Source organism: Melanostigma gelatinosum (assembly GCF_949748355.1).
Source record: "Melanostigma gelatinosum genome assembly, chromosome: 8".
Taxonomy (NCBI): Eukaryota; Metazoa; Chordata; class Actinopteri; order Perciformes; family Zoarcidae; genus Melanostigma; species Melanostigma gelatinosum.
The window spans coordinates 5,822,327-6,066,119 of record NC_136641.1 but is presented as its reverse complement, the minus strand read 5'-3'; the positions used below and the strand labels follow the sequence as shown (position 1 = coordinate 6,066,119).

Sequence of the window (243,793 nt, the reverse complement as noted above, 5' to 3'; positions counted from 1 at the left end):
GTTTCATTCAAATCCCTGTCACGTACAAGTTCAGTGCAAAATGAAAAGGTTTCCTAAATCACATCTGTTCTCTCGCGTACCTTTCATCACCAATAAATAAACAGAAATGTCCCCAAGTAAGAAAGAAATGTCCCTAATCAGCTATTTTTCTATTAACCATGATCTCGATGAATACAATGGTGAAAAAGGATGACTTTTTCGTTTTTATAAGTACATATTTTTACCATCCTCACAAATAAAATGCTAATCGTAACCATTCACTTAGCCTACAATAGCCTGTAATAGCATCGTCCGCAGCAACAGTCAGTTGGCCCCTGATAGGTCCCCTGATGGCCTACTTTAGTCTTGGCCATGCCCTGTCTCCACATGACACCTCTCCGGTGAAGGACAGAGGTGAGGGAGCGTAGAGTTCAGAGTCTGTGTCTGATTCCCCCTCTGCTATGAAGGGTCTGACCCTGGCACAGAGTGACGGTCCGGCTGCAGCTTCAGTCCCTGCTCCGGCTCCTGAGCCTGTGAAGAAAGAGGGCCCAAAGAAGTCCTCTTTGGCCTGGGAGATGCTGAAGCCGCTGAAGGAGCGCTCCAGCTCCTCGTGGTCGACGGACGGGATGGACAGGGACGTGTCGCTGTCCGCGACGGTGGCGTCCTTCTGACGTCTCCGATGGCGCCTCCTGCTTCGAGAGCCGCTCTCTCTGCCGCCAGGGCCGGAGGAGGATCGGTCGTGGACCGGAGCAGGTGGAGGCGGGAGCCGGAACAGGGAGGGCGAGTGATCGCCGCTGCCGCCGACCGGCGAGGGGGTGTTGGCCACGCTGCTGTTCCAGGCAGGCTGGCTGAGGGGGTGCTCTAGCTGGTGCTGCCAGGAGGTAGAGGGGCGGCTGTGGCTGCCAGAGGGGGTGCCCACCGATCTGGCCACGCAGACACCCAACAAAGGATCTTTCTTTTCCAAAGACCCATCCGAGCACGGAACAGCTTCCGCCGAGCACGTCTGCAACTCCTTCTCCTCCTTCACCTCCTCCCCGCCTTCCTTCTCCTGCTTGTCCTCCTCCGGGCTGAGGTAAGGCGGGGCTGGATACCGCTCCTTGACGTTGAAAAAGGCCTCGGTTTCCGAATGAGTGATGCCCATGCGCTGCACATACATGTTGACCAGGAAATCCAGTTTCCTGTCCATGCAGTTCACCTGCAGGGAGAAAGACAAACACACACGCACACAATGTAGAAAAGGTGTTCCTAAAACGTGAACCCTCCCGTGCCACGTTAAAAAACCTGGAGGAAACATTCATACCTGCTTTTCCACTTTGATCAGACGTCCCATCATGCTCTGGTCATCTTCAGCTTCTCCCTCAGCTTTAGGACCTTTACCAACTATCTGGTCAACTCTAGCATTTAGACAAAAGTAATATCTTAGATTAAAACATGTTCTGCCACATGGGTTTCAACTGAAGAAGTTCATGATGCCAAAATGATAGTGAACTACCGTTACATGAAAATGAAGTAAAGAAAGCGTTCAATGTCGACAGTACTCATCAATCCACAAGGATGTTTGGAATGAATGAATGGCGGCCTACGTTTCCTGAAAAAGCATGGATTTCAGGTTGACTGTGTGGATGCATGCATGATGAGATCAGGCGGTCTTTAATGACGCAAAGGGTGAGTCGAGGGGGGAGATTCTGTCTAGGGGCCAAAATGCATCACTTGGCATGCTTTTGTTCACTTCCATTGCATCCTGCTGGGGGAGCTCTCCTTCTGTCTCTCCAAAGTGAGAGCAAGCATCTAGCACCGTCGAACCCCTGTTAAGTGGGGGGCCACATGACACGGCTCATCAACATTCTGTAAGAAAATCGGCAGGATCTCTCGCTTTTTTTTCTGCCTTTTTCTTGACAGCAGCTGTTATAACGTGACATAAGAGCTCAAGAGGCTGCACAACATTCTCCGAATGTCGCAGGTGAAGCTGTTTATCCAACTCTCGTCTTGATTATATTTGATTACAAATGTTAAACTGTATCTTAACATGTGTCATCTGGCTAAATAAGACCAGTAGCTTAAACTCAAAAGGGGTTCTGTTGATGAAAAATAATAAGGTAGCTTGTAACTGCTTCAATCTTTGGGCTGTGGTGTAAAGAGCATAATGCTAGTAAAATGGTCATTCTAGGGGTGCAGTCTATTAACCTAACCTAGGGTCTTCAGTGGACTTCTTATGGCGAGGTGTTGATGGGGGAGGGGGCCCCACAATCATATCTATCCTGGCAAGGCACACACAGACGATATGAGCGCAATGAAAGATGAAGCAACGTCGGGAATCACATCAGCTGTGGAGGACACGTGTCAATATATTCCACACACACAAGACATACGGTGAGTCTGACTTGCTTCGTTGGATGAGGGGTGCAACTGTTGGAATATATTCATTCTAGACCTTTGGAGCGATCAAAATGGGAGGCGCTAACTCGCGGGAGGTAAAACAATGTGATTATACATCAATGTTGGATCTAAAATGATTTTGTGACAAAAGGAGTGAATCGTAGTTTGATAAAGAAATGTTACACATAACACTGGGATCTGAATACAACACATGTCGCCGGACAAAATGGAATCAATGACGTGTGTCACGACATGTTTGTATCCAGCGAAACCACCAACACTGAATTACTGAATCACATCTCTGCTGTTACACCGAGCTCAAACTGATTATTGAACCAAAACAAATAAACTGAAAATGCATCCTCCGAATCCACCCTGACATTTAGACTCACAGTGAAAGTGACGGTCGATCACTCGGAGACGACCTGGAGATGAGCGTGGGTCCGATTTAAACTGCAATGTACTGGACAGCGAACGTTCACTTGCCTGGACTGCAGGTTCTTGATGCGAGACAGCATGTCCAGGTGACCTGCCGAGTACTGCTCGATCACATCCATGACATCGTAAGGCCGCAGGCTCTCTTTGAACCTTCGCTTTGACACCAGAAACTTCATGACGCTGAGGAAGGACACAGCATTTTTTAAGCACGAGTGGGCCTTTTTGCACAATGGACATTTTGACTGAGAAAAGGACAGTTCATGACATTAATGACGAAGTGTCCCAATAAGCCATGACCAGCATGCACAGCACCACAACCCTCAACCTGAAGCAGCTAAATGGAATTCAGCTTTCATTCACCCACTAAGAATGTCAGATATGATTCAAGAAAGAAAGTATAAAAAGTGGACCTTGAGTGAAGATTATTTTGCCGAACTACTATGTCAAAGGTCAAGTATGAACAGTCATGCTCGGACTTGTTGTCATCATTTTGGCCATCCTTACCGTTGGTTAAAATGTCATTGAACTAGACTGAGATCTGGGGACACTACAACAAAGTCCAACTTACTTTGAAGGGAAAACCAAAAATGAGAGCTCCCAAATGCCACGAGGTCAAAGTTGAACCAGAAAGTTGGGTCTGTGTTGGTCACAACAAACCAATTACTTTAATTTTCTCTTCCGGGTAATTTGACCTGACCAGGACATTAGTCATAAAGTTGTCTGACTTATTGCTCCATCAGACTTCTTTTGAGCGATGTCACCACGTTGCCAGATCTCGCCAATAAACTTAAGCACGAAGTTATTATTATGAATGAACGATGGCCGAAACAAGAAAAGGAAAGTTATCCTTAAACACACTTGCACCATTGATGATTAGTTATGAACACAAACCATAATTGCCGAAGTAAACATTGCAGAACCGTTCAAATTGGGTAAAAAAGGGAATCCTTACCAGATTGCCCTTATTGTCACCCTCAGGCCTGGTGGTAATTCTTGATCGAGAAACTCACAGTGGCAGCTCTTATCATCGCCAATTTCCTCTCCGGGGAGGCTCGCCTCTGCAGAGCAAAGACAAGAGCACTCATAAAGCATATTTAACCTGCTTCCACGTGCCCATCGTCCACAGCAGAAGCAGAGCTGTTGCGTTTAGCTTTAAAGAGGTGCAAAATTAAATTACCAAGTTGGTTTCAAGCCAGTTAGTTTGAGAGTGTGGTAAGCAGGCTTTAAGGAACGGAGAAAAAAAAATAGAACTTGGTGCAGAATTGAAGGATAGTGCTGATGGGATAAAGCTTTACTGAACCCTTTAATGACAAGTACTCTCTTCCCACCACCAATTACAGTCTAGATTAGCATTGTAATCTATGGATTTTGAAACGTATTGCATACAGACAAAGGAGTCAAGGCCTAATCGTGGTCTAACAGAAACTGGAAGAGGTTCTGGTAGGGAAAGTGAGAGGTCTCTTCATGCAACATAAAGCGGGGCTTTTGGGCATTTTGTCTCCGGGTCAATTTTTGGAATAACTTGCCACCAATTGACTTGAACCCACAATCGACTCGGCCTCACACTAATGTCGATAAACACTATAATCACCTTCATTGAGAATGCTAATGTCAATACATGCTTGTTCTCAGCTAGTATCATGCTTCAGTCATCGTTGAGTAGGAAAACTCATAAGAAGAAAACAGAAATAAAAAAAGGGTTCAAGTGAACAAATCCCAGCAGATTTCAACATGCAGGTTCCGCAGACCGGTGAAGCTGACTTTTCTTTTGAATATTTCCCCCATAAAAGCCAACCAATACAATATCCCATTGTCTTACTTATTAAACCTTCAATTGCTGCAGAGAGAGAGAGAGAGAGAGAGAGAGAGAGAGAGAGAGAGAGAAAGAGAAAGAGAAAGAGGAAGAGGAAGAGCGAGAGAAAGAGGAAGAGAGAGAGAGAGAAGAGAGAGAGAGCGAGAGAGAGAGAGAGAGAGGAAGAGAGAGGGAGAGAGAGAGAGAAGAGAGAGAGAGCGAGAGAGAGAGAGAGAGAGAGAAAGAGAGAGAAAGAGAGAGAGAGAGAAAGAGAGAGGAGAGAGCGAGAGCGAGAGCGAGAGAGGAGAGAGAAGAGAGAGAGAAAGAGAGAGAAAGAGAGAGGAGCGAAAGAGAGAGAGAGAGAGAAAGAGAGAGGAGAGAGCGAGAGCGAGAGCGAGAGAGAGAGAGAGAGAAAGAGAGAGAGAGAAAGAGAGAGAAAGAGAGAGGAGCGAAAGAGAGAGAGAGAGAGAGAAAGAGAGAGGATAGAGCGAGAGAGAGAGAGCGAGAGAGCGAGAGAGCGAGAGAGAGAGAGAGAGAGAGAGAGAGAGAGAGAGAGAGAGAGAGAGAGAGAGAGAGAGAGAGAGATGGGGAAAGACTTGTTATGGAGTGTAACGGGATGGCAATGGCAAACAAATCGATTCCGAACATGGAACAAGTGGAGGACACGGAATGATTTCTGGCTCATGTTTGAAAGGGCTGGTCTCTCTGCTCTGACATTTACACATACCAAACTGCGTATATTATAACGTGTATGTAAGTTATGTGGCAGAATATACAGCGAGGGATCACAGAGTGCATCACAGTCTAAAGTGAAGACATGTCATGGTGACTTGTCTGACCTGAGAACTCTTCAGTCCAGAGTCTTCGTCCTGCATTTCAATCAGCACTTTAACATGCCATGAAGCGGAGGAAGGAAAAGCAACCAATGAGACTCAGTTCAAATAGTTTGACACAAAAAGACAAAGAAACGGCGACGTAGAGAAGTCTATTTGCTGACTCAGTGGCCTGGATGACATGTGGATGCGGTTGGGCTGACGAGCAACAGGTGATGGCTGGACAACAACATTTAGATGTCGGTGTCCGGTGACCAACGGACCTCTGTCGACCCGGGACAATGTTGAAACGTTGGTTTTAGGGTGTTGTCAAGAAGAGTTGAGCCCACAGAGCTGCCTCGAAAACATGCATACACGATCAGGGGAAGGTCAGGATATAAAAAGCATAAAGCATATACTCAGAAATCAATAGTTAAAGTGTAATCGAAAGATAAAGTGTATGAAGTATATAACGAAATGTTTAATCAATATGTAACGAATGTGTAAATGCATAGAGTGATTTAACAATTGTAATAAGTGTTTAACAAATATCTTGTGTAACCGGAGCTGCGATAAAAGTGCTAGTCAGGATGACTTGCAGAAAATAGGAACAGACTGTTGCAAGAGATGAGTCATAGAGGCATGATACAGGATGAAGCCTGGACATGTCCGGATATGTTCGAACCCAACGCCCTTTCCAGAGGGTGGGGGGATGAGATCATGTATTGAACAGGAGGGGGCTGACAGCCCAAATGATGGATAAAAGAAGTGACTTGCAAACAGCAAACTGGGATTTCAACACGGGTGCCGTCCAAGTGCACCGAGAGGAGATACGGACGATTGCAACTGATGTATTGAGGACTTCGTCTCTGTTCACGGAAAGAAGACCGCTGTTCGTGGACAACAAGATTTAAAGACGGAGAATCACCTCTCCCCCCTGCTCGCCTTTACCAACTGGACAACGGAGAAGACGCAGCAGCCCTAGAAAGACTTTGTACTGAGTTTTGTGGACTGTTGGCCGAACTTCGCTGCGAGAGCAGGAGGACCGAGGGTCCGGCCGGACCTTCGCTCCTAACAACTCCAAAAGAACCTTTTCATCGCACCTTTGAAAATCCAGCTCCAACCGAGCCATCTCGGCAACTAAAACTAATGAGTATAACCTGAGAAGAAAATTAACGTAACGAATCAAGTTTATGAAATGCTACAGCTCACATTTTATGTGAGCTGTAGCTTTAACCCTTGCAAACTAACTAAAATATAACCTGCAATAAATATCTAATCTGCATTTAAAGTAAACAGCTGCAAACTGTTTAAACTGTCTTGTCAAGGTTTGAATGCTGTTTCAGAGACTTTCCACCTCAATATGAATGCATTTATACAGCAAATTGATCACTTATTCTACTGCGAATGATTGGCGAATTGCTATTCCTAAAACAGGGGTATTTGTAGCGGTACTGTCCCTTTAATACTCATTCTGCTGCACTGTGTGGAGCTCCCTCACCCTCGGAGTTTTGCCGCGAGGCGCTGCCCCTGGACCTGAAGGAGTGCTTTGGCCCTCGGTTCTTCTCGGTGAAGCTCCAGCTCTTGTCGACTTTGCCGGGACTCGCCTCGGCCCCGTCCTCTGGCCCCGGAGACTGGGATTTCCCCTTGGCCATGGGAGCCTTGGAGGGACTGGGGAACACCTTGTCCTTCAGGCTGGCCTTCCGGCTTGAGGAGGGAAATGGAACCAATTTTTATTTTTTATTTTTTAACAGCATCATTCAATTTAGGCACAAAACTATCTGTAACTAAATGCCTTCATCCTACTGCTGTGTTCCTCTAAGTGTAATCTTGTGAATTTGTCAAATTCAACACTGATGTGATGGCAAATCTTACCTCAGCAGAAATGCAAAAAGGGCAATGTCCTACAGCAGAAGGCGCCATGGCCACATACCAACATAGTGGAGCATTCGGCGGGTCGGGCAAGCAGCAGGGAGCTACGAGCAAGCATGCACGGGAAGCAGAGTGGCAGCGCACACCTCAAAAAGGAAGAGACTGTATGCAAACAGTGAACACAAATCGTGCAAAATAATTCAGCATCGTACTGTGCGCGCCAACTGATATGCGGGAATCGGTCAAAGGAAACGCATTAGTCAATATGCACCTTGCCTGCTGAACAGAAGTGCTGATTAGGCAAAAAAAAAGAAAAAGGCAGCAAGAAAATCAACGGCATAAAGTCATTACTAAACAGAAACCATAAATCAACTGTGACGGGGCGATAAACAAGGATGTATGGCTGTGATTTTTCAGAGAGAAACGTAAAAGCTGTGGGTGGATTAGCTCTCTCGTGTACACATCATTGAAATAACTGCACTATCTTTTACTCAGTGAAGCATCATTTAAAAACACCTCCTCATACTGTGATTCCTCTACCTTTCTTTGTGTTTCATTAAAGGAACAGAGGTGGGAAAGGAAGGAGACACACACAGACTTGCAGTGCAAACTATACCGAATAGTTCTCGGACAGCACCCGCAAAGTCTGTCTTTCTGTGCATTTTCATGACTGGAGTGGCGGGAAGTAGAGGAGACACAGAAAGACCAAGTAGCAGTGGGTACAGTCATGCAAGTAACACTTTAATACATTTGCAACCAGTCGCATATCAGAAAGGATGTGGAAAGATTTGAAATGCCAAGTAGTGTTGTTCTTAGGTTTGTTTTTGTTTTCTAAACAGTTAAAATTAAGATATGCAAATGGTTTACGAAGTCATGATGAAGTGGTACCACATCGTCAATAATTACACTTGTTTCTTTGGCTTGAAAACAATGTGATCAAAATCAAGCAATGCTCGTAAAGTGTTCCAAATCACTTCATCCCCCCCGATGCTGAAAGCTAGAGCGTCAAAGAACAGCTCGAAGACTTGAGGGAGCGGGAGTGAGGCCAACGTCAGCCAATCTGTGAGCACCATGTGAGCAAACGCAGCATGGCCGTTCTTGAAGGAGGTGCTTAACACACACACACACACACACACACACACGCTCCCCCAAGAAGAGTGCCTCAGCAGCAGCTAAGAGCAGATTTGAAGAGAAGCCAATGGGGGAGGTGAAGAGAGATGAGAACCGATCGGATCACAGACCTGGGAAAGGTTTCCGCTTGAGACTCCTTCCTGTGAGGAGAAAGGACACCAGCTGTGACATGCGTCGCTCATGTGTTGCACCGGATGTCATAATCGACATGTTGTCAGGGTCGACCTGTTAAGATGCTCAATATTGAGTCATGCAGCTGCTAGATGGTAAAAGCAGTGAAATTCAAATAATATATATGGGGAGACAAAGCAATGATGTAATCCAAAGCTGGCACTTAAGTCAATAGGTATGGATGTGTACGTAAATAATAACTTATTTAAACCTGCAATAGCTTTTTGGGCCATTTGGGGGCAGTATAAACAAGCTGTTAATTAGCTTTTAGATATTTTGGTCTTCAATTTGCCAGTGTCATGGTCACTGTCATTATTATGACCTCTTCTCATATTGATTAGTGTAGCTTTAATATGGATTTCAAAGTATTTTTCTTTCTATTCCGAGATTATTGCTTCAGCAATACTATTCATTATCCCCATTAGTAGCATCCCAAACTCATCATCATCATCATCATCATCATCATCAGTTTTGTCTCTGTCATGTTTATACCTGAATGACTTGCCCTTCAGATTCCTCAGCAGGTCCAGCTGATTCAGAGGCGGAATAAGTCTGGGAAAAGACAAAGAGCAAAGAGTCACTTTCACTAAGTCAGTGTTGGAAGGTGAAAGCTCGCCGCCGGGCACTTGAAAGCTAATTCCATTTAGTTTGGCAGTCATCTACTCTGCTAGTCCTTACCTTTTCACCTCAAATTACGAGTGGAATGAAACCGAACATGAAGTCATTTCCAGATATAGAAGGCAAGCAGCGACGCTCTCGTTTTGGATGCAACAAAAGGCAGAAATTGGCACCGTGAAAGTCAAGCACGGCAGCTTATTTGCTGATTCAAACAGTTGAACTGATGAATGTGTGGTTGATTTTACAAAGTAGCCGCTGGCAATTTGTCTTTTGAGCAAAGAGGCGCCCGGTGGCCCTGCCAATACGCCAGCCTCATCCACTGTAAAATGACCCTTGTGAAAGCAGAAAGTGAAGAGCAACACCAGTGTGTGATTCTTCACAACAGACGTATCTGATTCAACAGGGGAGTTTGCGATACAATAAGACGAGGATGTCCTGCAGGTTTTCCACTCAGCTTCCCAGTTTTAAGAGAGATGGCAGAATGCGATATGGGAAAACAGGTGCATTTTTCGAATATATAAATAATGCACAGCACTATTCAGACAGTTTCATCACGTACCTGTACATTGGGACAGCTACAGTCTGCTCGTAGAAATCCCAAGTGTACAGCAGATCTGTGCGGGAAAGGTTGGTAGCATAAAACCTCCACGAAGCCTGGATGGAGGAATAAAAAAATAATTATACACGTTTTACTTTTTGTCTAGAGCACAAAACAAAGATGCTTTGGTAGTTTCATCAATCTGAAAAGAAAAAAACATCTGTATACCTGGAGGAGGCCTGCTGCAGGGGTACGCCTCTTCTGAAAATGTTTCTGCCTGTGTTGCTCTTGGACTTTGAGGGCAAAGCCAGAACCCAGAATGCCCTGTGCAGATTCAGTGTGACACGTAAAGTGATTAGTTACCTGTATTGACCTCTGCCGGCCAGGAGTTGGGATTGCAACTCTTGTAGAGCCCTTTCAGAGCAGAGCTCGGTGAGCAAATCCAACGAAAAGATCTACGTAATATCACTGATTTCCACGCATCTGCAAAGCCTCGGGGTAATAGAAATGTGAGAGCAAATGCTGGCGAAAGTGGCAAAAAGTCTTTCCTGTTAATAGAGCAATCCACTTTTTTTATGTGATCAACTGAACAGGTCTTAGCTGCTCACTGAAAGCTTACTGCTGAGTCAGACATCTTCAAATATTCAAACGACAAGGGGAGAATGAGCAGAGTTTCTGTGGCTTCAGGGGAAGATTTTAGCTTATTTCTACAGTCGAAGTACCACAGAGGAGAAATGGAATGTAACACGCTGGCTCACTTACAGTGCTTTCTTTTTCTGAGTGACTAGAGTGGAATCATAAAAGACTGAAATGTTATTAGGTGGCTTGGATGCACATTATCATATTAAGTGCTGCACATCTTATTCCAATATCTCACAACAAGAAGAGCAAAGGTGTAATTGATAACACAGACATTCTGTTGAGGTGCTCCAGATCCATGGCCTGATTGTGCTGGTTCACTGAGATAGTTACATGTAACCAAGCCATGATTGTTTGTGATAGTGGTTCAACCTGTGCTTTCACTGAAAGTACAACTCAAAATGTCTGATGCGAGAAGGGTCCACTATACTACACGACACGACACACTTACTATACTACACACCTACTATACTACACACCTACTATACTACACGACACGCCTACTATACTACACACCTACTATACTACACACCTAGTATACTACATGACACACCTACTATACTACATGCCTACTACACTACACAACTCGCCTACTATACTACATGACACACCTACTATACTACACACCTAGTATACTACACGCCTACTATACTATACGCCTACTACACGACTCGCCTACTACACGACACACCTACTATACTACAAGACACCTAGTATACTACACGACACACCTACTATACTACATGCCTACTACACTACACGACACACCTACTATACTACACACCTAGTATACTACACGACACACCTACTATACTACACACCTACTATACTACACGCCTACTATACGACACGACACACCTACTATACTACACGCCAACTATACTACACGACACACCTACTATACTACACGACACACATACTATACTACACGCCTACTATACTACACACCTACTATACGACACACCTACTATACTACACGACACACATACTATACTACACGCCTACTATACTACACACCTACTATACGACACACCTACTATACGACGCGACACACCTACTATACTACACACCTACTATACTACACGCCTACTATACTACACGCCTACTATACTACACAACACACCTACTATACTACACACCTACTATACTACACGCCTACTATACTACACACCTACTATACTACACACCAACTATACTACACGCCTACTATACTACACAACACACCTACTATACTACACACCTACTATACTACACGCCTACTATACTACACACCTACTATACTACACGTCTACTATACTACACAACACACCTACTATACTACACGCCTACTATACTACACGCCTACTATACTACACGCCTACTATACTACACGCCTACTATACTACACGCCTACTATACTACACGCCTACTATACTACACGCCTACTATACTACACACCTACTATACAACACGCCTACTATACTACACGCCTACTATACTACACGCCTACTATACTACACGCCTACTATACTACACGCCTACTATACTACACACCTACTATACTACACGCCTACTATACTACACGCCTACTATACTACACGCCTACTATACTACACGCCTACTATACTACACGCCTACTATACTACACACCTACTATACTACACACCTACTATACTACACACCTACTATACTACACGCCTACTATACTACACGACACACCTACTATACTACACAACTACTATACTACACACCTACTATACTACACGCCTACTATACTACACGACACGCCTACTATACTACACGCCTACTATACTACACACCTACTATACTACACACCTACTATACTACACGACACGCCTACTATACTACACGACACACCTACTATACTACACGACACGCCTACTATACTACACGACACACCTACTATACTACATGACACGCCTACTATACTACACGACACACCCACTATACTACACGACACGCCTACTATACTACACGACTACTATACTACACGGCACGCCTACTATACTACACGCCTACTATACTACACGACACGCCTACTATACTACACACCTATACTACACGACACACCTACTATACTACACGACACACCTACTATACTACACGACACACCTACTATACTACACGACACACCTACTATACTACACGACACACCTACTATACTACACGACACGCCTACTATACTACACGACACACCTACTATACTACACGACACGCCTACTATACTACACGACACACCCACTATACTACACGACACGCCTACTATACTACACGCCTACTATACTACACGACACGCCTACTATACTACACACCTATACTACACGACACACCTACTATACTACACGACACACCTACTATACTACACACCTACTACACTACACAACACGCCTACACAACACACCCATTACACTACACTACACAACACACCCACTTTACTACACTACACAACCATTCTGGTGGGACTTTCATGGAGAAAATTGATTGAATTAATGTGATAGGACTGGACACACTCTTTCTGGTAGAGTGCCGTAAGCCCACATTTAATAGAGCCCAAATGAACACAAACAAGGCACAATCAGCATTATAAGCTTACTATCTATCATGCCAACAAAACAAGATTGAAAGTACCCCTGATGATCCCTCGTACTTACAGCTGGAAGAGCAAAGAAGGCCACCCCGATCATGCTGAATGTTGCTGCCAGCAAGCGCCCATTCCAGGTCTTGGGAACCTTATCACCATAACCAATGGTGGTGAGGGTGATCTGTCCAAAATAAAGTCACTACTTCATTCAAGTGGCATGGTAAAGGTTGCAGATTTTTTTTAAATAAAAGCAGATGCAAACTGGAAATAAAATCAGTAACATAACATCACAGAATGTTTTCTCTTTAACTATAATGTGGATACTATAGTCTTTTGCTTTAATTTCGGGTAAATCTTACCAGTCCCCACCAGAGAGCATCAGCATAGGTCTCAAACTCCTTATTTGACTCCTTTTCCACCGAGTACACCAGGAATGAAGCCAAGATGAGACACAGAAAGCCGATGTACCACGCCGTGATGAGCTCCTACAGGGAGAATCAATACAATGAGCATCAGGGAATCCAAAGTAATAAAGTGTCAAATTGGTTTTGAAAAGAAATATCATTTCTGTAATAATATCGGACATGAGTATGTGAGGCGCATGCCCTCTGTGGCAAACCAAGTACTTCATGAACATCTTTATTTCCCTCAACACATGCTGCACACCCGACCTCTCTCCCTCTCACCACATCACACACAAAACACACACACAAACAGTTGCATATTTTCCACAGCTTATTAGTGCATGCAAATAATTCTATTTCAAAGCTCATTAAAATAAAACTGCACAGAAAATTCAGTCAGATAGTCAGATAATTCAACACTATTCTATTTTATTGTACATACTGTGCATTTTTGTCGTTTTATCTTATATATTCTATATTCTGATATTTAATTTGTCCTACTCTGTTATTCTATTGTGCATTTTTTAATACTTAATATTTTTGGTTACTCGGCTACTTTGCTAATTGGTGTGTCTTGCTGCTGTAACATACAAATTTCCCCTGGGGATAAATAAAGCATATATCTATCTATCTATCTCTATCTAAATATGTCTGCATGACGGAGTAACCTCGAAGAGATACTGGAAACAGTTTGTCACTGAAGTAGCTCAGTGGACAATGAAGCACTTAGTTTGAAACCCATGTGTCTTCACATGGCAGGCCATCCTTCTTCTTTTTGCCACCCAAGGACATCATTTACACTGGGGGGGGGAGAGTCCTGTGTTTGCCTCTCAGCATACAGGCTGCTATACTTTATTAAGAGTGCTGAGGATGGACACAATCTGAGAGGAAGACTAGAGACATTACTCAAGATAGGAACAGTACTTCTCAGTTTTCTGGGTAAAAATAATTGTTTATTATTCTCCTCACACGATGCTGGAAGTGGACATAAATCAAATAGAAGACAGTAAAGGACAGTAATCTTTATAGTCAAGATTGTAGTTACAACATTGTTCATTGTTTTAGGTATTTCTGTTATGCTACCATTATTATGTAAAGCATGACAACTCAAATTTGATTTTTGATTTTTTTTTTTTTTTTTTAACATGTGCATGCTAAACTTTAAGTGTATTTAATTTAGCTGCAGTGCACATCAGCTATGGTTTTATACCCCGCAGATGGCTGGCTACTAAAACCAACTCTCCAATCAAAAGATGTTTCAGTGAAGGAGCGCTCGAATCCTCCTGAACCGCTTCACAAAAACAGAACGCAAATGACGTCACCTTGCTGTGGGCGTACACTACAGATCCGAGCAACTTCCAGGTGCCTCCGCGGCGATCCATGCGCAGCATGCGCAGGATCTGCAGGAATCTCAGACTCCTGATGGCCGAGGTGGCAAACACATTGCCCTTGGATCCAGCTGCCAGCACGGACACTGAGGCGATCAGCACCATGATGTCTGGAGAGAGCAAAACATGAATCATAAAGCTCCACACATGCTGGGGAGCTGGCAAAGCCATACATGGTTGATCAAATCAGATTGAACTAACTACACTTTACTCAGTACCAGTGGCGGGCCGTCAGGGCCTGCAAGGCCTTCTCTGCTGGCCTAAACAGAATCACAAAGCTATTTATATATTTTTTTTAAATAATAAAAAAATACAAATTATAATTTAATAATTTTTCTTAAATGCACTACATGTATTATCATTCATAAAAATAGTTTTCCCATTATCTTATTTTCTCATTGCACAGCTACTGTCTTCCTCAGTTGCTCTCAGATCTCACCTCTGTGTGTCTATGTAAGAACAGCCAGAGGCCTGCAGACTCGGCTCTGCAGCCAGTGCAGATTAAAGTACATGGGGACGATATTGTTGATTGTCATAGTGTTCAACCAATCAGATCTTTAGTTTGACATGTTGGGCGTATTCTTTGACGTGTCAGCGGCCGCTAGCGGCCTATAATGACGTCAGCATTACGTGCAGCTCACTGTTCATCTGTAGCTTTCCCGCGAGGTGCAGCGTGTGCTGTGATTGGTCAGTGGGCGAGCACGTGACTAAAGTGAAACTTGTGCTTGCTAGCAGAACTGAGGTTGTTAGCAGTCAGAGTGGAAAGATATGGAAGAAATTATGGCATTTTTAGTTGTTTTTTTTACTTAGCTTTGTTTTTTTAACATCAAATGGCGGAAGGACGAGAAGCTGATTTAGAAGGACATTAAGCTGCCTGAGCAAAGCCGCTACACGACACCAAAGTACGGCGGGACACTTGCAAGCTACGGTGCTCTTAAAAACGTTTGGAAGGACCCGAGTGGATCTCCAGATCAACCAACAAGTTCGCAGGGAAACGGAGCTCCACATTGAAAAAGTTAAGAAGAATAGGAATACTGAAAAGGACCTCTAGCTGGAACTGAAACGCACGGATGGACTGCACAGCCGAGTTATTGACCTCTTTGTAAACAAAGAGGATGGACTTTGTATTTAAATAGAACAGCATTTGGTAAGTGAAACTGCTTTTGTTTTCTTTATATCTGCAGTGTGTTAATTTTGCCTATCGTGTCGTTTATGGATATTAGATATGTATATTATATATTGTTCCCTGATGTAAATAATATTTGAATGGCCCTTGCTCTTTAGTGTGAGCGTTGCTGGATTGTTTTGTCATGCTTTGTTGTGAATATGTGTGACGGTTCTTGTGATTGTGTTAATTACCCAGATGCATTGTCCGTTAATGACGAAGCATCCCGTCCTGTGTGGGGTTAGGGTCCGGATCATTGAATCAGTTTGGGCTGTTTTCTTTTATAAACAAGAACGATGGTCTGGAGAAATGGGGATTGTGTGGAGATTGCTTAGCCCTGTTTGAATCAGTAGGGAACAGCTAAACGCTGCGGGGAGGATGTAGCGTGAGTTTGTGCGTGTTGTTTTGCTTCCGGGGTCAGACGCTGACCCGGAAACTAAACAGACAGACAGACCGGTGTCCACCGAAAACGTTATATTTACCACAATTTAAGCTTCTGCATTTTCCAAATGCACCAGTATTATTGTTCGGTTTGTAAGCCTTGTACCGAACGGTTTAAAACGAATACGTGATGTTACACCCCTAGAAACAAATAACCGTAGCTGAGGCGCCATCATGAGGTTATTAGGTGGTAAGACAGCAGTGAAGGCCCAGGTATAAAATGCATGGCCTGCCACTGCTCAGTACAAAAGCTGTTCCAAATTTCAATTGAGTTTCCCATGGCTTCATCTCATCTTCAGCATAACCTCAATGTAACGCTGAAAGTCACAAGAAAGCATGATGAAGATGCTTGTCACATTCTTAAACCCTCCAGGATTTGATTAAGGGAAAAACACAGTGTTATGTTCTTTGGAGAGGCGAGAGAAATGACTCAAGCTCCCGCCCTGCTTTTCTCACCTATGACACAGAAAGGCTTTGCGGCGAATTTTAGCCTCCCTCTCGATCCTCTGTACCGACAGCAGCAGCCTGCGGCCCATATCCTCACAATGTACTCCACCCCAAACACCACGATAGTCACAATTTCCTGTGGGACAAAGCCGAAAACAGTGGAATTAACCCTGTGACGCGTTCGTATATATGTTAGGTGTCGGTTTACAGCAAATGCAATTGTACCTACCAGGATGTACAAGGCACTCTCTGAGCTATTTTTGAACTCTCTGATGGTGGCAAAGACTGAAAGTATGAGGCAGGAGAAGACCAGGAGGAAGCTGGAAGAGATAGGAGAACAAACACAGTTTTGGTTAGTTCGTTATTTTTATTCCAAGGTATGTCGCTGCTCCATTTGTCTGATCCTGTTTTAGAAACGGGAAGCTCAACAGTGAAGCAGACTGGAGAAGCGTATGGATATAACAGCTGTGAAATTGCCACGCTCCGTCAGGTATAAGCCACACAATCATGTGCATTCGGTGTGTGAAGCAGTTCAGCAAAACGCAACCAAACTTAAGCCTAAATATTCTATGAATGGGACAATCCCTTCAAAGTATTCAAACTGAACAGCATTATGTCTTTCAGAAACAATGCTCCAGTCCATCTGGATAAACGACAAACCTCCGTCAACAGCTATCATTGGGACTATTTCTTTGGTTAAAAAAAAAGTGGTAAAACTATCTGCATTGCTAGATGCCATCAGAGCTGAACCAACCCTTTGCAGTCTACATTGGATTTAATATCCAGATGTGGTGATGGCATGTGGTAATATACCATGAAGACAGATTGCCATCTGCTAATCAATTTCTAGCTGAAGAGGGTACGGTCGGGGACTGGATGAATAATTGGGAGCTGCAGAACCTGGGCAGCGCCTCCATTAGTGAAAGTACCGTAAGCCAAACTGCAGGAACAGCTGCAGCTCAGCTGGATGAGTAAAAAGAAAAGAAATCCTGAAAGAAGAAATGAATGTTCACCTTGACTCTGATTTTCCTTGAACAAATTTAACAAATCTAAATTTGGTTGAACTTGTTATCGAGTGCAGTAAATCCAATCACCTGTGAGTCCTTACAGTCTGAACAAGTCCTTGATGTTCAGCCTATTCAGCACAGGATGGGAGTTAACGTAAGAGGTCATTAAACTGTTAAGACTTGAACAACAGACCAAATATCTCCAAAAAACTCAGGTAGAAATATGTTCAAAGATCAATGAAACAGAAGAAAGATTTGAAGATTAAATAGAAAAGGGATGGCGGATACGATCGTAGACGGATACGATTATGAAGAAAAATCGAATCTGCAGCCAGGCCTCCAGAAGACTGGCTGAGAGCATCAGGCGAGGTGTTAAAGCACATTAAAGCTTACCCTGCACTAGAGTGATGTCATTTTGCCCATTTCGAGTATTAGACGAGCGAGAGTGGGCTGATGGTTGAGATAATCAGCCAGGGTTGGTAATCTTCTTCAAAAACATTTGTTGTTTTGTTGTCTCTTTACATCCCGACAACAATCAATGAATCAAATCAATCAGATTAAATCATTCGTAAAGATGATTTCAGGGAGAGTGGCTTTGTAGGGAGGCCTGAACGGACGGGCTGTCAGTGTTGCAGACTTGGCGACTCTCTCGCTAAATTTAGCAACTTTCGGAGTGAGTGCTGCTACTTTCAATGGAAAAGATTTGGCGACACTGGGCTGGGTTTTGGGGCTGAAATGATCGGTGTTTACCTGGAGTTAGCTCTGTTTTGAGACAAAGCTGATGAGTGCAGTGTCCTGCCCCCCCCCCCCCCCCAAAAGACAATGAGATGAAAGAAGTGAAAGCAGCGTGGAGCTGAGGGGAACTGCAGAGTTGGATGACAAGTCTCTGTGAGTTCTTCAATCCCAGTGACACCTTTCCGTTACGCTTCGTCATTTCATCCATTATTAATATCAGACATATTGATTGGTGCAGCTTCAAAAGCACCATGGCAAAATGGGCTTGATATGGTCAGCAGACATGTTTCGCTCTGAGAATCACACCAGATACATTTCTTTCCTGTCTTAATCTTGGTATAGTTCACTGGGTGTCCATTGACTCCCTCTGGACCTTCCCTCTGAGGAAGCTTTCAACACGCAGTCCTCACTTCTTGAGTGACAGCAGTCAGAGCTCGCTTGATAAAAGGGAGCTCTTCAAAGCTCCTGAACATGACATTCTGCCCCAAGTCTGCAGATGTCCGTTTCGTTCTGATTGAATCTCTGTAACCTGTTGAAAGTCGTCTCTGGTATATTGGCATTTCAGTCGGTATAGATTTTGTCAGATTAAATTAACAATAATGTATTATTCAAAGGCAGGTTTAGTTTTCTTCTGTCACGGTCACTCGGTGATGCAGTCCTTTTCTGACGGGTTGCTCTTGTACCAGTGGCTTTTGCATGTATCCTCTACATTTACCAGGATTGGCGATAAACAACTTATTTTCTGGTTCTCATTAGCACCCGTTTGATGATCAACTCCATTCAGCTCCTTCTGCAAGAGTGACGGTGGAAGTGACGTGTGCAGTCTTCACATCTTCTCATTAACAGCCCTTTGACTTGCCACATCGCCATCTGGAGACCAACATTGTTTTATTTAGCTATACTTGAAACACATCCATTAATAGAACTTCACGAGTCTACAGTGACTGACATCACTTGTCGTCCGCCTGCTGCACAACATCACTTCTTCTAATTGTTGATAAAGGACTCCTAAAGTAAAGCAGATCTCTTTTATCCCTCATGTCACCGCAAAAATGAGATGTTGTGGACAAAGACGCTGGCTCGCTGCGAGTCTAATTGGACATCGGTTTATGCAACTTTCCCGACCCGACCATGCCAAGCTCATCAGTACCTCCTAATGAGGACACTCACTGATGAAGGAGAGGGGCAGAACCTGGAGCAAACGATTAGCTTCTACAGCTGTGCAGAGTTTATTATGCCTCTCTCTGATACACAAAGCAGCTCAAAGTTATGAGAAAGATGGGACACATATGCATGAGGTCTTGTCAGGACAGTACAAAGAGGACAATTACACCATTTGAACACCAATCAGCCTGAGCACTAAAAGAGGTACGCTCAGCTTTTTTTCTGGGAACTCTGCACACATGGAGGCAGTGCAAGAAAGAGGAAGGAGGAGGAGGACATAACATTGGTTGTGATCAGACCCCAATGTCGGCTATCGGTGTGACGACAGATAAGCGTATCTGCGTATGAATGCAGGATCTGTTTATAGAGATTAGTCAGGTCCTAACAGAAGGCAGGATCCAAATCTTCCATAATTCCATATGTGGTTTGTTTATAATACACCAGTAATTTATTGATGCTTTGACAGACTCGTTCATATGGTGTGTGTATGTAGAGTTTTGTTGCAAACATGCCATCTTGAAAAAGGATTTGTGAGGTTTTGATTGCGGAGTTTCATCTTGACATAGAAATGAGATGTTAATCTCCAAGGTGCCAAATTCCACAACAAGTTTGTTGACAATCGCAAAGAAACTGTGACAGCGACTTCAAATGAACTAATGCTGTTGTAATTCCAGACTTAATATTTTCATCACAACTAGGACCAAAAGGTTTCATTCTATTGACCAAATAACAGAAGAATACGCTTTTTTCTGATTCGATAGATGGACACTTCAACTACTAATAAGGTCACATTCAGATACCACATGCACCACACACACACACACACACACACACACACACACACACACACACACACACACACACACACACACACACACACACACACACACACACACACACACACACACACACACACACACAAGCGGTGTAGTAACGACCCACAAAACAGAGTTTAAGTCATGACCAAAAGTGTATCGAGACCGAGTCAAGTCCAAGAATTTAAGGGGTTGAGACCAAGTCAAGACCAATACTAGCATGAGTCCCAAACTGCATGACACACCTACAATAAAATGTAGAACATGCAAAACACATGCACTCCTCAAACTGACCTGCTTGATCCAAATTCCCATAAAAACAGTCATGCGGCTGATTGCGAGATGAAACGAGACTTCAGAAAGTGGCCTTGAGCCCAAGACCGATCTTCAGTGCTACAACACTGCTATACAGCTCTATTTGTACGCAATATCATCTGGATTGTCACGTCTTTCCCCAATAAAAACCCACTCAAGAGAGACAATCTCATTCACTCTTGCGGTTGACAACCAGCCACGGGCAGCAATACACACACACGCGCACACACACACTTGTTGCCAGAGAGGTCCAGACGACATCACTGAGAACGTGATCAATCAAGATGAGGAGGCTGTTGTTGGAAGCAGAAAAGCCTGCATTTCTTCCTGAGCTGCAGATAAAGGAACATTGATTTGCCCCCCTCAGCACAGCATTGCCTACCCAGACACACTCATCACGCTAAATTTAGACTGCGATGAACTAGAGGAGAGCAAGTAAGGAAGGAGGGCTCTTTCACTGAGCACATATAGTGCCATGTGCTAGCACTGCGGCGTCCACTGGCTCCTCAAGGGATGTTTGAGGGTGGCGATGACTTTCTGGGGCACTCGTCTTGATACATGCACTATGTAGTGACCCTGCTATATGCCACCATCGTGTTCCGTTATGAGCTACAGGGGTACCTTGTGTTGTCATGTTTAGTTAAGATTCAGAGAAGGGAAAAAACTTTAATGGGGAAAAAGGAAAGCAAGAGGAGGGATCCCTTTTCCATGCTTACAGCAAGGCAAGACTTTAAAGGTACATTTAGATTCTGTTGATCATTTTTAAACCTGCAATAAATTATCTTTTCTTTGGTCACTTTGGACAGCAGAAAGAGGTCAAACATAAGACTCCGCCACAATCCATTTTTTGAAGGTCAACTTAAACCCTGGCTTATTTGCACATTCAGCAGATATGGAGCAACATTAGCACTGTGTCCATCTGATGATTTTAGGCCCAAGTCACACTCATTTTCTGGGTTTTCTCCTCCAGCCCCAGGGAAGCATGCGGCTCAGTAACTGCTTCATGCTCCATTATGTTTACCAGCTAGTCGCTCACTTTGTCTGGGAAGGTAAAGTACCGTTCTGTTGAAAACTAGCCGCCTGCTGAATAGCAGCTGTGGCCACAAGTGACATCAACAGGACGATCATAAATACAACATGGTGTACCAGTAGACCAAAGAGACTCAGTGATGTGGAACCGATGAAGGAATTTCGGGTTGGCATTAACTCCTTTCCATTTGTAAAGGATGGTCCAATGTACCCTGTAGACCGTTTCACAGTTGTAAACATAAACATTCCAAATGTGTCCCAGTTTATTTCCTGTTGCAGTGTTTGTGAATGACATCAGCTGACAGGAAGTAAGCATGGACCTAAGCTGTTGCCTTGATATGCAATTCCTTTGAAACAGTCAATATGATAAAGTAGATAACAAAGGAAGCATTAAAGCATCCTTGCTGAGCATTTACAGAGTTCAACCCGTTCTTATCACGGCTGCCATTTAGACGCTTCGGGCATGAAATGGGATTCAAACGGACCATTCTACTCAAATCTAGAGCAGCGGCCATTTTTAAATGTACCTTTGCCAATGTGACCATAAGAAGTGAGGTCTTGTTGCAGTATAACAACTAAAACGAGCAATGGAGTGGTAACGTTACGAAGCGTAGAGCACCAGGGTAAATGACTGAAATGTAACAACCTGATGCTTCATCCACACACTCGTCGGAGTGTAGGAAAGCACATTGCTATCGCTAGCTCACAGCTCGCTAGTTAGCTAGCTTGCTAACTCCACCATGCTTTAATGCTACACTGGTTACAGAAAATGAGCTGAACGGCGGCCGGCTGGTGCTCAGCTGAAACGTTGGTTCTACCGGTCCCTCCACCTCCCTCACCGCTACAATTGCCATTTTCTTTCGTACTAGTCAGATGACCGCTGAAAAATGTCCGTTCTACTCCTATTCTATTTCTATGCTTCCGGGTCATTTCATTCAGTTAGGGACTAAAACAAAAAGACTATTCGATGGCAGGCCATGTGAGGCTGGAGCAGCAAAAGCCCGTATCAACATCAAGAGGGAGCACCTTATTAAATAGCAAAATATCCTAACAGCTTTTGATTACAAATAACAGCGGGAACACAATTAATTCCTAGTCATAATCCAACTACAGGACTCAGCATGCAAACTCTTCTACTTCCACCTCCCATAAGACATCTCTTCTCTGGAAAAGAGACCACTCGATCTTGGCAGCAGCATCTGTCTGCCAACTGTCCTCGTCTTTTTTTTGGTTTTCCTTCGCCAGTTTGTCTTCAGCTGGCCAGCTCAGCAGAATAGTGAATGACTCTCTCTGAATGACTTTAGGAAAGTTCAACAGAAGATTCATGTTGTTTTCACTGATCGATTGTTTTCTTAACTCTTTGTTTGCCCGAGTCTCTTTGCCGTCTACTCCAGTGGTAGTCCCTTGCTCCACATTGGTGCAGAACTGACACATTTTGTCATCTCACAGCTGCAGAGGCCTTTTCAATGTCCTCTGGTGCTTCCTGCAAGAGGACACACAGTAACACGAGGCTCCTATTGAAGTCAAATAAGAGACGATAATCAGAGCCCCGATCTCTGTATCAGTCTCTTGGATGGATCCCGACAGGAGGCCGAGATGTAGCTGGAGACAGGAACCCGACAAATTAAAAGCCTTTTTTTGCAAGCTGTCAAATTGTCCCTCCTCACAGAATGTGTGTGAACAAAGACCAGAGACACGCTGCAACTGTTCCAACAGCAGGATGTTGGATGAAGCCTTTGCTGTTGAAGGTTTTTTCCCAGTTTTTCCCTTTCACTTGTAATAATTCTAAATGTTCAAACCCAGCATGCTGCATTTTACAAGTGTTAGATCCAGAAGAATATCATTGACGGACCACTGTGTCTCCCCCCTTTAACTGATGATGTAGCAGCGACGGAACACAAGGGGAAGGGAGGCCTTGGTCTCAGACAGCTAGATGGAGAAAGAGACAGACAAGAGGCAGCGTGACAGGGAGCATTTGGATGTCGGCGCTCATGTTCCACATATTGATCGTTCACGTGCACTACAAACGAGGCAAAGGGACAAAACACCTGCCTAACATTTCAGGAGGACAAGCATCAAATAGAAATAGCTGCCGTCGGAGTGCGAGTACGTTTCGCAATGCGAGTACGTTTCGCAATGCTCGGCTCAAGGAAGTGGTGTCATTTTGTTTCTGTTTCTTTTAGAGCAGAGATAAGCCGGAGAATGAATGGGGAGGGGAGAGATCCGACGGAAGTCAGCACAAGATAGTTTTATAAATCAGCTGGCTGGAAGTAAAAAAAGAGTCGGGAGATTAAATGAAGTGTGGTGGCTATGAATAACGTATAGAACAGACAAATGGAATGGAGGTGGATGCTGTTCTGCGAGCCGTATGGCACAGAGTGAACCTGGTATGGAGGGTAGTAGAGTTGTACACTAACTCACAACATGCTTTCCACCGGATTCTGATTTAAGCAGCACACATGCTGACCCTGTTCCAACTAGTTTTCTTGGTGTAGTTTGGCTCTAAATGCTGTATTAACCAAGAAAAAACATCACTGCTGCCTGCACGAGATTCAGATATGAAGTTAGCACTACCTCCTTAGAGCCACATTGGTCAACGAACATCAACAGACTAATGGTAAAGAAGGCGATTTATCTGCATGGCTGTTATAGTATTCAGTTAATATTTCAAAAGTAGCTTGTGTGTGTGGTTTCACATCAAAGCACAGGCTTACTTCTGGGCATCCAGCAGTCTCTGGGGAGGCGATATGCTGTGCAGTCAATTCCTTAATGCCGTTTCAGCCTCTCACTAACAAGCATGCACTACTGAGGAGGAAGGATTCAGGTATGGCTGGAGGGCAAACACCAGCAATAGAGAGCGGACATTTGGAGGCCAACAGATCTTTCATCTTAAAAGGGGGGCACAAAACTGCAAGTAACGCATGTTAGACAAAAACGTACTTGTTTGGAGCAGTGCTCAACTCTACAAACAGTCAATGTCTTCTGTGGCAGGAGAAGCCTTATCAACTGAGAAAAAAAATGGAGGACAACATTTTATTGACAGAAAATCTGCATCTCAGACATGGCATCTGAAAGATGCGGGCGATTAAGAGGGATTATGGGAAATGTTGGATCCAAGTGTGGATATCTGGCCGTGCTGCACCGATTCTGACCATTCCTTTTCTCCTGTCTCTTATGTTAGCCCCTTCCCAAACGTTATTGAAGTGCATCACTAACTTGGTGCAGTACCCCTTTAAATTGTCAGAATCGAGGGATGCTTTTTTTTCGCAAAAGATTGTAGTTGCTGCTGGAGGGGGGGCTGACCTCTCACCAGAGGTCACCACCCTCCATTATTCATGACAGCATCGCTGGAGTCAGAGCGATCATGTTCGAACTCCAAGCAGCTCGCAGGCGGTTTTCAGGCTGTGGCATGCAGAGCGCTCCCTCCCACCGTCCAGAGCCGGCCTGCGACGTTAATTAGTGGAAGTACAGTGACGCGGAGCTGTCCACGGGCCGCGGTGCTGAAACCCGTGCTGCTGCCGCAACACACGAGAACTCTTTATGGACGAATCAAACGTGCAACATGTCGAGCATCATCGCATGCAGTCTAACGGCTCAATCAGAAAAACACGACACAAACAGAAGTTTCAAGACGTTAAGAGTTAAAGCAGGAGTTCTGCAGGTGAAGGGACCCCCCCCCCCCTCCTCCTCTAATCGGGCTGTAGCAACATGACAACGCTTAACCCTTAAATAAATAATTAAATTCCCAGACCAAAAGGCCATGGTGACAGAATCAACTTGCTTGGTCGGAGCCCGGCTGTCACTTACACATAAGCGTGGTAGATGAACGCCCATCCCCGCGGTCTTTCCAGTGCGTTATAGAGGAAATTCTGCAGTTTCCGATAACTGGCGTTTTTCTTCGACGGTCTGGGTCTCCCGGCGGAGATGCTGGACCTCGGTTTGCAGAGGATGCTGCTCCGCTTGGTGCTCTCCGCGCCCGCAATGAGCAGCGCCCCATCTCTGCCGGATTCGGGAGCGCCGGGGTCCAGTCCGACAAAGCCGACTCTGTGCTTCTTCTCCTCGGCTTGAGTTGGGTAGACCCCGCCGTTGAGAGACTTCTGCACCATCCTAAAGTCAAGACGACTCTAACGAGGAGTTGTCCGTGTCCTTACCGCCGCGGGGATGCATCACCGGTGGTGAGAGGTGCGCGTTGGTGCGTGTGTGCTGGTGTGGCGAATGCAGTCAGTGTCGCTCGCTCCCCCCCCCCTGGAAAACCAATTGCGATAACCACGCGAAACTGCACGGCGTCTGCTTTTACCGTAGCCGCTTCCGGTCATTTGACAGACACAGCAAGGAGGGGCAATGCACAGGATTGTGATCACGTTGGTCATCAGCAATTCAGAAGCTATCGGCAATAATTGAACGGCCCAGGAATGCAACGTTAAACTGACACATGCAACCAGCCTTCTTCTAACGCTGTAACATCTGGCCAGGTGTGTCAGCAAAACACTCACAATTGATTACTTTATTTTGGGGAAATGAAGGTGTCGTGTTTCTAAAAAATAAATAAATAAATAAAGCTGTGAAGATGATGCATGTTCATGCAATATTCATATGTGGTTCTGACTTCGGTCAGTGTAATGGACACCTAAAACTATGACGATATGTTTTTTTTAAAGGTTTGCATTCTGTGGTTGAGCAAAGACAAATATGTACTTGCCAAAAATCCGACAGTATCTGTCAACATGCGGTGAGACGTAAAACAAGTAAACGGAACATCTCAGCCAGGACACACTGTAAAGCAGGACAATTATGAGCACTGTGAACATTTTATTTACTAGCTTGTTAAGATTGCATTTACAATGATAATCTCAGAAAGATTCAACAAAGATCCTTTGTACAGTTATTTTCAAGCAACATAAAATTGCAAATAAGGTATATACAAAAAAAAAAAAAAAAAAACATTCGAATAATGTAAATAAATGTGTAATCAGTGACATATTTGTTTGTCCGGCTACACCAACATGCTGCAGTCATTAGATCATCTTTACTGGTGCCGGGTGCTTAAAACCAGGTTATGGTAACTAATGCTGCATTTGAGAGTTTGTACAATGCACACTGCTCAGATTAAGAGTGAATTTAAGGGAGATGATGATGCAAATACCCGCTGAGTCCTATGTGCCAGAAGGGGGATGTAGATTTACAGCGGCCATGCTAGTGCCGACGGATGCGGAGAGACTATTCCAACATGCACATTTGGAGGCAGACTGCTTTTAAATAAATTAAAAAGGACGAAGTAATCTGCCCAATGAGTGCAGCATGTCGAGACAGATTCATGAAATGCTCCTCGAATCTTTTTCAGTAAAAAGAAAAAAAGAAAAATAAGTTGTCAGTGAGGTTACGCTTCTCCTCCAATGCACAGGCATGAATACAAAATGTTTTATATACTATATTCATAAAAATAATCCAATTTAAGTTATAGCATCACTCGGACATATCCTATGTCTTTTTGTCCTCTGACATCGTTACAGTTTGTATGTACAAGAAATTAAAATCTTCAGTAAAATGATGTTACTGTGTTTCAGTCCTGAAACGATCCCTTTGTTTGAGTCATGAAAGAACTGCTTACAGTACGTTTTTGCACATTTTTGCACACTGCAACTTGAGTGGACCAATTCTTGTGCTTGTTTTAATACCCACAGTGAATACAACAGTTCCAAGACAACGTAGAAAACAATTAAAAAAACTCTAAATAATGTCTTAGTTAACAGAAGGCAATCCTTCAACTAGTACATTGGAATTAATATATTAATAATTTAAAAACCTCTTGACTTGGCTGCTTATTGACAAGCAGCCCGGTATGGTTTGTTTTAGCTTCCTTTGTCCTGATTCTGATTAGCTAGCTTCTGTTCATCTTCCCTCCCTTGCTCTCCCTGAAGATCCAAGTAACACTTCCTGATGTCCATACATATAAATAAAATACACGAGCAGTTAGGTCTAAAAAAGAAAAGAATGGCATGCCATTGGTCCTTTAAATACTGTTCAATACGTAGGCTGGAATGCTTTTAGATTCTTTAATACCTGATATATAGAAGTAAGGGGTAAAAATGCTCCTTCTGGACACAATAAATAACTATCCTTCATATAGTGCAGTAATACAGTACTCGCAGTAAACCTACAGTAATTGCACAGTAACTACATGCAAAGGGCTGAAGAAAGACCCCCCCTCCTCTTTATCATCCCTCCTTTCATCTGTCCCTCGATCCCTACTTCCATCCCTCTGTCGAGTCTTCCTGCACCTATTCAGCCAGCTACAGACGTGGATACAAGGGGATTCAAGTATTCGACTTCACTCGGGGTCCAAACACTCAGCCCTGGGGAACACCAGCCCAAAACACAGAGGCAGCTCTCTGGAGTTGCAGTTCAAGGCAACGGATAGCATCTGCATTTAGTATGACAGCCAGCTATAGGTAGTTTGGTTAATCCAGTTAATCCAGCCCGGTTTGGAGCGTAATCACTGTTGGTGTCTTCTGTATCTCTGGTGTCTCAAGCTGGCCTCTCCCTTTTACTGGTGTTGTGAACATTTTGCACCAGTTGTCAGCCTTGTGTAGGCAGACAGACAGACAGACAGACAAAGCAATGCTACTTCTATCTGGGAGGCTTCCCAGTATAACAGTACATGACTAGTCTGGAGCTTCAGGCTGCATCAGTCTCAATCTAGGTGCTCCTTAGTAGCTGTCATTAGTCATGTGTACAGTCTTGTTTAACCTGTATTTTGCACTGAGGACTTTAGTGGTATCCATGGTGGAATGATCCCTGTGTAACTGGGGCAGTTTGGTTGGGGGGGGGGACAAGGGTCTTTCCATTGGGAGCGTCTCTTGGAAAAGAAAGCAGTGAGACCTCTGTTATTGCCACCTCTCATCATATCTTCCTATTTCACATTCACCCTCTCTCTCTGATGTCTTCTCTGATGTCTTCTCTGAAGTGACGGTTTTCTTAGAAATCTCCATCTGAAGGCGGCAAACACAGCTTGAAGAGCCTGTTGTCAAAGAAAAACAGGAAATGAGGAGAATCCGCCTCATCTCAACACCATATCACGTACTGATGACATTGGAAGAGGTTTCATACAGTACCTTGGGAATGATGGAGGCATCTGGTCCATTACCTTGAGATTTTTAGCAGAGAGCTCAACTCTTGCTCCCTGGTAAAGAAAAATAAGTAAACATTATGCTACATGCTCTACAACGAGCAGATTACACTGAATCACTGAGCATTCAAAAGCAGACAATGTCTAGAAATACTCACTGGAACTCTTTTTGACTTTGATGTCATTTCATGCAACTCACAGATTATTATTTGATATGATTTTAACAAAGGCATCTATACGGTATGACTTTGTGCTAGAATAGGTGAGAAAAATGTTTGATAATTTGTTTAAAATAATTTGTAATGAACAAAATGTAGGTGCAAAGAAAGCACACTTTAGTGGGGAGGCCACGGCCCCTGAGCTTCACCTGTTTGCGCATGATATCCATGGTCGGCATGATGCAGCGCGGCATGAGGCCGTGGTTCCTGGCTAAGATCATCGCCTGCTCCAGGGTCACATTCAGGGTACATCTGCAAAGAACCAAACGGGTTGAGAGGGTCAGCTCTGTGCGCACCTCTGGATCAAAACACACTCATGGGGTTGTCCACACAAGTATGTGCACCAGCTGCAGGACGCCTCGAAGTAGAAACGTATTCAAAACGTGTTAATCTTTATCGCAGCTAGCGGTGCTACACAAGCGGTAGAAAAATGACGGCGTGGCGCCGGGCTGACCTCTGCATGCCTGTGCCGCACATGGTGATGTGGCACGCTCCCAGGCGGTTACACAGCTCGGAGGACACGCACAGCACGCTGACACCCGACGGGTGGCCTTGGGCGCTCGTGCGCACGTTGACGTAGGACTGCATCAGTCGACAGAGATCGTCCAGTGTGTTGAGGGGTCGCAGCAGCTGTGGGGAGGAGACGGGCCAGTGGTTTAATGGACTGCAAACAAGAAGGTACAGTGGCAAAGGTGGCCATCTTACCAAATCATCTACACTACGATTACGTTTTAAAATCCGTATTTCAGGAAAACCATAAAACCAACTCGTTTACAGTATACTATTAATACTGACGAATAACACAGGAATATCAATTAAAGGGACAGTTCACAGCAAAATCCAGAAATAGACATATTACCAGTAGTGCTATTTGTCAGTCTAGATTGTTTTGGTGCGAGTTGCCTAGTTTTGGAGGTATCGTCTGGAGAGCCGTCTGCCTTCTCTCCAGTACAACAGGACAACATGACACTCTCACTGACGCCCAAAAAACACAACGTCACTTTCCAGAAATCATGACGCGGTACTAAGATAATCCAAAGACCTTGTTGTGAGCAGTTTCACGGAGAGACTATTTTCTTTCAACCATAGTTGCAACATGAAACTTCTGAAAACAAGGCCGGCGGGTTATGTTAATATGTATTTTGGATTGTGGGGTTAACTGTCCCTTTAAAATGAGAGCGAATTAAGATTTCTTTTTTTTTTAAACAGTGAAAAAGTTGATCTGTATTATTTGAATATGTAATACTCGACTAAGTAGAGTAAGTGACGTGTTAAGATGGTGTACCAGCAGAAACCATTCAGAACAACACAAAGAGGTTCAACTCGTTGGCGCCTTTCTTGTAAAAGACGATGAAAACCTGAGAATGAGGCTCTAGATATTGAAGCTTATGTTCTAGTTGGTTTAATTCACTGGAATCTAGTTCAGCTACAGTCAGTTTGGGACACTAGGGTTTGCTTTCTAATAGAATCATCTCGGAGGTTCAAATGGATGCAGTTGTATAATGTTGAGGTTAGTTGGAGTTAATAGGGGGAGTCTTGGCAAACTAGTTGGAGGGGAGGGTGCGGGTTCCAGTGGCGGGAACAGGACTCCGGTACATCTTACTTTTGAAACGCTTGGTTGCAGGTCTCTAACTTCAAGGCCCAGTATCTGTGCTTGCATTTATATCCAGTCACAACGTTATATAAAAAATGGACTCATGTTACAAGAACAGGATATAAGTTACGAGACAAAAAAAAACACGTAGACTGTAAAGTAGACAGCAAAGGCAATAAATGGGAAATGTAAGAGAATAAGTGTATATTTACCTGGTCTATTTTCATCGCTGTGGTGTTCGAGTCCGTCGGGAGATTGGACTTCTCCAAATAGAAAGCCCTGTATGGGGAAAAAAACATATCTAGTTCCAGCTTCTTCTCCTCTGACTCAGTCTGTGTGAAAGCTGAGTCATCCAGCATCTCAAGCACTACTCCAGAGAATATTACAGTACATATTTCATCATTTATTGATGTTGCATGAGTAATTTCCTGGGGATGAACGCACACACGAGACATCACAGCCCTATTAATTATTATTATTATTTTACAGGGCAATAAAATAACAATCCAAAGAAAAAAACTAAATAAATACATCGGTCATATATGCAGCTCTGTAAATCTGAACTTTATGAACTGAAATTGCTGAATATAATATTTTACACTTCTTTAAATGCACATTTTTACTGTAAACATTTTGTAAACATTGTATCTTGCACACGTGATATCTAAAAAAAAATATAATGCAGACAGACGTTATCAAAAATGTACAACATTCACTGTTAACCACGTTCATATCAAAGGCAGTCGAATAGATATCACACAAGCCGATGTCACTACATGAGCCACTGGTCCAGCTGAAGGATTCAGCTCTCACCTTGAATAATTCAGGACCTTGAAACTCGTTCAAAGAGCAGCGGAAGCAGCGTTTCTGCTTGCTTATGCAACATCACAGGGTCGACTCTCCCTTTAAGGTTAAATATATCCCCGAGCGCTAGTGAGGGCTGCGATGCGGTGTAGCACGGCGTACCTGAGCCTGCGGTAGTAGGCCTTGACCTTCTCCAGTGAGACAGCGTTGGTGCGCTGCTGGAACTCCTCCATGGCTGCGTAGTCCTGCTGGGACACTCCCTCTGGACGCTCCAGTGCTGGATGGAACGGGCAGGAGGCATTTAGGTCAACACACATGGGTTACGCGTTTACACGATCGCATGTGTTCATGCCCTCCAACCCTAACCCTCGCATCTTAAAACCTCATCACCTCATCATCAAATTTAAACTAACACGAACCAGCCTCAGGCGTAATCCTAACCTTCACTGTGAAATAACATTTTGATAAAGTGTTGAATGCCTTAAATCTCCTTACGTAAGAGGATTTTCAATCCATGAGGACATATGGTGTTTCAAGATATGGCCACGCACTCACACAAACTTCAGCACCTGCAATACCGTAACACTCCGCCCCCCCAACCTGCAGCAAAGACATTTTTCCAGTAGGTGGCAATGTTCAACCACAGTTCTGCACTGCTGAATGGCTCTGAAGCTGCGATGCAGCACTTAACTCCAGTTGAACTACATGAGAAGGATGTGAGCTCTGTCATCGGGTTAGTGTTCCAACTGGCGCTCGTCTCTGGAAGTATAATGGCCATTTGGCAGACAGGTCTGATGCCTGACGCTATCCATTCACACTAGGCCAGCAGAGACTGATGGAGGACTAGAAGGCGCACGGCAGCAGAGGAGAACGTAAAGGTGGAGTGTCGTCAATGGCCGAATAAAAGGCTTCAATCTAACTTAATAAAAGCTCGAGCTTTCAGGAAATGTGCGTGTGTGAGAGGCTTCGTAATGCTCTGAGAGTGTTTCTAAATCATACAACTCAATGTGTGGGGTGCAGAAGTAGTTTCCTCTGTGTTCAACACAACCCTCCCTGAATTTGGCCCCATTGACCCAAACAGTGTGCTGAGCATTGCACAGACGTCTTGGTGAGACTCTTGTTTTGTTTTTTATTTAACAATGCTTAAATTAAACTACCTTTTAATGCAGAATTTTAGTTCATGTTCTTGCTTAAACTAAAATCCTGTAAAAGACTATTGGTACACAGACGTATTTTAAAAGGAACACCACGCAGGACCCCTCGCCACTGTTGTGTGGTGCTACACCTCTTTCTCCACAGCCTTCGCTCCTCTGTCCCGGCCTTACCCCTGGTGAAGAGGACGGTCTGCAGCTTGAGGCTGACTCCGTTTTGCAGTCGGGTGGGCAGCTCGCTGAAGTGACAGCTGTCCAGGTACAGAGTGACCCTCAGGGCCTGCCGGCTGCCCTCCACCTGGTAACACACCGGTGTGTCTGCAATACATGGACACAGACGGGGGAGAACGTTAACAAGACCGCACTGCTATCATCCTGGCTGTTCACTCAACACGTGAACATGTGTTGAGTGAACAACCGGTGAGGGGCTATGAAGTCCGCGACCCTCAGATATTTAGTTATAGACTTTGTAATAGTCTTTAGAGTGAACAAGAACACACATACGCAATTCAGCATTAACAACAGAGCAGTGAAGTTTTACAGGCCCGTCACTCTCAACGTGTATTAACGTCTACATTTGTAGAGTCCAGGTTTCCGATGCCAGTAAAGACAGCACAGACGTACTGCTGCGTGACTGAGCGTCAGCAATCAATTCAAATTATTTGTATTTTTACTAAAGCAGGATTTCATAAAACTATCAACGAAATGAAATGTGGAAAGCTCCCCGTGTCTCCAGCGTGGCCTTACTTTGGCTTTGACACTGCCACAGAGCGCACGGTAATGGGGGGAAAAAAGACACAAGTCCATTTAAATAGAACATGGGTAATGACCCCGTGTGTTAGTCATTTTCGGAACATCTGCACGACACGCGCTGTGGTGTCTGTTTTTAATGTAACAGCTTCTGGCAAACACACTGCTGGGTTGAGATGTTGTTAAATGGACAGAGGTTGATCCCCGTCATGGAGGACAACGACACATGTACTATTTAGATGCATTTGTTTCATCTTCAAACTAATTTGTCATAACTGGATTACTTAAGCAGAGCAGTAACCTTTTCTAATTCTACAAACAATACATGACGAGTGATAATGCAGAACTTGGAGGTTTCTGACTGTGGCACATGAGCTGTTCTTAGAAAATGGAAAAGATGGCCTTTACTGAGCGACCTCTAGGGTCAGCGCTCTTTGCGAGAGAACTCATCAAGCCGTAATCCTGTGGAATTGGCCGTGATGCCTCACAGTCTGTGGTGGTCACACGATTGTGCCCCACCAATAGCTCCCGGCCTGCTGAAGATGCTATTAGCGAATCAATACTGTCCAGTGGAGGCTGTCGCCACAAACCACCTGCCTGCACTGCAGCATTCTGAGCAGGAAACGCAACTTCAGCGTAGCCGTTTGGTTCAAAACGGGTTTCTTTTACGTCAAAGTGTAGCAGTTTGGGTCTGCACACTGTGTATGAATGACCAAGTCAGTATGCGTCAGTATTGGTTTGCATGTTCGTGCAAAAATATACCCATGCCATGTGCACACTAAATACTTTTTGCTGCAGAGCGTGATCCTAGAAGAACAAATCCCCTGCTTCATCCACAGCACTGCCTCCCAAAATGGGAAGTGCATGTTGTGCTTTTCCTTTGAGCGGCAAATCTCTGCCGGCCACATTGAGGCGGCTGAAAGGAAGAACTGATTCAGGATGCGGCCGTCCTTTTGTATCTGCTGGCTTTAAGGCTGCTGGTGGCCGGTGAGCACCTTCAGTGAATACAGATACCGAGGTTATTAAAAGGCACAAATGCGCCCCGGTCACGTCGGGACGCTCACAATGCCCACTGTGAACAACCTGCGGTGCATTCTCAGTTGAAGCTGCTGCAGTGCACTCTTCTATTCAAATGCTGACTCTGAAATAAATGCTCCGACTTTGGGCGGTTTGGCGGGACGGAAGCGATGCAAACCTCAAAATCTGTTTCGCCCTTTTCATGCAGCGGAGTATTACACACGAGTTTACAGTAGTGTTTGTGTATATCCGTCAGTGCCTCCATATGTGTCAGTATTTCATGCGTCTCAGAGCAGCACTCTAGTTTGAATGAGTCCCTCTCAGAGTCTGTCAAGAAGGGGCCGTCTTATCTTTAACACAAGGCCAACGAGGACTCTAAGAGGCCGCATGCTGTGCCCTTGTTTGAGATGATTTATGGAGCCAGTATGGTGTTGTTTTAGCTCCCTATTCAGTCCACTGAACAGAAAACAAAAGCGGCAATGATAAAATGTCAATTTCGCCCTCAATGGCTTCCATACATTCCACACAATGGAACTTTATTCAGAGTTGGTCGAACCACACAGCTGCTCATTAGCAGCGGTGTGGTTTGAATGGGCAGAGTCAGTCTTTCTTGATGGAGTCTCTTACTTGCGACTAGACACTCATCCTCCAGTTGCCTGAAGAACACAGTGACTTTGTCCAAGTCCAACAGGGCCGCCTTGGTGTCCTCCAGCATGGTCCGCTCCTCTTTCTGCCGGAGAAAAAAAGAGAGCTCAGTCGCAGCGGGAAAAGAGTTGCAATGGTCAGAAGCCATGCAGTAGAGGACACCTGCATTGCAACAGGACAGCCACTACATCTCGATGTTTGCTTGAAACTGCGTCAGGTAAGACTTTTGTTTTTGTTTTGAAGTAATGTATCCAATGTATGAGAAGCTACATCACAAATCAGTTTACTAAAGGAAAACATCTGTGCTCACCAGGTGTGGCGCCAGCGTGGACTGGAAGTGCAGCAGCACGCCGATGACGGATATTTGCTCCAGCCACTTGCGGCTGGTCTCCTTGCCGTCCTCCTGGTACTCGCCGGCGTTGTTGAACCGCGACCGCAGCGCCGCCAACAGCTGCTCCGCCAGCGTGCACAGGGCGCCCGTTGCCGCCTGGCAGAAGATCACATCCCGTCGCAGCTGCAGAGACGTGTCTGTTGTGAACAAAGGGGGAGATTATGGGGACGATCAGTGGGCAGAAGAGGGTTATAAGGCATCATAACCTCCCACGGTAACCTTCCTCGTGTCTCGGAGTTGCTCCGGTACAAATGCTTTATTCCATTAGCCTGGATCCCCTGAGAGGATACCTCCCACTAACTAGCGCCACATGCCACTGCGCACATTTCAAAGTGACTGGAGCATCATGCGCTCTGACACCAAGCTCTCATCCTTGTACAAACACACAAAACAACCTGGAAATGGAAATGTACATACATATGGCTATATTACTACGCTGGTCATTATTGATACAAAAATAGACGTGCATTGTTTCAGAACTAATGTGACAAACGAAACAAAGACAATATAAAGTCCCATGAAACTGTATTCTTGACATCATCAATAAATATTTCAGTTACAATTGAATAACCTTTGAAGATGTCTTAAGGACCTGCAGATGCCCTGATGTAGAACTGGCTGTATTCTCATATGATGGATGAGCTCATTTGCAAAGTGCTCTAAACTGTTGGAATCATTTAAAATACTCCAGTTATGAGACCTTTCCTGCTGCCGAGCGATTCTCTCGTTCGATTAGTCACCGGCGCCTTGCTCCGACTGTGAACCGGTCTCGATCTACAACGCGGACATGTTACTCTACCTGTGCACTTCAGCAGAGCCAGGAGAAGCTGGTTCTTTCCATCTGTGGGGACAGAAGGAAAACAAGCTGACTTTGATTGTAACCGTAGACGAATCACATGCACGTGTGTATGCGCGTGTTCTGCTAACCGTCCACGAATCGCTGCAGGCTCTCCACCAGGGTTTTGATAGAGATGGGCAGGTTCCAAGGGTCCTCCTGGATGATGTAGCGACAGCGAACCGTCCAATCTTCCGTTTGTCGGAACTCTGTTCACAAAATATAAAATAAAATCCAGGAATTATCAACATGACAGCACACCTTTCTGGCGGTACACACACACACATTCATGAATACGTACCTGGTTGGCTGTGGTCAGAGTAAAAGTGCTTGGTCTCCTCACAGGCCTTGGTCATGACTGCTCCTTTGAGTAGGCTGTTGATGGAGTCAACCTGTGCGCAGAAATTAAAGCACAAAGAATATATTGTCAGGTGATCTTCGCCCCTCATGTTCTTTCTTCTTCCAGCTACCTTCTTTCTTTCTTTCTGTCTGTGTCATTCACACAAACACACACACGCACATATATAAACACAACTCTGGCTTCTGGCGGAGTCTTCCAGCATTAACAACAACAGCGCTCGTGATTGTAGGCCTCCCTGAGCTGCTGCTTACATGTGCAAAGAACTATAGCAGTGAGAGTAGCCCACAGGGCAGCCACGGGACATCAAATGCCGGCAAGAGGTGATGAAAAGATGGCGTGTGTGTGTGTGTGTGAGGAGAAAGTGAGAATGAAGGAAGGGAGAGAAAGAAAGGAGGTCAAGTAAAAGATGAGAGAGAAAACCAGGATCTTGAGCAGAGGACAGAAAGCTCCTCGAGGTAACTCAGCCCAGATGTCGACTGATTACTATCACAATCATCTGATCCAAATCGTTTGCCGGTGGTGGTGGGGGGTGCTTAAATGTTTTGCCTGAGTTTAAAGTTAAGTCAACTCAGTTTGTCCTCACGTCTTCCAAAGTGTGAGTTTCGGAAAAGATTGCCGCCACGTCCTGTTCGAATTAGATGGAAGTTTGGAAGTCCCAAAATAAATGGATGGAGTACTCCAGGCCGGACCCCAGAACTAACCTGGTTGAAGAGGTGCTCGAGGCAGCCGTGCAGCTTGTCCTGCTTGTCCGAGGGAATCCTCATGTCACACGGCAGCTCATCCCCTAGCAGCGGGAAAATAAAACACCAAACAAAACAGTTGAGGAGAGATCACACATCTTTGGACGCCAGCGCTCATTTTTAGTTGACCATCTGCACTTCGCAAACACGTTTCTATCCATCTGTTTTAATTTAAATTTAGATGAAAAAGATTGGAGGGGATGAAGGCCACTAAATCATTTCAATTGAATGCCTCGTTGTGGACACAAAAAACGAAGTGATAAACAGCGTTGGACACATACTTGGCTCACGGAGCAAAAATGTGACTGCGGGGTTACGAAATGTTGTGTCTGAAACGTCTGACCACGGTCACCGCCAACTAACATCTCCAGTATTTCTGTGTTTTGGCGCTCTGGAAGCGTGACATACGATCAACATTATCACAAACTAAAGAGGAGTTGCACTTTTTTATTTTATGCAAACATCCATTACTTCTCGTCTTTGTTTGACACTCAGGAAGCATGCTTCGGCCTCGCTCATGTTGTTTACGTTAAATTCACTTTACACGTTCTTCTGTTTGGAGAGAGACACGTTTGTATTCTCGTGTCGGCTCTTTGGTTTGTGAAGCGATCGTTGTTTCACATGAAAGGTCAGATATTCTACATTTCCTTTACCTGATCCCATCTCGTCGCTCCCCAGGTACGAGCTGTTACTGCGCACACTGGTGTAGGACAGGACCGAGTCTCTGTTGCTGTTGCATTCGCTGTAATAAAGCACACACACACACACACACACACAATATAAAGCAACGGGTTCATTCCGTTCTCAAACCACAGAGGATTTGGAGAGTTGCGTCTTGTAATTATGCTGCCAAGTAATCCTTCTGATTTACAGTATGAAAGACCGAAAGGTAATTAAATGTTTCAGGCAGCAACCAACCGCCACTGGTTTACACTCAAGAGTCCCACACATTTCACAGATTAACAAATACATTTGACTTGAACGCTGAAATGGAGCTCGCCTCTCTGCCCCGATACATTTACAAACACAAGCTCTCTGTAGCTTGGTGGGTTCCTTCGTGCCGGGACTTACAATCTGCCTGAGACAGTTTTGCAAAAAAAAAACAAAAAAAACGGCATGGTCTGGTATTTATAGTCATGCATCTACATGATTCAACATGATTACCGGGAATACGTGGAAGATTTATGTGGCTCAAATTATACGTCGCTCCAAGTCAGCACGCTCGCGATAGCCTTCGGAGGACCTCTGAATGATTCACAGGCTGAGGTAACATGACAAATGGCCTACGAGTGCCTACGGAGCGACAATTGAGGGCTTTGTCTTTCTTTTGCTGGTGGCCAGCTTAGAGGGATGACAATGTGGGGGAGTAGGGGGTGGATATCACCTGCTGGGTTATTCCGTGGTCGCTAATGTGTGCATATGTGAGTGCGAGTGTGGTGGTGTTGGGGGTGGCCTGGCTACGCCAGAGCTGCTCCAATTATGGGGAGAGAGTTAATACGACCATCTTTTAGTCGTTTGGCTTGAATTCTCCGCTGGCAAACACTCAACACTCACACACACTCAAACAAGCACACTGTGTTACACTCTAATGCTAATATGTGTGTATGCACTCGTAAATCCAAGTTGTTTTTTTGTCTTTGTTCTCTTTCCCTCCACTCTGTCTAATCATACTCCAGGCCTCCCATTGCTTTTCTGTTTATTTGTTGCCGACTATACACACAATTCCCCCCATAAAACCCAGAAAGTGAAGGTTATTAGAGACCACACGTGAAAATAAAGATATACATTAATATTTGGAAGAGTCGTTCTCTTTAATATTATTTATTAATTGATTGTGTCAATGTGTGTCCTGCATTACTCTCCTAGTAGGTGTGTTTTCTGGCTGAATTCAGAGGCACACACACACAGAGAAAGAGGTGTCGTCTAAATTTAACCACACGCCTCCTGCCAAAAGTGTGAGCACCACTGTGACAATTATCCCGCTTGTAGTAGCGGATCTGGCTTAAACCTAAACCGCACGCACGCACGCTCACACACACACGAGAATATCAGAGAGCGCTTGCTTCGTTAATTGTAGCCGTGTCCCATTTGCAAACGGTGTAGATGTAGCATTCACAGTGGAAAAACGGCCCAAAGTAAAGACACAAAAAAATGCCAGCGTGCAGACTGAAACCACTTAAATTTTTAGTGTGGCATTAATGGACATATTGTCCCACAATGCAATGCACATTAGGAACCGAGGAACTACTCGGCTACTAAAAAGGTTGAATGAAATTTGGACGTTGCTGCGACAGCTTCAGGGACATCCCGGACAACAAAAACACTGATGACTGTGATCCGTTTCAGCTGGGTCCGGACACAGTCGTCTTAATTCGAGACAAAAGGTCCTCGCAGGGTCATATGCAGATACGGGAGCCAGAGATGTACGACATCGTACCAGAGTTTAGAACAAGCACTACTTGATCACCATTTCATTCTTTCCACCTCATTTCTATTTTTATGTCTTTGACCCCCCCCCCCCCCCCCCGGTGTCTGAAAGTGTCTCTCTCTTCTGTCCCTGTTTTCACATTATGTTCCTCACAAACTGTACTCAGGCAGTGGCCTCTGACTGTTGAGCTCTGCCGCGGTCTGTCACCACCTCGGGCTTTCATGTCCGATTCTCTCAGCGAGACTCAACAAAAAAGAAAAGCTTTCACTGCTCGCCTTCTGAAACACAGAAGCATCTTTCATCACAATTGGGCAGATTCATCCAGGTTCACTGTGCAGCCCTTGAACTGAGTTTTTTTTTTCCACTGGGCGTCTAAACCCTGAATAAACACCTCACGGTGTGGGTGTGTGTGTGCACACCACACAAACAACAGTCTACATTTCTCCAATGCATTTTATTGCGATGAAGTCACGTTTCACATGGCGTGGCCGGGGCCTTAATGACAGAGTGGGTGAGGAGGCCGCGCCCCAAACAGTCGGCTCTATTATACACCAGCCCACCACACCAACAACCAATAACTACATCTTAGTGGGTGGTGGAGGGTGGGGCTCAGTGGAGCACTGCCTAGTGAACCATGCTCTCTCTCACACACACACACACACACAAAAACATCTGAATGAACTCACAACGAGCAAATGACATAACCAGATCTGACCAAAACATTTTGAAGTCATTTTTAGCCCACGATCGCAGTGAAAAAAGAGCAACATCTGGAATGACTTTCAGCCTCCGAACGGGGGGGGGGGGGGGGGGGGGGGGTTTCAATGTTGTTCATGCTCTCTAGAGTCCACAGTTAGAAATCCAGTTGTGACACAAGGGTGTCTGACTTTTCCTTTCTTGTGTTTTACAACCATGCTCCTATAAAAGCTAAATATAGAATTTGTGCTTCTTACCAGGCAGCCAGGATTACCAGAAGACGTTTGAGGATAAACAAATGTACTTCCTAAGCTTGACAGCCAGGTTACATTCCAATATTTATAAAGATGTGTTTTCGTTATGACGCGGTCTTTAACAGTTACCTGTAGGAGTCCCTGTAGCTCATCGTGTCGTGGCCCGAGTCCTCCTGGTCCTCCTCGTTCACCTTGAAGCAGACTCTTTTAATGCTGCCTTGCTCCACTTTGTCCTGGTCGCAGCCGTCCTCGCAGGGGGCCAGAGAGGGCGGCTGGATGGGCTCGTAGGCCGGAGGCTCCCCACCCTCCCCCTGCAGTTGTGTGGGCTCGGTGATAGACGACAAGAGGCTAAAGCGAGAAAAAAAGAGACCTTATTCAAAAAAATGTAATAAAAAAAAAAACTGATTAAATAAAATATGGTTGATGATGCTAAATAGTTTTTAAATCGTTTAAAATGTATTGATAGCTCAAGAAATATAAAGTATATTGAAATAAAATCGTTCAAATAATGTCCAGACACCATGATGCTTATGTTTATATTATAATAGACTGGGCACAATCCAACAATATTCAGCCACATTGTCACACCCCTTCCTCGGCACAGACACGCAATATGTGTCTCTTTCTATTGATGTTATCCTGGCCTCACTCCCTGTTCCTGTACTGGGCCCGGGCCCATAAATATTTTGGGCCTGAAGAATGTTCCTTTTGTAAATCCTCCGCTTTAAACAAGGCAAAAGGGCAGGCAGACAAAGAGGGGCTGACGAACAGCCTCGGGAGGCTGGCGTAGGGATAACAGCTCCTTGCTCTTAATGCAGAGATCTCAAAATGTCACCGTGAAGGCTACGAAAAAAGTCCCCTCACATCTAAACACCAGTGGGATGCCAATATTTAATAATAGCACCAGCAGAGCTGAAAATAGTCTGAATAGATACGAGTGAACACTTTTCTTTTAATTTGATAGATGATACTTGTTTTACAATGTTAAAGTGAGGAACAAATCGTTCAGTTGCACAGAATAAACTGTAACACTTACACATCTATCTGAGCAACATACTGCCTCATCTCCCTTACAGCGACGTCCAGGCGGCTGTACAAGTGAATGTAGGCGTCCTGGGTCTCGGTGTCTTCCTGTTTGAGCAGGAAGCTCAACCCGCCTTCCCCATGGACGCCGCTCCGCCGATTGTCCATCGACCCGTCGCCTCCATCCGAGCTCACCTCCCCGCTGCCGTCCGCCTCGTCCCCGTCCAGGCCGGAGCAGCTCCAGGAGGGAGCGCCCATGCTGGTCACACAGTGCTGGGTGTGGGACATGGGGTTCAGTTGTGCTGCAGGACAGGACAGAGGGTATGAGAAGCATGTTTGCAGTGGGTGAAAGAAACAGACTTCACTCTCTGACAATTACATCACATTACCCCAGATGTTCAAAAACCATATGAGGTAACACTCCTGTGTTTGATGAGAAACAACTTCTTAAAGGGCACTCGTGCGACTGATATACACAGGACGCAAACTTGTTTACTTGGGTTGAATGCCAAACTGAGCTGCAATAACTTGAGACATCCCAAAACTGCAGACAGATCAAGTTCTTGCAGTGAACCCGGGGTGTGTACTATTAATACGCGCAACAAACAGTACAATTAAATATGAAATCTCTTATTCATTTCATGTACATTCCACACATTCCTTCAAAATCCAGGGTATGGTGCTCGAAGAAAAGAAATTGCACCGCCTCAGGTAATAAGCCTGGTAAATTCATTATATTTGTGATTGCAACGCTGAAGACTAGCTCCTGCCTGTCACAAGAGAAAGCATCGCCTCCTTTACTTTTGGCTGGGTGAGCCGGCACAGAGGGGAACACCTCGCCGGTACAACTGCTAGTCAGACGTCTGACTTGCAGCTGGTGCTGAGAGGAAGGATGACGACGGGGCATTCCTGGAACGCCGACAGCGATGCCAACTCTACTGCCTTTTCATCTTTGCTGAGAGTAGAGTTCAGAAGCTAAAGACTCTTAATTAATATCATAAAGTCGGGCCATTTCTTAACATTTTGCCCTCTTCTTGAAATTATTCTTCTCCAACATTCCATTCCATTTCCACTTAAATCCCTGGCTCTCTTTTACTCTCCGCCTTTGACCCCTGCAGCAGCAGCAGCAGCAGTATGAAGGTAGATTTGTGTCTTTATTTTTCAAAAGCAAAAAAAAGTTTCAAAAGCAAAAGAAAGTTTCAAAAGCAAAAATAAAAGTTTTAAAAGCAAAAAAAAACATTTTTTTTTGCTTTTAAAACTTTTATTTTTGCTTTTGAAACTTTCTTTTGCTTTTGAAACTTTTTTTTGCTTTTGAAAAATAAAGACACAAATCTACCTTCATACAGCAGCAGCATTGAGTGAATGGCACAAATTCCTATGCAGCCTCAAGGCACCATCTTTTCTGACATCACTCATTGACTGCTCATGTCAATAACAGGGGTACGGCCTGGGGCTAATGGAGTCTTAACGGCCTACCACTCATCTAATTCACTGTGGGAATTCTTGTTGAGCCCTCATGGCTACTGTGGGAGGCGGGGGTCCACATCACTTTCTCAGTGCTGCGGGCTTTAAGTGGTCATGGAGGGTAATTAGTCAAAAACGATCACTGGTGGGTTAAGCTGTGTTATCAGGGAGAGGATGGATCTGAGTGAAGCTTGGTTTAAGCAGTGGTTTTGTGACAGAGATTGCGGTAATATTCAAAAACATATTGGATAGAGGTGTGCGTGCCCCTCTACCTTGGTCAGGATCCAGGCCAAACAGGGAGTTCTTGCGCCCAAAGCGGATGCTGAAAGCCCTGCCAGCCGAGGTAGTGCTCTTGGGGTAGGAGACCTGCATGAAGTTGACGTGGCAGTTGGTGGGAACAAAGTCCATGCAGCCCAGCGGGTGAGGGCGCACGCCGGCCTGCCTGAAGGAGGGCCACGCCTTGTTCCTCAGCTCCAGGGTGAACTGGGTGGAAAAGGGGGACACGGGCTTAGTTCAGAGAAAGCACAATGCACATGACTGGCAGCTCCAATATTTGTGTTTATGATGAAATGATTTTAGTTTTACCAAAACATGGTCACTGTAGCAGGAAATATTACATGACATTGATGTAATATTTTCAAATTGATCAGACTACTCATTAGTTGAATTGAGTACTTGGTGTTTTCAGTAATGAAGAAAAAAGCTTGTGTCTCACTATTATCCATTTTGTCATGTTTTAAAAGTGTATATAGAAGAGCTGTGAACAAAGGATCTTTGTGTTTTTAACTTAATACCAACGAGTAGACGTTTCTGTGTGTAAGAGCTGGATCTGACGTCTATGTGTTCGTACCCGCTTATAGCTGCTGATCCGCCGCCGGATACTCTCCAGCTTGGTGTCACAGATTTGCCTGAACTCGTACTGAGGCATGGTAACGACTCGGTCACTCTGGGAGATGAGCTGGCTGCAGTTACGAACAAAGAGGCTGTCATCGTCAGAGAATGCCTCCAGGATCTGTGGAGACAAGAGACATTGGTAAGGATGGATCAGCCCTACAGTAAAAGTTTATATCCAGAGTCCAAAATAACATTCCTAGCAGCAAGTGTGTTTTTCATCTAACTAAACATTCAGCTTTCCATTACTAACAACCGAAACCACCAGTGAGGCCAAAAAGGCCTTCTTGTTGCTCGTTGTCTTGCAAGTTGAACAAATATCAGAGACCCGCAAACTGGTGAACGGCCAAGTTGGGATCTTCTATGACACACGAGATCTGATATTTTGGTAGCCGAGAACACACAAGTCGTTTTAACAACTGTTACAAGAAGTTAAAAGTGGCATCAATCAACATTTAGCGACAAATGAATGACAGCATCCTCTCAGTATCAGATTTTCAACTCACTCACTAGCTTCAGATCATCAAACTTCACCACATAACTTACCTTGGCAGTGAGGCTGAAGCAGCCCTTGGGCTCCACCATCTTCTCCAGGACGTGGCTCTTGATGCCAGCAGTGCTGACGTATTCATAGACGACGCCGTGCTCCAGGTGGACGTTATCTACCGTCATGCTGACCAGCGGCAGCTCGTCGGAGAGGGAGAGTCTGGCCAGCCGGTGGTCTGTGGAGCAGCACATTTTCACTTGCTGTCAGTATGTAAACTCTGCATGCATTCAGAAGGGATTCAAGTTATTTAAGTAAAGCACTTATATACAAAATAAAAAATGTATTTGCCTTTAAAGAATAAATAAAAGACCAGCATTGTGAATAAAATAAAGAGGCAGAGTCATGGCCTAAAAGTGATGCAAAAAAAACATGTTGGTGTAACAAAACCTCCAACGCTTTGGAAAGACAAACATTATGTTTTAAATCCATTTAGTAATGACGCATGGAAGAAAAAATTGGTCACTTATTGTATCTACACTGACACAGGGTGACCAGATGATGTCCTATAACTGTAACTACTGCCTGGAAGTAGCGTGTGTAACTACCGCTGGAGACACTTTTTACTGATCAAATTCAGAGGTCATCTGAAAATAGCATTTTAGGTGAAACATAATGTCCTGATGCAATGTTTTTGACAGCATCCTGCAATAAATCTACACAGCCAGTTTATATTAAAGCACATTCCCAAGTAACACTGGTCCAATCGATTTTGCAGCCTGAAAGTAAAACTTGCTGCTCATAATTGTTCGCATCACTGCTATGGGTAAAGAAATATATACAATTAACAGGAGTGTGATACTTGAATGATTCAGCATCGACTCCTTAATTGGATATTTGAAATAAAAACAGAACACGGTGTTTCACCTGCTCCGTTGGTGCCGTTCTCCTCCTCGTGGTCTGAACCGTTCTCCGCTGGATAAGGACTGAAAGGACTCTCCACCTTCTCGCCTGCACCCCGTTCTCTTTGCAGCTCCTCCACATCCTCGAATGCACGATACACCCACTGACACTGGGGGGTACATGATATTACACGGTATTACTATAACGTGCATAAAGAAAAGGAGATGTATAGGTAAGATAAAGGGAGAGAGCATGAAGGAAAAATAATGTTGTATTTGGCAATGCTAAGTACCAGGATGTGCATTTAAATATAAAGCTGTAGATGTGCGTGGATTTTACACACAGAATTTGAAGGCAAGAATCTGAAGTATTTTTATATGGCCTGTGGACATGGACACTTTTCAGCTGACAAGGTAATCATGGTTGATTGCACCGCCAAAAAATCAGCAGTGCAGTTAGCCACATCAACTACATCTAATGTATCCTGCTGTTCAATGAACCAACAAACAGTTACTGGAACAAGGCTGCTCAGCTGAGCCTGTGGGCCAGGCTAAAGAAAACAAAACTCTGTGCTTTATACAGAGAGGAGGACATCCTACACTGACAGCAGCCCTGTGAAATACCCGCCTGGAGCCACAGAGTGCTGCTGCAGGAATGTCCCAACACCCAGACACGGGGTTTGCTGTTTGACAGTTAGCTGTAAACCACTTGTGGCTCTAAAAAAAACAAAAAAACAAGAATTCAGCCAAAAGAATCTCGTTAGCAGGAGTGGATGAAGGTTCGGTGGAAAAAGGTTGTTGTTTGTTGCTCTGGGCTACCTTTTCTCTCCGGGCATTGTATCTCAAGCTGAAAAATGTTCAACCCTCACTACAAGTGGTCTACAGAGACAACGTGTCAGCCAGTGATTTATGTTTGAGATCACTAGGCCACCCACTGCTGGAACACTGATGAAATAAATGAACGTATAGTGTCGCGTCACTTTGGTATCACACAGAGATGAAGATTAGAAATGGATCCCTGAAGTACAATACAGTTCTTTCTTTCTTTTTTTTTACAAACACACATTGTAGCTCTAACTAAAGCTAATGCTGTTTTATGTACCGTCTCAGAGCAGGAATGTCTGGGACGCTGCTGCTTTCCAGTCTGTTAGCTCGTCAAACGTGAATTTAGTGTCCTTGTCCCGCGTTGTTGAATGACCTGGTTAATTTACTTTCAAACCCACAACTGACAAGACTGTATTTCTTCTCAAACACTCAATAAATGCCCAGCTTCGAAGCTCCAAACCCTGCTCCGATGAAGAAAAGATTGGCTGTCACGCTTTGTGTTCATGCGTGTCCTCACCGCTTGGGGAGGCTCCTGGTGCGTGTGCTGTGCGGCGAAGTGCTCCAGGGCCTCCTGGTAGTCGCTGTGGTTGACGTTGTTGCCGTTGACCTTCAGGACGACCTGGCCGGGCTGAAGACCCGACCCCGCTGCCTCCCAGCCTGCAGTGTCAAAACAGGGTCAGAGGTCGAAGGTCACAAGGTGTGTAAGCACAGTGGAACTGTACACACCACGCAACTTAAGTCAGAAAAAAGGAGGAGTTCAAAGTGCCGTTCGTGTTTCCCGTATCTAGGAAAAAACATCTTCTCCAAAATATTAAATCGAGTTCACTTTATATGGAATCTGGTTTTAGCCCCAATTCCCACATGAGCACATAAGCGTACATGTTTCGTTCCTCTGGGAAAATAGAAAATTACTCAGTTCAATGCCGTAACACGCTGTCCCGAGCTGCTAATGGCTCAGCAGCCTGGAAGTCCAATCAACACCTCCATCATCTTCCACTCCGACCTAAAAATACCCACGCTGGCATCGTGCCCACCCAGCGCGCCAACAATTACCCAACTCTGGGGCTACTTGACCCCATGCATGGATCTCACACATGGGGACTGATTTAGGAAGTGATTTAGCAGAGAGGCCACAAAGTGATACAAGACACTGGGAAAGAGAGGAGAGGAGAAACTGTGCGTGTGTGTGTGCGTGCGTGCGTGCGTGTGTGTGTGTGTGTGGGGGGGGGGGGGGGGTACCCTCATGACCTCATGGTAAAACCATGAGGTCACATTCCATGGATGCGCCAAGCGGCTCCTCTCCTCGCTGTGTTTGTGTGTGTGTGTGTCCTCTCTTGCTCCTGTCTGGTTTACACATCTGGATTAATCCCTCATTCAACTTGTCATGAATCACTCATGTTTCTATTACGAGTAGGTGGTGAAAACATCTGGTTTTCCGACAAAGCGGGAGGAATGAGAAGGGAGAACAAACGTGTGGGGTAGCTCTTCAGTTACCCATTACTCTTTTAGTTCCAATCATAGAGCAGTGTGTGTGTGTGTGTGTGTGTGTGTGTGGGTCTTAAAAGTAGAGTCTATTAGGGGTTTGAATCCTGTCAGCAGCCCGTCTGGCTAACAGGTGGCCATAAAAACCTAATGGAGGCTCACTAAAAGCAGAAAGTAACAGGTGGTTGGAGGCTAGAGTTACCTCATCTTTCCCCTCAAATTCACCCAGAACTACTTGTCCTTCTGACACCAAAGGAGTGCAATAACAAGGTCAAGCTTCTACAAGTCTGTTCACTGTATAGTGTTTATCGTGTCCTTTCTTGTGAGTAAAGAAGCACCATAACTAATGATGAGGACATTTAGTTTGGGAGATAAGAAAGGAACATCTTCTTTATTGGTAGCTTTATTATTAAATGTTAAGTAGTATGTCCTTATCCTGCTTGTTATTCTCATTTGTCAAATGAAGTCACTCACCTTTCCTGACAGCGTGGACATGAGGAGGGGCAGAGCCACAGAGTCTGAAGGACAGGCTGTCTGGGTTGTCAGGGATCTTCACAATCCTGGGTGAGAAAAGACCAGTCAGACCAGTGAGCCCTGTGTGAGTGTTTGTGTGCGTGTGTCTTTTGAGCGAGTGTGCGCTTCCTCACTCCTTGGCCTTGGTGGCGACCAGCAGCCGCAGGGAGCGTCGTATGCAGAAGGCCTGGCTGATCATGGTCTCCACCTCGGAGATGGGCCTGAGGAACAGCAGGTCCTCGTTGATGGTGAAGATCTTCCTGCCCACCTGCAGGCCAGCCATCTGGATGAACAGACGTACAGAAAGGACACATAATGGTGGTTATTTTTAGGCTGCAGCTTGTTTCTAGCTCCCTCTAAAGCCCCCTCCCTCCCCTTTGCACAGCAAGAGCTTCAGGTGGGCAACAATTCTCTCCAGTATCACAGTGACACCAAAACCATCTGCAGCATTAAGCTCAGATAGAGTGTCATCCAAGTTTTTATCTCACTGAACCCAGAAACAAGTTCAAGTTCAGTACATGTGCCTCCAAGGTGCACTGCAGGACACAAACCAAAACATCAGAGAGAAAATCAGCGTGCTCAATATTTCCACAGCCTGTTCAGTCTTGTCATGTATTTTCCAGCATATGAACAGGCTTCTTTATATGGAGGGAGTGCATTTACAGATTGGCTACTAGATATGATTAAGGTGCATGGTATTTACACCTTAGTCTCCTGCCAGTTGGATTTGCACGCAATCTCAGCTTCTGAAACCCCTATTTTCAAATGACAGACACAGCGGCACAGCCTGCTGCACGTCATCACATGCCGTCATCTTGCACATCTTCAGTCACGTTGGGAGAAGAATGCTGCCTCTGTGTGTTCGTGCTGTGAGTCCAGTGTCCTGGGCACAGATCCGGTGGGGTGGCCTTGGCTTAGCCGGGCACCCACCCCCCTGACTATGGGCCCAGGATGGCTGTAGGAACAACTGGGAGGAGCCACATACGGTAATATGTAATGGTGTGTGTGTGTGTGTGTGTGTGTGTGTGTGTGTGTGTGTGTGTGTGTGTGTGTGTGTGTGTGTGTGTGTGTGTGTGTGTACACAGCATGGGTGCCTGTCTGCACGTGATTTGCTGGAACAGCATCATATAGTGAAAGAGCTCTGTATGTGTCCGTCAGCCCTTTTCAGAGCCCCCATGGGAATCAGCTGAGCTTCATTCACGGTGCTGGCACACGGGGCCGTGTCACAACTAGCAATCCTGTTATTGTGGGGGAACGAGGGAGACTGGGGATGAATAACAGAGTAAGAGGGGGGAGCGAGAGAGAGAGAGAGAGAGAGAGAGAGAGAGAGAGAGAAGTGGAGAGGAGGGTGGAAGAGGCAGAGGAGAATGATTGTCCAGAGAATGACTTAAGGGGAGGAGCAATGTGGGAAAGAACTGCAATGAGTAAAATAACAGAAAGGGATGAGGAAACTTGAACCGCAAGACCAGGGACACAAGAGGAATTATGGTAAATTAAAATAGTGCAGGGCAAGTAAAGTAAAGGGTTTCCACATCCCTGGACCTGTGGGAAAGGAAGACTCCACAAACAGCCAGGGCATCGTCCTGCATTTTCAAGTAGGAAGATGCCGGAAAGATTGAGTGAACGGTACAAAGGTTTGGTTGCTGGTCGGATTTGCTCCTGAAAAAAACAGTTGGCTGACGTGCAGCCACGGTGAAATCACAGGAAACTATATAAAAGTCTGTCGCTGCTAACAGTGTAACCACAGATATGACAAATCCCATTTTTACAGGCTGCCCCTGAACATAATAATAATACTAAAACATAATCATGCCGGTTTTAAATGCTTCATCTGCATTTTAAAAATCGCTACGGATGGATAAAGTGGTGTGTGTGTGTGTGTGTGGAGGGGATGCGGGTGAGCATATCCAATAGCTCTGCAGCCAATCAGAACGAGCTCCTTCCAAAGCGAAACAGAGGAAGACTGACAGCAGCCATCAAAACAGTAGACAGCCATTACCTACTAGAACTAATGCCCCGGGGCAGGAAGGAGATGCAGCGTGTGTGTGTGTGTGTGTGTGTGTGTGTGTGTGTGTGTGTTGGCAATTACCTCAGCATGTGAGCCCCTGGTGACAGATTTCACCACAATGGCCTTGTTTTTCTCCTCGATCTCAAAGCCGTAGTCTTCTTCCTCGGGGAGAATCTAGCGCAGAGAAAATCACCTAATTACTGACACATTTACACGGTTGCCTGGTTGTTGGACTTAAAACGTCTTTCACTGGTTCAGCATCACGAGTGAGCAAGTGGCAAAATAATTGTCATGACACACAGTATATATATATATATTCATAGCCTCTGTGATTTGCTGCTATTTGTCACATCCCGTCTTGTCGTTCGCACTCCTCGTACATCCGTTGCTGAAATTACCCAATTTCTCCTGAGGACTCACTGACGCTTTGTGCTAAAAAATACGGCGATACCTCCGATACACAAACTATCGGGATATTATCACAGTTTGGAATCTTGCAGGCTTCCAATCTGTGATTTGCGTTGCGTGTCAGGTGGTCTTGCTCCTGATGGTGTTCTCTGCTTGCCTCTCACATTCTATTCCCCAGTGGGGCGAGGCTTAGTTGTACGCCGTCATCACCGAACACATTAGCCCGCTTCCATTAGGTAAGCTGCCGGGGCCATCTTCCTGCTGCGCGGCCCTGATAAGATGGGGATCTCTGCAGTTACATCAGAGGAGATGGCTGTGATAAATAAAGAGTTCCTGCACTTCACTGCAATAATAGCCGGGAGGGCAGGATTAGCTCTGCTAATCAACGGGGGAAAAAGCCTCTTCCACTTCTTGTGGAAGGCCAGATAGCGAGCCTACTTCCCAATGTGATATGAAAAGGGATGCTCGTGATGCTTCCAGGTTTCCCCAATGATAATGGACAAAAATAAACACTTCACTTTCTGTTTCAGCCTCTGGGAACCACAGTCCGCTGGACCCAAAACAGTGTACACTGACCTTATTCTATGTGTCGAATAAATATACATCAGTTATATTCTGCTGTATGCTGTGTGTCCTATTGCACAACTTATATTAACAAAAGGACATTCCGCTTTTGTGCTTTCACTGTAGAAAGGTTAATACCAATAAAAATCCTTACCCAGCCCATGACTACGTGTGCTGCACCTTAAGTTTCAGGAGCTTTAATATAGTGAGCAGACACGTTCTACTTTCTCCTTCACTGAATCCATTATGTGGAACCTGGCCTAAGGATGTCCATGTAACCTTTCTGCACCTTTGTTCCTTGCATCATGTTCGGCGGCATGTTTTAAGTCTCATCATGCATGGATCTTAACTTTCAGAAACTTCAAAAAGGTTCCCACAATTATGCTGTTTTATTCGCAAAAACGTATTATAGTAGAAGCTTCTACATGTTGCAAATATCTTCACTACCTAACAGGGCAGCAGGACAGATGTTTTCCACTAATTTGAGTTGTCTTTTTCATGCCAAAGTAAACGGTGCTGAAACTTCTCACTTTGGATTTTTGTCCCTTTGGGGGGTTTTTCTCTTCACTCTATTCTCCCAGCACCTGTTGTGTCGTGTCATGTCATGACTGAGGGTCGTTAAATGTTTTTGTATCTGCTGCATTGAAATTATAATTAGGCTCTGCTCTGTTAGATAAAGGAACGGAGCAGCTTTTTGGAAAAAGATATACATCGGTATCACAGACTGGAATGACATGAAAGGTCACAAGGCCTGACTAGCAAGCCGTTTTAAACATTTCATTTTAATCAGAATAATGAATAAAGAGGGGTTAAATCACAAGCACTTCCCAGGCCCTGTTTCATGTCCGTGCAGTAAAATGAAATCTTCAAAGGAAGACGAGTGTTCGGTGATTCTGACAGCAAGAATCAGCTGCTGTGGCCTCTCGTTAGTCGTCTCGATAGTTTAATCTCTTGCCTCCGCAGCAACACTAAAGGGACCTCGTCCCAGGCAGCACAGGTGATTTCCACAGGACAACACTCATTAGGATGCTTGCGGATCAGAGCAAATTCAAAAGGTGTTTATTGTCATCAAAGCAGCCCCTGCTCCCGTGGGGACGGGGACGGGGGGGTAATTACACCTAGCTGTGGAGATTGGAGAGAACAACGCGCACAGCTCCAAACTAACTGGAGTGAAGCCTAAAGCAGATGCTAGTTCAATTAGCGATACAGTACAATGCGGTCCTGTTATATCTTCTGTGTACACACACACGTACAGTTTCCTGCGCGTGTGTGTGTGAAGCGTATCCAGATCAATGTGGATAGAATCTTTTGTTTTTGAATCCATCTGCATTGATCGATTGTTTCCCATTCCGAACAGTTATTTATTTTTTCAAAAGGAAACAAAAACGTACATGCGTGTGTGTGTGTGTGTGTGTGTGTGTTCCAGCTCACCACCAGGGACTTGGCCAATATGTTTTCGATGAGTTTGAAGTCATTGCGCTGGAGCTGCTTGCTCTTGGTGCTGGTTCCCTCCATCTCCTCGTCTGCATAGAAACGGAAGAACTGGGACTCGTCTTTGAACTCGCTCTTCTCCAAGACTGAGGAGGGAAAACACACACAGCGTGTGATCAGAGAGCCGCTGACTGAAATTGTGAATAGCAATGAGTTACATCTCAGTTAAAAGTTGCAGGAAGAAGGAAGTAAAGCTGTACTCATGAAAGGCCAAACAAATGCATATGGCATAAGCTTTAGCCATCCATTGATGCGTGTCCGTTAAAAATCTTAAGTGCGTTTGTGCTCAAAATGACTAAATTGATGGTCTCGTTGCTAAGATGGACTTGTAAATGTCAAGTGTGTTACATGATGGCACTAACGCTGTCTGCAGGTCATTTGAAACCTCAAAGTGTTTGCCCATAAAACCACCACTTCATTATGCGGTAATCTTCAGACAGACTAGCCAAACGGTTAATTAGCTCATTAGCTAATGATGCTAGCAGGAACATCTGGAGCCAAGCCACATCTGGGTCATAGACAGTTCAGGCCGGGCTTAGGAAGGATCCCTCCGGAGGACACGAGGAACAGTGTGCCGCGTGTGTCTGAGTGGGTTTAGAAGTCCCACTGTTGGGCCGAGCACCACTCCAACACATGGGGCTCATGTAGCGTGGCCGCTTGAACCAAAACACACTGCATTAAAGCTACTGTCGATTCCATAAAATCTTTCTCGGTTAAGAAGCTACGCCGCTGAAATGAGGCCCTCAGTTACACGATGTGAGAGTTTATTGTGCTCAAGAACAGTTTTCTTGCATGAAAGACGCCTTTTTTAGAATTTCAACCTCAATTTTGTTTCTTTCATTAGAACACCGACCGGATAGTTCTCCCCCGTCAGCTTTCATTTGCCGGACATTGCCACTGCTGCAACAGGTGCAAGCGGGCCTATAATGACAGTGAGCGGTCACATATGGACCAAAGCCATGATGTGGGAGGCAGGTTTTATTGTGTTGGACAGAACTGAGAAAATATTTATCTTGTTTGTGTCATACAAGCTCAAATCTCCTAACCTTAGGTGTATGAATCTCTAACATGGGGCTTGAGAGCTGAAGGCACCCAGCTGTTCAGAGATTTGGTGAGCATCTGGCACCCTCAGGTGAACAAAAGCAAACTGATTACACACACACGCACACACACACGCGCTGGCCTGATGCCAGCTCAAACGAAGCCGTGATTTATTTCCTCTGAGTCACACAATACCTGAACACTACCTATTCAACTGGAGGGAGTGCTACTCCGGAAGCTGGCATACCCTAATATAAAACACACACACACGCACGCACGCACGCACACACACACACACACACACGCTAAATCATTATGTACGTTCTGAGAACAGCTGACAATGTGCGAGGGTCAAGAAAACAGTGTTAAGGCTCATTCTGTTGGGTATTTAGTCACATGTGACTAATTAACATTAAATGAATACTTACACATGAATTAATTATGTTTAGTGTTGAATTACATAACTGTGAATGCTGTAGATAAGAACATTGTGGTAGAAGGGAAATCTGCGGTTGAAAAACCCCATTATTACTCACTGTTACTTTCATTATTGGTATTCTGTATTTAAAACTGTCAAATGGATAACGACTTGTGAACGACAGTTTGGCTTCAACCCTAACGTACAACAGGACTAGTGGAGGATACATGGATATTGTGCTCCGTATGTTACGTTGCCTGTTGGGTAAAACGCAACATGTGTTAGACGTGTAGATGAATGATGTCAGCAGGTAAGGACAGATGAAAGGCACATTAACTGTGTTCTCTATCGTCAGCGGTCCTCCCAACAGCATCCTCATAACAAATACGTCCAGACAGACAGACGGGCAGAATAAAAAAAGACAGAGAAAGAAGCAGAGGGCACGAGGAACCAGGTGAAGAGAGAGCAGATGTGCTGACTAAGGACTACAGAGAGTGACCGGAGGAGAGGTGAGGAGTGCAGACAGGCTGAGAGGAGAAAGGTCGTAGAGAGGCGGGAGAACAGGTGACACCTTCAAACAGATGGTAGAGGGAGGAAGGTGCATGTGTGAGATCTAAAAGTGAGGATAAAGTCACTGTATAACTTCCTGGGATTTATCAATTTATCAATTTCCTGCATTTCTGCATTTTACTACTGTATTTTATTTCTTACACTGTTCTTAATTGCTGTTAAATCTCCTTTTCTTTTGCCTTATGTTTTGATGCTTTTAATGGTTTTAAAATGACTGCACAATATATCGCCATTTCCTCCGGGACCGAGTTCGTGCAAGGCGTACACGATAAAACGCAGATCGGGTAATCGAGTAATTGCAGAATTGCGGCAGTGTATGGTTGATTGCGTGCAGCGTAATGTCTCAGGGAGACATCGATTATTGTTTCAATGTATGTTTTAAATCTCCTTTACTTTTGCCTTCATGCTTTTAATGGTTTTATGTGAAGCACTTTGAATTGCCTTGTTGTTGAAATGTGCCATACAAATAAACTTGCCTTGGGAGCGGTTCCGTGTGTTTAAATGTACATCGTGTGCACATTTAAGCCTCGGGACCGTTTACATTATGATCTGATCCATCACTTGTACCGACAGCTACCAGACATGTCAATGAGCAGCCAGTGAAGTGGTACCCGTGTGCTCTGTAATAATAATAGTCACTACCATGACGACTGCACAGTATTTTACAAAGGATCTCCAGGATCCTTCAGGAGAATTCAAACCACTCAAAATCAGAAACAATTCACCTTCATCTTAGATTTCAGTCTCGCATGCGTCACTCTATGCATCAGGAAGCGCTGTCGTCATGTTACTTCTTCAGTATTCCACCCATAAGTGCTGCTTTTAAGTGGGTCTCGCTTTGCACTTAATACATTTCTATGCCAATGAAGCTGGCTGATTCAATTTAAGGTGCTCACGGTTCAGTGGACTGACCCAGACAGCCATGTAGCTAAGTCAAACAGCTCTGGTTGGGGTAAACTGCTAATGCTGTTTACGTTCAACACGCAGGGACGGAGCCAAAGCGCCGCTGCAACGTGGTCAGTGAGGTTACCGAGACCTGGCTGGACCGGGTATGCTTACTTTTCTTATTGTCATGACAAAGAAGAGGCTGGTATTACATTTTTGTGCGTAGAGAGAGAGAGAAGGACTGACAGGGGCAAGGGGGTGGGGGGGGAAAATAAGGTCACAACAACAGAGTGAGCTGTTGCAAAAGCGGTAAAATAATCAGAGACAGACAGAAGACACACCGTGCATGTGTCATGTCAGAGTTTCATTGACCTCCTTTAATCTCATGCTGAGTGATCAGACTGAAATAAAGTTATTTTTTTAAATAGTCAGTTTGTCTTAGTGCACGTGTGAGATAAGAGAATGGAACTGACCGTGGTGCATGAAGCCATTGTTGCAGAGCCCGACGCCCAGCGTCACGGCGTCCTCTCGGGTGGAGCAGTCTCCCTGGGAAACAGAGTGAGTGACGCACACAGCCGGTCAGCTACAGGTCCTGTTTACAGCGGCTCGTGCGCAGCGGGCTGCAGCCCCGCTGGCCTGAGCTTCTCTCTGTGTGTTTGCTGTGAGTGAGGATGATGATTAATAAATGTGTGTGCGATAAAGACAATGAGAGATCGGGAGACTGATTCTGCACATCCTTGATTGTGCTCTTCAATGTCACTGAGCGGTGGCAAATGTCCAGAGAGTGTTTCGTTGCAAATAATATTTGATTTAAAACACGTTTTTTGGGAGGCTAGTTTCATTTGTAATGGAAAAACGGAGAAAAATGCAATTCAGCAAAAGTAAAATACTGTGTACTCAAACAGTACAATGACAGTTGAAAGTGAAAGTTATTGTCGTTTACGCACCCTTGCTGCCTTGTTTAGTGTTGTGTGTTAAGACGTTGATTTCACCTGTGAGAGGAGCCAGTCAACCAGTTTGCTGGCAGGCACCACAGATTTAAAGGTTTTCAGATGGTGGTCTCTGTCCCTAAAGGAGCAAAAACAAACAAAGACAAACATTCACAAAATGTTCACAGTACAATTGTTGCAAGGTAAAGACAGCCTGTGGCCTCTTTGTGGTCAACAGCATCAACAATCAACAGTGTCTTTGGTGTTTCTGTAATGGTGCACTTCTTGAGTGACAAAGAGAACGTCGCCTCTTATTTAAGAGTCAGAGAGAGTCACAAAAAAAAACCATCCATATCACGAGGTGCAATATGCAGTGCTATATCACAGGTATAGCACTGCATATTGTACATCTGCTGCAGGTCTGTTGTTCATCCTGCCAGAAGAACGAGGACTTACAGTCACTGCCCGATCATTTTCTGAATCTCTGATCCTCTGTGAGATTACACAAGCAGGGGACCAATCCGCTCGACGTGTAAACACGTGAAACAGGAAGCGCTGCAGCGGACCTGTGGTTGGCAGCGTGACTCGACGGGTGTATCATGGGCCTGTCAAATGTATGGTATGTTTGATAGCCCCATGTCTTAATCATCTGCTGTGAGTAAGACATGGGTGTGTCCGGAGTGGAACGCCCGTATTGTAAACTGCCGCATTCAGATATGCAGATTTGGACGAGAAGTGCAGTGATTGATGTGGTGGACGATGTCATAAAACGGACGGCGTTTGCTGATCTATGATTTGCTGCATCAGGGAGGGCATCGTCGTCTACAGCACAAGACGTCGGTGACATTCCCAAGATTGATTTCATAAGGTTTATATCTATTTTATCATCATTATCGTTGTTCGCTGCGTGAAGAAACGGGCGACGCTTTGTCTCTCCACAGAGTTTAATAAAAGCAGAGGCCCAGTTTGTAATCATGTATGCTTCATTAAAGGCAATACATCCATCACGCCAACATCATAATTAATGGTTGCTACTTACAATGCCAATTTCGTGATGGATTTAAAAAAGCGTGGCTCTTTTACATCATATCTGGCTGGCAGGGCAGAGGGATTGCCTTTGTATGTTAATAGGATTTGTCCCTCCGCACCGAAAGCTCTTTGTTTGCGGCAATGGCAACCCCGGGCACTTCAATCAGCGGGTGAGTGATGTGGGGAGAGATAGAGGGGTGAGGGGGGTAAGAGTAGGAAGGGAGGGGCTGCGGCAGACAGAGAATATGTGTGTGTGTGTGTGTGTGTGTGTGTGTGTGTGTGTGTGTGTGTGTGTGTTTGAACGGGGAGTCAGAGGGAGAAGATGTGTCTTTCTTCTGTTTTCGGTATAAATTTGTACTTCTGTTCTGACTCTTTGAAACGTTTTTGTAAAGTACAGTCAACCCGAATGTTAGCCATAGTTTCAGGACTTGTGTCAAGCTATAGAATATTAGTAATAATAGAAGATTAATAATAATAAGATTTAGTTTAAAAGTACAATCAAGGATTAATGGTGAAATGTATATTGATAGAAGATGTATAGCATTCAGAGGATGCAGCGTCTCGTTCCTGGCTGTGCTACTGTTAGTTCAGAAAGGTTGACGTGGGCCGAATGTGAACCCTTCATGAATATGCATCCGTTGCACCTGGAGAGCGGGAACATTAGCATAGGGAAGGGGGGGGGGCGAGGAGGGAAGGGCAGGTACTTACTTGATGGCAGGCGTGTGGAGGCTGTGAAGACGGCAGTACAGCCTGACGCCCTAAGAGAGAAGAAAAACGGAGGCGCTGACTCACAGAACGCACACACCTTGGGTAAACGAGTACATGCATGGCCTCGGGACAAGAGATTTTAACAGTTGACTGTGAAAAGAGTCACCGCAGGGTTATTGTTTTAGGATCGACATTTTAAAACCATAGAGGGATCTGAGAGCAGAGGTAGGCCAACAAAACCAACCTTTGTCTCTTTAATATTGAGATTCAGTTTTCTATGGGAAGGGATTAGTGACTCCAGAGTAGGAACATTTGCATAAACCAGTCACAAAGGTTTACGCTTGTATGGATGTACAAATAATGATGTCAAACAAATGTATTCAACAACGTATCTTTGGAAAGACGATACAATCGGCACATTTTAGTCAGGCGGCAACCTCCGGGTGTGAACAGTGACGCCACTTAGGAAGTGCCTTAAGGTTGCATTCTCTCTAATGACCAGCAGGGGGCGACTGCTCTGGTTGTATAGAAGTCTATGAGAAAATGACTCTACTCTCTCTTGATTTATTACCTCAGCAAACACTGTAAACATGAGTTTATGGTCTCAATCTCTAGTTTACCGTCTTCTTCAACACAGCATGATGTTCATTTCGTAAATTATGGTCCATTTAGAGTAGAAAACGATAAAGCAGGGTGTGCTTTAGGGCAGGGCACCACCACAGTCTGGGAGTTGGCTGTTTTTGTCTCATAACTTTAACCCTTTCACAGCGGAGTTTTTAGTTCATCACAGTTAATTGTAATCGTTTTGGTCGCCTAACAATTGTATTTTTTTGCTTTCAGTTGTACTTAACTCCACCCCTCCTGTGTCACTTCTGGTTGCAAAAACAAAAGATGGCGCCCAAAATGACAAACTCACAGTTTTAAAACTGTAGTCCATAAACCAATGGGTGAAGTCACAGTGAAACTACGCTCACTTCTTATACAGAGTCTATGATTTTAGCAAAGGTGCAGTCAATGATGATGTTGCATTTATTCTTTTTCCTTTCTATTTGAAATCATATTTTTGAATTATTCTACAATTAACACTTTGTATAATCATTTATATGACTAGACGCATATGTGCAATTTTCAAACACTTGCCTTATCTCTTTTTCCTTCTAATTTACTGTAAATCTGGCGAGTGTTTCCAGCTCAGATCTCTTGTTGCTCATCTTTGTTTTTCACATTTTCTATCAAACACCGGAAGATCTCCAGACGCTTACTTATAGTTACCTTAGACATGATGTCCTCCATCTCACTGCGGGCCTTGTAGGTGCCATCGTCGTAGCGGAATCGGTACAACACCTGCTCGTTCTTGAACTGGTGCTTGTCGGACACTGAAATAACACCAGGAGGAGAGAATGTCACATCATCTGGGATTACAGCGAAGCATTAGCTTGTCAACGTATTGTGTTGCTAACTTTTCTACACAACGAGGGGTGAGTACAGACAAGAGGCAAGAAGTCTGTGGGAAACGGTCTGTGTCCTGTAAGCCGTGAGATTTGAATATTTAACGTAGCAAACAGCTGCCAATTCCCATAAAATCTCCATAATCACATTAATAAACAAATGACAAAACAACCTTTTATCTACAATCAATCAAACAGAGAATGGAAAAAGACTCACACGTACACAAACAGATGCCTGTTGGAGAAGTGAACAGTGACATCTGACAAACAGAGGCAGTTTGGTTCCACCACAACAAGTTGGCATGGGCTCAAACAAGCTGCTGGCTTTTCTCAGTCTAGACTTCAAATGTCCTCATAAAACCCAAAGGCAGCACACATTGAAAAGTGTCAACCGTGGAATTTAACGCACATGAGATGATGATAGCAGAATTATTGTTTGGGGGAGCAACAGAGATGTCAAAATTGCAAAGATGCAAGTATGAACTGGGGGATCAAACGTGTGCAGCCGGACTATACAATGCATGCGGTTGACCGTCTCTCTTTATATGAGTCTCTTGGCATTACAAATGTGAGGGTAGGTGGACAGCTTCGACCTGCCACTCTGTCACATGACCTCTCCCTGTCTGGTTTCTTTTCCCTGAGTAAATGGCGACACCTACACTTTGCCTGCCGGGCCTGAGCCTTCTACGGTTTCCCCACAAAGCCTCACCGCCGTCCCACAGAGCCCTGCATGTCATCGTTGCACCTCTCTGTGGTCGGAGGCTACCGCGAGGGAGGATTTCAGGGGATTTTCCACAGGTATTAAGGAATATGGAGGTTGTGTCTCAGCAAAATTCCCTAAGAGGGTGGTGTGTATAAACCGTGCTGCTTGCTTTTACGATGTACAAGAGCCCCTTCAGGAACATGTTATGTATAGGTTTGTGTGTGCCTGTGTCTTTCATTCCTCGATGCATTATTCAGGTCGGTGGACCGGTGGATGTCACACTCGAGACAAAACCAGAGAAGAGGGGAGATAAAGTGAGACACATTTCCAGAAGTATTACTGCCAGAGAATGCCCTTGGATCACGGTGGTTTTCAACCCCATCATTGTCTGCTCCAATAGGAAGTGTCGGACAAATTCATAACACGTATGAGTCAAACAACTACAGAAGGAGAATGTGAATCAGAGAAAGAGAGAAGCAGGAAAACAAACCAAAAAACCAGAGGACGAGATGACTAAACAAAGTTAAAAAATGTGACAAGGGAGCTGCGAAGAGCCTCAAGATGATGTTTGAGGTTTACCAAACAGAGAGAGAGATAAATAAAGGGTTTTGCTTCGTCTCACCGTGGTGAATGATGCCATTTTCCAGCAAGGCTTGTCCCAGGTTGACCCCTTCATCAGGCTTACTGATCTCTCCGCTCTCGATCAGCCACGACACAAACTCACTGAGAACACAAAGACAAAGAAGCAGATACGATGAGGCCCGCTTTCTCCAAGTGCTAACCTGCTCTGCTCGCTGATGGTTTTTTAGTTTTTTTTATATCGTCACCGTCTTTGGCACGGTGCTCCTTGCTTTGCTGTTTTTGACACTACATTTCGTATTGGATTTAAAGTGTTTCTTTCATGTTCCTTCATAAAGCCTCTCATGCTCGAGACTTACACTGAACAAGACCAATACCACGCTTGTATAAACTTGCAACGCTTCCCTTGTTCTGGGGGATAAGCTCTTGACCACAAATGTAGAAGTCAAATTTAAAAATAAAATAAAAAGACACATTGAGAAACGTTTTGCTCAACCTAATATTAATGTATCAGTCATATTACAGCATACATAGACCTCATAACACCTACAGTGTGTATAGATGTTTGGATATGGGGGATTTCACTATAGCTCAGTTGAAAACAGCATCTTGGTATTTTGATGAGCCAAAGCGAGCTCCTTGTATTTGTGCAGAGATTACTGAGGATTCACTTTTTGATAGGTTGTCAAAGTTCACGTGCACGGGCCGGAGTCCACCACTGGGGGAAAATAACAAAGTGGAGCTCGGGTTAATGCTTTGGGAAAGGCAGCTTCACCGCCAGCCAACGCGGTGAAGACTTCATACTCCGGTTTCCCTCCAGAAACGCCAACAGACAGGAAGTCGATGCTCGCAGCTGAACTGCTTTTTATTAGTCTTTGTTTGATTCTGTTGCCCAAGACAAAGCAGAAGAATTCCTTCAAGTGTTAACTGTGAGGAACCACTAAAGAACAAGAGTGCAGCTGATGATTGAGTAAATGAGTTATAAGACAATGTTTGTGTATGACAACCACTGTCATACACTACTGACTGTGGCTCCGATTGCTAAATGTAGGCCCACCGCTGAAATATATCCATTCCGAGGCGGAGCTGGCCCTGGATGATCACTACTGAGAGCCTTGTGCAACATCTTGACACTGTGCGAGGCCCTTTGTGCCGTGTAATCTGACCGAAGGACATTTAAAAAATGGAACTACTTCCACCAAAAGCACAGCACAGCATCTAAGGTACAAGTGCATATTCAAGTAGAAAACTTGAGAATGAGTTTCTCCTTTTTCTCTTCTTTGCAACAAAAATATCCCTGGAGCTTCGACACTGCACAAGCGTTAACCGTCCAAATATAAGCGCTTCAGCTCCGCTCCCTTCTCTTCACGCCCAGTTTGCGCTGAACAAATGTTTGAAGGAGAAAATTACATTCTCCCCTTCTTCGTCTTTCATGGTGCCGAGTGAAATCACTTCCCCAGATAATGATGAAAAGTGAATTGGCGAGAGCTAGCAGTGTGTGTGTGTGTGTGTGTGTGTGTGTGTGTGTGTGTGTGTGTGTGTGTGTGTGTGTGTGTGTGTGTGTGTGTGTGTGTGTGTGTGTGCATGAACGTTCCAGCATGGGAACAATTTTGAAGCATGTGTTATGAGAAATTTGTGCTCATGTGTGGATTTGCTTTCCGGCAGTGGTGAGACCAGACGTGTGAGTGTGAGTCGGATTGCTTGAAATGCAATAATGAAAAGCATATAAGGTGTGCGTGCATATAAAGTCTAATCACAAGCATATAATTGCTGTGTGTGTGTGTGTGTGTGTGTGTGCGCGTATGCTCATGCAGACCTTGAACCACCTGCCACTGGTCATTCATGTCTGCCTGATGCACAAAAGGAATATCTTACCATCATTTTTCATGCCTGCATTATTAGTGTTTGTGTGTGTTTATTGTCTCTCTGTATGTTCATGTCAAAGCCGGTGGCTGTAAATTGGCATTGACAAGGGACTGAATGTGAGGGGATGTTGCGTGTGCGTGTGTGTGTGTGTGTGTGTGTTACGTAAGAGTCAGGTTCATTTTGGACACAGCTGTTATGGAAATGAATATGATGAGCAGGAGTAGTGTGTGTGTGTGTGTCTGTGTGTGTGTGTGAGCGAGGAAGACAGAGAGAGCCTTCAGCCACACACGGAGGAGTAGAGGACAAGGATAACGGATTTGTGGGCATATCTGCTGATGATTGTGAATCTGCGTGTGAAGTTCAGTAACATTAGCAGGGCTTTTCAAGTAGGCCCCTGGGATTGGAACGACGACGGCCGTGTCCCAATTCCACACAACGTTGCGACCGTGTTCAGCGTGTATGACACACTCCGTGGTATGCTTTCCAAAACATCGTGTGATTGTTTTCTAAGATCTTTCTGCAGCCATCTCACCACCATGCGCCCTTTTATCTTAATTTGTTGCAGCTCCACTTCCTTTGTGCATCGCACGGTGGGACAATAGTGTGCAAGTCTATGAAAGTATGCGTACCGACTATTTATAGTGTACTTCGTTTTGTCACGTTTAAAGTGTGAAACCACTACATGCTCAAAAACCTGCTCCAAAAAAAAAAAAAAAAAAAGTGAGAAAATACATTGACAACCAAAAAATAGAGGAACACACGCTTACCCAGAAAGCGAGCAGGGAGATCTAATTCCATCTCTTCGCACAAAAAAGGTAGGAACAAACAATACAAGATCATAAGGATATGATACATCACCACTTTAAATCCCTCCAGTCCAAACGATGCTCGGCGAGCACTGGCATGACGGAAATAGCAACAATAAGACAATGTAAAGCCTGTTAACACCATCATCTAATACAGATAGCAGAATAATGCCATCAAGACAACGCGGTGCTATCAAAAACCAGCAGTCGGCATCTCTGTTTAATGCAATAAGCAGTCAAACGACGTCTGCTGATAATTTCATCACAGAGACAAATGCAGAGCTAATGCTGGTTGCACTCATCGGGAGGAAATGACTGAGCGATAACGTGAGGAAAGTGGGAGGTGATGGAAAGGGAGCGCCGTGTGAGAGGAAGAGGCAGACTAACTATACTTGTACCACATGGACGAGCCAAAAGGAGGAAGCGAGTGACTGAAACCAAAGGATTGTCTGAGAAACGATCCATGTTGGCAAACATTGGGATTTGAACCAGCTTAACAGCCAGTGAACAGTAGCTCTGTCCTACCAGTGGATGGGCGCGAGATGAAACATTACTTCTTTGAGGATACTAATAAAGCACTGCTCCTAATACAGAATACTCTGAAAGAGGAAACTTCATGTGAGGCCATCAAGAGGGAACATGCCTCCCAGAAACACCATTACATTTTTGAGCAGCCCATTAAATTTGCTTCTTGTTAGTGGCTGATGTGATAGTCGTCACTGTGTTATTGCCCACTGCATTTACCTCTCCAAAAAAACCCTCAAACAAACTATTTCAGATGTGGGTTGCATTTAATGATTTGTAAAATACCGTTGGCGGTGCTGCTCCCCTGGTTTCCCTTTACAAGACCGGTCGTAGTCATCGCAGGCTTGCCTCGTTCTATTTTTCCCCAAAATGGTGACCGTAAGAACTTTAATTGCTGCTCGCGATCTCACGATCGCTGGCGTGAGGGAAACTTAAGCAAGCCTCTCGTTGTCTATTCATTGAAGTGAAACATCAAGGGGACAGAAAGGGGGATGGCTTGTTGCAGGGCCTCAGTTAAAGCTCCTTTGCTGGTGAAAGTCTGGGTGTGTGTGAGTGATAGGAGTGTGTGGGGAGCAACTGGGGCCTTTCTATGAACCGTGGAGACTATGAGGCACGCGGTAGGGGGGGGGCGGCTCATTACAGACAAGAGGATGTAGGGTTAAAACTGTTTTGGCACCTTGCCAGGACTTGGGGAGACTGGATACCAGCTCTTTTGAAAGCCTGCTGATCTTACGTAACAGCGATTTGTAAGGGTCCCCCCTTGTGAACGGCGCTGCATTGCAGTCGCATTCTGGGAACCTGAAGAGACCAGGCACCGAGGAGGCAAAGAAACTCACTTTCCCATGAAGCACTTGGGCACAATGCTGAGCTTCCTGCGTCGATCCTTGATCAGGTGCCGACTCTTGGTCATCATCATGTGGTAGAGCTTCTCCCCCTTCTCCGCAATCATCACATAGGCATCCCGCTCCATCCCGAGTTTGAGACCTACAAACAAAAGAGAAAGAACACGTCAGATCCAAGAGGATTCGTCCCCCCCGTCCTATCACTGGAATGAGAGGGAACATTTCAGTAACTACTTTCACTGGATCACATTTGCAGACCCATTACTGGACACAAATATCAACGTGCTTTCCAAAAGTCAAAGGTCGTCATGGTGCTTAGAAGAGACAAGCGAGCCTTTAGCGTGCCGGCCCGGTTGTGTTCTGGTATTGTGCAGATGGAATGAAGCCTGGAACAGAGCACGGCGGCTCGGGTCTGCCACAACTTTCTGCAACAAACCCAGATGTTTATCTCTGTTGTTCTGGGAGTAAGTAGAGTTCAGGAGGGCAGCGTGATCTTGATCTTGTTTCTGTGTTGGTTCATTAACTGTTATTCCTCTATTGTAACATGTGAGGGGCCCATTGTGAGGCCTGCTGCCCCTCTAAAACCCCTCCAGTGAGTTCACAGTTCTAGCTGCATAACCTCATCTTGGGATTCGATGAACTTCTGAACCACGATGTGAGGCTTTCTGACTCGGGCAACTCAACTGTGTTACACTGCGCCCCCCCCCAAGCTCTTAACTCTGCCGAGAGGCACTTCAAGCTACCGAACTCTATTGTGATCGGGTCGCAATGCGCTTGAAAGACAAAATATCATATTTGTGAAAGCAGAAAACTGATCTAACTTTGGCTCTTTGACCCCGTTTACACCTCTACGATGATCGAATCACAAGGGGACAGTGCTAAAGTGTTGACGACCACCAAGGCGCATTGCGATCTGCGATAGAGATCCGATCACAAGTGGTCCCTTTAGTTCTAATGCCAGGTGTGAACTTAGAGCTGTCCGTTAAACCGTTGTACCAGTGAGCATTGCTGATTGGCTGCTTAGCCTAGCGAATCAGTGAATTCACCCTTTAAGTGCTGCTTCCTCTCATCGTTGTGGCTTCAGTATGGTAGGTGACTTTGCTGGTCTTGCTGAGGTGTTTCTTGGACTACAAATACAAACTGCTGACTAATTATTTCCTCTCTTGCAGTCGCAGAACATTTGTGCATGCAGGCGATCAGCTGGCCTTTGGCTGTATGCGAAATGTGCGGCAACGCGAGGCATGTGATCACCTGGCCTCGGCCACTTTTCCTTTACCAAGGTCCTTAATATTTTCCCTCTCTCTATTTCATCCAAAATATACACTTGGTGTGTCTTTATGCAACTTATATGAAGGAAGAAGTGTGGTGGAAGTCTGACCAACTGAAAGGGAGTGAGAGGGGTGAGACGAACGGCTAACTCTTGACTCCAGTTTTCCCACAAGGTCTTTGGGGTTCTGCACTGGCAGCCCCGTGATGGAGGTGGGGTTATATTACGTTTGACAGCAGCTGGAGCAGACTTAAACAATGAGTGTCATTGAACAACAGACGGGGCCTGTCCAGCAGCAGAGGGCCCCTCAGCTTCTGTTCCAGCTGTCAGAGTTTGTCTTGGGCTGCTCCTCGTCTTCCTGCGCTCACTGGCACGAGCTCGTACCCCCGACGCGTTATCCGACCCGCGCATTTTCCCCAGTGAGGAGGCAAACCACCTCCACCTAGCAGTTGATGAACAGTGAAAGTATTCTAGGAGGGTTCAGGACGTCCAACACAGGGAAGGACCACAGCGATACATGGAAAAGGTCACGTTAACGAGGCGTGTCAGGAAAAGCAATAAAGCTGAAGGGGAAGAGGAGCAGAAAAAAAACATTTATCGCAGTAAAACTTTTATCAAGTAGCTGTCTCGACTGTTTGTAAAGAGGTTGAGGGGAAGGTAAGCACACAGTGAGAGCAGAGTATGGGGGGGGGGGGGTAATAGAAAGGGAGATTGTGGGGAAACTGGGCACTGTGACTGATCTGGCATCTGTTTGCCTAAGGTCGATTTCCGCCGGGGTTGAAACCAAACACCACGAGCGGCAGCACACTCCTTCGTACTTATTCTTATTCTGCAACCCTTTCATCACAGGATCAGACGCCGATGACGTCGACCTCCGCTGCGGTTGCTTATTTGATGTAAGATCACAAAAGAGTAGTTCACAAGAACGCAAATGTTTGTGTTGGCGGTTGCGCTCGGCCAAGCGCGCACATGCAGCTAACAGTCATTTTCAGCCCAACACTTAGCTTTAGGGATCCAATTTTGATTTTGTTAGCCATCAATGCTATCAGGTGATCTGATGTGTACCGGCCCAAAATCAGGTTAAAGCCTTTCACACTGTGACGCACACAATGTAACGAAGACAGATGGCCAGTGCTGAACAGGTGGGAGAACATTTTAAAGGCAAAACAGGGAAGTCCGAAGGAGCGACAAGAATATCAGTTTGCATTACTAATCTCACATCAGCGGATGTGGTGCTGTGTAGGGCTTATTTTTTACCACCAGTGAATGAGGTTTATTTCTTTTGGGCCAGACTGAATATAATTTCATTTTCTGCACACTAATCCAAAGCTAAATCCTCATGTCAACTCATTCTATGACTGCAAAACTAACAAACTACAACACCAGCCACAACACTTATTACAGTAAAAATAGATCCAGATGAATTGAAGCGCATGACATCATTGAGCTTCGCTTTCTTTGACAATGCGGTTCTATTTCAAGCGTTTGACCAAGATGCTGTTTTTAGTAGTTGTTTGTGAATGAGACACTTGTCTCATCAGTCCCTTCACACCGGCGCCTTTGATTCGTCAAATACCTCCGCTGCACTGATTTGTTTTTTGTTTTCTCTTTGAATGTGAAGAACAGATTGCTGTGGCAGCCTCTGCTCGGGCGCACAGGTCAGCCGGGCCAACTGTAGACGCCATGTCACCTGAGCCTCTGTTTGCGAAAACGAAGGCGGGCAGCTCGTTCAAGGTGGGACGTAACCGGGGGACACAAACACTGCATCCAGGTCAGAAGCACATCCACTGGCATTACTGTGTGCCAGCTGAGGGGGGGGGGGGGTCGTGATCGCTTGTGAATCCAAAGTGACACCGGCATGTAGGGCAGATAGAGAAGGCTAGAAAAGTAGAGGGTGGAGGGGGAGCGGGAGGCACTGCAGTAGCCAGTTTATTAGGTACACCTACTTAAAGCAGCCGCGCCCTACATCCTACCTGTGGAAAGTGTATGTAATACAATGAAACGTGGTCGGTAGTGCCACGTCTTTCTAAACAAGATCACAGAAACAACTGAGTTTTCATTTCTGGTTTTGCACTCTCAGGCCCAGATACCAGAGGTGCCATAAATTGCCTTTTTCAAAAGGCCTTACTCACATTCTCTCTGCTCCCGTTCCCTCAAGATGGCGTCCAGCCACTTCTGCTTGTCCTCTGCGTGTTTGGCCATGCAGACAAACCACTTGTTTTTAGCCGTGTTGTGGATCTTCCAGCCGTTCGTCACCGTGTAGTTGTTGCTGTGGTAGTCCGCTGTGAGGCAAAACAAATAAAAAAAGGAATCAAAACATTAAAATCATCTATTAAAGAGTGGGATGCGTGTTTTTTAAATATCAATTTCTGGACTGTATTGGAATGGCCTTTAGGGTCACACTTAAAACAAATAAACTAATTTAAATAGGATTGTAAATTATCTCTGTGGTTTGCAGTTTTTTGTCGAGCTTGTTTTTCTTTCTCCTCTTGTTTTCATCTTGAGAAGATGAGACCAAAAAAAAGACACTGAGTGAACATTGACCTCAGTGGTAAGTAAAGAAAGTAGTAATGAGTGTAATAAAATCACTCTTAATAGGATTTACTACTCGAGCAATGATTTACAAGCCAATTAAAGAGATAAACACGATGCACCACGACAGCGGTAAAAGACCACCTGTCCACTGACTCAGCAAAATCCCTCCTCGTTCCCCTTTCTAATCTTATCATCCATTTAGCTGCAGGTGAGCCGCTACTGAATAATGAATGGCCGCTGGTAATGGGGGTGCATTAGTCCCGCGCTCAAAGGTCATATATATAGATGTGATACTTCAGGCCCCACGGGGACCAGCTCCTGCTGATCTGGGAGATTCTACTGAGTCAGCTCTCTTTGTAGCCGCTGGATGGAAAAGATGGATTCTCTTACAGTTTAATGTAAGTACATGGTGGCACTAATCAAGGCAGAGAGGTGCACGAGTCTGTGAAAGTGAGGATGTTCTGAATGTTGAACAGGTGGCATTTTGAGTCAGATTCCTCACAGGTGTGACCTGAGGTATATAATGTAGAGTTTATGCAGATATCTTTTATTAGCATTTAAAATAGAAACTGGATGGTTCCATTCAAGCTTTCAGCAGATAACCCTGGACGGTCCCACATTTAAGATAAGATAGACTTTATTGTCCCGAAGGAAATTTGCCTTGGAAACATACATACAGTGTCTGCTGTTAAAAAACAACACAAATAACATATTGCATACATACATTACATACACAGACTGTCGCCAGTCCACATACCCGCACACACAGTACCTACAGTACTTGCAAAAGACTGCCACCAGCCAACAAATACATTTCACACTGCCCATTGTATCACGCACCAGTAGTGCATCGTTAAGATATTAAAAATAAATAAAAATCCGTGTTACAGGGGTTAAGCTCTGGCTCGTTTGACATTTAGGGCTTTGATGGACAAGGGGACAAAATAGTTATTAAAGCGGTTGAGCTGCACTGGGGGCCTCTGAAGCGTCCGCCTGAGGGAAGAAGCTGGTATTCAGGGTGGAGAAGGTTTGAAATAGGTTTGAAATAGGTTTGAAATAATCTTCTTTCATATTTTACACCGCAGTAATCAGATAATCTGTGTTGTTGCAGTTCACACATGTATGTATTCTCGATGCGAGACCCTTCGGTTCTGAGAATACGGCGTGTTGTTCTTTGCGGTTTCCTCTTTAGCAGCCTAAATGTGACAGCCAGCAGCCAACATGCAGAACAAAAAAAAGAAAGTCATGTGAGCTTGCAAAATATTCTGCCAGCACAGAAGAGACCCAAAAAAAGAGGAAAGATGTGAGAGACAGAGGAAGACAAAGTGTTTCTACCACGCACGGTGCGATGCCTCGCTACAAACCACAACAGAAAGAAAAGATGGCCGACGACCGGCTCGCAGAGGAGTCGTCTATCTCTGGCACAACATCTCGAACCCGATGCGAGAGCGCGTCGCGTTTATCACCTGGCTCGGGTGAGTGCTTTTCGCACTTCAGATTGGTATCCGCACCTCAACCCATTACTGAATAGCCGACATCAAAAGGTGGTACGCGAGGTTTCGAGCTGCATCCTGTTTGAAACTAGGTGCAAGATCGACACTCCACCCAAACTGTCAACAAGTATCCGATTCCTATCCAACCCCCAGTTTCTAAACGGCAACGTTTTATGAACTTAAAGGTGAAATAAAAAAAACTGAGCCCTGTAGGCAAGTTGAAGGTAGTAAATGCACAACATTATTTTCCTATATTACCTGGGATGTCATGGTGAACCAATCAAAAAGAGCTTGGGCTGCATGAATGGACGTACAGACATTCTGTAAAGCAAACACAAACCTGTTCCATCCTCCACATTTTCCACCTCCATCACCTCGGTGTTGATTCGGCCTCTGAACACATAGAGGGGCCCGTTGATGGACTTGGTCCTCTTGGTGGACTTCTTTCCAGAAACCCTGCATAATGAGACAACACTGCGGTTACACTCGGCGGGGGGGAAAAACATCCGCTGTAAGAAAATAACACGCGTGCATTCACGCAGACACGTGTCGATGTTTTTGCTTGCATACTAAAAACCAGTCGGCACAAACAGGAACGTGCACAGTCTCTCCAGTTTTCCACGTCTGACTTGTTCCCGGTAGTCTGTCAATTGAAATATTTTTGAACGCTTTCTTCCTCCTCCCTTTGACGTTAGTGGAAGCTGCCGTGTAGCTGGAGGGAGGTTTGCCCCTTCTCACCTGGACTTCCTCTTACAGTAAACCAAAAGGTTGTCGAACAGGAAGAAGACACGCTCCTGGATATTGCCCGCAGAGATTTTCAGAAGATTTCCATGAAGCAGCAACTCCGTGCAGATATCTGTCAGGTTGGTTCCCTGAAGAACAGAAAAAAAAAGAAAAAAAAAAAAAAAAGATTGAAAAGGAGATTAGCTTCTGGAATTGTTACTGTAACGAGAGTGACATAACTGAAGGTTCAAGTGCTCAAGTTTGTTCGATTAGAGAAGAGCAGGGGAACTCTGACAGCACTTTAGTCTAAATAGGAGAGCTATAAGGAAAACATTGTTGCCTGTGTCAAAAAACTTGACGAGTTCACAGCCTCTGCGAAACAATATGAAATTGAACTTTAACATTGAGGACAATTTGTTTTCATTCCATCTTCACTGATAAGGAAGAGTAAACACTGTTCACTGCCAGGACAGTTAGCTTCTCGCTAGTCGTAGCCTTCCTGCACTGAGTGTTGCTCACACAAAGGGGTGGCAGGGTCGTCTCAAACTGGATCTTTTTTTTTCCGCAAATCCATAATGTGTACGTTCAATGGAAGCATTCAACTGTAACGTGGCAGCCCCGTCAAGACTGTCACCCCTGGCCTACATAGAGCTTCCTGTGGGGCTCTGAAACAAACAAGGCCTTTTTATTGTCTTCTCAGGATGCAAACACATGTACGTGCAAGCTACAGATACATGCCTGCACCCGTGCACATAAAATAATACAGCTGTAAGTGCATAGAGGAAGGAAATGCACGACTCGTGACGTGGCGCAGACTGTAGGTGGAAGTGCTTCAGTATGATCGTGATCCCTGCAGTGAGACCTGATGAAATGCTGTGTACCTCTGTAGGGCCAGTGTGATATGAAGGTGCATGATGCTACTCTGCAGCCTGCCACCCTCACAGGATGTGATCAAGTCGTTCTTAAAAGCCGTTTCTCGTCGGCTATCGATTATGCCCCGACTTGAAGAACGAAATAACCTTTTCTCTTTATGAAGCAGGACGCAAACCACGAAAAAGTACAAGTTTCTCTGCTCAACACATACCGTCCCATTCTCTGTATTGAAATGTGTGCATAACACCTTTCAGTGTTTGTTAATGAGGTTGTTGACGTCAGTCGGGAACTGTTGAGATGAATGCCGTGTTGATTGACCACAGCATGTTGTCTAATTAACCTTCTCACAAAGTGGCTGAACTTCAGGACCAACTGCTGACATTAAATAAGATGGCGGTAATTTCAGAAAATCATTTTCACATTTCCATCGAACAGGAACAGAAACCGCTTTCACAGACGCACATGAGCAACCAAGCGCTCGCGCGTTCCTTCCCGTTTTGTGAACGACAGACGACGACGTTTCCTACTATCAAACAAGAATATTGAAGAGTTTTATTTGGATGACTTCCTCGGGTCCGTGAGCCGGAGCGGCTGCCCGCCAAACACATAAAATGAAACAACAGACAACAAAGACGTCTCATTACTCATTGTTAAACGGATCACTCTCCTCCAAATCACCCGGAACTAAATACACCCATGTGCCGACTTTCGGACAGCCTCCCCTCCTTTATGGCTTGAAGAGCACCCGCCACCCCTCACCGCACGTATACATCAGATCTGGACTTCGATGTCGTCTTTGATGTTTCAGACATGGGTCCATCGGAGACCTATGGAAACCCCCCGCCGGCCACACCCGCTCTCAAGCGTCCATAATTGAGTCCCACGAGTATGTATTTATGATGGATGTTCCCCGCTCCAGAGTTCGTAAGAGAGAGAGAGAGAGAGAGAGAACAGAATGACTCTAGGAGCTTTTTTCTTACGGTGCACGGCGACAGGGTCTTGGAGAGAGGATTGGGTTTCAGACCATCGATTCAACGGCACTAACCTGAGGTGGGGGGTTGGCATGACCACGTGTATGAGAATTCAGACGGCACCTCTATGCACATGCGTGTGTCCTTTTTGAGTGTTTGTAATATGCGTTCGTAGGCACGTCTATGTTTTCATGCATCCATAATCTATATGAAAATGTACAAATATGCAGAGACGGTGTGTGTGTGTGTGTGTGTGTGTGTGAGAGAGAGAGGTGTGTCTGTGCACGCGCAGTGTATCTGAGCAGCGGTCATGGGTCGGCGCCTGATTCGGCACTACTAGCGGCCTCTGCCATTAGAGCTGGAGGTGATTAGCCCGGAGAGCGGCTGGGGAGGAGGAAAGAAGAGCGAGACTAATGCTGTAAGGTTGGAGGCTCTGTGGGGGGAGGGTCGGGGTGAAGCGCCTCTCTGAGCTTCTACCGAGTTGTTCAGAGGGAGAGCACAGAGACAGTGACTGTCTGACCACAAAAGAATGACTGAATCGGACGCGCGTCCATTTTTAGAGGTAAAAGCTGGATGTTGGCTGTGACCTATTGAACGTGATCCGTTTAGTGGCTAATTTGTGTTCAATAATCATTCATATTCAGGTTATTGAGGTAAATCTCAACATTGACTCCATCACTGATCTGAAAGTGACTCACATCGATACGACTTGCTGTTAGGATTGTATCTAACTATCATTTCCATTATTCATTTTTGTTTCCAATAAAGCGATTCATATATATCAGCAATATATTTAAAATTGTACAAAACACTTCACATTTGAGAAGCTAGAAAAAAATAATCTTTGATAGTTTAGCTCGAAAAAATACTTTTGTTTTTCTCATTTTAAGAAGAAAAATTATAATCAAAGAAGCAGAGGGGGGAAATATGGAATTTGAATAATAATAATATTAATCGATTATCAAAACCATTGAATAACGTCTTCAGCCCTACTCACTGTGGTCTTGGGTCATACATGAAATAAGACATCAAATGGAAGATGGGGGACGTCATGGTGGCTAAAGCAGAAAACATCCTCTACGGTCCTTTCCCGTCAATGCACCCAAGCTAAAGAACCGATCATCAGGCTCAAATTGTGACATTTTTCTGAGGCAAAGGCAGGAGAGGGGTCTGTTTTGGCAAGCCAAGTGCGATGTCCCAATGGGGCCCACTCTCTAGTTCCATCCTTCAATTTTCTTCCTCCCTTCAAATAGTTCCCTCATATAACCCTCCCAGTTTATGTGGGACTAGAGTCCTGCTTCCTTGGTCTCTTCTGATTGGGCAGTGTGCCGGCTGGCATCCCCCTTGGCACCCTGTGTGGGTGGATTGTCCCTTTGGTGCCTGCTAAGACAAGGCCTCTGTTGTGGTGGGTGAGGGAGGCGTGAAAAATGCAATGGACCCGTCGCTCGGCTCCCAAGCCCCGGCCGTGGCCCCCGTGCTCAGAGCAGTGATTCTGGCTGCAGCAGCGCTTAACTCTTAAGGTGGCGGTTGAGGTCTTTCTCAAAGAGAGCTTGGCTGTGTGTGCCGCGGTTATGTTACAGGACTTTCCTGTCTTTCTTTTGGAAAGGCCTTTTTTCAAATCATAATTGTGTCGCTCTAAGAACAGTGTGTCTTTCTTTCCTCCAATATTTACCCGAAGAATGTCACAGCACCACCCCTTGCAATTTTGCCACTATCTTTCAGCTCTCAGGGTTCCCCTCTTCTCAAGCACGCAACAGCTATTTTCCTTTTCAACTGCCCGCCCGTCTTGCCTCCTCACGACTATTGTCTGAGGCGTTCTGGTTGGCCGGCGCTCCGTCCGTCTCGCTCTCACCTCCCAGCCCTCGATATGCGACTGCAGCTGCTCCAGAGCCTCCAGTTTCTCCATCTGCCTCTTGGTCTCGTTGATGTTGGAGCAGACGGCCTTCATGGCATGCAGAGCCTCTTCCACTGCCGGGTAGTCGGCGTGCTTCTTCGGGGTCCGCTTCAGCAGCTCCTGGATTGGGGGGGAAGGGGGAGTTTTAAAGAAAGGAAAAAAACTTTCCAGAAGTGGGCACATAAATAACACCACTTAAGTCTTACAGCATAAAGTATTCTGTGACCTTTAGTAACAACTAAATCTTCTACGCGTGTCCCGCTACCCATGCAGAAGGAAAAGTGCCAGCAGGTATTTAAAGTTCTTGCTAACAACATAAAATGAATGTCTGGTATTGATCAACACATCAGCACTGTGTCCATGTAATGAGGTTTCTGATGTTAGCTGAGTGTTGTTTGAGATTGTCTGAGCAGCCTGTGATGGTGTCACTTGATGAGCAGTTGTACGGTACCTTCAGCAGCAGAGGGTACTTGCAGATCCTCTGAATGGGGGAGAGAAGGTAGCCCTCCAGGGGAACATCTGTGCTTTTCTTCCCTCCGAGTAGCATGCAGTGCTGGAGAAGAAGCGCAAACAAACACCGTTACACGCCAGTGTTCACACTTCTATTTACCAACAGAGCGAGTTTAAAAACTGCTGGTGTACAAAAGATGAAAGAGTTAGAGAAGAAAATGTGCCGGTGAGCTCACTGTGTCAAGTTACCAGCGAATGAATTGAAGATGAATCAGGATTCAAAAAGGAGTAAAATACTTTCAACTTGTTTTCAAATGTTTATCGCCTCACACAGCACCCGTCTATTTCAGTGCATTTTGCAGCTGTTTGCGTCGCTGTCTCGTTCCTTCGGCGATAAACAGACTCTAATTGACCATTGTTGTCCTTTCCATTCAGTCACAGTCTCTACAACAGGTCCAGGTGCAGAAGAATGATCCGTCTGTTTGGGAGCAAAGCTTTAGGTGCGGTTATTTTTTTCCCCCATTCATAAACACGTTATTAAACCTGTATGCACATGTTAAAAAAAACAAAAAAAGGCATGCGCAATTATAGAGCAAATGCTTTGCTGCCACTGAAGTGACCTTTGTCTATGTGGTCTCTCCAAAAAGAATAAATATGGTGACGATAATAGTCTTTTGTTACAGAAATGCATGATTATTCATTTCTTAGTCTGTTTATACTTTTTCTATCATATTGCAGTATAGGGATTCATTTATTTATTCATTTCACTACAGTGCTACTTGACTTCTGTGACCGCTCTGCACATCCTATATTTCGGTGGGTCCAAACCACGATAGCTGTTTATGCTGGAAAAGCTTTACTGCCGATGACCACATCCCGTCACCAGAGCTGTATTTCGGCATGGCGATGGGGTTTCATTATTACCAATAGCACTTTATGGTCCGTTTCAGCCACACTTTGTTGCGTGTTGGGAGCACTTATTTTAAACCCAGTTCCTTCTCTTACAGGAAAGCAGCAGTCAGGGGATTAAAAAAAGAACAAAAAAAGACTTCAGTGTCATTTTTAAGATGGCATATTTATACACACAGCTCTATAGTTGGAACTTCTCTACATTCCTTCTACTGTGCCGCCTCCAAAGCCAACCAACGGATCACTGAGAAACCTCTAAAATGGGTTCTCATTCCCCGGGAGATTCGGTCAAGGGGTTTCTTCAGAGGTAAGGGGGGGGGGGGGGGGGGGGTGTTACAGTTACAGTCATGGTTTCTTTGCGCCTTGTATTTTGTAGGAACTAAGCCTGTCAGTATGCTATGAGCTCATGGGAAGGGATGAAAGATCAAAAGCAGCCACGCAGATAAACCACTGGAGTGTTCTCCTGTGGGAAAATCACTTTAGAGCATTATGACTCTGCACGGGGGGGGGGGGGGGGGGGGGGGGAGTATTGCTGATATGAAAATGAGCAGCAAAAACAGGAACAACTTATCGCGACCGCAGAACTTTCGGATTCACACAGATTCCTAATGTAATAATGAGTTTTTCTCCAACGAAACCGAATTTCTATCTTGCCTCCTCTCATCCTCTGCTTACTTGTAATCTGCCAGCCTAAAGCCAGAACTCCCTCCGCTCTTCACTCTGACCTCCTTTTGCTTTCGCTTCACTTCTCTCCTCTCCTCTCCTCCAAACGCAATTAGCACTTCATTTCTACATACAATTGCAGACGCTCCCGTCGTTGTGTGATTCAATTAGCATAAAAATTGTTTCATCCAGAAGAGAAAAATAGATGCAAAACTGGAAAGACGCCAGCGGCGATACACGTCACACTGTCATTAATTGCGATGTTCACCACTTTAAGAATTCAAAAAAAAAAAAAACTTCTGAAAAAGATTATTTTGTTTTGTTTCTACATGACTGTGAATCGATCTTGTTTCTGTTTTGCTCGTCGTTGCTACTCAAAGCACAAGAGCGAGTCCAATACGTGAGCTTACACTGAGCAGGGCAGACAACTGTTTTCATACACAACCAGATGTTTGTGCAGTCATTCTATTTTGGAGGCGTCAATGCAGCTCAAGGCCTAACCAATTAGCCACCGCATGACCGGGCCAGGAGGATCGAAGAGCCAAAGCACACAGCGAACACTCTGATCCAGTCCTTGTGGGTCAGAATAATGTCGTGGAAGCGAACCATCGGGCAGCGACAAACGCGCGGCCTCAGATCTCTCGGCCAATCCCAAACCGGCTGCCAACGCTCCACAGCTGGCTGGCCCAGAATGTGCAGATGATTTCATCGGCTCGGCCCCCCCCCCAGCTCAAAAGGCCCCGTCGGCATTTTAAGTTCATTGTTTTAGGGCCTAAGTGTTTGGGTGTCAAAACACAGAAAACAGCTGGCAGCGGAAACACTACAAGAGCGACACAAAGGTGACCTCGATGGCGGTTGCATCCTGTCCGCGCAGGAAGAACCCTCTGACCTCGCTGGGGGTTTTCTTCCCTTTATTCAAGCGCTGACATGGAAATGGAGGTGATATGATGGAAGGAAAAAAATGAGGAAAGAGCGAGAGGAGACTCACAGGAGGGGAGAAATGTGGGGCAAAGGCAGACATGAGTGTAAGCCACAAGGAAAGAAGATAAGGTGTTCTATGGACCACCACTAGAGGAAAGGATACATAAGACTCCTGTGAAATGAAATAATGAAAACATTGAAATGTTTCAAAGTCGAAGAGTCATAGTGCTGAAGAGGAAGGATGCAGAAAAAGGCGAGAGGAGAGGGCAGATGTGTCAACCTACCAGCAGGAAGGTCCTGATGTTGGGGACTTTGTTTAGCTCCACGAGGAGTCGCAGAGCCTTCTCGTGGTTACTGCAGTACTCGCCGTACACCGAGAAACTCTTCCTCTACAAGAACAAGGGGGGGACAAAACACACATCAGGGTTGCAGCTAGCTGGCCGCGTAGAGGAATCCACTTGAGACGACCGACAGGAGGAAGATTCACTGAGCGGAGCAGAAACTGGAGAGAAAGCTCCAGTTTCTTGAAGATCAGTGAGATTCAGTTTTATCATTGCAATGAAAGCATGGGATACCTGCACTTCCACAGCTGCCACTGCTTATCATTATTAGTAGCAGCAAAGCCAGTCTTTAGCAATTCCAGGCTATCAAGTGGAACAAGCACCGGACGAAACCACCGAAAGAATGAAGAGCCTCATCGAATTTCTATGTATTTCTATGACCGCAGTGTTCATTCACATTATCCATCACACTTCTCTTTTTCGAAGAAGTCCACATCATTGGGGGGGGGGGGGGGGGAATAGCATGCCAACAAACCACACTTCCTTTTTCCTATAGGTCACATGGTGCAACATGGCAGAACAACCCCAGCGCTGATACAGACGCTTTGGTCATCAAAACATAACGTGACACCCGGGCCGAGTGAACACACCGTAGCTCTGCATGCGTTATTCATGCAGCGTGCTACAACAACGTGTACACCCAACGCTCATTGAGGCCTATTGTGTGTTCTCAACTATGCTACAGCAACGGGGATGTGAAACCACGTGCACGGCGGGGCCGAAGCTCCGGGTCTACAAACTGAAACTGTCATCTGAAGCAGCTTAGTAAGTGAAATCCAAAACCGCAGGTGCTCGGACACCGCTCTGAACATAAACTACCGCCGGCCCGAGGCTTTGCAGTTAAAGCTGGCGTGGCCGTAACGACTACAAAGGAATAATCAATATTCAGACATTGAGACCAGTCAGCATGAAAGCTTTTGATTCCATATTTGAATGTATTTACGAGTTCCTTTAAAATGATCCTCTCCGACAACACCTGTTAAAATAAAGGTGGTTACCAAGCCAGCATCCTGTACCACGCACGCACGCGCGGTAACCCAGCAGTGGTGACAGAAGCAGCCAAACAAAGCTCTTTTTATAGAACTCGTTGTCTCCAGAAGGAGCCGAGATGTGTAACAGTGGTGAGCAGCAGCACAATATAAACAGTTTCTTTTTTTTTTTGCCACACAGGCCGGCAGTAACCCAAACACACCCGAGGCCACGTTTGGCAGGGGATTCCAGTCCAAAGCACCAGTGGGAGCAACAGCTGGTCCTGGCATATGGCGTGGAACCCCAGATACTGTCAAAGTGAGTTAATAGGCAGCTAGAGGAAGAGCGCATGGGGGACTTGTGCATGTGTAAAATGTATATTTGTAATAGTCTCATTGTGATTGAGTGATGATTAAATATGACAACATCTCGGATATTTAACAAAATTCATTATCCCTATTTGACAGACTGCCATTGCGTCATTGGTCATTCTGCCTGTCTGCTCTCCTCAATTGTGAAACCATGAAGGGCTAGAGATGACTACGCTGAACAGGCTGAAATCCAGCAGTGCAGAAAAACTTGCTATACCTGAATTAAGCTGAATAAAAAAACGCAACACAATACTTGAGCAGGCTGAATATTTCGGGACATGTAAATGAAGCCACCGTATATCAGTTTACGCCTACGTGCTCCTGGATACGGTGGCGCTGCAGTAGCTCAACCTGAAAAAAACATCTCAGCTCTCAGTCACCTGAGCCGGTGAAAAACAGCGACCCTTTTTTTGCTGCTATGTTTACAACCAAAGCCCCCTCCAAGGCATTTCCTTTTCTCCGGTGACAACATAGTCACTTCAGGCCCAGCTAAATGTCTTACCGGGGGCCAAAAGGTGAACCACAGAGTCAATTCTAAGCATCGAGACGACTCTGAAAGACATCGGTTGTATCCAGAATAGCTCAAAGACGAGGGCTGTCCCTTTGATAAACATACGTCTTTATTTGAATCCCTCGTCATTGGAATGTTATTCCGGAGGCTAGATGAGAGGGGTAGCATCACACACACACACGCACGCAGTAGTTCAGAAAGTGCATAATGACGTGACTGTTGCCTCTTGCACAGCGCTCGTGTGTACGCTCCCAGAAATAGAGCAAATATTGTGATGTCTCTGATTCCTCCTCTTGCGCGAGTAACTTTTGCACCTTTCACAGGGTTCCAATAATCTCATGCATGCCGTGGTCTTGAAGCGAGGGCAAAGAATCTGTGTGTGGTCAATTTTTATGAAATGTCCTCTATTCATTAACGGTGACAAAGAAGCATCTGTACACTGCGTTCATGCTTTTGACGTTATATGTAATGCACTTTGAATTACCTTGCTACTGGAATGTTCTCGACAAACAAACTTGCTTTGCCTTCAAAATAAAAGACTGGTGCACTTTCTTTTTTTTACATCTGCAGCCTCCCAAGCCATCTTGGCGACATCTGACTTTGACTAGCAATGAATCTTCCCATTTGTCTTCCCTCGCGGTGAGTGGCAGACAGTCTTGTGGAACAATGCGGGAGGTTAATCAAACCCCAGTCATGGTGGTGACCTCTGGTCGAGGTCAAGGGCTACGGCTGGAGGGCGCCAGACGGGGCAAACCGATTGGCTGAGACGTGTCGGTGTCGGAGGAGACAAAGGTCATGGGCTGGAGCGGGAAGTGTAATAGATATGCTGGGTAACACCCCCCCCCCCCCCTCCTCCCCCCTATTTATAAGCAGCACATATGCTTTTAACAAATTAAACATATTAGTGCGAAATTAGTTGGAAGATTATTCGCCAACATTTGTGATTGAAATTAATTACGAATTTAAAGGAATAGTTAAACATGTTGGGAGAAATGCTTATTCACTGAGAGTTAAATTACGAAACACACGCTACCCCTGGTACAAACAACACAGCATGAGACGTGATAGAATCTTTTATTTTTGTGTTGGTTTTGGTATTTTCATGGTAATTCGTTGACAATAAGATGTAATGTAGATTATCGACAACCTTCTACTTTATGTCATTCATCGACCTAGTTTTTCAGATGTAAAGGTGTTGAGCTTTTATCTTCTCATAATAATGTTAATTGAATATCTGAGTTTTGGCCTGTTGGTCGGACGAAACCAGCAAACTGGCAGAAAATACTTGACGGATTCTTTGATCATGAAAGTTATCCTTATTTGCAACATTAAAAAGTGCATAAACATTCAATGTAATTGGATATATGCATGGCTGTACATTTTAAAAACTATACTCAGTTTACATGTACATGTTTAATGTCGGAATCTGTTGAACAGAACTGTACTGAAATACCATTTAAATTCATTATATCAAGCATATATTGAGTTCTTCTTTCTTACTATGACTCATCATCATACCTGGAATCGACATCCAGTGCTGGTTTGAGTCACACAGGTTTCTTTCCTGTCGTGGGACTGACGTAGACTTAAAGACACGGACATTATGAAGAGGCCGTGGGGAATGGAAGCACCAGCAGCTTTCCTATTACCCATCCAGCCTGACCTCTATATCTCCCAGTCTGAACACAGAGTGTTGGGGAAAAAACTGACTGGGTTCCTTTAATCAATTGTCCACACCGACTCTTGACCTGACAGCCGGAGTGACCATAACGTGTGAAGGTACATTTTGATGAGCCGATTAAACAGCTCTCCACAGATGTGATTGAATGGGATTCATGCCACCAGCAGGTAGTGGGTGGATCATTATTGATGGCGGTGTGCTTCATGAAATGGCATGCAGGTTGGACTTTTGGCTATATGGACATTTCTCAAAAGGCAAAAAAAATTCCTTTTTTTCTGTCTTTGAGAATCGAATGGTGTCCTGCAACACTGACCAATAGGCTGAAGGAGCAGACTGACAGTGGAATACCTAGCGGAGGCGTTCTGTGCCTCAGTGAAAGTGAATTGAAGATGGTTTATCAGAGAGAGACGAGCAAGAGAGGGAGCTCGCGATTGAGTGCAGAAGCATTGTCCCCTCGCCGAGTGACACACCATCTCTTCCTCCCTGGACACAGACACTTCTTTGTTTGTTCCCTGGGACCAAACGAGTTCAAACAGAGGGGAGCGGGGGGGGGGGGGGGGGTGCAGAGCGGAGAGGAATCTTTGGATGGAGGGATGGAGGGGCAAGAGAAGGAGATGGCAGGAGACAGAGACTGATGAAGAGAGACTCTTTTTGGCTGACAGGATGCAGCCTGTTTGGAAAGGGAGGAATGTAGTGTGTGTGTGTGTGTGTGTGTGTGTGTGTGTGTGTGTGTGTGTGTGTGTGTGTGTGTGTGTGTGTGTGTGTGTGTGTGTGAGAAAGAGAATTAAAGGGCATTTTCACAGCAGGCTTTGCACGCTTTCCCTGCATCTGTGGTTACGCGTAGCCTATGAAAAGAGTTTGTGAGTGTGTGTGTTTTATGCGCAAGGAGGAGGAATTGCATGCATGCAACATGTAACTCCCACATGCGTGATCCGTGTGACCGTCTGCTGTTTGATGCCAGTCTGTGTGTGTCATGTGCTACTTACAAACTGCAGGAACACGTGTCCCAGTGCATGCTGGGGATGGGGATCGGGCTGCAGACCGGACTCCACTGCAGACAGCACCTCTTTGTGCAACTCCAGGATGTCCTCAATATTTGAAAACAGAATCTAAAAACAGGGAGGGTGGGAGGGACAGGGTGATGTAAGGGGAGGGGATGCAGAGGAAGGAAGAGATAAAGAGGCAGGGTGGAAGGAAGTGAGGGAAAAGGCCAAGGAAGTGACCAACAGATGGACGGAGACGTGGGGGAAAGAGAGCAAATACCATGTCTGAGATTCATAATATAAAAAAACCCAATCATTTTAGAAAGAAGCTTTTGGCTTGTTTTTTTTGTAGTATTTAAAGGCCGGCCATACCTTGACATGTTCGGGTGAGAGGCACTGTTGGTCCTCTGCAGTTTGTCGGATTCTGTGTAAAAATGCCTGAAGGGGAAACAGAAACAGAGCAGGTTTAAGAATAAGTCTTTTTTATTGTTGACGACTATTTCCATCTATGAGAACAAAAGCGTGGTGAGTTTGCTGTTATAAACAACAAGTGGAGGCTTTTAAAAAAAAAAACCTGTGTGCGTGTACACACAAGCGTTGCCTGGGAGTGGAAGTCCAGCTTCCCTCTACTCGTTTAAAAAAAAAAAAAAATTTATAACGAGTGCGTATGAGCTCTTTGCTTTGAGGAAACAGATACATACATGAGCATAAAACACACAAGCCCTTGAGCGACAGAGAGCCACATGCACACTCACATACTTAAGGGAAAATCGCCTCCACAAAGACGCATCACAGTTATTTCACTATCCCTTAGGTATTGCGTGTTTGTCTTGTGACACTTCAAGCTCACTGCATGGCTCCGCTGTCGAGGAAGCTAATGCACCTGGGCATCCAGCTGGAAGAAAGAGAAAACACAACTGCTTAATTGTTGCAGCGTCTGCACACACCACTTCACCAGAGACGAATGCAATAGGCTCACGTCAAGTTGGGCTTTGCTTGCGTGTGCGGTTTCGTCCATGTGTGTGCACGCGCCTGCCAATCCCGACTTTGAAAGAAGGGTGCAGAGAGGGGGAAGTGAATGTGCAAACAGCTTATTTTATTCTCTCTTCCCCAATTCTCTGTCTGTCAGACACAACCTTCCTCCGTCTGACTGGCAGCCTCATCTCCAGACACCGATACTGTCGGCAAAATGAAAGAGAGAGAGATATGAATCCCCAAACCAAATAAAACTCTACTCCTGCAGCCTCCTTCATCTGGCAGGCTCCTTCCTGCATGTCAGAGCCTCAAGTGTGAAAAGTGATAGTGTGCCACACGGATGAAGGGTGGAGAGGAACCGCTGGGTTCAATGATGAATGTACACCTGAAATGTAAGTGTCACTGGAGAATTCTGCTGTTGTTTCTAAAACCTTGCAGCTGATTCACGCCTGCCTTTAAAGCTACAACGACAGAAGCGGCGCAATGATCGACACTGCCAGGTGAAAGGGTCAGTGGTTCTAGTGGACTCTTTCTACATTCTTTGTTCAGGTTTTGAGATCGTCTTTGTAGTAGATTTCCTGCCTCACTACAATGACAGTAAACATGTTTCAAGCAGCAACAGCGTCTCAGTGGTGCTGGATGTTTTAAAAATCAACATGTTTCAACCCCGTTTTACTTCTCGGTGTATCAGTGTTAAATAAATGGTGAACAGATTAAAAGGTAGAACATTTTCCTACAAGAGATCAGGCAATATCCAAACAAAGAATTCTTGATCATTTTAGTTGACGCTACGTTTTGGGTGGGTACTAAATCCAGGCCAAATGTACTTAATTGGACAATAAATAGTCGGTATAAAAGCGGTTGGCTCTGTGGATTATCAAGAGCAACCCAGAATGTTGACGAGTAAGAAAATCTGGGATTTTTGCCGACAATATAAAGGAAAAACCCTTGAATGCTCTACAGTCACACAGAACTACATGAGTTACTTACAGTAAGTCCCTTGCCTGTAATGAAAGACTGACACTTGTAATCACACATTTGCTCTAAAGATAGAACGCAGCCAGCCGAGCAGCAAGCTGCAATCATATCATTTCCTCAGAGGCCGAACACGTTGTGAGGATTGTCTCCAGTAATTTGTTGTTTTTTTATTGGCTTTTGCGTCGGTTGCACCAAAAATAGAAAGCAAAGGTCCTCGGCAGCGAGCTGCGACCTCGCTAATTAAGACCAATATTAAAGGGAAGCGGCAGTTGTCGTGTTCTTGACTGGACAATGTTAGGACAGTGGGCGGGAACTAAAGCATCCAGACTTTGGAGTCATTCTCTGTGGACACCTACCATCCAGGACGGGATTCGCTGTTTTTAACAAAATGTGCCACACAGATGTGGCCATCAGCAGGGAGGATGGAGGGAAGGAGCAACAAAGGGATCCTTTCAGCTCAGGTCTCGCCCCGTGACATGGCCATTCTCACCCAGGGTTGTGTTGGCTGTCTTCATTGTTCCGTCACAAAGCACACAGGTTTATTTGAGGGAGAAGAAAAAAAGATGGAGCTCCCTCTGTCCACAAGCATGACAACAGAGCAGAGCATAAACCGGGCAGGCGCTCCAAGCATAGCGCAAACGTTTTACAGTCTGGACTGTACTATTTGGTGAGCAAACGGGAATTTGAACCGAAACAAAAGCATTATGGGTATAATTGGAAGGATTTTGACATTTGATGGACGGCAGTTCGTTGCACTTTGAAAGCAAAGCATCATAATTGGGCAATCTGCAGTCTGGACTTTCGTATTCAGCTACTTCTGGAGTCCTTAACCGTAATGACCACCGGTGAGAGAACAGACAGATCAGTCATACGTGGCAGAAGTTTTGAGGTCCACGGCCTGAATCTGTAACTCGGCCAAACTGACAGGTTACTGATTCTCACAGACGAGTAACGCGTGATTCACACACACACACACACACTTCGATATGAGATGAATATTGAAAAGAGCCATCCTTTCCACAGTACGCAGCTAAGCCAGTTGTTATTGGAAAAGGAGAAGAAAAAAATCAATCATGAAAAACAAACAGCAGTCATGAGGAGCACTGTAATACGCTACCCACTGGGCACGCTCGTTAGGTTCATTGCTTCTTAATGAACATGCTGAGAGGCGGTTGGATGTTTGCTTTCTAATCTCCCGTCTCAGGTGACCCGGCTGCCTCTTTTTCCTGACATCGCCACATCGTGACCAGTGAGCCGAAGGGCGTGTAATCACGTTGAGTGGAGGATCAGACATTGAAATATACTATGTACATGTATGACGGGGCGACAATCACTCAATAACAACTCTCTCTCGTCTGTTACTGAGCTCTGACTGAGCCACAGGTGACACACACTTGGCTTGTTTTATCTTGTGCACGAGATGCCCAGCTGCCTTTTCCGACTCCTAAAAATAGGGATGACATCAATCAATGTGTTGATAATAGTCTGTGAGATGGGACACAAAATTCGCTTTTTGATACCCCCGTGCTCATAATAATGAGTCAGAGTGTCTGCACTTGGGGGGGGGCTCAGCTGCTGCACACTGTGGTCTCTTGCCACAGGGGTGATGGGCTGTTGAGAGAGGGGGGGGGGGGGGGGTGGCTGCTCGTGATACAATCCCACGGGAGGCTGGCAACGCAACCGTGATGGAGCTTCTTCTTAGACCACAAAGTGGCTGCCAAGCACGACACTAATGCAGAATTACACCACTACTATTTCAGAGTGGGAAAGCAGCCAGCAGCCAGGGAGGTCACGGTCACGAGTTCCAGAACAACAGAATGCTGTCATGGTTAAAACAGCCATCTATACATTATTCATGTGGTGGCTTTTTTTCTGAAATATAAAACTTTAAAGTTATCTCATCATGGAAAGCATTGTAATCTTGAACATTTTGCGAAATATTTCACTTATCAGTCATAATAATATTTGGCAGTTTCAGGAGACAGAATGTAGGTTTCGCACTTTTTCATAGAGACAATGTACAGATTAATCTCACTCTAGTTGTTGAAGAGGAACCAATAACATTCTTCCTAGTCAGACCTGCTTATTTTCCTCATCGAACACTTCTTCTTCTTCGTCGTCGGGCCTTTAATATTCTGCGCTGCAGTTGTGCAAGCATTACAGCACTGACGTCACTGCCAGGACTCTCCAAGTTCTCTCTGTTGCTCAATAATTGTTCTCCATTATTTCCTCCTCAATCACCCTCCAAAGTGTGCACAAGCACTTCAGACCCATTCGTAACAGAAGTACCTGCAGCAGCACACTATCAAATCCTGACACCAAATGTCACTTCTTAAAACGTATTGGCTTGGTCCAGGCAGGTGGAACAGTGTGATAATGTAAATGTCCAGAAGCCTGTCCTTAAGTATGCAGTTGGACATTTATACCAGAAAAAGAAAAAGGTGAGACATTCAAAAGGCTGCCTGATCTCATTTAAACAGCAAAGTGCAATCCTACATCACTCCAAGTCCTCAGAAACAAGCCTGTGTGCTTTGCATAGCGTATTAGCTCTTTGTTAGCATCTTCACAGGCACACACCTCTTCCTCTGCCCTCATTTAGAAAGACAGTTGCACGCGGGTGTTTTTCACACTTGTGAACTTTCTGTCCTTGACGCCGTTTGGCCCAAGAGTTCGGTAAGTTAACTCAAGAGTGAAACCTTCCGTCGAAGTTCAGAGGCAGTTCGGAAAAGGCCCTCTCAGACTCAGGTCCACAACACAACGAGTGTCTGGTAGAAGTCTGCACTGCAAATGGACTTCCTGGTCTCCTGACCACACAAAGGAAAAGCCGGGAATTGAACTCCTCCTCTACCTCATCAGCCACAGCTGCTTTGGCCCTGGTCACACAAGGGTCCTGCCTCATCATGAAGATGCTGCTTGGTGGACACACACACGCTGCATTATGACAGGACATGACTGACTCTGCAAAGAGTGCATTACTTTTGCACTTCTGCTATCGAGTGTGAAGAACAGGTCACATTTTGGTGTCCCTTGCATCAGCTCTACTGAAAGCTGTCAAACGTGCTACTTGCTGGGCCACGTGCCGCAAAGCTGAGTCACTGTCCGTTTTATTGCAGCAACTTGTGCGCGAGAAAGAGTGAAGACAATTTTTAAAAGCCCAAACTGCAACAGAAGAAGTGCCCATGCATGCCTTCGTCAGTGTGTGTGTGTAGGTGTGTGGCAAGCAAACAGGAAGTGAAAACAGAGCAATCGCACTGAACAAAAGCCGACACTTTATTTTTTTGAAGACAACCAAATCATTGACAAGTTAGTTTTTCCTTTTCAGGCAGATATACGGCGATTGGACTCAGCGGGGAGGGAAAACAAACGAAGCAGTGCCTCTCGACACAAAAGCGGCAGATGTTGCTTCGGAAAAAAGGAAGTGTGGCTTTTGTGTGAAGGAAGTATGTGACATGTTTGACTGGCCGCTAACTCGACTGCGTTTTCCTAAAGTTAGGTCTCACAGATTGGCGCTAGCATGCAACCAAACTGTGACAAACAAATAAATCACTGTGCGCTTGAAAAGGGATTTAAATGATGGACTTCACCCTGAACTTTGTGGCGCAACAGCCGCACTGTAATGAGAACGCTGTCTATGTGTTTAAGACTAGATGACTAGAGGGAGACCTAGCTATTTATTATGCTATGGATTGAAAGGAACGGACGGAAACACAAAGCATCTGTTTTGATTATTTACACATGATGTCGTCGCCGCCCATCGTAGCACTTGGCAGGCTGAAACCCCCCCCCCCCCCCCCCCCCAAAAAAAACCATGTCTACCCCAACATCCGGCATCGCCCGCCACCCCAGACGGTGTGATCACTGTTTAGGACGGTTTTGCATCATATGACCAACTGCCAAAGGGTCAGATCTGTGTTGAGGGGGTGGGGGGGCAAAGAGGGGCCAGACAGTAAGGTGTGAGGATACAGATGGACCATATGCTGGTGCGGGTTCAGCGTTCGCTCCACTGGACAGGGAGCAGGAGGCCTGCTGCCTTAGCGTCTGCCGCGTCTGCCTCTGAGCAGAGCTTTCTACCTGCAGCCAAGCCAACTACGCAACACATCTTTGAGTCAAGGCAAATTGGGCTGACTCACAAAAATACACACCACTAAACACAGAACTACACTTGCTTAACAAGTGTCAGATCTTACCAATCGAAAATAATTTCTTAAGGCGAGAAACTTCACGCGGTCACAATAACAGAAGGGAAATAACGAGAGAGAGAAGTAATCGTCAAACCAGTTGCGACATGAGAGTAAGTCCGGCGAACAGTCAGGGAACATTCAGGCTGCTGAAAGGGGATGTGTGGCCTCAGGTCACTCACAGTCAGGACCCTTTGAATTTGGATGTTCACATTCAGAGAAGGTCCTCCACATGACATGGGGATTAATGGATGCCTGTGGGAGGGATGTGACAAAACATATCTGTGGCTGTAGTCACAAGAACAACTGAAGAGATGAGAAGCGATACGATAGAACTTTATTAATCCGGAGGGAAATTCTTGTGCCAGAGATTGAAGTTTAAGAAAAAAACAGAATATAAATCTAGACATGAACGATAGAGTAATAAGTATTAAGTGTATAAGAAGTAAGTAAGGTAAACGTGGTAAAACTAAAATCAACTAAAAAGTTAAAGTGTTTAAGAAGTAACACTAACAACCGTGCCTAATAGAAACTGAAAAGTTATATTGCACGTGAAATAAATAAATAACACATTCATATCCACAGCCTAGCATATGAACGAACACAGACTATATGTCAACTAGATTTAGAAACAAATTGACCTATGGGCCAGTGTATCAGTATCAGCATCATTTACTGTAAAACCATGTTCATTAACCTGCATTTGGTAATATATGTATACCATGTCATGAGCAGCTCATAACTGAATCAGTATACTGGGCCTGCTGCTCTCGCTATAGCAGCTTCTCCATACTGGGACTAAAGATGGTGTTAATGGGGACAGAACTGGGACGTTTCCCCGATTGCCCATGGCTACATCAGCATTCAGCAACAATGCTGGACATCTCACTCAATTCAGATATCTCACAAGAGCCCCCCGTATATCAAGCACCAGCTCTAACACTTGTCATGGTTTTTTTTCCTCTCTCCAGAAGACCCTGAGAGCCCCCTTTCAATGCTCTGCGGTTCCCACACCTACTGAAACAACCCTCAAACAAGATCCCAGATACACAGATTCAGGACTTTTTCTATGCGTGTTCTCAGCAGTCTGTACCCCTCCTTATCAGAGAGAAAAACAACAACAAGCTAACAAACAATGAGTCCATTAAGGGGCTCTCCTTTTGGGGGGGGGGAGGATTGGACTGACCGGCCACAAAGGGGGACAGGGCAGTTTTGGAGAGGGGACGGGGGCCGTTTAGGGCTCGACGTGGCATGAAATTGAATAAATAAATAAAGAAGTCCCCTCTTTGTGGGCCGTGCGCAGCGGCGCCAGAGAGCGGGCCCGCGGCGCTGCCACAATGAGGGGACCCGGGCAAACCTTAGCGGACTACTTTCTCCCTGAAGCCGTAATTCACATCTTTCCCCAACCATCCAAAGAACTCCCTCAGCTCCCCCTCACCCGCCCAACCAGTCGCTCGCTGTCGTCCAAGAGAAACCCTTTTTGGCAGAGCCAATCACCAAAGCACAAAGTCTTCTTTGAGTCTTGTCCAGTTTTTTTCTCCCACTCTCACTCACTTCCGCTTTGAAGGACTTTAAACTTCAAGGCTCTTTGAGTCGCTCACATGGGCGGAAACCGAACACTACAGGGGGATGAGACAGCGTCTCCACCACAGAGGACCAGAGACTTCCTGTTGAAGACGAGGCCCTCGTCAGCTCTGTTGCATTAATGGATGCGTGATGCACATGATGAATATGCAAAAACCATTTCAATAACACTTGTGATGGAAAAAAAAAAGAAGAAATCACTCAGGACGCCTGTATTCTGGATTGTTTTCATGGAGTTTCACGGCCTCAGACATTTAAATCTTCTGAGCATGCCTAGTTTTTATTGGACAAGTTGGCACTGAGCATGGGGGGGGGGCGTTTTCCCCGTCTCATTTAGCTAGATGCTCCCACTTTCACAGTGGCTGCACGTAATTAATGTTATAAATACCCGCTACCATATCTCCACTTTTCCAGGTTGTTAGGCAGCTTCTTTCACACAATTACAGACTCGCTCTCATCACACATCTATAAGAACCAAAGACACTCGTGTTTATGCAAATGTCTTGTGATGCATTAATGTGCTGGAAGACATGTCGACATATTCGTTTCCCCAATTTGGCCACTGATTGTTAGCAGCAAGCTGTTCAGACATCCGCTTCAACCTGTACATCTGTTAGAATGACATGTTTATTATATACAACTACGGCTGAAGTTTCTCTTCACGGGGCTCGTTCAGCTTCCATCTCGGCCAATCAACAGACTGAATTCCATCTCTACCAGTGCTTGACACAGGTTTGTCTATGTGTCCTTTTTCTAAGTGGCTTTCCTGTCGAGGGGTGACATGTGGCGATAACACAGCGGACCAGATTGCAGAAGCCATCTGGACGGGAGTTTTCCGGTGCCGAAGGACTGGATCAGAGTGTGGCGTTGAGTGAGCCATCGGAGACATGGGAAGCTTCCGACAGACCCAACGGGGAAAAAAAAGATGCGGCACGGCTGATCATTTAAGCTACATAAGCACTTTGCCCAACATTTTTCCATAATACCTGGACACGCGTGTCTCAGAGCAGTTTTCTTTCATACTTACTCTTAGTTTGCAAAACCAACACCAAGAATGCCACATGTGGCGTTCAGCAGGCCAGACATAAACACTGTCATGGTCACAGACGGAGAGAAAGGTGGGAAAGAACCAAATTAGTGTCCCATGCCACACAATAATGGTCATTTGGCCAAGCAGGAGGGAAGATCATAGAGGGCACCCACTAGATGTGACTATGTATTTACCAACCAGATAGAGAACAGTATTTAATGGGCAGACAGGCGGCAGATAGTTAAAGCCCTCTCTGTCTGAAAAAAGGTCTCATTTTACCTCTGAAAACACTGATGCTACTGACCAACATTATATCTCAACTTCTCAGCCACTACGGCATTAGCTTCCACTTCAAAAGGTGATGCCTTTGGGGTCGTTTTCATTCACAACATTCCGACTCGGTGCAAGAAAACAGCACAGCCGAGAGATAACCGCGTGGAATGTAAATTGTGAGACTGAAACACGTGTCATCACATGACAAGAGAGTGCAGTCCTGGTGAAATCCCCATCAAAACAAGGGCTCCATTCACTAACAGGATGACGTCACATATCCATCCTGTAAAATGTAACGGGTCATGTAAATCAGGGCAGACATTTTTTTTTTTTTAAATGGCTGTAGTAATTCATCATGTCAGAAACGTCGTGCCGCTTCCTAAAAGCTTTCCTGTCGGCGCGTGAGAACAAAATCATCGCAGTAACAGCCCCGGCACGTATGACTCAGGCCTTTAGTCATGCCACGTAAGTCGGCAAAATAAAAACGTCATCGCATACAACAGAAGGCCTCAAAACAAAAAAAGGCCGCCAGCGAACCAGGCCCCAAGAATTTGTCAGCAGCTGTCGCGAACAGTTAGAACAACAGAGTGGGCAGCCTCTTTAACCCGTGGGGTTAAATAACGTAAATAGGCGAAGATCCCCACTAATTGGTGAAGTGAAATGGTTTATCTTCAAAGTGATGTTCAACAAAGTGACAAGAAAATCGAAGCATAAGACTTCCCCGAACGAGCTAGAAAGGTGAATCCAGCAGCGTCCCGTCTTCCCACCACCGTCACATCGTTCCACCACTCACTCAGGCTGTCGCACGCGGCACGCTCTACTGGCTGAACACGGCGCCATTAGACACACCTTTCATTCACATTTTTGTCACAACGCGTACACCAGCAGCGTGTCAAGAGGAAGTGAGAATGCTACATTAAGAGCAGACCTGAGAACAAAGTAACGGTCCAAAGAGACGAGAATGAACCGGAAAGGACCCTCGAGTGATGAGAAATGAAGCCAATGCTGAAGTGCCAAAAGCGGCAGTTCTACGAATGGCGACTTGAGGCCACACCGGACAGTGCCATGGTAGTCCCGCCCTAAAGCATACCCTGTTTCATGGTCTATTTGACTCTAAATGGATCATAATTTACGAAATGAACATTATGCTGGATTGAAGAAGACTTGAAACTAGAGATTGAGACCATAAATTCATGTTTACTGAGGTAATAAATCAAGAGAGAAGTAGAGTCATTTTCTCATAGACTTCTATACAATCAGACTTCTTTTTGCAACCACAGGAGTTGCCCCCTGCTGGCCAGTAGAGATGATGCAAGTTTAAGGCACTTAAAATAAAACATGTTTGCAGCCTGGTTTTAGTCTCTATGGCTAATATTCTTTTTTTTTTTTATGCAACTCACCCGTTTGAATTATATTAAGGCTTAAAGTTGGGCATAATTGAGGGCGTGGCCACTTTGAGTGACAGGTGGGTACTGTACCACGTCGCTAGTTGCTACCCGTCTGCTCTGGTGAGTCATCTCCATCTACGATCCACCTCTTTACCTTGATTTTTTAGAGTCGGGATGTCTCGTCACTGCCAAGATGGCGACGACCAGAGCCACCCACTTTGAGCATCGCTATGGCGCTTCAGAAACCGACGGGGTGACGTCACGGAGACCATGTCCGTATGTTAAACAGCCGATGGTTTTATTAGTAGGAAAACACGAATGAGATAGACTGGACATCAGAAACCTCTTCTGTGCCATGTGACGAGACAAAAGAAGACCTACTTCAGATTGTGTTGGGTAGTGTGTGATGTGTGTGTGGGTGTGTGTAACGCTCCTTCTTTGTCCCATTGTGCCGTGTGAGCAGCTTCCTGGCTGGACAGCATACAGGCATTTACCCCGACCCGCCCTGATCGGGCAACACTTCAGCAGCCCTGTGATCTAACCCAGACTTTATCAAACGTCTCCTTCTTGACATTTAAGAAGCTCCGCGTCTAGGCGCTCTGTGGCTGTTTTGTTGTTCGTCATTTTCCTCTGAGAGGCAAATGACCTCTAACCCTGAAAGGAACCATGCATCTGGTTGCATTTGAGAAAGAAAACAAACATTGTAAGCCCGCTGCCACGGCTCCAAAACCACATAGGAAGCTCCTGGGGAGGGGGGGATTCTATGCAAAGTCACTCTGTAGGTATCCCTCCATCCTATTCATTCTCCCTAGTGTTCCACAAAAAACATGCTGCACAGCTACTGGACCCAGTACCCACCCTGAGAGGGTGCGAGTCCCAACTTTGTCCGAGTCATGATCTCCGCGGGGACACCAGAGATCTCACGTTGCCGCGCTTTTACAAGTCAGGCCGGGTCACCCGCTGTATCGCATATCAGCCTGTTGACAAGTGCTTCACAGAGCTGTTCACATACACAGTGGGGGCAGTTCGTGGTTGCCGTTTGCTCCGGTCATTAAAGAAAGAATGCTAACCTGATGTCACGCTGGTGACTTCTGGTTTTCTGACATTTTCTCACCTCCACACAGCTCAGAATCCACTGCTGAATAGATTCACCCTTAGTTGCGCAACCATTGACAGAACTACTCAAAGGGAAACACTTAATCCATTAGATACATACACATCCCAAAAGGATGCCATGTCAACATTCACAACATGTGGAGGGACTTTTCTCTAATGCTAATCCGTATCTATAAGAAAACATCTCTTGTGGAGAGAATGAGGGAGGCGCTTTTTCTTCTTCTTCTTTTTTTTGACATCACGCCTCCGGGTGTTACAGTGGTTTAGACTTGTTAAGTTGAATTCTTAAAATTCCTGCTGCAGTCTTATGCCTCAAAGAAGTGGCTTAGCGCACATGACTTATAAAAATACACAGATTAAGTTGGATACTGGCATTTACCCCCCCCCCCCCCCGTTTATGTAACACGCTGCATTGTAATGAGTTAGTCTGGCAAAGGCGGCACTGCAAGGTACCGATTATGCGGAGTGAGACGGACGGATGCACAGTGGCAAGCTAAAGCGGTGGCGTATGCATCGACCTCAGCTTAAGGTAGTGCTAGTGTGCAAACGTCTTGGAAACAGACGGCCTGGAGAGCGAGTACATTGTTTTGAACTCTTCCGAACCAAAAATCCAAAGCCAGTAGATAACATCTAGCATATCTTTTGCATATCTGTCCCACTCTAATACCTCTTTGTGCATTAAAAAAGATTGATTCATCTGTGAGTATAAAATACATGATGAGACTAGAGATTAAAGCCCAGTATTAACAGAACAAACCCTCACAGACCCCCAGCAGTCTGCCACAGTAACTACCTGCTGTTAGGACTGCACAGGGTTCACTCCTGCTACATATGTGATGTGTGTTTGTATGACTTCAGTTGGGCTGAGGTTGAACTGGAACCGCTGGCGTTGTGGCAAAGATGAGAGTTACAATCTGAAGCTATTTATACGCAGAGAAACTTCAGGCTGGTCTTTCCCACCGAATGGGGAGGGCTGGAGAGATGGAGCGGAGGAAAAACAAAAACAACAAAAAAAAGGAAAAGAGGTAGACGCAGGCTCAAGTTTGGAGAGGAAGCTCACGGCCGGCTTCCTGCACGTCTGTCTGTTTGGGCACCGGTCGGACGATGTGTTTGCGTCCGTTCTGTTTGCTCAGCAATCCTCGTCAACAGCGAGGTGGAGCTATTGAAAAGTCAAAGGCAGCGAAAGAGGAGCAAGAGGTGTGCAGCTTTAACAGTGTGCGTGCAGCCACACAGCAGAACACCTAACAGGCGGCAGTGTTAGACGATGCGTAAACTGGCTTGTGTGTGACCCCTGAAGCAAGGGTCAAACGGGGCAGGATTTCCAGATGTTTCCTATTATCCGACGAGACCTTCCTACTCTCAGTCTCACACTTCTCAGAACCAAGAGGGAAGGCCAAACGCTGACTGACTTATTGGCCACGCGATTCCGCTGTTGTCTTAACTGGACAGGATTCACTAAGACATGGGTCAGTGTGGTGAGAAAAAAAAACGTCAGACAGCTGCTTTCAAAAAGGCAAACCCCCAATTTTATAGTTTTGAAGGAAAATCCCTCTCGTCTACCGGGTATGACGCCACTGACCGTATTCCTGTCCTAGGTATCGCCTACATTTTGGTGGATCCTGACCGGGGAAAATCCAGTTGCCTGGATTAAATCAACAAAGCCCAGAAGAAAATCCCCACTAATCTTTGGCACTAAGAAATGATCGAGTCAGACACAGACAAAAACATGAAACGAGCAGTTATCACAATAAAACCTGGAATTGAAAAGGAATCGGCTCGCTGCCTCAAAGAAGCGATAGATTTGGAGATTCAGTTCGATAGCGCCGAGCAAAACTAATCCTCTAATCCCTCTTTTCACCCCCCCCACAACCCCCTTCTCACCTCTTCCCTTCCCACCGCCCCTGCATCCTTGCCTCCCAGCACGTTGGATGAGCTCGTTGGCGCTGGTAATTGCTGGCGGATGAGTGACATGCAGAAACGGCTGGGACGCCAGAGCCGGATAGCCTTCTCTTTTGTGTGTCGTTTGCAATCATTGCGATTGGGAAGTGATTCTGTACAGGGGGGGGGGGGCCTAAGTACAAAGGTAGGAAAAAAAATCGCAACGGAGAGTGATGTGGGCGAGTGCAAGCTACCATTCAGTCTGCCACTGATCAATTTCTAAAGAGGACATGTGGGGGAAACCCCAAAGAGACTGAGGGAAACCAAACTGTCAGGTGGAAACATAAGAAAAGAAGCTGAAGGGGGGGGGGGGTCCGACATAAATCATCTGCATCCAGAAAAACACCGCTATGGTGATGTTTTTAGGACTTCAAGAGGCAAGTATAAAAACACATCCAGGTATCTCCAGTGTGACAGCAGAAAATGTTTCAGTGATCTGCGCCGTGATGTCACTGCACTGACGTTCAACATACAACGACAGATGTTGTACATGTGTAACTCACAGAAGAAGCGTCAGAACATCATTCATTCTCCGTGATCGGTAAAACGGCATTGTGGGAAATGTAGGAAGCTATCTAACCGAATTCAAGGCAGTCACATTTTCTTTTTTTTCTCTTTTTTTTAAACGGCACCCGTGATCACAAAATAAGTGTTGGAAAACACAAATGACCGCTCTCACTTTTCATTCACTGCTCTAGCTTCTTCACACTGAGGGACTATGCACCCCCCACATACCTCTATTGAAACCATATGTTCTGAGCTCCCACAGACAGACTTCCCTTATCAACACCAACAGTAGGCTGCATGGTGACAGAGCCTGGCCTCCCGTGGAGGGATGGGAGCAGGCTCAGCTGGACCCTGGACGGGGAGAGCATGGGAGGGATTTGCAGCGGATCCGTGTACTCCTGAAGCAATCTTAGCTGCCGAGCCCCAATGGAGAGTCCTCCATATGGAGATTCATGGGTTTTGGAATAGTCTCAGTGCACGCACAACATACTGTATACTATCACATATAGGGTCCACTGATATGGAGCAGCGAGCTTTGGTGTCACGGCTCGGTTGCACAGTATGTGCCCATATGTGAAGATGACTTGTAATGGGGGCAATCTTGTGCAGCCTTCAAAGACACTTGTTAACCATAGAAATAAAAAAAAATCTACCAATTTTTTCGACCAAATCAAAGGATTTATTTAATGCAAGAAGTGTTATATAACTATTGTATTGTCAAACTGCAAATGTGCATGAATCAAAATAAAGCCTATGGCCTTATAACAAGGGAAAATGAGGACTAGCCTAAGTTCTGACACTTACATGTGACTGCAGAGTGTGTGTGTGTGTGTGTGTCTAAAAGAGCATTCTATGCAAAGACCCAGGTGATAACAGACTCTCTCTCAAGCCCGACTCCCCTCTGGCTGCACACCGTATGGCTTAAATCAAGACATGCCAATTGATGCGACGATGGGGAGGAGCGGGTGGAGGGCACTGACAGCTTTCAGATGTTCGGGGGGGGGGGTTCAGCTTCCAGACTTCTCTGATAAATCATTGGGGCTTTGTCTTTATCATACTGGCTTTGGTGGGGGGGGGGGGGGGGGGGGGGGGGTTAAAGCATGTCCCTCTGCTGCCTGGTCTGTCTTGTAACAGAAGATAAGCCTCGGCTGCTTCTTGCGGAACTGAGAAAGGAAGCAGTGCCACAGAGACTGGCCCTCAAAATGTTGTAGAAATCATCTCACGATGTGGGGGTATAATCTGGAGAAAGCAATGAATCACTGACTTGAACTCTGTATGATAATCTAATGTCTCCGCGACCCCCGGGCTACTGTGCAGACGAACCAAACTATTTCAAGAACTTTGAGGAAGTTCCTTAACGCGTGACAGCACAAGACAAAGAGGGAACCACGGCTATATTTGACAAAAACGCTTGCCAGATGTTGAAATTGGAGAATGAACAGAATCAGTGGCATGAAGAAACAGCAAGTAAAACATGACAGCAATCCTCCCAGTCAGCCGGGGGTTGGCAAAGCGAGTGAGAGGAGCCAGAATCCCGACCGGCTGGAGGGTTGTGTTTTGGAGCAGACCCTGACCTTTGACATTGTTGCGACAAAATAGGGGATTTCCTTACAGGCAGCAATAAAGCATAATAATAAAGTCAGCAAAACCACACTGACTTTGCAACAGCTGTACGCAGAAGTCACCTGCACGCATAAGTCACCTGCACTGTGCAAACACCACAGATGACAAGGCGAGGAGGAGAGAGACAACAACAAATGACAAGAGGTGACAAACGTGGCGAATAGCTTCCTGCAGGTGGGAGCCGTCTCTACACTGGTGGTAAAATGACCAGGACGTTCATTCATCAAAGGCAGCTAACGTGCAATGAGTGTGTGAGATAGTTTCCCATCTCTGTCAGGACAAGGGAGGTGTGGTGGTGTTGAATGCTCATGAATATCTATTTATTTGCAAAGCCAGTGTGGATTGAGGGCATCTTTGATTCTCTTGAACCTGAGGTTTAACACACAATGGAGAGGTGTGAATGATACACCCCCCCCCCCCAAACACACACACACACACACACACACACACACACACACACACACACACACACACACACAAATCTTCCCAGGAATGTGTTCCTCACATAGCGTTCATATGTTCATTGAGAGCGTAAAGCTAAGATCGCAGCAAGTTCGACACGTCTACGCCTATAACATCTCCAGCAGGCTGCAGCCTCAGAATAAAGCTGTCAATAAAAGTCGGCGTGGAGAAAAAAAAAGAAGAAGCTGTAAACCACAGATGCGAGATGTGTCTAACTCTGTCGCGTGCTAATATATATATAACAATAACATGGGGTTACAAAGTTAGGATGCAAACAGGAGCGATGCGTGTGTACAGAACGTCACGCCAAACCCAGGACTTCTTTCTGCTGGTTTATCGTCATACCCAGCCTGTAAACTACAGCGAGGGGAAATATTCAAGTCGATTTGTATCTCACAACGTGTGCCACACCACGCACTGTATATATGCCGAATGGAAGAGTGCAGCCTGTCGTTTCATACAATGTCACCAGTGGTCTTGACACAACGTGCATGTTTGTTCAAAATGAAAGACAAACGTGAATTGAAGAATTCGCGGTTGGGGTTTGGCGCAGCGTTCTGTCCGCGTCTGAGAAAGCAGAACGTGAGCACGAGCAGCGTGAAGGGGTAATGTCAAAACTTACCGACTGAAGGAAAAGCAGCGTCCGCACATAATCCCTCTCGGTGTTCAGTATTTCGTTTAAAACACAAAGCCTGAGCCGCTGCTGTCGGTCCGAGTCCTTGGTGGCGTGGACGCCGTTCTCGTGATGCCCGTCGTCCTCGTCCATGGTGCTAATTCAACCCGCAGAGAGGCTGCTCTCAACACAAATACTCTCCTCGTTCTGAGTATCCACACTTTGCAGAGTTTCTTTGCTTCAGTCCATCTCGCGGTTCCAAGTTTCCCAAAAAACCCTCGCGAGGTGCCACGCGCAAACGCAACGCACCGCACACACACAGGAGATAAAGTTTCACAGCAGAAGTACCGAAGCGACGAGCGGAGAGCCTCTGGCTGTGTGGTCGCAGCACCAGCTGAGCGACAGTAGATCCGTTCCGATTGGAGAGACCGCAGAGAGGAGGAGGAGACACACGCGCGCACACTGGGGGCCGCAGCTCACCTCTGCAGTGAGCACACAGAAACAAACACAGAAACATCTGTAACAGTGGTCATTGAGGCTTAACGCTACATTACTTTCCCTACAGTGGTTTAGCCTTTTTACAGAACATTAAAAATCACAATAAATAATGAAGTCAAGCCATTTACTAACTGGAGAACAAAACGGCAGCTGCACTGAATTAATTCAGCCTGTTTACTAGAGAATGTCGAATATGCCCGAGCAGGTTATAAATATTTAAAAACATGACATAAAAAACTAATAATGTAATTCACATCATACACACCGAGTCATAGAGTCACTGTATTGTTCTGTATTGTATTTCTACTCTTTTTGAATCCCACAACGAAATGTATGTGAGGCTAAGTGTAAATAACTTAACTAACGTTACTCCTTAGCCAAATGCAAATATATGCTAAAGACAGAAATAAAGGTCTTAATTAAAAGCTTTAACAATTTTTTTTAAAGCTCGTCTTTGAATTGAGGGTCACGACCTATAACGCTATTAATCATTTTAAAATCATGTTTGAGTAAGTTAGCTTGCTACATATTTTGGGTCATATTTTGGGCCTGTCACAGCGGCACCTGTAGCGAACGTTAGCTAGTAGCTAATTTAAGAGGACAGCGCCCTCTGGTGGATAGCGGCAACAAGCGGGTAACACGCTCCGGCACCAGGTCAGGTCTAAGAAAAACAAACCGCCTTCATTTGTAATTTGTTATAGCAGCACCGACTTTCCCATTTCGACTCTAATATGTCCATTTTGAACGCGGGCTCATTTGAGTCTCGTGCCTACATAGGTTTCAGGGCTTCTGGTCTCGCGCTAAAGCTGGATGTCGAGTCGATTGTATGTCCCTCGGAAATCCCAATATTATGTGTCATTTGGATCATGGATGCTGTTTTTTTGGTGCAGTATTTAATGAATTCAAACGGTACTTAAAAAAAAATTCAAACCAGTTTTGTGAACAACTGTCGTTGGTGTATACAGTATACAAACAATGCGAACAGCTATGACTGTTACTCTTCGGCTATATTAAATACGTGTCGTTACGGTAAACAGAGTACGTTAATATATGTCATCACAGCTTCAGGGCATGGAGGCACAGCAGGTCTGGACCCGGACCTGCTGGCGGTATTATCAAGTTAATATCAGACTTTGTTTCACTGCGCTCGCGCACACACCCGACCACTGTTTAACGCCACAGACCACATTACGCACGTGGTGCAAATACTCAAAACAGAATAACTGAAAACGTTAACGTTTTATTCAGGTGTTAAAGTAACCGAGATCCATCCTGTGAAGAAAAAGTCAAACATCAGGAGTGGGAGAAACAAATTAAAATGTCAATAATAGTTTTAATTGATGCAGGTTACATTCAATACCCATTGTGATGCTCCCACACGTCATTGCATACATACACAACTTCTCTCGCCGTCTCACGGATGAGGAATGCAACAGACAACTTATAAATGCCTAACACTAGCATATATTTACATACCATCCTCCGCTTCTGTACATGGCAAATCTTTAAATATGATCAAACATCAGAGGAGTAACATAGGATACAATGTGTGACTGATTGTATGTAGTTTTTGAAGCATATTCAATGTAGTTTTTCCTTCCAAAAAAAAGGCATGTGCACAAAGCACTGTCATAAAAAGTGAGTCGCACTATTAGACATGAGGTTAAAAAAACAAAACTCCAAGTCGCCTCTTCTTCATTCATAGATCAAAGATAAAACTCTTCCTTCAGCAGGGGGTTGCTTTCAAAAATGCACCAAAGTACAAAAAGACATGTACGGTAACCAAAGGGAATAGAAAATAAACATAGAACGTGCTCAGTGCATTAAGACTTCTCCAATAGAACAAATTAACTAGAGGTGTTCGCCCTGATTTCGTCGCTGTGATAAATAAGTTCACATTGTTACAGGCTCGAATCAAAAGCAGAAGTACAGTGAGAAAACAAAAGTGAGACCAATTGTGAAGCAAAAAAAAAGAAAAGGTGTGAAGTCAAAACTGCACATTTCTGTTATCCAAAACGGAATATTTCTGACAAGTTAAATATTCTCTTTCATACCTAAAATGTATTTTGCGGTCATTTCACATCAGCCCTGCAAACGTCAAGTGCAAACTCCCGGAGCTCATCATCAGTAAATTAAAATGTCACCAAGCTAAGAGTAAACCAGTTTTAGGGTTATTCCCAGATCTCTAAATGCTGTGTATGGGTTCGTCTTTTTTAGGAGTCACTATGACTCCTTGTAGTGTAAATGATTTGACTGGCTGAACAAGCACACATGTGGCCCCACACACACACTGTGTGAGATGGGACTACTTTCAGACCGGCGCAGGTGTCAAACATGACACCCGCGTACAGTAATACAACGCAGGAGTCCTATAAATCATCTGGAAAATAAAAAATATAGAAACGGCAAAAAAAATCAGCGTGCTCAGTCAGCTGCTGCGATGGCCGAATGCGTTTGTTTTTCGCACGAGGAGGAAGACTTTAGCAGTGGACAATTTGTTTTCTGTAAAATCAGATCAGGGGCTAATGCTCTGCATCACTTCTTTGTTCTCTTCAAGCCACTTGCTTCACGGCAGCAGCAGCAGCAGCTGTGTATACTACAAAACAGTTTTTCTTTTCTTTATTTTTAATAACGCTTGCGTGTTTATCTCCGTGGCAAAAATCCAACCCCAAAATCGGACTAAAACAAAAACAGATATGCAGATCTGGATTAAGGACACAACCTCTATATTAGCAAACCGTCATGAACACACAGGGTTTAAAAAGGACAAGCTTTTTACAAGTTCAGAAAGGCCAACAGTGTAACTATCGTATTGCAGTTAATGACAAGCAGGAACTCTTTTGCCACGAAGCGTGAACACTAAATGAAGAGACGACAGTCGCTGCTGAGCTTCAGCTGTCCGAGTCTTCAGCGAGTGGCTGCGACACAGAAATGTGGCGCGTCCCACCGTGGCATGGTTTTTGACACTTTGCTCTCGGAGTCAAAGGCAGACAGTGTTGATATATGTATTCATATAAATAACAAAACAGTACAGTATAAATATAAAGATTCTGTGTGTGTGTGTGTATGCACGCACAGCTGTAAATGGTGTGTGAGTATAGGACAAGAGAGTGTGTGTGTGTTGTTGTGTGCGCCAGTGTTAGGACAGGGCGGGCGGGGGGGTTAAAGGTGAGGCTTCCCCTCCCCCACCTCGTGGAAGAGCGAGGTGTAGAACTCGGGCTCCAGCTGCTTGTTGCGGTAACGCTGGACGATCTCCGTTATTTTCTGCTTCCGCCGCACGTGAGGCGGGTTGTACAAGTCACTTTCCAGACGCTTCCGTCGGCACACGTTGATGACCGTTTGGCGCACGAGAAACCCTGGAGGGGGGGGAAGGGGGAGGGAGAGGGGGGAGGGAGAGGGGGGAGGGGGGCAAACACAGGAGCTCATCAGGCCAAAGCAGTCAATGGGAGGGTTTTTGTGAAACTGTACAAAAGTGATGTGAATGAATCCTTTTACAACTAACGAGTCACAGCACCAAATAAGGGAGGGAAACATTTTACTAACTGCTTAGACTAAAGGGACAAAGTTAGATATACATACATCTACATTCATTTTATTTACTCTTGTGCATTTATGATTTAAAAAGTCAAAATCAAACATGGCTTGCAACTTGGCCACCTGCTGGCCAAGAGTGGCATTACGTGCATTGAGAGCAGAATGAGGTTCGATATGTTTTCCAAGGTAACGTTCTGTGTCAGCAAAGGAGAGATAAATACCTGCGTGCATTTATTTTATGGTACAGCTAAACAAGGACATTTCCACAGGCTGTCTCTGTATTTTAACTGACTGTAGCTCAACAAGTTCAACTTGTGAATACAACACCTTGTGTTACAGCCTTCTTTGTGCTACAAACCATAACTTCTGCATTGAAAAACAAATGGAATGCAGCTTGTTTTCAATGTATTTAAACCATAAAATATCTGTGTGTGCATATTATTCTCATTGAAGTAAGCTCATCAATGATCCTAATAGGGTCCCATAGGAAAACCCTGTTATGCATTGAGACGTGTTGCCTCCGTTTCTTTCTGACGAGGAACAAAAATGAAACCTATGCTCCGGAGGGATGAAGAAAGAGAGAGCCATACGAGTCGTTACCTAGTGCTCTGCGGCTGACCACCATGCCGTCCACCAGCGGAATCACCATGCCAAATTTACCCATGGCCCCATGCAGCCGGATCCTGAAGAGCCCCGTCTTCAGGGGGTGGATGAAGATGAGAGGAACATCCTTCTCTAGTAACCCTGACCTGCAGTGGGAACAGTTCACAAAAACACAGAGGCCGATGATGATGTAGGTGAGTTGCAACAAACTACAACAATACATGAACGTGTAACAGAAACGTTGACAAACGGTGGCACGATACAATACGAAACACCACGTTTATACAAAAAGACCTCATCCTGTAACATGTATCTTGATCGATCAGACTGATCTCAAGTGTAAACTTCTCCTCCGATGCCGTTCTCACCTCTTTATTTGCACAAAATAACTTCTTAGTTTGCTTTGGAAACAGGAAAAACTCCTCAATCTTCACAAATGCCAAGCGTCCATTATCTTTCGAGGATTCCCCGGCCGCTCAGAAAACGACTCGCTAATTAAATGAACTGTTGATGTTATCAGATCAGACCAGATCAGTTTGACATTCGAGGCCACTGACCACAAGCCTCCATCCATCCACCGTCCTCACGACGAAGCAGTCTGCAACCACGGTCACAGCTCTGCCACAGCTCCTTTTCTCTGCCTGCCTTTTGCACACGCTGCATGTTGTACTTCCTGTTTTGCATTGTGTGTGTTTGTTATCCTACATGTGAGCGCACATGATGTTTTGCAGTTTTGTCTTCATTTTTTCACCTGACCAAAACCAAGAGTGCTTTGAGTGTAAATGTCTGAATACCTGCAGGAAGTGCTGTTGCTCATGCTGGCTTCCAAGCCCGTGCTGGTTTCCGCCAAGAGATCAGACAAGGGGAAGTTCTCTAAAAACAAAAACAGTGACATTCATGTACCTCAATTTCACTGGTCACACACATTTTTACAGCTACCTTTCAAAGACTAGAGTAGTTTTTAATGAACTGTTTTGTGGAGTAACTTACTGACAGCACAAGAGAAAAAGAGATAGAATGAAGTATGTGCATACCGATATCGTCAAAGCGCTCCACCCAGACCACAAACACCTTCGTCTCAGGACCCAGTGGTGGGAAAGATTTGCCAGTCGACGACCTCTTTGTCTTCACCAAAGGACTCAGCTGCAGAAACAGCACAACACACGGTGAGTTTAAGCAAATCAAACCGTGAAAATCGTGAAATCCTAATCCGTGCTGTCGGCATACTCTGACGTGAGCCAAACGTTACCTTCTTGGCAGACTCCAGGTTGTCAGAGTGGTTGGGGAACAGCTCCAGGGTGAGATTGGGTTGTTTGAGTGAACCAGGCACGAGGTCAGCGTTGGTGTCTGCCTCCACTGTGGAGTCACTGTGCACTGAGGACTCCTCTGGGGAAGCAAAGAGGGACAAACAAACACTCGGTCAACCCTGAATCCCTCGCTGGCTTTTCATCATATTACAGCATCTATCGACTCGGGCTCGACGTAGAGAACACTGACCAGAGTTTTCTGTTGAAGACGGGACCACGAAGGCGATCTCCGTCAGAGCGTCGGCGTAGTACAGAACCTTCTTCTCCCCGTTGAACACCGAGCCTCCCGTGTCCTCGGGAGTAGCTGCGTCCTCTACAGCGGAAGAAAAAGTTCAACATCGACTTTTTAAAATGTATTCATAAAATTTTCAAGAAGCACAAAGAAAACACGAAATAAGAATGCAATAAAATATAATTAGCAGAAATCAAACAATCAAATAAATAAACAATCTAAATATATCCAACATGCAGATAAATAACAGACGCCATGATGTGCATTCTTCTGAAGTCTTCCTCACAGCGGATGCAGTAGTTAGATTAGAACTTACCCGTTTGCTGTATTTCGCTGCTGTTGGAGCAGGAGTTGAGGGACCAGCTGGTGTCCAGGTGTCCCGTCCACCCTGGGTGGCGTCCCACGTCCACAGGCCAGCCCAAGGACAGCAGGAACTCCAAAAAGTGGGGCTGGACGCTGGACGAGGACTCCACGTTCCTCAGGATCTGACCGCGGCGAGCACAACGACACATTCGTTGTTATTTATACACATACTGAGGTCCAACATCTGTACGCTTTCAAGCTAAATTCAAGCCATTTCATTCCAAGCGTAATGAAATAAATGGGGAATTTGGTTATACGGTAGATTGATTTTCTACAGAATCTGTTGTGAACTCACCTCGGGGCTGCTTTTCTGTCCAGCCCTCACATAGAAAATGAAGACGGTGTCGAACGGTCGGCAGGGAAGCAGGTCCAGGTAGCTGATGTCATCAAAAAACCCCGGTAACGATGACTCCAGGCCAATCAGATGAGGAGGTAGACGACTGTTGTTGGGCTCCTATCGATAACAAATGAATACACATGCATTCTAAATTAAGCATATTAAAAATAACAATACTATGAATGTGACCAAAAACGCCATGCATTACAGCATCATTACCACTATAATATAATACAATTCCTCAGACTTTAATAGAATCACAATGTAAAAGTGCCAATTACAGTTCAGTGGGAGTAGCTGGAGGATTTGATGTTGGCAGAAAATGTGTTTTTGCAGCTTCAATCCAAGAGTTTCTCAGCAGCCACGACCGCACAAATGATGTTGACAAACCTTGACCGCCTCCAGAGACAGAAAGCCGAAGTGGGAGAGGAAGAGGCGGGCTGTCTGGAACTCCTGCGAGGGGGGAGGGGGTTTGCAGTCCGTCTGTGGGTCGGGGTAAGGCTTGGACTTCCAGATTTCCTCGCTGTGCCGCTCCAAGGCGCTCTCATACTCTATCTGCTTAGTCATCAGAATACGAAGCCTGTCATGCTGAACTTCCAGCTGAAAAGAAGAAGAGGGGGGGGGGGGGGCATTTTTAGGCGGCTGTGGCTGATGGATGGCACTTGATTGTGTAAGTTCAGCATGAACCCACAAAGTCCCACAGTCCAAATGCTGAGGTGTCACCTCCCAAAGCAGATCGCTGGTGAACATTATATTAGCTAAACCTGTTCAATCCAGTCACCAGCTCCAAAGGGTCAGCCTTTTTGAGGGTTCTAATGTTCACTTTCTTAACACCGTGTCAGAGAGGTGCTGATTCAACTCTGGTCATTTTTCAGACCATGGTTTTTGGAGTAAAAAGCTCAAAATGATTGCAACGGTATTGTACTGGGTTGAGAAAGTACACACCACCCGTGATCCTCATATGCTTTCCACCAAACCAGATTATTTGACCCTCTATTCCAGGAGACACCCAAGTGGAATTTCACCTCTCCAACAACTCACGTGTGGGAAATAACTCATCAGTGCACTTGTAGCTCTGGAATCATCCTGCCAGCCCAGACAACCCACCGATAGCGAACAGTAAGAGTGATTAATGTACTGCAGGCTCTAGCTTAGCCACGACAACAATCCAGTGTCAGCTTGTGCTCGAAGTAGAATATATCAATTATTAGTCATAAGGTGGATACAAGATCAATGGCAGGATGCGACTCTGACCTCTTTACTGACGATGTCATCCAAGTCAGGAATGCTGACATCAGCTTTGACAAGAGGTATCTTGTCCACCTCTTCGGGGAAGGGCCTCTGCTTGATGTTGTACTTGATGCCCACGCCATTGTTTGGTGTGGGACGACCCTCTGGAACAAACACCTGCTGTAGAAGGAGAGAAGAGCACAGACGGGGAGCAGAGATCAGCCAAACGGATGTGGCGGTTTTGACAAAAGCAAAAAAACGTCAGATTTAGCATCGTTGTCTTTGGTGACGCAGCGAACCACGGTGTGATCTCACCCTCTGATTGGCCCGAGCTCCTCTGGGTTGGTGGAAGAGCTGCATGGTCCAGGCGTGTCTGCCCGCCGTCCCTCGGATCAGGATCGTCACTGATGGACTGGGGTCTTTATGGAGAAACATGGAAGGCATGATTTTTACTGAACCAGTGCTTGCAACATGACAGGCGATACAGTGCCTACTCCTACATTCAATGAACTGGTATTACGGGATGATAAGCTACTGACTCTGCTCGTTGCCGAGAGGTTGCTCCAGCATGGCGAGGACGACCGAGTTGTCCAGGACGAAGTAGCGGAAGTTGCTGGCTCCTGTGGCGCTGAGTCGGGCGTAGCGAATCAGGGTGTCTTCGTTCAGCAGGCTGCAGGTGGAGGCCGGTCCGCTCGGGGAAGGGAAGGCCCCCAACACCTGCATGATACTGGGGAACACCAAAGCAAACTGGGTCAACAGGCACAGCACGATATACTTATGTGCTGTGTGGAGGTCAAGCAGGAAAAACTAGGTCACTCTGTCAGCAGGAAAATATAGAACAAATACATCATTTAGAACGACCACTAAAACATACAAAATACAAAGTTGCAAAATTCTTTTTGGAGTCAAATGATGTAAAAGTGATGTTCAAATTGATCACTGTATTGATCATAACATTTTATTGTTGAAAAGAAGAAACATTTGGGGGAGATATGCCGAAATGAAACTTGCAGCTATGTTTTTAAGATTGCGATGATTTGATTGTACTACATTTTCCTTTAGTTATTGTCTGGGGTTAGACAAAAGTTAGAGGATTTTTTCAGATACACTGTGTATTGTGTGCCTGGCTATCTGGGTCATGGCGAGCGGTTCTGAATTCTGACTGACCTAGTGTCAGTTTGCAGGGTATTTAGCATGCAAAGCAACATGAGCAGTACTGTTGCACTTCTTCCACAATGGACATTTGTTTGCTAGCTTGTCAACAGCCACTGTGCAGATCAACATAAGTGTCAATGCTCGCAGATAAGGAGGAGCCGTCACGGCTAGCAAGCTCGTGTTCGGATAGCTCGTTTGTGCCGTGGTCTGGATGTAACCATGACACCGATGATGGAATGGTGATGTTACTGTTTTATGAAAATGTATTGCAAAGTACAACCACCGCTCCACTCGGCACTTATCATAAATAAGGTGCTGGAAGTATCAAAAAGCTTGAACTGATGGAATAGATATCCTTGCGCATGACAAATGTCTTGAAAAATTCCTTGTATATTCACATACAAGACACAGACAAATATGAAATGTAAATGTTTTCCTTTTTTACCCTCAAAAGACAGCAGAGAGAAATAAAGTGTTCCTTAACCATATTAACAAACTGTAGAAACTTTGAGGAATCTCACCAGGACAAAGTCGCCTCGGCAGCGTCCTTCACCCTCATTGAAGCCGGGTTGTGCTCCTTCTCGCCTTTGTGTCGCACCTCCAGCTCCTGTCGGGACTTGCTGCCAGAGATTCCCAGCTCCACGATCTCCAACACCTCTACCAAACAATCCTGATCCAGAAAGGAAAAAGGGGCAGAATCTCAGAGGAAGTGGCAAGGTATCCAGTTGTATGTGTGCTTCTGGTAGAAGTTTGGGAAGGGAAATTTGAATTTGTCTTTTGAACGTACCTTCTCATCCAGCATGTCAGGGTGCTCGGTGAGCCACACGCACAGAAACTGGAAGGCAGCTACAATCATGGAGTGGAGGTCTCGGGACTGAAGGGGAGCTGGACGGCTACACTGGTACACAATGTACCCGCATATAGAGCTGACGGCACGTTTACGGTCCGCAGAGTCCACTACCACCTTCACCTGGTTCAGACATGCACACAAAGAAAGTATCAGCTTCAAACTTCTTCATTTCATGCACTTGTAAAGTGCCGCGATTGACCAAGACTAGCGATGATCGCAGACCGTCACACCGAGTAACCCTCTGTGGTGTTCGTTCGGACGTTGTACCTTTACCTTGGCAAGCCCGGCCAGCAGCTCCAGGGCGGCCAGTGAAATGCTCATGTCCTGCCTCCACTGGGAGTTGAGTCTCTGGGTGACCAGGTGGATGCTGCGCACCAGCAGGCCTGCCGCCGTATCTGGAAGAGCTAAACCATATAACACCCCGAAATACCAAAGACCGCAGAGAGTAGAGCAAAGCAGGATTCAGGCAAGGCAGCGCAAATGTCGAGGGAAATGCCCCCGTTATCAGATATTGAACACATGCATTGAAGTAGGAGTTTGAAGTCAGTACAGCACAAAATGTAGACTGAAATATAGACAGTGGACACACTGCTGAGGAAAAGGGCCGAGTGATGTATGATGTAGTCAGCAAACTGACTGAATATATTAATAACTAGGCCAATCTGATCAAAGTTTAGAAAAACACTTTCAGGGTAACTTTGGTATGTTTTGTGTGTTGAAGTGACGACACGCTTTGTATTGAGGGAGAACGCTGCAGCCGGCAGCCGCTAAACGGGCAGCAATGTAATCATATCGGGCAACTCCTCACCGCCAATGTACGTCTGTTTAAAGTGCTTGTTATTGACACGGACAGGCTCAGATTGTTATTATATTGGTCTGATAACATTATGGAAAGGACCGTACATATACAACTTGAATTCTTCCACTTTTAGTGGCTGTACATTGATGGTGAGGAGTTGCTCGATATGATTACATTGCAGCCCCGATGTTAGCTGCTGCCAGCTGCAGCGTTCTCATTCAACAGTGGACGCAGCACCATGCACTTCCTCAGATTACCGGTACCTACAAATTGGCCCACTCTGTCTGGTTTTTGCTTTCCAGCACTGAGCCTCACAGCACAATGTAATCAGGAACACTGCCACTTCCTGCTGGACAAAGTCACCCATAAGCAGCACAGTGTTCAGTGAAAGTAGCTAGAAAGGTGTGGCCATTATCAGTTATTTAAATAAATTAAAAGGTCCAAAACATTCATTTAGCCAAACATCGCTCAGCCCTACAGAGGAAAAGACACTTTTAAAATGCTTTTGATTAGGCAATAAAAAAAGGCAATTAGCAGCCACTCCAAACTTTACAACAGCACAGCATCACAGCAAATAACGTCGGCATCACCCACAAAGGCATTTTACCCAACGCTTCTTAACTCTGCGTACCACTTTAACCACGTAAGCTATGAAGAACACATGTGTTAGTTCAGCAAGTTACATGCTTTGTGCGTCGACCAGCGAGTAGGCTCTGATCACATGAAGGAACGTTCTAGCGAGCTACGTATGCAGGTTGGTGTTCATTCAGCCAGCAGGAGGACAGCGGTGCGTCTTACCGTAGTCTCGGAGCAGGGCCTGGACGGGGCGCTCGGAGTCCGGGCTGGTGGCCTCCGTGCTGCCCCCGCTGGTGAAACTAATGCCGCTGTTGGTGCGGCTGTGACTCTGGCTCCTCACGGTGCTCCCGTCTATGCTCCCCTACCACCACACACACACACACACACACACACACACAGCGGTGTTGATGTCCGGTCCGTCACACTGCTTCTAGCCTTGTAACGTGTTAACCGTTCATAAGTAGACAGCAGCAGTGATCGGAGCCTTACCGTTTCGGTCTGTGCACCTATGGACTCCAACAGCGCCGAGTCTTGAACAATATTTAGCATTGCACCTGAGAGGGGAGGGGCGCCAACAATTATACAATACATAGAACAATAGATATCCAAAAATGGTTTAAGTCGGCAAAATGCTGCGTAAACAATAAGGAGAGGCAAAGTAAAGACGTCAGTAGATACCCAGAATAAGCTGCGTGTTGGTGGGGTCGGTCTCCGTCTGAAGTGCTCCGATGAGGACGTTGACGAGACGTAGCCTCAGGGACAGGAATGACACGGGCTGGTCACGAGGCCATCCATCCTCCTCGTTGAACTTCCCTTCCAGCAGAACCTAAAGCGCCACATCAACATGGTAAACAACCAAACGTTTTCAACTTCAACTGGCTTTCACATAAGCTGAGGGACTGAAATTACACTGCAAACCCAGAAACGTACTAAATGCTGCACTTACGTGGACGACGTTAAATAAATAAAAATGAAACCTCTGATTTGATCTTGCCAAAATGGTGCGGCAATGGCAGCATGGAGAGCAGGATGTTGATGGAGGCTCGCCTCAGGTCGGTGGGATTTACATACATCTTGAATTTGGACAGCTCCCTGTTGAGACCCAAACACATCCTCTCAAAACCTCTGAAGAATAATCTCACGAAAAAAAAAAAATCATGTCAATCAAATCAACCAATCCAAAAGCAAGTCCAACCTGTCTGGTAATATAGTCTCCAGCGCAGCTATGAAGTAGGGCACCACCACATTGATGCCCTTCAGGTCGGTGCAGAAGAGAGAGGAAGAGTTGAGAATGATCGAAGCCAGAACTGGTCTGCAGATAAAGTCAGAGATCTGGAGACCCTGAATCAGGACCATGTAGAACCTGCAGAAAGAGAGAGAGAGGAATACTCAAGGTGTTGCAGTTTAACGACACTAAATCCTCTTCCCTGGGACTGAGACTTACCTGGACAGGTAAACAGGCAGAATATCCTCTCCGGTTTTCTTGCTACAGAAGATGCGGCAGAGAGTCCCGCAGGCCTCGGCTCGTCCCGCCTCGTAGCTCTCCGGGAACTCGTTGGCGTCAAACATGGGGTTGGACACCATGGAGTCGGTGGACATTTGGGAACCCTTCCGTCTCAGCTCCAGACCCACTTGAGTGGCTATCGCTGTAGAGAGGGCAAAGACGCAGAGAATGAAAGGGACCCTGAATTGTAATATGGTCACCAGTAAAACATGCATGTATGAGAAACAGGCAAGCGAAGACATGTAGCTACTAGAAGCACACCACGATAAAAAAAAAGGAAACATGGTTTAAATTAGACGGGGAAAAAGCAGACACTTAATCGCTCTCACAACAAGAGAAAAAAGACTTAAATGACAGTAAACACACACTCGCATCATTCAGAAGGGAACTCTGACACAAAGAGTTTCCTGTTGCTGGCACGACATCACACAGAGTTTACTGCGCTGGTCATAAAATGTTTTCAGCCGCAAGACCACACAGCAAAATCCCTGTGTCAGCTCCCTCTCTGTTGCACTTATATGACAGTCACCCAAGGTACAGAACATCCAGGTCATGCATTGAGGCACCAAACCAATAAAACTCAAGTGAACCGACAATACAAAAAGGAAATCATAAGAAACCAAACATTGATGCTGACATTGAGGGGTCTGAAAGGAAATAATAAGGATTAGTGTGACCCAAAGCAACAAGAAAATGAGAACTGAAAAACGGGGTGGCGTTTGTCACAAACTGACAACATTATGGTCGAGACAAGTGGTCAGTTTGGTGAAAGCCAGTCCATCACCTTTGGAGGAACGCTGAGAGAACGCTGGTGGACTTTGATGTATGACAGGCAGTGGGAACAGAAAACAATGGCGATAATGGCGATGATCATGAGGAAACTAAACTAAAAAAGTGGGTAAGATTTGTCAAGAAACGCAAATCAAGTGAGGCAAAACAAGCTGCCGTTCCTACTTACAAGATTTATAAGAAAGGAGAATTTGGATAAAAGAGGCTGCAAGATAACAGAAATAGTGGAGAGACACAAAATCAAAGCAGAGCCAATATTTTGGGATCAATTCATATTAAGCATGAATTGTGTTCTTATTGTTTCTCGTTCTCCTCAATACATTTTGACCTTTGACCCATTACAGTTCTTTAACATTCGTAAGACACGGCAGACACATGCAGGACACGACACCAAAGAGAGAAAAATTAACTGAGAGCCAATGAGGAGCCAAATGTCTTTCCAAACACTAAGCAGTGTGTGTGCTGTGAATAGAATGGCTGTATGAAGTCCTTAGCGTATGACTACAGTCTATATGTAGTTCTAGCTCTAGTTGGTAGATGTGAATGAATTAGAATCAGATGGAAATCTCATACCAGGCCACTTCTAACCAAGCCCTCCACCCACACAAAAAGGCACAAAGAAGTTTTAGAGAAATGGTGGGGGGGGGGGGGGGGGGGGAATAAAAAAGGGAAAGGAAATCCCAAAGACACAGTAATAAAATAACAGACACCAAAAACACAGGGAACTCCACAAAAAGGACATACTGGTCAACGGCAACGAAACACCCACCTGCCCATGCACAAAATGAAGAAACGCTGACGTCTTACCGGTCATGCTGGGGTCTCGGCTGAGGCCGCTGTGGAGCTTACAGTGGACCAGCGCGGCGTCGAACAGCCACTGGCCGAAGAGATTGAGGATGCTGTTGACCTTCGGCCGCGCCGGGGCCGGCAAGGGCCGAGTCTCCCAGCTGCTCTGATTGGGACTGGACAGCAGGGTCGGGGAGGATGAAGGCTGCTGCTGCTGCTGGGATGCTTTGGTTGGCTGACTACCAGCGCCCTGCAGGGTGGGGGGGGGGGGGCAGATTAGGCTGCTGACAACATGACAAATGGCACTAACAGATAATAAGAAGATTACTTTTAATTAACAAAATATCTGCTCAAGCCATTCCTCAGACATCACGAGAATGGGACCACCAGAGTAAAGTCAGTTCATTCTAGAGTGCAGGTGAATATTTGAGCTTCTGTACCGGCGTTCCTGAGAAATCTCATTCACAGAATGGACCAGATAGACTTACAACCTAAAAACATAACGCCTGCTGCCAAAAGGTAACAACAGTATAGATCTAGACTTCTTCCAACTCTGCACTTACTATTTGTTACGGCCTGATGCAACGCTTGAACTTACGATGGAGCTCTTGCTGGTGGTTTTGTTGACCACTGCGTGCCGCTGCTTGCGGCTGTGAGGGGGCGTGGTGTTGGTGATGGAGGGGGGCGGAGACATGCTCATCCTGTTGACTGGGGTGGGCGGAGCGCTGTCCGCTCTGGGACGGGACATACCTGTCGACAGGAAGGTAGGATGAGCCGGGGCGCTAAAGTTAGTTTGTGTCAAGAGATTTCTGATTAGCACAGAAGAAATTACAAATCTCCATCGCCCAACTTCTCCAGAGGACAGAACTTGTTATGGTTAAATCGAATCATTTGAAGCAATTTTCCCCGTATTTATTGTCAATGTTAGAAAAGAAGATGAAGTAGCTTCAGAGTCTGTGATCATCAACGGTAATCATTGGTAGACATGCAAGACAATGGTTAGACACGAATCAGCAGTAATTGACATCCATCCATCTTGATTGACTTTAGGCGCCCGCAAGAGACCCCTCCTCAATGATCTTGTTAATCTGAATCTCTGGAAGAGTATCATTTTGCAGAAAGACTGATCCCAGTTGATAATATCATCACCACCAATAATAGGCCCATTGCATTATGCGATGCATCAGCTGATGTGTGTACCATGAGAGAGCAGCACTGGACAAAAAGAGAACACCCTCTCCCGTACATCGCTCTTTTCAACAGAGACACCTACAGTGTAAAGAGAGACAAATCACACCGACATGTTTCTATTCAAATGTTTCAACAAATGTTATTGACGTGACATCTTCCATCGAGGAGTACTGCCCAGAATAACAGCTGGTGATAAGAAACGGATGCTTGGATGGGTTACCTAACTGAAGCAGGTAGCTGCCTAGACGGAAGGAACAACAAACTCTACAACACAACATCATGGAGCGCTCACGGTTTGTAGTACTTTGGCTAAAATGTGCGTTTTCACGGGTAATTTAACCACGAGTGTTAAATGACCCGTGAAAACGCACATTTTGAGCAATTGAGCGATTCTTTTTCAGTCTTACCTAAGAAGGCGTCCACTAAGCAGCTGATGCCCCTCATGGCCCTGAAGAAGATCTGGGGCAGCTGTTTCAAACAGGGATGCAGCACCACTTCATGAGGCAAGCCGCTGGAGTTGAGAAACTGCTCCTGGAATTTGGGAGTGGTGCTCACTATCGTAGGGTTGCTCAGGTCCACCGGGTTGCTAGAGACAAACGGAGAAATAAGCAAATTCACAGATTCAGGAAAGAAGAAGAAGCTGACGGTGAGAGGGAGTTTGATGGGGAGAGAACATCTCTTTTTCAGGTTAGAACCCAGAAAAATTTAAAGTTTGTGCACCTGAGCATGTGGAGAAAGCGGTACCACGTCTGTGCCACACAGTCGTAATCCATCTCTAAAGGGATCAGGCTGGCGTCTTCATCGGGGACTTTAAAAGGCGGGAAGGACGGTCCGTGGGTAAAGCGCAGGAGCCTGGATTGAAGGAGCGAGACAGGAATGTACAGATCACACTCAGTAGGGCATACAGAGATTTTTCATATTGTCATTATTACAACCACTGAGTTTTGCTTCTCCACGAGAGTGAAACAGGTTGGACAAACAAACTATCTTATCTGCAATCAAACCTCTCAACACGATTTCCCGGCACTAGATCCGAGGTGAAGCCGAGCGGCTGCCTTTCTCACCTGGAGGTCAGGGCACAGGCCACCCTGCTCCACTGCTCCACGACAGGAGGGTGGTGTCTCCAGTTGGCCAGCATCTCCCTTGACGTCTTCCAGTAAGGCGGCGTGGGAAAGCAGCGGGCGCATGCCAGCAGCCACACCTCGAACAGCACGGCCATCAATTTCTCCGCCAGTTTCTCAGCCACCCCGACTGAAAGATATTATGGGATTATTGATTTTTAGTAATCAGCGTTAATAGCTAAGGAAGTACCGCAAGAGTGGGCTGTGTAAGTACAGGGGCGGGTCTTACCTCCGACCGTGGGCGGGGCCAGTAATGTGTCGTTGATGCGAAGCAGGAAGAGCAACAGCACCTCCCAGGTTTCCCTCACCATGGAAACGGACTCTCGAGCCAGTTTCTGGACCGCCGTCAGAACCTGCTGGCAAAGCCTGATGTGGTTTAGACTGTGTTGTTCAGGCCTGGGGGGAGACAGAGAGTTGGAAATGAGAGGGTTACAGAGGAAACCAGGGAGGGAGAAAGAGTAAAGAAAACAGCAGGCAACACAAGTGACATTGGTGTCTCTCGCCGACGTACCTCGGCACAAAGACGTTGTAGAGGTGCTTGAGGATGGTCTGGACGTACATATTGGGCTCCTTGACCACGGGCTGAGGCATGGAGTCTCTGGGCGACACCAGGGCCATCATCCAGTCTGTGTACACGTCCACACACAGCTTGACGGTGTCCCCCTCCAGGGGCAGGGTGAGGCCATAGCACAGCACCTCCATGGTCCATTTCACCTAGGAACCCAAACCGTTTTAATCTATTTGTGTGAATTTCAATAAGTTCGAAGTTATTGGTTTATGACACACGAGGGAGACAACGACAGCTCCCGAAACTTATTTCAACAGTTTCATATTCTGCCATTCTTTTGCTTTATCTCCGTCTGCTCTGTGTCAAGCGAGTAAAGCACGAGGAGTTGAGCACATCTTGATTTACTGTCTCATAACAAGGAAGGCCAAAGGTTTAGAGCAAGATGATGACGGCAATAACAACACTCTCCAAATCATGGTATGCAGTTTCTTGCTAAATCAAAAACAGAGCGGCTATTCAAAAGACAAGCGATGCACGACAAACCAGATCGTCATCCTCCAGTCAATGTTACATTTAAACACTGGTGTAAATACATCAAACGACAGCAAAGAGCTGTGCGGTTCACCTGCTCACAGCGTTGTGTATCAGCAGACGGTCCAGTGTTTTAGCAGAGCACGAGGGAGACAGCTGCTTTACAGCTTCTTTTTTTTTATTCTTTTTTTCAGGACATCCTCATTAAAACACACTAACATAGTTTTATGTTATATATGACAGTAGCCATTTTCAAGGTATTCTTTTGCATAATCCACGCACAACATGTCAAGAAAATAAACACACATATCGCAAACCAAGCTGTGCTCACGTCCATCAACATGGAATGTGAAGGGGAAGTGTCTGTTGTGTTTCAGGCCTACACCTCCCGCAGAGAAAACAGAAGCTATCTCTGCAGCGCTCCAACAGTCACTACTTTACATGCTGGAGTAGCTCCACCAAAGACATATGACAGCCCGACTGGGGTTTGCTTAATGGCATTTAAATAGACTTTAACAGCATGAAGGGGGGGGGGGGGGGGGGGGGAGAGATAGAAAAGTGAACTCTTTCGTTTGATTGTCAAGCATCTGGGCCAAATCGGGGTCGACACATGTACTGTCATCCCCCCCCCCCATAGTGAAACACGGCAGTGGTAGCATCATTCCACGATGTTAACGCCGGTAACTGGGAAACCGCTGAGGATTAAGGGACCGATGAACGAACCCAAATACAGAGAGGTCCTTGAATAAATCCTGCTGTGCGTGCAACATCATGACACATTGACACGAAGCACAAATCCAACACAGCATTGGTCTTTGCCCCAAATTTGTCAGGCAGCCTGGCGAGATGCGTGGTGTACTGAAACAAGTTAAGGGCAAATATAGAAGGGGGCAACTGCCTGAAACTAGGTGTGCAAACCTCATAATGACATACCAAAGAGGAATGACTACATCAAGGTATTTGGTCAAAAAAAAATATGGTGTTATTAGATTTTCTCCATATCACCCAGTCTGAACAACATGCAAAAATATCTTGAAATTTATATTTTTACTTAAATCAGTACAGTGGTAGCACCATCGAACAGCTGTTGTCTAAAATACATCTTATGGGAATAATATGTTGAAGCTCTCCGGAGCATCAACATATAAACATATAAACGTTGTGTGGTGTCCACGGCGCTGCAGTACAACAGTGTTTTCTCACCTCCTTGTCCGTCTTGAGGATGTTCTCCGTGGCGACGGGGCTCACCGCTGTGCCCAGAGGCTTGACCACAGCATTGGCCACCTCCGTGCCCACGCTCGTGGGGTAGGAGTGCAGAACGCTGAGGTGGCCCTGGTCACTCTGCACCACCAGCTGCAGCGAGCGCCACTCAGAATACATGCTGCCGATGTCTGCTGCGCTCTACTCACATCTCCTGCCTCCACCTGCGCACACACAAGTCATTGCAGTCAACGGGGGGGGGGGGGGGGGTTGAGAAAACCGGACACTAGGTACAGGCTAACGTTACTTAGCACCAACACTGCTGTAGCCTCTGTTGTGAGAACACTTCTCCAAAGCTGTCAATGTGTAACCCTGCCTGAGAGTGCTATATTGTTTTGACGACTATCAAAGGTCCGTCAATCATTATAACTTTAACTTTGTTAACGCTAACGGATTCACTCTCATCTTACTTAGTTAGCTAGTGTATTTTGGTGCAGGATTAAAACGTACTGCGTTTGCATCAACGCGTAGCTTAATACGACAAAAAATAGTAAATTATTATTTGACGCAATACAAGCACAGCGAAATGAATAGCGTAAGATAAACCCGTGTAAAGAGTCGGAAGACGTGCACTTCGTGTAACATCAACGCTGGCTATAACGTTAGTTTGACAGGAAACAGGACCCATCCAACAGTCCAGCTTGTTTTTAATGCTATTGTTGCTTCCGGTACGTTATCTCCTTTTAGATATATCAATAAGGTGTTAAGGCTGACATTACATAGCATTTAAATACCTGCTGCATTTAGCGTACTGTACGCTGAAACGAAGTCAAGGTCCACTTGTGTCCTAAACCTCGGGTTGGTCACAAGCCGAGGAATCACAACCAGGAAACTGTTCTCAAAATGATTAGCTTGCTAACGTTAGCTAGCATTGACATCAAAACATCTTCCTCGCCTTGCCGATGACATTAGCTGCCGTTAAGTGCTGGCTGGCTTCTGTGTAGCAAGTCTGTCTCTCTGGGTTAGACTAGAGGCTGTACTAACGTATCGGTTAGATATCTCACAGTACGCTGTATTTAGTTGGACCGACGTTGCTAGCTAGTTTAGCTCATATTCGCTAGCCTGTTCGTTGACATTAAGTAGCTGAGGTGGCTGTCATTTTGCTAACTACCTAACTTTGCAAAGACGCAAACGTTTGCTCGCTAGCTAAGTAACCATGTTTTTTTTAATTTACCTGTACGAACTGGAAATGTTGTCATAACAGACCTCTGAAATTCGCCGTTTTAGCTTTCTATGTATCCTGGTCTACACCATAACAGCGTCCATCTTCGCAATGTCAAGGATTGGCTATTGCAGCTTGATGAGCTAACGGGAAACAGGATGCGTAGATTGTCGCCCCCCTACTGGACTGATACAGCAACTCCATCAGACCCGATGCTGCCTTCAGGTGCTCCTGGTCTCCCGAAACCTACCATCCGCCCGAAATCATCCTTTGCGCCCATTCGGGTACTTTCGGAAAAATAATGACAAATCAATATTTGTCTTCATATTTGCCACAGTTTAGTTTTACAAAAACTTTTCAAAAAGATATATACTCTGATAAATCATAATATAGATTAGACCAGCGGTTCCCAAACTTTTTAGGCCGCGCACCCCCTTCTACATCCCGACCGGGTTCACGCACCCCCAATCCCCCACATCTTAAAAAAGAAGAAGCAACAGAGCCCATTTATAGCGCATAGAACTCGGACCAATGAGAGAACAGTTTGCTCGCGCGTGGCGTTTGTTTACACTATTTAGTCCGCTGTTAAATGTTGCAGTGTGAACACAAACCGAACAAAGGAGCAACTGCAACATTGTATCATATTAATCCCTGAATCAGAACAAAGCAAACAAACTGAAGGTGTGAAAACGGCCTGAAACACTGCAACAAAGTTTCAATGACTTTCAGTTACACAAGGCGTCACTTTTAAAGAGCAATCAGGATGCGAGCGCACACGCACAGGCTCAGAGGCAGATTGCATCACATTTAATTTACAATTAACCACACATAGAATGAGACTGCAGTTGTTTTGGCTGTTTTGTAACTCCTCCAATTTCGATATAAAAGCTGTAAGGGGCTTTTGACTTGCACTGGCATGCTTGGTGTTCAGGTGGCGACATAAATAAGAGGGCTTCAGACAGATGTCAGCCAGAACCTCACTGCACACCACGCACTGTGGCTTTGGGCAATCTGCGTTGCCAATCCAAGTGAAGCCCAGACACAGATACTTTTCATCATATTTCCTCTTTTTTTTCCCAGTCTGATGCTCTCTCATTTCCTCTTTTTTTACCTTGACTCCGCGATGGGCCGATGTGCTCCTGATTTGTCTGTGCAATCCCTTCCTCCTTCCTCCGTCTCATCTTCCTCTGACTCCCGTTCGATTTCTTTTCCCGGTGTCTCCCCAACACACCTCTCCGTTCCCCTCTCTCTCTCTCTCTCTCTGTCCCTCTCTCTCTCTCTCTCTCTCTCTCTCTCTGTCCCTCTCTCTCTCTCTGTCCCTCTCTCTCTCTCTCTCTCTCTCTCTCTCTCTCTCTCTCTCTCTCTCTCTCTCTCTCTCTCTCTCTCTCTCTCTCTGTCTCTCTCCTCTTTTATGACTGATAGCTTCAGATGTCCCACCTGACAGTTTCCCCGATTTTCAGCCAGTTTATCATATTTGCATGAATGTTGCTGAATGAATGAAGTTAGCTGTTAGCTGACGTTAGCTGCACAAGCTAGGCTAGCTAGTGTACGTAAAAGACAGTCTGGCGGCAGGAGCTGAAGTGCATTTATTTATTAAATTGTACGTTTTTAATTTTAAATTGAAATCTTACAAGGGGAATTGTTATAATTCATGTAACCGAGCGTCTTGGGTTCGTGTATAAGGGCACTTATCATACAGTAGTAACTGGAGTCGGGAGATTAGACATCTTGTATCAGCCCACGGCTACTCTCTTTATTATTGTTTTCTCCTTTGGCCAGAGGCGGGGGTTGCGCCTTCGCTACGGCAACCCTCAAGGACATATCATCGTCAACAGAACGACAAACACGAGACAGTCTGTTACATTCATGTTTTTATTTTGTGAAAATTACATTTAATATTAATTATTACAACATTAGACCACCATTACATTTTTCCTCTCGCGCACCCCACACTTTGGGAATCCCTGGATTAGACTCATATCTGGGTACCCTGATCTAGTTTGGAATTGTTGTATTTCCCAAAATGTGGAAGAAATTATTCAGACCAAAACTATAGTTCAATAGTGTTATTATGAATGTTACTTTTCTTGATAAATGTAGTCCCTATGAGGTACAGTTTCATTGTTAAGTGATTTAAAGGGGGGCTTTATTGATTAAGTATTGCATTTGCAAATAGATCGGAGACTTGCAAGAGACAGATGTAAAAATAATGGTCTCAATCGAAGCAGCAGAGGCCAAAATATCCAGATTTGTTGTCCCTAGAATGAGTCAAAATCCCAAAATGCACTTCCCAAAGTCTTTCATTAGACCCACTCTGCCTGCTAAATCATTCAAAGCAACGAAGACATACAACTGTTTTCACTGGCTGAGTACACCTCGCGACTCATAAACTCAGTAAAATCAGTGGAGTTCGTCCTTATCTCTGTCCGCAATGCTACATTGTACTATAATAATACATTTCTTTAAATACACATAGTACAAACAACATTATGAAAGGACTTTATTGCATTTTTTTCTATTACATGTGTTAAATTTCAATCGTGGTCAACCAACATCAAACAATACATTTGCTCTGAGAGAATACCAGTAAAAGATCAGCTGTAAGCCTGTTAGGATGCTTTCAGTAGGGGGCAGCAGAGACTCGCTGAACAAGAAGGTAACATTCTTAATATGTAAACAGCATGTCTGTAAATACTGTGCTCTATTAATTATCATACTTACATGATTTTTGATGAATAAATATGAATAATGGATCCATGTCCACGGACAGACGCTACTCTCCGTCATGCTCATTTGTGTCAAACACAGCATCTGTGTGGACGCTCTGTTCAAAGCAATCCTGAAGACCCTGTTATTAGGGACCTGGCGTTGACGTTCCCTTGCACACAAGTGTCAAGCATGTGCTGAAAGAGAAGTAATTTAAGTACAACTCGTAAGCATTCATTATAAACGTAAATCAAATGTTCTCTGTGTGTTAGCAGGATTTGGGCATGAGGCCGACACATGGTGCAAAGCCCTTCTCCGGAACAAGCCACGTAAAAATATCCAACATTCCCAGCACGCCCGGCTCTGTTTCTGCAAGAAAAAAAAAATCATCTTATGCTTGCAACTCTAATCTGTAACATTATGCATTTACTACAGGTATAAATCAGATGAGACGAAAAAAAAAGGAAAAGCAAATAGTCCTCTGTGTTGCACATTGTAGCCGTCAACATGTGGCCACATTGTCCCGGACCACTCTCAAGTGTCTATGGCTTCCACATGAGTGCTCAGTGAGCCAAACCACACGGCTCTCCTGGATGACATCCACAGAGGGGAGAGGCAACGGAAAATAATTACGGAGGAAAAGTCAGCATTCTTCTTGCCTTCATCGTGCCTCCATGTTTGGTAGGGAGCACTTGCAGCAGCTGAAGGGGGTGCTATGATTGGTAGCCGTATGGTAATGCGTCTAAAGAACGGAGAGAGAGGGGGGGGGGACAAGTTGAGACGTTGACATTCGAACATTGACACATTTGGGCAAAAGTCAAAGTGTTGTGAATCCTCTTCACTCAGCCAAATGGAACTAATCTGGAGCTACTTATTCAGTCCGACATAAACATGTTTCTGTTTCGAGGGGCTGTTCACTCCAATTACAGAAAAACATATTCATGACATGTGTCTATGAGTTCTATGTCCACACCGATGAAATGACAGCTGAATGTAATGTCATTTGTGCAGCTCACAGTAATGAAGAATTACATTTAAAAAAAAAAGTTATTTTAGGGATTATTACTCTGGTAGAAAGAAGATATAATAACTAAACTGTTGAGTGATTTATCCACGCCTGGCTCTGTCCATATGTGACTAAATCCCCCTACAAGCACCTCAACAGGCTCGCTGATGAACAAAAAGTCTTTGTGTAAAAGCCACAAATCACGAGTTTGATGGAGGGATACGTGTCCAGAAAAATGTCTTGAACGATTCCTGGTAACGTCCTGGAGCCTCTGCTGGGTTGCTTGGCAACTAATGTGAGAGGGGTATCAATCTTCTCATCAGTAACTGATTCATATGTTCCAAAATGTCAGACTTTCTTTGCTTAGGCTAACTGCATCCTGGCTCTAGCTGCGTAGTCAACGCTAAACTCTCTCAAAGAAAGCAAATATGTCAATTTCCCACACTATCCCTACAAAAGATGGACCCGACCAACTCTAAGACTTCACTTCATGGCGTGAAAACGTCCGGGCTCCCTGTCACCACTCACTTGAATTGAACTGTGCGGTGCAACACAGCCCCTCCCCTCGCGCCGTCCGGTAAATGGGCGACACACACACTCTGGTAGCCGGGGGGAGGCGTGTGAGGCGCGTCGACAAGGAGCCGGGGGGCAAATAGAAGGAGCGCTGGCCGGGGACCGAGCTCTGCCGTCCCTCCCAGGTGAGCCAGTAGCCCCTCAGAGAGCCCGGGCTGCTCCTCCAGTCGACCTGCACCGCGTCACTGCCCACCGTGGTCAGCTGCAGGTCTGCCAGGGCCGGAGTCACTGCAAATGAAGACCACACCGGTCGTTAGACAGAGTACATTTCTAAAAGGAAGGCAATTGTAGAGCAGAGGATATGAATGAAGAGGACTTTAAAAAAGTACATGGACCCTTAATCATCGAGTCCGACCGCATTGTCTTCGCGCGACTCACCTTCCTGGGTGCACACTTTGACGGACATGGCCCTCTCCGTGCCCGAGGCGTGCCGGGCACTGACCGTGACCAGGTACGTGGTGTCTGGTTGGAGGTCCCTGAGGAGCGTGGAGTTCTGCGTCCGGCCCACGGTGACAGCGTGGAGCTTGCCCCTGGGCAGGGCGGAGTACTCCACGTAGTAACTCGTGACCGTCTCCGGCTGAGAGGGACCCCAGCTCACCCGGACGCTGGTTTGGCCCGACTCAGAGACCGTCACCATGGCGGGGCTCAGCACCTCTGGGGGGGGAACAGTGAGTCAGCGTGAGCTCATACGAGGAGAATAACCTCCCCATGATCATTTAATTCAGCTTGATTGATAATTGGCTGGATGATTTCATACTAACTAGAATAGAATAAAAACAAGAAGCTAGAGATGGCACACTTCAAATGAATTAATTCCAGTTAATAAGTAGCATTTCAAGTCTTGTAAAAATGTGGCTTTTCAACCTGGCTTTGTTTTGAAGGTGATGGAGAGCGTGTTGAACGCCTGGTCGTTGGACTCCGGGGTCAGCGTGGCGGTGTACGTGGTGTCGGGCTTCAGGCCCGTTAGCCTGGCAGTGCTGGACTCTGCAGACTGGGTCAGCCTCTGGTACTGACTACCACTGGTGCTCGGACTGGTCCCGCCTCCTCCTCCGCCGCCTCCCGCTTCTCCCGGCGGCAGCGAGCTGAAGCGGATCTCGTAGTAGCCCGTCAAACCGGACAGGACGGGCCGCCACTGGAGCGTGGCCGAGTCGGTGGCGACGTCGCGGACGGTGATGCGCTCGGCTCGGATGATCTCTGCGGGGGAAGGAGAAAAAGATGAATGAAGTTTGCTCGTAATTCTGCACAGAGAACAAAAAAAGGACGGCGATGCTAAAAATGGGTTTCAGACAGCCACCCACGCGGAGAGCCAGACTTAGGTTTCTGGATGCATTCGTAGCGCTTGAATTAAGACAACTTGAAATAGCCAACCCAGTGAGGCCCTGCAACAAAATAACTAATGTCACAGAGGCATTGATATCTGTGATCAGACCGTAAGGCACCAAGCAAGGACTGGTGCATTTCTGCTTGTTGAGCACAAGCCCTTTTTCACACGATGCATCATGTCTTACATGCAGCAATGACACAGTATACTGTGTCATTGCTGAGGTGTCCCTTGTGAGCTTTCTTCTCTTTCTCTATATATACATACATACATACATACATATATATATATGTATATGTATATGTACATGTATATATGTATGTGTCATGTCTGGCATGGTGTTGGTGGATGCAGCGAGGGAAATTGAATCATTAATCCAATAATAGATCGTCCTATCTCATTACAGTAACTCTCACATAGGCACACGGACGCTCTCAATGTCCCGGCTTCCTATTTAGACTCACTGTCTTCAGGAGCATGTGTGGAATCAGGGAGGAGCACGGAGATATTTACGACTCGTGAATGAGTGGTGGATTACGAAATGCATCGAGCACAGAGCGGCGTAGAGGGGGACGTGTTTTTGTAGGCCAACATCGGAACAGTTAGCATCGCACTGGTTCACTCGACAAAAAGACAATCGGATTCTTTCTCTTCTTTCTTTAAGACACATAAAAGCTTGTGTTAACCACAAAATTCATTTCAGACACGTAAACCAAAAAACGATTACATTTATAGCTTCCTGGTTGTACGCCTCTGCCAACCAATCACGTCACAGTTTACATCCGTGTCTGTCCAAAATGTAATCACCTCATCCTGTCAGACATTTGTGTGAAACTGTCATAACTAGCACATGAATTCTTGAGTTATGGCTGTAAAAACATATTAGTGAGGTCACAAATCAGTTCATCCTTGAGTCCAAGTGGCCGTTTATGCCAAATTTGAAGACTTTTTCTCCAGGTGCTCCCGAGATATCGCGCTCACGATAATGGTCCATACGTACGGGCGACCCTATACATAATGTACTCGCCGACGCGGGGCTTTTAACCCATTGACCTCGTGACGAGGGAACCGGAAGCGCAAAAAGCGAACTCATTTACAGGTTTTAGGAATCGTTCTTCAGCACTCGATTGCACTGCGGACCCTGGACGCAACTTTCTTTCTTGCATTGTGGGAATTTTTGAGGGGCACTGTATAACGTTACGGCATAAACCTCATATCCGGAATTTGGATACTCAAATAAAATGACAGTAAATATGGTGTACTATGTGATAAATAGGGAGAGCGATCAGTTGATCCATTACTGTTATTATGGAATAATAACAATCATTTTTGGTGGCACACTTCAGACTCCGTACATTCAGCCTCAAACATCCCCCGCTATCCCATTCCGACTCACCGATGATGGCGTCCCGCAGGTCCTCTGTGATGATGCTCATGTCATCGATGTCCACAAAGTACAGGTGGTTCTCCACCAGCGGACTCACCACCTGCCTCAACACCTGGTAGTTGCCGTGCCCGGTGGAGACCACCAGCACCGCCACGCCCTCCTCCCGCAGCTCGGCCATCGGCCCGATCACATCGCCCGGCTTCACCCCGTCCGTCAGCCACACCAGCACTCTCGGGAGCCCCTCCCGGGCCCCGCCCGGCGCCCCGGGCCTCAGCGCCCTATCCTTGGCCATCCTCAGCGCCTCCACCGTGTTGGTGTCCCCCCTTAGAGGCTTGACGTTCCTCAGAGCCCCCTGGAGGCCGCTCTGGGCGCCGTGGGCGTCGAAGCCGAACTCGAGGCGGGGCCGGGTGCCCACCTGCAGAAGTCCCACCCTCACCTGGTCCTCCCCCAGCGAGAAGGGGAGGAGGAGCTCCGACAGGAAGGCGAGCATGCGGGAGTGCTCGTAGGACGACACGCTCCCCGAGGAGTCCAGCAAGAAGAGGACGTCTCCCTCGCAGCAGTTCAGCACTGTGGAGAAGAAAAGTTTAAATCAATGCAAATCAGGCAATCACAATGAATACGAGGGCCGACCGCCTTCTGATGCTGGAGGAGGAACTCCCTCTATGATTCCTTTTTACTCCCACAACTTGTTCCACAGGTCCCCTCTTGGTCCACTGACACAAACACACACACACACATTTGGAATCTCCCTGTCTGCGTCCAGCTTCCTGGAAGAACAACGTTTATAGGGGATATTGTCGAGATGAAAGCAGCAAAGAGTCAGCAAGCGAGTAATGACAGCGAGGATAAGAAGAAAGCCAAACAAACAGGAAGCGGCAGCGTGATGACTTCAGAAGGAGTGGGAGATTGATAAAAGGCATCCGAGCACAGAGCCAGGGAGTGGACTCTTTTTCTCTCTCCCCCAATTTTCCATATTTCGTAACAGAAGCAAAGCGAAAAGTGGATGCCAAGAGTGGAGACAGAAGGGGGGGACAGTAGCTGTTGGGCTTTAACTGTAGAGGGAGTGGACAGAAGAGAGGTGGGACACGGGGAAATAAAAGGCGTGAAAAGGATGTGAGGCTGAGATGGGGGGGTGCGCGTTCCATGTGAGAGACGAGGAGGAATGTTGGATGGCCATATACAGAGCCGAGAGAGAAACAGAGACAGAGAAGCAGACAGATCCAGGCCGAATCTAAAGAGCAATATTAAGTTGCAGATTGTGCAGTCAATCGAGAAGAAGCGCCCTCTGTTAAAAGTGGTTTCAGGGAGAAAGAAGCACAACAAAACACGTGAGAGACCCAAAACCTTCCACTGCCCCAGGGTTACTGTGATTTAATAAGACTGCAATTACGGCATCGACTCAGACACCTTGACACGTTTTGGAAACTTTGGATGCCTCTCCTTTGTTTTTTTCTCTCCATTATTTGAATGTAACACATGAGGTGAGGCGTTGAGATGACTCTGAGGCGTCGAAGAGCTGAGAATACAGCGAGGCCTGTACACACACACACACACACAGATGTGCGCTGTCTTTCTCTCCATCAGCCGGAAGAATTCCTTAGATCTTTTGGACTTCGGAGCCCACCGCGCCGTACCCGCCCCCCACCTCTACCTATGTGTGCAGGTATGTCTTTATCTATAAAACCACATGTTGGCGTCTGGAGAGAGATTTACTTCACTGTTTAGAGAGAAGACTTGAAACACAACAGGACCCGCTACACGTGGACATCACAGTATATGGGTCTGACACTGACACGTGCCTGAACAATATAGATTTTGAGGGCTGGATGTGCGGGGATGATATGAGGACAACAATTCCCTTTGAATGTATCACAATCACATTGGTACATTGGCCAAGATCCTTCTTTTTCTGTGGCCTGCGGGTCGTGGGGATGGTAGGTCTTATAAAAGCTAAACTGGCACTTATAAAAAGCCCAATTACCGTGAGCTATATGTGGGTTGAGTGTCATCAGGTCCCTATTAATGGAAATAGCCAAAGCGACCACTCACTCACCGGGCTACTATGTTAACGCGGTCACAGAGATGGCAGACTCGGCGATGTCGCCGCCGCCAAGTTTAGCCTCTCAAGACATGCCGCCGCCCTGAGTTCTTAGCGCATGGGTGTTAACGGCTGGTGACGTTTTGTTTTGAATCTTCTGCCAGTGTGTGTCGTCACTGATTGGGAAACTGGTGACAATTAGAGGCGCGTGTTGGCATCAAAACCAGCCTGTAAACTCACCGAGGACTGTCTCAGCTCCAGTGTGAGAGAAAGAAAAGAGAGATTTTATTGCATCTTAGTGGCCTATGTCAAAGATGCGGGAATCTAAAACTGCAGATCAGTCATTCTCGTGCTCAGTTTTCTTTTCTCCGTAGATTATTACTTTAATGGATGCCATAATGATTAAGATGTTACTATCTCTCACTTGATCTGGAGACTGTTTTTGCCGTTACCTTGGAAGCCACTGCTGTAATGCCAAGAGATGTCATCAACTGACAATAATCTGGGAATTCAAGCCCCTTTCTTGTGTGTGTGAGTGAGTGAGTGAGTGAGTGAGTGAGTGAGTGAGTGAGTGAGTGAGTGAGTGAGTGTGTGTGTGTGTGTGTTATATAGGGAGCACCTGAAGCCTTCCCCAGGCCGCCCTGATTGACCCCTGTTTTGAGGAAGCACTGCCTCAGGCTGTGGGATTTCGTCAACTGACAATTCCAGACCTGGAGTCTTGCCACTTTGCTGAGAACACTGGTGTAATATCAACCCCACCCTGATCCACCAGGAGCTCCAGTCACTCCACCTCCTGCAGCAGCATCAGTTTCTCATGGAAATATAATGTCATCTCTGGTTATGCGCCACCAACACTTATTATTATATAAATATATATACATACATATAAATAAATATATATTTATATAAATTAAATAAAAAAAGAGATGTATAAATAAATAAATATATATATATATATAATAAATATATGAATAAAAAAAATAAATAAATACATAGATATAAATATACTGGATCAATGGGGTACATGCCTGAGGGGGGCTTACCTCCTTCAGGTGCAGTGTTCTGCGTAGCCGACGGCCGCAGGAGCACACACAGCAGCGCCCATGTCGCCAGCATGCGGCTCTCCATCACAACAGTTATGAGTTAGTTCCCCAAATTACGACACAAATGGGTTCCTGAGTCAACCGTATATCCACCTCAGCCCGGAGGAGCGCATTCCCAGTCAGTGAATTACTTTACTTAGTCAGGAGCATAATTGAGTCACGTCCAGTCCGGATTATTTTTGTTTTTATTTCGCTTCTTCTCTCTCTCCCTCGGTGAGCATGGTCGCTCGGTGACTGGAGACGCTGGAAGTTAAACTTTAACTAAACTGTGAACTTCCAGTCCCGTGCGCGCTGCGTCTGGACGCTCCCTGTCAAGGCGAATGCACCTCGCTCGCGCTCGGGACAACGAATATCAAGCACGCGATGCAAGTTTTCCGGGCAAAACTTTCAAAATAAAACATTCGTTCGCTTTTAGGCTATCTTATTATCTTAAAAGAAACGCAATGACAATTGGCCTGTTGGCCAAAATACAGTTATGGATTTAGTGTTTTAGGGATTTATTAATTATAAACAAACGTATTCTCACAAAGTAAAGTGTTCCTAATGCAGAATGGTCCCTTTCAGAGTATTATATTAGCCTACCAAATATGCTATGCCATTTGATCATTATTGTTGACTTTAACGGATTCATGTAGTGTTGTCTGGTTTAATAACAATGACAATTATTTACATTAAGTAGGTTATATTATGTTAAAAAATATATAGTTTTCAAATAAGTAATTCCTAAATTAAAAATGTTAAAGGCCCTTAGTGGAGTTTTCTTGTAAGCAGAGTTGTTGGTCACCAAAAGGCATTGTGTGTGTTGTGTGTGTATAACAAAAACGTTGAATGCATTTCCTTCTTTCAAAACTGCATTATTTACATCCACGTTTATCTGCTGACAACCTTTTTCTTCCTGGCCTTTCCTGGCACAGTGCTACGTTTCTTAACTGTTCCTCCACCTGTAGATCAGTGGGATAGTTTGAAACCACTGGCAGCATTGTGTGTCGATTTAGCTATTTAAGTGTGCATGTGCATCCTCACCCCAAAAGAAAATGTCTGCAAAGTAACTCTAGCTGTCAGATACATATAGAGAAGTAAATAAATACAATATTTAAATGAGAAATGTAATAAAGTATCATAAAATAGAAATACCCCAGTTAAGTATAGGTACCAGATTGTATTTAGTAAGTGAAGCCCCACTGTGTTCGGTAGATTCAAACAGACTTGAGTTCTAGTTTTACATGTTTATATTCAGTGACTTTAACACACATAAGTGTATAGAAACGGTTGACACAGCTGTACCACACAGACAAACCGCTACTGATAAAAAGATGCCTTTATTTTGAGGTTCAAGCTGCTTTGACTTCCTTCTGGCTGCCACTGTCAGGCTTGACACATCTCGCTTTCTCGTGTCATCCACCTCACTCCTCCCTTCAGTCTCCCCAGTTACTCAGAATAGTAAATAGGGCTGTGTTCACCATACAGGCGTCAACACCTTGGATCTGAGCCACTATCACATTTAAGTCTTCCCCTTACCTTATTAGCAGGGATATAAATGGGGAAGCCACTAAACGCTCACTTTACATGTTTTGCTGATACATTTTGTGTGTACACCACAGAAGGTATTAGCTATTGGGATTGACAGAGTAATAAGTGCATGCATTCATACATCTGTAAAATGTAGATCTTTGCTGAAATGCCCACATGCCCTCTTGCTATCTTTTGCACACACTGAGTTAGTCTGCAGACAGTTCCGGTACTGTTTACCTTTAGAATTAACTCATTTTCTCAAAATTTGTCTGGTGAAGACAACCAAGAATGTCAGCTATCCGAGCGGTTGTAAGGAACCTCTGGTTCACTGAGAGTGGCCACAAATACTTGCAGTATTCAAACCAATGGGAGTGCATCTTTGAAATTATACAGCACAGCGTCCTGGAGTGGAACAAGGGTCAGCAGCTTTGCATGCAGGCTGCTCACTGAGGTCAACCACTCTGCCTTTTAAAATAACATTTACATGTAGACGGTTAGTGAGTGGGCAGCACGGACTCACACAGGACATGCTGTTTGCTCGTAGAAATAAAGGTGCTAACTAGAACCACAAGGGGTTCTGTGGCGTTTCCTCATGGAACCATTTTTGGTTCCTGATAGAACCTTTTATAAGGGATCCACATGGAGCCCTTTCAGAGGTTTCTACCTAGAACCCAACATAAACTCATAGACATGTGTGAAAGGTTCCACCTAGAAGCCCTTTGGAGAGGTACTGAGGAAAACCCTTCTGGTTCCACCGAGTACCCCGTCTGGAGGTCCTATCCAGAACCTTTCCACCTTCCAAGGGTGCTAACAAGAACCCACCCGGGGCGTTCATCGAGAACCCTTTCATATTCCAAGAGTTGCATCTAGAACCCACCAAGAGGGTTCTATTGAGAACCCTTCTAAATTCGCTCCTGCAGCACAACCCACAACAGACATGGTTGACAATCAGTTGTTGGGAGTGTGAGCTGAGACAAACTGAGACAAATCCATGACAAAATCTGAAAATGAAAATGGTTCTCAATGGAACCCTTTGTCTTACGAAGAACCCTTGAGAAAACCCTTTCTTTCTGCAAATTGTTTTGTGAGGAACCTTTGCCCTTGAGGAACTTATTTCTGAGAGTGTGATTCAGCATGGAGATTATTAATACTGTGTGTGTTTCTGTCTGTGTGTGTGTGTGTTTGTGAGACAGAAAAACAAAGGAACAATGGGGGTAGGAGGGAATAAATGGACGGCAGAGGATGCAAGAATTCAAAGGTCTGGATTCCTCTGTGACGCATCGTGTCCAAACACTTCTATTGTCCCAGTGTGACATTGACATTGAACACACCCTTCCCAATACACACACCTGGTAACTAAACACTACGGCTACAGTGCACTCAGTGATTGGGACACATTATGATAGCTTTGCCTGGCCTATTTCACTGCACTAGTCTATATGGAACACATTTGTAAAAATAAATACAAGCACTTTGTTAGGCTTTGTGCAATTATATAATATACAGTTATGTTCGTGACTGAGGAGTAATTCATTTTCTTTGCATTGACTGTGACGACGTTGGCAGCCATTACAATTTAAATCCGTGTCCGGTGTCTGAAAATTCTTGTTTTATGCTCCGTTGCTAAAATTGAACTCCAAATGTCTGGGAAGTCAAGGTCCCTGCTGCATCACGATCCGTTTACACCCTGCTACTGCACAACAGACATGCGACATTCATTTCTCTGCAGTTTTTCCAGTACCTCCCCTCCAGGCCTGCAAGTTGTCACACGCACATCTGCGGCCCCTCCGAAGCCTGTGGTCAACGGCACTGTGTTGTTTGTATATCACTACAGATGGGAGTACTCTTCCAATGCTGTAAATCAGTCAGATACACACAGTACACCCCCACCTGGAACTACTTGGCGCCGATGCGTGTGAGAAGCAGGAAATAGCTGAGCATGCATATCTTCCACAGAGCATGCTCTGTTCTCTGCGTGAGCATGTGCGCACATTTCTCCATGCATTTCACCGTGTGAAGCTATGGCTGAGTTGTGCAGTGAAGGATTACATGCAACAGGTGTCACGCACGCGAAACTGCAGCTCGAGTCGGTGTTCAACGCCACGCCGACGATCCGCCGACATCGGCAGCTCTTTCAACGCCGCCTCGTGTCAGCTTCGCCGCCTCGCTCACAAACCATCACAGTCCCGGTAGGGATGACGACTAAAAGTTCTGCAAGAGGGTAGAAGGTGAAAACAGCAACAGCAAACTTGACCTTTGAGCCGTGGGCTGCGGCGGCAGAAGGACGAGGAGTAAAGGGGAGGAAAGGCAAAAACAGCGAGATGTCATCACTGGAAGAGTTTACGACATCCAGGGTGCGATAACATGGAAATAAAGAAGAGCAGCCCATCCTTTGGCGAGAGGGTTGAGGCCAGAGCTACTGCCTCTTGTAACTTTGGCCCATAATACCAGCCTAACGTTGTAATTACCCATTAAAACGTTGGCTGCCGAGGTTTTCGGAATGCCACTGTCGGTAGTTAAGTGAATTCCACTGTATTTGCCAGCTTCTTTCCTACTTTCTGCCAGCCTCTGGTATTCGAGGTTTGGTTTATCGAAAACCGTGGGTTTTTTTGTGGGGATTTGAGGAAGAAAAGCAGCTTTGTCTCTCTGCAAAGGAAAAACTGCATCACAAAGACAAGGAAAGAGAGGCTGGATGAAACACAGATCAAGGAGAAGGAGAGAGATTAGAGAGAGGAACAAGGGACGATGCGGGTATGAGAGTGATAGGAAAGGAAGACACATCCAACGCAGAACGATCTCTGCCTCCTGCCGTCGTGGATTCTAACGTGACACATGAATAAAAGCCATTAAACTAAAAAAACAAAACACAGACAGACAAGTCGGAGGGACTTCCCATCACTGGGATGTGATGGCCATGGAAATGCGCCAAGTGCCCACTAACCACTGCCTTCCTGAACAACATCGATACCTCCGCTCCTGCGTCTGTGGTACTTTCCTGCCCCCGCTGATCAGCATCCTGTTTGTCCACAGCAGCCCTTTTGTCTTTTTTTTGTCGAAGCGGTGTCGACACAGACAGTTCCCTCAGCGTTTAGCTTCTGGAACATTTTGTTTTCTCTCCAGACGTTCCAGAAGTTCGCTACGAGATGCTGTGTCTGGACGAACTTGTTGATATCCCCCCCACGTTCCAAGAACTCAAGACCTTTCCAGGGAAACGCTCAATCTTTGCTTTTCCCTAAACAAATATGACAAGTAACGTTAAACAGGAGCAACGGTTGGGTTCGAGGCAGGACCAGGTTTTCACGGAATAAATCAGAGGGTATTATTTAAGTTTGGACAGAAGCACCCGCATCTGCTCACTGTCTCGGGGGTTAAAACTCCACGCACAGCTAGACCCATCTCGTTAGGATATCTGTTTTGCAACAGTCGCCAGTCAGCGAGCCACCGCGCTGGCGAAGGCCAACATCCACTGCAAGTTTCCATAGAAACATGTCACAGGCTGCCTCTGGTTGTGCCAATTTGGGTCGATGGAGGTTCTCTCTGCTCAGACAATGGCCTTACTGTGTTGAGGAGGGCTACGTTTACAGGGAGAGGATCAATGGACTCGTCTTTTTTGGCGCGGTATGAATACAAACTAATCGGAGGAAGGTTGGATGAAAAGAAGTTGAAAAGATGCATGGCAGGTTCAAGGATGCATGCAATGACATCGTTACCACCTCGGGTGAAAAGAGTCTTGTGATTTATGAGGAAGGACATTTTAAGGGGGATTTTAACAGTCTGACTCCAGTGACATGTGGGAAGCTTTACCCCTGATGAGCCTGAAGTCCTCCGTTTCCAAAACCTCCCAATAGACGCAGAATTTGTCTTTTGTTGACTGTAGTTCAGCAATATAACGAGGACATTCCGTTCACAGCCTCAAATGTGCCCCCGAGTGCTCTCTTGTACTGATGAAGGTCTCCCATCCAAAACGCAAACGGCTCAAAGAACCTCAAACGCTCGCCACAATCCGAGAAATACTGGAGTCCCACTTATTCAGAAAACCACATGAGAAAGGTCAGTGGCGGTGACTCATCGATGTCAGAGTTCTGCGATCTCTGGCTGTAACTGAGGTTTCTCACACAAACACACAAACACACACAGACAACCACAATCCATTACTGTGTGTGTTTGTGTCTGTATTCACATCACAAGGACTCTAATAAATCCTGTCCTCTCTTTTAATGCCTCTCTGATCATACGTCTACTCTATTTTCTTTCCATTCCTCCTCTCATCGTTCCCCATCTGGAACTGTTTTTAACATATCAGTGTCCTTTGTCTTTTTCGCCATCATCCTCTCTTCCTCCGGAGCGTTTTGGCCTCACCGGACGGCAGCTGGATTCTCCATTCTCTCCTCCCTTTGTGATTCCTCGGCCCTCGCATTGCTCCTTGGCCCGCATACTCCCTCCTCAGCAGTCCCAGCTGCCTTCCACCCTTAGTAACACTCCTATACACTAAACAAACACACACACACACACACTCACAAGCCCTCACATGTACATCAACGGAGGTGTGCTGCATAAATGTGTGCGCGCACACACACACACCCACACAAAAGGCAGCTGAAGTCACTTTCATGGTATGTATGAAAGTTTAAAGAGTTGAGGATGTGTTGTAATTACAAGTGCATCCACAGCGGAATCTGTCAGGGCAGGTTGAGTTGGGGGAGGACCTGGCACAACCTATCAAAGCTATCGGTGAGGCGAACCGCCGCCTTGCTTGTATCTCCTCGTTCTAAAAGGAGAGCACAAGTTTTTGATTTTTTAAACAATAAATCATATATGGTTCAAAGGTTGCTATTAGAGTCTGGCCACTTGCGCTTGCAGACGTATCAGAGCACTTGGAGCTCCTTCCTCCAGGTGAGGCGAACACCCCACCGCCCTCTAATGACAGAAGGATGACAACCCCCGCTGTCCGGGCCCATCCTGCTTGTTATCACAATCACCTGTCATCCACATCCGCTGCCTCATCCCCACTTATGTTTGCGCCTTTCACTTCCAGGCACACAAGCTCAAAGTTTCGGCCTATGTTTCCCACTTCCTGCTCTTTCTTGATACGCACGCACGCAGCACGTCCCCTCCAAAGTGCCCCACGGTCCATCCCGTCTTGGTTTCACTCAGCTCCCCTCCTGTCGGGTGTCAAGGTGACGGATAGGAGAAGAAACATGACATTGTCTGGTAGTGATAGGGTTTTGCTAGGGGGGGGGGGGGTTGCCGTGTTTGAACTTGTCTGGCCTGAGCCCTGCCTGTCTGCCTTGTCTGATATTCAATGAGTAATCCATTGTAAGAGTGAGCACACACACACACACACACACAGCTTAAGTACAAGCAGTAAGAGGAGTTTTAGCCCAAGGGAGATCAATGGGTGACGTGAGAGATGTGGAGGCTGCTGGTTAGTTTGTCTTTTTGGCTTTGTCTTCTTGTGCTTCAGTGGCTGGAAAACAGTGTCAGAGTCCTAAAGTCATCTCTTGTTTAACAATCTCTTACCCCAGTGTCTTGCTGTTATAGCCACGCTAGCAGCGTAGCTCCATGACGGTGTCCGTCTGTCCAGACTGAACCATCTTAACAGCTATCGGATGGATTGCCACATTCCTGCCCCCTGACTTTTCGTCCACTATTTAGGTTGTCCAATAACTTTGCCAAGTGTTATCGTTGTTCTCAATTAGCAAATGTTAGCGCGCTAACACTCCAGACTAAGATGGTGAACATTAACCCTGCTAGGTGTCCGCTTGTTAGCATTGTGAATTGTGAGCATATTAGCATGCTGACGTTAGCGTTTAGCTCAAGGCACCAATGTGCCAAAATAAGGCCTCACAGAGCCGTTAGCATGAACGTAGATCCTTCTTATTAAATCTGTTCTTAACTGCTGAAAAACAGACAGTTGAAAGATGGCATCAGCAATGTGTACTTTCTCAGTAAACTAATGGAGTGAGATATTGTCATGGTGGTACATTTGAAAGCCATGACTGATACAAATGTCACAGTAACAGAAGAAAACAATCAGGAGAGTGTTCCAGTTTTCAGATCCATCGTCCAGATGATGAGAAGCAATTCAATATCTGAGAGGACGAAAGTAGTTGGTGAGTGCTCAAAGTGTGAATGAATGAGTAAAAGCCACTATGTGTGGAGTATTATTAGATCAGCTTTAAATTATTCTGTTTGCAATACGTTTTTGTCTAAACACTTCTGTAATGTTTTAGATTTCCACCGGGGGCGCCAAATGCAGAATTACTTTGACTCCACACGTGGTGGCTTTAAATTGAAAACAGTATCAGCATGACAAGAAATTTATGTGTTTGTCAATTTCAAAACGCTTACTACAAACACAAGTAGGGCTGTAACTGATGTTTTCATTATTGGTTCATCATTGCATCAATAAAATGTTTTTTGAAAACCCAAACCCTAACCCCACACTGCATAGTCTTCAAACTGCTTGTTTTGACCAACCAACAGTCCAAATCCCCAAAAGATATTCAGTTCACTGTCATATAAGACAAAGAAAAGCATTAAATCTACACATTTGAGAACTTGAGTCCAGTGGATGTTGAACATTTTTGCTTGAGAAATGACTGAAATGATTAATTGATTATTTAAAAAGTTAATAACAATTGTTTAGCGATGCTGTTGGAGTTTAATCATGCATTTCAAGACATTATGGATTGTAAAAACTGTTAAGTTTAATGTCACCACATGCAGGAAAGCCAATGCACCACCAACGGCAGAAGTGTAAAAGCAGTTTACCAGGGATGTTGAGCACAGCTCTACAAATAGCCTGAACTGTACGCGAGGCCCGGGCAGGAGTTCCCCAGCAGAGTTCACTTCATGTTATCTGTCCTATCGCTGCTTTTCAAAGTCACACAAGGCTTTTATTTTTCCCTCATTACAAGTCTAGGCACGTCTGTGAAATGAGAACTCATATGGGTCCTATTCAATAATCCTTCCCTCACAAAGTGTCTTACCTGTATGTCATATCGCGGTCGGTTGTGTATGTTGCACTTACTGTGTTTAATCTAGAAATCATTTTTATACGACACAAGACATGACATTCTAAATAAAGACGAGCTATTGTGTATCACTTGCAATCAAGCCGTGGCTTTGCTACATATAAAGTCTTGTTTATGAGACACTAGAGACCGTTCGGTGGGCTGTATAAACAGGATACCTCTCGGAGACAGAAAAACACAGCACACGTAGGTCTGAGATTCCTCTGTGACAAGGCCAGGATATTATTTTGACAAAGTACCCCACGTTGTACTAACAGCTCCTCCACACGAAGACCTGGTGGAAGTGTCATCCGCCCTCGTGCGCTTTTCCGGTGGTTCACCTTGATCCCTTGTCATTGCACATTGAGTTCAGACTGGGGGAAAAAATGAAGGGGGCACGAGAGCGTTGCCAAGTGCATACAGTCAATTGGAGCTGATGGAGCAAATGGGAAGGGAGCAGCCGCACAAAATACCCGAGAGAAAGACAGCTGAAGTCGACAGACCTGCGATGAGAGAGCGGATACGAAAAGGTGAGTCCCACTATGTTAAAAAAATACACTTAACCCTCACTCTTGCATATTAACATCGTCCTATTTTAGTTTTAACATATTTAATTTTCCTGTACTATTTTACTATACCATACATATTGTACTACACTTTATTATACTGAACTCCACATATTGTACTGTGCTGTATGTATTATATACTATCATACTACTATCCAACACACACATCACTGATACAATACATGATGCGAGAGGCCAACTATATCATACTACACACATACTGTACCATACTTTACTATACTTATATATATATATATATAACATTGCATCATATATGATGCAATGCTATACTTAGCCTATATCATATATACTGCACTATGTTATACTATAGGTCAACTATACTATACTACATATACTGCAGCATGGTACTGTATGACTCGTGGGGCACATCCCTACATAAACGTTCATTCCAAATGCATTGGCCTCGGCCTACTGCAATATGCTCTTCTCTCTTCTCGCTTGTGACCCTGCCGCTATTGAAATCTGCACATCAACAACACACACCATTGAACAATGGAGTTTTCTGTTGCAGTGTCAGCCATTGGCAACATCTTATCAAATTGTTCCAGTGTGCTTGCGTGACCATGGCATGTCCTTGTGTGAAGCTGGTTGGCGGGCAACCGGCCCAATTCTGATGTAGGCCTACTGCCAGGAGCTTAAGAAAAAGCATTTTTATGGATGGCAGTCAGAAAGTCATTCATGGCCTTGGAAAAACTCTGAATAAATTGAAAAATAAATAAAGGTCGAACAAATGGAAAAAAAAGCAAAGGCTATTTGGCCCATTGCTTTGGTGTTCGTGGAATATACATTGGGAATTCTGCCACATTTCAGGACCATTTACATTATGAAAGGAGCAAGCATTCAGCTAACCGACGTGTCATCATCAATAATTATTGGTATAATAAGAGTGTGTGGTGGAGACTGAACTGCAGAAAAGGGAAAATAAATGCTACACTCACACCTACTGGCCATCTGTTGTAGCTCAGACTTTGGATGTTGTGTCAGAGGGTTTCACTGGTTTCACTGGTTTCCCGCCTCTCTCTCTCTCTGTAAAGCAGAATAAACGGTTTAAACCAGCCGCTCGTGGCACACAACTTCATATTCCTGAACTAAAGATGTGCAATTCAGTCATTTAATATCAAATTTCTCTGACAAAAACATTCCACAACGTGTCAGTCGTGAACAGACCCCTGCCCCGTTCTACGAGTACGTGGACGTTACGTCACTCAAAGGTTCAAACAAATGATGGCTTCAGGTACACTCGAAAATATTAATATTCACATGAGAACAACCATGTGAATGACCCAGTAAAGTTGTGTTTGTGAAACAGAAATATGTATTTTTGCCGTGCTATAACTGGGTGGTAACCATATGCAAAACCAAAGTAATAAAGTAATAATGGTATAATAAAATGTGTTTCCAATATGCATTTATCCCCTTCACTTCATCTATTTAACAGCACAAATTAGTTCCGTGAGGGATGATATCTAAGAGTAAAATATGCTCAATAAATGCTATTGTTGCATTTGGTGGATTGGTGACTATTTACCACCTGAAATGGTTTGAGCGAGTCAATGCCGTATAAACGTGTAATGTTCAGATGTCAGAGGATCACGTGAAGGCAACAAAAGTTGAGTGTACAAAGTTGAGATATCTGGGGCCATGGAGGAAGATAAGAGAAGTACGGACGCCAATTTTGCTCCAGGTACCACACATAATTCGCTTATTATTTCCCTGTGCGGCATTAGAGTAAGTTATTAAATTGACGACGTTATTAAAAGTCATTAAAAGTTCCCAGGGAACCGTTAGCTGGTAAACTGGCTGAGGCAGCACGCGCACTGTCAGCCAGCTGTTCTACAAGCCAACGCAAGTGTTGTTGAAATTCTCTAGTTTAAGTTACGCCGGCTTTATATGAGGTCATGTCGATAAGGAATGTTGAAAACACATGTAGGTCTCACTGTAGCAGCCTCTGCATTTAGCTTCCGGTCAGTCCATCAGAGACATGATGAGCACAAAGTCAGACTCCATGTACTAGTTCCGTGTAGCTAGCTGTTCGCCAGACAAAAACGAAACGTAACGTTAAATCTAAACTACGCTCAAAAGTCAAGGAAGCTACATTTTTCACATGTGACATTAACACACACTGTATGTCATCAGACTTCATATAAATCATTGGGGCCTTCTGATGAATTCGGCATGCAGGTGATCCACCAAACAATCAAAGTGTTACCTTAAAGTAGCTAACAATAATGTCAGGTAGTAAAGGGACATTTTTTATCAACCTGACAAAATTACGTTCTTGTGGGAAGAAAAGAAAAGAAAATGCAACACTGTAACTTCTTCACATTCTATAAGAATGTAACTTCTTTAAATTCGAATATAATGTAAAGAAGTTACATTGTATTGGAATGTAACTTCTTTACATTCTATTAGAATGTAAAGAAGCTACAGTGTATAGAATGATTCTATTGAAGTTATTCCTTTTTTAAATGTTGTAGACGAGTCACTAATCACTTTAAAATAGTGATTTTAGCTGATTTAACTCACAGACATGAGATTGATCTTCTCATGTCTCTCTCTTTATACAATGATATAAATTCATCCCCGTTTTATTGATATCTTACGAAAAATTACTCCTCATTTTTCGTGCGTTTTTCCTGCAAACGTCCAGCAACATGAGTCTGTTTTCGCTTGTTACATGCATACTGTCTTTTCAAAATAAACTTCCATCTTCACAGGAAACAACTAAGGTTAGAGTTAATAATTAAGCTTTGTCCGTGTTTCACCTTAGACCCAGGCGGGGCAGGAACGACGACTCAAGATGCCCCACGTGACCCCAGCCCAGAGGCATTGATCAGCAGACAGCTGAGTGAGCAGGGCCGCTTTGCTTTCGCTGCCCTGTGTGGAGTCTCTCTGGGACACTTGTTTACCGGCCCTGAAAGCAGGTAACGGAGCCGTGAAGGAGAATGTCATCATGACATTCTGTGTGTGTCACTGTTACATCATTGTGTTTGCAGAGAGCTTGCTTCAGGGTTGTTGTTTTGTTTCTGGTAAGCTAAACACTTAGCACCCACCTTCCTCTATTTGTACCTGACATAAAGGATAAGCGACTGATATTCATGAGACACTGTAAGTGTCACATCTATCAGTATTCAAACACGCGCACACACACACACACACACACACACACACACACACACACACACATTATAAAGATGATTCCAGTCTTTCTTCAATACATCTTTAGATTCGATTATATATTTTATTTATTACATATATAATATATATTTCATTCACTGTATATATATATATCTATGTATATATATAATATATTTTTTATTTATTATATATATAATATATTTAAATTATTATATATATAATAATAATAATCAGATCAAAAGATGTATTGAAGAACAACTGAAATCCCCTTTATAATGTATATAAATATATGTATATATGTGTGTGTGTATATATATAAAATATATTTTATTTATTAGTTTTATAAATATATATATAAATAATATATGTGTATATATATATATATATATATATATATATATATATATATATATATATATATATATATATATATATATATATATATATATATATATATATATATATATATATATATATATATATATATATAAATATCCAGTTACAACCTAAAAGAAATCATGAGGACTGATCTTTGATTTATGTATTTATTTTTCTGCGCAAATGAAACATTTCTGTCGCTTGTGGATATCCACGTGCATTCGTAACTTTAAAAATAATCTAAACTGTGGACAATAACGCTTTAACCCTGAACCGGGTTCCTCAGCGTGTTCAGGGAGAAGTATCTGCAGGGCTTGGTCTGCTGGCTGAACCTGGATGAGTCGGTGATGCCGGTGATGGCGGCTTTCCTGTCTGGCCTGGGCTTCGAAGGCTCCGACACCTTCCTCTCCATCTTAAAGGCCGAGCCACTGCTGTCTGCGGGGGCCACCCCCATCATACAGGTGTTGGTCACTGATCATGCTGACAGGAAAATTTGGCTTTTCAATTAATTTGTAATAACATCAATTGAATGTTATTTTACTCTTTTTGCGTCAAAATGATAACCAGCTGTGGCTTTGTATTACAGGATCTGGTGTCGTTTTCTGTCAAGGACGGTAAGAATCCTTCGATATATTAATAACTGATCTACTTTATGATGGTTCTAATTCACATCAGCCTGTTACCTTTTATAACTTTGGTGGCTCGTCATGTACTCAGGCCAATATGACGCCAGGTCGAGGGTTCTCATCCGTCACGTCAGCTGTCTGCTACGAGTCTTTCCACAGCGGCTGGAGGAGTTTGAGGAAACGCTGGGAGAGAGGCTGAGGGAGGGAGGGGAGGAGAGCGAGTAAGTTGTGTTTGGACCGGAAGCATGGATGATGGACATTGTGCCGTTCGTTTGAAATACTGTGTCCGACTGTTTTAAACCACGCACTCGCAGTCACACTCGCATTCCAAAACGATAGCGGGAAGATGAGCTGTGTGGCGTAAACAAGCAGAATATTTCAACTCACACTGACGATCTGTCTGCTTCCATTAGAGAGGAGTTGTCTCGGCGGCTGAGGAGAGAAAGAGGGCGAAAGCTGCGGCGCTACCTCCTCATTGGACTGGCCACCGTTGGCGGGGGAACCGTGATTGGTGATTCTCCCTGCTTCAAGTGTTTTTGAAAACATTAAATGGACATTAGAAATACATAGTATCTTATGTGGAGACTTGATAAGCTCATCCACGGATAATTAAACCACCGTAGAGTGTTGAGACTTTCAGAATAATGCATGAAGACACCGTGCAGTTCAGTGTTTTTTCCCTCTCGATATCGCATATTGTCTTCTGTGCTGACTGTGCATCTCTGTGCCGTTGCCAGGCGTGACAGGCGGGCTGGCCGCCCCCTTGGTGGCAGCGGGGGCCAGTGCTGTGCTGGGGGCCACAGGGGCCGCTGCTCTGGGCTCAGCCACTGGCATCGCAATCATGGCCTCCCTGTTTGGAGCAGCGGGAGCTGGACTGACCGGTGAGAGGACGACAAGAAGTCATCGTTAGAATGTTCACGGAACTTTTATAAAGAAAACACTGTTGTGGTGTTCCCACCACAGTGGTGTTCCCGTGTTTCCTCATCTTCTCCACCTGTGTTTCGTCTCCGCGTGTCATTTCTCCAGGCTACAAGATGAACAAGTGTGTCGGGGCGATAGAGGAGTTTGAGTTCCTGCCGCTGAGCTCCGGGAAGCATCTTCACCTGACCATCGCGGTGACGGGCTGGCTCTGCAGCGGTAAATACAGTAAGTGTGGCTTCCACTGTCTCACTATTGCACAGCTACAAGTACACTGGACATGTTCAATGTGTACAAATCATTCTATCCCCCCATCGCGGTCTTCACTGTGAAAGTTAAGCCTTTGAAAGGGTTACTTCTGTATTTTTCAAACCACATTTTCACATGTTTTTGTGACTCAGTGAATGATGGGGACGACAATTATTTTGAATGCATCCAGTTTTGAGGGACAGCGCTGTAACCGGAAGCCGTGAAATGACCTGCACGGGCAATTAAGCAACATCTAAGTAACATTGGCTTCACTAAATTAGCTTGATTTTGCTCAGATTGTAATTATAAGTATCTGGCAGCATTATGGAAAGCACCCTACAGAGAAATGAAACGTTTCGCTTGATCCGGTCTCTTCTGTTATTGGGCCCAAATCCCGTTGTGAAATCTGAATATCGGGTATCAACACTCTGTACAGTGTTCTTCCTCTGTGGTGCTCGTTGTCACAGCAACCAGAGGAACACCACCAGTCTGTCAGAACTTTGCGGCCGCCGGTTCAGGACCAAATTCAGGAAGTTTTCCATATCAGTATGTTAGACACAAAAAAACCAGGAAAATAGGTTGAGGTTGAAATATTTACCTTCTAAGTTAGAATAGAATTTTCTTTTTTTTAATGTATGGAAGATACAAACACTTCTCTCTCAGTTGAACGGCGTTAAAGTGGTGAGGTGGCAGCAAAAAGAAACGAGGGATGAATATTAACGAGACAGAGTAGAACATAGACGGGATTGCTGGGCAACAGTTGTGCACTTAATGTTCTAAACCTATACCAGAGTGTCCACGGGAGATTATGCAAACAAACCACTTACGTTTTTTACTTTTGCATAAAACCATGCAGCTCCTCTACAAAAAAACTCACTTAAAACCTCAGCACCCCCTTCACATACAATGGCTTGAAACACTTCACCCGCAAGTAAAAAAACAACAACCGCTGTCTTCCAGGTTCGTTCCAGGCCCCGTGGTGCAGCCTGGGAGAGTGGGGCGAGCAGTACTGCCTGGTGTGGGAGTCGCGTTTCCTCAGGGATCTGGGCTCAGCCATGGCCTCCCTGTTGGATGGGCTGGTCAGCATGGTGGCCCAGGAGGCGCTCAAGTACACCGTGCTCTCAGGTTCTGTTCTGAACTACACACTTGGTTGATTTCGGTTGAACGATCCCTGACTGTGCTATCCAGCCTCTTCTTGTGTTGTAGTATTGACCCTCACGTTGATGTCTTTTTTGCACCGTCACACTGTCACAGGCATCGTGGCGGCCCTGACGTGGCCCGCGTCGTTGCTGGCGGCGGCCAGCGTCATCGACAACCCCTGGAGCGTTTGTCTGAGCCGCTCGGCGGAAGTGGGGAAGCAGCTGGCGCAGGTTTTGCGAAGCAGACAGCAGGTATCGTGTGACCTCTTAACCTCTGTTAAAGCACTGAAGGAAAAACAATCATGCCTTCCTTCAGGATAGTGGAGAGGAAACGTCCAAAACACACTTTTTGTTTATTTCACTACTTTGTCTGTTTGAGTCTGTAGATTTCTACTAATATTCACCAAAAGTTACCGTTAGATAACGCCTCATTTGCATATTTAAATATGCAATACATGTCTTAAATTAGTTTTTGTTCTGATACTCACAAAGTCTTCCACTTCAGTAGCACTTACATACACAAAACGTTCCGGTTACATTCCTATCTATATTTTTATGGCTCATTTTCTGACTGATAAAAAGAGAAATCCAAAATTCCCTCAGTAAAAACCCTTGAGTTAAATATTAAATTATGAAAATATATATATATATATATTTTATTTTTTACATTAGCACAGATAATGCCATATTTATCATATTTAAACATACAATTTCAGTAAACGTATGATACAAAACATAGTTGTCTTAATGTCAGAAATCAACAGGGGAAGTTCCATTTTGACATCTGTTAGTAGAATATAGTCGACCCTACTCACCCTCCCTTACTGTAGTGTACCACAGTGCTGTGTCAGGGTTTGTTCTACACATTCTGTAAAAACACATTATTAACTGCATCAGCTCAACTGGAACTGTGATGTTTCTGTTCGATTTGTCGATTTAGAAGGAAACTTTGAATGAAATGCTGAAATATGAGCTCTCGCTCAGACAGAATGGGGAGCCTACGTTGGGCTCCAGAATGGTGCATCTCTTCTCTTTCTCCGTGTGTTTGAAGGGGAAGCGGCCCGTCAGCCTCATAGGGTTCAGTCTCGGGGCCAGAGTGATCTACTACTGTCTACAGGAGCTCGCCAACGACCAAGGTACGAAGACCTTTTACAGTTTTATGACCGACTGTCCATGGTCTTTGTGAGGAGTCACGGCTTTTTAAAGCCACACTCATCTGCTAAGTAGAATTGTTTTGACGACGGCCCTAAATAACATCCATTTAAAAGCGTTTATGCCTTGTGTAATAGAATAATTGAACACAGACAAACCAATTGAGTCCTGTGTTGTTGTGATTCCCCAGGAAGTGAAGGAGTAGTAGAGGATGTAGTCCTCTTGGGGGCCCCTGTGGACGGCTCTGAGAAGGCCTGGGAGAGAATGACCAGGGTAGTGGCTGGAAAAATAGTCAACGGCTACTGCAGGTAATCTGAAACGGCCACGTTTTAGTTATTTCTTTACAGTGAAAGCGTGCAGTGACTTTCATAGTTTCGGTGTACTCATGGTTTAGTCGTTGAGACTACCGCCTGGACAGCAGGAATTGTGATTTAAGCATCTCACGAGTGAATGACTCTCTCAAACTGTCCACTGATCAGAGGGGACTGGCTCCTGGGGTTCTTGTACCGAAGTTCAGCTGCACAACTGTCTGTCGCCGGGCTGCAGCCTATCAACATCCAGGATCGCCGTCTAATCAATGTGGATCTCTCCTCCGTGGTGAGTCAGAGCTCACATTTACATCAGGCCCCCGCCAAAGACCCCTGAATGAATAGCTTTCCAAGTGCGTGTGAGCTGAAGCTCATTCAACACCTCAAGGTTTTCGCCTCTCGAGAAGAAAAAGCACCTGCAGCAGTGGCCTCAGATACACAAGTATGATACAAGGTGGTCCTTGACTAATCGATGCATAATTATGAAATACATCATTTAATTTAAAAGAGACAGTGGTATTGCTTCAATAAAATTAGAATATAAGAAGAAAACAACTACCGGTAGGTGAAGTATTTGAGAGGTTTAAGGAGATCGTTTTAAAAAAGATACGAGACATGTCAGAAGCACCGTACGCTATATGACAGGCCATGTGATGTGAGGGAATAAGAAAACTGAAATCATACGCCGTCACTTACAAAGCAACGTGTGTCCTTTTTTTAGTTGGAGACAGTAAAACCCATGCTTCTGTCTCCCAGGTGAAAGGTCACTTGGACTACATGCGCCAGATGGACACCATCTTGGTGGCAGTAGGAGTTCCCACCAAGGAAGTCCCAGGGGCCTCCTTTGTGCTTCCAGGGACCTCCTTTGTGCTTCCAGGGGCCTCCTTTGTGCTTCCAGGGGCCTCCTTTGTGCTTCCAGGGACCTCCTTTGTGCTTCCAGGGACCTCCTTTGTGCTTCCAGGGGCCTCCTTTGTGCTCCCAGGAACGCTGGACGTGGCCGAGCAAGAAGCGACTGAGACACGACGGCGAGCGGAGGAGGCTGAGGCGGGGGAAAGTGGAGACGTGAGAGAGTCGGCGGAGACAGAGGAGGCGGGTGACGGCTGGGACATCCCTGATATTTCGCACCTGCTGGACTCGTTAAATGATGCAGAATCGGACAGGAACACTTTGCCACGGACTTCTGAGGCGAAGGCAAGCGATGACGACACAGCGTCTGCTCCCGACGCCCCGCTCGGCGGCGCGGAGGACGCCGAGCCTGATGGTGAACACGCATCGTGGAGCTGGGACAATACACACTGGACTACAGAGCACACACACAAACAAAGGCAGCCAGACTTGTAAAGAGCATGTCACTGGGACCGGCTGCTTCCCTGTAAAAAAAAAAAAAAAGAAAAAAGCTTGTCTTCTCAAGTTTTCTTTTTTTTCCAGCATCAAAGCTTTTGTTGGAGAACATTTCCGTTCCGTTCTCGACACGCTGACACGGCAGAGACGGCTGAAGGGCCGGTGCACACACATGGCAGCCGGGAGTGAAAATCCCCTGAATGAACTGCTTTGACGAACCACAAAATGTTTTTAGAGGGATATATTAATTTAATATCATTTTTTTAAATGAAGTGCTTTTTTTGTTGCAAACTGTGAATCGTGTCATTGTTTTAAAGTCACTTTGAGATCAGATCCCTGTACATGTTACTTGTGCTTTGCAGGTGATATCTCTGTTCCTTCTCATCTTCATCCGTTGGCCTGGTTGCTATGGATATTATTACTGCAATTTAACCACCATGGGGGGGGGGGGGGTATTCAGTGAATGTGTCTTTCTCTGTTCCACCCATGCCAATGTAAAGAGCTGCTTACCACTTAGTTTCATGGTTGTCATTGTCATTACATTGAATACTGGCACTGATGATACCCTGAAGAGCCCCTGGCTTTTGTTTTGTTTTGGTATCAATAAATTCATGATTGGAGAGAAACACACAATTCAAGGAACAAGGGTGCAGCTTCCTGAATTTGTGTCCATCGACATTTTTTTTTTTCTGTGACAATACATTGTCTTCAATCACTTCCACACCACAAAGCCCGGAACAACAACACATGGAGCGTTTCCATAATTGCTACTCAATCCAGAGTGTCGACCTGATTGGGCAGAAGCAGAGGCAGCTCGGCTTCCAGCAGGTTGACCGCGTCGGTGGCGGTGGCGGGAGGGTGCGTGGGGTCGGAGGCCAGCGGGGAGGCGGGGCTGCTGGCGGCGGTCGGCTCCCCGGAGTTGCGGAGGGAGAGCGAGAGTGCCGGCGAGGGTCTCCTGGGCGACTGCGAGGAGCAGCAGGGCAGGAGCCTCCCCAGCGCCCGCTTGAAGTCCCGCATGAACAGCGGGTAGATGATGGGGTTCATGGTGCTGTTGCAGTAGCCCAGCCAGGTGATGGCGTCGAAGAGCGCCAGGGGGACGCACTCACACACCGCCTGGATGAAGACGGCGGAGAGCAATGCAGGCGTTAGAAGCGTCAGAAGAATTTATGGTTAGTGGTTAGTGAAATGTAAGACCTCAATGACACACACCTTTTAATTATAATAGAATGATAGCGATAATTAAATAGAGAAATAAATACAGTACATGTATTCATTTATTGTCCATTATTTAGCCGTTTATTAAATGCATATTGATTTAACATTTACAGTGCACATTTATTTATTTATCAACACATTTATTTTTAGCTAATTGTGCATATTAATTTGGACGACCCTATTTCTAATTCTTTGCACAATTGAATGATTCAAAACGCATTCAACATTTCTAGTGCACATTTATTTATAATTTAAAAAAACATTTAATTTAGCTAATTGTGATTTACTTTCTGTGCCCCTGGGAAATCATTAAAAAAAACCAAATAAATTCCATAATAAAGATATATTTATTTACTTTCCTTGTGCATATTGGGCATATGAATTTGGAATAGCTGAGTCTGAAATCATCAAGAAAAAAGAAGAAGCCAGATCTTCTCTCTGACTACTCACATGAGCTGTCCATCGCTCTTTTTCCGATATATCGAGCATCTCATTTTCCCTGAGTAGAACTTGAAAGTATACATTTGCGTTTGGCTGTTTTAAAACCCCGATCTTGAGCACAACCACGATAGGTTTAGAGGAGGACAGTGAAGGAGGAGACAGCTGTTAGAGGAGAGCTTCCAATACTATCAAGATGAGACGGGGAGGCGGTGGGAATAAGACAGAAATGGGGGGGGGGGGGGGGGGGGGATTGCGTTTCACACACCACATTGAGTGTGAAAAGGAAGGAGAGCGCAGACACAGTCGAGTCTCTGTGCTCTATGTTATGCAGAGGAGAAGCGAGAGGGCACAGATGGGAAATCAAAATGACTGGATCATTGAAAGCTTGAAAAACAGGACAAGTGTCATTACCAATTTAGATTCAGCTGTTTTTCCACATTCATTTCGGCTTGCCGAGGTTTCTCATGGCCACCAATGTTTGCCCGCTGACTAATGGATGCTCAGTCCAATCAAATCAAAAAATCAAGAACTTGGGGGGAAGAAAAAGAAAATAATGCTGATTATAAATGGTGCTGTGGTGCATTGTGTTCTGGGTTTTTGGAGTGAGTCAGCCGCACGAAGCTGAAATGCCAATCTATTTACTCGTTGGATAACTTGGCAGGGCTGTGACGCCAAGGCTGGCCAATGCAAAAATAGACCGGTATCCAAGTGTGTTTATTCTCTTTCCTTTTCTTTTTTCTTTTGCATTCACTTCACACTGTTTGGGGCCCACCGCAAATATACATCTGTGAGAAAACTGACCCAAAACAACCACAGGGTGACTCAGATGTATGGAATAGGACTGAGAGCTATGGCAGAAGAAGAAGAAAAAACAAGCAACCTCAGACTAAAAATGTTGAGGGAAGTTGTTGGGAATCTTTATGGTGGAGAAACACTTGCCCATAGGTGAAGGCAACCTGGAAAGATTGAAGCGTTCAAGATTTGTTTGACGCATCAAATGGACGCTAATATGTCGCGTTACCGGTGTGTTTATCATTTAAATTGACTAAATTTCTGTGCCATATCTGCGGTATAGTCAGTGTCTGGTCCCTCTCTATACTGACCTGGGCCATGTTGGTGATGAAAAAGGGCAGCCAAGCACTGAAGAAGAGTCCCAAGAGGACTCCCAAAGTCAGGCTGGCCTTCAGTGCCCTCCGACCCTGCCTGTGAGCCAGACGACGCTCGCTGTTCACTGATGGCTGTGGATAGTAGAGAACAAAAGAAGGGTTAATCCTAGAATTACAAAGAAATATACACTGTAAATCTCCCTTCCCTACATTAATATTTTGGAAAAGCTTCCCTGTACCCCTTTATGGTCTCTTTGACAAGCTAATTACATTCATTTAACTGTTTAAGTTTGCTTGAAGCTGTCTCATTTTTCTCAAGTTAATAAATTAAATTAAGGGAATTGTCAGTAATTGTGGGAAATACGCTTATTTAGCTTTCTTGCTGCGAGTTAGATGTAAAGATCGATAACACCCTCATGTCACGCTAAAAATAAAGCTAGAGCAAGCGGCCAGCTAGCTTAGCTTAGCAAAACGACTGGAAGAACAGCTGACCACTAGAAAACCCTCTAAAGCTGAAACTGACATAACATCTCATTTGTATAATCTTCAAAACAACTAAATTGTAAAAAACACGACAACAATTTCTTTAATGCCAAGCTAGCTATTTCAACCTCCCTGCAGTCTTTATGCTAAGCTTAGCTAATCACCTGCTGGCTGTAGCCCCATAGCTCATTTTAAACTACTGTGGGCCAGTCCAAACCAACTTGCAGCTAAACATTGTTGAAACCCACATCATTTAATAAAAACGTTAAGTGGAGATTGTAAAATTCCCAAAGATGGAGAATGGAACAAGCTTATACAGAAACGTTTTGATGAACAAAAGAATGAGATGATTTTAAAGCTACTTAATAGAGAAAAAAAATCTGAAAACTAAATATTAAAGGCGTTTCAAATTCAATAGAACTTTTGAAAATGTATTTTGAACTGGTGTGTGTGTGTGTGTGTGTGTGTGTGTGTGTGTGTGTGTGTGTGTGTGTGTGTGTGTGTGTGTGTGTGTGTGTGTGTGTGTGTGTGTGTGTGTGTGCGTGCGTGTGTGTGTGTGTAAGCGTGGTTTTACTACAGACAAATGTGACAGACTATGAGGCTGTGATCCTAACAAATGTTGGCAGCACATCTGACACACTGACTGTACTTTCAGCTCCAAGATTTCGGGGCAGGTTTCACTCCTCACCTTCACCGGATCTCTCCTTTTCGTTCACAAATGAAGAGCCGAACATTTGTTCAGCTCTCCGTCATGCACTAGCTGCAGTGTTGTTATGGATTGTATCTCTTCTGATTCTTTTTACAGCTTGATAATGATGATTCAAGCTATTTGCCATGACAAATTTGTCATGAATAAGTCATCACTAAATACCGTAGCCTCGTTGGATAGGCTGTAAACCTTCACTATGTTGAACACTAAGTGGTTTGCTTCAGATATACTTCCAAAATAGGTCAACTCCAAGGTACGTTTATAATTGAGCGCATCAGGACACTTAATAATGTAAAATAACCGTCTGAAGGTTTATAATAGCTGCACTTAGATGATATTAAAACGTAAGGAGTGGATTTCAACAGCATAATTGTCATTTTAAGTGGCGCCGTGAGACGTAGGTATGAACACCGTTAGGTAAAAATCTTCAAAATGTCAAGGAAAAGACACGCTTGAGAACTCTCGTAATAGATGGACAACTGCAATTTGGTGATTATCTTTGTGCCACCTGCTCCACTCACAGAATCAACCTTTTCAACTCCTACTCTCACTACGGTCCGCTCCACTTAAAGGCCAGTCTACTATTTTAGCACCACTGCTGACTTTTTTATCTTTGGCTTTCGCTTAGAAATTGCTGTTACCTCACCAGTCTTGGTCAGCACTCAACCTTTAAGTATATATCTACCCTGCCTGGTTTGCTTTACTGCTTGGTCTCTTTTGCTTACCGGTACATTCTGTGACACGGGAGGTTCCTGGTGACTGCAGTCATCTCCGTCCTGGAGAACTTGCCCCGCTGCGACCCCAGGTGAAGGAGGCCTGGAAGGCTCGTCTAAAGAGGGGTGCGGGTGTGGCGGGTTGCTCATTGCCGCAACCCTCTTAGCCTGCCTCCGTGCCGCCAGGAGGATCCGACAGTAAGTGAAGCAAATGGCACTGGAGGGCAGAAAGAACGTGACCACGGACGCCACCAGGGCAAAGGGCAGGGTGACCCGCAGGCGGCACTGGAAGGAAAGCCCCCCTGATGGTGACAGCTGAAAGTAGGATGCTGGGTACAGCGTGTCAGAGTAAGAGCTGATGTTGCCACCGCTGACCCCCGGGGCCGACGCGTGTCCACTCCCGTGTCCCAAGCTGTGCCACTTCATCTCGATGGGCAGGAAGGAGGCCAACGCCGCCAAGCCCCAAGCAGCTCCCACCAGGAGCAATGCCCGGGGCGGGGTCATCCTCTGCTTGTAGCGCAGCGGCGAGATAATGAAGAGGTAGCGGTCCAGGCTGATCACGCACAGGTTGAGGATGGACGCGCTGCAGCACATGACATCGAAGCAGAGCCAAATGGGGCAAAAGGCCGGCCACAGCACCCAGGCCCCGCACAGGACGTTGAGCATGGCCGGCGGCATGACCACCACTGCCACCATCAGGTCAGATAGGAACAGGGACACCAGGAAGCAGTTTGAGGTGCAACGCAAAGAGCGATGGGCGAACACTACAGCGATGAGCAACATGTTGCCACAGACCGTCATGAGGATGATGGCGGTCAGCATGAAGGCAAGCAACCACGGGCCACTGCCAGTGATGTTCCAAGCACTGGCGGCAGGAGAGCTGATGTTGTAGCTTCCCATGGAGCCAGACAAGTGAGAGTCGGCCATGGTGCTGGTTGGCGACGGTCAACGAAACCAGCTCCCGAGGGTTCCTCTTCAGGCGCCACTAGATGTTACACATCTTAGCCAGTTCTCCTTTGCAGCCAAAGCTCTCACTTTCTGGACTTTGTTGAATTAAAAAGAAGCCACTGAGGTGTTGAGAAGCCATCCAACCATGTTCCTGTCAAGGTTAACCAGACTCTTCTCCATGGGTAAATATCTCCATCTCCCTTCTGGCAGGAATGCATCCAGGTACCCTGAGCTTACTTCCACTGCCGCCGGCACAGTGATCAAAATCACCAACACAGTTTCACTCATCTCTCCATGCTGGCCAGCATGTCCCCACCTCATCCACAGCTAAGTGCCAGAATGGGCCATTTGACGGCTGACAGAGGCTTTCGGAAGCAGCATGTCACAGTGATGACAGTCGCTGGAGGAGGGATACACAGAGAGATAAGCCCGACCAGGCATTCGGAACTACTGAAGACGAAGAGAGCAAGGACTAGTTTTCAGAATCGTACCTCACCTCTTAGAAGTGGGATTGCACAGCTTCCTTTGCGGAGCCGGGGTCCTCTGCTGCCTTTCTTTCAAGTCCTTTTCATTCCGGGGAAACAGCAAAAGGGGAGCAGAAACCGACACAAAAGTGCGAAGCAGTCGTTTGTAAGCGGGGCACCGCTCACAAGTGCTCTACAGGTATCATGATCCTTGCAACGCTGCCTTTACATCCCCCCCGCTCCTGTTAATCCCTGTGTCGGCCACTCCAGCGCGCCTCCCAGCCAGAGCGCACAGCTTCTGAGAAGGAGCGTGTCAAAGCATTGAGCCGCTAATGCATAACCATGCCACAAATCACGGCCAAGATATGCTAATTCTTCAGCATGGGAATTGGTGTGGGTGGTCTTTTTCCATGTTTGGTCATGGTGCTTTCACTGAGGTGCTATTATGGCATTGTTTTCTAGACATTAGAAAGATTAGATGTGAATGCATTTCCTCCAATGTGTTCTTTATGTGTACAATTTATAGACACAGTGAGTGATCGATCATGTTTTTTTTCTTCTTTTTTAGAGTAGGATCCTTTATCTATAAAAAGAAGTCCCCCGCTCTGACGTTTTCATGTTTTAGTGACTTACAAGACACACTGGATGCGATTAAAGGTGCAATGTGTACGATCTGGCCATATGCTCTGATCAAATATCGGGCCATATGTCACCTCTTCTACTGTGTCAATACAAACGTCATCATTCATAAAACAAAATGTAAAAAAAAGAGTTGCACCTTCATTTAGCGGTGCCAACTGGCATTCAGCCAGCGTAAATGCCAGCGCAACAGATGCGAGTTGCTAACGCCACAGCTAGCTGCTAACTGAAGCTGCAGCATGCTCTCCTCCCAGCGAAGTCGTCTTCTGGTGTCAGGGACAATGGAAATGAAAATACAGATTCATTTTTCTGCCACTTTGAATTTAAAGGAGACATATGTTTGCTAATTTCCAGGTTCATATTTGTATTTTGTGTTTCTACTAGCACAGGTTTACATGCCTATTATTATTTATTTTTCTCATGCTGTCTAACACACACCTGTGCGTCTGAAACGCTCCGTTTTAGCGCCATTCAACAGGATTGCGTTACTAGCCAACAGCTTGGGTCCATGTTTACTTCCTGTTCTTCCTGATGTCGTTCCATACGCTGCAACCAGGACACCTATAAAAGAAGGAAGGGTCATTGCGACAGCGTTCTAATTCTGCATTGGTGCCACTTTATTGAAGGTAATGGGGCGGGCAAGTCCCACTCTAACCCGTCACATCGGTGTTGTTTCACCTTTAACTGAAAAGTGCTTCCACAGAATAAAAAAACAAAGGCCTTATGAGATGTTGACTGATATATATATATATATATATATATATATATATATATATATATATATATATATATATATATATATATATATATATATATATATATATATATATATATATATATATATTTTATCTAAATGTGCACGTTTGTTCTCCTTGTGATGTGTCTCCCAACAGGTCATGGCTCTTGTCTGCAGCTGCATATAGCTCAGATTGCTACATCATGAAACATAACCAAAGTATTATGTCTGACCAGACTGCAATCACAACAACATCCATTTATTAATGGCTCTGATTATAACTGGTTGGACTCAATGACGTTAGTCACGTAAATATATACGACTTGACCGTACAATGCCTGCAGTTTGCCTCAGTGATTTACATTCATACTTTTCATGTAGCCTGTATTATTAGCTAGCACACGCATAATTCATGACAGCCGTTAAGCTAAAGAGACTGTAACATTCGCTATCACTCACCCACAATGCAGCTTTCTGTTTCTTTCATTTCTCACTAATGCTAAAGGTTTGTATCTCCAATTGATTTAGGATGCACTAAAATAACATTTCATTTTACAATCAGCACTTGAAATGATGAAGTCACTTGCAAATGACAAGGTAGTACAAAGACCATAAAAAAGACTCCAAATACACAATTAAAGTGCTTTTTTACTTCAACAAATCCCCAGCCCTCTCTGTTGAGGAAAAAAAACATCTGCATCAGAAATGAAAATGTATTTTTAAAGAGAAACTCTTTGCTCACTTTGGCAGCTGCAATCTCAAATGTTACTAATTGTCACAAATTGTCACATTGAACAACAAGTACCGGTATAAAAGTCCAGTCCTCCAGACCGCTGATAGCGCTCCTGAATTTATAATATATCATCAATTATTTATCATTAACAATTTGATGGTTGGTTAGTTATTGATAGCACTGTGACCTCATCATGTTCTGTTCTTTGTTTCTTTTAAACAAAACATCTGGCCAAATCCTACACATTGCACCTTTAAGCATTCCTACTCTACATACTCTGTGATGGAAATGTTCTTGTCTCGTTCTTGATTTGTTCAATCCTTTTTTGACTTAATGTCATTGTTGACCAATGCTGGCCCCCTTTCAGATCCAGGTATATTTCACTATAAATCCTTCGTGGAGCTTCTTGAACGATCTCCATGCAAACTTGCGTGACAACTGGCTGCAGTCATGATGATTTTGCCGCCTCATCTGCAATACGCAATCAATTATTTCGCATTTTATAATTGCACTTAATTTAGACAAATTTAGAAAGCTTTGCCTTCATTTTTTTCTTTTAAGTCGAATTGCTTTCGCTGTGACTCATTGTTCAGTGAAACATTGAAACATGCGAAATGTCAATTAAAACCCACAGATACACGTGGAGCATAAGTCCATCAATAGTTGATTTAGATTAAAGGTTATGAAGTATTTTTTTCTGTGACTCATACATTGGTGAACAAATTCACATTCCCTGCTCTAACAACCCGGAAAACAATAGTCACTTCACCTTGTTCTTACATTGTTATTTTAAATCCAGATAATTATTCACTTCCCAAAAGGAGCGCTTGAACACTAAAATAACATAAAACAAAGGCATTCATGGGGTAAAAAGCACTCCAGTGTTTCAATAGCCTTGTCAAATATGAAACATGATGTGCAAAGCTCGCGATTTTCATGCCCCCTCAGGACTGACTGATCTCCTCCATCACTCTGCCCCTGTCTTCAGATCAGCTGCTGCCAACCCTCTGACCCCCGGCTCACACACACCGAGCCCATCACCTTCTGGGACAGTGTTTTGCTTTACAGAAAACCAACTTTTTCAAAGCTGCATTTACACAAGAGTGAAATATAGCTGTTATAATGCATTACGTCTCTTTTTTTCATTTTTGCACTATTTAGTTCAATATGATCTCAAATGGTTTCCATCCGTCACGAAGCAAAAATGAAACGCCGCGGCATCACTTTTTTGTGGTTGTGATTATTTTATTATATATACACACAGACTGTCCTGATCAGGCACATACAATCATACAGTCATACTGGGATGATTCGCTCAACAGGGATCTAGCTGTAGAATAGTGCAAATGGCGACTCTCCCACAGGCAAAACAAAAAGTCAAAAGAACAAAATAACGACAGTCCCCTCGATGACTTGCAGCTACTGCTCCTGTGGATGAAAAAAACTGAAATCAGTTGCATAAACCTGGATTTGAATAAACAAACACAGAGGGGTAGAGATTCCTGTAAGTTGGAAGTTCAAATGTGTTTTGTTGCACGAACAAACCTTTTCGCTCCTGTGCAGCAGATACGAGGACCTCAGGTCATTCTGACAGTTAGCATACGCCATGCCAAGTCCCGCTGCCGAGCCCAATGAAATCGGCCAAGTGTGCCCTACGAAACAAAGCAGGTACTTTATATCTCCTCAAGCACGTCACAGCTTTATTAAAACACAGCAGAGATGGCGTGTGAAATTATTTTCACACTCCTGTTGTGACACTCCTCCCCCCCCCCCCTAATTAACTTTAATATTCACATGCTCTTTTATTTTTATGCTTTTGAGGATGGCTGTTGTTGATGCTCGTCGATCAATAAAAGCACTACACACACTCTAAATGATGAACCCACATTGAATAATGTGTTCAGTTCGACGAGACGTGTCAGAGCATCGCTCCTACAGCTCTGCTCCTCATGCAAAGCTGCAGGATGCAGCACGCCAACAATCCAGTGAAGCTACTTACGTTTGAAGAACAGAACAGACAACACGACTCCAAGCCCCAGCCCAGTGCCTGTGAAAAAAAACAGCTACATCATGACATGGATGACAACTTTAATTAACTGTAAAATGTACACTGCTGAAATTTACCCATTATGTGAATATTCTGTCTCACACTGTCTGCATTAACATTATGTGTATTGTTCTTGAAGGCACACTGGTACACATGGATATAAACATGAAAACTCTAGATTTGAACGTGTACTCTCATACAGTAGGGAGGAGTATTGCTCCTATAGTTCCCTCTGAAACCGGTCAATAACGTGGTGTCTCTCTGTAGTCTTCATACGCAGCCTCCTTAAAAACGAAGCGGTACCTCACTCCAGTACTGTGTCACTGACCACGCACCAAACTCCATTCAAACATGTGCCGAATGTATGGTGCTTCGCCTATCAGCAGTGGGTACATAACTGAAGACGTATTTAGCAATATTACATGACCCACTGGTCTATATTATCAGTGATTCATAAAGCTTTAATAAATGAGCTCAACTATATGTTCTGCCTCCTGTCGCAGCTTCTATATAACGTTAGCTATGCTCGTTGTGGAAAACGGTGGAGATACAAGCTGAGGCAATGGAAAGTTGACATGGCATTGAAATAAACGATGTGTGTGTATGCCGAATTCAAGAGTTCGCACTATTGTCTAGTTAAATGTCTTATTTAACGTCTTAGCATAATGTGTACTTCATCGATAAGACAGCATCAAATTATCATTTTTTGAAGGGCATTCATAGGCTACTTCGGGTTATTTATTTTTTTGAAAAGCGATAACTAACGTTAAGAGAAATGCAAATATTTACCAGTAGCGTTCGTGGGAACTTTAATGAAACTACAGAATTAACCGTAGTTTTGTCAATCAAAATAAATAAGTCATAATTATCTGTCTGGTCATTCGGTTGTCCTTTAGGAGCCCTTTATGGCTAGCTAGTTAGCCTCTCGTCCAGTAACCTTACATGACAGCTGTGGACTACAGTGCAAAAGCTGCAGTTTATTTTGTACTTATTCCACGACATTATAATGTCGTTACACGCGGCATACTCTGAGATATTTACCGATTTTAATGGCACCGTCTGCCAAGCATCGGTCCCACTTTCTCCCCAGCTCCTTCTCAGACATGCTGAAGGTTAGCTTCTCTCGAGCTGGAAGGGTCAAACGCAGCCCCGGTGGGTGCTGCGTTCACATGCTGTCGGAAATATAGCATTCTTACGATTTGAACGCAGAGGAACGTGAAAAAATGAAGTGTGTTTAGGCCAGTAGCGGGAAAGAAAGTCTGCTCTATATCGGCTCAATGCTATTGATCAAATACATGTTGTAAAATAACCCCCATAAAAAGGTAAAATTCCTTTATACCGGTTTACTTGAAAGTATCATTACGCCTCTCTTGCAAGCCTCGCGATGCGTTCAAATCGAAGCGGCTTAACGTCGCCATCTTGCGGTAAAACTAAATACAGTAATTCAGCGCCAGTATTTACTTTCTACATGTATAGGTTATGGCAGATACAAAAAATCCACATACACCCATTTTTATAGCAAATGTATTTGAAAGTTTCTGAATGAAATTTCGTTTGACACAAATCAGTACAGAGTCACGAGGTCATTATAGCATGTTCACCATATTAACACTGATTTCCTGAGATGACAATATACAATTTCTGACACACACAGAACATACATGAACATCTGATCATCTTTACACAAAAACTTGGCATGTTTTGAAAGTGTTACCATTAAAATAAAGTTGCGCCATCAGCTGGGCCACCTTGTATATGAATTTTACAAAACAGATTGACAAACTATCAAATTCATTAAATGATAGACAATCACGTAGAAATTATCCACTGTCACTCATCAGCAGGCAAATTGTGTGAAACAGCCAAGTGTCATCTCGTTGACAGAGTTATTATCGAGCACGGCCTCTTCAAATGGTGCAGACTACAAGTTGGCTTCTCAATGGACTTCAAGTGAACCCATAGTCGGGGTGGTTATGAGTATTTTACATGTTGTGAGTGTGTGTTAACAGCAAAGGGGCACCAAAGAGGTAGAAACTGTGTCCTTGAAGAGTTTAATGTGTCTTTGGCCACAAACAAAAATAACTCCTTTGCTTTTTACTTCCTCTACTCCAGTACGCGCATGTCTTAGCTCCCACTGAATTCTTGTCAGTGATAACCGAGACACCTCACCTCCTTAAAAGTCACTGTTTATGTGGAATAAACACAACTGCAGTGATAATACACCTACTGTACATATGAAAGCAATAGCTATCATCCAGATATACCTGCAGGTAAATGCATCGGATAGCCAGAATGGTGTGTTTAATTAAGTGGCCTTTGCTACAATAAGAAATAAAAATAGATTTGACTGGATTTCATCTTCTGTAAAAAAAAAAAAATTGAACAATGTGGTAAATGCAGTAAATCATCAAGAGATCATTAAATCCCGTCTCCTGGTCCTGAACGACTTGTTGCCCTGACCACAGTTCACACAGAAGCTGTTCTTATCACTCGTAGGGTCCCGGCTGAGGGGATGGTTCTCGTGCTGGTGCCGGCTGGCTGCTGCTTTCCTCTCTCGCTGTCTTCACAGAGCTCTTGCTGATGACCAGGAGGTCTCGCAGCTCCTTGTTCTCAATCTGAACATAACAGAATAACCATTTTTTTTCAGAAAGTGTCCAGATGAAGTTTTGAGAGTATAAAAAAAAGTTAATCTAAAAACATACAAACATGTACATACACGTATTATTCAATCATTGTATATTTATGGCAAAATATCTCTTCACCTTACTTAGGAAAGTAAGAGAAATAGCTTCCCATAAATATGGATTCAGAATTTAAAAAAAAAAAAAATATATATATATATATATATATATATATATATATATAAATAAATAAATAAATAAATAAATAAATAAATAAATAAATAAATAAATAAATAAATAAATAAATAAATAAATAAATAAATAAATAAATAAATAAATAAATAAATAAATAAATAAATAAATATATATATATATATATATATATATATATATATATATATAAATAAATAATTATATATATACTCCTGATTCTGCTGAGGTGCTGTGCTTACCTCCAGCTGAGCGAGTCTCTCTGCAACAGAGCAGTAGTGCTGGTCATCCACATGCACTGCTCTTCTCATCACCTGGCCCATCTCACATATCCGCTCCACCTGGCTCTGCACCTCCTGGAGAACGGTCAGAAAAAACAAGGACGTTTCTCAAACACAATGCATTTTTTTTTTTTACCGTTCAAAAAATGAATCCTCAAAGTAAATCCTAACCTACGAAACGGCCGAGAATTTTTAAATGTCAACACGGCGAGCGTACTTTGGCGTGGTTCTCGTGAAGGTGGAGCACGGGTTTGGTGTCCAGCTCCTTCTTCGCCATCATCAGCTGGAGCATCTGCTTGCGGTACCGTCCCATGATCAACTCTAGTGCGTACTGGTGCTCTTCAAGAGATAACCACAGTTCTGCCGAGACAGTCATGAAGAGGGTTAGCAAAGATGTAAAACTGCAGCCATACAATTAGCAGAATATGGTTTTTTTTGTACCCTTATTCTCCTGCTGTAGATCCTTGATTTGAGTGTTTTCCTGCATCAGAAGGACATGGGGCTTGTATTTTGTCAGCTCCTGAATTTCTGAATTGTCTTCTGTGTGCTGAGAGTAGAGAGCATTATGGGGCGAGGGGAGGGAAATTATAAGGAACAGAAAGATGTGTGGCTCTGTTTTAATATTAAATCAGGGGAATATAAAGAAGAAGAATGAAGGGAAATATATGAACTTATATAAGACACCATACTACAAAAGTGGCAAATAAACAAGCAAAGCATTACAACAGAAACTAGGGTGTCATGTAAATATATCAAGTGAAACCTCTGTCAGTGAATGTCAGGCCAAACTCCAAGGAATTTAACATTGTCGTGGTTATCTCAAACATGCACATGTACAAAACATGTGAGCGAATCATTTTGAAGATGTTGAAGGATGCTTCGTTGTTTTGACGGGAGAGTATTGTGGAGACATCAGAAGAAACATCTGTGAAATTCTACTTTACTTGATGTTTTCTAAAGCGATGGGCTAGCAGTGCAGCACGTGAGCGAGGTCTCTCTGTAGCCTGCGTTGAGGTGACATGGGCGTTACTTGTTTGTCCTTACCTTGTCTGGAAGGGCATTCCCCACCTCCTTCATGCTCTGCACTCTCTGGCTGAGGGCCCCGGACTGCTCGATCAGTCCCTCGGCGGCCGTGTCGTGCTCTTTCAGCCTCTCGAGAAGGGTCCGGGCATCGCCCAACACTTTTTCCAAAGTGCAGGTCATACTGGAACCTGTCAACTCCCGTCCGCGCGCTACCGTAAACAAGCCTCTTCACACTACCAGCTAGAGTGAAAGACCGACCAGCGTTAGCTAACGTTGGCTATGCAGCCTCAGTTAGCCGAGGCAGCTGCAATGCCTTTATAGCCACGTGTCTGATATTGCGGGTCTTCGGAAATATTTGTATGTACACAGAATAAGTACAGAACATACTAATACTCAATTTGTCCCTCTGTTTTGTTGCCAAGTGTTCCGTTTCCGTGTGAGACTTGACGCTAACGTCACTTCCGTATCTTCTTCGCCTTTGTCGTTAACGCGAATCGCACATTAACTTAAAGGTATATACCGCCATCTACTGGAGAGATTAGAGGGGCGTTTGACAGCAGTGAGACTGATTTAATAGTTATTATTCATATCCAAAATATGCGTATGATTCTCAAAACAAAACAACACAGCTGTACAGGAGGGGGCAAAATGTGAAATGGTGAGAGTCCTATCTGGAGAGGACTTAAAGGAAAAGAAACTGAGCCTTTCAAATCATAAAAATAGATTCTGTGTTTCAAATATTCCTATTGAAATCGCACAGGCATATCTAACAAATAACTAATCATGGTCTGTCATTATTGGATCATCTATACGTTCTTGCCACAGAGAACTTCCATGAAACAGAGTGTTTTCTTTTACTTGCTGTTTTATTAAACTTTCCAATTTTTCCTATGTTGTTGGATGTTTGAATGTTATTCAAATCTATTTGATTTCAGCTATTTAAGAGTTTAAAGTCATCATCAAAGGGGTGAATAATTGAAATGAGATGTATCGCGGCCTCAAATAACAGATTGGAGTGACAAAAAGTGCCCGATGGTACACTGTAACATTTCCCAATCGATGTAATTATTGAACACCCCCCAACCTGCAACGTGTGGCCTCAGAAACTCTATTTCCAGTGACACGGCTCGTTTATATCTTCTTTCTAGCCCAGTTTGATCAAATGCCTAGTCCTGGACATTTCGGAACCGCAATCGGGGTTATTCATCAGCAGCTCCGCGGCAGTGGCCCCTCTCACCTCTCAGGCTCTTTGGACGTCCTCACGTTGTCAAATATCGCGATAACTGCCTCCCTAATCACTACGTAATGTGCCGTGCTGCTTCTAGCGGCGCTGGTGACAGTGCTGAAAGCTGTTGGGGTGAGTTTTTATTAATTATTCTGTTTTATGGAACATTTCAAACATTCGTTTAAGTTGTGTCAGTAAGACATTTATGTTTTTTGTCCAGTGGATCTTCCAAATTGAACGGGTTATCCAGCTTTTAGTCATACGCAGAGCTCGGGCCTGGGTGGGGGCAGCCGTGTTTCTCCTCCCCATAAATCACCACACACAAGGACCGAGCTAGCTAACCGCTGTTAGCCACCTAGCATTGTGAACGGCCTCGCGGACATGTTCATGAGACGCATAAACCACTATATATCTAAAAACGTGTAACATTACAAAAGAGGCACCACCTTAGTGAAGAGGATGTGTTAAACATCAGTGACAGACGCGGTAATCGAACATAATCGAGTGCGATCCTTCGCCATAGTTTCTTTGTTGTTCAATCCTCGTGCCGTAAGCTTGCCGTTATCTCTGTGCATGTACAGAATAAACTCTGTTACCGTTAATTAACACTACGGACAATGCATTTATACCGTGATGAGCTAGTTATACGTTTACATGGCCCTTGTGATGACTAAAATCAGTGTTTATGGTCCCGTCTGTGCTTCGGCGTCACTTCAGTATCGACCGTTCTCAACTATAACTTGTCTGTTACATCACATTTCTATCAAAATACCCGTTGTTGGAGGGAAGAGCACCGCGTTACCCAGATCTACAGAATATATGTTTATTTAAATACATGAATTATTTGTTAAAACACGGGTGTTGAATTGTTTTTGCAAGCCTCAAATATGGTTCTACGAAGTGTAACGTTAAACATTTCAGAATAAACTACAAACTATTGAACACTGAGTTATTTTTGGTGGAGCTTTGTATGCTTGTCTCGGGGCACAATAATAACACAATTGTGTTATTTTACTTTCCGCTAACTTTATGCTGAGAGTCCAAGGTATGCCACGTACTCGTGATGATACCCCAAAAACGCCAGATGAGCTAACTTGTGGCTTAATGACAATGTCGCAGTTGATTAATTTACATGTAAAAGTCGGAAACGCCCGGGGTATAACTGCTGTTTATGACGTTAGCGGGATGCTAATCTGTCTGGTTGTTTGTCCACGCAAGGTCATTAAGATTATGTGATCTTTGTTTTATTTGTCTTACTTGACTGTCACCGTGTGCGTTAGTTTGACTAGCAAGCGGTAAAATGGCGAGACGCGGTCAGTCTTCGATTGTTCAGGCACATCGTTTATAGTTTGACGTGTTGGACATTAAGCTAGCTTAGATGTGACGTTTCTCGATAGCGTTTCGTGCTGCAACGTGTTGGACACGGCCATGTTGGCAGCTCCAGCTGAGTATGGCGGAGTGCTCGGAAGTCACATGGCTGGTACTGTCAGGGCGGTTGTTGTTCGGGCCCAGACCGGGGCTGCTAACGTGAGCGAGACCGGAGACGTTATCGTGGGTTATTAGCCCCTTCGTTGTGACTGTGGCCGTCTGTACGGTCCCTACTCTTTTTAATGATTACCGAAATCAACCGTATCCGTATTCCTCGTGCTCATTAGAAAGTGCTGACGGCCAATCGGTACCGGTTGTTTAGTGGGTGGACTGTTTGTCTCTTCTGTTACTGCGTCACCAAAAGCTATGAGGAAAAAAAGCGAGCAGAGGAACCATCTCCCCCAAGGTTGTTTTCACTGAACAGTCGTCCATATTCGCTGCTCATAACCTTTAACCCACTTAACCAATCCATCATGTGATAACTGACTTCTTTATTTGTGCTATCACTGCGTTGTATGGCTTTAGTCCCACTGGGTCTAGTTTTCACCCAAGCCGTGTAAACACTAACAAAACACAAACGGTGCTTTGCTTGTTAGTCCCGATATGACATTTAGATATAAATATCAAGGAGGCACCTTTTTAGCAATAGAAAAGGTCCCTTTTCTCCCATTGGGAGTCCTATTTACGCAGTTTTACAACATTTTATTTGTACTTTTTGGGAAGTTTGTGAGATGGGAGCCATTACAACACAGTCACGGCAGAATATATAGATATATATCATGTCCTCGCTTGGCTCACCCAGCTTGTTTTCAAAGCTGTGTATTTAGGTCAACAACACTGTGCTCTAACTAACTCCTTGTCGAACAAAATTGAACAAAATTCATACAACACGGTACACACACACAAATGTAATTCATCTTGGTTGGTTGGTGGGCCTCAGCTGCACACTGAACATAATAAGTGTGCAAAACAGTTGTGAGATGAGTTTTCAAAAAACAAATGGAGGGCCCTGGTCAGAAATGGTGCCATAAATATCATGGCCTGAACTGAAAGGTATGCACAAACTGACTCGTTGATCCACAGCTCCCGCTTGCTAGTCAGCTAGCCGGCATTGTGGTCTAGAGGCAACTAAGAAAAACATTTTTATTATTCCTATGAGTCTGGGGGCAAATAATCTAGTAGTCTTAAAAATATCTTCAAGCCACTGGTCCTCATTGTTTTTTCATTTGTAGTTGGACACTTGGAGTCCTCTGGACTTTTGTCTTTTGCGTTAACCGTAAGAGTTTGATCTGTGAAGTTGTTGTTAATCAACAAAGCAACGTGGAAATTCTGCTCAGCTAACCAAATGTGCTTTCCCCCCCCCCCCCAACAGTATGAAGTGAAACGGAACTGAATTTTTGTACCATCCGCAACTGCTTCAAGTTCAGATCACCACAAGGAAACCGAAGACAAACCTTCCCGAAAACAAGCAAAAGTTGCAACACAGAAGACTCATAGAAAAACAACGGATCACTTCAAGGGTTTGAAAAAAACAAAACACACGAAGAAGCAACCAAATCCTGAAACGACCAAAGAAGACGCACATCAGCCCAATTGAAACCTCGAAGAGAAGCAATCCTGCGCCCAAGCATATTCTGAGAAGACTTAACTGATCTGAAACCAGAAGTTTGTGCCTACTCAACAGCTTTGACAAAGCACACGTCCCAACGCTGCTCCTAGCCCTCCTCATCCTCACCACACCACCGACTCACCACCGGGGTGTGGAGTGGGCTGCTATCTGCTAGTTTTATTTTCTCCCCCATAGTTTCTTCCCCCTATCTCTCCCCTTCTCTCTACTCCTCTCACTGTTTTCACTGTCATTTTTTTCCAAAGCAGTGTTATTGCACCTGCATTTGCCTTTTTTTTTTTTTTTTTTTTTTTTTTTTTTTGGCGGCGCTAGATTTCGCCCCCTTTCTTTCGCTTTATGCAACCATCTAGAACTTGTGCCAGAAACCTGTAACGTGTGTGTGTGTGCGTGTGTGTGTGTGTGTTCGTTCAACTGTGTGCGTGAGGAGATCTGCCGGAACTGCCTAGTCAACGAGAGCCTGAGAATTACAAGATTCAAGACGACGAATAAAGGTGGGTCTGAGTTTGGTGTTCCCTTCATAACATAATAGGACTCATGTTAACAATTATACTTTTTAAGTTGTTTAGTCAACTTATGATTTAATTTGTCATGTTTTGAATGATCCCCCCCCCCCCACACACACACACACACATGCACTGTATGCTGAAAATATTTCCCTGTAAAGGGTTTAAGAGTTGAGAGAAAAAATTGTAAGCGCAAGTTTGGTGGAATTGGTAAATTCCCACTTTGTGCGCATTACCTTAATATACAGATTGGGAACAACTGAATTCTGATTTTAGTTGGGCCAGCTGTGCTCATTTTTGGCAGCAATGCTGAGCTTGTTTTCTGTTCTTTTGTCACTGAACCCGAATAACAGAGCGCTTGTCCACTTTTGTCAAAGTCGGACGTTGTTGTAGCAAACAAGCACGCGTGCTGCTATTTTTACAATTGCTTTTTATCTAAACTATCTGGATTTGTGGCCTCAACAATTATAGTTTGGGGTTCTCAATGTTCAAATGGATACACTGGTTGGCACACAGTCAACCACAGACAGATTTCTCATTCGAGTGTGATTTGTAATAAGAGTTGAGAGTTTGATAAGTCAGTGACCTCTACATTGCTATTTGCTCGAGATGGTTGGACTGAACCACCACCTCCAAACAGTTGAACTGTTTTTTTTTTTGATTTAGTGTGACAATTATTTTACTGCCTGCCCACACCCCTTTTTTTTTTTTTTTTTTTTTTTTTCCCCCAACTCCTCCCTGGGGGATAAAAGCCCACAGCTATTTTCTTTTTTGTTTTGTTTGTGACACTTGGCACACTGGCTGACCTATCTGCCTTACCCGTTATGTTTGTGCCTCTCTTCACCCTTGCAGACATCCAGCGGTGTATCATTGGGTGGTTACATTAAAAAGAAAAAATAGAGCTTAACAGCAAAGCAAAAACAAACAAACAAGAAATCAAGTTCAGCAAGTGCTCAAGCAAGTTCGGGCCGAGTTTATGGGAAAATATGGGCAGCCCCTGGAAAGGCTTTCTTGAGTTTACCTTGCCTGCGTCGCCACCCACCGCGTTCGTTAGCGCTGACCTGAGCAGCACCTCCCCCGTCGGACTCAGCCTGTCGCCATATGGCCGATCCGTAAGTTCCACCTTCCCACCTCCTTTTCTACGTGCCCCACCCCATCGAGCACCCATCCACCCACCTTGCCCTGCATCTCTGCTGTGAATGGCCGAACCCCCTCCATCCTTTTCCGGGCTCCAGAGACTAGCCTCTTGTCAGCTGTATTGTTGCAGGGTGAGGGGTGATCTGCTGGTTCAGACAGTAGAAATCTGGTCCTTGTCACGAGGCCTGAAGAGCCTTTTTTTTTGCGTCACAACGGTAGAGGGCGAGTCTGGCTAGTTAAAGACAAATAAATGAAATGGGCACTTACCCATCAGAATTGAACTATGGGTTTTTAAATCACTGTACGGGCATCCAAACCAAATGCTCAGGCATGAGACCTGTGTACTCCGGCCTTTTTAATGTCCTGTGTTTCAGGGCATTGCAGCGTGAAAGACCTCCATATTCTTCTGTCTTCTGTTAGGCCCTGTACTGCCCTACTCTTAACAGAAGAGGCTGCTCTTGGGACCCCCCCCATGACCCATAACCCATCACCAACTCTATCCACTGTAGACGCACCTCTGTTTGTCCCCTCATTTGTATTTTCCGTTCCTCCATCTTTCAGTAGTTTTACTTCACTCGACCTTTAGTTCCATTCACTGCACTCCACTCGAACCTCTTCACCGTAACTGGCTGTGCAAAGATCTTTTTCTTTTTTTTTTTTTTCTTTTTTTTTTTAGTCTGCCTTCTCTGTTGAGTCCTCCTGTCTGAATACGCTAGCATTTTCAACTGCTGGTTCGTGCCATCGATGGATGCCGGTAAATGTGAGACGGTCTCTGTTGCGTAGACGTTTTTCTTCCGGCTTGGTGTTTTGATGTCAGGATTAGAGTATTGGTGGTTGTGATGAGCTTGAATATACTAAAATGGCATCTGAGAAGTCGTCGTGTAGTATATTGCGATATGTATACACGTCGGGCCTCCAATAGTTGGTACTGGTGGTTGTCTGAAATGACGTCAGATCAGCGAGGTCAAGCGGAAGTATTTCATAACATGATGGTGGATAACGACTATTTTTTGCGTACTAACTGAACCACTTGTGACATCTGGAGAAGCGTGTGGCGATGCTCCTTGTGAAAGCTGTTGCCTCCTCCCAACAGCATATCCAAGTCCTATCCCCAGTGACAGAAATGGAGAGGGGCTCCTCCGAACCCCCGGTGGCTCGCAACACTGACTCCACCCAGTCTACTTCCGCTGATCCCGTGCCCATCCCCCGCTCCTCCTCAGTCTCTTGCCACCCCCACCCAGGAAGTAAAAAACACAAGCGGACCCCCTTGTATCAGAGATCAGTAAGAGGGCATGTCCGGCGGTGCCCGCACTGACTTTTAACGGCTCCGTGCGCTGCCGTTGTGTCGTGTGACTTTTGCTAACAGCATGGTTTGTAGTTGCGTGGAGAGGTTAACCAGGGTGTTTTGGCAGCTTTTTATTGACGCTCCGGTATGATCACTGGTTGGTTGGTAGAGGACAGGTGAGCAGTTTTTGAACGTCTTGTCTGTCTAACCAGAGTTGCATGAAATGCTTCGTTGGTGATTTGGCCCTAAAATCACATGACGTGTTGAGTGAACTTTAAGTGCATGGCACTTGTAACAGAACCAGGAAGTTCCATGCAGTTTGTTGTTTTCCAGTGAATGGTATAAATTATTCTGAAATTCAATCTAGGCGTTAAGAATGTGTGCTCCCCTCTGGTGATGGCCAGATAGACTCAGATGTAGCTTTCCTATTGCTTTCCCCCCCTCCCCACTTCCTCTTGAAGTTTGCTTTACCTGCATGTCTGAAGTGTTTATTTTTTATTTAATTTTTTAAGGTTTGCATCAAGCACTGCATTAAACTGCAAACTACTTTTTATTTTTTTTTATTTTATTTTATTTTATTTTTTTTAATTGTTTGTCTGCTTCATGTTGATGTTAACACTTGCTTCTCCTCTCCCCACCCAGATGAGTTTTGACCCAGGCATGCTCCATAGCAATGGGCACACTGCCTATGCCAACGGCACGGGGCCCGGCATCCGAGAGACTGGTGTGGTGGAGAAGCTCCTGACATCGTACGGGTTCATCCAGTGCTCCGAACGTCAGGCCCGTCTCTTCTTCCACTGCTCCCAGTACAATGGCAACCTGCAGGAGCTTAAAATAGGAGGTGAGAGGCCTTGGACTTGTGACATAATGATAAATGCCTAACTTGAAATGAAAATGTGCTATAGTGTCTGTTTTCTCTCCTGCTTCTCTGTCCCCAGATGATGTAGAGTTTGAGGTATCCTCTGACAGGCGCACTGGCAAGCCCATAGCAGTGAAGTTGCTAAAGATAAAGCCGGAGGTGCTGCCAGAGGAGCGCATCTCGGGCCAGGTGGGGCCAGACGTGCACGCCTATCCCTTTACTGTGCTGCATGGTTATATTCATCCAGTTAAGGAACACCATTTTATTTTTGGTTCTGTCGTTGTCTGTCAATTGAACATTTATACGGCCCATTGTGTTTTGTTTTGTTTTCTCCGGCTAGGGGATGTCGTTAAATTAGATCCCCCGCCTCCTAATGCAGCATTTAAACTTAAAGAACAACCTATCACATCAAGAGTTACAACACATTTGGATTGCAAATTGGCTTTTTGTGCTGATATGCATATTTGCAGGAGGTGCTGAATATCTAGAGAACATTTATAGTTTAGCGATCAATGTAACTGCCCACTGGGTGTTTTTAATTATAGATGTTAATTCTCACAGCAACTAGTATTACCGTAGTCAGTCTCTCAAACAGATCTTACATGGTCAGGTCTTTTTAAAGATTAGAAATGCACACACATATGTCTACCTGTTACTTTGAAATTCAGCCATTTCATCCATCACAACTATTTTTAGTCGGGCTTTGCAAATTCAATGGATATCCAACCTACAGCTGGCAACGCAGTGCGCTAACTGCCTCCGTGTGTCATTTCCTCCTCTGCAGGTCGTCTCGTCTATCCCGGTGCACTTGGACGGAAAGTCGGCGCCCGGCCAGGTGCCCACTGGCAGCGTGTGTTATGAAAGAAACGGGGTAAGTGGCACGGGCTACAGCAGTGGGGCTTCCGCGATTAGTCGGCGCTATCGATGACGTTTTCGGCGAAGATCTTTTATAGCGACACTATCGTGAAAAAACAACTTGGGAGCGGTTGTGCTGCCTTGTAGCGAAATGCTAGTCTAGCGTTTTTTATTACCTACAAGGTTGAGTGTACTGTAAGAATATAGGGAGCATATTTTAGATACTCTTCTTATAATATCTTGAAGAATTCAGGGTCAACGTATTTAGTTTAGTGCTGCATTACACAGTGGCATGGCCTCCGGTTTGTCAAAAATAACGTGAACTTAAATTAAATATGCTGTTCAAATTTATTTGTCCGGAGGAAAATAATTAGTTTCGATTGAATGACTAATCTGTGAAAAAGTTGACGGATGAACGTACATAAAATGAAGCGTTACTGGCAGCTCTATGCAGCAGCATGCTTGGTCAATGGAATGTTAATGGAAGTCAAAAGTCATCCTTTCCCCCTTGAGGATTTGAAGAACCTGAGTGACTTGTTCCACGCTTTGCTTGGTTTTGCTGAATGCCTTCTTGCACCTGCCTCCATGTTGCTATGACGTGTGTCTACATGGACATGAATACGCTGTTTGTGTGTATACATGCAACAGTAACTCTCGCTTTCTTTAGGAGTACTCCAGCTAGCATATGAGTATTGCTCATAAACGGGGAAGTGGTGTTTACGCGCTGAAACGCATGATTGACATGCTCCAAAAACGTAATGCGGTTGCAGGCCTGGTGCACATTTGATCAGGGACAAGATGTTTCTTTTGAACTCCTTGAACGTGAAATAGTTTTCTGGTTAAAAGTTGCGTCCCGAACCCTTTTTAACTCCGCTGTGACGTTCCACAGGAAGTGTTCTACCTTACCTACTCCCCTGATGACGTGGAGGGAAACCTCCACCTGGACACAGGCGACAAAGTCAGCTTTTACATGGATACCAACAAGCAGTAAGTCCTCCCGCTGCGTCGGTGTCTCCTCAATGATTCCCCGCTTACGCTCCATTTTTACATTTAACCTTTCTCGCATTTCAGCACCGGTGCAGTCAGCGCTCGTAATATTCAACTTGTGAAGAAAAAGCAAATGAGGTGCCAGGGTGTGGTGTGTGCTACAAAGGTAAGGGCCGCTAACCATTACATGGACCTGTCCTGTTATGCAGATTAGACATAGTACGGCTCCATCTTTGTGATTAGTGACTTTGTAAAAACACAACTAAACTTTGGTCCCATGAAGTAATCCTCTGTGCTGTTGAGGGCAGGTATACATTTTTCGTGTCGATGTACCTGTTATGTTGAACCACGCGTTGTTTTTCAGGAGGCCTTTGGGTTCATCGAGCGGGCCGACGTGGTGAAGGAGATCTTCTTCCACTACAGCGAGTTCAAGGGTGATCTTGAGGCTCTGCAGGCTGGAGACGACGTCGAGTTCACCATCAAGGACAGAAACGTAGGCGTGGTCGAGATCACGAGATCCCCCCCCCCCCTCACTCTCTGATGACCTCTGAGTGTGTACATGTACAGTCGTTCACGTTTCCTGTTCTCTTGGCTGTAGGGTAAAGAGGTGGCCACCGAAGTGAGGCTGCTCCCCCAGGGGACGGTGATCTTCGAGGACATCAGCATCGAGCAGTTCGAGGGCACCGTCGTCAAAGTCATCCCCAAGGTCCCCACCAAAAACCAGGCAAGGAGATCACAAGTCCTGCTCGTCGTTGACCGATGCGTTGGAGGCGTCTTTAGCTGTAGAGGCGAGCATTGAACCCGTGAGCCGCCAACCAGCAATGTGAAATCTGTCCTTGCTGCTTCCTCCGCAGAACGACCCCCTACCGGGCCGCATCAGTTCCCGCATTGGCTTCAACGACAAGGAGCTGCCGTTCGGCGAGAAGGACACAAAGTCCAAGGTGACCCTTCTGGAGGGAGACCACATACAGTTCAACATCTCCACCGACCGCAGAGACAAGCTGGAGAGGGCCACCAACATCGACATCTTCCCCGACACCTTCGACTTCACCAAGGAGACCCGTGAAATGGTGATTAGAGAAAAACAAATGTATCGATTATTATATAATGTAGTGCATTGTTGTCGAGATGTCATTGGAAGGGGGCGTCCACATTCTTTGAACTGAAGCGAATGCCTCTCTTCTTCCAGGGCGTGATCGCGGCTATTCGCGACGGCTTTGGCTTCATCAAGTGCGTCGATCGGGACGCCAGGATGTTCTTCCACTTCAGTGAAGTCCTGGAGGAAAGCCAGCTGCACATCTCAGATGAAGTGGAGTTCACTGTTGTGCCCGTAGGTCCTGTTTATAAGCTTTTCACAAAAGTATGTATTCTGTCTCATTACTTAATCGGGCACTATTTGGGTTGTTAATTGCAAGCTAAGTCAAATGTTCCGATGTCCCCAGGACATGCTGTCGGCTCAGAGGAACCACGCGGTGCGCATCAAGAAGCTGCCCAAGGGCTCCGTGTCCTTCCATACCCAGTCTGAGCAGCGCTTCATGGGTGTGGTGGAGAAGGAGGTTGTGGGAACCAACACCAAGAACGCCAGTCCCACCAAGACCAAGGAAAAGGTACCAGAATGCACAATTTAAGACAATCATTATGATACGTGAGAACAAACTCAGTGCATTTAAAGAAAACAATAGCCTCATCGTCCTTCACGTCGTCCCGCTTTCCAATTTCTGTTTTAGTTCTAATTTTCCTCTTTTCTTTCTCGTCCAATGGTCCTTCATGCTCCTTGTTGGTTTAGAAAAAAGACAAGGTAGGACTGAGATGTTGTGCATGAAGCCACATGATTAAAGTCTCAAGTCTCTAAGCAAATGTCTTCAGACTTAAACCAACAGTCTGTGCATTTCACTAACATTTAGTCTAAGAAATCACTACTTAATTCCTAGACTTGGAACAGTTGACAAACAGTGCAGCAAGTGTAATGTTGCCTTGTTGTCTAACGGGTGTCTGTTTCTCTTATTTCTCAAGGCTAAAGTTGGAGAGAAGGTTGGTCTTTGCAGGCTTCTGGCACGCCCATTGCCTCCTTTAGTTGACAGCATGGTATTTGATCCCCAATTAACCCTTAGAAACATGCACTCAAACTTTGTTACACTGATTCAGTGTGGCTGCACAATTAATGATGAAACGGTGGTCCCAATCTCTAGTACGTTTTTGGGAACAGTCTGTTGCTTGCTTGTTGATAAGCGGCATCATTTATTAAACTTCTTCTCCCGTCTCTTACTCTGTGGTCGTGTTTTATTTTGGGGTTTTTTTCAAATTGTTTACGCAATTGAAATTAAGACATTTTTGCACTCAAAACAATTATACTTGTTGGTTGCAGCATAATCAAAACAACGGATTAAGAAGCATAAAATGGTCTGCTCAATTTTCCGCGATCAATCAGCCTGGCAAGCTTAATTTGTACTCTCGTGATGATGCCACTAAATTGCATGCCGCGATTGGTTCAGTCAATTACCGCGAATAACCGAGGGGAGAATATATTATGCGAAGACTGCAGACGTGTTCCCAGTGAAACGGCCATACTGACGGGTGATTACGCGGCCCTGCGTAGCATAGCGGGCCGTAACTTGGATCTGTCGCAGTAGACTCGGCCAGCGCTAACCAACTTTGCTGCTCCAGAATCTCACGAGCTTGTGTGGGCTGTCTGCACACCATCTTCTAATACACTACACACCTTTTAAATCATCCGACTGAATCGTCTGCGACACGGAAGCGGGTGTAGCGTTGGTGAGCCTTGGGCCAGCTGGATGCGGCGTTTTTAATGATGCTCATTATGCAATTTGTTGCCCCTCTCTGTAGGAGGCTGAGGAAGGAGTGATTGCATATGAAGACTGCGGAGTGAAGCTCACGGTGCCGTACCATAACAAGGACCTAGAGGGAGGAGGATACCCTCAGGTCGGAGACAAGGTATACAGTGACACTATACCCGGTTACTTTGTGTGAGATACAACGGAGGCTGTAAAAATACAATGTACAACTCCAGTGGTGCTTTCGATTCTTCAAACTCCCCCGTTTGTGACTTATTAACATGTTTGTCCTCTAGGTGGAGTTCTCCATCAACGAAGTGAAGCGCACTGGCCTGCAGAGCGCAGTGTCCATTAGGGTCCTCAACCGCAATGCCTCCAACGCCAAGAGACTGCTCGGATTTGTCGCCACGCTGAAGGACAACTTTGGCTTCATTGAGACGGCAAATCACGACCAGGAGATTTTCTTTCACTACAGGTAGAGGCTTCAGTTTCGGATGGGTTGGTCGCCATTCTACTGAACAGCATACTTTCACTGCCGCTTCAAGTCTCGGTGTATAAAAGCTGTTCTTTTTTCTCCCCGCAGTGAAATGTGTGGGGACTTGGAGAACTTGGAGCTGGGCGACACAGTGGAGTACACTCTCTCTAAGGGAAAAGGAAACAAAGTCAGTGCTGAGAAGGTTACCAAAGTGGCTGCAGGTATGAAGGGGGTTTGATTGGAATACGTCTCATTTGTTGGTGGGAGTGTCTACAAATGAATATATGAGGTATGTGAAATCCACTGTTCTCCACTTTTAGTGAACGGCATTAGCGAGGACGTCGGTGCGACGGTGACGATGGGGAAGGTCATCCGGCCCTTGCGCAGTGTGGACCCCTCCCAGACGGAATACCAAGGGCTGATTGAAGTCACAGAGGAAGGTTGGTGTCACTTGTAGACCACTTAAAGCACAGTGTTTTCTTGGGTTGGAATAAGATGTCACCCCTCCTCCCTTCTGGATTGTTTTAAGGTGCACCTAAAGGCCAGAATTATCCCTTTGGAATCATGGGTATGTCAAACAAGGCCGATTGCCTGCAGAAAGGAGAACTTGTGAAGTTCCATGTTTGCACAGTAGCCCAAACGGGACAGAAGATGGCCTGTAACGTGGTCCCTCAGCGCAGAGCCATGGTGGAGTGTGTCAAAGACCAGGTAGGTTTCATTGGAGCTCATCACATCACGTGTATCACAAACCTCCAGTGTTGAAGTAACCGTGACTACAGCACAGGGTATGCTCCGGTAAAGTACTTGTTGTCTCCCCCCCCCGCCAGTTTGGCTTCATCACATATGAAGTCGGTGAGAGCAAGAAGCTGTTCTTCCATGTAAAAGAGGTGCAAGACGGCCTAGAGCTCCAGACCGGGGATGAGGTGGAGTTCTCCGTCGTCCTCAATCAACGCACAGGAAAATGTAGTGCCTGCAACGTGCGCCGAGTCAGGTGAGAGCGCCACAACCTGGATTTGGTTCGTCATTATAATTGGCCTTCTGGCCGAGCTCGTCTGCGACATTCAGTATATTTGGCAACATTTTCAAGCGACACAAATAAGGCTTTGGTTTTAGTATATATACATTATTTTTATATTTTGCTCTAATTTTACTGTTTTACCACGATCAATTCATTCAGCGTTGTATTTTATTTATTCTTGGTCGCTTTAGTCTCTTTGCTTTCTCGCCATTTCCATCTTGTTTTTGTGGTGTCCATCCTTTTTATAAAGCACTTTGAATTGCATTAGATTTGTTTTGAAATATACTGATTCAAATAAAACGTGATTGATTGACGTTACAGCGAGGGGCCTAAACTGGTGGCGACTCCTCGTCCGGATCGACTGGTGAACCGGTTGAAGAGCATCACCCTGGACGACGCCAGCGCCCCTCGCCTGGTGATCGTGAGACAGCCCCGTGGTCCCGACAATTCAAAGGTACTGCTGCATCTGCGCTATCGCCGCATTGCTGTGGCCCCGTTTTCAAATGCCACTTCAACTCATTTTTGTGTCAAATAATGTAAATGCAAAGTTGTTGAGAAAATTCCGTAAATGCGTCTGCATTTATGCAAACTGCAGTGTTAACGCACACCCCTCCTCTTCTTCACAGGGCTTTAATTTGGAGCGCAAGACCCGCCAGCCCGGCGTCATTGACTGAGCAATACACAGCCCCGCCCTGTTTGCCATTGGTGGGATGCTGTCCCAACGTGTGACGGCAGGGGATAAGGGAAATGTGATTTGACACATGCTTGCACACACAGACTCGCGCACACACACACGGTAATCGGCATGTGTAATCTTTGTCCCCATCGGTACCTGCAAGGGAACTTTTTCTCATTCCACAGTTCCCTGTCTCCCATGTATGATGTACTTGATACAGAGTTCCATGCTGCAGTGTAAATGGGGTCTTCGGGTGTGTGTGAGTGTGTGTGTGTGTGCGCACGTGTGTGTAATGTATTCTAGAAGTAATTATAGTGTGTACCGGAGGTATTTGTGTCTGAGGGTCTCGTCTCTCCAAATCAGAGTGACTGTGGCTGTCTACGTCTCGATCTTTTGAATCTGCTTTTGTTTTTGTTTTCTGGAATTCTGCACCTGTTATCTGTCCAGTACTTTGCCTGGTAGCGTCTCATGTCTTTATGCATCTGCTCTGGGGTTTATTTTCTCTGTCTTTCTCTCTCTCCCACATTTTTGCTCCTTTACCTATGGAAACTTCAAATGGTTTTATTGTCAGGTTTCCACTATTGTATGCTTTCCTACAAGACTCATAAAGCAAAGCAAAAGTTCCCTCCATAAGGAGGATCATATTTCTCATGTGCGAGCTTAAACTGAAGATTCTTCTCTGCTCGTTTTTTTGAGCAGTTTTTAAAACGCTTTATTGAAGAGCTGAAGTGAAAGCATGGTGTGTGTGTGTGTGTGTGGTGTGTGTGTGTGAGAGAACGTCAATGTAGTTGATCTGATGGGATTTACGTTGACAAACTGGAGCCTTTAGAAACCTTTTTGGTATTCACATGCTCCACCTAAGCAATTTTTCCCAGGTGCAGAATTCCTTGTGGCATCTTATCTCTGCAGTTATTTTATACAGTTTTTTTTTTTGCACATTTCTTTTTTTTTTCTTCATTGAAAGTCAATCTGCTAATATTGAATTAAGAATAAGGTGCCTCAAAACTACAAGCAAAATAATAATAAAAAAAAAAGAATAAACAAAAAATTTGATGTATCTTCTGTTCTCAGCCAACCGCCAAAACACTCAGAACAATCTAAGGGGGGCTTTCTTTTCTAGTATAAATAATACTGATATGCATCCCAAACCCGTGGGTTGAACTATACTGTATGTAATGTGTGCTTTTTTTTTCTTTTTCTTTTTTTTTTTTTTCTTTCTTGCGCTTAATGAAAGTTCAATGAAATATTCAGATATAAAAAAACAAATTTAAGTTAAAGAATTGAGTAAAGTATTAGAAATTCAGTAGAAAAAATAAGGGAGAAAACAAGCATTAAGAATCGGGTTACAAGTTATGGAGGCTGGAGACGTGGTGGGGGTGCTCTCGTGCCTCTGCACATTAAGTTACTGTCAAAAAAATTTATTTTGGAGATCATGGTTTCGTTTGAACCACGAACAGAGGTTCTCATGTACTTTTGTTAATGGTCTTGAATGAAACAATTGAATTAAAGTTTTATGAAAATCACATGCTGTTTTGTAATAGTCTTATTTCACTGAATAAAAAAGAGAAAAACGTCACGCATTAAGTAGCTCTGAAAACGTTTTATTATGTTGACCGATACACTCCAGAAATGTGTTGGTGAAAACAAAAAGAGAGCAGTTCAAATCATTTTCCCTCATTTTGGACAGAATTCCCAAAATGCAAAGATGAAGCGGCCTCCTTGAAGCTTTGGTTTTCCCTCTCAGTAAGAGTAACATGCAGGCTACAATATATTCCATAATTCAGAACTGATATATTGATATATTTTCTTTTTTTCTTTTATGGAAGCACTTCCTGTTAGAGGGCAGCAGTGTTAAATAATTTAATGAATCATAAACATTACATGATTTAACCACTAGAGGGCAGCAGTGTTACACCATTTAATGAATCATAGTTTACGCTACCACATATAATTGGTGTGCAGTGAAGCATCCCTAATACTCACTGACTTCATGTCTGTTAATGTGATTCTAGACCTTGGTACGGCCCAGATAGATGGTGAGCTTGTAGACCACTTAAAGCACAGTGTTTTCTTGGGTTGGAATAAGATGTCACCCCTCCTCCCTTCTGGATTGTTTTAAGGTGCACCTAAAGGCCAGAATTATCCCTTTGGAATCATGGGTATGTCAAACAAGGCCGATTGCCTGCAGAAAGGAGAACTTGTGAAGTTCCATGTTTGCACAGTAGCCCAAACGGGACAGAAGATGGCCTGTAACGTGGTCCCTCAGCGCAGAGCCATGGTGGAGTGTGTCAAAGACCAGGTAGGTTTCATTGGAGCTCATCACATCACGTGTATCACAAACCTCCAGTGTTGAAGTAACCGTGACTACAGCACAGGGTATGCTCCGGTAAAGTACTTGTTGTCTCCCCCCCCCGCCAGTTTGGCTTCATCACATATGAAGTCGGTGAGAGCAAGAAGCTGTTCTTCCATGTAAAAGAGGTGCAAGACGGCCTAGAGCTCCAGACCGGGGATGAGGTGGAGTTCTCCGTCGTCCTCAATCAACGCACAGGAAAATGTAGTGCCTGCAACGTGCGCCGAGTCAGGTGAGAGCGCCACAACCTGGATTTGGTTCGTCATTATAATTGGCCTTCTGGCCGAGCTCGTCTGCGACATTCAGTATATTTGGCAACATTTTCAAGCGACACAAATAAGGCTTTGGTTTTAGTATATATACATTATTTTTATATTTTGCTCTAATTTTACTGTTTTACCACGATCAATTCATTCAGCGTTGTATTTTATTTATTCTTGGTCGCTTTAGTCTCTTTGCTTTCTCGCCATTTCCATCTTGTTTTTGTGGTGTCCATCCTTTTTATAAAGCACTTTGAATTGCATTAGATTTGTTTTGAAATATACTGATTCAAATAAAACGTGATTGATTGACGTTACAGCGAGGGGCCTAAACTGGTGGCGACTCCTCGTCCGGATCGACTGGTGAACCGGTTGAAGAGCATCACCCTGGACGACGCCAGCGCCCCTCGCCTGGTGATCGTGAGACAGCCCCGTGGTCCCGACAATTCAAAGGTACTGCTGCATCTGCGCTATCGCCGCATTGCTGTGGCCCCGTTTTCAAATGCCACTTCAACTCATTTTTGTGTCAAATAATGTAAATGCAAAGTTGTTGAGAAAATTCCGTAAATGCGTCTGCATTTATGCAAACTGCAGTGTTAACGCACACCCCTCCTCTTCTTCACAGGGCTTTAATTTGGAGCGCAAGACCCGCCAGCCCGGCGTCATTGACTGAGCAATACACAGCCCCGCCCTGTTTGCCATTGGTGGGATGCTGTCCCAACGTGTGACGGCAGGGGATAAGGGAAATGTGATTTGACACATGCTTGCACACACAGACTCGCGCACACACACACGGTAATCGGCATGTGTAATCTTTGTCCCCATCGGTACCTGCAAGGGAACTTTTTCTCATTCCACAGTTCCCTGTCTCCCATGTATGATGTACTTGATACAGAGTTCCATGCTGCAGTGTAAATGGGGTCTTCGGGTGTGTGTGAGTGTGTGTGTGTGTGCGCACGTGTGTGTAATGTATTCTAGAAGTAATTATAGTGTGTACCGGAGGTATTTGTGTCTGAGGGTCTCGTCTCTCCAAATCAGAGTGACTGTGGCTGTCTACGTCTCGATCTTTTGAATCTGCTTTTGTTTTTTTTCTGGAATTCTGCACCTGTTATCTGTCCAGTACTTTGCCTGGTAGCGTCTCATGTCTTTATGCATCTGCTCTGGGGTTTATTTTCTCTGTCTTTCTCTCTCTCCCACATTTTTGCTCCTTTACCTATGGAAACTTCAAATGGTTTTATTGTCAGGTTTCCACTATTGTATGCTTTCCTACAAGACTCATAAAGCAAAGCAAAAGTTCCCTCCATAAGGAGGATCATATTTCTCATGTGCGAGCTTAAACTGAAGATTCTTCTCTGCTCGTTTTTTTGAGCAGTTTTTAAAACGCTTTATTGAAGAGCTGAAGTGAAAGCATGGTGTGTGTGTGTGTGTGTGGTGTGTGTGTGTGAGAGAACGTCAATGTAGTTGATCTGATGGGATTTACGTTGACAAACTGGAGCCTTTAGAAACCTTTTTGGTATTCACATGCTCCACCTAAGCAATTTTTCCCAGGTGCAGAATTCCTTGTGGCATCTTATCTCTGCAGTTATTTTATACAGTTTTTTTTTTTGCACATTTCTTTTTTTTTTCTTCATTGAAAGTCAATCTGCTAATATTGAATTAAGAATAAGGTGCCTCAAAACTACAAGCAAAATAATAATAAAAAAAAAAGAATAAACAAAAAATTTGATGTATCTTCTGTTCTCAGCCAACCGCCAAAACACTCAGAACAATCTAAGGGGGGCTTTCTTTTCTAGTATAAATAATACTGATATGCATCCCAAACCCGTGGGTTGAACTATACTGTATGTAATGTGTGCTTTTTTTTTCTTTTTCTTTTTTTTTTTTTTCTTTCTTGCGCTTAATGAAAGTTCAATGAAATATTCAGATATAAAAAAACAAATTTAAGTTAAAGAATTGAGTAAAGTATTAGAAATTCAGTAGAAAAAATAAGGGAGAAAACAAGCATTAAGAATCGGGTTACAAGTTATGGAGGCTGGAGACGTGGTGGGGGTGCTCTCGTGCCTCTGCACATTAAGTTACTGTCAAAAAAATTTATTTTGGAGATCATGGTTTCGTTTGAACCACGAACAGAGGTTCTCATGTACTTTTGTTAATGGTCTTGAATGAAACAATTGAATTAAAGTTTTATGAAAATCACATGCTGTTTTGTAATAGTCTTATTTCACTGAATAAAAAAGAGAAAAACGTCACGCATTAAGTAGCTCTGAAAACGTTTTATTATGTTGACCGATACACTCCAGAAATGTGTTGGTGAAAACAAAAAGAGAGCAGTTCAAATCATTTTCCCTCATTTTGGACAGAATTCCCAAAATGCAAAGATGAAGCGGCCTCCTTGAAGCTTTGGTTTTCCCTCTCAGTAAGAGTAACATGCAGGCTACAATATATTCCATAATTCAGAACTGATATATTGATATATTTTCTTTTTTTCTTTTATGGAAGCACTTCCTGTTAGAGGGCAGCAGTGTTAAATAATTTAATGAATCATAAACATTACATGATTTAACCACTAGAGGGCAGCAGTGTTACACCATTTAATGAATCATAGTTTACGCTACCACATATAATTGGTGTGCAGTGAAGCATCCCTAATACTCACTGACTTCATGTCTGTTAATGTGATTCTAGACCTTGGTACGGCCCAGATAGATGGTGAGCTCAGAGCGGTGAATCGCCGCCTTTTTAGTCTGCGATTGAGGGATTTGGGCCTGAGCCCAGAGTGTCCACCACTCCCTCAGCTCGGTGGGCCCCGTGGGCCGTCGCTCCTTTATCTGGCTGGGAGGAACTCGGGCGTGAGGAGGGTTCAAGTCCTCTCTGGGCGGGAACTTCCTGCTAACATCTACATCAGATTGCTGCCGATTCCGGTCCTCAGTTGGGAGAGCGGAAAGCTCCGTGGCAGCGTTTGCACCGGCTTTCGAGTCTTCTTGAACGGCGAAGAAATCCAGCCCCTGCATTTTGCGCTTGCAATCCTCCAGTTTGGCCTTGCACCCCGCAGCGTTTTCCCTCATCTCGACGAACTGGCGTTGCAAATCTTTCTCGTAGTCTTCCTCTGCCTTTAACTCGTTCTCCCAGAACTTGATCTGCTCCGTCTCCTCTTCAACCGTCCTCTGCTGGGCTTCCTGCTGATCTTTTTTAACCCCTTGTTTTTCCTCGAGCTCCAAAATCAGTCTGTCCGTGTTTGCTATCTGGATCTGCAAGTCCTGCAGACTGCTGAGTTGACGTATTATAGTTTCTCTGAGACCGTCTTTCGGTGTCTCATCGTTTGAACTGGACAAAACATTTGATTTAGCCTCTAAGCGTTTGCTTTCTTTCCCCCTCGTCTGACTTCCCATGCTGCAGGATGTTCGACGGTCAAAGTCTGACTTTAGACTTTTCTGACCCCTGACTTTGCTTTTGCTACTTTGACCTGAGTTACCTTCGTCAACAGTGAGAGAAACGCCCAAAGAGCTACGATCCTGTTTATCTGTCCTCTTACTGCTTTCCTTGTCACGGGCAGTACTATAGACCTTCCCTTTGCCCAGACTCTCCAGCCATTCCCAAGCCTCCTCCATGAGCGTCATTGACTTTCTTTTAGGCCTCTTCGGGTCCTCTTTTTTTTGCTGCTCGGCCTCTTGCCTTGAACAGGACAGCGGTGGCAAGCTTTGACGATGCAGTCCTAGTGAGCCGCTACACCGCCGCATTCTGGTCCCCGCGTCTTTTCTTCTCAATGGCGGGCAGGGCTGGTACCGGCCGACTTTTGCCCTGCTCATATCATCCCAGGCCGAGGGCCCCTTGTGGAGCAGTGTGAGCCGGACCTCCCTGGCCTGCTCGCCGTATTTCTCGAGAGTCTCCAGAAGGCATTCGTTGGGGGCCATGCAGCGCTCAAAGTCTTTAAATTTCTCCTGTAACGTGTAGCGCCCGGGTTGACCTGCAGAGAAGGACGACACTGTGGTTGTCAGCATGCCAGAACATAAATCCTTTTTAATACGCAGAGCCACGGATATACATACCCAAGGCTTGAGCCAACGCTATGACCACGTCTTGACATGTGGTTTCCTCTGTAACGCCACACACCACGCGTGGGAGACCGTCCACCAACACCTTCACTTCCATTGAGCCCAATCTGTCATTTGAACAAGGACATTGAAGTTCAGTCGATGTGTGGCACATTGTGCGGGACACTTGTTCTATGTTAGTGTAAGTGACGGAGACAGCGATACAACCCCCGATAACATTCACCGTTATCTGTCTGGCCATCATGCGTTGGTCGAGCTTGAGGGCAGTTTAAAGCATTTTTCTGGATGACTACAGTGACTGTGTCCCCATAATACAGACACGAAATGAACAGAAAATAAACTTTTAATGTCTTTTAAAAGGAAATATTAAAAGCACCTACCTTTTATTGATGTTTGTCCTGTGTGTACAGATGCTTGGACCTCTCTGCTCTGGGGGAACGGTCTGGTCGGGAGGAACTCTCGAGCAATTAAGAGCAATTAGAATTGCTGAAGTCACCTACCACTGGAGGTCGGCTTATGATCCCACCCATCTTGCATGGTTTTTTTTTGTTTTTGCTCGAAGAAACACAGTAAAATTGAATTACACTGTTTCTATACAACTGTGTGACAGAGAGAGGCTTTTTTATTCTCAGTGTGAAGCTGTATGAAGTAAATCTTCATTGTCCTGTTATTCAGGCAAATTTCACCACTTGAGTCTTGTTTTGCAGTCCATGTTTACACCCCCCCCCCCCCCCCAAGTGTGTGTGTGTGTGTGTCCAGTGACTTCTAAAATTTGCTCTTTTTTTTGATGGCTGTACAAATAGAGAAGTCATAAAGTCAGCAAACTCACTCAATGCTGTCAGTTGTGCAGCAATATCTATCTAATATCTATCTAACACAAGCTAACGTTATCCACCATGAGCATCATGTGAAGCTGTAGCTGCAAAGTGTACTGTGTTTCATTTCCAATGAGAATTAATATCTAATTTATTTTTTTTATTTAAAAGTTTCACAGTTTTGCTTTAAACCAGCTATAATTTATCAGACAGTGTTGTGATTCCATCTCTCTCTCTCTCTCTCTCTCTCTCTCTCTCTCTCTCTCTCGCATGCACGCACACACACACTAATTCACCACCACTACCTCCACCATTTACAGGTAACTTAAGCCCAATGAACAAACTATTTTTCATAAACTATTATAATGAGATTGCTGCTGTAACGCTTTAATGCGCAGTTCAGTTGAGGAAAACAAATGCGTTGAAGGCAATGCCTTTTGTGGAGTGAACAGGTCCTGTATACGTGCATTCTCCAGTGTTCTGCCGCTTTTAGGTCTGGGAGTTCCTCTATCTTTCAAACAGGAAGGGTGATTACAATCCAAACCCAACATGTAAACACGCTGAACTTAAACGTAAACTGCTCCAGTGACCATCACTATCAAGCATATGCACATTCCTTACTGTGATGAAGTACTGCAGGAATGAGTCCTAAAACCCACAAATAACTTCGGACTTCGGGTTCCCTCTTCTCAAAGTTGATGACTTTTATTGATGGATTTTTGGTTGGAAGCTTGAAATAGTCTCTGGTTAACACGGGCTTAGAATAGTTTTTTTTTTTTCTACAATATAAAATACGTCATTAAATAGCCCACTCGTGGTTTTTGAAGCTTTTACATGTCTTTAAAAAGGCGGTTAGCAAGCTAGGTTGTCATCACGCCAACAAAATAGCGCTGACAAGTCCGCCTTTACAGCTTTTGCTTGGATATGCTCGCTCACACGCGGTTTAGTTGGTTTATAGCCCTACGTCAGCTTTTTACTTCTGGTGATGTTAGACTTTTAAAAAATCATGCAAGCGATGCTCATTCGTGAAGATTATCTTGCTGAAGAAAACGTGCAAGTATCATAAACTTCATTTGCCACAGAATTTATTTTCAGCAATAATCCAAATCCAACGGAGACGTCCCATTGGCATTTTGGTCGAGGGCCCCAGTGCGATGCTAACTACTATATTTATTCAAATCAGGGCTATTTCATAGCAGACTATTTTACTTAAAACGGACGCTTTTGGAGATGAATGTTTTTATCTCCACCAGGAGGTTCATGCAATCGATAGCGTGTGTTTGTGCGTGAGTAGTGAGTGTGCACCTCTGTGTCTGTCCATGGCTAATCTCACATTCTGCTGCAGCAAACTGCATCATATTTTGGGTGGCCAGTTATGGTTGCATGCTCAAGAACCTCTCGCGATTGCGGTGACTCACACTTTCTCAAAACACGTTTTATTGCCTGTTTTATACTTCCATTGACTGTCTGCTGACTCATCACTCACTACTCTTAACCGGCAGGGGCCTGTAGGGGCCACTGGTGATGACATAGCTGAGTGCAGCGCTGACTCCCAATCTGCTACCATGCGCCCACATTGAGGGGACAAAAGTTTTTGGCAAATAGAAGTACCGGTATGGACTTCTGCTGCGTACCTCTCGGCCGCTGGTCTGCGGCTCACTTTTATTGTTTTGGACGGTGTGTTTGGTTAACCGCTAGCAGCGAATGGAACTACCACTAAGCTCGCTGCTGTGCCTCACCGCAATTCAGCCGCTGCTCAGCGATTGATTGCTTGTATACATCGCTGCTGTGTGTTTTACAACGCCTTACGCCTTACAGGTTGAGTACATCACTGGTTGTTAGCTGCCTTTTATTGTTCAGTTCGATCTGATTGGCTAACCGCTGACAGAAATGCCAGTACACACACTGCAGTACCTCTTCGCAACTCAGCCGCTGCTACACAAGCAGACAGCTGTTTTTTTTTGTTTTTGGCAAGATTGTATGACGTCTCTTATGACCACATAATCAAATAGATAGAATAAACTCTGTAGGTCAGACTTGCAGACGTGTTTGTAATGCTGCAGTGATCTTCGTCTTATGTCAGAAGTCTCTGTGTGGCTGTTGGAGGAGCACAGGTTTCAGATGTCTTCCCGCATGCAGAGAGGATCTGTAGTCACCACTTGACCTGACACCAGTAATATTTCATACCAAACAAAACATTGTCATATGACACCAACTTGAACTACACATTGGAGATATATAAATAGAGGTGGTTATTTTGCATTTATTACATTCTGGTGTTCGCAGCATGTTTTGCTGCTTCTCCTAGCTCATCATATGACGTTTTAAATCAATTGGAGAAGTGAAAACTACAGGAAATGGTCTGCATGGCCAACCGGACCTATAAGCTGGACAGCACCTGTTGTAATTTGGGAGAGTCTGACAGCCCGGGTGCTGATGATAGGAGTAATATGAGACGGGAAAATTTGGACTCCCTCTTGCCCATGTTAACCAGTCGTCCAGCTGCTGATAATCTCTCAGGTTCATGGCGAGGTCAGATCTCTCTCGACCACGGAAAAGAATTTCCCCGGAGAACAGTTCATTCATGTCAGCCTCTGCATTTGTTGGCACTTGCCTTCGATGGTTTGTCCTTCAAGTTCACATTCATATTACAACTTGGTGAAGGCTGTGGAAGAGTACCGTCAAAGAATTCACACACAAAGAGGAGAACTTGTAGTTGTCAGCCAATCAGATACTTGACACGGATTGGTCAAAAAACATAATTTGTTGAAAGGAAATTCATTCCATTTTTTATTTTTTTATGATTGAGACCATGCTGTACAAACAGCACATCAGCTAAAACATGAGGAATAAATTCATCTCTAGAGTTCTAGATTATGTTTCAGAACTCTTGATGCTTGTGTCACCAGTTTAGTTCTAATCACCAGTAAACCATAAACTGTAGTTTCAGCTGGAATGTTAGTGTTTTAAAAGTATGCTTATGAAATGCATTTTATTGATAAACATGATCTACAAAATGTCCTAAAAGCTCCTGTCTGGTATTTTTATTTCTAATGGCTCAACTGACTGTCAATGTCTAACTTGATCTCTTTCACTTGTTGCACTCTGAGAGGAACGTTGACATTTAGGATCACATTCCCTCCAGATAGATGGCTTGTTAAGTGTCTTCAAGCTGCACAGAGAAGCAGAGCTGTGACACAAGTGAATGGCAAAGTCTGTGCGATGACATCAACAACCCAAAATTATTAAAGAGGTAAGAGATTTATGCCCCCAGCCAGATGCTAGTTGAACGGAATTTAGTTTGGGGTGCTCGAAGCAGCAACAAATACTTTTAAAAAGATTGACAGCAATTGAAATTGAAAGAATATTCCCTAAAAAAGGTTACGGTTAAATCTTTCAAATGTAAATTTCCAATGCTCTGAAGAGAACAAAGCCATATAAAAGCCACGACAAATAAAGATAAAACCTTCTGCATGGCTCGATATGATATAGCTCCACCAATACTGAATATTTGAGTTAGTTAACGTTGGCTCAGCCTTGTTATCAGTTGGAAAATCTAGTAATTCGATTTCTATATTTTTTCAAATTATAGAAAAGTTGCTTTCAGCAGTGATTACCATAAGAGATTGATACTAATTCAGGGAGGTTTATTTGTAAGGGCGTCGCCTCCACCTGTCTACAAGGCCTGGTGGATATTACCACGCCACAATCACCACTCACGCTAACGACATGGGTCGGTTGGTCTACCACTTTGGTCCGGACTGAAACATCTCATCAACTATTGGATGGATTGCCATGGAAAAGGAAATTTCTCGTCCCATAAAGATAAATCCTACTCACATTGGTGATCCCCGAACTTTTCCTCTTGTGCAGTCAACTAGTCAAACATGTTCTGGATGGATGACCAAATGCCTGCAAACCTGACGTTAGCATGCTAATAGGCTAAACTAAGATGGTTCAAAAGGTAAGCATTATTACCTGATTACCAGCAGCATGTTAGCATTGTCATTCCAAGCATGTTAGCATGCTGAGGTTAGCATGTAGCTCAAAGCACAGAGCAGCCTCACAGAGCAGCTGTGGCATATGGGAACTAGATAGTAGAATAGTCTCTGGTCTGTAAGGCTGAAAAGAATTAGACCGACCATGCATGAATTCTACAAATCTTCCAATCTTATCTTTGCTGTAAAAAATGCACTTCAAGTAAAATTGTTAAAACACGCCTTGATTTTCCTCACTGGTCAAGAAATATGTCAAAAGACGAACTCAATACTATTCTAAAGGAGTAACAATTTTGTCAACGTTTTGCATTTTCAGTGGATTGAAAGGTGTGTTAACACATGAGCACCCGTCTAAAAACCCACCCGACATGTGCAGAGCCCCTTGTGCCCCACACAGGGTGTTATATAATACAAGTCCCCCACCGTACCCGTCTCTTTGTGTCCACAGTCCCGTGTGCACATACACAACTTTAAAAATAGAGTTGGACACATATGAGTTCCCCCTCCTTTACGTCCAGGCGTGTCCCGTGTGGGCATAGCAGGTTCCACGTGAGGGGCAGAAGGAGCTTAATATTCCACAGACCGAGCACAGGGCTTCTCACTCCCCTCCTACAGTGGTCCAGTAGCTGACCACCCTTAACCAGTCATCAGGGAACGTTTCAGCAGGAGAGCGTTACCATGCCGAAAGTCTTAACGCCAGGTAAGTATGGGCAGAAGGGCTCTGGGGTTGAACATGCACTCTCATCTATAGTGTTTCAATATTTCACATTGACACATGACTATAAAAACGAACTGTGGAAGCCTTCAATTAAAGTGTAATCATTTTCATTTTTGTTACGCTTTTCTATGGAACGTTTTTTGACCAACACATGAAAAAAAAGAACTTGACCTTTCTGTCACAACGCCACCCTCATGTCTGATCGTTGAGCTGTATGGAAAGAATGGAAGCGAGAACTCCAAAGACTTCGCAAATATGCCTTGAAGGCATATTACAGGGTTCACACCTCTTACTGTCTAATATCAACAGCTGTTTAGGTAGTACATTCCCAAATGTTTGCAGTGTTACATCGTCACTTTAATGGATGGCACTGACAGCTTTAATGACGGGTTCTTTGGGGTTAAATAGCTCCAATACGAAGTCCATATTGGACAGTAAACAGTGATCACAAGGTGATGATTCTTTTAACTGTGTTTTACCTTTGTTTATTTGTGTGATTCCAACGTCAAAATACATTTCTTGAGCTCAATTGCAAACGATTTGAATTCATATCACGAAACTCCACGTTGTATATCAGAGCAGAGTGTAGGGAGTAAGTGATTCTCAGATGTTCAAATTACAAGAGAGGGTTTCTTATGGATGTGATTTGCCAGCTGATTCTCTGACTTCAAGTGTAACAAGAGATCAGGTCATTCTTAATTTGTGCTTCAGTTTTTAGTGTCCCTTCTTTTAGTTCATGGCCAGTATGAAAATCTCTTCCATTACTTCATTACTACTATTTTAAATGCTGTTGTAATAGCTGCTAATTATAGGCGAACCTCCACCAGGCTCTGGGCATCTGGCCGTTAAGAGTTTTCCAAAGGGTGGAAAATAGAAAGGCCATGTTCGAACCATCGGCTGTCTGAAGAGCTTGGTGGTTGTAATGATTTGGCAGGTGTTGGTGCAGACTGTGCTTGATGTGAAAGCATAATCTGACGTGACGGCTGGGATTTCACACCCTTTTTTTACGATCTGCCGGACAACAAATGAACGAATCAACGATGAAACTGAACAAGTTCAGATGAGTCTTAAAGGGCCAGTTTCCCCAAATCACACAAAACTCAGCGACTTAGACAACCTGGGATCTTGGTAAATGAATGTCTATTCTACACGAAATGGAAAACAATGCCGTACGGTGGAAATGGACACCATTTATTAATCTATTGTTCACATTCAATATCCATCCTCTGGTTCATTATAATGCATTTGAATCAGAGGCTTTGCAAACAGAGCAGCACCAATGAAGACCTAAGTGAATGTGAACAGTTATAGTCAATAAATGACTTTTCCCAGGTAGCTCAGCGACTCCTTCCGCCACGGGAATGCTTATCGGTTCACAAAGCAGCGCACAAACAAGACTTAATTGAGCTCCAGACTTGTTTGAACCACCGAGGCGACGCCAGGGAGACAACGTGAAACGCATCTTCGCGTGCATGACGAGATGTTCAGAAATGATAGCGGTGCAGGAATGGAATCCTGGACATGAGTATCTAAAGGCGTCGCTCCCCTGGGAGCGCGGAGACCGCAGAATCCTCTCTGCATGTGTCCTGAAGATGCAGTTCCCACTGCTGTGTCCGGCTGCTCTCCCTTCAAAAGTAACTGTGAATTTAACAGTCATGTGTCCTCTCCATTATGTATCCTCAAACTGTATGTTTACCCTAATCCCACTTCTCCATTTACCATAAAGTGTCCAATGTCTCATTCCATTGCTCATATCCTCAGCATTTACTATTACATGTGTCTTTAGCTATATTTTGGTTATAACCGATATATATTAGGTCTCTCTGCCTAAAATCTATTCATAACTTTTTGCTACTGATATACTTTAAAACACAGTAATTGTTTTCACCTTTCTAACCAACTCCTTTCTAACACTATCTTTGGGTTTTACTTCGGGCGGCTCTACTTTCTTGCTGGGCACAACCAGGTCAACAGAGTAAGTATGGAGGGTGAGACGTAGAACCCCCAGTCGCTTTCGTCATATGTGCCACATGGAGAGGCAACGCCTTGGCTCCTGGCTACAAAGTGCATGTAAGAAGTATAGTTTGATCTACAGACTGATGGGCATCAGGTAATGCCACTCATGCCGTGTATTGTCATTGCGTTGCTTTTTGAGACTTGAACGCTTGTTGGAGAACTGATGTTCACATAGCTTGGTTCATAACTCCAGTCATTTTGCACCATGACTCTTTTTTCCTGTCATTATTTTGTCAAATAACAACAACCTACATACGCAGTGAGAGATGATCTGGAGTTAAAAACCATCTTGTGTCAGTGCCACTGCTCCTCTATGTGCATGGGACCAAACTGGAGGTCAGACTTTGACTGAGTCAGGCTTTGGTCATGTGCACAACGCTCAACGCATGAGTCTGCAAACATGCGGCTGGGTAATGTACGCGCCCTTTTACGTCATAGATGATGTAAAATGATGTTGTGTGCACCGTTCGTTCATCATGAATCCACATCATTCTGCGGTCATGTTCATGCCGCGTAGCTTAGCATTCAAGAAGTTGTGTCTGTGGCTGCATGGTGTGACGGGAGCAGAATGCCGAGCTCTGTTATTAACACAGCGAACCATTGCTGTGCCCGACAGAGACCGATGATAAAATGCGGGCCTTCGCGGAGCAGGTCTTTGCGTCGGAGACCAAAGCCGAGGACGTCCGCGATGAGATCTCTATGTTTGATGTGGCTGAGGACTGTCCCATCATGCACCAAGAGATGGCCCACCATCTACACACTGAGGACGATGCTGAGAAACGGTGAGGCGGGAGATTACGTGTTGTCAGTTTGTGCTTGTGGTGCAGCAAAATGATGTCAATACACGGTGAGGAAATACGATATTTGGAGGTTTCACATTTGCATTTAGTCTTCGCGGCAAACCACTTCACCTCACCTCTCCTTATCCACAGCAAGAGACGCCAGCGCTGCCGCACCATGGCCGTGCCTGTGTCTGCTGCTGCCTCTGTAGTGTCAGTGGAGGTGGACACGCCCACCTACCTGGAAGTGCCGGACTTCCAGAGAGTGGCCATCATCGGAGACTACGCCTCCGGGGTACTGTTTATTTTCATTTGATCCCATTCAAATTCACTGGTGAAGTACTTTTGTTTGTCTTCATATTTTTAGAACACCTCCCTTTTTTACTCATCAAGAATAATCCTTGATGTAAATTCACTAGTAGGCCTAAGTCGCATCAAACTCATAGAGTGCTGCAGGGATGAGGTAGGTTTTGTTAGGCCAACCCGGAGGTTAGTCCTTACTGTTGAGTTATGTTCAAGGGGTGGGAACGACAAAAAAGGGGGGGAAAAATGGAACATGGATCATTAAGCGAACAGTTGCTCCTCTAAAATAATATTTAAGAAAAAGCTTGCGTTAAGTACAGACCTTATTTCAGGCATCTAACAAAAAGCCATTGACCTCGAGACTCGGAAGTCCAAAAATGCAGCATGTCAGAGAAAAAACTGCCAAACATGGACAATGTTTTGCAAAGAAAACTGTTGACTTTAGCAGCTTAAAGCATATTTTCAAATCAATTTATCAATTAAGCCCTCACCTCCCATCAAACCAATATAAAATCTTTAGTTCAATTTAGTTTTAAGTCCTTTTGGCACGAGTGGATAGCTAACGGTTCATCTTGTTTTCTAAAGGAATGCTTCAGATGTTGACATAGCCGCATGTCATTATAAGGCTACAATTATATTTATTTTATGAGTAACTGTAAAATCTGTAACATCTCTTGCATCTGCCAATCAGGTGACCATGGACGACTTTGAGCTGTCCTGCAAGGGTCTGTACCGCGCCTTGACCATCAGGGAGAAGTACATGAGGCTGGCCTACCAGCGCTACCCACGGACGACCTCCGAGTACCTGCGCGATATCGAGGGGGAGAGCTTCAAAATCGAAGATCAGGTGCAGCCAGGTGAGGAGAGAAGGAGTGGAGGCAGCTCGTGTGAGACGTGTTCTGCACCAGTTGATTGATTTGCATTTACCTCCGTCCATCAGTCTTCACAGCGCCTCCAAAGAACGGGGAAGACCCCTTTGACACCAAGAACCTGCCAAAGAATCTGGGATATGTTGCTCGCATGAAGGACGGCGTCATCTGCGTGTACAACGACGCCGCAGCCGCAGACAAACATCAGCCCAAAGACCTGCCCTGCCCCGACTACGCCACCTTCATCGACGACATGAACTTCCTCATTGCTCTCATTGCACAGGGCCCCACGTGAGTCCTTTGAAATGATGTTGATTGCTCTGGTTTGAACTTTAGAATCAAAACATCTCGGTTTTCTCTGTTGTCCCCTCCATGGTTTCCTTAGGTCTTTAAAAGTGATGTCATGTTGAAGATGACCCCCAGGGTTTAGCGACTGTAATTTATCACAAGTTCTCAGTGTGTGTTCGTGGGGATCCGCACAGGGTGCAGGACAGGTTCCCAACAAAATAACATACAACAACAATAAGCTTCAAATCAACATTTTCATTTTTCACACTTGAATTACACATGAAATCCGTCAATCTGCTATTTGGCAGCCCCTAACAGTGCAGTTCATGAGTTAAACTGCTTCTCTCTTGTTTCGCAGTAAGACGTACACTCACCGCCGTCTGCAGTTCCTCATGTCCAAGTTCAACGTGCATGAGATGCTGAATGAGATGGAGGAGATGAAGGAGCTGAAGATGAACCCCCACAGGGACTTCTACAACTGCAGGAAGGTAGCCATGCCTTTAGCATGCACACTTCTTCTAATTTAGCTTTAAAACATAAAAGCAGGACAAATAACTTGGAACAAATATACATCTGTGAAGTGCCCACAAAGTCTGGGTTTGATATGAGGGGAGACTGCAAAATGAAGTGGAATCATTGCATTCTTCCTCCACTGACTGATCTAAAAATCTTTAAATTGACTTGTGTTTATGTGACACACAAAACACACTTTATGTTCATACAGAAAGCATTGAAATCAATAATTCAAGTGTTGAAAAATTGGGATTGTCATCTCTATTTCAAATGTGTTCAAGTTTACATAAATGAGGAGATTCTTTACATTTTGATTCAAATCCCACTTAGTTTGTTGTCGTCCCCGCTTACGTCTGCCATTCACCTCGTGTGAGTGTGTGTGTGTGTGTGTGTGTGTGTGTCTTTAGCTCCCTCTTGTTACCAAGCAGAGTTATTACACACCACATGAAACCCCAAACCTCAGTGATCCACCACACCCTTATCATCTCCCTGCCTCTCCAGGTGGACACCCACATCCACGCCGCCGCCTGCATGAACCAGAAGCACCTGCTGCGCTTCATCAAGAGGTCTTACCGCGTGGACGCTGACCGCATCGTGCACAAAATCGGAGGGAGGGAGGTCACCATGAAGGAGCTCTTCGAGTCCCTTCACCTGCATCCTTATGACCTCACTGTGGACTCCCTGGATGTGCACGCTGTACGTTACACACGTGGAACATTGGTGGCGTTAGATGTGAAAAGCTAAAAAAAATTGAATTACCATGTAATGAGACGTTTTTAGATATCAACAATTTGCTGAGAACATGGTTTCATTTTTAAAAATCACAGTTCTTTTGTTGTAATTTGTTCAAATGGAGACAATATAATACATGTATTGCTTCGAAAAGGCACAATTTAAACATTACACTAAACTGAACACACACTGACTCTTTAAAATTGTATTTCCTTATTCACTCTATTTGGATAACTACTTCTTAAAGTAAACATCCAAATTTTCTCATGCAAAATTTGCATTATGAATGGATCAATCCTATTGTTCCCATCCCTTCAGTCTAAATCTGTTTTCTTGTCTCTTTGTTGTTTCTCTGAAGGGAAGACAAACCTTCCAGCGCTTCGATAAGTTCAACGCCAAGTACAACCCCGTAGGAGCCAGTGAGCTGCGTGACCTGTACATGAAGACGGAGAACCACATCGGGGGAGAGTACTTTGCCACCATCATCAAGGTCAGTTTCTATGTGCAAAGAATGGCTACATCACAGAAGAACAGTTCTTTAAACAACAGCTTTTAATAATGAAATAATCCATATTTCTGTCCGCTTGACCTTTGTGTAAACCAGGAAGTAGCCAATGACCTGGAGGACGCCAAGTACCAGTATGCTGAGCCTCGTCTGTCCATCTACGGCAGCAACCCCGCCGAGTGGAGCAAGCTCTCCAGCTGGTTCGTCAAGCACAGAGTCTTCTCCTCACACCTCAAGTGGATGATTCAAATACCCAGGATCTAGTAAGTGTTCATATCTTGATTCTTTCTTTATGCAAACTGTGGGACAGATGGGGAATAATGTATCCTTGTGGATAGATCATGGATTCTAATTTGACTAGGATATGATATTAAAGAAAAATCTATTTTTAATCCCGTGAGCTTAAAAAAAAAGGCTCAAAAGGGTGTGAAAGATGGCCAGAATTCATATTGAAATGTTTTTGTTTTTTTCTCCTCTTCTATCTTAGTGACATCTTCAGAGCCAAGGACTTTGTGCCCCACTTTGGCAAGATGCTGGAGAACATTTTCCTGCCAGTGTTCCAGGCCACCATCGACCCACAGTCCAACCCAGACCTCAGCATCTTCCTCCAGCATGTGAGTCAGAAAAAGTCACAACTGCAAAGCTGCACTCAGTAGAGTGCAGATAAGGCACGTCGCACAATCCTCACAAAGAACAAATGAAACTCGCCAAGCTGTCTGCCTGCTGAGCAGCCGTTCGGTTGCGGAGAGGTATGGCAGTGTGTGAACTCGTTGTTCTGTTAGCCAAACACACCGCAAACTGTTATCCCCTCACTGTGGGCGCAGAGTAGCGGATTGGGGGTTGGATAGCCACTCAGCTGTGTCATCACCGGTGGCCCCTACTGGCCTTGGGCCGGTTAAGAGCAATGGCAGTATGAAACAGGTAATAAAATGAATTTTGAGAAAGTGTGAGTCACCTCAACTACGAAAGGTCCTTGAGCATGCAGCCATAACCGGACACCCAAAATATTAAGCAGTTTGCTGCAGCAGAATGCGAGATTAACCGTGGACAGACACGGAGGTCCGCAGTCACTCACACACGCAACCAATGGCATGATTGCATTCATAACTGGGATGATCATAACAGCTCAGACACAACAAGATAACAAATCCGATCTGCTACCTGTGTCATCAACCTTTTTGCCACCTGGTGTGTAGGTGACAGGTTTCGACAGCGTGGACGATGAGTCCAAGCACAGTGGTCACATGTTCTCCATCAAGAGCCCCAAACCAGAGGAGTGGGACATCGTCAAAAACCCCTCCTACACCTACTACATCTACTACATGTATGCTAACATCACTGTGCTCAACCAGCTCCGCAGGTCAGTAGCTTGGTCTCCGTTGACACAGTTTAGTCTTTTTTAGTGTGAGCCAGTAGCGCACTAATAATTATTTAATGCTTTCAGTTTTTTTCATGAGAGATTCCTGCCATTTTGTGTTCATGTCTCTTCGACTTTCCCCTCATTGTTTTATATCTCATCTCCTCCTCAGTGCTTGACGATAACAGGAAAACAAGTTCCTCTGAGAACATGTGTTCATAGTCTAATACTTGTTTATTGTCTGCTTTCCAGACAGAGGGGCATGAACACCTTCACCTTCAGGCCTCACTGCGGTGAGGCCGGTGCCATCACCCATCTGCTGGCTGCCTTCATGACTGCTGACAACATCTCTCACGGCCTCAACCTCAAGAAGGTCAGTGTGCTCTCTTCAACGGCTGTGAATCAGCACTTAAATTCAGCAGCACTCATTCACAACAATATATTCTAGAAAGGGTTTTCTCATTTATCAAAAAAAGCATCAGACAAGTCAGTGTTTATGTTCCATTCCTAGTGTCATCATACCCAGCAGAGATTGTGACAACCTGACAGGAGATCCATTGGTGTTATATATTCTTCCTTCCACAGAATGTCTTCTGTGATGTACGTTGGCGATGCGCATGCTATAGGAAGGAGGACACTGGATTGAATTCGAGCTCAGTTCCCAACATGTTCTGTATTTTACACAAGGCATTATCAGACTTACTGGTGACTTTATTGTATTGTTCCAATAATCTTCCAACACATCTTCTGTCACTTCTACACCCCAGTTGTAGTACACTGGAGGCATTAATTCCAATTAAGAAAAACATTCTTTTTTCTTGATATCATTTTGTATCTGAAAGCACCAAAAGATGTCCTTTCTAGATATGTCGTTTTTTCCTGTCTGGTTAAAGGGCAAAAAGCCCCCACTCTCAAACTGGTCCCAGATAAGAAATACCCTTTTAGGGCTCAATGTTTGAAATCTGGATCTAAGTGGTGTTATCCTGAGATCTTCTGTGATACGCTGCACTGCTCTCCATGCCTTCTCTGTATTAATCGCTGTTACGGCAACAAGCTGGTTTCAGGTTTTCTTAAAAGAGAAAGTTTGAAAGGGGATATCTGCATTCATGTCGGTCAATTTGATCATTCTGCTTGCTTTATCTGAAAAAAACAAAACAAAGCCAGGCCTTGACAAATAATATCACAAGTTGACTGAACTATCAATCTATCAATCCCCCAGAGTCCTGTGCTGCAGTACCTGTACTTCCTGACCCAGATCCCCATCGCCATGTCCCCTCTCAGCAACAACAGCCTGTTCCTGGAATACGCCAAGAACCCGCTGCTGGAGTTCCACAAGAAGGGCCTGGTGGTCTCTCTGTCCACCGACGACCCCATGCAGTTCCACTACACTAAGGTCCGAGCACATGGAGGGCGCAGACAATGGCGCACGCTGCGCTGCGTATAATGACCATTGTATTAGGTCTACAGATGAATGCATTTTAGTTGTTGCATTCTGATTGTACACAAAAAGTTATGTGCTGCACACACAAACGGAAATAAAGTAGAACAATCAAATGGACATGCATTGTAAGCATTGTGCCATGTAGAATACGCAGATAGTGGTTTAACAATGTGAATTGCATGCACACAGTTACCTCTGGTGATTGCCTTCCACAGTTCATGGGAGTTGTATGAACTATGAGCTGTGTCTATGTGATCCAAATATCAAAGTGTAAATCTTGGCCTTTATGTCCACAGGAACCCCTGATGGAAGAGTACGCCATCGCAGCCCAGGTCTTCAAGCTCAGTACCTGCGACATGTGTGAGATCTCCAGGAGCAGTGTTCTGCAGAGCGCCATGTCTCATGAGGTAACACACACTGCATGGTGAACCATTAAATGTGGTGATGCTTTGTTGAATTCAAATTTTTTTTTTTAAGACATTTAACAAATAGCTTGTAAGACCCGTCTTTCTTTTTACATTGGCAAACATTGTCGGTGCAAAATAGTACTTGAAGACGTGTTGCTTCATGTCAAATCCTCCGCACAAGCTGTTTTTAAATCGAAGAGATTGAAGCATCATGTTCCACATATAGGCGATTTTATGCTCGCACCAAAACATGCTTGTGGTTTTTTTTCTGTGTTCCAGGAGAAGATCCACAACCTGGGTGACGACTACCTCAAGGAGGGCCCAGAGGGCAACGACATCCGTAAGACCAATGTGGCCCAGATCCGCATGGCATACCGCTACGAGACCCTGTGCTACGAGCTCAACCGCATCAAGGAGGGCGTGAAGGCTGATTGAACACTCTCAACTTCCACTCGGAAAAAGTTTCCACATTTTTTTCACATCAACTCTTAAACAATTGAATCTTAATGAAACGGACCTTCTAAACACGCTGATGTTCTGTTTGGGGGAAGAACCCTTTTTGCTCTTCACTGTATCAAATGTGCACACGTACTGACTTAGCACATCACAGTGTGTGTTTTCCATGTGGAGAAACATCATGTGTGAGAATGAAAGGGAATAAAATGTGAAATAACAAGTTGCCCCGGTGGTGCATTTCATCATTCAATCAGTGTTACATTGCAACAACATTTACTTGTCAGCCGGATCTTGTCTCGTGTTGATTTTGTGACTTGGCAGAGCTACTGCCGCCTTCAGACGTTCCTCATGAGCTCTGACCTGTGAGCTGCAAATGAGACATGACTTGCACTATTACTATGCGTTTCTACACTGTGCACCAAAAGTCGTTTTCTGATGGCTGTTGTTTCCTTTCGAAGTGTAGCTGCATTAACATTTTGGCTGACTCTGAAGAATGAATCTGGGAACAATGCGCGTCAGCCATAAAGATGTTAGTTTGAGATGTTGCATAATGCATCACTTTCAGCATTAGTTATTAACAGAGCCTCCTTGATGTCTGCCCTTTATCTTAGCTGGATTGAGTTCACAATATACCTTGTTGGATGAAGTCTGAGATTTCTTTAAAAGAAAAAAGAAAACACAGGGGGGATCAAGACTAAAATTTCCTTTAGCTCATATTTTTGTAGTCCACCGTTTGTCTGATCCAACTCAACAAACATGTAACATATGCTCTGAGCCTGCTCTACTGTATAGATTCGTGAAGTGAGTTTCGAAAGTCTGGTTATAAGTAGCATCTGCTGCAAAATGGACATTTACTAGACTTTGACACTTATACGATATGTTATATGTACAATTTCAACGCTGTCTATCGCTTTCCCGCACCGACACATCACATCTCCTTGCTTTCTAAATGACAGCAAAGTCCCAGTCATATATCCCAGTCAGTTATTAACTTGAGTCGTGCAGGTGCAGCTCATAGCCGAGCGTCCATATTTCCCAGGACACCTGAAGACAACAGCATTCATTCATCGTTGACAGCTGCAGCGGTGGATGTGATGACGTCTTCCCTCTTGGATCGGGAGGATTCAACCAAACTTTCTCGCGGTCACAGTCGCGTCAAGCGCGAGAGAAACACCCAGCGTAAAACCGGAAGTCAAATGCCTTTCCTAGAAAATTTGTGTACAAGTTGTACATTTACACAGATATATTAAATGAGTCCATCATGAATTGTGAATCTGTGAAAAAAACAACAGAAAATAGACATGTACTTGTAGGGATCAAGTGGGCAAAGTAAGTGTTACCTGATAATGCATCTGACAAAAAGAAAAATACTTGTCCAACAACTGATGTGGATTCACCTTGAATTGGTACATAGTCTGTAGCAGGTACTATGAAAGGCCTTATCCTGTATTGATCGTGAAGCAGCAGATAAGAATTCACACGTGTCGTTCTTTGCCATTGTTAGTGTCTTAATAATGACATATTGAGACACTAAAGCAGAAAAAACACAGTTTTTCTGCAGTTTTTAATGAAAAGACATTTGCCTTTAAACCCATAACTAACACTGACATTATATAAAAATGGAAGGAACACAAAAATGTAGCTGTTAAACGTGCAGACAACGTGTATAATTTCGTTTTTAACATGTTTTACGATTGACAAGGTTGTTATTTTGAAGGTTTTAACCGGAAGTCCTATGTTTTCTGGCTGACTTGACGCTAACTGTCCGGAGAAAGAGGACGAGGAGTGCTCTGCTGTTCTTCTCTCTACTCAATGGACTCTCTCTTTGTTGCTGTGTGTAGTTATTAGTACAGCGGACACGGTCTGTGGCTCAAACAAGTTTATTTTCTAAGAAGTTACAAATAACTGGATGTGGACTCCAACGCCTGGACTTTATTCAGACCGCTAACCTCTCCGGTGTGAGCGCTGCTAGCGAACAGCGTCGGATTTAATTCGTTTTTCATTTTATCGAAAGGAACATGAGGGAAGAACGTGAGTTCTGCTCACAATTTTAAACGATGAGGGGTAAGTTACGAGACAGGCAACGTGAGCTTATGCATCTTCCCATGTGATGTTCCGGTGGTAGTATTGTTCCGATATGTCTTCTCACACAACTCCTCGGACTACGTTATTAACGTAACGTTAAGAGTTTCTGCTACATCAGTAACCCAATGAGCGTTACATGCTATCCCTTTAACTGTGTAGAATTAGCTCGGCTAACGTTACATTTTTAAGTTACATTTTCTCCATACAGTGAGACGTCGTAGTTATTAACGCTTAATTGAAGTATCGAACATATCTGTATCAATAAGTGATGTTGTTCATGATATCGCTCCCTCCTCCAACAGACAACTGAACAACTTTAACCTGATGGTGGGAGACTATCCGTGTAAACCAGTGAGCTACTTTAGGCTATTTCACATTTTTGTTATGGCCGAATTACCCTATACATCCTAAAAAGTCAGGGGAGCGATTGAGTTTCATTTCTATGAAATGAGACTTGGCAATATGGAAGAATATTCAAAATTCCTATAGTTTTGAAGGGAGTTTGTTTTTTCTTCATATAAGGGCAAGTCTTCCCCTCCTGCACTGATCCACATGTTCCACCAGAAATTAAGCAACTACTTCAGGTCACACAGTTCGCTGTGGTCATTGAACCTTACACCAGGCACTACAGCTTCGATATGGAAATATTCTGCAGGTGTTGTAAAATTTAGGAACAGCAGTTCAGTTAATGAATAAGCATCTGAGATGTGTATTCCTCTAATCCCGTCAGAGAAAAGGCTCCAATTAACTCCAGGAACACTGCTGAATAATAGATCTGCATTCACTTAGAGCTAAAGATCTTCACTTTGTTGACAGTGGTGTCCACAACAGATGAAGGACCTTGTCATGCTGTCGAGTGGTCAATCAGTCTTTCACCAGAGCTCTCGAAATGAATGTTTAGTTGCACACAAACTGTTCTGGCGGCTGCTGATGGATCAGTCATTTCCAGACTCTAAATCTCATTTAGCAAACCCACGCTTTTTATCTTCTTTTATTACAGCTGTAACTGTCACTGCAGAGGGTGTACCACAGCTGCACAATACCTCACCTACAACATGTTGTGTCACGCCACACTTCTTCGGGCGTTTTGTGGCAGTTTTGTAGGCGCAATTAGGTTTGATTTAGCTGTCAGGTGATGACTGGGTTCTCCTGGTGCGCCTGTCTGGTCTCCTTGTCGATGACTGAGTGAGTTTCACTTGAAAATGAAAGGATACCGTCCTGCGTAGTTGACGGCCCAATAACTGCCAGTGAACTTCACTTTGACCCTCCGGCTTTGTTGCTTGATATCACGGCGCCTCACCGACAATAACAAAGCTTGATTTTCAACTGTCATCCGTAAGAAAGGGGAAGCTGACAACTTGAGACATGTTTGCAAAATGTTACTGTAACTGAGTATAGCTGGTGTACTTCTGCATTTACTGTGTTCCAGAGACGCTGTTCGATTACCATCACAGGGTTGGAGTACAGATGATCCCACACATAGGTCAGATCAGTGGTTTCGACTGGGTGCAAATCTCTCCGCACCGTAATTATGGACAGTCGGCTGATCCTTCATCCTGCGGCTCAGGAAGCTCAAATTCATGCTTTCCTGTACAACATACTCGCACACAGACGAGTAATGCAAGTAGGTCAGTTTGGGAGATGCATTGTCACAGCGTGGTCTGGCAATGATCGAGCAGCATTCCAGTGCACGCGCATACGTTTGATTTAGGTCAAACCCAAACAAAGGCGTCACTTGCAAAAATGACTGACCGACTGTCTCCAGTTAAATTTATTCTCCCCCCCCCCCCCCTCTTGTACTGCTCTGCAGGAATGCGGCTCATAGAGTTATTATGATCGTGAGCTGTGCAGTGGAATTTTACCGTGTCTCCCCTTCTCCACGTTCTCCCAGCCTCGGTCCTAATGTGCAACGTGTCCAAATGGTTTGGTTCCAGCCAGCCAGGAGCTGCAGTACCAGAGCGTACAGTGACCGCATTGATGTCAACTCAGGGAATATCTGTCAGGGGGGCTGACGCTGCAGATCTGTACACCAGGTCTCAGTGTTTGATAGCACTTGGTAAATTATAGCTCCATACCATACAGACTCTTATCCTTGCACAAAGGCATCAGTTAATCAGGGTTCCCGTATGTTTTTATCTAGCGTCTGATAAATAGCTAAACCATCGAAGCTTTCATTCCGCTGCGTAGAAAGGTGTGGTGAAAGTGTTCTCCATCATTAACCTAATTGTCACTGGCTCCTCATGTATGCCTTGGAGGTAATGTCTTGTCTTTCCTCTAAAGCTCTTTAAAATCACCTAAAATGCGCTTTCATCCGTCAGACAGCTTTGCAAGAACACCAAGTTTGATTCAACGCTTTGCTTGATCATTGACATTTTCGTGTTTGGCCAGGTATGCGGTTAAGGACGAGAGTGACACACAAGGAAGAATTCCCCTGAGGCTAGAGGAGGGTGCTGGGGCGGTTCAGGACGCAGACACACAGCAGCAGAAATCTGCTGTCTTTCCTTATTCTTACGGGACTTATTTTTGGAAACCGACCCCCGACAGGAGCCCGTCCTTCCTGGCCTCCTCGCTGTCCCTTCCTACAAGCTGTAGACTGCTTCAGATGTGTGCTGCTTTAAAAGTATCCGTGTCCTCCTGTGGTGCCTCGGTATCCCTTTGACCCTGCGATGTGCTGCCTGGGCTTGTTTTTAAGTGCAGTGATTGATGGGTCATTGTTTGTGTCTTGTGTTCTTTTTAGGTTGTTTACAAGAGGAGACAAGGGGGGAAGTGACTCTGCTAGGACAATAAGAAGCATACAGACATAAAGGATCAGTTACATCCATCCACCTTGTGGCGCTCCTGCTTTTTCTTATCGTTTCTGGATTTAATTTGGAACAGATCACTCGGCTTTCGACCTGTCTGTCTTTTCGAGGAAATCCCTGATGCATTCGCTTGCCCCCTCTCAACATGCTGGCTCTGAGGCTGGAGCAGGGCAGGCGAGGGGGTGGTGAAGTCAATCGCCCGCAGAAAGGGGACGCTGTGGCTCGGCAGGGCCGCCAGTCAGGGAGGCCCCCTTCTCGCGAGCAGGGCAGCAACATCAAGGACAAGATCTCCCAGTGGGAGGGCCGCAGTCAGCAGGGCAGCAGCCAGGATGCCGGGGCGAGAGCACATCCTCCAACCGTATCCAGAACTCTGTCTGGAGAACTCCTGGGTAACGGATGTCCCAATGAGGCATCAAGAGGGGGGCCTTACCTCTCCAAATCTATGACCCTGGGCTTAGATTTTCGAGCAGCCCCAGCACAGGCTGGATATGGTGTGGTTGGTAGGAAGTCAGAACCTCTGCAGAAATCTTCCACTGAATCTCCCACGACATCCCCAGGAATTAAACCACTTGCAGCGCAAATGTTTGCGTCTCCCAAAGTGGAGAGCGTCGCCGCAGGTAAACGGATCTTCACCGCCAACAGCGACCAAAAAACGTATCGCATCTTGGATGTTGAAGTAGTTTCTAAACATCTACCTCTGTCGACCGATGACCAAGAAGACAACATGCCTGCTGGGAACTTCTACACTTCACGGGGTTTCTGGCGTAAGCTGGAGGGGGACCGACTGCTCTGGGAGAAAGGCAGGTGGTCCTCAGGTGAAGCTCAGCCTCCTCCCAAGCCTCTGCGGACATTCCAGTATGTGGGAGACAACAGCAACAACGCGGGGCGGGACAGCAAATCCCCTCATAACAGCCACTCCAACACGAGGAGCAGGAGGGTAGCCCACCCACCCACCTTCCCACCGCCTCCCTGTCCTGTAGCGAAGACGAATGGGCTTTCAAGGCATAAAAAGAACAGGTGAGTCCATGCAGAGCGCTTTAAATGGATGGGATTTCTCGCAGTGCTTTATTTGATCTGACAGAATAAGGAAATTGACAAATGCACATCAAACATCCTGCTTCAGAGTTCGTCTATCAGCAGTGTTTTTTGGGGCGGTTCTGTAGAGGAAACCGAGTCTAAACTGTTGGCCGGCGTCCTGGTGTGATGTCACATGATACCTAGCAGCATTGTTCTCTATTATGTGGATGTGGCCTAGTTCCTCTGCAGCCACGGGTCCAGGGTCATCATCTACAGTACACACACACACACACACTCTCTCGCTCTCTCTCTCTATTCACTAAAGACAAAACATAACTTGTACCCATGCACACAGTGAGATCAGGACTTATTAGCTGGCCTGACTCCTAATGATGCAGCTCTCTGTAAACTGTTATGTCTGTCGTTATCATCTAAACACTGTCCAGGAGTTGTTAACACATTATGATAATACAATGCAAAGGTATTCACATTTTTTAGTAAGAAATTTAAAGAACAAAAACCATATAAAGCCTCATATTATTTATGATTTTTGAGAGTTGTTATTTAGCCGACCCTCATTGATATAAAGGGGGTGGGCAAAAATGATCTGTCATTATCATGTTATACAGTTAAATAACACCACAGACTGCATCCTCCAAAATTACAATACAGTTGAATTAATATCATAATCTTCAGAAGGTGACATTTATAGCAGGACTGTGTACTTAATAAACTGGGTCAATTTATGAGGACCGCTTCCAAATTCACCTGGAATGGACCTTGTGTTGTGTGTCTGACTGTAAGTGCAAGAAGACACCTTATAAATAACAAAACATTGTATTAGGCTGTTCAGGCAAACTCCAAAACCACAGTTACAATAACAAAATGATCTTGTCTTCACTTACATGAACAGATGAAAGCCTTTATCACAGAGCTATGACTGAATAATCATCTGAATAAGACACCTAGCTGTAGTAAAGTGACATGCTCAGTGCCCTGTCAGTCTCAATCATCATACTCATGGAGAGATTCGTGCGTTTATTGGAATACAACCTCACTTTTAGTTGGGGGCAAACTGCCCAAATGGTAGAACAAGTTGGCCAAATTATCACAAGATGCCCAAAGCAACTTTCAATCAAACTAAATAAAAAGTAGCCCAATCTGGCAACAGTGCACCTAGTGATGAAAAAGACACCTCCACATTTGTATTGTTAAGTTCCTGCCAGTAACTTTTCCCTCACCTCCAGTCTTCCTGCCGCACAGGGCTCCTTGTTCACCGGCTTCAGAGGAAGCCATGAGCTGTCATTCGTTCGTGTGCGTTATCACGTTCCTCCATGGCCCTCTGCACTGCGTCACACTGAACCTTGAGTCATGTGAAAGTCTCTGTTCCAGCACTCCTGTGCATTACTAAAGCAACTTAAATCAAGCACATCAAACCTCCACTGAGCTTGTAACCAGACCTAGATGATAGCAAATCTGCTCTGACTAAACAGATCTGTATCTCCACTGACGTTTTCATCAGAGGAAAGCTGCACTGTGACTTAATTGTTATTATGACAGCTGTCATACTGCCAACTGCCATGTCTGTTTTAAATCCTGCCACAGTCTTCTTCCTTGTTTTGCTCTTCAAACAACTTCTGCACCAGATGGGCAGACATTTCCTTTCATGACAGTTCGTCACACTCTCTCTCTGTCTTGCTGCGTTTGATATCGACGTATGGAATGTTGTGGCGGGACGCTGACTGAGCATAATACAAAAGAGCGAACAATAGTATGGCGGCTATCTTTAGGACAGCAGCGAGGCCCCTCTCCTTCACTGCCTTCCCGTTCCCTCTCCCCGCCACAGGAAGTCCTTTGAGTACGAGGATGCGGCGCGTCTGACGGCGAAGCGAGGCACGCTGAGAGGCGAAGACGGCCTCTATCACGCCTACTCCGACGACAACATTTACGAGGACATCGTTTGTAAGTTGAACTCCCTGAGTCGTATGAACTTCGGGAGCTTTTGATCACTACGCCGACTGTCTGGCTGTCGTGCATTTTACACACCTTTTGGTTTTGTTTAAAAAGAGACAAAGACAGGAAGTCATAAAGACTGCAGGGTGCCTGCCATTGGTTGAATGCCCCGTTTAGAACTTTTTTATATGATCATAACGGAGCCTGTTCAAGAGTGATGCTGTACAGCAGGGGTGTCAAACTCATTTTCACTCTGGGGCCACATCAGCATCAAAGGGCCGGTTGTAAATGTAAGACGGTGTAAATGTAACTACGGTACTCCTAACATAGTTAGTTTAGTTTCCCGGGATATCTGTGACTTCCACAACACGTACTTCCAGTTGTGTGATTTCTCCTCCGCCATTGTTTCCTGTTGCTGGTGCAAAATGCATTCTGGGATATTTGGCTGTCCCAAGTACAGACAAGTCACCTCCGATGCATCCCGGGTAAAATGGGCAGAGCGAGCCACATCCGGGCATTAGGGCCGTGCTTGGCTCGATGTGAACTTTGAATTGGAACAGTACTTGGGCTGAGACTGATGACGTTTCAGTACAGAGAAGTACGCATGTTGAGAAACTTGTTGGAAATCCTCTTTATGGGCTGTTGCATCTCCTGTCCACCTGTTGTGATAGTTTTAATGTCGGCACACAGACAACATGCCATCTCATCACTTCGACTTTCTATCTCATAATTTCGACCATGGGGATATTTTTATTTTCACATCTAACTTTAAATTTTTGTAAAAAAAAAAAAAAAAAAAATTATTATTATTTTTTTTTTGCTGGCGGATTCGTGGGCCACATAAAATGACGTGGTGGGCCGGGTCCGGCCCGCGGGCCGTATGTTTGACACCCCTGCTGTACAGGGACCGGTGACCTCATCAGGAAAAATCACTGAAGATCGACTCCCGGGTTCCAACAGATCGTACAGTTTCTGAGTTGTAATCCAAAACAAAAGACGGCACAGCTGTACAATATGCAGATTTGTTCCAAATCAGGACAGGTAGTGAAAGAACATTGCTTTTTAGACGTCTGCATCAGCCGGTGCAGTTCAGCATCCTCCAATGATGGATTTAGACACATGGTGTTACTGCAGTAAAATGAAAAGATGATGAAACATCCAGTCAGCCTCTCTTATCTTTTCCCCATCGCTCTGTCTTCCCCCAGGTGAAGTGACCAGAGATACCCCCTATGAGGATGTCAAGCCATCTCCCATGTGTCTCCCTATCGGAAGGCCAAAGGTACTGGGAGCCGTTTATGCCTCCTCTTCACACTCCAGAAACATTTTTTTTGTTGTTACTTGGTGTATAAAATGAGCCTAAAGAAGGAAGTATTGTAGTTTGACACGATGTAATTACCAACAACCAAGCGATGACTTTTTGTTTTCCAGCTGCCGCATAAACCCCAAATGCTGCAAGGCTACGCGAGCAAAGTGGAGAGGAAGAGGTTTCCGACGGCCGCACCATCCAAATCCTCAACACTTGCAGATATTCCCAAACCAGCTGCACCGCGGCGCGCTAGCACGCAAACAACACAGAGGACGCCTCAGGTAGACGATCGGTGGATCATGGCATCAGTGCTCGTGTGATTGACCGAGATGTTCTGTGACGATGCCTTTACATCGACGACAACCGATTTCAATTTGGTGGTCGAGGGTCACTGTGACCTCACAAAAACACATTTCTGCCCATAGCTCAAGAATTCACAGACTAAATACCAATTTCACAGAAATGTCTAACAGGATTAAATCATGAAGACATGGATGTGAATTGCATGGCGTACATCCTGGTAATTGAAGTTGAGCAGGCTTGTTGAGCAGGAAGGAGAGGGATGCTGAGAGAAAGCAGATAGTGGTAGAGCAACATGCACTTCATGAGAATTCACACAGAACACGCTAATTCCTACAAAGGACTCATGGCAGTGCGAAGAGCGTGGACGGGGGGGGGGGAGGAACTTAAACGACCAGGTACAATAACAAAACAGAGTTATTATGTTGAGTTATTACAGATTATGTCCATTAAAGATAATGAACATAAGAACACCTCATTATGTATTTTTCTGCTCAACATTACCATTGTCTTAGTTATGGAATTTGACTTTCTTTCCATACACTGACACACGCATTGGCTTGCTGCACTGGCAGTGTGCTGTGTGTCCTCTTAAAGATAAGCTGTGGCTTCCTGTATGTGTTTGTTTGTGTGTAGAGCCCAACTCTACCTATTAATGTGCCTTAGTTGGCTTGTGTCCACTACTCAACTGTGTTCTTTCAGGACATTAACCGAAGAATGTACGGTTAAAATGAAGTATGAAGAACATCTATAATATAATTATGTACTTAGTGGCTTGTTATGTCATGATTCCCTGTAATCATGATTCTATAATGGCTGTGAAATTACGGGGCTGACAAGTACCTGTGTGTGTGTTCTACTACTCAGTATGTCAACAAGATCGAGACCATCTTTGATGACAAGCGAGGGAGGAAGAGGGTGAAGAACCAGGGAGTCCCAGTGCGAGGTAACGCGCACACACGCACACACACACACACACACACACACACACACTGTCACATATGCTCAAATGTCACTCACGTCAACACTTCAGTCAGATTAAGTTGAGCCTCTTTGTGGAAATACCCAGCTTTTGATGGTACACACAAGGCCGGCTGCAGCTGGCAAAGCTGCTGATTATGAAACAAAGACTGACTGTCTGCATCTGATTATGGCTTCTCAAGTCTTCCCCATTCCTCTGCTTCTCTTTAATCCCCCCCCCCCCTTCTTCTCTAATTCATATCCACAACAGAGGAGACCAGTGGGACAGAGAGTGACCCCGAGGACAACACCAAAGGTATCACGGTAGAGTTATTGTGTCTGTAATGTTTCTTTACAGTAACTCTCAGGGCTGCATCGAAAAACAAATGTTCATAGCATCTCTGAAGAGTGGATCAGCTCCGGTCAATGCAGGCCAATCTGTATCTGTCCAATCATGTTCAACCATAGCGGGACCATAATGCACCTGATTGTACATGATCGGGACATCGAGACTAGTGCAGAAACAATTCCTCATTTAGCATTCAAGAGGGCTTTGAGCTAAACGCTGCTGTTTACTAGGAAATATTTACCATCTTCACCATCTTAGTTTAGCATGTTAGCATGATAACATTTTCTAATCAGCAATAAGTACGGTAATTCGATTTCATGTTTTTCAGGTATTTGGCCATAAACCAAAGCATTGGCGAGAAATGAACCTTTAGTTTTGACCTGATGAGGGCTCTTGAATAGATTCACCAAAGTGTTTACATTTCATCCTCTGTGGAACATCTGTCTCTGCCAGATGTTATGCGAATCCATCTATCAACCATATGATAATCCATATAACGATACTCGTCCAGATTTATGAGTGCGGACTTTAGTGGTGGGCGTTGCCGTCCTTAAAGCCACGCCTAGCAACTGTTGCTTCTGTTAAGCCCTCTCAGAGAAGTCAAATAAAACCAAGACCAGCCAAGCAACATCCTCCTCGCAAGAGAGGCTCATGGGAAATGTTGTTTTAACTTTAATAAACTCAAATAATACCACTGCTGTAGGACGCAGACTACCAGCTATCCATGACCATTGTTGCGGACACTGTGTAATCAGCATTATACAATTATACTTCATGTTTATTGATGTTTGAAAAGCCTCGTATTGCTCTGGTGTGCTGGATGTGATCTGTCCCAGGACAAGCATTTAGCTTAGTCTCATTGTGTGGTGTCCATCAGGCTCCAGGAGATCAGTTTACATCCAGTCTACACTGAAACGTCGGCCAGGTTACCGCACCCTGGAGAGAGACCTGATCCAGCTGCAGCAGCAGAAGCTTTTCCAGATCTTTGTGGTGGTGTCGCTGAGAAAAGGCTCCTCGGGAAACGCCTACGCCCCTGAAATCACGCAGCAGTTCCCCAAACTGGTTAGGAACGAGTTTTTTAACATAACCCTACCCTTCTCCCAGGCAGAGGACATAACTGGAGTTTAGTCATAGTGCTTTGATTGAATGGTATTCTGTAGAATTAGGACAATGTCATGTCCAAGATATAACCTTGTTTGGTAGAATTAAAGGAGCATGACTCTCATCCAGAGCAATGAGGAATCATTTCAAGGGGAGTTTTTCAGTTTTACATAAGTCAAGAGCACTCATGAAGCAAGTTGTTTATTTGTGTTCTTCCCATTTTTTATTATATTTTAAAATATTGTCATGTTAAATTTGGCCATTTTTAGAGAAGATTTTGTCTCGGGCACCTATATGGGAGCAGACTAACTGTTATTTGATGGTGATTTAGAACAAGTGCTCATGTAAAAATACTCTGAACAAGTACACCCTGCACAAGACATTCTTAATATACCTGATTAATATATGTTCTATTAAATTATCTTTCAATGCAATTAAATGAGTTCTGATTTCACGAGGGCCCTCTTTAACCGATTCAAGGAAGTCACTTGGAGGAGCGCTGCTCTAACTGGATTCCCTCGTTTCAGTTTGAGAAGTCGTCCCGGCTCTCCAAAGAGGCAGAGGATCAGCTCAAGGTCATCCCCAAGTTCTGCTTCCCCGACGCGGAGGACTGGAAGCCCTCCGCACACATGCCCAGGTCAGCACATGCACTACAGTACTACTGTTTATAGCTTCATAGCATGCTACATGGACACATTCCTACATGCATCACAAGGGCTATGCCAATGGCACAGCTACGTTTTCATCTTCCATCTCTTCCTTCATGTCTGCATTTGCTTTTGTTGTTATTCTACACGCACCTTTCATGTGCTCTGACAAACGTTGTCTAACTTTTCCTTCCTGTTCCGTGTTTAGCTTTAGTTCTTTCACTGTAATTATCAGTTGTGTTATGTTTCAAACTGCCATTTCCTCTTTTCTTATTTATATACTCTGCTGTAACCCATAAATTCCCCCATGGGCATCTTTACAATTTCAACAGATCAAATTAATACTCTGAGTCTTTTTTTTTTTTTTTTTTGTAACTTGTGGGTGTGGTTCATTGTTGTAATGTGGATTATGATCTCAACTTACTCAACCTCTCTGTCTTTAAACACCTATCTGTTGTAGTGCAGATAAATAACACTCACCTGTGTTTATATTGTTTCTGAATGCTCTGCCTTTACATGTGGAGATATTTATCTCTTTTTACAGCTTTTAGACAAACTATTACATACGGTTTTGTTACGGTGCTAAAGATCTAAATGACATCATTGTCTCTCTCCTGTGTCTGAATGTTGTTCCGTTCACAGTGAGACCTTCTCCTTTGTCCTCACCGGAGAGGACGGCAGCCGCATGTTCTGTTACTGCTGTAAGATCTTGGTGAGTGTAGAACATTAGCGTCTATGTGTGCGTGTGTGTGTGTGTGTGTGTGTGTGTGTGACGACATGGAAACCCGCCACATGCTTACTCAACATCTCTGAGGAGATTTGAATCAGTCTATGTGAATAACAGACCGTAAACCACTTCTGAATTGATGACAGAGAGCAAGAAGAATTTCATCCTTTGCTCCTTTCTTTTGCTTCACAAAGAGAGCTGCTTTGAGATCTTTAAGACACTTTTATAAACACGCGCTTTAGGTAGAAATGATGTGGCGTATATATGCCAACATAGATACGTTTGCAAGTATTCTGTGCTCGTCTTGTTGAGCTCTCTTGTTGTTGTGTTTATTCTATTCTTAAAAGTTTGGACCTTCGACTCCTGATTTGTTTTCCTTCCAATCCACCAAGTCATTGAAAATACTATTGGACACAATACAACAGAAAGTAGTCTCTAGATGAGAACATGGTCGTGCTCTGTTTGGTTAAATGTTCATTCTTAATGAGTGTTTTGGCGTAGTGATCTCTTGTTCCCTGCTTGATGTCATATGAAACTGTCTGTTTCTTTAAGCCCATTGGAAAAGGGAAGAGGCTTCCTGAGGTGCACTGTATTGTCAGCAAACTGGGCTGTTTCAACCTCTTTGCAAAGGTGAGGCCACTACACAATGCACCTGCACCCTTCTTTCTGCTGATGGAAGCCTTTTGTAGGGAGATGAAAGGAGCTGGATTTAAAATGGAATGGGGCCACTCCAGACTATAATCCAGAGCGATCCCTGGGTGTGTTTTTCAAAAAAGGAAATTGTAACGCATGCAGCCGTGTCACACCCGTCTTCCTTTCATCAACACGAGTTCTTTCAGTGCACGCGGTGATTTGTCTCTCTCCGTCTGTCCAGATTTTGGAGGAGGTCGAGAGGCGCAGGGAGATCTCCCCAGCGCTGGTTTACCCTTTTATGCGCAGCGTGATGGAGGCCCCTTTTCCAGCCCCTGGACGCACAGTCACCATCAAGAGCTTCATCCCTGGCTCTGGGAATGAGGTAACCCTGAAACCAAGAGAGGAAATGTTAATTAGTAGTTTAGTTCCTCCTAACCGCTCCTTCCTGCACACTCAGAGTGACTCACACTGGGAGGTTATCTGTGCAAACAATAGGGGACAGCTATTTCAGCTTTGAAAGGGTTCATGTCGGGACAGCTAAATGTATTGTAACAGTCAACCATAATCAATTTAGTCATTACTGTTTGCTGACTCAAAATAAGTTGGGAATGACTCTTCCCAAAACTCAGACCAAATGCTGCAGAATCACTACTTTCTTCTCTCTCAGCAGTCGGGAGGCTCTGAGGATGCTGACTTAAGTTTCCACTTCTGTGGTTCAAAACTGCATCTTCCACCTGAATCTATCTGAAGAGTCTGTTTTTGCTTTAACAGTCACTGTAAATTGTAGCAGGTTGACTTCATTTAAAAAGTCAGTAAAGCTTGAACATTTTCAAGTGAAGTAAATGACCCGTTTAAAGCTGAAAAGAACTGTTTAACAACTCGTGTCAAAGCTGTTTTGGGCGTCTTTTCATGCAGGTTGTAAAACTCAAAATTCTGAACATGTTGCCAAATCAATATGTACACAATTTAAATGAAAATGCATTTTTGTTGACTGCAGATTATTGTCCTCTGTGATGAACATACGCTATTGTTAGTGGTGTTTTAACAACATTGTGTTAGATTCAAGCTGCGGTTGATAACTTTTATAGAAAATAAATGGTCATTTTAGCTCGAGCTGTGGCTCTATCCTGACAGTAGTGCAGGTAGAGTCAGTGTGGAGCAGCTAGTCTTCACAACTACAAGTTATAGCATTGTAATAACACTCAGCCTGGCTCCCTGTGCTCTCGTTGCTCTGCCAGGTACTGACTCTGTGTCGGCCAGTGGACTCCAGGCTGGAGCACGTGGACTTTGACAGTCTGCTGCAGTGTCTCAGTGTCGGGAACCTCCTGCAGGTGTTTGCCTCCCTTCTGCTCGAGAGGCGGGTCATCTTCATCGCTGACAAACTCAGGTACTGCCGTGGTAACACGAAACACTGCAGGGCCACTGAACTATCGCTGTATATATATATATATATATATATATGTGTATTTTATATATATATGTGAATATGTATGTGTATATATTTAAATATATATATATATATATATATATATATATATATATGTATGTATGTATGTATGTATGTATGTATGTATGTATGTATGTATGTATGTATGTATGTATGTATATATATATATATATACACACACACACACACGTGTGTGTGTGTGTGTGTGTGTGTGTGTGTGTGTGTGTGTGTGTGTGTGTGTGTGTGTGTGTGTGTGTGTGTGTGTGTGTGTGTGTGTGTGTGTGTGTGTGTGTGTGTGTGTGTGTGTGTGTATATATGTTTATATATATATATAAAAGTGATCTGCAATTTAAAAAAACTCCCATTGATGCTTGATTACGTCACACAGGCCCAGTGCCAGTGTTATTTATATGCGTGTAGCTCGGCCTCAATGCTAAGCTTCCCAACAGCAAGTCAAGTCAGGTTTTATTTGTTCAGCCCAATATCACTTACAGTGTCTCAGAGGGCTCCACAGGACCAACAACAACCGGTCCTGACCCATCCCGAGCTGCTTATTATTCAGCAGGACATTTCCCAGTTGAATAGGATACTTCAAATTCTGTCTTTATTTGATTAAGTAAACTGCCACATTCAAAGTGAAGGCTACAAGAACTACAATATGTGCTGCAATTCATTTTTTCGCATATACACGCTGATACTGATAACAAGCTGATATCAGCCATGTTCAACGCTGTGCTTAGATTGAGAATGAGATGGTTGTGATGGAGTCAGTAGCATGTTAAAGCAGTCTAAAATCAGAAATAACATTATAACACAGATTTTTGGAGAGGAAATGTTGATTGATAAATTGGTTTAAAGTTATTAAAAAGGCTGGCAGGGTTTTCCCAGAGGAGTATAATAACATCAGTTTGTAAAGGGACAAGGAGTGTCACCAGAAACAGTAGAAGATAGTCTCACTGAGAGCATTCGCATAGATCAGTTGGATTTTGGGAGAACTCTTTGATACACCAGAATTGTTTGCTGAAAGCTCTTCCAGTCTGGAAAACATTTACAGTTGTGTGCTTTGATTAATATCTTTGTGTCACGTGATCCGTGTGAGAACAGAGTGGTTGTTTTAACCTCTTCTCTCCGCCCCCGTTCACCGCAGTGTGTTGTCTCGGTGCAGCCATGCAGTGCTGGCGCTGCTGTATCCCTTCACCTGGCAGCACACCTTCGTGCCTGTGCTACCGGCCAGCATGCTGGACATCAGCTGCTCCCCCACCCCCTTCCTCATTGGGGTGCTGGCCCCTTGCCTGCCCCAGCTGCTGGAGCTGCCCATCGAGGAGGTCGGTCCGGTCACAATTCTGCTGAAATGTCTTAAAATCACCACCTGCGTTTTAGAATTCCTGTTTATCAAGACAGGTCTGTGTGTGTATAGAGGTTTTAGTGCCATCTGTTGGCCCTACCATTCCTGCATATTGTGAATGAATCCCAAACAGAACCAGTAAGTGGCTTCCACTGTGCGTGAGTAGTGGCTGAGAAACGCCCTCAAGAGACCGTTGCTCAGGCTCTCACCCCTCCTTCTTTGTAACTCATGTTGCGAAATAGTGAAAACTCCTGCAGCCAGTAACTGTCATTCTTTCCTCTCGTTGTCTTCCCAGGTGCTCATAGTGGATCTGTGTGCAGACAAGTTTGTCATTCAGGTATGTACACACAGCGGCGTTATAATATGAATGATAGGTGTGGTGCCAGTGGGGGAAAGATGGCGTTGCCTACACTTGTCCCTTGTTTGTATGCAGCATGTTTTGAGGGTGACAGAGAGAACGTTATGTTACGCCCACAAGCTCTGCAGAGATGAGGCTATGTGGTACGTAAGCTCAAACCAAACAGGAAGGCTGTTTTACAGCTGATACAACAGGAATAGTCTGTTCAATTAATGATGAATGTGTTTGTTTTGTTCAGTTGGATTTATATTCATCTCAAATACAGAACTGTGATTTCAACATTGCTGGTAGCCTCCCTCCTCGGCATGTGACACGGATTTCGTCATCGTAAAGATGACTTGGCAAACGCAGTGTCGTCTGTTGGTGGGATATCTAGACGGTGACACACGTTCTGGTGTTTTAGCTCAGGAGCACATTGGATTTGAAATGGGTTAATGACAAAAATACTTACAGATTGCCTTCAGTGCTTCACAGCATTGGGTATTTTTTTGTACGTATGTTGTGACATCGTGTGAGAGACAGTTGGGATGCATGTTTGAAACTGGCGTCATGCGAGTGCTGCTGACCTTTCCTGTGATGTGTGACAGCTGGGCGATGAAGACTGCATCCTGCCCAGCAAACTGCAGGCAGCGCTGCAGCAGATCCTGGAGGACAGGGAGGATATCCTGAGACAGGAGGATGGAGACAGATGTGGAGGTTGGTATGAACAGATGTGCTGCAGAGTCTTAAGTTGATACTGTTAATTCATCTTAATCTTAAATCTGATTGTAAAACTACGATACAATTCATCTCTTTTGGAGTCTGTTATTTACCGTTTTGTCTTCCTCCAAAATGTGGCCCGTCCAGGTCAGCCGGCTGACCTGAGCTCTCTGGTGTCGGAGGGTTTTGCTCGGTTCTTCGTGGAGTTGGTGGGCCACTATCCCCTCCACATGGTCGAGTCCTCCAACGGAACGAGGGAGGTCCAGCGCGATGGCTTCCGCAAATCTCACCCCTCCCGCGGAGTCCGCCAGTTCCTGCAGCTCTTCATGGATACTCAGATGTTTGCCGGCTTCATTCAGGACAAAGAGCTGCGCAAGGGAGGAGCGAGAGGTAATCGTGATAAGGGTTGATTCTTTAAAACAAATGCAAAGGATTAAGACAACTTTTTTGCTTACATGACTATGAAACGGCTCATTATATTGTCCAATGGGGACTATTTTCTCTGTTTCCATTAAGGTGCACTGATACCAGTTCTTAAAAGACAAAACAAAACTTGGAGATGAAATCTCTTCTCACTCAGTAACTACTTAATCAACAGTAAGAAAAGATGGTATTGTCACACACCAAGTCGTGGCTGCTCGCGGTCAGAAACGCCGGTGAAATATACTCTGGTTCAGAGAAACACACCAGGAGCAGACTACCGTTAGGCAACCTGGACCTGGGGCCCCAATCCGCTGTAGGTTTATTATGGTGTTTAGATATAAACAATATGTATATGTTATAGGGGTGTAACGATACGCGTATTCGTATTGAACCGTTCGGTACGAGGCTCACGGTTCGGTACGCATGACGAACCAAATACGTTTGAATAAAAAAAAAAAAAACCTTTATTGAACCAGGTAGTCCCATTGAGATTAAAAATCTCTTTTGCAAGATGTAAGTAACAATACAAGATGTAAGTAACAATACAAGATGTAAGTAACAATACTACATAACATTAAGGAGCAGTTTTTGTGTTTTATGCTGATGTGTTGCTAAGAAGACACCCCAGAAGATGGGTCACTCAGGTATAGTTCCATCATTGTTCAAAGTCAAAGAATAACTTCATGATGTTAGTTGTAATGAATAAATATATTTTAAAATCAAGTCCATTTCTCTGCATTTATATTTTTCTACTGTACCGAACCGTACCGAACCGTGGCTCCACTGTATCGTACCCAACCCAACCGTGAACCGTTACACCCCTAATATGTTACTATTATAACTCATTGCACCCAGAAAATAAGTAGCGATAGGCCCCCAAAGCAAAAATATGCAACCCAACTGTATTGCCTGCTACTTACTGTGTACTTCTACTTCAGAGGAAAACATTGTAGTACTACATGTACCTGACAGAGAAGTGTCACTGGTTACGTTGCCGATTCAGATTTGACTCACAAAATATAACTATTAAAATATGATGCACAATTATGAATGAAACTATCCAGCATCCTATTAGAGTTGAAGGCTCCGCCTTGAAGAGAGCTGAATCACATGTGCTGATAATGCCTCTCGTTCTCTCTTTACTTGAAGGAAACGTTTGAATGCAGGACTTTAACTGTAGTGTATTGATAGTTAATACTTCTACTTAAGAAACGTTTTTTGAGTACTTCTCCTACCACTGCCAAAGCCAACATGCCCAGTTTAGAGAAATGAAAAGTGAAGCAGCTTTTGCTTGAGGCCCTGACTGAATAACACACACACACACACACACACACACACACACACACATCTGGGTTACTCACGGTCAGAAACATGGCGTAACACTTAGCGGAGGTGTTCTTTTCCAAGTTGGCCTATTAGTCACTTGCTTTGACACCACGGTGGTTACAAAGTAGAGCATGGATTGAATTAGCGTAGGTATTTTTAGTTAGTACGGCAAAAACAAAAGCTATTTGAGTTGCTATGGCAATGTACACACGCTGCCTTGGTGGCTCAACTCTCCCGACTGTCTCCCGACTGTCTCCCAGGTCTCTTTGAGGCCAGAGTGGCCGCGTATCTGGATTCTTACCCTGAGCCGGAGCCAAGCGGTGTGAACAAATTTCTTAAAGGACTGGGTAAGCGTTGCTCCATCATCAAATGTTTCCTCTCAAAGGTTCATTTCCAACAACTAATTAGTTTTCTTTTTCTCTTTTTAGGGAACAAGATGAAGCTCCTGCAAATGAAATGAACACCGACCAACACCGTGGCCTGAAAGACTGTAATTACAAACGGAACACTTGTTGGTGCGGGACTTGCTGAGGAGTTGAATGTGGACGAGAGTCTTGTCTCTGGACATGAATGGGACGGTGGAGAGTGTTTGTGTGAGAGGACCAGGTTTATCTTATAGCCACGTATGCATGTCGGGAGAGCGGCGCACTTTTTATCGGATGGAAACTGGAAAGACTATTTCTCTTCGAGAATAGTTCTTTGAAACCTTGAGGACGAGACACTGTGTCCTTTGGAAAACTACAAAAAAACATTCTGGCGACCTAACCTCAGTGATCAGCCTGAACATGCGTGGTGGTAACTATTTTATTTTCTTTGACTGGAAACATTTGTCACGTAGATTCAGCTCTTCTACACAATGTGTGCATTTTACAGTCAACGCAACACGTAAATGTTAAATTTCAATCTTTACGTACGTTCTTTACACTTTACACTGTACAGTTCCAACCTGATGCCTGTTTCTATACATTTAAATGTGATTCCATTTCCTACGTTGCATTCCCTTCAGCACAAACCTTTTCTTTACTATGTTTTTATTTGTCTGCCTTTCAGATCCAGTAGGTTTGTTGACTCTGATCAGAACATTTCAACGTGTCCAGGTTAAATCTCATCAATCTAAATTAGTATTAACATTTACACACAGAGATTAGCTTTGTTTTGTTTTTTCTTCCGTCAGTGACGTTCTCCCTTTTTAACTGGAGTTGTAAATATGTGTTTTAGATTTTGCACAATGTTGAGAACCAGTGTACAGTATTTGGAATATTTTTGTATAAAAGCATGATGTGTCCTGAATGGAATAAATGGTTTCCCAAGGACAGCAGTTAATGATTGACCATGCTTCTTAAAATTGAAATGCTTTGAAAACTGTGCAGTACAGTAGCCCTGCATCACTCTGAAAACACTTGTGTAGGAGGCAATACATATGGTGGCCCTGAGAGCTCAACAACTGCAGATTAAGAAAATGCAAACAGACGATGCGCCAATTTGACATCATATGCAGGGCATTTAGAAGAAAAAACACAAACTACAAATACAGAAAAACAACCAAATACAGAAACGCACTGCATGTCCAAAGACAATAGAATATTTAAAGTTTCCAGAAAACGGACACGTATCTATCCCCCTGAGAGCACCCAGGGACACACCATCTCCATGGGAGCCTGCTCGATGCAGTCCCCCGCTGAAAGACCCCCGACGAGAATGAAGTTCGCCTGATTGCAGAGCACGGAGACATTGCTGAGGAGGACTCTGACTCAGCGGAAAAGTCCAAAAGCATCGGTTCTGAAGACGGCAAGGAAGCTGTTGAGTCCCTTATCCTCCTTCGGGCTTCAAAGCTGGTGGCCGGGGACGGTGCGTGCAGCGGATCTTCAAACCCGAATGCCAGAATGACCCCGCACAAGGCCTGTAGGAGAGCGGCTGCAGAGCAAATGGAAGTATTTGTGTCCTTCCATCTTGGCATATAAAGCAAGTGTTTGAGGACTCTTGCAGACATTTTGAGTCTTTTATGAACACTTTCTGTAAGTCTGCATTATTTTGCCCAGGGGAATTACCCACAATTCATAGTGTTGTTGGTAAACATGGGTTTACTATGGGAAGTTGGAGATGTAAACAAAGTTGATGGCACATGGGTGTTCAGCTTGACATATTATATTTACACAAACATTCAGGATTTAAGACATAAAAACACATGAAATCAGAGGAATGCAAGCAGAGACTACATTACACACCTGGTTCATTCTCCAATAATGTATTTTCATTTTGTTCTGGAAGACATTCAAATCCAGGAGAAAAAAATATAAAATAAATACACACAATTGTACACAACATGTTAGAACGTTGTCAAGTTAACGTGATCCCATTCATATTTCTACCATTTCAAGCCCTTGCAGCCGCTCACACTCAACACACCATTTACCAGGTGACATCAGTTATGTTAGTGAGGGTTCAGGGCATTGGGATTGGGCCAACTTTAGCTCAGTGATGCAAAACTACGGTGGCTGACGAGGACAACTATTTTAAAGTTATTTGGGCAACTGTCTAAACCTGAAAACGTGCTGCAGCTTCAGAAACAATGGCAAGATTTTTATGATAATTATAATAATCATGATAGTGATGATGATAAAGAAAATAGTAATTTTGTATGTATTACTATATAAGTGTTTACAACACTGTAATATCCTTCAGCTTCTTTCGCTTTCTCAACAAGACTTTATGAAATGTGAGGATATTTCCCTTCTTATTCACAATAAGCAATGCTGCCAAAAGAATACAGTTCATTATTCTGTCTCAAACCTGCATAGATACAGATGTAATTGACGGATGATTGTTTATCGAAGCACATTACAGAGATACAATGTCACACTCTAGTGGTGAGAGATTGGAAGTGCATCTGTAGTTGCAAGTGTAACAAAGTTAAGCACATCTTCAACTTACAGTGAGCTCGGTCGGTGATGATCCCCGCCTGCACAATGCATGCCGGTTACATTTGTGTCCCACTTGATCCCGCCCTGCGCACGTGGGCAACGATAACCTCGAGGGATCCAAGCAGCAGCGAGCCAGGCTCCGCAGTTGCTCTCCACCGACTGCAAGACCGCGCGGCATGATGGGAAGCAGCTGGCTGTCTCCCGATCAGAGAGCTGGTTGCTGTAATTGTAATATTTAACGCCAGATCGTTGGCGTGTAGTCTCATGTTGTGCGAAGAATGTTTAATGTGTTGACAAACATATCTTGTGTGGTTGATAATAATAAAGGTAATTCACATAGCACTCATCAAAACGAGTAGCAACGTGTTCTACAAGGCAGACATGAAAATACCATCATAGAATATAGTGCCAGATGCACACATATCCCCATATATGCATTTACAAACAAATATAAAATGCATCTGAAACTACATGGCCTACAAATCGGATCTGACAGGGTGTAAAGATCACTGTGACTTCCTGTCCTAGTCTTTGAAGGCTGCTGGAAACTGTGCGGCTTGACCACAGTTTTTTACCCTATACCTACTAATGCATTCACATTTAAAATGCTTATCAGCATCAGTCCCTATTGCAAATCATACAGTCCCAAAGCCCCTTTCCTAAACGGATTGCATATAAGCCAGCACAACATCCATGCAGCACATGTTCACTCATCCAGTGAGTGTATGACTTTACAGATATGTCCTATTTCTTTTTAAAAATGTAAATAACTCGTTGTTTTTTGTAACTGACATGTCGCAGTTTAGGCAGCTCTTTCTCACATGCGAATATGACCTTGTGGCTGTGTCACTTATTTATTTCTAAGTTCTGAGCCTCTACAAAAGTTAGGGAGGTTTTACTGTGTGGTTTCAGAGAACCACAGTAAATACAGCCCTATGCACGCATACCTCCACACACTTCTGACATGTGAATGAAGACAAATGTGAAATTCTACAGTCAATTCAAATTTCCAAATTCTAAACAAATATGCCACAGTAAATTATTATATTTCATTATTTCATTTCCCCTATGAAGTAAATACGGTAGATACTACAGGCTACATTGTCTGTGACACATATGTTGATCCAGTATTTGGAACTTTGTTAATAAGGCCAAGGCCAAGCCACAAAGATACTCATCAGTAGTGGTAACTTGTCTCTCAACTGCTGGTTCAGCTTGACTCTTCAGCTTATTGGTCCAGAGCTGATAGCACCACAGGGGTGAAACGTCATTGGACAAGAGGATGGCCTCTGAATTCAGTGATTCCATAGTATAGAGGGTGATTAATGCCCAAAATAAAACGCATGAAAAGAAGTTGCGTAAGAAGACAACATGTTATTAACATCACTTCTCCTTTGATTTAAAAAAGAGAATGTACTTTTACAAGATCCATTTGATGTTTTCAGCATTAAATCAGCTCTAAGTCTATTTAGACCCATACCATCTGACAGTTGTCTGTTGACTTAATGCAGAAGTAGGAGACACTTTCATGAAAACCCGAAATATAAAATGAAAATTCCCCCTTTTGGTTTTAGATTTCTTTCTCACAGGGGAAACAGGGCGGGACTTGCAGCGGAAGACTGTTGTACCAGACAAAAAAAATGCCATCACATTACGTTAATGCAATTTAATTTCAGGTGGACTTGAACAGAATTTACAAAAATCGCATGGCAGACATTGTAGGCCACATCTTTGGTCCGTAATAAGAAAAGGCAGCCTCTCAATATGACTTTGCTTTAACTGTTGGTGTATTTAATGATGCAGTGTTTGATAACCCTGAGGCAGCAGCTAAGTAGTCTATAAAGGGAGATAGTTAGCTTATAAACAAGCAATACCATTTTTGAATAAATTCTAAAACACACAAAAAGCCAATGTAAATCTGCTAAAATGTTGCAATGTTTCAATTGTTTATTTTGTAAAATAATAATGTGTTTATTTGTTAATCCAGTTTTATTTTAAACTGGTCTGACGTTAGGCATCAAGTACTCTGGAGAACACCTCGGGCAGATTCTGACAGTCAGCAATATGTTATCGAAGTGATTTTAGATCATCAGACGTGTCTGGAGAAGATGGACTGAATATCTGTGTTGCTTGTCCTCTCTGTATCCTCGTCTCTCCCCCGTGTGTGTACATCTCACTCAAGTCAGGAAACTTGTCAGAATACCCATATTTGATTGGCTGAACAAGTGCCGTAAGTGCTGTAATAATTCCGCTGCATAAAAAATGCCCTTCAAAATAAAATCACTTTTTTTTATGTCAGGCAAAGGCCCGCGACCCACTGAAAACGGGTCCGCGACCCACTTTTGGGTCGCAACCCACCAGTTGAGAATCACTGTGCTATGGCATCACTCCGAAGAGCCATTTTCGGTTCCAGATGGCACCTTTTATTTTTCTGTGTGTAGGTGCTTTTCCTTTTTTTGTGGCATCAATCACCTTCCATACCAGCGGTGACAACTCGCTCGCTCCATAAAAGAAGGGCGCTTACCAGTCGCGTTGCAATTAATTCTACCCCAGCTGTAGCCTTTCCCTTACAAGACACTGCACAGATGACAGAACATGTGAGAAGAATGGAATAACGCTCGTGTATTTTAAGGTAAGCGTTTTTATTTCACGTTGTAACACTGGTGGGGATGTGAGGGGTGCGCTCCGTACACGGTGCGGTTGCTGCTCAGCTCAGCGTGGACATCCATGTATTCACATGTCCAATGCTGACATGGTTTGCCCAAAACACTGAAATTGACTGTGATCTGCAACATCTTTAGAGGTGAATATTTGGTCCCAGAGACGCTGATTCTCTTCACCATGTCCAGATATAACACTTGATGGGCTCAAATGAAAAAAAGGCTTGTTCACCAACAGCATCTGGTTGCATTAATCCTTCACATGGAGCTTTCTGTAATCCATGGGCATGTTCTGCCATACAAAACTATCATTTTAAACAATGCGTATATGTCTCGATTGTTAGATATTAAAACGGCTCCTCCTTTCATAGCACTTCTACTTTTCTACTACAATACACGGTAGAATAGAACAGCCCATATTCGTGGCCTAATCGACGAAAAACACATTTATCATTTCTAATTATACAGTGCCCCTGCCACGTGCCTTTGATTTGTTGATCGCTCAAATCGATCACGCACAGAGCTACTGAGGGCGGCAGCAGTTCTCCCTGTGCACCAGTAAAGGGACCACTGCTGGGTTTCCACGTGAAGGGACACCATGTCGACATCACATCATGCGTTATCATTCTAAACGCCAGTAGACAGTTACATTCAGTGCCGAAATATCTCGGGGTGTTGGGAGGCAATGGCTCTTAGACTAGTCTATCTGTCTTGCATCAGCTTCCCGAAAGCGCGTGCAAACCGCTGCGCAGGCAGACCGACATTTGTGGTATCCTATACGTGTTTGTCTGAAGCGTCGCGCGCTTTGTTTCCTGTAATGACTGTGCGCCGCTGAGGCCAGACACCCACACCTGCGCTGCGGAGAGACTGAGCATGCTTCATTGGGCCTCCATGTGATGGAGGGGACTTGCATCACAGGGACGTTTATCAGGGAATTCCCAAACTGCGCACCTCTGAGTCACATGCGTTTTAAAAGGAGCTAGATCCAAGTGAACAATCATAATAATCCTGGATTTAAAGGATTTAAACTATTTGAGAGAGCTTGAAGTGATCGTGTTTCATTTTGGATGTATTAATGCCCACAGATATTCTGAGGTAAAGCTATATATGTGTATGTGCACTGGAGGCTTCCAGTTTCTGCACATTGGAAACTAGTTGAGATGTCACAAAATCCAACTGGTGGTCATTCTACAAAAACGGTGGAAGTGCTGTCACTTACTTGAGCAGACACCAAAATCCTTAACTTAATAATCACATGAATTACATATATTCAATAAGTAAAGACTGTCCTTGCAATGATACAACTAAGTTTATTCATCCAATTTTCAATGTTCAACTTGGCAATGTATTTACAATTTCATTTGATTATATTTTCAAGAATTTAATGTCATTCACATTGACATTGAACATTACATATATTAAATAGAACATTGACAGTTAAAGAAACGTTAAAATAGCTCATTATTATTAACTATATCAAATAAATACCAGTCACACAGAATTATGTAATTGGTGTTCATGCTACACAAAATACTTTTATTTTGAAATACTACACTGACCATTTGAGGTTGTTCTTGGATCAAGAGGTCCTTGGAGGAAGTGCAGTGGACGAAGGCATTTGGTAAGTCAGATGTCTTTTTTTTAAATATCATGATATATGTGAGAATTCTGAGTGAAGCTTTTAAGTCTGTCATTTGTGTTACTCATTTATTGGCTGCAGGGGTTAAAAGCTGAACATTAAAACTGAATATATTAAACAGTTTAATGATTTTGATTTGCCTGAAAACAAGTGGTCTGACACATGGCAGCCATTTTGCTAAAACTGTAAATTTCTATACATTGTCATTTGAGCTACACTGGTGTTACTCCAGTGACACTCCTGTATAAGTGAGCCACATAAAAGCTGCAAAAAGACATGAGGAGAAGAAAAAAAGTTAAAATTATTGTCTTTTTGTATAATTCGACTTTTGTCATTTTCCTTTTGTCAGCCATGGCAAAATGAAGTGCTGCTGAAAAGCAAAGATTATACAGGCAGCAGAAAGATGGAGACTCGGAAAGGAGAGCTCAGAGAAAGGCGCGGTGTGTTAACCAAGCAAGACATAGACATCTGATGAGAGCAGCACAGACTTCTTGACCCCCCAATCTTCACCCGAAACATCACCCAGCATCCCAAGGTAACAAAAAAGGTCATATAAAATACAACATTGGAAAACATTTAATCACCCACTTTCCTTATGGGCTCTTTGGTGTTTTGTTTGGTCACAAGTGGGTTTCAGACCTCTCGCGGTGGTGACACATTTCACTCCTTAACAAAAGAAAGAAAAAGTAAAGATTTCCAAAATAAGACTCCTTTTCTATTCCGACGTACAGTATTTCATCAATGTTGTTGACAGGCAACGACAACAAGGAACAAATGTCTGTAGAAGTGTAACAGAGTTAAAAATGTACTTTATTATTCTGTTGAGTATGTGTGAATTCTATCTTTATGAGCTATTTTTATTTTGCGGTTTATTTTGTTAATGCTTCCTGCGGAAGCGGCGACTCGCCTCTTTTGTACCTCAGAAGCCCCGCAGTCCCGACTTTCCCTCACAGTGGTGGTTCGTACTGATGAGGGTAAGTTGTGTGGAATAATATCGTTGCACTGTTTTGTTGTTTTCTTCGGGAATGTAACTGTTTACGTTACGTACTTTAGTAACTGCTAAGGCGACGACCTAATGAAGCTGTTACGCGCCGTTTTGACTGTGGGAAATATAAGTTTACTGGCTGTTTCAGTTCGCCTATTTGGCGCCATTTACTTTTACGTCAGGCTGCCCTGTCATAACGTAACGACGCAGATACTTTGGCATTCCTTTGTGTGAATTCTGTTGTCTTGCATGTTTAGGAGCGGATGTATACAGAGAGAGTGAGACCAGGAAGAGACTAATGTGGTTTATGTTGTCTTCTGCAGCGAATAAATGCTGGAAAACTACCCTCTGAGTCGTCTCCTTCAATGCCATTCCAAGTCTGTTACAGAAGCAATGGCCAAAGGAGACGAAGAAGAAAAATCCAGGAATTGGAGGAGAAACTAAAACTGGTCATAAAACAATAGGGGTGTAACGGTTCACAAAACTCACGGTTGGGTTCGGTACGATACAGTGGAGCCACGGTTCGGTACGTTTCGGTACAGTAGAAAACTAAATGCCAGAGAAATGTACTTTATTTTAAAATATATTTATTCATTACAGCTAACATCATGAAGTTATTCTTTGACTTTGAACAATGATGGCACTATACCTGAGTGACCCGTCTTCTGGGGTGTCTTCTTAGCAACACATCAGCATAAAAAACAAAAACTGCACCTTAATGTTATGTAGTATTACATTACATTACATAGTATTACATCTTGTATTGTTACTTACATCTTGCAAAAGAGATTTTTAATCTCAATGGGACTACCTGGTTAAATAAAGGGTTTTTAAATTTTTTTTTATTCAAACTTATTCGGTTCGTCATGCGTACCGAACCGTGAGCCTCGTACCGAACGGTTCAATACGAATACGCGTACCGTTACACCCCTACACCCCTACAACCACTGTGGGACTGTGTGTGGGGTGGAGAGGTGGAGCTTAATGTTATGTATAATTAAAAAGCAGGACCACCACGTTCATTCAGTCATTCCCTAATTTAAAACAAAAAAGTTTAAAAGTAGGCTATAGACTCCTTTCCCATCGCGAGTATGTCATGCTGTTAATATCAGTCTCTCTTTTAAACTCTCAGAGTTGGTGATTGTTGAACAAAGTTATACAATGAGTCATTTGTTAGCATACAGAAAGCTAAACACTCCATGAAAATGTACTGGTGATGGTAGTGTGGGTGATCTCAATTTGATTTAATCCATCCATTAAAAAACACTTCTTTAACCTTAGCTTTTAAACTGAAATCTCTGCTGATTAAGAACTTCTACACACCTTTCTCTCCTCTCTGTCCTGCTGTTATAGACATGGCTGAACGAACCAAGTCCCCTTTACCTTTGGACTACCCTCTTATTGTTTAACCTGCATTTGGGAATGGGAATTAGGGTCTATGAAACGCAACTAAATACAGAAATATGAAATACTCAACAACATAAACAGGGTTTTAAAACACGTTTGGAGTAAAATGGGATTTTGTTACATCGGGAACAAAACCGCGAAGTTGTGGTTTGAATTTGGCTCTGTGTAACCTGATATATGAGATCTGATCTCTGACTGTCATCATGACCCTAACTCCATATATAATATTTGCACAGTCCCTTACTACAGCTCATCTGGAACACCATCAGCAACACAACGACCAAAGAAATAGAGGAAGAGCAAATGTATGGAAAAGTACGAGGCGTGTGCGTGTGGATGAGACGAACAGCAAGAAGGCTGCAGAGTAGTTTCAACAGGACGGAATAGGACACTGGTGTCGTTTTGTCGTGTGATTTGATGGTGTGAGAGCAAAGAAGAGTTCCTGGAAAGAGTGATTTGCCGACTCCCCCACATCCTCTCTTCAGTCAGAGCTGGATGAACCATGCTCCTTTGAAATCAGAGTGTCTGACTGCACCCTGCTCGTGTTACAGTCCATAATAATTATAATCTTTCGAATTACTCTTGACTGTTTTTCCCTCTGTGCTCATGGTGACACAGTTATTTCCTCCCTGCGCCGTCTCAGCCTCCATCGTTCCTTGAAAGGCAGAGGCGCTCCAACAGGAGGCAGGAAGGTCACAAGCAAGGTCACATGTTCCCGCATGTGTGTGAGATGTAGGTCAGGGGGTTGATGCATATCTGCGCGTGTGTGTCTATGTTTGCAGTCAGATACTTTTGGACACGTGTCTGTGTGTTGCTTTACTTCAGCCAAACGAAGAGCGCGTGACACCCGGTACACGTCAGCGTTCGGCCTTTATTGAAGAAAAACATCAATCATTTTCCCGATGTGCACATTTGGAAATATGATTTCACTGAATGATATGATCTCATTCATCCTGCCACATCCAAATAGCTGCGGCCACTTTGTCGAATGCCTCATTTGTAGAAAGTCGCCGCAGCTACGAAATACGCAATGCTGCTGGAGTTAAATTCAGCGCTGTATGCTTTTCTAATGGAAGCTTCAAAGAGCTGGTTCCTGGAATTACATCAGCGCTCGGTTCAAACAGGGTTACTTGTCCTCACAGTTCACTGGATCACAGCTCCGCTCGCCTCAGATTCTCTCCTTCACTACATTTTTCCCCTAAACAAATTTTCTGCTACAGTAAATCTTGCTTCCTTTGCAGTAACACAATTCTTGTCTTTGAGGGTGATTGGCAGTGTGAGACGTTGTCTAAGTCTGTCGTTTGGTGGCTGTGTAATAACCACAGGAGAGGCGTCCCCTTGATACTTCAAAAGCCTTTGTTTACCACGGAGGAGGAAAGACTCCCCAGTCCAAAGCAAATACGTTGCTGCTGTGAAGATGAAGGACCAGGTATAGGGCAGAGCCCGTCGCTTGTTCATATTACAACTGCTCGCTCTGATCTCACTTTGAAAACAGGCATGAAAAGGGCGAGATAGAAAATGAGATAGGACTGTAATGAGAAAAAAAGCAACCCAGTGAGAACGTTTCCATTTCTGGCTTTGTTTGGTTCATAAGCAGCCAGGGACAGAAAAAACAAACAGTGGGGAAGGATTACGTCACCATAGTGCATTGTTAACAGAGTGGCCCGGTTCTAAGACACTCCCACCTCTGGTCGTATCGTCATCGCCTGATACTGATCCACTCGTTCTCCCCTCCCCCTGCCTCTCATGATGCTTCATCAACCCTTCTCACAATCTCTCACCAAACAAATTCCTTTATACCTCCACCCCCCCTCAGACAATCGAAATGCGATTTTAATTGGATTGTCAGCTCTGGCTTCTGTCCCGAACCTTGTTATTCATACTTATCATGAGCGATCAGCTGAGTAGTCAGCAGCTCACAGCAGCATGGTTGGAAAGTTCTTTATCTGTTGTTCAGCAAACAGCTTTGCTTGTGAGGACCTTCCGGTTCTGTGCTCAGTGAAAACCGTGCAGAATAATGAGCTGGGGTAGCTTGCCAACAACTATTTTACAGACTGCTTTTTGGTTTCGGTGCCAAAAATAGGAGTTGTTTGTTCAAATCAAAAAGCTGTGTCAGTGCATTTCGCCATGTGCCAACGCGTTCTCAGGGTCAGTGGCCCTTTGGCGTCAAACTATGATGCTCAATGTGCCCCGAGGGCTGCTGCTTCTGGTGGCTGAAGCAATTGTGATGGGAGTAAAGTAGGAAGTCAGTTGACAAGTATGAAGAGCGACAAAGCATCAGGAGCGACAGAGTCCACGTTGGCAGGAGGTCGGGTGGATTGATGGGTCAAACAAACACAGGACTTTCACCCAGCAGACCGCTGTTCGTGTCCCGTGTGAAACCGGAAATTCACAGTGAGATATTTGAGTTATTACAACTTAATTAACCTGAAGCATGATTTTAAACCCAAACCAAGTTAACCACATGTTGCAATCTATGGGACTACCCTGCTCGTTGAATAATGGTGCAGGGTAAAAGTATCGGGGTACCCAGTGCATTATAAAGTGAAGCCAAGGGGCCACTGAGCAAGCGTCGAGTTACGAGTTGGGAGGGAGAACGTGTTGTATGTGCTTCTCCTTTCTCTCCGGCACGTTCTAAAAATACATTTTTTAAAGCGATAAACCTATACCGACGGTCTGTTGGTTTATTGTTGTAAACCGCGGAACATGGATCTTTTGTTTCTTCTTCTTATTTTATTTTAATTCACCCTCTAACCCTACACTTTGGCTTTGATATAGTATAGTGCTCGGACAGCACAATCGGGGGAACAAGAATAATTAGTATGTTCCTACTCTGTGATCCACTGGTTTAAATCTTTTCACACTGTCGTCAGGTCTCTCCTACTTCCCTATTGCCTGTGACCCGGTGTGTGACCCGGTGTGTGCCGTAGTGTGAGCAGTTCTTCAGCTTACCTCAGGGGCTGAGTGGTACCCCGTAGAATCTCTCTTGGTTCTTTGTCCCGATCAAGATGAAAAAATGGAGCCGTAGAAAATAATTAAGCTTTTTAACTTGTTTATTCAAATCGATTCAAAGCATATCTATTTGGATACAAATATAGAGAAAAAATGGATCACAAACAGTTTGCAACACCCGAATAGAAGCCTAGACCAGTGAGTTCCTCAGGTGCCTGATGCAACCTGTAGCACACCACAGAAGAAGACCTTTAGGTTGCTTAACCCTTAGATTACTCTTCGATGAATCTTTGTGATTATGAAATATGCACAAAAGAAGAACCCAACAAGAGGAACTAAGAGGCCCCAGACTGATCCTGATCAATCATCTTTGCCAATTGTCTTTTGTGGTCTTGTGTGCGTTTTGAAATTACTGGTTGTATTCGAAATTGTATTCGACAGAAGCACCAGTAAGGACAGTGCAGCTATCTGTCAGGTGTGTGGGGGGGGGAATGTACTTACGTGCTGCCTCTTAGCGCTGGACTATAAGAGGCTTTGAGAGACGGGCTTAGGACCTAGCATGGATACCACTCTCACGTCTTCTCATATTTACGTTGCCCTGTCTCTTCCACTCCGTCTTTTTCTTACTGTTTAATTTTATCTTACCAGACCGGTTGATTACCACGAGCTGGAATGGAGGTAGGAAGCTAAATAGAGCATAGTTATAACCCGATACATTGCTGTATAGTTAGAGCTTTGTGTTTGTGATGAATTTGAATTCATGTGCTGTTTTAAGAGTTGTTGGAGTGTCACAGATTTTCAATTATTTCCCTTTTGTTCCTTTTTTATACTTCTCCTTTAAGTTATCGAAATTCTTAGAGGGCATCGTGCACAGTAGTAAACTCAAATGGACTGTAAAGGTCAGGTTATGTGGGGCAAACATTCACAAAGACTGTTGAGATTACCGAAAGTAAATAAATGCGCTAACTTTTCGAGGTAGACAAAGTGGCTGCTTTGCCTGCTACCTTTGTTTTGTCTCGATACAAAATGTCCATTCTATTCACCTATTATATTATAGAGTCCACTCACTCAGCTGCATTGTGCAGGAAGGATTTCATTCCCATGTCAGTGTGCGTCTGTGTGTGTTTGCTTGGCCTGGCATCCATATGTGGCAAAAAAAGTAAAAGAAAACACATTTGTATCAAACGGTTATACTCTTATCTTGATGTGAGGATGACATTGTTCTTGAAGGGAAACACAAATATAGGCGTGGAAGCATTTTTACTTGGTGATGTATTTTCTCAGCTGTGTCAGATTTCTGTGTCATCCATTCATGCAAACATTAAAAACTTTACTGCCTTATTAAAACCGATTGGTTCACTGATGCAATCTTTCTCCCTATGTCTCTCTTTGCTCTTCATAGGATGCCATCACTCAACGTCAGCATGAAGTCTTTACAGCCGGCACAACCTTGTACGGATAGGTAAACCAGAGCACCTGGAGAGCACTGTGGACACATCGAGCAAGTGATACGAGCCAAGAATAGATCATCTCAGGGCCTGGCAGAGATCCTGACCACGAAGCATTCACCTTGAGCTCAGTTGATTCACTTTGCTGTGTTCCTACATTTTAAACATCGTTCTCTGCCTCCCCCGTTCGAAGACCTCCCACGTCGACCCCCCTACTGCCCCTCAGAGGGGAGATGCCCGTCTTGCTAAATGCCGATGCCTCCTTCAGCTCCAAGCAGGAGCTCCTCGACCTTCAGGACTGCCCTCTCAGCGGGGGCCCCTCTCTGGACACCCCCAGCCCCCCAGACTCCCAGACAGGCAGCCCACTAGGCTTAGGCCCCAGAAGCACTGGCAGCCCCGGAGCTGATGGCCCTGTTCGGCCCCACATCTTCACCGGGGCTTCCACGCTCCCGGGGCAGCTGTACGTGGCGGAAACACAACCTTGTGCAGGGACCCCAATGGGGTTAAAGCTGATCTCCACTGACTCGGATCAACGGTGTGGCTGGGGGGCCCTGGCGCCCAAAGCTATCCAAGCTTTCAACACTCCTCGATGGGTGCTGTTCTTCCTTTGTGTGGCCTCTTTCCTCCAGGGGATGATAATCAACGGCTTCATTAACACAGTGGTCACGTCAATTGAGAGGCGCTTCGACCTGCGCAGTTACCAGGCCGGCCTCATCGCCAGCTCCTACGACATCGCCGCCTGCGTCTGCCTGGCTTTCGTCAGCTACTTCGGCGGGACAGGACACAAGCCCCGCTGGCTGGGATGGGGGGTGCTGATCATGGCTATTGGTTCGCTGGTGTTTGCCCTGCCTCACTTTACCACGCCCCCTTACCAGGTCAGTCTGAGCGAGCGGACGGTTATGTGCTCCGGCAACCGTACCACCCCGTGCCAGGACACGGAGGGTGGAGGATTGTCCAGCTATCGTTTTGTGTTCATGCTGGGCCAGTTCCTCCACGGCGTGGGGGCCACGCCTCTCTACACGTTAGGGGTCACGTACCTGGATGAGAATGTCAAGTCCAACTATGCGCCTGTTTATATTGGTGAGTAAATCATTTTGTACAGCATGTTCCTGCTTGGTTTTGCATCGTTTGAAGTAGCGATCACTCCCTAACAGTGATCATATTAATGATCATCTCTTCCCAATTGGTCACTTTTTTCTTTGCCTGTTGTGTGTTTGTTTGCTCAGCCCTTTGTTCGTTTCCTTCTTTCTCATAATGTGACTGACAAATTGATTTGTTTGGACCATAGTTATTATTCAGAAGAATGTCTTTTTTAAATCCCAAGAGCCAACATCTTAAATGTATAGTACCTTAACAAGTGTCAGTATATGCAAAGAAGAAGATCAGTATGTGAATGTGTTTGGTACAATGGCAACGAGCAACATTTTCTTTGTTTTAATGAAATATCCAAGTCCCCCAGTCGGTGACTTTTCCTAAAAGTGTGTTATGTAGCACAGCAAATTATTTAGAATTATAAAAAAAAAAACAGATTAAAAAAGAAAAACAGGCCATTTATACCTATAAGTGCCAGTCGGTAAACGTACCCCTACAGAGAATGAATGAAGTCATCTGTGCTCTATTCGTTTTGCACTTTTAGATAAACATTCTTAGTAAAGTTTGATGGTGGGAAGTTTCGGGATGCAGCGATGTGTCCTGGGTTGATTGTGACTCTTTATGTGAGCAGCATAAAGGGAACACAACTAAAGCATTGCATCATACAACTCTGTCGATGCATTCTAATAAGCCGACTCATTTTACCAGCTGCCGGTTTCGGTAATCTCAGCTAATATTGTGGCAGCTGGACTGTGAAGTGCACCGACTTCTGTCTCTGATTGTTAATTGCTTTGAATGTGCTTCAACTGCGTTGCATAAGCAGAACACATATCAAGCAGGGCTTGGAAAAATTCCCACCTGCATCTCTTCATAACGACTGCATGTCCGTTGCAGACGTCTGTTGTTTGCATGCATGTGAACGTACATATTTGTTCGACCATGAGCAGACAAACGCCAAAACATCTGTCACAAAGTACGAGTTGAATCATAGACCTGTAATCTAACTGCAACAACACTGGTTGCATCCCACTCTTTCCTTCTTCATTCTTCATTCAAAGTGTTTAATGTTGTGAATTAGTTAAATGGGCACAACTGCTGTGACACTTTCCCTCTACGATCAAATAAGACAATTACGTGTTGCTAAATGACACTATACAATGATTCAAATTAGGAGTACCCATCCAGAGGACAATCACAGAGCCAACTTTTAACACACATAGAAATAACCAAATGTGCCCTCTGTGCAGTCACACACACTCTGTCACAACATGTTGTTCATGGTATTCATTATTGTGTTGCCATTAACAGAGATCAAGCGCCAGCCCTGTCATTTTGACCGTTTCCGTCTTTTCTTCCCATCTTCACCATTCAGCATCCACTCAGGACATCAGTAGTACTAAACGTCACTAGGCCCATTTCAAATAGCAGCAGAGCACAGTGTGACCCACTCAACACTGTGCTCAAAACTAAAAGGACAAACACAAACAGTCTTTGACATCAAACTCTCTTTTCTTCCTCATGGAACTCTATCTTTGGGGACACAGAGCCCAATAAAGAACAATGGGGCCCTTTTAACCGGAAACAGGAAGTAGACTGTCACCGTATACTGACACACCCATGGTCTGGTTCTGAGTCTGTGGTCTCTCTCTCTCTCTCTCCAGGGATCTTCTACACAGCGGCCATTGTGGGTCCAGCAGCAGGCTACCTGCTGGGGGGATACTTCCTCAACATTTACACCGAGGTCCACCTGACGTGAGTCTGCTGTGGATGGCAGAATCAATAACAATAGACTAGAACACCCATGAATGAATAGAGTATATGTAGAACAATATATAATAGAGCAGACTTGATGCATGTTAACATAGTCAGTGTACAGCTGGAAATATTGATTCATTTTTTCCCCACATAATTAACATGGTTCATTTTACACTAAGTTCATATTCAAATGAGAAAATATTCCATACTTTTTATTTGTCAAATATTTAATTTACACAGGAGACTACAAAAATATTCTCTATGAAACAATCACATGGTAAAGCCTATTTATTTATTGAACGACCAAAAAATGTATTGTTATCGACATATGAAATGACCTATATCGTAATATAAGATTTTGGGCATATTACCCAGCCCTAAGTGGACTAGCATTTAAAGGTCGATGTATCAGTGAATGTCAAGTCATTCACACAATGTGTGTGTGTGTGTGTGTGTGTGTGTGTTGCCACAGTACAGAGATGACTCCAGAGAACCCTCTGTGGGTCGGGGCTTGGTGGATCGGCTTCCTGGCAGGAGGAGCAGCAGCTCTACTGGTAGCATTCCCCATCCTGGGCTACCCACGACAGCTCCCGGGTACCACTCCTGTCCACTGCACACACACACATACACACTATTTGGTCTTGCAGTAAAGAAGCAAAAGAGCATTCATTCATAGCTTAAAGTAGACACTGGTAGTGGGAGTGGCAAATGTCACTCAGTCTCACATCCTCTGCCTCCTCCTGCAGGCTCTCAGGAGTACATTGCCATGCGGGTGTCTGAGGCCCACCAGCTCAAGGACGGAAGCCAGACCACAGCCTCCGACCCTCAGTTTGGCAAATCAGTCAAAGACATGCCAAGGTAATGCACCTACTGAAGAGGACAGTAGAAAAGTGTTCTGGATACAGTACAGACAATCTGGGAACATGTACACACTATACAGCATACATACAGCATCAGGGCCTCTGTTAAACAGCCGCCGAAACAATCAAAGCGCTACGAGAACAATGGCCAAGCACCAGGGAGAAGAAAACTATTTCTCAAAGAGAAGCCTATTAAGTATGTAGGATTTAAAAAATAATAATAACAAAGACTACTTAATACAAACAGAGGCTTGTATCAAAAGTTCCTAACATAACAGGACAACTCATCATTGATGCAATATTCACAGGAAAAATCACAATTGATCAAAATTGCACTTTTTACTTCCTCTAGTTATGGCATTCACTATTTGGGTTAATTGTACAGTTGATCAGTTGTTCCGTACCGATATTGTCGAATATGTCACCCATTCAGGATACGCGAGTGTATTCCGCTGTAGGAGTAACTGGATTACAGCAAGTTGCTTTATTTATGAAGTCAGAAAATGTCCTGTTCGTTATCATGACATTGTGTTGGTCATGATAGCTGCACACATCCTCAACTGTTTTGAATCATCAATCCTTCAAGAGGTTAATCAAGAGATTATAACATCGAGGAAATAAACATCACATTCCAGAGTTCTATAGTTAGACATGCATGTTACGGACTTTGACAGATGAGTGACAGCCCTGCCTCTTTTCAAGTTCACAACTGTGAACGCAGCAGCAGCCCACAGGATGTCACCACTGTAGCACTGGGATAACGTACACACAGTGAGGCGAGGATCATGTTATGCAACATGACGATGCGTCTTTAGATCCAGTGCAGTGTTCATCTGTAAGAACGTCTCCAGGCTGGTGGGATTCGAGCGGCCTGATTAAATTAAAAAGGAAGCTGAGGTTTATTCCGTTAGTCGCGCACACTTACTCTCTGCTCCGTCTTTCTCCCTCCAGGTCTGTGCTGCTCCTCTTGAAGAATCCCCCCTTCCTGTTCCTGTGCTTGGCTGGGGCTACGGAGGCCACCCTCATCACTGGCATGTCCACCTTCGGTCCAAAGTTCTTGGAGTCACAGTTCAGTCTCAGTGCTTCAGAGGCTGCCACATGGTTTGGTGAGTGGGGTTAAATCATACAACACATGATGCAAAGTCCAGAGCAAACCCAAATGACTGATCAAAATCTGTTTTAAAGCCATCTCAACCCAGTGAGAAATAAAAAAAAAGTGGCCAAGACAGACAGATGTTGGAGACATTAAATATGTATAATTCAACACTTTATTCTCATTGGCCTTATATTCGCCAGTCCCTCCTCTGCAATACATTTATAAATTGACACCAGAAATAGGCATATTTTATCATTGAAATGCATCATTCAACTGTGAGTTTTTGGTGAAGTAAACACTAGCAGGAGTAAGCTAGTGACTTTTTTTTTCCTGTTGAGAAGAAGTGTCTTGTGCACTTTCACTGAATTTACAACACTTCCTCACTCCCCAAAATTGTCAAATATCGAGGCTTGATCAGAGGCCCTACTACTTTGAACTATGACGCTCTCGTCTAAGTTTTGGACATGTCATGGAGTGTCATGTCATGACATGTCATGGAGTGTCATGTCATGTCATGGAGTGTCATGTCATGTCATGTCATGGAGTGTCATGTCATGTCATGTCATGGATGGCGTGTCAGTTTCCGCTCGTTACATGCATTCGTCTTTTCAAAATCAACGCCTGTGTTCACAGGGAACGTACGGTTTCCGCTGGTTACATGCATAATGGTCTCTTTTGAAATTAAACTTTGTTTATTTACGCAACAAACACTACTTGGTTTTGTTTAGACAGCAATAGTTTGAGGTTAGGCTCAGAAAAAGCGCAAGCGGAAGGATTTGGATATATTTCTAAAAGTTGCATGGCGGCTGTATTGTTTTAGAGTCATATGATCGAAACATTTCCAAATCTCCACTCAAACAATGAATTTATCTCTAACTGGCCAAAGCGTGGCAATCTCCTGGAGTCTGGAGGTGCAGAAAAGCCAATGCAGTGTCCACAATGAAAAGAGTTAATCCTCTATGGGCTCGACTCAGTACATGTTACAACTAACGTGAAAGATTATGATACTTCATGTCTGCAAATAGAGATTTTTGGTTGAATAGTGGAACTGCAGCCTGATTGCATGCCTATGTCTGCTGCCCCCCCCCCCCCCAGGATACATGGTGGTACCAGCCGGCGGCGGTGGCACCTTCCTGGGCGGCTACATCGTGAAGAGATTGAATCTGCGCTGTCGAGGCATCATCCGTTTCTGCATGATGTGTGCGATGGTCAGTCTGCTCACCATCTTCATCTTCCTCATCCACTGCCCCAACGTGCCCATGGCCGGTGTCACGGCGTCATACCAGTACAGTCTGATGGAGGAACAGCAACTGGACCAGTACAAAGACCTGTACGACAAGCCAAGCGAGCGGCGCCGGAGGAACAGGTGGGCAGTGTTTATGTTGGCTCCCAATGTTGAGTTATTTTAATGTTTTTATTTTGACTAAAATGTGTATTAGTTTAGGTTATTGTTTCGGAAAAGATGCAGTAATATTACTTTAATATCTGGGGGAAATTGAGGCAGCAATAGTTCTTGTGGTCATTCCAACAATCTGTGAGTAACGTCTACAATGTTGTGTTAGCATAAGCATTAACGGTAGCTTACCTTTTATAAAAGTACATTTTATAAATGTAATTTTTATTAATGTGAAGCATATTTTAGTGATTGGTCCCAGCTGATTTGTTCGTCACTTCTTGTTTAATTTTAAGTGGGATTGTAGATGAATTTAATCCATAAATATTTCTTTCTTTCCTTGAAAGAAGCGGTAATATTAGCGGTTAGTATCTGATTATTAATCAGGGCCATGGAATTTGTGATTCTGACTTTAGATTGATTTTAATTCATTGATATGTGATGTTGCTCTGCAAAGGAAGTTCCTTTAAGATTACTAGTTAAATAGAACTTAACGGGAGGTGCCTAGCTGTACAAAGAAACATTTCACTTCAGGAAACATTAAACATTTGAATTTTCTTCGGATTGTTTGGATCACAATCTTCAAGTGTAAAGAACGTGGTTAAGCCATTACAAGCACGAAACATTCACATTTACTGAATGGTTTTTCGACTCAGTTAGACCAATGATGTAGAATAGATGTCATTTAACAATGTTGATTGAGATACAGGGCAGCTTGTGCAGCTTTGTCATGTGATTTTTCAAATGTATCCTCATAAGTATGATATTTTACGAAAAGTCATCCCTGATTTTCTTTTCATGCATTTTCAGAATATTCAAGAACACGAGTCAATTTTGCATCCGGTGACTTGTGCACAATTTCTCGCTGGTGTAACGTCACACGCTGGGTTTTCTCTGCCAAATACATGAATATATCGGTAGTTATTGTGTGTCACTTGCTAATATATTCTTTGGCGGTTAAATGGCCTTGCATAGCTTGACAAGCTATTTCACTTTGCCTGACTTCCGTGGCCAATTTGTGTGCCCACACTTACGTATGTTAGCATTGTTTACAAACTGTCAGAGGTTTACACTTCCTGGTTTACGATAACTGGGATTACATACCAATGAATTTTGTGGGACATAAAATAATTACGGTGCATTGCTTCTCGTGGGTAAAGCGTCGGACATTGTACGAGTATAGCCTGGCTTATTCAGCACTGTCTTGATGTACTTCAGAGTATTACCATCATGAGGACTTGTAGTGGTGACTTAGGAAACTGCTTGTTATCACAAAGTATGAGGTAGCACATTTTTTGAATCTAATGACCTCCTTCTTTGCCCTTTCTCCACACACCTGCCCCTCCCTCCCTCTGTCCCTCCCTTCCTCTGTCCCTCCCTCCCTCTGTCCCTCCCTTCCTCTGTCCCTCCCTTCCTCTGTCCCTCCCTTCCTCCCTTCCTCTGTCCCTCCCTCCCTCCCTTCCTCTGTCCCTCCCTTCCTCTGGCCCTCCCTTCCTCTGTTCCTCCCTCCCTCTGTCTCTCCCTCCCTCCCTCTGTCCCTCCCTTCCTCTGTCCCTCCCTTCCTCCCTTCCTCCCTTCCTCTGTCCCTCCCTTCCTCCCTTCCTCTGTCCCTCCCTCCCTCTGTCCCTCCCTCCCTCCCTCCCTCTGTCCCTCCCTTCCTCTGTCCCTCCCTCCCTCCCTCTGTCCCTCCCTTCCTCTGTTCCTCCCTCCCTTCCTCTGTCCCTCCCTCCCTTTGTCCCTCCCTTCCTCTGTCCCTCCCTCCCTCTGTCCCTCCCTCCCTCTGTCCCTCCCTTCCTCTGTCCCTCCCTCCCTCCCTCCCTCCCTCTGTTCCTCCCTTCCTCCCTTCCTCTGTCCCTCCCTTCCTCCCTCCCTCTGTCCCTCCCTCCCTCCCTCTGTCCCTCCCTTCCTCTGTCCCTCCCTCCCTCTGTCCCTCCCTCCCTATGTTCCTCCCTTCCTCCCTTCCTCTGTCCCTCCCTCCCTCCCTCTGTCCCTCCCTTCCTCTGTCCCTCCCTCCCTCCCTCCCTTCCTCTGTCCCTCCCTTCCTCTGGCCCTCCCTTCCTCTGTTCCTCCCTCCCTCTGTCCCTCCCTTCCTCTGTCCCTCCCTTCCTCCCTTCCTCTGTCCCTCCCTTCCTCCCTTCCTCTGTCCCTCCCTCCCTCTGTCCCTCCTTCCCTCCCTCCCTCTGTCCCTCCCTTCCTCTGTCCCTCCCTCCCTCCCTCCCTCCCTCTGTCCCTCCCTTCCTCTGTTCCTCCCTCCCTTCCTCTGTCCCTCCCTCTCTTTGTCCCTCCCTTCCTCTGTCCCTCCCTCCCTCTGTCCCTCCCTCCCTCTGTCCCTCCCTTCCTCTGTCCCTCCCTCCCTCCCTCCCTCTGTTCCTCCCTTCCTCCCTTCCTCTGTCCCTCCCTCTGTCCCTCCCTCCCTCCCTCTGTCCCTCCCTCCCTCCCTCTGTCCCTCCCTCCCTCTGTTCCTCCCTTCCTCCCTTCCTCTGTCCCTCCCTCCCTCCCTCCCTCTGTCCCTCCCTCCCTCTGTCCCTCCCTTCCTCTGTCCCTCCCTCCCTCTGTCCCTCCCTCCCTCTGTCCCTCCCTTCCTCTGTCCCTCCCTCCCTCCCTCCCTCCCTCTGTCCCTCCCTTCCTCTGTCCCTCCCTCCCTCTGTTCCTCCCTTCCTCCCTTCCTCTGTCCCTCCCTTCCTCCCTTCCTCTGTCCCTCCCTCCCTCCCTTCCTCCCTCCCTCTGTCCCTCCCTCCCTCTGTCCCTCCCTCCCTCTGTCCCTCATGTCTGCAGCGCTTCTTTGGAGGAGGACCTGACAGTGGGCTGTAATGCAGGCTGTGGTTGTGTCAGAGAGCTGTACAACCCGGTGTGCGGGGCAGACGGAGTGATGTATTACTCCCCCTGCTACGCTGGCTGCAGCTCCATCAACCACACCGAGCAGTCCACGGGCAAACAGGTACTGCTCTCATGCTGCAACCCTCTCAGTAGATTCATTGACTGATCAGTGGTTTTGGTCTTGTTCATTGGTCGATTAGTCATGTTTTATGCGTTTTTCATGCTCAATGACTTATTTCCAACTAACCTATGTGCACATCTCTGGTTATCCCAAGATTTTGTGTGATTCTTTGTTGAGAATATGAAATCAACTCACGGATTAGACAACACAATCTTATGAGTGTTAGTCCACTGATCATTTCTTTGGTCAAGCCCTTGAGAGCACAAAGCTGTGAGTCTGTAAATACAGGGGACAGCATTGCCTCCCAGTATTTCCTCCCTGATGCTGAAGCCTCCCCCTCCTGCAGAACAAAATCACTTTCCTCTGCTCCTCGAGATATGTTTTAACTTCCCAGCCTAAGGTGCTAACAAGCAACAACACATTCAAATGAATTCACTGCAGTTATAGTTATTCACATCGTCAGTGTTAGTATAAACTGAGAGTGCTAAAGTCTGCAGCAGAGGCACTCGTTTGCATGACAGGCCTCCTCTGAAGCATTTCCATGAAAAATAAAATGTACTTCAAACAAAGAAACTTTTTTTTCAAAATGATAAATCCACATTATTGTAAAGACAAGAGCATTTTGTTCCACCGAAACTGTGTAGGATAATATAATAAAATCATTTTGTGATATTTAAGAATTTTAACATTGTTCCTTTCAGTATTTATTTAAATTCTCTAAACCATCACACAGTTTACAATGCACACTTAACCTCACCTCAACTTTTTTTTACTAATTTAGAAGCAACAACGTTAGTAAAGCGGTTTAGTTGGACAGTTGAATAGCTCTGAATTAAGAAAATATGATTTGATGTATATTCTTTTAATGTCCTTTAGTACTTTGTATAATATCGCTGTTGCATTTAGTCAACAATGTCATTATTTTAAGATAGAGTTATGATCCTCTTAGGCCCCCAAAGGCCAAACATGAGAAAATCTGGTAGACAATAGTAAAAGTTACTTCTGTATTTTGAAGCCAGGGCTCTAGACTGAAAGCCTGATATAAAACGACAATGATGTAATGCTGTAATGGCTGTGGAATCAAAAGTTCTGATGGTCTTCAATGGTTGACATATCTAAGCGTGTCAGCTTTACAGATTATTACAGACTTAATACAGGAGCTACGGTTGAAAACTTACACCATTGCCAAAACGTATGCCATGAGCATTAACACAGCCAAAAGGCCCCTAGTGATGCACAAGAGTTACTGTTTCTGTCTGTGAACTAATGAACAATATGTGTGTTTTCAGGTGTACTCTGGATGCAGCTGTGTGGCGGGAAATGTGTCCTGGGGCGAGGAGGGCTTTGCTCTAACAGGGAAGTGTGGCAGCACCTGCCACCACATGCCAGCCTTCCTCTCCTTCCTCTTCATCATCATCTCCTTCACCTTCCTCTGTAGCATCCCAGCACTCACTGCCACACTCAGGTAAACAATGTCACATTGGACTACTTGTTGTTAAGTGTTTTCATTACACGTGAACAGCTGGTAACTGCCTTGAGAAATACATAGCTGCCTTGCCAATGGGCATAACTCGCCCCCAAAAATATGTTTTCTAAATCGAACCGTTTGACAGTACCTCCGTGGCCCACTAGATGGCAGTCCGAACAGATCACTATAGTGCTATCGGGGCAAACTGCAGTTAAAGCAAATGCAGCAAAAGGAGCTGAAAAAAGGATGAACTTGTATCGTAATGAAGTGTGAGATCCATCTGGCCTTCATGTCTGACCAACTGTGTGTCGTGTAGGTGTGTGCCAGACAGCCAGAGGTCCT

The 243,793-nt window shown here is 44.6% G+C and overlaps 14 protein-coding genes across 32 annotated transcripts in view; 6 read left to right on the top strand and 8 right to left on the bottom strand.

The window, feature by feature from the left end:
• Positions 1-334: 334 nt before the first annotated feature.
• On the bottom strand, positions 335-25,963 carry kcnq2a (potassium voltage-gated channel, KQT-like subfamily, member 2a; the record flags this gene model as incomplete). 3 transcript variants are annotated; one of them, XM_079274475.1, is made up of 18 exons in its annotated part: positions 335-1,174; positions 1,280-1,373; positions 2,169-2,237; positions 2,842-2,973; positions 3,746-3,849; positions 5,425-5,471; positions 6,899-7,104; positions 7,886-7,939; positions 8,511-8,540; positions 9,064-9,123; positions 9,749-9,843; positions 9,956-10,051; positions 13,018-13,128; positions 13,307-13,432; positions 14,674-14,849; positions 16,802-16,928; positions 17,022-17,112; positions 25,665-25,963. In XM_079274475.1, 18 exons carry the CDS (start codon positions 25,961-25,963, stop codon positions 335-337), a joined length of 2,757 nt encoding a protein of 918 aa, XP_079130601.1. The 3 variants fall into 3 exon arrangements, with proteins under 3 accessions (XP_079130601.1, XP_079130602.1, XP_079130603.1); XM_079274476.1 differs by lacking the exons at positions 2,169-2,237; positions 5,425-5,471 and adding an exon at positions 4,613-4,630 and having other exon boundaries at positions 3,746-3,851; XM_079274477.1 differs by lacking the exons at positions 2,169-2,237; positions 5,425-5,471; positions 7,886-7,939 and adding an exon at positions 4,613-4,630 and having other exon boundaries at positions 3,746-3,851.
• A 690-nt stretch (positions 25,964-26,653) lies between these two features.
• On the bottom strand, positions 26,654-99,837 carry prex1 (phosphatidylinositol-3,4,5-trisphosphate-dependent Rac exchange factor 1). Its single transcript, XM_079273247.1, has 40 exons — positions 99,501-99,837; positions 83,199-83,264; positions 82,830-82,952; positions 78,255-78,359; positions 75,479-75,580; positions 74,986-75,147; positions 71,305-71,438; positions 70,907-71,022; positions 68,671-68,820; positions 65,266-65,413; positions 61,276-61,376; positions 59,775-59,878; positions 58,503-58,552; positions 56,829-56,904; positions 56,310-56,382; positions 52,863-53,008; positions 50,541-50,633; positions 48,586-48,734; positions 48,413-48,498; positions 46,974-47,113; positions 45,657-45,801; positions 44,792-44,967; positions 44,205-44,366; positions 43,627-43,837; positions 41,904-42,192; positions 40,997-41,215; positions 38,143-38,231; positions 37,451-37,533; positions 36,690-36,780; positions 36,481-36,597; positions 36,353-36,394; positions 35,473-35,690; positions 35,145-35,247; positions 32,925-33,068; positions 31,762-31,876; positions 31,008-31,074; positions 29,656-29,831; positions 29,351-29,453; positions 28,970-29,037; positions 26,654-28,875 (listed from the first exon to the last, which is right to left on the bottom strand). Exons 1-40 carry the CDS (start codon positions 99,642-99,644, stop codon positions 28,833-28,835), a joined length of 4,929 nt encoding a protein of 1,642 aa, XP_079129373.1. The 5' UTR covers positions 99,645-99,837; the 3' UTR covers positions 26,654-28,832.
• A 1,465-nt stretch (positions 99,838-101,302) lies between these two features.
• On the bottom strand, positions 101,303-119,936 carry LOC306781506 (ral GTPase-activating protein subunit beta-like). Of its 4 annotated transcripts, none has more exons than XM_079274385.1 (30): positions 119,840-119,936; positions 118,609-118,829; positions 116,878-117,080; positions 116,596-116,762; positions 116,310-116,496; positions 115,966-116,097; positions 115,653-115,831; positions 114,653-114,804; positions 114,076-114,304; positions 112,420-112,621; positions 112,171-112,338; positions 111,953-112,067; positions 111,654-111,801; positions 111,465-111,529; positions 111,198-111,336; positions 109,868-109,995; positions 109,538-109,720; positions 109,272-109,420; positions 108,135-108,322; positions 107,911-108,014; positions 107,620-107,775; positions 106,756-106,965; positions 106,324-106,482; positions 105,982-106,150; positions 105,624-105,746; positions 105,376-105,512; positions 105,161-105,269; positions 104,921-104,999; positions 104,124-104,272; positions 101,303-103,345 (listed from the first exon to the last, which is right to left on the bottom strand). In XM_079274385.1, the coding sequence occupies exons 2-30, from the start codon at positions 118,783-118,785 to the stop codon at positions 103,152-103,154; spliced, it is 4,500 nt and encodes a 1,499-aa protein (XP_079130511.1). In that variant the 5' UTR covers positions 118,786-118,829; positions 119,840-119,936; the 3' UTR covers positions 101,303-103,151. The 4 variants fall into 4 exon arrangements, with proteins under 4 accessions (XP_079130511.1, XP_079130512.1, XP_079130513.1 ...); XM_079274386.1 differs by having other exon boundaries at positions 107,620-107,772; XM_079274387.1 differs by having other exon boundaries at positions 109,874-109,995.
• A 1,751-nt stretch (positions 119,937-121,687) lies between these two features.
• Positions 121,688-130,266, bottom strand: vwa1 (von Willebrand factor A domain containing 1). 2 transcript variants are annotated; one of them, XR_013772160.1, is made up of 7 exons: positions 129,902-130,266; positions 126,830-127,387; positions 124,977-125,306; positions 124,491-124,766; positions 124,068-124,340; positions 123,193-123,275; positions 121,688-122,902 (listed from the first exon to the last, which is right to left on the bottom strand). XR_013772160.1 is itself a non-coding variant. In XM_079273019.1 (6 exons), the coding sequence occupies exons 1-6, from the start codon at positions 129,984-129,986 to the stop codon at positions 123,247-123,249; spliced, it is 1,551 nt and encodes a 516-aa protein (XP_079129145.1). In that variant the 5' UTR covers positions 129,987-130,266; the 3' UTR covers positions 121,688-123,246. The 2 variants fall into 2 exon arrangements, 1 of the variants encoding a protein (XP_079129145.1); XM_079273019.1 differs by having other exon boundaries at positions 121,688-123,275.
• Positions 130,267-138,957: 8,691 nt separating this feature from the next.
• Positions 138,958-148,756, top strand: tmco4 (transmembrane and coiled-coil domains 4). Of its 2 annotated transcripts, none has more exons than XM_079272930.1 (14): positions 138,958-139,019; positions 141,847-142,000; positions 142,879-143,053; positions 143,179-143,206; positions 143,310-143,439; positions 143,632-143,729; positions 143,956-144,099; positions 144,245-144,364; positions 145,346-145,510; positions 145,640-145,776; positions 146,576-146,660; positions 146,867-146,984; positions 147,156-147,273; positions 147,741-148,756. In XM_079272930.1, the coding sequence occupies exons 1-14, from the start codon at positions 138,998-139,000 to the stop codon at positions 148,323-148,325; spliced, it is 2,079 nt and encodes a 692-aa protein (XP_079129056.1). In that variant the 5' UTR covers positions 138,958-138,997; the 3' UTR covers positions 148,326-148,756. The 2 variants fall into 2 exon arrangements, with proteins under 2 accessions (XP_079129056.1, XP_079129055.1); XM_079272929.1 differs by lacking the exon at positions 138,958-139,019 and adding an exon at positions 140,702-140,760.
• Positions 148,757-149,096: 340 nt separating this feature from the next.
• htr6 (5-hydroxytryptamine (serotonin) receptor 6) lies at positions 149,097-153,919 on the bottom strand (the record flags this gene model as incomplete). Its single annotated transcript, XM_079273315.1, has 3 exons — positions 149,097-149,438; positions 151,085-151,219; positions 153,005-153,919. The coding sequence occupies 3 exons, from the start codon at positions 153,917-153,919 to the stop codon at positions 149,097-149,099; spliced, it is 1,392 nt and encodes a 463-aa protein (XP_079129441.1).
• A 3,823-nt stretch (positions 153,920-157,742) lies between these two features.
• micos10 (mitochondrial contact site and cristae organizing system subunit 10) lies at positions 157,743-159,704 on the bottom strand. Its single transcript, XM_079274445.1, has 4 exons — positions 159,601-159,704; positions 158,512-158,559; positions 158,058-158,164; positions 157,743-157,940 (listed from the first exon to the last, which is right to left on the bottom strand). Exons 1-4 carry the CDS (start codon positions 159,662-159,664, stop codon positions 157,932-157,934), a joined length of 228 nt encoding a protein of 75 aa, XP_079130571.1. The 5' UTR covers positions 159,665-159,704; the 3' UTR covers positions 157,743-157,931.
• Positions 159,705-160,109: 405 nt separating this feature from the next.
• sike1 (suppressor of IKBKE 1) lies at positions 160,110-163,123 on the bottom strand. Its single transcript, XM_079272950.1, has 5 exons — positions 162,716-163,123; positions 162,113-162,218; positions 161,889-162,031; positions 161,633-161,746; positions 160,110-161,174 (listed from the first exon to the last, which is right to left on the bottom strand). The coding sequence occupies exons 1-5, from the start codon at positions 162,872-162,874 to the stop codon at positions 161,046-161,048; spliced, it is 651 nt and encodes a 216-aa protein (XP_079129076.1). The 5' UTR covers positions 162,875-163,123; the 3' UTR covers positions 160,110-161,045.
• An 856-nt stretch (positions 163,124-163,979) lies between these two features.
• csde1 (cold shock domain containing E1, RNA-binding) lies at positions 163,980-179,024 on the top strand. 11 transcript variants are annotated; one of them, XM_079273765.1, is made up of 22 exons: positions 163,980-164,051; positions 166,660-167,405; positions 169,648-169,836; positions 170,482-170,680; positions 170,778-170,887; positions 171,483-171,569; positions 172,443-172,540; positions 172,625-172,706; positions 172,905-173,033; positions 173,139-173,264; positions 173,395-173,610; positions 173,730-173,870; positions 173,983-174,147; positions 174,554-174,625; positions 175,385-175,492; positions 175,629-175,807; positions 175,916-176,028; positions 176,128-176,247; positions 176,337-176,515; positions 176,635-176,798; positions 177,147-177,279; positions 177,452-179,024. In XM_079273765.1, the coding sequence occupies exons 3-22, from the start codon at positions 169,678-169,680 to the stop codon at positions 177,497-177,499; spliced, it is 2,628 nt and encodes an 875-aa protein (XP_079129891.1). In that variant the 5' UTR covers positions 163,980-164,051; positions 166,660-167,405; positions 169,648-169,677; the 3' UTR covers positions 177,500-179,024. The 11 variants fall into 11 exon arrangements, with proteins under 11 accessions (XP_079129891.1, XP_079129889.1, XP_079129886.1 ...); XM_079273763.1 differs by having other exon boundaries at positions 173,730-173,900; XM_079273760.1 differs by having other exon boundaries at positions 170,778-170,944.
• Positions 179,025-179,624: 600 nt separating this feature from the next.
• On the top strand, positions 179,625-182,307 carry LOC306780627 (cold shock domain-containing protein E1-like). Its single transcript, XM_079273062.1, has 4 exons — positions 179,625-179,800; positions 179,920-180,083; positions 180,432-180,564; positions 180,737-182,307. The coding sequence occupies exons 1-4, from the start codon at positions 179,657-179,659 to the stop codon at positions 180,782-180,784; spliced, it is 489 nt and encodes a 162-aa protein (XP_079129188.1). The 5' UTR covers positions 179,625-179,656; the 3' UTR covers positions 180,785-182,307.
• Positions 182,308-182,792: 485 nt separating this feature from the next.
• rassf11 (Ras association domain family member 11) lies at positions 182,793-184,260 on the bottom strand (the record flags this gene model as incomplete). The annotated part of the gene is made up of 2 exons (XM_079272966.1): positions 182,793-184,075; positions 184,158-184,260. The coding sequence occupies 2 exons, from the start codon at positions 184,258-184,260 to the stop codon at positions 182,793-182,795; spliced, it is 1,386 nt and encodes a 461-aa protein (XP_079129092.1).
• Positions 184,261-189,516: 5,256 nt separating this feature from the next.
• Positions 189,517-199,574, top strand: ampd1 (adenosine monophosphate deaminase 1 (isoform M)). 2 transcript variants are annotated; one of them, XM_079274458.1, is made up of 15 exons: positions 189,517-189,676; positions 192,327-192,492; positions 192,643-192,784; positions 193,484-193,649; positions 193,733-193,952; positions 194,308-194,437; positions 194,964-195,158; positions 195,553-195,684; positions 195,799-195,962; positions 196,187-196,313; positions 196,896-197,059; positions 197,309-197,429; positions 198,276-198,449; positions 198,794-198,904; positions 199,184-199,574. In XM_079274458.1, exons 1-15 carry the CDS (start codon positions 189,655-189,657, stop codon positions 199,337-199,339), a joined length of 2,190 nt encoding a protein of 729 aa, XP_079130584.1. In that variant the 5' UTR covers positions 189,517-189,654; the 3' UTR covers positions 199,340-199,574. The 2 variants fall into 2 exon arrangements, with proteins under 2 accessions (XP_079130584.1, XP_079130585.1); XM_079274459.1 differs by lacking the exon at positions 189,517-189,676 and adding an exon at positions 189,696-191,669.
• Positions 199,575-201,142: 1,568 nt separating this feature from the next.
• On the top strand, positions 201,143-220,142 carry dennd2c (DENN/MADD domain containing 2C). The gene is made up of 19 exons (XM_079273430.1): positions 201,143-201,424; positions 204,183-205,263; positions 207,110-207,225; positions 208,422-208,495; positions 208,645-208,803; positions 209,690-209,768; positions 210,054-210,098; positions 211,009-211,193; positions 211,760-211,869; positions 212,522-212,591; positions 213,159-213,236; positions 213,481-213,621; positions 214,478-214,626; positions 215,834-216,011; positions 216,327-216,368; positions 216,977-217,085; positions 217,236-217,478; positions 219,098-219,184; positions 219,266-220,142. Exons 2-19 carry the CDS (start codon positions 204,392-204,394, stop codon positions 219,295-219,297), a joined length of 2,769 nt encoding a protein of 922 aa, XP_079129556.1. The 5' UTR covers positions 201,143-201,424; positions 204,183-204,391; the 3' UTR covers positions 219,298-220,142.
• A 12,940-nt stretch (positions 220,143-233,082) lies between these two features.
• Positions 233,083-243,793, top strand: part of slco4a1 (solute carrier organic anion transporter family, member 4A1) — a gene marked incomplete at its 5' end in the record, with an annotated part of 11,854 nt that continues 1,143 nt past the window's right edge. Inside the window, 9 exons of the mRNA XM_079273360.1 lie at positions 233,083-233,929; positions 235,603-235,693; positions 236,169-236,290; positions 236,443-236,554; positions 237,508-237,662; positions 238,748-239,018; positions 241,821-241,983; positions 243,273-243,448; positions 243,768-243,793. The exon at positions 243,768-243,793 is cut by the window's right edge and continues 39 nt beyond it. Of these exons, the coding sequence (XP_079129486.1) occupies positions 233,083-233,929; positions 235,603-235,693; positions 236,169-236,290; positions 236,443-236,554; positions 237,508-237,662; positions 238,748-239,018; positions 241,821-241,983; positions 243,273-243,448; positions 243,768-243,793 (1,963 nt within the window). The remainder of the gene's footprint in view (positions 233,930-235,602; positions 235,694-236,168; positions 236,291-236,442; positions 236,555-237,507; positions 237,663-238,747; positions 239,019-241,820; positions 241,984-243,272; positions 243,449-243,767) is intronic.

Bases quoted from the DNA above. Each gene is read 5' to 3' on its own strand.
- prex1 (XM_079273247.1), bottom strand. From the start codon at position 99,644: ATGGACGAGGACGACGGGCATCACGAGAACGGCGTCCACGCCACCAAG. The intron at 59,879-61,275 runs GTGAGACGAAGC...GTGTTATTTCAG, and splicing joins AAATGGCATCATTCACCACG to TGTCCGACAAGCACCAGTTC. The intron at 31,877-32,924 runs GTAAGGCCGGGA...CGTTCCATCCAG, and splicing joins GACCGTCCTCTTCACCAGGG to CACTGGAGCGTCCAGAGGGA.
- LOC306781506 (XM_079274385.1), bottom strand. From the start codon at position 118,785: ATGTATTCTGAGTGGCGCTCGCTGCAGCTGGTGGTGCAGAGTGACCAG. The intron at 115,832-115,965 runs GTGCACAAACTT...GTTTGTCTCTAG, and splicing joins CGCTTTCTCCACATGCTCAG to CAACCCGGTGGACCTGAGCA. The intron at 114,305-114,652 runs GTAAGTTCAAGC...CCCACCCTGCAG, and splicing joins CCACCAGCAAGAGCTCCATC to GGCGCTGGTAGTCAGCCAAC.
- vwa1 (XM_079273019.1), bottom strand. From the start codon at position 129,986: ATGGAGAGCCGCATGCTGGCGACATGGGCGCTGCTGTGTGTGCTCCTG. The intron at 124,767-124,976 runs GTTGAAAAGCCA...TTCCCCCCCCAG, and splicing joins CACCTTCAAAACAAAGCCAG to AGGTGCTGAGCCCCGCCATG. The intron at 123,276-124,067 runs GTGAGTGGTGAC...TCCGTTCTTTAG, and splicing joins CACCGCACAGTTCAATTCAA to ACGCATTACCATACGGCTAC.
- tmco4 (XM_079272929.1), top strand. From the start codon at position 140,718: ATGGAGGAAGATAAGAGAAGTACGGACGCCAATTTTGCTCCAG. The intron at 140,761-141,846 runs GTACCACACATA...GTTTCACCTTAG, and splicing joins GGACGCCAATTTTGCTCCAG to ACCCAGGCGGGGCAGGAACG. The intron at 144,100-144,244 runs GTGAGAGGACGA...TCATTTCTCCAG, and splicing joins AGCGGGAGCTGGACTGACCG to GCTACAAGATGAACAAGTGT.
- micos10 (XM_079274445.1), bottom strand. From the start codon at position 159,664: ATGTCTGAGAAGGAGCTGGGGAGAAAGTGGGACCGATGCTTGGCAGAC. The intron at 158,560-159,600 runs GTAAATATCTCA...TTTTTTTCACAG, and splicing joins AGACGGTGCCATTAAAATCG to GCACTGGGCTGGGGCTTGGA. The intron at 158,165-158,511 runs GTAAGTAGCTTC...TTTGTTTCGTAG, and splicing joins GTCTGTTCTGTTCTTCAAAC to GGCACACTTGGCCGATTTCA.
- sike1 (XM_079272950.1), bottom strand. From the start codon at position 162,874: ATGACCTGCACTTTGGAAAAAGTGTTGGGCGATGCCCGGACCCTTCTC. The intron at 162,219-162,715 runs GTAAGGACAAAC...CTCTACTCTCAG, and splicing joins GGAATGCCCTTCCAGACAAG to CACACAGAAGACAATTCAGA. The intron at 162,032-162,112 runs GTACAAAAAAAA...CTGTCTCGGCAG, and splicing joins TCTACAGCAGGAGAATAAGG to AACTGTGGTTATCTCTTGAA.
- csde1 (XM_079273757.1), top strand. From the start codon at position 169,678: ATGGAGAGGGGCTCCTCCGAACCCCCGGTGGCTCGCAACACTGACTCC. The intron at 173,265-173,394 runs GCAAGGAGATCA...CTTCCTCCGCAG, and splicing joins AGGTCCCCACCAAAAACCAG to AACGACCCCCTACCGGGCCG. The intron at 174,626-175,384 runs GTATTTGATCCC...CCCTCTCTGTAG, and splicing joins CTCCTTTAGTTGACAGCATG to GAGGCTGAGGAAGGAGTGAT.
- LOC306780627 (XM_079273062.1), top strand. From the start codon at position 179,657: ATGGGTATGTCAAACAAGGCCGATTGCCTGCAGAAAGGAGAACTTGTG. The intron at 179,801-179,919 runs GTAGGTTTCATT...CCCCCCCGCCAG, and splicing joins TGGAGTGTGTCAAAGACCAG to TTTGGCTTCATCACATATGA. The intron at 180,565-180,736 runs GTACTGCTGCAT...TCTTCTTCACAG, and splicing joins GTGGTCCCGACAATTCAAAG to GGCTTTAATTTGGAGCGCAA.
- ampd1 (XM_079274458.1), top strand. From the start codon at position 189,655: ATGCCGAAAGTCTTAACGCCAG. The intron at 192,493-192,642 runs GTGAGGCGGGAG...CCTTATCCACAG, and splicing joins GAGGACGATGCTGAGAAACG to CAAGAGACGCCAGCGCTGCC. The intron at 195,685-195,798 runs GTCAGTTTCTAT...TGTGTAAACCAG, and splicing joins ACTTTGCCACCATCATCAAG to GAAGTAGCCAATGACCTGGA.
- dennd2c (XM_079273430.1), top strand. From the start codon at position 204,392: ATGCTGGCTCTGAGGCTGGAGCAGGGCAGGCGAGGGGGTGGTGAAGTC. The intron at 211,870-212,521 runs GTCAGCACATGC...TTCCGTTCACAG, and splicing joins CCCTCCGCACACATGCCCAG to TGAGACCTTCTCCTTTGTCC. The intron at 219,185-219,265 runs GTAAGCGTTGCT...TTCTCTTTTTAG, and splicing joins CAAATTTCTTAAAGGACTGG to GGAACAAGATGAAGCTCCTG.